General features: G+C 37.9%; 2 protein-coding genes across 3 annotated transcripts; one reads left to right on the top strand and one right to left on the bottom strand.

The window, feature by feature from the left end:
- Positions 1 to 69,022: 69,022 nt before the first annotated feature.
- On the top strand, positions 69,023 to 284,937 carry LOC131688718 (uncharacterized). 2 transcript variants are annotated; one of them, XM_058973185.1, is made up of 4 exons: positions 69,023 to 69,125; positions 270,392 to 271,105; positions 271,303 to 271,849; positions 284,440 to 284,937. In XM_058973185.1, the coding sequence occupies exons 2-4, from the start codon at positions 270,392 to 270,394 to the stop codon at positions 284,463 to 284,465; spliced, it is 1,287 nt and encodes a 428-aa protein (XP_058829168.1). In that variant the 5' UTR covers positions 69,023 to 69,125; the 3' UTR covers positions 284,466 to 284,937. The 2 variants fall into 2 exon arrangements, with proteins under 2 accessions (XP_058829168.1, XP_058829166.1); XM_058973183.1 differs by lacking the exon at positions 69,023 to 69,125 and adding an exon at positions 148,359 to 149,643.
- Positions 123,264 to 123,817, bottom strand: LOC131688201 (uncharacterized). Its single transcript, XM_058972373.1, has 2 exons — positions 123,698 to 123,817; positions 123,264 to 123,611 (listed from the first exon to the last, which is right to left on the bottom strand). The coding sequence occupies exons 1-2, from the start codon at positions 123,815 to 123,817 to the stop codon at positions 123,264 to 123,266; spliced, it is 468 nt and encodes a 155-aa protein (XP_058828356.1).
- Positions 284,938 to 288,358: the final 3,421 nt, after the last annotated feature.

Here is a 288,358-nt window from a genome sequence, read left to right as displayed (position 1 = left end):
CCTGCCTAGTTCTAGTTTTCCGTTCTAAGTTTATAACTGATTCGCTCTAGAATACCTATCCGTCTTTCAATTTCATTGCTTTCGTTTCTCTTAGTCTCAAATTTGCCGAAAATAGCCAACAAAATCGATACAGTAGCGAACCTTGCGGCAATTAAAACATAGTAGCAGCTTATTTCCTCTTTTCACCAAAACCAGATTGCTCAGCCAACTCATATGCCTATTGATAGGCTCAATCACTTGTTTTCGTTCAAGTTCATTTATCTTTGCTTTTAATTCTGGAAGATACGCTAGGAGGATTCGACGAGGTTTTTGCTGCACTGCTGCAATAGAGTGATCAATCTCAATTTTAAATTTCCCTTCAAAAACCCCTCCCCTTCAAATACGTCCGCGTACTTAATCAGAATGTGTTTGCACTCTTGCTGTAGTGAGTGCATGCTCTAAATGCCGTGAACTTTAATAATTCCGAGATCGATAGCCGATTGCGAAGATAATAATGGCGGGCGTGTTTTTTTTACCACAATGAATGTTAGTCGCTTGGTCCCTTGCTTCCATCTTATTTCAAGTTCAACCTTTCCCGAGTAGAACCTCAACTTAATGTTAGTACCTTGCATCTGACTTAACGGGCAAAGCTTCTTCAGATCCTTACAGCAGAGAACGTTCACTCTTGCGCCGGTGTCTACCTGAATATCCATTGACTTCACCTGTCGATTTACATCTAACACTTTCAACTGTACCATTATTTTACCGGTATTTCTCGAGCCTTCCCTGTCCAGCTTGGCTATATCAACGAACTCACAGTCCTCTTCGGTCTCAGATTCTCCTGAAGAACTGTCCTCCATTTGGCGCACGTTTCGTCGCGAAGGCTTTCGCTTATCATTCTTTGAGCGACACATTCTCTTGAAATGCCTTCCCGCAACCGAGACATTTTTTCCGAATACAGGGCATTTGTTTTTGTCACGTATATGTTTTCGGCCACAGTACTGACATGGCCTGTCGTTGACTTTTTTCGCCGTCACTTTGAAAGTGGTTCCCGGATTTTCCTTACTGGTTGACATTAGTTTGATCTTACACGCGAGCTCCTCGATTTGATGATATTCGTTACTCTTCTTCACCATTTCGGCCACTGAAAGGTCTCCGGATTTGAGCAGTTCTCTTCTCATCTGATGGTCGTTAATGCCAGCGATTATCCTATCCTTCAATAGTTCCTCCACCTGCACAGCGTCATAACCACACATATTTGCTTTTTTCTTCAGTCGTTTAACGAAATCCTCAACTTTTTCATTCTCCCACTGGTGCAGGGTATTGAATTGTGCTCGTTCAACACGACGATCTCTTGCCGGGGTCAATCGTTCCTGAATTTTTCCCAAAGTGTATCAGGCGTTGCTTTTTACGCTTCGGTCAAGTTCATCTCTTCCACTAGCATTATACCCTCCGGCCCCATGACGGTCATGAGCAAAGCTACTTGCTGATTTGGTGGCTTTTTTCCACACTCGTTGCCAGAGCGTAATAGACCCACTGTAGCTTGAACATTCTAAAAGCTTCTTTGTCATCTGCCCCCAATTTGGGAGCTACCGGAACGGGGATACTGCTCATTTCGAGATATTATAATTCTTAAACGTGTAGCGACGTTTTATTTTCCAACGTAAAACAATTTCTCGACGATAATTAAATAATATTCGAGTGAAAATTTAATCTTCTGACACCATGTTTACACGAGGTGTGTCATTATTATCTGTTCCTATTCAACTGGCTTACCCTGCCACTGCAAGGTTGTTTTATGTAAGGTGTGCCTAAATACAACAGACGTCACCCGAAAAGCAACGTCGAGAATTGATTTTGCACAAGCACCTGAAAGATCCTCAACTCTCTCATTGGGAAATCGGAAAACAACTTCGAATCGTGCAGTCAACGATGAGTCTTGTGATTAAACGTTACTACCAACCTCTGAGCATCGAACGGAAGGAGAAATTCGGTCAAAATGCTTGTTCTATTTGTGATCAGGATCACAAGCGTATAGTGAAAGCGTTTAGCGGAATCCCAACGCTTCGGTCAGGGATGTGCTCAAAGGGATGAATCCGTCCAAGTCTTTAGTTCACAGAGCCAAGGACCGGGAGGGACTGCATGCGTACAAAGTGCAGAAGACTTCAAATCGTGACGAACGGCAAAATACTATGGGAAAGTCACGGGCCCGAAAACTGTAAACCCAGATGTTAACAAAACCACATTTTCTCATAATGGATGATTAGACTTACTTCAAGGCGGACTTCCGACAGCTTCCGGGCTTCTGTTCTTCAGCGCCCAGCGCAAGTTTTGATGTTCCGGAGGAAGTAAGGAAGCAGAAACTTTCAAAGTTTGCCAGTAAATGCTCGATTTGGAAAGCAATCTGCTTATGTGTTAAAACGAAGTGCACCGTTCGTGACTACCGGGACTGTAAACGGAGAGATCTACCTCAAAGAGTGTCTACAGAAGCTTCTGCTTCATCTGTTGAAGCAACGTGAGAGCTTACGATCTTCTGGCCGGATCTAGCCTCGTGGCACTATTAAAATGTTGTTCTGGAGTGGTAAAAAGCCAACGACTACAACCCAAGGACAACAACCGATAACTAGTTGCCAGAAAAAAAAACCTGTTTTAATCCACCTAGAGGTGCAATTGTGCCTTTCTCATTTCTCCAAACTATGATTTAATAGCTGGTTCGTACAATATAACTTTATGGAAATGTCTTTCATTCTTATTACACTTGGTAAGTATATATAAGAGCACCTTTTTGCATTCATCGCGGTATCGGTTTGAATCGGAGTTTTCTATGTGATCGACCTCCACAACCCGTAACTCCGGTGCTGGAAGTCGGATGGAGATGGAATTTAATATCAGTTTCTGGGGACGCAACACCTTTCATTTGAGACTAAGTTGAGCAAATCTAGCCATTTTCGAGAAACCAATATAACCGTTATTCTGACTTTGGATGCTTCCGGATCCGTCGATGGTGGCCAGTGTGGCCAAAGAGACTTTGAATGACTGTTGGTGACCTAAGTCCACAAATTCAACAGTTGTGTTTACATTTTGGAAAAAATTTCACCTTTTTACATTCATCGCAGAATTCGTTAGAATTCAGGAACCAGAACTCGGATCCACACAAAATTCAACAGCAGCTGATGGACCTTTCATTTAAAATTAAGTTTGTCAAAATCGGTTCAGAAAATTCCGAGAAACCGATTTGGAAAAATCAACAAATTTTGTTTTGTAACCATACTCTTCAACTCGTAATTCGGAACAAGATGTCGGTTGAAAATGAAATTCAATAGCAACCTATGGGAATATTATACCTTTCATTTGAATCTTAGTTTGTAAAAATCGGTTCAGCCATCTCCGAGTAACCGATGTGGACATTTTGTTAACAAATCCGCACATACACACACATACATACACACATACACATACACACATACATACATACACACATACATACACACAGATATTTTGCGATCTCGGCGAACTGAGTCGAATGTTATATGAGACTCGGCCCTCCGGGCCTCGTTTAGAAAGTCGGTTTTTGGAGCAATTGCATAACCTTTCTATATAAGAAAGGCAAAAGAATAATATTTAATTAGCTTAATAAGCATGAGTTCAATGTTATCTTCATGTGATTATAATTTGCAAAGGTTGGTGGAATGCGTTTGAACGTGTAGGGAATGGGGGTTTAGTAGAGTGGGTGTGGAGGATGCGTCAGAAATCCTTCATCTTATTTCGGTATACGGGGTGGATGAAGGAAATCTGGGCGTGAGGGAGATCCAAGAAGAGGGGAGTGATGAAGGAGGGAGGTGTAAGGGCAAGGTGGGGAGGGGGGGGGTAAGGGGCGGCTACGCAATACTCAACTGCATATTTTGCCTTCCATTTGAGACTTGGTTTGAGAAAATCGGTTCAGTCATCACCGATGAACCGGTGTGACTTTAATTGTGGAATATGCCCGGAATTCTGGACTTCCGGAATCATCGATAGTGGACAATATATTCAAAGAATGTTTGATTGGCAATCAGTGATCTAAATCTACGATTAGAAGTAATTTGGTGACCATTTCAATAGTTTTTAGCCTCTGAGGTATTACGATTGTACCGATTTATATGGGAAATTCCAGTGTATCCTTACTAACACCCCTGTAACTCCGGAAGCAAGAGTCAGAACCGAATGAAATTCAGCAGCAGTCAATGGCATTACTGTATCTTTCATTTGAAATTAAGTTCGTAAAAATCGGTAGAGAATTCGTTGTGGAATGGGTGTGATATTAGCTTAGGAACTTGGCGGGTTCCCCGAGGGCGTCATGAACCGTCATAGGTGGCCAATGTGGTCAAAGCTGCTTTGATTGATCATTAGTAATCCAGACCCGCAAACTAGAGTAATGTTACATCAATTTTAATATGTTTTACATCATTTGAACATTATGGTGGTACCAGTTTATATGGGAATTTGCTGTGTGGCCGCACTCTTCAACCCGTAACTCCGGAACCGGAAGTCGGATCAACTAAAAATTCAATAGCAGCTTATGGGAGCGTTATACCTTTCAGATGAAACTAAGTTTGCGAAAATCGGTTCAGCCATCTCTGAGAAAATTGTGTGAGTTTAAATGACACACACACATACACACACACATACACACACACATACATACACACACAGACATTTGCCGATCTCGACGAACTGAATCGAATGGTGTATGATACTCGGCCCTCCGGGCCTCGGTTAAAAAGTCGGTTTTCAGAGCAATTGCAATACCTTTCTATTGAGAAAGGCAAAAATTTTACCTTTTTACATTCATCGCAGAATTCGTTAGAATCGAGATTTGCTGCGTGATCGTACGTATCACCCTGTAATTCAGGAACCAGAACTCGGATCCACACAAAATTCAACAGCAGCTGATGGACCTTCCATTTAAAATCAAGTTTGTCAAAATCGGTTCAGAAAATTCCGAGAAACCGATGTGGACAAATCAACAAATTTTGTTTTGTAACCATACTCTTCAACTCGTAATCCGGAACAAGATGTCGGTTGAAAATGAAATTCAATAGCAACCTATGAGAATAGTATACCTTTCATTTGAATCTTAGTTTCTAAAAATCGGTTCAACCATCTCCGAGAAACCGATGTGGACATTTTGTTAACAAATCCACACATACACACACATACATACATACATACATACATACATACATGCACACATACATACGCACATACAAACACACATGCATACACACAGATATTTTGCGATCTCGGCGAACTGAGTCGAATGTTATATGAGACTCGGCCCCCCGGGCTTCGGTTAGGAAGTCGGTTTTTGGAGCAATTGCATAACCTTTCTATATGAGAAAGGCAAAAGAATAGTATTTAATTACCTTAATCAGCATGAGTTCAATGTTATCTTCATGTAATTATATTTTGAAATGTTGGTGGAATGGGTTTGAAAGTGGAGGGAATGGGGGGTTAGTAGAGTGAGAGTGGAGGATGCGTCAGAAATCCTTCATCTTATTTCGGTATACGGGGTGGATGAAGGAAATGCGGGCGTGAGGGTGGTCCAAGGAGAGGGGAGTGATGAAGGAGGGAGGTGTAAGGGCAAGGCGGGGGTAGGAGGGGCGGCGACGTAATACTCAACTGCATATTTTGCCTTCCATTTGAGACTTGGTTTGAGAAAATCGGTTCAGTCATCACCGAAGAACCGATGTGACTTTAATTGTGGAATATGCCCGGAATTCCGGAATCGTCGATAGTGGACAATATATTCAAAGAATGTTTGATTGGCAATCAGTGATCTAGATCTACGATTAGAAGTAATTTGGTGACCATTTCAATAGTTTTTAGCCTCTGAGGTATTACGATTGTACCGATTTATATGGGAAATTCCAGGGTATCCTTACTAACACCCCTGTAACTCCGGAAGCAAGAGTCAGAACCGAATGAAATTCAGCAGCAGTCAATGGCATTACTGTATCTTTCATTTGAAATCAAGTTTGTAAAAATCGGTAGAGAATTCGTTGGGGAATGGGTGTGATATTAGCTTAGGAACTTGGCGGGTTCCCCGGGGGCGTCATGAACCGTCATAGGTGGCCAATGTGGTCAAAGCTGCTTTGATTGATCATTAGTGATCCAGACCCGCAAACTAGAGTAATGTTACATCAATTTTAATATGTTTTACATCATTTGATCATCATGGTGGTACCAGTTTATATGGGAATTTGCTGTGTGACCGCACTCTTCAACCCGTAACTCCGGAGCCGGAAGTCGGATCAACTAAAAATTCAATAGCAGCTTATGGGAGCGTTATACCTTTCAGATGAAACTAAGTTTGCGAAAATCGGTTCAGCCATCTCTGAGAAAATTGTGTGAGTTTAAATGACACACACACATACACACACACACACATACATACACACACAGACATTTGCCGATCTCGACGAACTGAATCGAATGGTGTATGACACTCGGCCCTCCGGGCCTTGGTTAAAAAGTCGATTTTTACAGTGATTGCATAGCCTTTCTTTATATGAGAAAGGCAAAAATAAACATAAAAGAAAAGCAAAGCATCTTCGATTACCAACGCGTTTTCTGTTTGACATTTCGAGCGATCGTCTAATTGAGTTCTGCAAGATGACGACACGAATGAACTTATGATGAATGAAGTTCATGTTTGACAACTCTCGGTGGTTTGTTTACTCTGTCAGTTGCATGAGTTCGAGTGCAACGGGTGCTCATCTGTTTCATTCGAACTTACGTAATTCCAATGTAAACAAACCACTAAGAATTGTCAAAGGAAGTTCATCCGGCTCATTTTGCAGGGTTATGTCGGTTGGTGTAAAACCTAATACAACAAAAGTTGTGTACCTTTTCACAATAGGTCAATGATATCTTCAGTGAAGCTTATGTACGCAACAAGCACTGTCTTTTGATAGTTCCACTTGCTAACCATCGACACGTGAAATATTTTCTTTTAAATTTTACGATAACTTCGACTTATTTGGAAAACATACTTTGCGAACAACTTTGCTGAAGATACCAATTATCTATTTTGAATACTTTAAATGTTATTTCAGCACAGTGTTGCGACACCTTATGAAATTTATCTTTTTGGGAGTATTTAGGCATTCATTTTCATTAAGCTGTTTCGTGTGCCTGTCGAGACAACTGGACGCAAATACGTGTCCATGCTGCATCCTAGCTGCCGACGAGGAAACACCGGCGATAAACGATTAGTGTCGAGAAGGTCAGTGAAATACAATATGAAAGTTGAAAGACATTCTAATTTTTTGTATCACTGCGGAAGACAGATTGATGCACTCAGGTTAATTAACATCGGAAGATTCAATCAACCACATAATCACTTCGCCGGTTCATCAGGAAATCATCTATCACTTATCACCTAATCACCTAGAATGATTCACACATTCCATTAGCACATGCAGTGTTTTCATGCTAATCGAGTCCTTTCCTTGAGATCTGCCCTAACAGCAGCAGTCATTGCCTCCGGATGATTACACCTGTGGGAAAATTGATGCTAATGATTTTCGCTAAGGCTGCTGCTAAAAGGGAATGAATCACAATCACGTCCTAGAACCTAATCGGTATGTGCCATCTTAGTTGCTGCTACCGCTACCGTGATGCATCGAGAACAAAGTGCTTACCCCCTTCGGTGCATCTTCGTAAAAAGAGTAATTGTTTTCTGGTCACTGATTCATTCAAGTTAGCTGGAGATAACTATGTCAAATCACATATAATTGAATATTTTGCATGACTCCTAAGGGGTACCGTTTCCGCTGTGGAGCACGTTGCGGAAGTGCGAAGGTTAAAATTATGCTGTTACATGAATCGACATGACGTCGTACTTGCGCACCGGTGGCCGATGTTGATAAAGATAATGCAGCAAAGTAAAGCCCACGAAGTAGCGTGAGATGAGACAAACTATTTCCGCCATCACCGGAAGACTTGGACTAAAGGCTTTAATTTATCTTCAATTATAAAACCATCACGAGCATGTGCATCAAGGATTAGCAAATGATTCGTTGCTACTCAGTGATTCAGGTTTGCTAAAATGCTAACCTCTTTTAGCTTTGTTAATTCCATGTTAAGCTTTAAGAGGTGCTTCTTGAAACTTGTAGTGAATTTTTTCCCGATTAGTGAATGCCGTAAACCTTGTGTGACTTTGATCACACAAAACTTTTTTTTGTAGATTACATATTTAGCCTGAATAATCTGCCCTATCATTTATATTTCAAATGCTCTACACTGATGAGATACTGATTTGTTATATTTTTTGAGAATATTTTCTGATTTTTGTGTGCAAACCTACAAAAAGCCAAAATTTTACTTTACCTTATTTTTCTGAAGGTTCATAAAGTTTGTGTTATTTCATTTCTTACAAAAGTAACGTTTAGGATAGGCTCATACTTTGATTACTTTTTCAAAGTCCCGGAAAGCCGAGTCTCATACGTCAATCGACTCAGCTCGACAATTTGGAACAATGTATGTGAGTATATGTATGTGCACTAATGTCATGTAATCATCTCAACAATGCAATGGCTGAACCAATTTTAATGAAACTAGTTTCAAATGGAAGGCCTAACGTGACAATTTGACACTATTATTTTTGTTTTTGGATATGGTGTATACTTTCTGATGGTTATGTTTAAGCATATAACTATGGATTAAAACAGGTTTTTAACGTAAAATACTTTTAAGCTTTCAATATAGGGGTCCCGTTTCAAAATATCGGCTGTAGCAGCCACGTCAGAGGTTGTCATTTTCTTTTCCGATGGTTGGAAGATAGCATACACACATGAAAAAAGCCGATTTTAAAACATCCGACCGAAGCTCGTTCCTGATTGGTTCCCGCTAATTTCATGCACCGAACCGCTAATGTTCAGAAGGTATTGATTAGGATTGTCGGTTTCTATTAGTTAACCTTGTTGAATGGACTACATTTCAACATCGAGAGAGAATTGATTATTAAGATTCAGCCGGTTCCGTAAACTGACTGTAACAATTAGTTTGTGCTAGTAACGAAGGCCAATTGGAACAAAAATCTCACACCCAGAGAACGTTTTCTTTGGAACACTAATTAGCCCTTATCAGCGCTATCAAACAGTAAACCAAGAATTAAATTTGTACATCATTTACTTCACCAACAATTATTTTTATTTCCGACGGGTCTAAATTAGCATACACACACGGAAAACCCCAATTTAAATCATCTGACTGTAACCATTCCATATTGGTTCCCGCTAATTACATGCACCGAGCTGCAAATCTTTAACAGTTTTTGTTCGAAGCTCCTCCTCTTTCTCGATGCAAGTGAACTTATTTCATTCGATAGCCAGCCCCTTTGACTTGGAACGTAAACTGAACCAAATACAAAACCAGGGGTCGTATGCGAGTGCGGCATCATTCGTGTGTTACACTCGTACCGACAGTATGCACTCGTCTGATTGCGGTGTAGGATGAAAGACGAAAGAAAAGCAAAAATGCCGCTTGGCTCGCGCCGGTCTCCAGTTTCCTGTTCGTTTGCTGAGAAAGGGTACACACCGAGCGCGTCAGTGCCGGAGCACTCGTCTACCTGGTAGCAGTGTATATCTTGCCATCGTATTGGAGCTGGCTTGAAATGCTGCCCGTGATAACAAATAGATCAAAAGAAGGCTTGCGCAACTTAAAAAGCAAACACTTTCCGAAACAACCCAAAAACGGCTCTATCCCATTTGGCATAATGTCATTTGGCAAAATGCCCTTTGGCATAATGCTATTTAGCATAATGGTCATTTGGCATAATGCCATTTGGCATAAGAATAAGGCATAACCAATTAGCACCCCGCATTTGCTGAATGTGCGCAAACAAGGAGAATGCCTATGCGTTATGAGTGCAGGGAGAATGGTGATTGACGGTCCAGGAACGATCAACCTGGTCTGCAATACATTCCACTAGTTTAGTTCGTCTGATTTTTACTATCGAGGGGTGAACTGCACCTTCCCACGATGCTGCGTTCCCCTTGGTGTTTGCTCTGATGACAAGCAAATCAGAATCTCTCTATAGAGCAGCATTGTCTAAGCTTATCGAAATTGCTGATAAGATCGACGTTGAACTGCATCCAGAAGTGATTTTAACAGATTTAGGAAGGTTTTTACCAATGCGTTTGTCGCAGAGTTCCCTGGTTCAAGGCATAATGGATGATTTTTTTTTCATTTAAGCATGAACTGGTGGAAATATATCCAACAAAATCTTATGTTGCAGATCTTCAATAAAAATGAAAACTATATTAATACATACAAAAACACATTTTTAGCTACCGAAAAAATATCTGACACCTTCGCAAACATCAAATCATCAGCACCGACTGAACATACTGGATTTTTCAAGTATGTTGAAGAATATTATGTGTTGGGCAAATCTAGACTAACAACAAAATCAGGTCGAATTAAAACATGATGATGAGTTATGTTCTATCAATGACCATGCGGTAGACTTGGGTGCAACGCCCAACTCCTACTTAGCAGAAGGCAAAGGATTCTTCAGATTCCTTTCGATCATGTCCATATGAGCCTGCCTAGTCCTAGTTTTCCGTTCTAAGTTTATAACTGATTCACTCTAGAATACCTATCCAGTTTCATTGCTTTCATTTCTCTTAGTCTTAAATTTGCCGAAAATAGTAAACAAAATCGATACAGTAGAACCGTCGGGCAATTAAAACATAGTAACATAGTAATACAAAATCAGGTCGAGTACATACAACGGAACCTTTGTATCCTCCTGATCTTTGGTCGGTTTGCCGAAACGTGAAAGATGGAATCCTACGTTCCACCAACCAAATTGAGGCATGACACGGTCGTTGGAATCGTCTGGTGGGTCGCAGTGCTGGTCAGATGCATATCATCGAAGAACTGAGACTAGAGGAAAAATTTATCGCTTCACAAATCTTGGTGCATATGTCACTAACCTCCGAGAAGAAGCGTCGTACCAAAGATAAGATAATTGATGCGAAACTCTGCAAAATTGTTACGAACTTGCAAAATTTTGAGATAATCAATAGTATCTTCAATAGCAGCAAATCCGGGCTCACAATCAGACGATTTTTCTAATTAAATTTTCGAATCCCTATGACAGTTAATACGAATAAAATCATTGAACATAATTTATTTTGTTTTAATTTTAGTTTATTAAAAAACAGAACAACCAGAACAAACGCTTAGTTCACTGAATTTTTCTACGCAAGGATTTTAAAAGTAAAATTTGTTTTCAGCCAGATATCATAAATTGTGGAAATATGAAATTAGGAATTTGCAAACTTTCGCATTAAAGAACAGCTCATAGTTAAAAGAAGGATGAATTTTCAGTAAAGTATGTCATTTATCTTTCAATATTTAGTATCAGTAGTTCGGTATAAATCATTGATGATTTTCCCTTCTTTTAAACATGAGCTGTTCTTAACTCGGAAGATTGTCCAAATTTCCAATTAAAATTTACATAATATGAATGAAATCCTTAGATGCTAACTTGTCGTTAATCCAATGTTCACTTTGCCAAATAAAAAAATATTCCAAATAGAATTATGCCAAATGGCGTTATGCCAAATGGTCATTATGCCAAATTGCCATTATGCCATGTCACATTTATGCCAACTGACTATTATGCCAAATAACCATTATGCCAAATGGTCATTATGCCATGTGACATTATGCCAAATGACATTATGCCATATCACATTATGCCAAATGGGGTAGAGCCCCAAAAAACCATCATTTTCCGGGCAACTATTTTCTTCGCATAAAGAATTGAAATTGTTTTCACTACGGACCATGGCGCGAATAATTCTTAGTTACTGCTGCTGATGCTGACTGCTAATACGACAGTCAAATGAGCGACCGAAAATGAAAGTCGCATAGGTTGAACATTTTAGAATATAGAATACAAATAAACTTCAAGTATAAAAATCGGAAGGAAATCCTTCAACATAAGAATCGCTTTAAAAAAAATTTAACCCGTAAAACTCGGCAAGGATGAACCTCCAGTTCAAAAATGGGTTAAAAATAAATGAATCGCTCGTAGAAGCGTCCGTACATTTTGATGTTCAATATTGAAAGTCGGCTAAAAAACCTATTTTGTAAGAATCGGATATATTTTTTTCCGGTTGTCCGAGCATGCTCCATTTAGTGGCCTGTGTTGCCAAACGGATTTATAGCTTTTAATCAATAACATTCCTACAATATTTTCAAAGAATATTGCAGATGTGAAAAGAAGGAATATAGTTGACGAAAGAAATTTAATTTTTAGTCATAGTTATCACAAAGAATCATTTGAAAATTTCCCACTCAAACGTGATTCCGATGCATATTAACGTCTTGAAGTGTAATCACGACACTCCGGTTATGTCGCAGATAGTAGCCACCCATATATTTTATAATGAATAATTTGAAATATTCCTCGCCAAAATCACTTTTTATCCGAAAATTCTAATAAGTACACACTTAATTTTTGCTGCCGAATCAAAGCTGAGACTCGAAAAATATTTCACCGAAAACCAGCAAGCAAATCTCACTATACTAATATATCAGCTTCTAAATTTGACTACACGGCTGTTCATGAATTTCTGAGCCGAATTGAATGTGTATCAAAACATTTGAACTATCAGTTCCTTATGTATTCTACATATCACCGGTTATGTCGCAGACATAACCCACCCATCTTTTAATTTTCCGACCACAATGTACCGTTTTTCTATTGATCCCTTATTGCTCGGTCAACTTTCAATGTAGACCCATGACGCATTCACTGGAATTTTCGAAAAAAAATACGCTCAACAATATGCATTCGTGCAAGAAATATATACTAGATAGAAAACAGCCATACATAGCAAGTATGTGAGCGGCACTCACCTTCAGGAACGACTATCCGAAGCGTCAAAATACCGCGCAATCCAACTAAAATCAGTTGGGGAAACCAAGGAGATTTGAAACAGAGGAGATTTGAAACAGTGCCCATTACTAGCGAAACAGTACCGTTAGGGATAAAACAATAATGCATTTGTTTTATTTATACCGTACCTACAAACCCTCCAATACACGCTAACTACGTCAAATGAGTGATTGAGTATTTACGGTGAACACACTGCAAAAAATGAGCAAAAGTAAGTTTTCGTTATTATGAGCACTCTTTGGGGCACGGCCCGACGTATGCGAAACCGAAACAGTACTAACGAGAGCGTGGAATATTCAAACTGTTGGATATTCGATTTCGCCAAGAAGGTTTGTCCGGATTCCGCCCCGGCACAGAAAATCTACCGCGCCGCGTCGCCTTGTAATACCGCGAACGAAACACCGTTTACGATGGTGGAATTCTCACTTGCTCTCTTATCATGTAACAATAAAGCCCCGGGGCCAGATAGAATCAAATTCAACTTGTTGAAGAATCTGCCAGACTCTGCCAAAAGACGCTTGTTGAATTTATTTAATAGGTTTCTTGAGGGTAACATTGTCCCACATGACTGGAGACAGGTGAGGGTCATCGCCATCCAAAAACCAGGAAAATCAGCCTCCGACCACAATTCGTATCGTCCGATTGCAATGCTGTCCTGTATCCGGAAGTTATTCGAAAAAATGATCTTGTTTCGCCTCGATAAATGGGTCGAAACAAATGGCTTACTGTCAGATACACAATTTGGCTTCCGCAAAGACAAAGGGACGAACGATTGCCTTGCGTTGCTCTCAACAGAAATTCAAATGGCATATGCTAACAAAGAGCAGATGGCATCAGTATTCTTGGATATTAAGGGGGCTTTCGATTCAGTTTCTATCAACATTCTTTATGAGAAGTTGCACCAGCATGGTCTTACGCCAATTTTAAATAACTTTTTGCTAAACCTGTTGTCTGAAAAACAAATGCATTTCTCGCATGGCGATTTATCGACATCACGATTTAGCTACATGGGCCTTCCCCAGGGCTCATGTCTAAGCCCTCTCCTCTACAATTTTTACGTGAATGACATTGACGAATGTCTTGTCAATTTCTGCACGCTAAGGCAGCTTGCAGATGACGGTGTGGTCTCTATTACAGGTCCTAAAGCCGTCGACTTGCAAGGACCACTGCAAGATACCTTAGACAATTCGTCTGCTTGGGCTCTCCAGCTGGGTATCGAGTTCTCCACGGAGAAAACTGAGCTAGTCGTATTTTCTAGAAAGCGTGAACCAGCGCAACTACATCTTCAATTAATGGATCAAACTATTGCTCAGGCTTCAATATTCAAATATCTCGGGGTCTGGTTCGACTCTAAAGGTACCTGGGGATGTCACATTAGGTATCTGAAACAGAAGTGCCAACAAAGGATCAACTTTTTTCGTACAATAACTGGAACATGGTGGGGTGCCCATCCAGGAGACCTAATCAGGCTGTACCAAACAACGATATTATCAGTGTTGGAGTACGGATGTTTCTGCTTTCGCTCCGCTGCGAACATACACTTCATCAAACTGGAGCGAATCCAGTATCGTTGCTTACGTATTGCCTTGGGTTGCATGCACTCGACCCATACGATGAGTCTCGAAGTGCTGGCGGGCGTTCTTCCGCTGAAAAATCGATTCTGGGACCTCTCATATCGATTGCTCATTCGATGCGATATTCTGAACCCATTGGTGATTGCAAATTGCGAAAGGCTTGTCGAGCTTAATTCTCAGACCCGATTCATGTCCTTGTACTTCGATTACATGGCACAGAACATCAATTCATTTTCGTATAACGTTAACCGTGCTCATCTCTTAGATACTTCTGCTCCAACTGTATTTTTCGACACATCCATGAAGGATCACATTCGCCCACAAGTGTTCCCAAATATTTTCTATAACAAATACCATCAAGTCGACTGCGCCAAAATGTTCTACACTGACGGATCAATTCTCGACGGGTCCACAGGCTTCGGTATCTCCAACGAAAATCTTGCTGCCTCATTCAAACTCAATGATCCTGCTTCAATTTACGTCGCAGAATTAGCTGCCATTCAGTATACTCTCAGGATCATTGACACCCTGCCCTCAGACTATTACTTCATCGTTTCGGATAGTCTCAGCTCCATTGAGGCCATCCGTGCGGCGAAGCCTGGAAAGCACTCACCGTATTTCCTGGGGAAAATACGGGAATATCCGAGTGTTTTATCTGAAAAATCTTACCAGATTACCTTGGTTTGGGTCCCGTCACATTGTTCTATTGCGGGCAATGAGAAGGCGGACTCTTTAGCCAAGGCGACACTTACGAAAGACCAATTTGCTTCAATGAATTTTTCAGTATCTCTCGTCAGAGGACGCTCGATAGTTGGCAAACCTCATGGAGCAATGGACATCTGGGACGGTGGCTACATTCCATTATCCCGAAGGTATCAACGAATGCTTGGTTTAAGGGGTTGGATGTGATCCTTGACATCGTACGAATGTGACTTTATTCGTACGATGTCAAGGATCATGTCCAACCATTACTCGTTTGACGCGCATCTCCGTCGTATAGGGCTTGCTGAGAGTAATCATTGTGTTTGTGAGAACGGCTATCACGACATCGAGCATGTTGTTTGGCTGTGCGCAGAGTACTGTGTTGCCAGGTCCCAACTAATAGATTCCCTTCGGGCCCGAGGTAGATCACCCTATGTGCCAGTCCGGGACGTCCTGGTCACATCCCTATATTTTTCTTATCTATATCTTTTTGAAAACTATTGATGTCTAAATTTAATGCATTTTCCCCACTCTCATTCACATTAGAATCTCGCCAACCTATCCCTGTATCTACAATATGGCATTGCTTCACGAGTCTTCGGTGCCTACCCTTCTTGATAACCGTCTATCCAGAACATCATGACATACCTCACATGCAGATGATATAGAGAATATCATGACAGCAGCCAGGCCCGTAGCCAGGATTTTGTTTCGGGAGGGGCTTAAAAATTATTGCATAAATGTATTAATTCTGATGACTTGAAACAATCACTGGAAACTGAACGTAATTATGAAAAGTTCTTAGTGAAAACAATTCCAAAAATAAGACAATAGACACTAAAAACTCTAATAATATGTTGCCTGTTACAAGAAAGGCTATAGTGCATCGACGAATTAAATTTGATTATTTTTGATTTACAAGTTAGAAATTTCTCTAGTTACAAAAATGAATAGTCAAGAGCTCGAAGTATTAAGGGCTGCTTGAAAATGCTACGCTGCATGCTACGCTGCTTGAAAATGCTACACATTCGATACACCTTTACAATTTGTAGAAGACGCTAAATTGGAATGAGTAGAAAAATATCCAAAAAACCCGTCTCATGAAACTTTACACGCATTTGCTAATCAGAAGAACGAAACCAACGTCAAGGTTGTCCCCATGAATAGGAATATATCAGTGTGAAATCAAAGTTTACCGTTGCAAAGAATGTCCGAACAAAGTGAATGTCGAAATTTGCTTCAAATCTTCTGATAAGGCAGGCGATTTGTAGATGCAGAAAATAGGTTCAACTCCTATATTCATGATCAGGTTTCTTTCTACTATTACTAGCTCTTTGACTTCATCCGAAGTTTGCGTTAACTCGACTTTATGAAATTTTCAATTTAAATGATACTCATCATGTCGTAATCAAAACAATCCTGAAAAAAACACATGTTTTTTTTCATTTGACTCTCATAGGTAATGGGTTAAAGACTATCTTCGACAACATTATCAGGCAACTCAGAATAACTATCTTTTTATCTATTTAAGTTGATTCTTTTTAGGTACTTTTTATATCATTGTACTTATGAATTAAAAATATCGTAGACTGATTTTCCTAGATCCCTAAAACTATAGTAAAAGTCAAAATGTAAAGTGAGTGCAAAAACTACTGATTTCACTACAAAGCAAGAATGCCTTAGCTCTATTGACTTTTGACAATCTTGCAAAACCGTTGTAACTTGAGAAGATTACCTAGATTAAGTAAATATTATATTTGAACATTTTGGTTTTATTTATTTATTTGAAGGTTTTATTTCGGAATTCGTGGGGTTTTGGACAATGTCAAATATATATTTCAATGATTTAATCTACTAATGGAAACTACCCAGAATTTAATCTACTGGGCGAAACTGCTCAGAATCTATTCACAAATCGAAAGAAAATTACTTAGCACTGATTACTCAATGCTTCTAATTTACATAAAATTTGGTAAATATAACATTGATGACACCAATATAACTAGAGACTATAAACATAGATAATAATTTCAGCATCACTTGCTTCCGACACATGGAAGAGAACACATCGCACTTGCACCTAATTTGCCGAGGCTTTCTTTTAGAGTTGTCTGTTTTAAATTACAGCAAATTATCCGTTTCCTGTAAAACTTTTGCAAAACTCTTTGCCAATTCATTAAACAAATATGAACACTAATCTGTTTAGTAATAGGTTTGTTTGTGAATAAAAATAATTAGCTCTTGATTTTTTTCAATCATCATCAAGATTGGAAGAGATGTATGATTTCTTGAAGAAAGTTGTAATGTTTGTCTGATTACATGTTTGTTTTATCACTATTTGGGAAAAAGTTTCAATTAAAGTTGTTGCACCTAACGCAACGAAGACGAAATGAGAAGATCAGAGCGCAATTCGGAAAGAACTCGTGTTGAGTGTATAGTAAAGATAGAAGAGTGATCTTGAGTCGATTTAGATTGGTTGATTTTTTCCTCTCTTTGCTCTCTTATTTAAGATTATCTCTCTCATTTTATTCCATGACGAGCAAAAACGGAACGAAAGACTGTCACATACTTAAGACATGAAATCGAAACTGTTATCCCAACTTATTGACTTATAGATTCAATCAGTCCCAACATTTTAGTCCCTCTTCGTGATTGCCTATTATTTTACCACTTTTTGCCCGGTCCACTTTTAAAAGAATTTTTTTTTGCACGTTTGTCGAAGATATCACGGATTTACGGATTAACAGTGTATTAGTACGGAACGAATTACTCGTAACAATGAAATGAAGCGTTAATAAAAATGGTATTGCGTTACAATGACGCGAAATGAAAATTCTATTCTCGGCTCAATCGTTCTCAGATAAATTGAAATACTTTTTGTGTAGCGCAGAGTAGTGTACAGAGAACAGAGTGTACAGTGTGCACTGATCTAATACAGAAATTCAAAATTGTGTGCAATTCAAAAAATTATCATTTAAAAATAACAAACTGGGTCGTGGGTCTTTTATATATTTCCTTATGTAAACAATAAAAATAATATAACGAGTTTATGTGGTTGTCCTACAGATCTCGCGCAAGCGCTTAGCCATTGCACGTGGAAACCTGTTTACGAGGCGAGGAAATATTTTTTTCCTCACCAACTATGTCTTGGGGGGGAGTAGTTCATTTCTATCTCGCTATTGTACATTTCCGTGTCATCATCGTAGTTGCTGCCTTTATGTTCGCGAATATCTTCCTTGCTTTTCGCCCTCAATAATTGCCCTTCCAAATAGATTCCATTTCTCCCAAATGTGACATTAATCTGCGAGTAAGCGGTATCCGATCTTGTAGCGGAACATTCATTTTCTCATAGTCCATATACAGAAGGATCTTAATTATAGCATTGTCACACACAACCTTGTGCTTTAAGTTGTGCGAAATGAATGGTTTCGTCTGCACTAATTTGTTGAGCGCTAAATGCCTGCCATGATAGAACTGGATAGAGCCGGTTTCCGAAAGTCTAATCTCTATTTACACCTTCAGGATGCGAATGATCAATAATTTTATAATCACCGCATTTGGCTGGAGCACCAATTCTTGCTTCTGCTAATCACTAATCTCGACAGATTATTACAGCTACAATTAAAGTAACAGTCTCTTGTATTCTTCAGACAAGGCACACAATATAAAAGTTACTTTTTTGTTGTTCGCTTCGCACTGGCTCGAGCAAAAGCATAAAGCACACTGAATTTCGTGATCATTGCCTTCGGTGGTTAGAAATAGCCTTCTTTAACTTTTTCTCAATAATTTGTTTAAACCAAATAAGCAACAAGTTTTGTTAAAAGTCACCGGTTTTTTAAATTTATTTTTGAAAAATTTCGGGGGGCGCTTTAGCCCCCTAGCCCCCCCTCTGGCTACGTGCCTGACAGCAGCAGAGTGCCAATAATTATCCGAAATATCGACCCTCCCCTCGCCCCTGCGATTACAGGCTGGAAACTACAACACTATAACAAAGTGTGCATATCCGCCACAATGATCAATCGGCAAACGACGATGTCAATTACACAATATGTATCCCACTTCCTACCTTTTTCCTTTACTTACATAAGAGGGGAGCAAGCCGCCCCTAAATACGGCTTTCCCTTCCCCCACTGACATGTGACATGTAATTTTTAAAAAAATGAATTATCGCTATAGCATTTGGGCCTAAATAAACGTATTTAAAATAAAAAAAAAAGTTTTTCTTCAAATTGGTATGAATAGGACATTAAGTGATGTTCAATCATGAAAATATCACTATTAAAATTTCTTGAATTGTATGAGTTTCTTTCTACCTTTGTGATGTATAAATTGTAAATTGTGGATGAAGCCTTACTTCTAAACACTTTGTATTAACTCTCCTCGATGATGAACTTCTAGTATTATTGCAATGTTATAATGACATTAACGTCGCTGAACAAGTAATAATAATCAAGATTGTTCTTTCCTGAATTCACAACAGTGATCAACATTCTCAATCTATTAGATCCAGGTCATTTAAAACCACGGAATATGCATATGTTCTAATTGATTACTCCAATCAGCTTCTGAAGCTTGGAGCGAAGTGACCATAATCCAAAATGAACTAAATACTACCGACATGGATACCAAATTACCTGTTTTCATAAACCCGTACCACTTGTAGTCATAAATAGCGTCACTGGTCATATCAACCATTTTAATAAATGTAGAATGTTCTTGGAGAAGTAGTTGGGAAATAATACATAACTAAATATATGAAAAAATGGGTATCAAATTTCTTGATTTTACAGTTATAGTTAACTAGTGGTTAGGTGTAGTATCTTACTGTTATTAGTGTTGAGATAAGTGCAGAAATTCCTGCATTTGTAACCAAAATCTAACATTGATTTTCAAAACAAGTGTCAGTTTATACATAGATATACACTGGGAAAATATTGATAAGAATGCATACCATTTTGAAGAATCATCTTAGTGTGAACGAATAAAAATGACACAATTGTAACATTTGATGCTTTAAAAAACCTTTTTGATAATATTTAAAGTAACTTGTTACTTGTTTCAACTCACATTCATTGCTGTTTCAACTTACCTCGGAATGAGGAGAGTTGAAACAAAGAGAACACTGTCACAAAAATCAATACACTGATGCTTTGTTATTGATTTTTACCAGTTATTCTGATGTAATTTAATAAAGCATAAACAGAAGTAAGAAATTTAAAAATAAGCAATCATCGAATGATAGTTTGTTTCGATTTATCTAACAAAAACAAAACAATGTTTGAACCCTCCTCGGTCTCCCCTATTATATCGGGTTCACCGATATATGAGCTACAACATTACATTTAGGTACAGATGGCGAATCGATAGACTACTTTTTCTTAAAACCTCAGAAAACGAACGAGAAAAGTCGAATTTCCATAAGACACAATGTGGGGTTACCCCCTTTTGAACGCCAGCTAGTACTGGGGTTACCTGCATCGTCAACTTTGACTGCTAATAGCAAAAAGCCTAAAAATTATTTTCAAATTTCTCAAAGTAATTCTCCACGAGATTTACTAAAACTATGGGAAAATGCAAAAATGTCGATTTTGGGAACAAAATGTGGATTGGTCGCTTTTGGACGCCAGCCATTCAAATGTTTTATAAATAAAACCGTTTTTAAGGAACTCCATAATGCTTACATTTAGAATTTTCGTGTAATGGAAAGTATGAAAGATAGAACATGCATATGTTCAGCAAATTTTCCAAAAATGTGTTGCTCTACAACCACATTGAAAACAGTAAAGCTCTATCTCGAATTATAGACCTTGCTAAAATTAGAACCGCCCTAGTTTCCGTTTAAATGAAAAGAAAGAACTGTCATATCCAAATTTTGAAACAATGGAACTCCTTCCTACCATCTCAAAAGTCGAACGCAGAATGAATGTATGAATTCCTCGCTTCCTGATCTAGCAAGCGATGACTTTGCGTTCTCTTTGTCCTGCTAAAACGCGTCGATATTGCGCTTCGTAACTGCGTTTACTTGCGCGTTTGAATGCATGGTTGCCAGTTATCTTTACTAACAAAACGCATTCTTTGTAAAACAATTTCTAAAATTGTGTAGGGGAGCCCGGGGCTAGTTGGTGGTTGGGGTAAGTTGGCGGAACTCCCTTTTCTCCGTTTCTATTAGACATAAAGCGCTGTGTCTCGTTGTGTACCTCAAGTTTTGTGAAACGCATTATCCAATGTTTTTTTGTTGCGAAACGAACATGTTTTGTAGAAGCTGTGGGCGATATTGTGTTTTTGAATACACTTTATAAATTTTCTTAATTTTATACATTTTGTGTTATTTAAGGTGGATTTCAATCTATTCCCAGAACGATTACATTTTTCGATAGTGCGTGAAAAGAGCTTTCAGTATCCGTATAGATATTATACCTATCCATACACAAAACTAATTGTTTAAATCCTTTTTTATAAAATATGCGGTTGGGGTAAGTTGGCGATGACGTACACGGGGCAAGTTGGCGGTAGTGCAAAAATAGTCATCATTTGTTTCATTTGTGTAATTCACTCTAAAGTAAGACAAACTTTTTCTTGTGTCTCTCATCAATGCAGGGGACAATTATTTCGACCAATTGTCTGAAGTATTTCGAAAATTTGCTTTCGAATATCGAGTACGCGTCGAAGTCAAAATGACGGGGTATTGAGACTGAAATATAATAAAAAGTTTCAAATACCATACAGTTTTATTGAAAAGACAATCGGCACATTTCATATGGACCACTAATGTAATTGTATTTCCATTAGATTGCTTATTTTCTGGCAGTCCGCCAACTTACTCCATACATACCGCCAACTTACTCCGAGGCTGGGTTAAGTTGGCGGCTTATCCGCGTCACATATTTTTGTCTCTAGAAATGAAGACAACATATCAAATATTTAAATAAAATTCAGAGATGTTGCTAACAGTCTACCCTTTCAAGCAACGTGTTCTATTTTGCAAAATCTACCAAAATCAAAGCGGTAAAAAATGAAAACTGAAAACACCGCCAACTAGCGCCGGTCTCCCCTAAATAAAACCAATTTGCCATAATGTTTCTTCGTCATGACATTCGTTATTTGCTGCGAATAATACCAATTAACCATAACGTGGGGGTGGGTGTAGCGTAGTCGGTAAATCGATTGCCTTGCACGCAGTGCACCTGGGTTCGAGTCCCGACCCGCACATAGGGTTAGAAATTTTTCATAAGAGATTTTTCTAACCCGAAGAGGCGAATGACCTTAAGGTTAAAACCTCTATAATCGAAATAAAAAAAAACCATAACGTTTCTTCGGTTCTATATACTACACAACTTTCCTAAATATAGTATAAGACTGAATTATTTAATTTTTGAAGTATGTCAACCAAGAATTGATCCACTGGGTTCCTGTTCCCATGTCGTAGGAGGCGACTGAAAACAGGAGTCTTCAAGTCAAGGTGTTACTCCGTGCCAAGGACTGAATGGCTGTCAGGACTAAAATATGCCAGTCGCGCACGGAGTGTCGTGGGTCTTACCCTTGCTGTGTTATGCGAATCTCAGACACAGTGGACGTTCATTTCTTCGCAAATCGTGGGATTCAAATGATGTTCATGTCCCTAATACCCATTTCGGGGTTCGCTATATCCGATTATAAGCCAACGTGTTTGGTATCTTCTAGTTGCTGTACAACAAGTGCTGATGATGAAATGTGTAGTGCTGTAATCGAATATGGTTAGAGTAGCACAAATCAATCTTCAGCATAAACGTACAGCAACTATGAATCTATTTCGCCTTGTGCAGGAAGGGAAAGCTTCCATAGCTTTGGTTCAAAAACCGTATTTCCATAAAGGAAACTTCTATGTTGGAAAGCTACTTAACCCCGTCTTCGTAGCTTTCAACAAAAATGGCATGACAAATCCACGTGAAATGCCTCGTGCATGTATACTTGCGAATAGTGCAATTGACGCTTGTCTTATATCGGACCTCACAACTCGTGATATTTGTACTGTCATGGTAAATATGACTGTTGACAACATAAACAAGAAATACGTCTATTGTTCGGCATATTTGCCGCATAATGAACCTTCTGATGATTTCAAAAGGGTTGTATCATACTGTGGCAGAAATGGGTTTCCTCTCATAATCAGCAGTGATGCAAATTCCCACCACATAATTTGGGGCAGCTCTGATATCAATTTGAGAGGCACCGAATTGATGGAATACTTAAGTAGTACAAATCTGCACATTCTTAATACAGGAAACCGCCCAACTTTTGCACGAGCTGGCAGAGAAGAGGTGTTAGATGTAACTCTATGCTCTGACAGTATTACGCATGAGTTGACAAACTGGCTCGTACCAAACGAGCTCGAACCGTCGTTATCTGATCATAAGTACATCGTCTTTGATCATTTAAACGTCTCGCAAAATATCGTCACCTATCGTAATCCCAAATCTACGAACTAGGACCTCTACGAAGAGGGCTTGGCGACTAGGTTTCATGGGTATCTTCCGACGATTGAATTGATTTGGAAGTGGTCGATGAGTGATTTGGATGAGGTCGTGGATAAAACAAGCTCACTCATAGTAGCAGCATACCAAGAGGCTTGTCCGCTTCGAGTTATGCGTGCTTCTAGAGGAACACCTTGGTGGAATACCGAACTTGTTCGACTCAAAAAGTTTTGTAGGAAAGCTTGGAATCGCAGATGCATGGACGGGTCGGAGACATTTAAGTTGGCTCGCAAAGCATACAGAAATGCCCTTCGATCCTCTGAGCGAAGTGGTTGGAAAAGCCTCTGTACAAATGTCTCAAGTCTCAACGAGACTAGTAGATTAAATAAGTTACTTTCGAAATCGAAAGACTTTCATGACAGTTCCATTAGAACTGCTAATGGTGAATACTCGTCTGACGAAGATGTAGTACTCAACTGTCTTTTTGACACACACTTTTCAGGTTGTACGGAGCCATCACTGACGACTGCCCCTGAGTTCTTTTCAGGCAGTTCTGATTCTTGGGCATTTGCTCGTAGAATTGTGACAACCGAATCAATCGATGGGCGATTGAAAGTTTTGCTCCGTATAAGTCTCTGGGAAAGGGCGGAATTATTCCAGTTCTACTACAAAAAGGATATGAACACTTCAAGCATATTTTGAAAAAGGTTCTTACTTGCAGACTTGCAACAGGATACTTTAAATTAGCGTTGCGGGAAATAACTGTCAAATTCATTTCCAAAGGTGGCCGCGTCACTTATGAGGAGGCAAAAAGCTTTAGATCGATCAGTCTGACCTCCTTCCTTCTCAAATCAGTGGAACGTTTAATCGACCACTACATTCGGGATGGTAGCTTGGGCGAGCATCCGCTGCATGCAATGCAACATGCATATCAGCGGGGGAAGTCTACTACCACCCTGTTACACAATGTTGTCTACAACATTGAAAAAGCTTTTTCACAAAAGCAATCAAGTTTAGGAGTTTTTCTCGATATTGAAGGTGCTTTTGACAACGTGTCTTTCGAATCCATTTTGGAAGCAGCACGAGATCATGGAGTACCTTCATATATCACGAACTGGATACACGCAATGCTTAGCAACCGACATCTGTGCTCATCGGTAAGACAAGTAGAGATGAGGAAACTGAGTGTCTGCGGATGTCCTCAAGGTGGTGTGCTGTCACCACTTCTATGGAACCCTGTCGCCGATAGCTTGCTGAGAAAACTAAATGAGCTTGGGTTTCCGACGTATGGTTTCGCCGATGATTATCATATAATGATCACCGGTATTTGCATTAACACACTTTTTGATTTGATGCAACAAGCCTTATGTGTTGTTGAGCGGTGGTGTCTTTATGTTGGACTATCAGTTAATCCAAATAAAACCTCAATGGTGCATTTCACGCAACGAAAGATTACAACCGGAGCTCGTCCATTGCAGTTTTTTGACTCTGAAATTATTGTCGATGATCAAGTTAAGTACGTTGGGGTAATTCTCGACTCAAAACTTAATTGGACAGCTCACATCGATTTCAGGATCAAGAAAGCTTGCATGGCCTTTGGCCAATGTAGACGGGCTTTCGGCAAATCTTGGGGACTCAAACCCAAGTACATTCAGTGGATCTTCACAACAATTGTTAGACCAATACTGGCATACTGGTGCCTTGTTTGGTGACAGAAGGGAGAAGTCATGACAATCCAATCAAAGTTAAACAATCTTCAGAGGATGGTCTTGATGGCGATGACTGGTGATGCGTTCTCGACAACACCTACTGCTGCTCTCGAGGCACTCTTGAACATAAAACCACTACATGTGTTTCTGAAACAAGAAGCACTTTCTTGTGCATACCGTCTTAAGGTTACTGGGCTCTGGAACAGTAACCCAATAGATCGTGTAACTAGCCACACAAGACTGTGGCCCCAAATGGTTACTTGGGATGAATATACACTTGCTCCCAGTGACCTTACTTTCACATGTAGTTTTTCTTCTAAAACTCAATGTGAGAATTCCTCTTCGTGAGGAATGGCTGTCTGGCTGGATGGAGCGACAACTTGAAGAATACGTAGTTTGTTATACGGACGGTTCTTTGTTGGAGGGCCGAGCCGGTGCTGGTGTCTATTGTCATGAGATGAGATTAAACCAATCTCATTCGCTTGGTAGATACTGTACCGTATTCCAAGCAGAAATCTTTGCGATTCTGTGTGGCGTACAATCCGCACTTCAATAGGGAATTTGCGGTAAAAGAATCTATTTTTGCTCTGACAGTCAGGCTGCCCTAAAAGCACTTAGTTCGGCAGATTCGAGATCGAAATTAGTAATCGCATGTCGAACTCAAATCGAAGAACTTAGCATTTCAAATGCTATCTACCTTCTATGGGTACCCGGTCATTCCGGTATTACTGGAAATGAATGGGCGGACGAATTGGCTAGAGCTGGCGCTGCGACTGATTTCGTTGGTCCAGAACCAGTTCTAACACTGTCAATAAGTTGGATAAAGCACAAGATTCGCTCTTGGGCAAGATTCGCTTCGAACATGCCAACCATTGGCGTAGCTTGCAAACTTGCGTTCAAACAAAGGCTTTTCTGCCGGATGTGAATCCGAAAATGTCAAGAAATTTGTTGCATTTTTCTAAGCACAACTGCAGTATTCTGGTCAGGGCACTGACTGGACATTGCAAACTCAATTATCACATGGCTACTATTCAGCGCGCTGAGTATTATTCATGTGATCTTCGTGAATCTGATTACGGAACATCATATCATTTGATATGCAGTTGCCCTGTATTAATGCAATTGAGCATCCGGATTTTTGGTTCTCCATACATAGATGAACCTATGTACAGAGAGCTGAAATTTAAGGATATACTTTTGTTCCTAACCCAGTGTGGTAAAGAGCTATAGTTTTTTAGCCGTATTTGAATAACACTATCTCTTCGGGGGTGTTGTCGTTCTGTTATCTCAATATCCCCTCGGAGGTGTTGATATATCCGCTGACTGTTTGAGTAGAGGTTCTAAATCCCTCCGGGGGTTGGAAGTTTTATTCCTGCTGTTGTAGCACCTGCAGATCGTTCAGCATCACTCCGGGGGTGCAGAATGCTCTGTTTTAATTGTTCTGTGTCGTTGTTTTCCTTACCCCTAACCTTACCACTTCCCCAATCCTTCCCATCAGGAAAATGATGAAAAGACGATTCTTGGCAAGGCACAAATCTCCGATCAACATGGGGAGCGTGCCATTTGAGCCAGACGCTACTGATTCCTGATTCCTGAAATATAGTATAAGACTGAATTATTTAATATTTGCAAAACGTTAAATTTACGTTTTGGACCACTGTGCATGGTGTGTTGTAGTGCCATAATATGTATCATACTGTAATTTTATTCAAATCATTTGCTACCATTTTGCAACCATCAGTACACAACCAATCCAATATTTCACGCTGCCGTCGCCAATCAATTTTTGTACTCAGAAGAGCAGCTCTACCCACGAATCATCTCAACAAATCCCTAAGATGGAAATCTTTTGTTCGACGACATTTTTCATTTTCCGCTTCCGAGCGCGTTCGTTAACCAGCCGTCAAATCTACCTCAGGGCATTCGTTCTAGAGTTTGGCTCGGGTTACTCGCTCTGCTTTGATCTGCCCTGTCAGTATTGGCGAGGTGACTTATGGCGGCTTATGTGCAGCTGCTACGTGAATTCAAAGCAGAAAAATTCATGATCACCCGGCGGCGGCATCCGACCGAACACATCGTCACGGAACTTCGATTAATATGGTGATGGCGATAATCGTTTGTTTAACACCTCCGACGATCCCCCCCATTCAGCCGCCCTGGTAGTAACTATGCTGGCAAGGGGGCAATATTGGCAGTGTACTTTATTGGCCCAATTCGAAAAGATAATTGTTATTTTATCGTGAGATTTATGAACTTGCATTAGCCATCGGATGGCTGAGCTCTGAGGAATTTGATACTTGATGAAGGTGAGTAACCTTCGCTTGGGTTGTTTCAGCAAACGTATGCACTATAATTTCATACAAGTAATTGATTCAGAATGTGATATTTCCAATCACTAAGAATCTAACCAATTTGTTTCATAAAATATCCAGTTTCATCACGAGTGGGGGTAACGGTGCCGAATAAAACTGCATTCTTCAGTTCCTACACGTGTTCTAATCTGTTAAAGTGATCCGTACAATTGGATTCCCCGGAATTTGCATACTTATACTGAACTGAGTAGTCGTGTTTAGCGGAACGTTAACTAGATGTGGAATAACAAAAACGAACAAGTCATTGACTGTGGAGGATCGCGCACTTGAGCTGAAGCACTCGAGTGCCACTTGAGAATTCGAATCAATTTCAGCTGCTCCGCTTTACACACGAATCTAGCAGGATCCCGGATACTAAAGGCTGCGCGTGCTGGGATAATTTGTGTTGAACATACTCTTCCTACAACCGTCGATCGTCGATCATATCCGCCAGGTCGCGTGTACGCGTGTGTACACTCGGCTGGTCTTCCTGGTACAGTTCTAGCATGGGACCACTTGTATTAATCCATGCCCTTGTCAAACTACTGTTTGCGACATGACGTATTTGGGTCTACAAATACTTCGTTGAAGAACTAAGTGAGAACGGTTTAGAGACAAAACGATAAAAATTCGATGTAGTAGGTTTCGTTTTGCTTTAGAGATTTCTTATCGGCATTTGGTTCGATAAAAGTTTCAGGATAAAATAAATGTAATTTTTTTGAACTAATGTTGTCTCCATATATCACATCGTAGGCCAAATGTCACCCCACTGGAGGTACTAAGCGATTCTGAACGCGCGAAATAATTGAAAATTTGAAACAGCATGAGACCAGCGAGCGCATTACCACTTCACCACAGGGACATTAACAATGCCGCCATAATATATGAACTTCACCTAGAACAACTATGAGACTAATAACTCTTTCCGTCACAAGCTGATCGGAGTTGAGCTGTACACCTATAGCTTACCACATTCCTGCTGAAGATCCTCCATCACATCAAAGTCGAACATAAATCTCGGCTGAAAAGTGCATCATCCCTTCTCGTTCGGCTACAGGCTTCACCGACATTCAATTAGGATCATCACCGCTTAGCCGACGCGAAATCTCGCGCAAGATCTAAAAACCCATCATAAGTGTCCGTATGTTTATGGTAGGGCAATAATTAATTGAATTTATGCCATTGATTTACAGTCGTACAACTTCCAACATTGCATTGGCGAACCCGATTTAGGAACCTCATGGTCTATGTGCCGATGCCGCGCGCTCGAACACAGCAGGTTTGAACAATAAATTCTACGTGTACATGTAAATTAAATAAATAGACGGAGTAATGGCAAGAACAAAACCAATGACAATTAATAATCTCGGACGCGAAGAAAAAAACTGAATAGTTACAAGCCGCTTAGCGCAGTGGGTTGAGGGCAAACCAATTTATAACCACTAATACCCGCGAGAAGTAATCTAAACGAAACTAATCGCCGCAGAGATTAGTAAGGTATAAGTACTTAGAATGAGTAATGTGGTCATTCATTAAATTATGCTGAACGACAGTCTAATCAAAGGTAAATAGGCGTTTGCTAATCTATAACCGGTGGCTTGAGACGAAGGTCATTGCCATCGATGCTTGTTTGGAATGATGATCTTTGATGTTCGTTGTCAATCTGAAACTTTGAAACTAGTACAGCGTCAATGTTTGTACTGAAAGGAGGTACCCCACCATCACTGTAGGTCATGAAATTATCGATAAGCACATTATAATGCTCAAATAAAAAAACGTGACACGTTTAGATTTATTTAATTTGTTTTAATAGTAAAGTCAAAAACAGACCTCATTCAAATATGTTTTTCATAAAGTATTTTTCTCCAAAATACAAAACTCGTATTTCGAATATTATAAATTGCTTACAACTTTGAGAAAGGTTTCCGTTTAGATTTCACTATATTTTCAGTTGGACCGAGAACCAAAAGGTTAAAGTTTCAAATCCACTGAGTTCACTAATATTTAGTATAATATACTGAAATTTTATGGTTATGCATCAGTTTTTTCTCTAATTGTTTGTAGTATCAATAACAGGGTAAACGTAGATACCTCCTCGAATTTTATGGTGACTTCGACAAAAGATATTTTGTCATGAGTATCGAGGTCGGGGATTCGCTTGTTTTTTGGGGACCGAATGTCAATGGTTTCGTCTTTTGGTCTGATCGGTCAATGTGCTACATCACTCTCAATAACGTGTGTTCAATAAAGAATGAGAATGCTTTCAATATCTTTCTGTAATAAAGTAAAGAGCGTAATTTTTTTCCGCTCCATGAGCGGCATGGGTGGCATGTTTCTTTTTGCTCGTCTGCTGTCAGTTCAACCGAAGATGGCGTCAAAACAGCAGTGTGTTGTACGGTTTTACGAAACGCATGATCATCGTCGAAAAAAGTTTACGGTAGACCACTTTTGAGACGAAAACGTGCCCTAGAGTACATACAGTTTACCAGATCCTGGCATCCCTGAGCTTGGAGCGGAAGGACGGTAGCGGCCGTCCGACGAAGATAATGATGAAGAAGAAGAAGAAGGAAGCGTTGAAAATGCTATTCAACAACAAGGACGCAACGAGTTTGCGTGACGCCGGCCGAAAATATCACTGCTGCCATACCTTGATTCACCGAACTCTCAAGATAGAGGACATCATCTGTCAGAAAAAGACTCGGTCCCCCCGAGTACAAGGACGAGCAGTAAAGATTCAATTTTTTCGAACCCGAACCCGACCCGAGCCCGAGAGCTTGAAAATTTAAAAACCCGGACTCGACCCGAGCCCGAAATTATAAAATTTTAAAAACTCTAACCCGACCCGAAACCAATCATTTTAAAATTGAAAAACCCGAACCCTAGTATGAAAAATATGAAAAACCCGAACCCGAGAATTTCAAAATTCGAAAAACCCGAACCAGAAAATATACTATTTTGCGCGATCCAATCCAAACCCAACTTGTTGTTACGGAGAATCAACCAAAGATCCCTAATATTTGAACTTTTACGCACCCGAGCTGGATCCTAGGCTCATCTAAGAATTATAGCATCACTCGAACTTGAACTAGCACCGTACACGTATAGTTATATCGAATTACTGGCGAGTGGAATTCGCATTTATATTTACTATTAAAGAACGTCCAATTTGTTCTGAGAAATTTATGAATCGTCGAAAGCAGGATAAATCGGCGGCTAACTCATGGGGAAACAAAAAGCTTAATAATGACAGTTTCAAACAACCTCGTACTTAACGAAAATTTCTATTTTTTTATCGAAACCCATTCCTGCAAGAGTAGTTTTGTATAATTTATTGCATGCATTAAATAAGCCTTGGCAATTGGGTCAATAAATGAAGAATAAAATTCTCCTTTTATTACAACTTTAATCTTTTTTACGAAAATGTGAACACGTCATCGTTTCGTTTGAGAATTCAGCCATGCGGGTTAGAATTTTTGACAGTAATCCTAGAAAAAGGATAGGAATCAAGGTAGTTCAATGGAAATTGTGGTCGTAATAATTCAATTTCATAAAATAATTTTTATTTGTTATTTTACGTATGAAGAAGTGAAACAAAAAATTCGACTACGTATCTTTAACGTCAACTGCATCAGAAAAAAAATCAAAAACAGCCTTATGACCCTTTTCACAATTCGTATTCGACAGTTTATACGACGTCGCCCTCGTTACTGGTTGGTCCCCGGGCTACAACGGCGTTCAAAGTATGTCGAAATTTATATTCCATAGTGGAAAGTTGAACCAATATTTTCTGACAAACTTTCATTTGACTTGGTTTATTGATGATTATCATGAAAAATAAGTTGCATAGAGATTTTAGATGTGAAACACTTGTTGTTGACTGCTCTCTCGTAAGTGCTCGCTTAAAAAAAATAAAATAAGTCGCTATTTTCAAACATTCTAGATGGTGGAGCTATCGTTTTTAAAACTTAGCTGCCGTATAATTGAATACTATTGCGAGGATAAATCAGTGCTATATTTTCTAGTTGGAAAGCTTCACTCCACTATTAAGCAGAAAAAGCAATGTTTTGAATTAGTTATGGACTCTTCAGGAACACAAATAGTGTATCCGTTTTTGGAGCTAGCGTAAATCCGGTGCTTGCTTTGTCCTGGTGCTAAGTTAGTGTCGGATTCTGATGAGACGAAGTCGAAACGCAAATTCCATAACTAATTTAGTCATATGTTTGTGTCCTTAATGCGCATAAGTGTTTTTTTCCCAATTTTTTCCTTGGGGATAGTTCCTAGTGAATGTTTTGAAAATGACTTCTGTCATTCGATAGCACGTAGGTACGTTGATAATACGATTGCTAAACGAAGCGTAGGTGTACGTATTACCTGTAATATACTATAAATCAAGAATAAGCTCATGAAGTAAAAATTGACATACGATATTTTGAGTTTTGTGTTACATGAAAATATGTAACCATACACAATATTGCATGCTGATTGGGGTAGAAACGTATTTTATGGATTTATAAATAATTTCACGAACACGAATGGTAAATCATGATTAATAAACTATGAATCATGAACCAGCTCCAGAGGCAAAAACGGGCCCATTATTATTATTTCGCGTTTTGCGAAATAATTCAAATGCAGCACGGTGTCTCTGGTAGAACAATACTCAGACAAAAAAATTAGTTTGCGAATCTGAAGTTCTCTTCAGATTTGAACATGACTATAAAAATACAATATTTGAACACTAGAAAATATGACGAATTCTAGCGATTCAAAAGTGGTAATATTGAGCACGGTTTATTTTATTTTATTTATCAAACAACTTAACCTAACAATTGTGCAAGTAACATCACTGTTCTCCAAGTATGCACTATTGCCTAACTACGCTGAGGGATGAGTAAAATTTAAATGCGTCGATTTTGAAACGAGTTAAGGAGATATTGGATTTAATAGTTGTAGGGAGACTATTCCAAAGATTGATAGCACGTATTCGAAAAGAATTTCTCAGATAGTTTGAATTTATTCTGGGTACTACTATATTATTGACGCGAGTTGATCTGCATTTTGTAAAAATAGTGGTCAGAAAAGGCGGTCCTTCGTGTAGTGTTTTGAACATTGTTGTACAGTGTCTATATTTCAGATAGTTTTGGAAGGTACATCGTAAAATTGACCTGCTGAATTGTGATACATGGTCTTTCTTTGATAGATTATGAACATATCTAGTAGCCGAGTTAAATGCTACCTCCAGTTTTCTAAATAGTGTAGTATTTGGAGAGGAAAAAATAACATCGCAGTATTGAAATAGGGGAACCAGGAGAGTTTGTGCCAGCTTCTTTCGTATGTGAAAAGGAGTAATTTCCCTAAGACTGACGAGAGAGTGTAAGGTGTAATAAATTTTTCTACATAATGCGTTGATTTGAGGTTTCCAAGTTAAATGAGAGTCGAATATTAGCCCCAAGTTTACAACTTGATCCGTAAATGCGACTGAGGTTTTGTCTACTGATATTAGCAAATCATTTTTAATAACAGTAGATGATTTATGGAAAATAATTGCTTGTGTCTTTTTACTATTGAGCATTAATCCATTAGATTTAGACCACTGCACTATATTCTCTATGTCTATATTGATTTTGGCAACTACATTATCAATCTCATTTTTATCACCAGAGAGGTATAGTTGAAAGTCATCAGCGTAAAGATGGTAGCTGCAATGACTCAGTACGCTGGGCAAATCATTTATAAATAATGAGAACAGAGTTGGTCCTAAGATCGAACCTTGGGGGACTCCACTGTGATTTTGTTCTATACTTGAAATTCGACGAATTGATTTCTTTTCTCTAAGTATGAGGAAATAAGCTTTACGGCTGTATTTTCAAATAGATAATTTGAATTGTTTATGAATAAGCAACCGGTGATTGATGGAGTCAAAAGTTTTACTAAAATCGAGTAGTACTAAGACGGTTATTTTGGACTTATCCAGGGTTTGACGTATATCATTATCAATTGTGATTAATGCTGTTGTCGTGCTGCAGTTCTTGCGATATCCTGATTGAAAGGCACAGAGTAGATCATGTTCTGTAAGATACTGGATCAGTTGATCGTTTATCAGGCTCTCAAACACCTTCGACAATGCAGGTAGAATGCTAATGGGTCTAAATTCAGAAGCATTGGTGGGGCAATCAACTTTCGGGACTGGAACAACTCGAGATGTTTTCCAACAGGTTGAAAACGACGAAGTTGTTATAATCGAATTGAACAGATTTGTAATAATAGGAAGTAAGAAACATAAAGATTGCTTTAGTACACTTATAGCCGTAAGCTCAAACGCGTACTAACTATTTTTAAACCGGACTAACTTTTAAACCGGCCTAAACTATTTGGTAAGCTTTAACCCAACGGTGCTGTCATTTATATGGCTGCGTTCTGATCTGCGATACACAACAATGTTAAAAACAACAAATTCATGTTAAAGAAAATGAGTAAATTAGACAACATGGAGAATTGTTTTTCATTCCGATATTTTCTTGCAGTAAAATAGCTTTTCTTCGTCATATATCTCGTTCCATAGCGTGTGAGAACAATTTTGTCAACATGTAACTGATATGTTTCTGAACTTAGAACTTTAACTTGGTGGATAGTGGATAGTTGGCCGATGATGTACAGCATTTTGTAGTGACATAATATTTAATGCACAAAAGAAAATAAGTTTGAAGTGGTTGAACCATCGTTTGTAACTGGTGCTATGATAGTTATTTTAAACTTTGATTGCAAAATTGGTTGAAATATTTCAATTTGAATTCAAAATGAACTGTGAATATCATTTTAATTGAACACGATACCTGTCGACACGAGGGGAGAATATTTATATTCGTTTCAAGCTAATTTTCACAAGTTTGGAATAAATATCAATTATAAATAAAGGTTAGATCACACTCTGCGAATTAAAATTGTACTCGTTTTTTTCAGCGAAGCTTAAATAAAATGTAAACAAAGGTCAAACAAAAAATTAAACTTTGACAGAATGATCACAAGTGCATCAATGCAGATTGGAACGATTTTATTTGCTAACAAAATTTCTACGATTTTATAAATAAACAGAAATGAAAGTTTTGAGCATCCTAGTAATATATTTTTACGAACAAATATATTGATCGCCGTTGCGTTCGCAATCAATTTTAAAATATTTTATTTGGATGTTTTATGTGAGTTTATTCATATAGGTAAAATGCGCATATTTAAAATCTTTTATTTAATCTTTGCTTAGGGTATTTATGGAGTTACTTTGTAAGCGGTTAACATTCTGATTCAAAGAATGAAAATAAGAAAATTTATAAAATAGTGCATTTTACGATCTACATCCGATTGTCATGTATTTGGATCTATCCAATGAAAAAAAAACTATTTTTTTAGTTATTCACTTTCTTTGATGTGAGATACGACAGATATATGGGCAATAATTCGTGATAACATGTTATTGATTTATATTAAGGAATAAACTGTTCCCACTTATTTTCACAGCGATATGTAAAAGAAAATAATCAAAACAATTCTTATTGCAGTTTTGATTCTAATTCGCAAAAACAACTTAGATCTGAATATGCGATAATCGATTCGATATGTCCAAATGCTCTCCTGTAACTCTTCGATGAGCAATTGGAATCAAGCGTGTAGAGAGAAGGAAAGAACAGAGAAATCAAAAGTACAGGTAAATATAGTTCGACGGTGATTGTCTTTCCTACCAGTTAAAACTGGCTTATTTATTGCCATCTTTATGAGCAAGGAGAGCCACCTTGATCCAGAAGAAAGTCGAAGAGAGGATTGATAATAACGAAGTATGCGCAAGAGGAGCATGTCATATTTTTGTCTTTTTCCGGTAACATAATGCTGCCATTTGCATTACTGCGTTCTGATCGGCAATACACGGCAATGTTAAAAACCGTAGAATGAGGTTAATAGAAAATTCACTGTTTATGCCATTTAATAGTTATACATTAAATACATAAAAATTATTTAATACATTAAAATTATTTAAGATGCAAGTGGCTAATACTACGTTTACACAACAAGTAAAAACGTGTTTTAACACTATCTCGATAACATTTTTCTTGTTGCTAATTATTATAACATTACTCTGTAGTGGGAACGTGGTATAAAACGTTATTTCGCTATTTTGTCAAAAATGGTGCATACTATCGTGAATGTTATAGAGTTGTATTGTTAGTCGCTAGTCTCTCCAAGGATTGAAAGAGCTTCTCTAACATTATATTTAGTAGTCAGACAGTTCAGCTAAATCTGACTATTTCAAATTAAATCAAATGCTTACAGAACAATAATGGAAGCTTACCTTTATTGGAAACGTTTGTATTAGTTGCTGTTCTGTAGCACATGAAAAAGTCAAAAACAATTATTTATTTGCTTCAGATAATTATGTGGTCATTGGAAAAGACATCTGACATTTTAGCCTGGTGGGGCTTATTATACCATCCTACCCAACTATTCCACTAACCATGCATATAGAATTTGGCAGACATACTTTGCTGAAAATGAAGTAATTCAAATTATCAGCACGATTACCTAACCAATCCTGAAATACCAAAAGTTCAGTAATTGAGCTGAGAATTTGACAACTTCAAAAGGTGATTTTCAACGAAGTAAATCTGTCAAATGGGTTAAAACCAAATTGCTGAGCTTTGAACATCTTGGATTTCAACGAAATTTTGCGACATCGTGCGAAAATTGAGAAAGCTTCAAACCCCGGTTACAAAATAATAAATTACAATTAATTACTTCCTATAGTCTGCAATCTGTCTGATAATCAATTGACAGATATAACTTAACAAATTGAACCTGACACTTGATGCAGACAGTAAATCTTCTGGAGGCACCTCGACAAAATGCGGTGTAAACCGTAACTCAAAATTTCCTGGACCAATCGTACTGAATTTTACACAGTTTTTCTTCTTACAATCATTGCCCAGATAACTACAAAAGCTTTTTGCAAAATGCTTGATATTATTATTTTTTTCAATAGCATTTTCATCGTTTTTTAGCAATAATCCGACTTTGGCTTAAAAGTGCTACGAAAAGTTCGAAAATCGACCAAGAAATAAAAGCTCCATTAGTCACTTGTGGAGTGATTTTAAAAACAACTATGCAAATGTATCAACGATTGGTCCATCAGAGTTATGGTGCACACCGCCAAACCAGTTTTCGACGTGGCACCTGACTGAATAGACAATCTTTGCATCGAAAAAAATAAGGAATCCAATTTTCTGCAATAATACTTTACATAACCCCCTTAAGTTCCGACACGATTTAGGCGATTCTTCCACATTCAACTTTTTGTGTCATTTTTCCAAGTCATCTATCCAGTCTCAACTTTCACAACTTCTTTCAAACCCTATGCATTTCTGTCCTATCACTAAGAATTAAACGACAATTTGTTCTACAGTGGAAATGCTAATCGTCCAAGATCTGATGGAAAATTATAAATAGTGAAACAAGCAAGCTTCGATATAATTTAAATAACGATCAAAATGAGAATATTTGTAGCAGATTGTTTGCCGTCATAGTGTTACTTAGGTTGTATCGCATGGCTTTATTTATAATCTTTTATTTAATTATAGTTTGGATTCTTTCGAAAGCAGTAAAAATGTAAGAAAACTTCCACTTGCGTATTGTGTTCTTTGTGAGAAGATATAACTAGAAAAGAACATTGTGATTTTATATTCTTTTCTTTTTCTCTAGTTAAACTAACTAAAAAATTGTGGGTAAATTAAACAGCTTCACTCATTTTGATAGCCATAAGTAACTAACAAACGAAAACATTTTTTTTAATGCAGCTCTGCATTCAATTATAAAATTTCGTTCTACGGTTTGTTTCCAAATGATTCGACTTCTGCTAACCTGCAATATAACTCTTCGACATGGCATTTTCAAATGAGCGTGCAGCACCTTATGGATAGGACGATAAAGAATATAAAAAAATGACATTTTAAACTCGATTATACCTGTTTTTCGTACGGGATAAAACTTGCTTACTTGCCCTAACATGGTTTGTGTGCAACATGGGCCATAATATTGCACATAAAGGTCGAAAAGTTGATTCAAATTATTGAGATGTATGCCAGAGGAATATGGCGCCCCTTTACACTGTTTTCATTTGGCTTCAGGATGCAGCCATTTCTGCGATGACAGGTACTAACGTCTTAGACCGGACTAAACTCAGGCCTAAAATCAAAGATAGTACCGTGCGGCGGTACCAACTAGCTTCAAGCTTACCGCTATTATTGGTATTTGATCAACGCCTATCGATCCGCAAGTTGATGTGTTAAAATGCTTTTCCACTTCATCTTGCATGACATTCCGGAAGGAAAAGTTTCCGTTCATATTGTTGTTGAGTTCTTCGTTGAATGAGAAGAGAATTTTGTTTGATACAAAGTAATTGTTGAGATGATTTGCAGTGACATCACAAGGAGAGGATAGTGCGGTAGACTTTTTTAAGCCAATCTGTTCCACCTTTCTCCACAATTCATTCGACGAAAGCTATATATGTTATATATCCATTCATATCACGAAGAAAAGTTAATTACTACAAAACGAGACTGGATGTTGTGTATAGATGTAAACGTCAAGAAATGATTGGGTGTCTTTTGTTAAAAAAAAACCCGAACCCGAAAATTCCAAATATGAAAAACCCGAACCCGAAAAGTATAAACTTCAAAAACCCGGACCCGAACTCGAGAAGCTTAAATTTATAGTACCCGAAACCCGTCGGGTTCGGGTCGGGTTCAGGTTTCAGGTCCAAAAACCCGAACCCGACCATCTCTAACGAGCAGATAGCAATCGTGAAATCGCAACCGCGGGGCGTCGTTCGTGTTCGTGGCGACGAAAGTTACTTGCCGCTCGCAAAGACTCACATTCCAGGAAATGACAGCTACTATTCCAGCGACAAGTCGGTCACACCCCCGAAGTAAAATATAAGTTTACTCACAAATTTGAAAAGAAAGTTATGCTGTACATCGCCATATCGGACAGAGGGATTTCAAAGCCGTGGTTCAAGCCGAGTGGTCTGGCCATCAATCAACAAGTGTACCAGGAGGAGCGTCTTGAGAAAATTCTTCTGCCGTTTTTAAAGGAGCCTCATGCGGATGGGAAGTCCGTCTTCTGGCCGGACAAGGCGTCTTCCCATCACGCCAAGAAGACGCTTGAACAGAAAAAGATACCGTACGTGCCGAAAAAAAGGAACTCGATCAACTTGCCCCAGTGCCATCTCATTCAGGGTTTTTTCGGCTCCTAGTTTACAAAAATAATTGGCGGGCCAAGGATACGAAGCAGTTTACCACCAGGATCCGACGTTGTATACGGAAGATGGACGTCGGTGCCGTTCAGCGCTCTTGTGAGAGCATCGCGACTAAGTTGGGTCAAACGGCTGACCAGGGCCTCTTCTCCAATATTCATTTTGAAGAATGAACATTATGTTTTAAATAGAAAATACTGAATCCGTTAATTTTTTTGTTTTTTAACTACATGATTGAATTTTTTTTTATTTTTTATTGAACACCTGTCATTCGTTTCATTTGTTGCTTATTCCAGCTGGTTATTTTACTTATATAAAGATGTGAAAAGAACGGACATGAAATAGATTAAAAATAAAGAGAATAGACATACAAAAGGAGGACTAATTAAAAAAAGAGCAAAACAAATAAATATCAAAATGTTAATGTTACAAAAAAGTTAAAAAATGAATAAAGCAAAAAATAGATATGGAAAAACGGAAAAATATTAGTAAAAGTAAGGAAATGAAAAGGCTCAAAATGTAGTACATAATTTAAAAAAATTAAAAATATCCAAACGGAGAACAATGGAAAAATGAAAAAAAAAACAGTGGAAAACCTGCACATAGAAAAAATGTACTTTTTTCCTATTTTTATTAACGACTAAGAGTGAGTCAATTTTCCTTTTTCATGTTTTTAACGAATTTCAATTAGTAAGGGACCGGAAAGTGAAGTATGTTTTTCACTATTAAGGGCCATAGAACTCAAGGAAGAGCAAGGACTTGAAGGAAGAAAGTTTAGAAAAGTGTGGAAGGGTCATATGAGCAAGCTTAGAGTTTCTCGGCGACTTAACCCTTTCTCTGCTTCCGCAGGAGTCAGGATCTTTTGGCGTAAAGTAACTTTGTACTTCATGCTGTCGGAACCGACAATAAGTTAAATCATGGAAAACTTCCACAACTTTAATTATTTCGTGCTAAAAATGCCAAAACGAAGTGAAGAGAACATAAAGCACACAATCAAGATTACGCCAGTATTCGATCAGTCTTTAAACAATTCAAGGTTCCGTCAAAGCATTACATGCTCGTTTGAAAGGAAAGTGCTCGTCATCAATGAAAGCACCTCAGATATTTCGCGTGATTTAATAATATAATAATTGAAGGTACTGTAGATAATCGAAAAAAAACGTGATCGGAAAAGAGAAAGAAAAGTAATCCAAAAAATGCTCCGAATCGCAAACGTGATCGTTGCACAGCTAAGCAACCACGTGTGTCCGAACGCACAACTTCAATTCCCCACTCTGGCAACGACGAGGACACCGAAGAAGTCATAAAGCCCGGAAGCTGCTGAAAAAACATGTTTTTTCAACATTTTCTCCCACGCTTTCATGATTTTTCACTTCATTTTCATCAAAGACGTCAATAAATTGCATGTATAATTTGTGTTATTCATTTTTAAATAATCTGCGTTATTCATACTCTTCAAATAAAAGATGAACCGCTGGTTTCCAAGGCGCGTACACGGTTTTATTTAACCTCGAATATAGTGATTTTAAAATGATCTAAATGAATCCGATAAGGCGGAGGTACTTCCGTCTTATTGGATTCAGCTTGAAAAATATTTAGCCAAGAATAAAATCGTTACTGCTAAAACTGCTAAAAACTAGATTTAAAATCTTTCAAACGAGTACCTGTCAAAATCAGTGCAAAACTACCATCGCACGAGCTCGCCAAAGAACACTGACCTAGTTAACTCTACTCTAATCTACTTTGAATACGCAAAATACTTTAATTACCACCAATGTGTAATCAAGTATAATATGTACTTCATATACTTTAAGTACTTGCACATCGACAATAATTACTTTAAGCACCGTATGTACAACAGAAGTATTTTGAAATACTTTCATTAATTACCTTAATTACATTCAAAATACGTAGTGCTGGCTCCACGATTAATGGGGTATATTTGAGTGCAGAACTGAATGGCGTAAAATACTGGGTACTACCCAAGCAGCACGCTTTGTTACTGTATAGTATTTGTAACTCTCTTGGTAACAACTATGTTATGGAAAAAGCGCACTTTGCTTGTATGTTGTGCAACATGTTCCTAATTGCAGCAAAATAATGAAAACAATAGCTGTGCTATTTGTCGAGCACTGGGTAGTTGGACAGTTCTGTTTTAGGGTGGAATGGCAAACAAAGAGGCATTTGCAACTTGTTAAACTGTTTGTGCAAGTTAGCAAAGTTTCAGATTAGTTTCACAACTGTTATTGATGTTTGCATACTTAACACTATTGGCCAGCTCAATAGTTACATAGTTGCACAATCAGTTTAAAAACCCGTGGAAATTCTTTTCAAATATATCCAACAATAAAAAATATTGTGTAGCAGTTGTGCAACATTTAAAACTCTCAACAAGTTGTAATTGCTACTTGGGTAGCACTCGTTGTCAAGTTTGAAGCTCACAACTTGACAACGAGTACTAGTAGTGAAGAAAAGTAATATAAATGCTCGATAACATTTATTCGAAACTGTCAAATTTCGACGGTAGGTATCATTGAAGAATTTTACAACGTAAAAAAGCACATATTCTGATAAGATAATTTTGTCGGTTAATCGTTCTAGAAGTAACCTTTTAAAACAAGTTGTTCTGAAATTATTGTATTAGATAAACATTAAAGTTCACATTGCATTCAAGGTATAAGTATCTGAAGCTTACAAAAAAACCTGTTTAATCCACCTAGCGGTGCAATTGTGCCATTCTCATTTCTCTAAACTATGGCTCAGTGGCTATTTATGTTCAACATAATTGAGGAAATGTCTATTACATTCTTAGTACACTTTGCCCTTATACACAGTGGCTCGCTAGCCACGAACTTGATGAGCTACGTGTCGACGGTAAAACACTTGAAACAAAAAAAATATCATACCTTATTAGCCTAATCAGCATTAGTTCAATGTTATCTTCTTGTTAACTCATTTTGTCATGTGGGAATGGGTGTGTGAGGAGGGCGAAAATCTCGCGAACGGTCGACTCTTCAGCTTAATTTGGTATACATAATTTAATACGGAGGAATCTAGTACTGATACAAAACCATGCACTGCACAACTGCACAACTGACACTACGTTAAAAGTTCAATAACTTCTTTTAACAAAACCGGATTGACTAGCAGTCTTTGACAAAGTTATAGACAATTAAGTTATCTTTCTTATTTTCACTTACAGTGATAATACGATGAATACAGTGCCACCTAGCGGTGAACATGCGATATAGTGGGTTTTCCCCATGTAAAATATCCAAAAATCCCATACAAACTTCAGGAGCGTTGGCTCGGTCGATTTCCTTCAAATTTGGAGAAGGTACTCCTGGTTGGACTAAAAATCGAGCCGATTGAGTTTTCAAAAATTTATTATTTATCTGGGTAGTCTACTGTTCCATACTGATACTACTTGTTTGTAGACTGGATTCACATCTGTTAGACTACCTATGTTTCTAAATTTTCAATAATTTGTCAAGCTCATATTAAATTTTAGCATTTTCAAAAAAAAACAACGATTCTCATTCTCAATGCTCGGCAGCACGAAAGAAAATGGAGAATGGTTGTACCAAGTACACAAACATTATGACGTCGAAAAAATGATGAAACGCAGAAGACTACAGTCTGCATGAATGCCGGAAGAAATGCCAGCTAAAGTCATGCTCAACAGAGAACCTGGAAGAGGTCGACGACTTCGTGGCAGACCCCACACGCACTCTTTCTGTGTACTCGAGGGAGATGCGTCAGCGGGCGTTCAAATGGACTGGAGGATAGTGGCCCAAGATTGAGTAACCAGGATTGCTCGGCCACGATGATAATAATTTGAGAGCTTCAAGATTTTAAACTTATGCGACAAAATGATTACTTGAATTTAGGAATGATACTTCACTTGCGGTCATTTACACTGATTTCAACCTCATCAAATTTTGCTCTATGTGGTTTATGGATGGTCCCTAGAGAAACTGTCAAGGACGAAAGAAAAGCACTTACCAAGGTCATTTAAACTTTACTAGAACTACACTCGATTTTCAAACGTATGCCACCAAAAAGTATAATCACGTTTCAATACCACTAACAAAATGCTCCCTCATCCAAGCTACATTCAATCACTACCCGACATTCAATATTTTTTTATTCTCACTGCAGGTCAATGGATCGATGGTCAAACAGTTTCAGAGTTCGCAACTGAATACCAATCCGTTCTTTTAATAGATTGGATCGCATTAATTAAAATTAAAGGTTTCGAAAACGACGTGATTTTTATTAACATCCCCGGCACAGATTCTCAACAGGATGGGGCAATCAAAACAATATATTCATCATCATGCTCGGAGATGCGCCGCAAATGTTTCGCAAATTAATTATTATTGGTACACTTTATTCATCCACCCGAGTAGTGGTAATGCACCTTTAATGACGCGAGCTTTAATTGTTATTGCCCGGAAAATGTCGGCTAATGTGTTTTTGGATTCATCCATCGCGAAGAACTTCAAACTCGTTGACCTATATTATCGATGAACTTGACTTGGGTTGCTTGTTATTAAAACTCGAACCGATCGGAGATGAATGACTAAGATTTTTGACATGTAATCGGATTCTTGTAATGACTTCCTAAGCCAACCTTGATGGTGGAAAAATCGATATGTACCTGTCAAAGGGTGAAGTGAATGACTTCTGCCATTATTTGATGAAGTGGTGATGGGTTTTGTATATTGGCTCCCAATATGTTTGGGTGTCTTTAAAAACTAGATATTCGTAATCAATTCGAATTTGTTTATTTTCTAGATTGTGCAATCAAAAAAAAGCTTATACATACAGTAGGATAACTAAATTGAGGATTAAATTTTGCGATAAATGTAAACGTTTGTTATTTTGTACATTTCGTTTTGTCTAGATTACACGTCGAGGGGTTTTATATATGGTATTCCGATATTGGAATTCAGCACAATAGTTGTATTCCCTTAACAAGCAATGCACAGCGATCACAAAAACTATATCCAATTTCCGAACAGACCATAAGCCCCGAGCCAATTCAATTTGATAACTCCGCTTTGGGTTCATATTAAATAAAACTCACACCCCGCGGCTAAGGTGAAAATGAACCAATCAACCAACAGCACATTTCAACTTTTCAACGGCACATTTCAACGACGATCGTGGGGCGATAATGCACATGGATCCCATAAATTTTTACAACTCGGTCATTCTCAGCTCACTTTGACCAAGTCAAGTGCCAATCAGGGTGGGCACTATAACGCAATAGACCAGTGTATCTTGCGTTTGCAAGAAAAAAAGATCTCGACTTCGGGTGGTTCGAAGCGTGGGGGTCAATCCCTTTGGTCGATCGATTGAACGGCTAACGATTATGGTGCAGCAAGCAAGCAAGCAATATCTGTGCAGCGTGCTTTGTATCGCGATTATGACAGCAAATTGGAAGTCATAATTCAAAGCCGCAGAACTCGAGCAAGAAATTGAATTTTCATAAGGTACAGAATGGTTTATCGAAACTCGCTGGATCTATGATAACGTTCAGAGGAAAAGCTGATTAATTGTTGTGAAATTAGTCATTCGAAATAGCAAGTAGTATTGTTCAGATTTAATTCGCGGCATGAAATCAGTTGCTTAAAAATTCCTCCCCCGTCACGATGGGCCTCTCTTGCTGTGGCATTGCAATCGATTTATTTCAGCTAGAATAAGGGGGCGTTTTCGTAAATTACTATACGTGCATGCGTTTCTCCTTACGGTGCGGTGACCGTTCTGGCGGACCTACGTGATTAATTACGTCGGCATTGAAGCGAACTATCGATTACTAATTATGCAGGGACACGCTCATTGTAGCTCAGCGGTGGCAAGGGGTATGCTTGATAATCATTCTCTCGCGTCCCTTTGCTACCTTGTAGTACCGGCCTAATCTAATTGGCTGTATCAGGAGCGAAAAATCAGTATAATTCTAACGTAATTAAGACAAGCTACAATGTCTAAATAAATTGTAATCTTTTCTGTCCTCATTATAAAGATTTTGGGTTCATTCACTATGACACGCCAATCTTTGTGTTTGACTGAGGTAACATAGAGAAAAATGGTATACTATGGTATTTTTTTACCATTCGATACATTTTGGAGCTGCTTTTTTTAAAAGAATCTAACATTGTTTCAATTTTCGAAAATGTTTCACAAATTGCATTTGGTCATAAGACCCAGACATAAATCCGGATTCTAATGGAGTATTCACATTTCACCATTTTCTGTTTTGGCGTAGGACTACGTCTTTGTTTTCGATATGAGGATGCATTTAACAAATGCAACAAAAATGTTATGTAACCAATGGTATGGTTAGGTTTTAAACACTTGTAACTCAGCCATTTCACATAGCTCAGAAATACTTCCAAGAACATATTCATTTTTGATATTATGCAGGCGGGGGGACAACATGACAGCTCCTATACAAATCTTTGAAACCACTTTTTTGGGTCTGTGGGTCCACAATAGCGGATCAATCTTTATTCTAGGGTGACTATAAGACGAGCAAAAAACCAAGACAGTCGAAAGGAGACTGCCTGCCCCCGCTACCTCTCAATCGACTCTGCCTTCTCCTTAGGTTTGCTGCAGTTTAAAAGTTCTGAGGTACTTACACACACCTAGTTCTTGCTACACCACATTCAGTGAAGGTTTCATGCTATTTTTGGAAAAATCGGCAATCCTGAATTGAGCGGATGAGACGAAATATTTTGAGATCAACTGTACTGGACCGACGAGGAGTTTGCAGCACTATATACACGTCATTGAAGTAAAGCAGAAACATCAACGGTATCAAGTAGCTTCCATCCGCTATTCCTGATGTAAAAATCTCCATCTCTCGATCGGATAGCTAGGACCGAAACAGCTGCAGATCTACCGTTCATTCCAAATTTCAATTTTTTTTTATTGTTATATCGTCGCTGTTGTGCTATTTTATGATAAGCGCCATTTTGGGGTAAACTAAGTTAGATATGTCACATTACTTGTCTGAATAATCTCTACAAATTGGCATTTTCGAAACTTGTAAATTCAGCTTGTTTACTGAAATATAATGAGAAACATAAAGAAATTGTTACTTACTTATGATCAGATAACGAAGGGTCGAGCTCGTTCGGTACGAGACAGTTCTAACTCATGCGTAATACTGTCACAGCAGAGAGTTACATATAACACCTCTTCTCTGCCATCCCGTGGCACAAATATCGAAAGTTGTGAGGTCGGATATAATGTACGTCAATCGCACTATTCGCAAGTATACATGCATGAGACATTTTACGTGGATTTGTCATGCTATTTTTCGTTGAAAGCTACGAAGGAGTTAAGGAGCTTTCCAACATAGAAGTTTCCTTTAAGGAAATACGGTTCTTGAATAAAAGCTATGGAAGCTTTTCTTTCCTGCACAGTGCGGTATAGATTGCGCGACTGGCATATTTTAGTTCTGCCAGCCATTCAGTTCTCGGCACGGAGAAACACCTTGAGTTGAGGACTCCTGTTCAACCCGCCAGATGCCACACGGCCTCTAGGCTGGTTTTGTCCGAAGAAAGATAATAGACTGTCGTCAACCTCTTATTAGACTCCAGCCAGACATAGGCTAAACGTCAAGTTACGGGAGGGCTGATATTATACCACAATACCACGCATTTGCACATAGAAGATAGCGCTTTACAAGTCTTAGGACCGATTTCTTCACCCTCGCTTAGCGCTTAAGCCAGGTTTAAACGTACTGGTAAACCTGGTTTAAAAGTTAAGATAGGGTGAAGAAATCGACCCTAAGACAACAGATTTGTGCACAAGGTGCTTGAGGTAGGCAAAGTTATGGTTGGATGTCCATTGAGAGCCGTCCCACGAGTGCACAGTGGTCCAGGAAGCGAAATTAGCGGGAAACAATTCTTAACGCATTCATCTTTAGGTTTAGAGATTTGGTGTCTTAGAAATATTTATTGTGCGTGACAAACTGCATCTTTTGGCTGAAACGGTTTTAGGGTGGTTCTTAAAATGTCAAAGTTGTAGATATTATTTCAAATTATAGTTCAGAGAGAATAATACTTTCTTCTGCAATATTGTAGAACAATCAATTCTGAGCAACTTTGTTGAAGATATTAACTTTGTATCTCAAACCGTTTTCATTTTATAGTGAGTTCCATATCATAATTTAGGGTGTCTCTCAAAAAAGCAGTTTTCGCCGTACAGTTTTTTAATATGATTTTTCTCACAAAAGTACTCTTCAGTGCACTTTTATAGCATGATTAGAGGCAACTTTTGCTGAACATAGAAAAAAAATTTCTTGTCGGGTTCAAAAGTTATACTTAATTTTCACTTAAAAATACGCCCTTTTCAAATGTCGATATCTCAAAAGGGGGCAAACGAAAAATGGTAATTTTGATTGCATTTGAAAGGCTGTACTTTTGCCTACAATATATTGAAGAATTGGAGAACGCTTTTTTGTCTTTCTCAAATAAATCAAATTTAAGTAAAAGCATTTTTGCGTATAATCCTACAGCTCTCGTATTAAAAAATATTTGTTTTACGCTGATTCTGTGAATTCCTATAAAGACTTTTCAAGGATCACATACATTTGCAGGCTTTTCATAATGCAGATAGGGTAAAGACCACCAATCACCAATGACTTGACCTATAATTTGCTTCCAATTATTGCCAAGATTTCCCAAAATCTACACAAATTTACAATCGATTTCGTTCATTTGCAGGAACGGTTTCAGCAGGTAGCAGTATCAAGATCAGCAATCTACTAACCTCAAACCAAAAACAAAATTGACCTTCATGTAACAGTATTGTTCAAGTAAAAAAAAATCTGATATCCTTCTGTTATATAAACGTAAAAAATTATTCAACATAGTTTTAAATATTTTAAATGAAATAAGAGAATCATTCAAGTACTTTAAAAAGACTGTCGTAGATTTGGTAGACCACTCTGCAAAGCGCTTAATTGAGTACATCAAGTGCAATACTGAAACCCAGAAACTAAGAATGATTTTGATTATCAAATGGGGAACTGATGAGAGTTCGACTCATTGCAGTTAAGATGTTTGGTAACGATTTCCAGTATTACACACACTAGCAGCAATCTTTAAAAGACGTGCTTATTGTGGTTTTTAAATCATCAAGCTAATCTTCTACTACAAAAATTAATGGGTATGATCAAAGATTCATCGACGAAGATGAAAACAGAGAATTGCGCGAATGCAACAATTCCTATATACAGTATGTAAAAAATTAAAGACACCCTTATATCGTTTCAGTAGTTTTGGTCATAGGAAAGGTTTGTTGTATTGTACGACGAGCATTCTTTTAAAATTTTTGATTTACCGTTTCTCAGCCAACAAATAAAAAACTGAATAAGTTAGTCGTCGTAATAGTAGTAGTGGTAATGGGATTAAATAGAAAAGAACGAGGGTGTCTTTAATTATTTTTCATATTGTACACTTAGGCTTCTTTATGTAGGGGATGCGCGCATAAAAAACCGCCTAAAAAGACTTCAGTGTATATTTGCATTTTCGATAGCTCCATTATGTTTGTTGGTGGTATGGTAGGGTGGAAGTAAGAGGAAAGCGATTCTAGTTTCTATTACACTCGTATACAAGTTATTCAATATACTGGTTCTCAGGAATAAAGCAAATATATTGACCACAACGCATTCATCATAATTTATATGCATTTCAACGATTGTACTTAGGTCGAGTAATTAATGATAGAGTGCGCCACCCTAACGAATGATCCCAAAATAGGGTCATCACCCTATTTGCAATAGGAAAAACCTGCAAATGTATGTGATCCTTGAAAAGTCTTGACAAGAATTCACAGAATCCGCGTAAAACAAATATTTTTTTTATATGAGCGCTGTAGGATTATACGCAAAAATGCTTTTACTTAAATATAATTTATTTGAGAAAGACAGAAAAGCGTTCTCCAATTCTTCAATATATTGTAGGCAAAAGTACAGCCTTTCAAATGTAATCAAAATTATCAATTTTTGTTTGCCCCCTTTTGAGATATCGACATTTGAAAAGGGCGTATTTTTAAATGAAAATTAAGTATAACTTTTGAACCCGACAAGAGAAAATTTTCCTTTCTTCAGCAATCATGCTCTAAAAGTGCACTGAAGAGTACTTTTGTGAGAAAAATCATATTAAAAAACTATACGGAGAAAACTGCTTTTTTGAGAGACACCCTAAGTTATGATATGGAACTCACTATAAAATGAAAACGGTTTGAGATACAAAGTTAATATCTTCAACAAAGTTGCTCAGAATTGATTGTTCTAGAATATTACAGAAGAAAGTATCATTCTCTCTGAACTATAACATGAAATAATGTCTACAACTTTGACATTTTAAGGACCACCTTAAAACCGTTTCAGCCAAAAGATGCAGTTTGTCACGCACAATAAATGTTTCTAAGACACCAAATCTCTAAACCTAAAGATGAATGCGTTAAGAATTGTTTCCCACTAATTTCGCTTCCTGGAACACTGTGGAGTGAATAAACAAGCGGAAAAATGCTTCAAGTGTTTGGGGTTTGGACATTTGGCAGGGGCTTGCAAAGGCAAAGGATAGATCCGGGATGTGCTGGTAATGCGGGGAGATGGGGCATCTTGCGAGAGACTGTACGTAGAGGCCGAACTGCTTGCTTTTGCACTCCAGCGGACGGAAACGACCATCAGGGCTTTAAATGCCCTGCTTACAAGAAGGCGACTGCAAACCAATGGATAATCCAGATAAATATGTGACACCGCACATCAACTGCAGTGGCCGTCTACAACAGAAATTATATGTAATGACGCTTTAATTGCCAAGCTGTATCAAGTCTCCCGTGATAACGGTAACTGGGTGGCGGATATATCGGGAACGGCGGTGATACAAGTTATGGGCAGATTCCTCATTCAAGAAGTAGTAGCACGCTCATACGAAGCCTTCGTGATTGTCAAAATCAACAGCGTCTTCGTGTACAACTGCTACGCTCCTTCAAGGTGGACAGTGGAGCAGTTCAGCCGAATGCTGAATTAGTTAACCGAGCAGTTGATCGGGCGGAAGCCGATAGTCATTGGTGGTGACTTCAACGCCTAGGTTGTGGAGTGGGGCAGTAGAGTCACCAACACAAAAGAGGATATCTTGCCGGAAGCTCTAGTGAAGTTAGATGTACGATTGTGCAATGAAGATTTCTGAAGCCTATTTCGGAGAGACGGGAGGGAGTCTATCATCGACGTCACATTCTATAGTCCTTCACTGATGACGAACATGGATTGCAGAGCGTGCAAAACCTATGCGCATAGCGACCACCAGGCGATTCGCTACCGTATCGGTCAACGAAACCCTGCTGCAGTACAGAGAAGCCCCAGCGAAAGTGGAAAACGAAAGCCTCCAACAAAGACCTCTTCGTTTAGGCACAACGACCGAACAGCGGGACCGAGAACGCGGATGCGGCTGACCAAACAAGAATGATTGTGGCGGATTGAGACGCGAAAACTGGAACCACACAAGAGACACTGCAATGCCGCGAAAACTGGGACCACGCAATAGACAGCGTCTAGCTTACTGGTGGAACGACACGCTTAGTACGCTACGCACTGCTTGTCTCAGAGCCAGAATGCGGGCTCAGAGAGTAATATTGAACCCAGATAGAAAAGAGCGCAAGGCAGCGTTTCGGGAGATCAGACTTGGCAAGTCAGATTGCCACAAGGAGCTGTTCCGAGAAGTAGACGCTTATCCCTGGGGCGACGCGCACCGAGTCATGATGGTGAAAATAAAGAACTCAACGACGACAGCTGAAATGTGCCCGGGTAAGCTGAAGATAATCGTCGAGGGTGTCTTCCCGAAGCACGATCCAACTATCTGGCCACCGACAACGTGTGGCGAAGAAGAATGAGTTCCCAGAAGCGTCGAAGCGCCTGAAATAAAAAAAAAGCACCCAGTCCGGATGGAATACCAAACGTGGTGCTGAAAGCTGCGATCTTGGCATATCCGGACATGTTCAGGATGGTGCTGCAGAAGTGTTTAAATGAAGGCAACTACACCGAAATGTGATAGGTACAGAAGCTGGTTTTCCTGCCAAAATCAGGGAAGCAATCGTGCAATCCAGTCTCGTATAGGCCCATATGCCTGCTGAATACACTCGTAAAACTCCTGAAAATAATCATTCTTAACGGGCTGACGAAAGGCATCTAATCAGAAGGGAAGAGGAGATCGATGCTGCGCTGTGGTCACGATAGATGTGAAGAATGCATGTAACAGCGCAAACTGGGAAGCCATCTCTGCAGCGCAGCACAGAATGAGGGTTCCCGATTATCTATGGCACATCCTGAAAAGCTGCTTCCAGAGCAGAGCGCTGCTGTATGAGACGAGCGAAGGGAGAAGAAGTCAATGTGAGTCACAGCGGGCCTTTCTCAGGACTCCATTCTAGGTCCAACTCTTTGGAACGGAAGGTACGATGGGGTCTTAATAATGTTGCTGCTCAGGAAAGTGAAATCGAGGGATTCGCGGACGATGGGTCACTAACGGTGATGGGTGAGACACTTGAAGAAGTGGAGGAGTCGGTGAAGCAGACAATATACGCGATCAAGAGCTGTCTGAACTGGTATATCTGAAAATAGCTCACCACAAGACGGAGGTGTTGTTGGTAAGCAACTGCAAAGCGGTTCAGCGGATGCAGATCGACATTGGAGGGCACGTGATTGCATCGAAGCGTACACTAAATCAATTGGGAGTGACCGGTTGAGCTTCAACAATCACGTCGACTACGCCTGCAAAATGTCGACGAAGGCAACGAACGCAATAGCGAGAATCATGCCAAACATCGGCGGTCCGAGAAGCAGCATGGGACGTGTGCTATTTACTGTTTCGTCATCGATACTCCGGTATGGGGTTCTTGCCTGGTGTGCTGCGCTGAAAACCAAGCGGAACCGTGAAAAGCTGAACAGGCTGATGGCCGTACGAGTAGCGAGTGCGTATAGAACAATATCGTCGGAGGCAGTACACTGAAACCTCCATTTGCGAACCAAACCGGGGGTTCGTATATTGAATTAGTTCGTAAAAAAAGTGTTCGTTATTTGGGATTTAGTTCGTAAAAACAATATTCCCGATAACCCTAACAATAAGGGTATTTTTGGTACGGGCTGGACAAGTAGATACTGAAAATGGACAATTGGAACCTTTTCTAAGTTCAATATGACGATTGCCGGTTGAGCAATATTCTTGATAACGAACAATATGGGTTCTATTTCCGTCATTCACTTGTAAACCCCATTCCGAAAACACCCAAATTGTTGAGGTTATAGAAAATTTATCTAAACCGGAAGTGGCCATCTTGGATTCCAAAATGGTTCAAGACATCGATTTCCGTCATGCACACGTCAACCCCATTCCGAAAATACCCAACTTATAGTAGAACAATTAACTAAGAAACTACATTACAGCATGAAGTTATGTACTCAAACTCAAACTTTCCAAAAGAGCTCGTTATTTCGAATTTAATTCGTAAAAAAAGAGTTCGTTATTTCGAATGTAGTTCGTAAGAAAAGTTACGTAAATCGAATATTACGTAAAAAAGAGTTCGTAAATGGAGGTTTCAGTGTATGAGTTATCGCTGGGATGATCCCCATCTGCATCACTCTAGCTGAGGACGTGGAATGCTACCAGCTGAGAAATGCAAGGAGACTGGTCCGAGCGGACTCGTTGACTAAGTGGCAGCAATAGTGGGACAACGCGAAGAAAGGAGGACGGACCCATCGACTCATCCCAAATGTGTATGCTTGGATACATAGTGAGCATGGAGAGGTGAACTTCCATTTGATGCAGTTTTTGTTCGGGCACGGATGCTTCCGGAAGAACTTGCATCCGTTTGGACATGTTTCCTCACCTCTTTGCCCAGAGTATGTGAATTTGCAAGAGACACCGGAACGCGTGGTCTTCGAATGCCCTAGATTCGAAGAAGTTCGTAGGGGTATGCCTGGTGTGACAATGTCGTCGAATAGATGTGCCACGACGAGCATACCTGGGACGCTGTCAACAGAGTGGTTACGAGGATACTCTTCGAGCTGCAGAGGAAATGGCGAAGGGTTCAACAAAGTAGCGCCATTGGCCAGAAAGTCGCCGTGAAACCAAATCGGGTTTCGAGATAAATTTCACCGCCGGTGAACTCTCCGTCGATGCTGACTACGTCCAACGCCGGAGACCAGTTAAGTAGTACACGACGAAGCACCGGGTTCGGGTCGTCGGGGCCACATCAAACCGGACGTCAGGCGTGAACTACCCGTCAGAATTGTGACGAAAATGGGAGCAATTTGGCACACGAAACAAACCCCGGTACCGAGAAAAATTCCGTTGCCGGAGAACTCTCAGTCGGAGTAGGATAATATCCGAGTAGGGTGAGTTCACCGTCGGAGACTATCCAAGTAGACCGTGATAAGGCTGGGAGCTGAATGACTCAGGGAAACAGGAGCTAAATGGCTCAAATAATCCGCACCTAAACGGCTCACGGGGACGAGAGCTAAACAGCGAAGTAATAGATGGAGACAAGAAGTAAGAGAAGAGTCAAGAGTTAAATCAAAGCGCAAAAGTCGAGCCATTCCAGGAACCAAGTGAGATAGAACATAAGAAAGTGGTGTGACGAAAGCACAATTAGACCCCCCTCCCAACGAAGTAATACCTTGCTGTAGTTCCGTGAGGAAGAAGGGAGAAAAACAAGAGTAAGGAGTGTTTTAGTGGTTAGCACGAACGTGAGTCGGGAGTCCCACACAGTGCTAATACACCAATACATTACAGGCCAGGCTTTTGAAGCTTTTTACTATAAAAGAAATATAAAAGAAAACACACACGCACACATATGTAACATTAAAAAAAACATTTTATTGTTGAGTAAAAGTATGTTCAAAAATACACATGAGACAATTTGCTTCTATTGTTGTTTTCAAGTTGCAAAAAATCCTAAAAAAATTCGATTTTTGGTAGGGCAAACTAAACGTTGAAAATAATTTTCTTATCCAAGGAGGTAACGGACATGGTACCTTGGCTTAAGTTTTGTGAACCATCACTATGCAAGCCAGTTGAAAAGGTAATATTTGCATAACTCCAGGACCAATTTTTTGACATGACGGTTTGCTACGTATTCTAGTGTAGTGCCTTGTGTTCCTTGTTAACAAGTAGTCTAGAATATTTCGTGGTTTTCTGTACAGCTTGGGTTTTTAGTAATATTTCGAATTGACGTTTTCGTTTCGTGCTTCAATTCCTGAATATTCGTTATTCTAATATCAGTATATAAAAGAAACTTTAAAATTATAAAAATATATCACATTAACATTTATTACTTCAACGATATTTCATACCGCTTCTTGCACCTAAGAAAACATTATTTGGTTTTCCAGATAATGTTTTGAAATCGATTCCACTAACAACTTATCAAAATGTATCCAGTTTTCCGTGACCATTTGGTAAGTCATCTCAAATCAGCAGAACTAATTCAATTACGCAATTCTTGACCGCATATTACTCTAGAATAAATTGAGTTCAGATAAACAGACCATTCTAAAACTTTCTAGTGCAGTACCGAACAGAACTTCATCCGGAGGAAACCCTGATTGAATCTGGTCTGATTAATTTTATATAATTTGCCCTTTAGAATGGCAACTTGAATCAAAAGTTTATTTGCGTAGGATACAATTCGAACGTCTTAATTGGATTTGGATTCGAATTGGACGATCCTACATCAAGGTACGCTAATAACGCCACACCGGTTTACTGTTGATGTTGCCGCCGTTTCGTTGTAAATTCATTTATCCGGTTCGGATCGATGAGAAGGTGCTTGAAATTGGCTTGTTAAATTGAATTTAACGTCTACGGATACTGTAATTTGGGTCGAAGCAATCAGATATCGTACAAATTGGCTGAAGATTCAATCTATCGCCGGGTGAACTAAGTAAGTTAGTCCACCAGAAATATGATCGATTAAAATAAACTGGGAAGATTATTTGAAAAAAATTGTTCTCTTTAATAGTATATCTATTTGAAAGTGCAATGATTATTCCTGGTATCAGTTTACCTATTTTCATTAGCACCAGATTTAACTGTTCTACCACCAGTTATTCCTACTTCAAACTGCACTGTTCATATGACCGAATTTCCTGATGTCATCGTACGCAGCTTGTTTGCACATCATAACACTTTTTTTTTCTACTCTGCGACACTCAATTAGGCATTCATCACAAGAATCTGTCACTCTTAACCAACAGATATGACGCGAATTAATTTACACCTTCCTTCCTTCCCACACATTCTCATTCATCCAGCGCGGTATCAACTTTGACTTGTTCTGTATGTCTCCGGTATGATTTACATGCAATTTTTCGAAAAGCAATAAACCACCCCAAACGGCCATGTCGGCTGCGGCGGCATGATCGATGCAGGTATCGTTTTGCCATCCCCGGTTTCGTGGACTTTGGCGGTCACTTCCACTCTTGCCCGTCGACGTCGTCGCCTGCTCAGCTGCTTCGGTTAGTAGACGCGAGGCGCGTTCGGTGATCCGATTCGTGGTCACTCTTTTCGGTCTGTTGTAGTTGGGTAGGAGGTATTTTATGATGCGCACTTCGCCAACATTGTGTCTTCAATTGCAGTCCACTTGAACCACTACACCAGATACTTTTTTTCTTTCATTCGTTACTTATGCTTTTTGTGTGGCAGCAGGGCGCTTTCATTGTTCGGTATGCCGCAACGCGACCAGTAGCAGTTAGTGACAGCATGAATAAGCATCGCGCGCCGCCTCGACCGAACCGAATAGCGCGCGCCTTGCCAGCAGTGCAGTGGTTGTGGTTGTGGTTTGCTTGCAACAAATCTAACGACGTTCGCCCTCGCGATCGATGCTCGCGCGAACCTTTCATCGTGTCGTTTGTTTTGTTTTGAATTTTTGAACAATTTTCGCACCTACTGATGATTGCACATGTGCCAACGCCGGTTGTCCGCGATTTGTAATCGATTTATGGAATTAGCACGAAACTGAGCGAATCAATCGACGCGCTTCGGTGAGCCTTAACCGGCTTAATATCTATTGCGCTTATCGGGCGGGAAAAGTGCTTGGCGCAACCCGAGACCTATGGGGAAATTTATATACGATCGAGTGGTGGTTTTGATCGGAGTGTTTTATCGTGATTTTTATTTTCGTCATAATTTACGTGGTATCTTTTCAGGAAGCGGTGAGAAGTGTCTAGTTGTGTCTGCATAACGAAAAGTTGATTTACAAAGTGTCTAATGTTAAGGTGTATCTGTCAGCTAAAAGTAAGTGCCAGTTCTTTCGGACATTACTAAATATGTTGTTGAGTAGTAAACAAAACAAATGCCAATGAAAATTTTCAATGCAATCAGCCGTGTTGCGATCCACAAAGGACTCCTAATCGCATGCTCACGCGGGTACTAAGTAGTGTCTTAATATGATTGTCTTGAATTTTAGCATAAATACGTGTTTATAGTTTGAAAAATGTTATCTTACTAAAACCTAAATGCAATTCTGTCTCCAAATACATTGTTTGAGAGTGAAAATAATTTACATCATGGTTAACCTTTGAAATAATAAAATAATCAAGTGCTGATTGCAAACTAAACTGGCCTTATTATCTTCATATGAGCTCGCTGGTAGACATACTGGTATTTAGCAAATTTTTTTTTGAAAAATCAAAACAAAAATCGGAAGCACAAATTCCATAACTAATTTATCTCAATCTTTTCTAATAATTATTTTATTGACAGTAAAACATAATTATAGAAATTAAAAATATTTTTTATTGAAATTATAAAAATATTGTTGTTTTGCTGGCAAAGCATTTTCAGATCAATAAGTTTATTATTTATAAATAAATTTCGTATACAAACATACTAACATACATACTAAATTTGGTGTACAAACATACTAACAGTCAATAAGTCACCTTAAACCTTAATGAATCAAATTTGTGAAATAATCAAATTGCCATGATTGAGACATTATTGTACATTTATTTGTTAGACATGTTGCTAAAATATTTGTTTGAATTGCTACTATATTTTTTTTAAATTTGTTTTTTGACACAGCTCATTGCGGGTCTGAGTGAATCCACTTAGTGGTGCAATTGTGCCTTTCTCAATCAATTTTCAAATGTTTATATTACATTTTTATGATACAACTATTAACAAAAATATAAATCTAAATTCGAGTTCTACAATTTTGTGACAGAAGAAAGGCAAAATCGAAAGCTCGAGCCATCAGAACCAGTATTCGGCGATTTCAGACTAGTTTGACCTGGTGGAAGAAGAAGGGTACTGTTCGCACAACGTGTAGGATGGATACTTAATGCCAAAATAATCTAAACGCCTGTTCATGATTTTTTTCGAAAAAGTCATGATAATATTAAATTGAAATCCAACTTAATACACATAGCAGTGAGATAAGACATTTCTTACACATATCACTGTTGGATCATTCACTAATTTGCAGAACTCATGCAAAGTGGGTACCCCTCTAAAAGTAGGATGAACACACTTTCGAGTTCTGCACGAACTGGCTAAATTAAAGAAAATCAATTAAACAAATGAATTGCATTCATAGAAAAAATAAATCAACTTAGCCCAGCTCATTATGTAGAAAATTAGACAACATAAAAAAGTTCAAAAATGAACTGAATAAATTAAATTGATTCAAACTAACAAATTGAATGGAATAAATTAAAAAAATGATTTAACAGAATCAATAAAATTAATCAAACGAGGAAACTGAATAAAATGCACGAACTGGAAAGATAATAAAAAAGGAAAATATTGGAATTAATAAAATTAATAGAATAAATATAATAAATTAAATGAATATGATGAATAAAAATAATAAAATGAATACAATAAACAAATTAATAGTGTAAAAAAATGAATAAAATAAACAAAATAAATAAAATAAATGAAATAAATAAAATACATGAAATAAATTAAATAAATGAAATAAATAAAACAGACAAAATAAATAAAATTATCAAACTCAATAAAATCAATCAAATTATTGAAATGCATGAAATGAGTAAGATTATTTCATCAATTAAATGAATAGGTTGAAAAAACTGAATAAAATGAAGAGATAAGTGAAATGAATAAAATAAATGAAACCAATAAAATAAAAGAATTCAATGCAACCTAAAGTAAATAATATGGATAAAATTAACTAATCAATCAAATGAATATAATATAGTAAAGAAGTAGAATTGGAAAAATAAAGAAAAACAGAAAATATAACCAAAATAAAAAGAATGCAATGAATAAAATCTTCATTTCTAGTGATATGTAAACAGTTATAAAATTAAAAGAAAATTTGTACTTGAATATTAAACAAAATGAATAACTGAGAAAAATTAGTCAGGTTATTAAAATGGAAAAAATAATACACTGAATAAACTGGAGAAATATAATATAATACATAAAATGAGAATAGTAAATAAAATAAGGTCAATGAATCATTTGAATAAAATGCACGAAACAATTAAACTAATCAAAATAAATCCTAAGAACGAAACAAATTAAACAGATAAACTGAAATAAAGTGAACAAAATGCATAAAAAAATGCTGAATAAATTAAATGATTGAAATGAAATGATTGTATATCAAGAATTAGTCATATATTCAAAATGAATTCATTAAACAAAACGCAAAAAATCCATTAAATGAATAAACTGAAAACACGAGTATACAGAAAGAAATTTAAAAAAAAGAGTGTAATGAATGAAAAAGAGTGTAATGAATAAAACAAATTGCGAAAATAAGATTTTTTCTTCAGAAAGTTCTGAAATATTTGGTTAAATCCCACTATTAAAAGAATGGATAATAATTATACTATGCATTTTCTACCGCTGCCATTCTTTTCTGTTTTCATTCTTTTCTGTGTTAATCTTTTCTTCTGATCTTGATGATATTATTCAAGATTATCTGGTATTTATATTTTGTTTATGGACCTTAATTAGTTATTTGGAAATTTGAAATTTGTTTTCGAATTCAAAGATTTGTCACAGATTTCTAAAAAACAACTTGATCCACCTAGCAGTGAGGTGAGACATTTATTACACATATCACTGTCGGATCATTTATTAGTTGGCAGAACTCATATGAAGTGGCACACAACAGTTTCTAGCCCTGCACGAATATAACCTCGAATCAACTGAAAAAATTGTAAGAAAACAATAAAACGAACAAAATAACAAAATAATAAGAATAATGAAAAAAGGTTTTTAAATTCATTAAATGACTAGAATGATTAATATAAATCAAATTAATAAAATTCATAAATCAAAATAGATTAGCTCATTAAACGAAAAATTAGGCAATATTTAAAAATGGGTATAAAATTAATAGAATAAATTAAATTGCCCCAAACCAACAAATTGAGTCAAATTAATAAGTGGAATGACTGATCATGAAATCAATAAAATTAAAAAAAAATTAACAAAATGAATCAAATGAATAAATTGAATGAAATGAATCAAATGAATTAAATGAATCAAATGAATCAAATAAATCAAATGAATCAAATGAATCAAATGAATCAAATGAATCAAATGAATCAAATGAATCAAATGAATCAAATGAATCAAATGAATCAAATGAATCAAATGAATCAAATTTCATAAAATGATTAAAATAAGTAAAATAAAAAAATGAATAAAATTAATGAAATAAAAACTAAATCAATTGAATAAAATGAATAAAACAAATGAATCAAATAAACAAAGCGAAAATAATTGATGAAATGAGCAAAAAGAAGAAAAAAAATGTGTCAAATAAATAATTTAGATAAAAAGATATAAAACTGAAGAAATGGTCAGATTTTTAAAATAATGAAATTGAATAAAATGAATAAACTGAAAAAAACAAATAGAATGCGTAGAATGAAAGCAGTGAGTAAAATAAATTATATGAATGATATTATAAAATGCGCGAAAAAATAAAATGATCAGAGTGAATCCAAAGAATGAAGCGAATAAAATAGATAAAATGAATTGAAATAAAAAAAATGAATATAAAGAATGCTGAATGAAATAATTAATTCAAATGCAATGGCCATATACTCTTTTTTTAATTTCGATTATAAATATTTTAACCATAAGATCATTCGCCTCTTCGAGTTAGAAAAATCTTTTTTGAAAAATTTCTAACCCTATGTGCGGGGCCGGGACTCGAACCCAGGTGCGCTGCGTACAAGGCAATCGATTTACCAACTACGCTACGCCCACCCCCGGTCATATACTTAAAATTTGTTAAATATTCAAAATTAGTAAAATAAACAAGACAAATGAAATCCACTAAATGACGAAACTCAAAAAATTGAGTATTTAGAATGAAATTAAAAACAGTTTTTGAATAAAATAAATGAATAAACCGGATTGTTCGAATTTGAGAACCATTGTGTCAGAATGTTATCAATTGTTTTTGAAAATCTCATTATCTGAAAAATATATATCAATTAACAATGAAATTTCTAGGGCTTCCATTCTTTTTTGTTTTCATCTATTCGTTTTCGTTTCTTTTTTTCTTGATTATCTGGTATTTCTGCTTTATTGGTGAACCTTAACCCTAGAACGTTTCACTTGCGTTTTCCACCCAAGATCATTGCACTGGAGTACAAATGTACCCCACGCGTTTGATCGCAATTTTGTCAGGCTAAAATGCAAACAAAACAAATGCATAATACATTATTTTCTACGTATTTTAATTGCGAAAACAGCTGTGTAAGTGAAACTGCGGAATTTATTGAAACAATGATACATAACCTGCTTTGAACAAAAAAAGTGAAAAAATCGTGGTTTATTAAAGGGCGAGCACGAAATTATTGCGACACATTCAACAGGGCATAACTTTTTTACCATTGGGTAAAAATCATCCAAATTTTGCACACTTTCTCATTGATGTGTATTGTTTACATGCTGTCAAACTCGAAGTCGTGTTTTTCGATTCAACGAAAATGGAGGTGAACCAACGCGAGTCGAGAGAACAAATTCTTTCCAAACACCTCCACTTCATTATTCAACCGTCTCCAGAGTGTTGAAGCGGTTCCAGGAGCGGTTGACGTTGGACCACGACAAAGGAACTGGAAGAAAACCGGGACCGGAGAACAAAAAGACGGAGGGAAAGGTGAAGCGGATGATTAAAGCAAATCTCAACGTCTCAAGCCGTGATTTGGCTAAAAAGATCGACATGTCGCAAAGCTACGTCCAGAATGCAAAGAAGAGAGCTGGACTACATACATACAAGGTACAGAACTTCCCAAATCACGATGAGCGGCAACAATCGACGGCTAAAACTCGGGCACGGAAGCTCTACGAGAAGATGCTGACAAAATATGGCTGCTGTGTGATGGACGACGAAACGTATATAAAAGCCGATTTTAAGCAAATTCCGGGGTTGGAGTTTTTCACCGGCAAGAGCAAGTTCTATGTGGATGACAAATTTAAGAAGAAGAAAATGTCGAAGTTTGCTTCCAAATATCTTATTTGGCAGGTCATCTGCTCTTGCGGACTGAGGAGTAAGCCTTTCGTGACAAAGGGCACAGTAAATGGCGAGATCTACAAATCTGAGTGCCTAGAGCAGCGCCTTTTGCCGTTCTTGCAGCAGCACGACGAAGCTCCGCTATTTTGGCCAGATTTGGCATCATGCCACTATTCTAAAAGTGTCCTGGAGTGGTATGAGACCAATTCTGTCCATTTTGTTCCAAAGGACATGAATCCGCCAAACTGTCCGGAGCTGCGCCCGGTGAAGCAATACTGGGCAATGATGAAGCGGGAACTTCGGAAGAGCAACAAGACAGTCAAAGACGAGAAGGACATCTTAAGAAAATGGAAAAAAAAAAACTGAGAAACTGGTACCGAATGACACTGTGAATACTTTGATAGAGGGCATCAAGCAAAAATGCGTTCAATTTTACACTCAAGGCTCCATCGATTAACTTTTCTTGTGATATTTGAAGTAAATATATGTATAAAACTACCCTAAAATTTTGGGGTAACATTATAAGAAAATTGGCATGACATTTTCGGTGTCGCAATAATTTCGTGTTCGCCCTTTACTACAACTTTGCAAATTTTCAACCGATTTGAAAAAAATCAAAAGATTATAAAAGTTGAAAGAATAGTCTGGAAAACGTGTAAAATGGAATTTCGATAGTTTCTAAAAAGTGCAATTATTTAATAGAATGAAAATTTAAAAATCGGGTTTTGTAAAATGCCACGAAATGGGATGTAAATTAAAATGAAAAAAAATATTTCTGACCAGTAATACATTATTAACACGCAACGTTACTGTTACAGCAGTTACTGTGCGCAAATTATACTTGCGAGCCATTGTTTTGAAAAACTATAAAAAATAAACAATAAAACAATAAAAATCAGCAAAAATGAGCAAAATTTTTTTTCTATCTTAAAATCAAATTAAATGAATTGAATTAATGATTAAAAACGATTATATAATACTAATTGTTACTTACGTAGTAAAACAACCAGTATTTAAACTAGTATTGCCACGAGTGACATTTCCACTGACAGCACGAAACCTGCCGAAACACTAAAGGCAACCGTACACTGTGGTACAAATGTACCCCAAGCAAAATTTGACACCTGCTTCCACGAAGGCTATAAGCAAACTGACTATACAACCATTTCCTACTCTTACTAGGGACTCTAAATTTAATTATGGTTGAGGCCCCTGGTCTGTAAATGCCGAATTCTCGCCGTTACACGGCTCCAAAGAAGGCGTGGGGTACATTTGTACCCCAGTGCAACGTTCTACGGTTAATATTTCTATTTATACGGAATTTGCGCGACGTGATTGATTTGTTCGAAAATTATTTGCCTAAAACATGTTGTGTTTTAAATAGCTGCATAACCGAGGTGGTTCAGCACTGCTGATGGATCACTTTATAATAATGTGATAAGGGACACGGACGAAAATAGTTGACCACTGCCTCATGATTAATAGAAGGATAAATAACTGAGAAGCAAGCAGTGGTTGTTTACTAGATTTAAATATTTTTTCTTGATTAATTAGTATTTCTTTTTTTTGATAGTTTGTTTTTTGTAAAATTTATTTCTAAATTAAGTATATTTCATTTATCGAGTGCATAGTACTATATAAAACCTCAAGCAATAAAAACTGTCGGACTAATACCCTTCCCCCTCCTGCTGCGATCTACATTCAGGTATTGCCGGCTCCAATATTGATCATTAAATAACTTGGGATTGGCGGTAGTTGCACAGTGAGGGATGCTACGGTACACCCAGGCATTATCATTTATTAACTCTCTGTGCAATTACAGATAGTGCAGATCAATAAAGGAGTGGCAACCAGACTCAAACTCAACCTCAACATTCTGGGTTCAGGGGAATTTATGAGTTTTTAGGCTTCGATGATAACTACTAGAACGGTGTTATTTTTCATAATTTTTTATAAATTGTATTGTAAGAGCCCAATTAAATTTCCGACCCTACAAAATCGCAACTCTATCAAGTACGAGTTATAAAAGACTCGACCGTAGCTTAGAGTAGGCCTAAGTCTATAGAGCACTTTGCCTTTCCAAAAAAATAACGGAATTCAATCGTATTAGCGACAGTAATGCACTCGTGCACCATCAGCATCCTACAAAAAACCTATTTTAATCCACCTAGCGGTGCAATTGTGCCTTTCTCAATCATGAATCACGAGAATGTGTGCGTTGTTTATATTCATTAAAAGCTTTTAAATGCATATATTACATTTTATTATTATACATCACATGACAACTATATACAGGAAAATAAATCATTATTCGAGTTCTAAAATTTTGAAAAAGAAAAAACAGCCACGGTAATATTGAACTAAAAAACCGATTTAATCCACCTAGCAGTGAGATGAGACATTTCTTACACATTTCACTATTGGATTAGTTTGCAGAACTCACGAGAAGTAGGCACCTAATTAGAGGTGGGATGAAAACAGTTTCTATTCTTGCACGAATAAAATCTCGAATAAACTAAATAAATTATAGAAATCAACAAAACGACCGAAATAAAAAAGTAAAGCAAAAAATTAAACAATAGGTTTTTAAATTCATAAAATGAGTAGAAAAATTAATGGAAATCATTATAATTTTGATCCAAATACACGAATCAAATTAGATTAGGTTATTACATAAAAATTAAGATTATATTTAGAAATAGTTATAAGATTAATAGAATAAATTGACTCATACTAACAAATTGAATGAAATAAAACGAATGACTGAACATGAAATGCATAAAATTAAAGATATGAATAAAATGAATCAGATAAATCAAATGAACCAAATGAATCAAATGAATCAAATGAATCAAATGAATCAAATGAATTAAATGAATCAAATTGATTTAATTCATCCAGTGAATACAATGAATCAAATTAATGAAATGGATCAAATGAATAAAAAGAATGGATGAACAAAATGAATAAAGTAAAAATAAATGAAATGCATAAATAAAACAAACGAATCAAATACACAAAATGAGCTGAAGTGATAAAATGAATAAAAAGAAGAAAATGAGCAGAATTAAATGCATTGATTAAAATGAAAAATTGAACAACAGTAAAAGGTTATATATTAATATAAAGAAATAAATTGAAACAAATAAATTATTTGGATGAAATGATTAAAACTGAAAAAGTAGTCAGATTATTAAAATGAAGAAACTGAACAAAATGAATAAACTGGAAAAAAATAATAAATAATACGATGAAAACAATGAACGATATGAGTAAAATGCACAAAAAGAATAAACTGATCAGAGTGAATCCAAAGAATGAAACGAATAAAATAAGTAAAATGAACGCAGATGAAAAAAACGAATAAAAAGATGCGGAATGAAATAATTAATTAAAATGAAATGGTCATATATTTGAAGCCAAACACATTTTTGAATAAAGAAAATGAATAAACCGGATTGTACGAATTTGAAAACCATTGCATCAGAAAGTTTTGAAATGTTTTTGAAAATCCCATCTTCTGAGAAAAGGCTAATAAATATGCAATGGACTTTCTACGGCTTCCATCTTTTTTTGGTTTTATTCTTTTTATTTTCATGCTTCATTACTTGACGAATTCAAAGTTTACTTTTTGGTCACATATTCCCGAAAAAAGATTTATGTGCAGAACAGAATTTACTGGTCCAGTATTTTAACGCGCAATTGAATATAGTAAAGTGAGACAAGGTCACATGAGCTTTCAAGCCCCTTGAACAGAGAACGACAGGAAGAATGCGATTCGTGAATGAGACAGGTAGATATTTCAAAGTTTTTATTTGCATTGAAGTAAATAGTGTGAAATGTCTAGGCTATGTCGATTGCATAAAAGCCGTGTTTGTATTGTTTCGTTCGGAATTCTCGTGCAGGAAATATGGATAAATAAGTCCTATACAGACCAATATTGTGAAAAAGAAATGGTTCAAACTACTCAGTATATCCAAATATGGACGACGATAAGTTAGAAGACACATTGTAGTTGCATCCCCCATCGAGAGTGGATACTTTGGGGACTTCTTTTCCTGGATCTAATTTGTGGATATTTTTGGTCTTTGATCCGTTATTTTTCATGAAAGTTCGTACCAATACAACGAATGTGCAGCTGATACAACTCATGGTTCATTCGTCTGCGCAACGTTCCGTCTTCCATCTGCACGCCACCATAGATGGTACGCAACACTTGTCGTTCGAAAACTCCAAGGGCGCGTTGGTCCTCCACGAGCATAGTCCAAGTCTCGTGGCCGTAGAGGACCACCGATCTAATCAGCGTCTTAAAGATAATCAACTTCGTGCGGCGGCGAATTTTGTTCGACCGGAGCGTCCTCTGGAGTCCAAAGTAGGCACGATTTCCCGCTATCATCCGTCTCTGAATTTCTCTGCTGTTATCATTGTCGTCGGTTACCAGTGAGCCCAAATACATGAATTCGTCGACCATCTCGATTTCGTCACCGTCAATCCGAACTCGGGTGGGAGGTTCACATTGTCGTCTCTAGAACCTCTTCCTCTCATGGAATTTTGTCTTCGAAATCCTGGCTTCAGCTTTCAGTCTTTGAGCATATGTTTCATTGAAAATTCAATAGAGATACGAATAGTTTAAATATCGCACGTGGAATGTCTCTTTTGAAAATTTTCATCGTCAAACTTTCATATTACCCAGTTAAGCCAAATATTTTTCTGATATAGCCATGAATTCCCTTAATTATAGTGTCGATACAGGCTTTGAATAGAATTGAATTAAAGTTGAATTGATGTAGCAGCAGACAAAAAATAGTTTTGTTTTCTCAAACCTTCGCAGTTACAATTAATAAATATTTCAGATTGGCAGAAGATCTTATCACACAACTTAGAAATGGATACATAAATAGCTAGATATATGCGATAGAAGAGAGACAGAGAGAGAAAGAGATAGAGAGAGATAGAGAGAGATGGGAGGGGGGCGTGTGAGGAATGACAAATGATGGTTAATGCAGTGACATTATTTTTATAGGTATATTATTATGATATATTGATTCTTACATTCTTATCATAAATAATGTAAGTAGTAATTTTTGCGCCATAACCAGTATAACCTAAATCTTTCAAAATAGCTAAATTTTCGCTAGATTTTTGGGCTTCAAACATTCAGTTACTTTCGGTGACGCCACAAGTATAATTATATTAGAAATCTTTTATCTCACTACTAGGTGAATTACTTGTTGATCTGTGTATTGATATACCATCCAACATTTACCTCATGATTGAACGCAATGCCCAATCCAAGGAATAAATACTAGAACTCACTGTTTCTTTATCAACACATTATTTTGTCTTTGAAGTGAACTAATACATTGATTTTTGAGAAATAGTTCATTTATTATAAAGGTAATTCACAAAATGTTCTCATCATCGAATTGAATCACGTAGATGTGTTTCCATACCCCGATATTCAAAATCGGTTTTGTTTTGCCCCTAAAACACCAGTAAAGCAATACTCTGTATGAAACAATCTCATTTTTAATTAGTGAAAATTGGTAAGCGAGGACTAAAAATACAAAATGTCTAATATCTCCGCCACTCGTGCACGGATTTAGACAATCTATAGCTTGTTAGAAAGGTATTTTTACAAGCATTCTATTTATGTGCAGTTTGTGGGACAATATTGTATTGTTCGAAAGTTATTTGCAAAAAACCTGCCGTGTTTTGACAAAATCGCCCATATCTCAGAAAGTAAACAACGTATCGAAAATCAAAAATAATAGTGTCAAATGGCAACGTTAGGCCTTTCATTTGAAACTAATTTCATTAAGATCGGTTCAGCCATTGCTGAGATAATTACATGACATTTTGTACATACATACATACACACATACACACACACACACATACAGACATTGTCTCAATTTGTCGAGCTGAGTCGATTGGTATATGAGACTCGGCCCTCCGGGCCTCGGAAAAAGTTTTCAAAGTTTGAGCGAATCCTATACATTTCTTTTGTAAGAAATGTAAAAAGGTGCAAAATCGGCAAAGTCCCAAAAAGTCGATTTTTATAAAAAAAAATTTTTCGAGGTAACATAAAATCTCGACGTTTCATGCATTTTAAAGATGTTTGGCATCAAAAATACGAATTCGATTTCTGAAATTTCATGAGGTCCCCCCTTTGAAAAAAAAATTTGAGTTCCGGCTTATATGGGAATTTCATATGTGACCGGACGGTTTAGTCTATATTTCCGGAACCATATAAGCGATCCGTACGAAATTTTATAGACATCTATGGGGATATTATAGCTATCATTTGGGACTAAGTTTGTGAAAATTGGCCCAACCATTTCCGGGAAACTGATGTGAGTTCGTAAATTTTGAAAGATGGCCGCTTTTCCCGGGCACTTCCGGAACCGTTTATGGTGGTTAATGTAGTCAACGAAAGTTTGGTTGGCCGTCGGTGACCTAGAACAGCAAATTTAACTTGTTTGAGAGACATTTTAGCGAAATTTTTACCTGTTTTGCTTTCATCGGAGTATCGGTTTGAATCACAATTTGCTATGTGATCGCACGCCACAACCTGTAACTCCGGAACCGGAAGTCGTATCGGGATGATATTAAATAGCCATTTACGGGGACGCAATACCTTTCATTTGAGGCCAAGTTTAGTCGAATCGGTCTAGCCCTCTCCGAGAAACCGATGTGACTGTTATTCTGAATTTAGATACTTCCGCCGGGGCTTCCGGAACCGAGGATGGTGGCCAATGTGGCCAAATAGACTTTGAATGGATGCTAGTGACCTAATACTACAAATCGAAGCAGTTGTGGTCATATTTTGGAAAAATTTTCACCTTTATACATTCATTGCAGAATTTATTAAAATCGACATTTTCTGCGTGTTCGTACTTATCACCCTGTAATTCCGGAACCGGAAGTCGGATCCATTAGAAATTCAATAGCAGCCTATGGGAACATTGCACCTTTCATTTGAGACTAAGTTTGTCAAAATCGGTTCAGCCATCTCTGAGAAAAATGAGTGACATTTTTGGTCACATACACACACACATACACACACACACATACATACATACACACATACATACACACACACAGACATTTGCCGAACTCGACGAACTGAATCAAATGGTATATGTCACTCGGCCCTCCGGGCCTCCGTTAAAAAGTCGGTTTTCAGAGCAATTGCAATACCTTTCTATTGAGAAAGGCAAAACATACATTTTCTATAATTTGTGAAAAACCTTTTATTATGCTCGTTGACTGAATTAATTGGCTGAAAATTAGACAAGAATATTTCAAAGGTTATCCAATCAGCCTTGCTTCGTACTCAGCATTCATCAGTGCAGCAGCATGCACCTTATCTTCCATTCCATAGTAATAATTTTAGCAAATTCATGTAACCTCCGTGATTGCACTGGAAATCCTAATTGGCGTGTACAAGTAATAAAAGACACCGAGCTAATGCTCTTTAAAACCGCATTCAGAGAATAAGAACTGGTAGTTAAAAGAATAACTGACTGCAGCTCAAAGGTGCATTGTCGCAGTTGATACAAGGCTCCAATCTAAGGTAAGTAGCTACCAGAGAACACAAAGAACTTTCAATTTCAGATTTGCGCAAAAAATGGATTCAATTCATTTGTGATTTTAGCTTGAAGCGGCTCCCTCATTGGCTCTACTTATCAGTAATAGCGTGCTTTACTACTCCAATTACAATAATATTGCAAATTGGTTGTTCTACTTCATCATCAAGATCTGTACGAATAGTTCGGGCGAAGTGGAGACCCAACCCACGATCTTGTGTGAATAATCTGTAGTTTAATTTTCAAGTACCAAATTGGATAATCTGTTTGGTTGTGGATATAATTTCGGCACAGTTAATCTTTGCTAAAAAGCCACCGATGAATCGATATACTCAAAAATTACAGAAATAGTTATGGGGGTACTCAAAATTTTCATTTTTTTTTAGGTAGGTACATTGAAGATAAATTTCATTTGCATCACTTGAAACACAGATTGAGAGACATAGCCACATGTTTAATACAAACGGAGAAAAAAGAATTCCAAGTTACCCCTACCGCCAAGTAGTCCCGGTTTCCTCTACTGGCACCTTAATTTTAGATGGAAAGCCTAAGAAATCAAACTCTACCGATGATATCCTCCCAAATTATTCAATTCAAATGTTGAAAGGTGTATTCTAAAGATTCATAAATTTTGATTTGTATTAGTTATTGCGTAACACTGACGATGTCTTCCCACAGATGATCTCGCTTTGCGCAGAAGGTATAATTGTTTTTCCTCGGGGTCCACAGAACCGTGAATATGCTTAACATTTTAGAGGGCACTCTTCAAATCAAACGCCTACGAGCTCCCTCCATTTCCTTGATCTTGATGAAATGTGGTTTCCTCTTCGGAAGAGAATCGGCTAATTGTTTCTCGCTTCTGGGATTGTGCGCGCGAGTCCGAGAGTTTATTGTTATTGTTTTCCGTTTCGGTATCAGCTAGACTAGAGCAAGGGAATGTAAGGCCGCTTACACGCGGGTCAGACCAATTGACTGGTGACTTAATTATATCGTGCCGGTCGCCCGTTGAAAAGCCTCGTTGTCATACCTCTGCCTTCGAGTCGAGAGGTGTGCTTCGACACGGTTAATGGGAGTAGGCGGTCCGGAGATAATCTCGGAAACTATGGTGCAAGGGATGGTTCAAAATGCCCGGAAGCGGAATCCGATGAGCGACAAATTAGTTGATCGTACGTAGACCGTCTGTTTTATCGTTCAATCACAGATAATCTTCGAAGATATTTTTCCAGTAGGGTATGTAATTAGCTAAATTACAATATGGTAACATTTTTTTCTAGTTCATCCCATTTCATAGTGCGAATTATAATAAGCAAGAATGTAGGTCAACATCTTGGAAGATATAAAAACATTTTACTGCCGGTAAATTCCTGCGCTATTTACGAGCGTAAGATGAACTTGAATTTGAAAAGCGTACTACGCTTGGTGCCAGGTTTACACGACTGACTGTAGTGGACTGTGGTGTAGGTTAACGACGTGTGACCAAATGTGTGCCAATGGCCTAGCTGGAAGGTTCCTGCCTTCTTCCTTCATTCCATAATGAAGCGGCGTCAGTTGTTATCACGAACAGGCGATTTTAATGTGCTGGCGCGGATGTCACATGCGTTGTGGTACGTGAGTGGAATTATAGCGTGACGATTCCGGTACATTCCGTACAACTAGACTGACACCAATATTAGAGAATCCATCATCAGAGAAAGATAATGATGCCACTCTGAAGGTCGAATAAATATTTATGGGGATTTTGAGTCATAGCATTAGGAGTTGTACCTTTGTGGCTTAAAGCGGTGACTTGCCATTTATTTTAAAATTAGGATAAGTTTCAACTACCAAGTAATTACATTGCTTAACGCCGCCTGCAAGGTTGTCTTCCAATTTTTATCGTCTCCTGTGCAAGCGAATTCCTAAGGCAATATCAGGCGACCTTTACTGATGCAACCCTTGACGGATTCCAAGTTTTGCACCTCGTTGATGTATAATTTGGCTTTCTTTTTCAATTCGACTTTGACCAATAATTTAGTGATATAATTCCAAAAATTAGAACATAATTTAGTGTGTACCCTGAAATGACACACCTCATCATCATCATCATCGTAGCCAGATTTCCAGGTTACTCGAACTTAGGCCGCCGATCTCCATTCTCCTGGAACGCACACCGCACGCGCAGCCAGCGAGTGGAATGGGGGAGAGGTCTACCCGAAGTCGACAACCTCCTCCATGTTCTCTACTGAGCATAATTTTAGCTGATCTCTCTTCCGACATTTGTGCTACATTCCAATAGAGTGGCTCGAAAATGACATTTTTCAGCACAGCCCTTTTTGAGTTCCTTTTGTGGTCCCAAATGCCTGTGAAAAGTTTGGGAGCGGTCGGTTGCTTCCCGGGTTTGCGCATTGCGTTTAAAGTTTGTATGGGATTTTATATGGGGAAATCAATTATTTTGCATTTACGTTAATAAAGATCGCTATTTCACTCAATATGAAAAACCAGGTTTATAAAACGATAATTCAAACCTTGGTTAACAACTTTGTCGAAACCGGAAACTAGCTACGAGTTTTCAAAACATAGTTTTTTTTATTTATCACGCACATCAACAGGCCGTACTCGGCCCCAATGATGGAAACTTAAACTAATTACATCTAAAAAACTGCAGGAATCGATTTCTTAATGAAAGTCGAACAGGTGCGACACACGATTGAAGAGGCGTTGTAGTCCCGTGATAGCGGCATTAGCTGTTTGAATAGTTCGTCGAAACGGCACTCTCAGAAGAACGTTTCCGCGTAACGTTCTGGACCTTGCTTGGATGTTAACTCGCTCTAGTAAATCTGGAGAATCGATGCGTCCTGACAGAAGATCAGAGATGAATAAGGCTCTTGCAGTTTCTCTGCGACGCTGGAGAGTATCGAGCTGGATGAGTTGACACCGACTCTCGTAGCTTGGTAGACGAACAGGATCGCGCCAAGGCAGGCGTCGAAGAGCATACCGTATAAATTTTCGTTGAACGCCTTCAATTCGATCGCTGCTGTTCATGTAATTCGGGTTCCAGACCGCCGAACAATACTCCAGCGTAGAGCGCACTAAAGAGCAGTATAGGCTTTTGAGACAGTAAATGTCTGTAAAGGATTTAGCCGTACGGAAAATGAAGCCTAGGCTTCGCGATGCTTTACCAACAACATACGAAATGTGATTCTTAAATGTAAGTTTCGAATCTAACAGCACTCCAAGATCCTTAACGCAGCTCACCCGGGAAACAAGAGCACCAGACAAGTTATATTTAAACTCAATGGGATCTTTTTTTCTGGAGAACGATATCACAGAATATTTCGCCGGATTCAGAATCATTCGGTTGTTTTCACACCATCTGCTGAAAGTGTCGAATTGCTGCTGCAAATATTGTGCGTCCGTTCGGCTCCTAACTCTGTTGAAAATTTTTAGATCATCTGCATACGACAACCGTGGTCCTTTCAGCTGATTGTTTACATCATTGAAATAGAGAGTGAATATAAATGGTCCGAGATGACTTCCTTGCGGAACACCACACGTTGCGGAGAACAGTTTGGAGCATGCATCACCTATGTTCACACTGAGTTGACGGCCAACTAGATAGGATTGAACCCATCGCAGGAGTGATCCACTGAAGCCAAGTTTTTCCAATTTAGCGACTGCGATATCGTGATTGATTTTGTCGAAAGCTGCAGATAAGTCAGTATATATAACATCAGTTTGTTGATTCGCATCGAACCCTTCGGACACAAAAGAGGTTAGAGATAGTAGATTCGTAGATCGATTCGGCATGAATCCGTGTTGGTCTTTAGAAATATATTCCTTACAGTGAAAAAACACTGACTCCACCACGACTAACTCAAAGAGCTTGTAAATGGCACAGAGCGCAGAAATTCCTCGATAATTGTCAATGTTTCCCTTATCACCTTTTTTGTGGACAGGAAAGATGAAAGCTGCTTTCCACAATTGAGGAAAAATCGCGGTTGTCAGTGACATTTTGAATAGTTGACAGAGTGGTTCCACCGAACCAGATATACACTTTTTCAAAAACACAGCAGGGACACCATCTGGCCCAGGAGATGACGATGCTTTAAGCTTGGATGCTGCTGATACAATATCCGAGTGCTCCACACGAATCTCACTCACTGACCGTTCGAGTTGGACCACGCCGCTAGCTGCAACGTCAATCTGCTGCGAGGAAAGAGTCTCACTGACGAACACACTCGCAAATTTAGAGGCGAACAATTTGCATATGGCTTGTGAATCATGCCCAACTTCACCATTCAAAAACATTGTAGAAGGTAAGCCGGTTTCTTTCCGCTGCTCATTGACGTATCTCCAAAACGATTTAGGATCCGACTTAAGCTTACGTTGCATTTTCGTTGGTAGTTTGAAAAACAAAAACTGTTCAGTTTTTTTAAAATCGTTATTGAGCCTTACATAATAAGCTCTCAGTGACAAGGTACGGCGTTTGGTAAACTTTCGTAATGCTGCTCTTTTCGCAGTTTTTAGCTGACGTAGCTCGGCTGTCTGCCAGGGGGATTGATCACTTCGTAGTTATAACGATTTTAAAACTTATGGTTCAATCCAAATGCAGAAATTAATTATTTCTTCCAACACTGTCAGTACACCACGACACCGATACTTTAAACTTGAACAAATGAGAATATATTCATCGCAGAGACTTGGTACCCATGAATGAAATGTTCAGAATGAATTGCTGAATAACACAGACGTAGTCAGAAAATGAAAAGAAGAGGGAGGGGGGAGGCTTGTGTACTCCCCAGTTCCCTTTTTAGATAGTTTAGTATAACATAAGGAGCACATCTTCAACGCAGGTTTGTACCGTCGAATTAAAAATTAATCTTACGTGTTTGAGTGCTACTAATTTACAACTCTACTGTTATCTCATTTAAAATGGTACAACGGTTTATAAGTTTTACATATTTTAAAACCCTATTTCTTAGCCGTTCAGAGTCAGAATTTAAAAAAAAATGCATATCCTTTGATTCCTTGAAGTCTCTGAATTGTTTTTATTGAAGTTTTCGTTTGAGAATCTAGGAACGAAACCAGGATAGTTACTTCAAACAAGCGTTTTTTGATGAAATTGAGTTAGGTTCACGCAAAACAGAGGTGATCTTGGTGGACCAGCAATATACTTCAGGTTAGAACCCAACGCGATTTCCAGACCTGAGTTAGTTTTTGCATCAAGCAAAAATAACATAAATTTGTAGGTGTAAATCCTAAATATTGTAAATGTTTTTTCCCACAACAAAGATTGTAGTATGATTCATATTTGGGTCTATCAAAATATTAAGAAAGTTCAGTCGTTGACTTTTACAAGGACGTAATGATTCTTTGTCTTTTACAAAACAAACTAAAAGGACTGGGGAGTACACAAGCCCCCCCCCCCCACCCCACTTCTTTTCATTTTCTGACTACGTCTATTTTATTCAGCAATTCATTCTGAACATTTCATTCAAAGATACCAAGTCTCTGCGATGAATATATTCTCATTTATCTAAGTTTTTAATGTCGATGTCGGTGGTGCACCGGCAGTGTTGGAAAAACTAATCAATTTCTGCATTTGGATTTTACCATAAGTTTTAAAATCGTTATAACTATTTTTTGAAAACTCGTAGCTAGTTACGGTCTTCGGCAAAGTTGTTAACCAAGGTTTGAGCTATAGTTTTATGTAGCTGGTTTTTCATTATCAGTGAAATAGGGATCTTTATTAATTAAAATGCAAAATAATTGATTTCCCCACATAAAATCCCATGCAAACTTTGAACGCAATGCGCAAACCCGGGAAGCAACCAACCGCTACCAAATTTTGCACAGGCATTTGGGACCACAAAAGGAACTCAAAAAGTGCTGTGCCCGCTAGTTTAAATCATTTTGAAGTTTTCCCATACAACCGCGAGTCGCTCTAATGTCCAGCCAACTATACTCTGTTGCCATGCTTGTATGCTTGGTAGCACTGGTGGTTCATGCGACTACGCCATACTCCATTTTATACTGTGGCACCGAGTATGAAACGCAGAGTTCTCTCAAACACACCAAGCACTCGATAGTGTGCTTCCTTCAACCCCAATGCCATATAATCGTACTCAGAGAGTATCAGCGATTAGTATAGAGCAAGTTTTGTGCGCATCTGCTTCATTCCGTCTAACGCCACAAATGGGTTGATTTTGACCTATCCAGCATCATACAAATCTGCCAAATCAGTTTTGTCGGACACCATGTTCAAACATTGTCAGCCACACTTTGTTTCGTTTCACTGAATCGTACGTCATTTTGATATACACAAACAACATTTAACCAAAACTTGTCGCTGGTAAATATTTGGTCCGTCATTGTTCGTCCTGCTCGGAGCCTGCTTCGGTATTCGCCGATAAACAATTCAGCCAACTGGCGCTTCCTGCTACACGAAACATGAGAGAGTATTTTTTTGGTGGTATCCAACGGGGGAAAACGGATCGAGATGGTGAATTAAACGAACCTGCAACCCTTGGCACTCCGGCCCAACGCACAAACCCTTATGCTATCCATGGGCTATGATGACGTCCCAGGATAAACACTGCCACCCAACAAATTTGATCTACTTAATTTCCCCCCTAGATACGAGAGAGTACCTTGTACGTGGCATTGAGGATCATTAAGCCTGGATATTTATTACACTCGAGTTTGTGACCATTGAAGATAGGGCATATGAGGCCAACTAACCAATCCTTCTTCCAGCCAGAATTTTGTGGATTGCTTCGAATAGTCGGTCGCTCCCGACTTTTAGAAATTTGGCCAGGATTCCGTCCTACCCAACGCAGAGTAATTTTAGGCAAAATCGTGCGATCTTTTAATTACGCCTAAATCTTTAAATTTGGGTCAAATATGTCTTCGGAGGAATTTTTGGACATTGCATGCGCTTTCATATGGTGTTGTGATTTAAATGACTAATCTCTCTAAATGTGAGATTCACCAGCTTTATTGCTAGTACATATACTAAGCTTGTCTTCAGCAAAGTAATAGAACAAACATTTGCCAACAACTTTGCTGAAGACCTAAAGTCTTTATCTTTAATGTCTTCAACAATATTGCTTGCTTTTATTGTGGATGGCCCCTTTAAAAGATAGTTCATTAATATAACTTTTTAAAATTCATCCTGACAAGTTGGATTTGTTCCGTGAAAAGGTATGAATTATCAAAATGAACAATTTTCTATAAATTGCTGTTCTCGTGTATTTTCGAAGTAATTCGGCAATTTTCGAAACAATAGTATAGGAAGTAATGATCGGTGGTTTACGGTATCCCTTCTCTCACCATGCACAAGACACGCAATAGCTCGTCTCCTACGGGCTGTTCGGGATCAATTGCGACAAGTTTCTAAAATACTATGAAATGGTTTTTGTCATGAAAAAAGTCAAATTTCCACGAATTTTTAAAAAAAGGGTCATTGCGGGAGAGATGCCGCACCGGTGACCCCAAACTGAATGGGAACAAAAGTATCTTTTAGCTCTCGTTGATGTTTTGGTGATTAGGTGTCTTCAGCTGAGTTTCATGAAGTTTGACTACACCTTTAAATACTTCCATTTCTAGAAACATTTTTTACATTTCTTACAAAAGAAATGTATAGAATTCGCTCAAACTTTCAAGATTTTTTTCCGAGGCCCGAAGGACCAAGTCTTATATACCAATCGACTCAGCTCGACGATTTGGGACAATGTCTGTGTGGTGTGTCTGTGTGTGTGTATGAAACGGACAAATTCTCATTCGTGTTTCTCAGCAATGGCTGAACCGATCTTATCCAAACCAATTTTAAATGAAAGAACCAAAAAACAGTATGAACACTATTAATTTGTTTTTGATTCTGATGTTTAGTTTCCCAGATATGAACGTTTGAATGTGTAAAAATGGCGTTTTTTGCAGTTTATTTTGTTTAAATTATCTGCCGAAATCGACAATATAGATTAATAATTTATATGTTTTTAAACAGGTTTAACGAATACCTTTCGAACAAGCTATAGATTGTTGAAATCGGACTATTATCAAAAGAGATATTTAACATTAAATGCGGACGAAAGATTTTTATCATTTCCCATTTCCAGAAATATGACCAAAAACATGTAATCTATTATTAAAGCCAAAACGGCTTATTTTAGGTCAATGATATCTTCGGAGAATTTAATGGAGGTAATATGCCCTTTCTTTTGGTATTGTGCTTTTGCTGATTAATCCCCCTATGAGTGAGATATTTTCACAAATTTTCTTGGAAGTGATTATATCGAAATGATGTCTTCAGCAAATTCGTAGCTCTTACTTTTGCGAATAACTTTACTAAAGACTTTAAATATCTATTTTGAATACTTTAAAAGTTATAGCTTGTTGTTTGTTGATTACTCTTTGTCGCCCATTTATTGTTCAATATAGTAATAATCCATTGAAATAAGCTAAACATTATTTCGATAAATTTGTGTTTCATTTTACTTTACATTTTGCATTTACGTTAATAAAGATCGCTATTTCACTCAATATGAAAAACCAGGTTTATAAAACGATAATTCAAACCTTGGTTAACAACTTTGTCGAAACCGGAAACTAGCTACGAGTTTTCAAAACATAGTTTTTTTTATTTATCACGCACATCAACAGGCCGTACTCGGCCCCAATGATGGAAACTTAAACTAATTACATCTAAAAAACTGCAGGAATCGATTTCTTAATGAAAGTCGAACAGGTGCGACACACGATTGAAGAGGCGTTGTAGTCCCGTGATAGCGGCATTAGCTGTTTGAATAGTTCGTCGAAACGGCACTCTCAGAAGAACGTTTCCGCGTAACGTTCTGGACCTTGCTTGGATGTTAACTCGCTCTAGTAAATCTGGAGAATCGATGCGTCCTGACAGAAGATCAGAGATGAATAAGGCTCTTGCAGTTTCTCTGCGACGCTGGAGAGTATCGAGCTGGATGAGTTGACACCGACTCTCGTAGCTTGGTAGACGAACAGGATCGCGCCAAGGCAGGCGTCGAAGAGCATACCGTATAAATTTTCGTTGAACGCCTTCAATTCGATCGCTGCTGTTCATGTAATTCGGGTTCCAGACCGCCGAACAATACTCCAGCGTAGAGCGCACTAAAGAGCAGTATAGGCTTTTGAGACAGTAAATGTCTGTAAAGGATTTAGCCGTACGGAAAATGAAGCCTAGGCTTCGCGATGCTTTACCAACAACATACGAAATGTGATTCTTAAATGTAAGTTTCGAATCTAACAGCACTCCAAGATCCTTAACGCAGCTCACCCGGGAAACAAGAGCACCAGACAAGTTATATTTAAACTCAATGGGATCTTTTTTTCTGGAGAACGATATCACAGAATATTTCGCCGGATTCAGAATCATTCGGTTGTTTTCACACCATCTGCTGAAAGTGTCGAATTGCTGCTGCAAATATTGTGCGTCCGTTCGGCTCCTAACTCTGTTGAAAATTTTTAGATCATCTGCATACGACAACCGTGGTCCTTTCAGCTGATTGTTTACATCATTGAAATAGAGAGTGAATATAAATGGTCCGAGATGACTTCCTTGCGGAACACCACACGTTGCGGAGAACAGTTTGGAGCATGCATCACCTATGTTCACACTGAGTTGACGACCAACTAGATAGGATTGAAACCATCGCAGGAGTGATCCACTGAAGCCAAGTTTTTCCAATTTAGCGACTGCGATATCGTGATTGATTTTGTCGAAAGCTGCAGATAAGTCAGTATATATAACATCAGTTTGTTGATTCGCATCGAACCCTTCGGACACAAAAGAGGTTAGAGATAGTAGATTCGTAGATCGATTCGGCATGAATCCGTGTTGGTCTTTAGAAATATATTCCTTACAGTGAAAAAACACTGACTCCACCACGACTAACTCAAAGAGCTTGTAAATGGCACAGAGCGCAGAAATTCCTCGATAATTGTCAATGTTTCCCTTATCACCTTTTTTGTGGACAGGAAAGATGAAAGCTGCTTTCCACAATTGAGGAAAAATCGCGGTTGTCAGTGACATTTTGAATAGTTGACAGAGTGGTTCCACCGAACCAGATATACACTTTTTCAAAAACACAGCAGGGACACCATCTGGCCCAGGAGATGACGATGCTTTAAGCTTGGATGCTGCTGATACAATATCCGAGTGCTCCACACGAATCTCACTCACTGACCGTTCGAGTTGGACCACGCCGCTAGCTGCAACGTCAATCTGCTGCGAGGAAAGAGTCTCACTGACGAACACACTCGCAAATTTAGAGGCGAACAATTTGCATATGGCTTGTGAATCATGCCCAACTTCACCATTCAAAAACATTGTAGAAGGTAAGCCGGTTTCTTTCCGCTGCTCATTGACGTATCTCCAAAACGATTTAGGATCCGACTTAAGCTTACGTTGCATTTTCGTTGGTAGTTTGAAAAACAAAAACTGTTCAGTTTTTTTAAAATCGTTATTGAGCCTTACATAATAAGCTCTCAGTGACAAGGTACGGCGTTTGGTAAACTTTCGTAATGCTGCTCTTTTCGCAGTTTTTAGCTGACGTAGCTCGGCTGTCTGCCAGGGGGATTGATCACTTCGTAGTTATAACGATTTTAAAACTTATGGTTCAATCCAAATGCAGAAATTAATTATTTCTTCCAACACTGTCAGTACACCACGACACCGATACTTTAAACTTGAACAAATGAGAATATATTCATCGCAGAGACTTGGTACCCATGAATGAAATGTTCAGAATGAATTGCTGAATAACACAGACGTAGTCAGAAAATGAAAAGAAGAGGGAGGGGGGAGGCTTGTGTACTCCCCAGTTCCCTTTTTAGATAGTTTAGTATAACATAAGGAGCACATCTTCAACGCAGGTTTGTACCGTCGAATTAAAAATTAATCTTACGTGTTTGAGTGCTACTAATTTACAACTCTACTGTTATCTCATTTAAAATGGTACAACGGTTTATAAGTTTTACATATTTTAAAACCCTATTTCTTAGCCGTTCAGAGTCAGAATTTAAAAAAAAATGCATATCCTTTGATTCCTTGAAGTCTCTGAATTGTTTTTATTGAAGTTTTCGTTTGAGAATCTAGGAACGAAACCAGGATAGTTACTTCAAACAAGCGTTTTTTGATGAAATTGAGTTAGGTTCACGCAAAACAGAGGTGATCTTGGTGGACCAGCAATATACTTCAGGTTAGAACCCAACGCGATTTCCAGACCTGAGTTAGTTTTTGCATCAAGCAAAAATAACATAAATTTGTAGGTGTAAATCCTAAATATTGTAAATGTTTTTTCCCACAACAAAGATTGTAGTATGATTCATATTTGGGTCTATCAAAATATTAAGAAAGTTCAGTCGTTGACTTTTACAAGGACGTAATGATTCTTTGTCTTTTACAAAACAAACTAAAAGGACTGGGGAGTACACAAGCCCCCCCCCCCACCCCACTTCTTTTCATTTTCTGACTACGTCTATTTTATTCAGCAATTCATTCTGAACATTTCATTCAAAGATACCAAGTCTCTGCGATGAATATATTCTCATTTATCTAAGTTTTTAATGTCGATGTCGGTGGTGCACCGGCAGTGTTGGAAAAACTAATCAATTTCTGCATTTGGATTTTACCATAAGTTTTAAAATCGTTATAACTATTTTTTGAAAACTCGTAGCTAGTTACGGTCTTCGGCAAAGTTGTTAACCAAGGTTTGAACTATAGTTTTATGTAGCTGGTTTTTCATTATCAGTGAAATAGGGATCTTTATTAATTAAAATGCAAAATAATTGATTTCCCCACATAAAATCCCATGCAAACTTTGAACGCAATGCGCAAACCCGGGAAGCAACCAACCGCTACCAAATTTTGCACAGGCATTTGGGACCACAAAAGGAACTCAAAAAGTGCTGTGCCCGCTAGTTTAAATCATTTTGAAGTTTTCCCATACAACCGCGAGTCGCTCTAATGTCCAGCCAACTATACTCTGTTGCCATGCTTGTATGCTTGGTAGCACTGGTGGTTCATGCGACTACGCCATACTCCATTTTATACTGTGGCACCGAGTATGAAACGCAGAGTTCTCTCAAACACACCAAGCACTCGATAGTGTGCTTCCTTCAACCCCAATGCCATATAATCGTACTCAGAGAGTATCAGCGATTAGTATAGAGCAAGTTTTGTGCGCATCTGCTTCATTCCGTCTAACGCCACAAATGGGTTGATTTTGACCTATCCAGCATCATACAAATCTGCCAAATCAGTTTTGTCGGACACCATGTTCAAACATTGTCAGCCACACTTTGTTTCGTTTCACTGAATCGTACGTCATTTTGATATACACAAACAACATTTAACCAAAACTTGTCGCTGGTAAATATTTGGTCCGTCATTGTTCGTCCTGCTCGGAGCCTGCTTCGGTATTCGCCGATAAACAATTCAGCCAACTGGCGCTTCCTGCTACACGAAACATGAGAGAGTATTTTTTTGGTGGTATCCAACGGGGGAAAACGGATCGAGATGGTGAATTAAACGAACCTGCAACCCTTGGCACTCCGGCCCAACGCACAAACCCTTATGCTATCCATGGGCTATGATGACGTCCCAGGATAAACACTGCCACCCAACAAATTTGATCTACTTAATTTCCCCCCTAGATACGAGAGAGTACCTTGTACGTGGCATTGAGGATCATTAAGCCTGGATATTTATTACACTCGAGTTTGTGACCATTGAAGATAGGGCATATGAGGCCAACTAACCAATCCTTCTTCCAGCCAGAATTTTGTGGATTGCTTCGAATAGTCGGTCGCTCCCGACTTTTAGAAATTTGGCCAGGATTCCGTCCTACCCAACGCAGAGTAATTTTAGGCAAAATCGTGCGATCTTTTAATTACGCCTAAATCTTTAAATTTGGGTCAAATATGTCTTCGGAGGAATTTTTGGACATTGCATGCGCTTTCATATGGTGTTGTGATTTAAATGACTAATCTCTCTAAATGTGAGATTCACCAGCTTTATTGCTAGTACATATACTAAGCTTGTCTTCAGCAAAGTAATAGAACAAACATTTGCCAACAACTTTGCTGAAGACCTAAAGTCTTTATCTTTAATGTCTTCAACAATATTGCTTGCTTTTATTGTGGATGGCCCCTTTAAAAGATAGTTCATTAATATAACTTTTTAAAATTCATCCTGACAAGTTGGATTTGTTCCGTGAAAAGGTATGAATTATCAAAATGAACAATTTTCTATAAATTGCTGTTCTCGTGTATTTTCGAAGTAATTCGGCAATTTTCGAAACAATAGTATAGGAAGTAATGATCGGTGGTTTACGGTATCCCTTCTCTCACCATGCACAAGACACGCAATAGCTCGTCTCCTACGGGCTGTTCGGGATCAATTGCGACAAGTTTCTAAAATACTATGAAATGGTTTTTGTCATGAAAAAAGTCAAATTTCCACGAATTTTTAAAAAAAGGGTCATTGCGGGAGAGATGCCGCACCGGTGACCCCAAACTGAATGGGAACAAAAGTATCTTTTAGCTCTCGTTGATGTTTTGGTGATTAGGTGTCTTCAGCTGAGTTTCATGAAGTTTGACTACACCTTTAAATACTTCCATTTCTAGAAACATTTTTTACATTTCTTACAAAAGAAATGTATAGAATTCGCTCAAACTTTCAAGATTTTTTTCCGAGGCCCGAAGGACCAAGTCTTATATACCAATCGACTCAGCTCGACGATTTGGGACAATGTCTGTGTGGTGTGTCTGTGTGTGTGTATGAAACGGACAAATTCTCATTCGTGTTTCTCAGCAATGGCTGAACCGATCTTATCCAAACCAATTTTAAATGAAAGAACCAAAAAACAGTATGAACACTATTAATTTGTTTTTGATTCTGATGTTTAGTTTCCCAGATATGAACGTTTGAATGTGTAAAAATGGCGTTTTTTGCAGTTTATTTTGTTTAAATTATCTGCCGAAATCGACAATATAGATTAATAATTTATATGTTTTTAAACAGGTTTAACGAATACCTTTCGAACAAGCTATAGATTGTTGAAATCGGACTATTATCAAAAGAGATATTTAACATTAAATGCGGACGAAAGATTTTTATCATTTCCCATTTCCAGAAATATGACCAAAAACATGTAATCTATTATTAAAGCCAAAACGGCTTATTTTAGGTCAATGATATCTTCGGAGAATTTAATGGAGGTAATATGCCCTTTCTTTTGGTATTGTGCTTTTGCTGATTAATCCCCCTATGAGTGAGATATTTTCACAAATTTTCTTGGAAGTGATTATATCGAAATGATGTCTTCAGCAAATTCGTAGCTCTTACTTTTGCGAATAACTTTACTAAAGACTTTAAATATCTATTTTGAATACTTTAAAAGTTATAGCTTGTTGTTTGTTGATTACTCTTTGTCGCCCATTTATTGTTCAATATAGTAATAATCCATTGAAATAAGCTAAACATTATTTCGATAAATTTGTGTTTCATTTTACTATCTACAACCGTTAGAAATAATCATCGAACACTTCCAAGTTGTCTGGAAGGAACTTGATAACTTATCAGTACAAAAATGTTCATTTGTGCGAACCTTCTGACTGCAATTTTTCTAACTTATAACCATCGGATCGATCTGAAACATATCGGAAAATGAAAATCGAAAAAAATAACTCCAAGCAACGGCGTAGCCAAGAGAAGGTTTTGGGGTTTAACACCATACAACACCCCCCCCCCCCACAACACCCAAAAAAAAATATTGGATTGAAGTTGAAAATTTATTGATGCAGACTGATTTAATTCAATATTACAATAACAATTATCTGATCCGTAGATTGATAACCTGTTGTTGTAAACATCATGAGGACTTTTGATAAATTGTTGGAATGGGGTCCTGATATGTAACTGATCTATTGGTCTTGATTTCACAGTTGTCTAGTAGCATCAATATCAAAATCCTGCCTGAAAACATTCCAATAGAAAATTCCAGAGTTCTTTAATCAATCATACTCCTCAGATTTATTTTCAAATTGAGCTCGTTTTTGTAGGAATGTACTGTAATAAGGGTCTTTATTTAATAGGAAGCGAAGTTAAAATTGATTTAATGTCTATGAAACATAGAACTGCTCACCAAAAAAATGCATAACTTTCAACATTTGCTAAAAATGTTTTTGCCTTTCTCATTCACTCTAAAATTCGTCAATCTAATCCCGACCCGGAGGGCCGAGTTTCGTATGCCAATCGACTGAGTTCGTCGAGATCGGAAAATGTCTGTGTGTATGTGTGTATGTGGCAAAAATGTGACTTCTGTTTCACAGAGATGACTGGACCGATTTGCACAAAGTTAGTCTCAAATGAAAGGTACAACCTTCCCATCGGCTGCTATTGAATTTTTTATTGATTTGACTTCCGGTTCCGGAGTTACGAGTTGAAGAGTGCAATCACACAGCAAATTCCCATATAAACTGAAATGAAAAATTTTCAAAATCAAATTTGTATTTTTGATGCAAAATGACTTTAAAATGCATGAAACATTGAGATGTTTTACAAAAATTGACTTCTTTGGACTTTGGTACATTTTTGGCATTCTCGTATAGAAAGGTTATGCAATCACTCTAAAAATCGTCAATCATACCGGCCCGGAGGGAGTATGCAGTGAGGGGTTGCTACTTTAAAATCAAAACTAGTTTAAAATTTCTTAACAAGTTGAAAATTTTCGGCCGGATCTGGACCTCCCGGACCTTTCTCCATGATCCGCCGCTGGTTTCAAGCGATGTTTCAGTATCACATAGTATCTCAAGATCGTGGCTGTCGATCCATTGTATGTATGTGCAAATCGTACTGAACATGTAATATTCATTTCCACCATGTATTGAACATAACCAGCCATGGAATCGTAGTCTGGACAAATGAGACAAGCACAATTGCATCACTAGGTGGATTAAGACAAGTTTTTTTGGGAATGCGTCGAGTTGAGACGAAAACGTATTATGATTAATAACGAGGATAACACTTTCCGAATGTACAGAGAAATTTATGAAAAATGACGATTTCCATTCGATTCTAGCAGGTTCTGATCGATTTTGATGAGCGTTTGATTTTTGTTGTATGACCAATTATATGTATAGGTCAGATGTTTTAAAAAAGTAATTTAAGGTCAAGATAGCATCATTTTGAAACCGCCAATTTCGGAGGTTTAGTATCTTCGATGAGTTTTACAAACGTTAAACAGCGCATGATTTGATAAAATAATTTTGACGGTATATCGTCCAAGAAGTATTTATGGTGAATTTTCTCAGGTTAATATTTATGACTACAATAAAGTCTCAACAAATTCGCTAAAGACACGAACTCTGTTACTATTTCCTGAAAAATTAATTCTGCATAATTTTAAAACTTCAAAAATTACGGTTTCGGAATTATGCCGTTTGGACAGTATCATCGATTTTCACCAAACCGAATTTCTGGCTACGCCGCTGATTTCAAGTAAATAGAAACAAAGTCGTTCTACACTCGTTCAAAAGAAACTTCTTCAAATGCTGAATATCTATTATAACACATTGAAACCCCGATTTTATCAGCAAAATATGAACATATGTTTGATGGGCTCTAGCAGACGAACAAGACTGAATTCGAGTAAATCCTTTCTTGAGCATATTTTCCTCATCATGAAGATATGCGAAATATGCGAAAATAAAAAGTTCATCATAATCAGAAATAGTTATCAGACTACATCAAGGGACGGGAAGAATATTTTAACAGCTTCAGTTTATTATAAAGAAAAAAATACCCGATTTAGTCAATGTCCCCATTTTGTCAGCCTAAAATACACCATGAGACTGATAAAAATGGGTCTTTATTGTATGTATTATTCGCTGTGTTTCACATTAATATGTACATTTCTTTTTTGGAGATTTTTTTATTGCATCGAACTACAACAATTTTTAGGTAGTTTTCAAGGGGTTATTTTATAGACTTCTTCCAAAATTTGGCGAACCTATTCCAATTCGTATACCAATTAATTGGTATACTTAAGGGTTTATATGTTGCAGATCGAGAAAATACTGAAATTTTCAGCTTTTTTTCCTACACAATATTACGGAAGCTTATTAAACAATTTTTCCTAATAAGTTTGTAAAAACTATAAACTATTTGAAATTTTTTAATAGTTTTATTTTTATTTAACCGTGATTTTTTAATAAATAGTGACCATCGCTTCACAACGTAGTTTATTTTTCATGGCTTGCGGTGAGCACGATCTCTCGAATTGCTGAACTGAAAATTATGGAATAGAAATTAATTTTTAGTATTCTTTACAGACCCGCTGGTGCCCTAAGACGATTTCGCTAGATTTTCAGAGCCCTGTGCACCCAGTGCATTAACGCAAGTGACGGAAGGATATCGAAAAGTTTCGTGGAAATGAAAATTCCAGTAATGATGATTATTTTCCCAAACGGTTCCTTTTCGTGAGGTTTTTATTTGTTCTTTGGCATTAGGATTAGCGATAATAATTCAAATCAAGGATACAACTGGGAAGTCACCTTTAGAAAAAGTCGATGTCGCAGTAAAATTTGAAACTATGCATGCATGCACTTCAGAGATAGCGTGATATCAGGAGCTGCGATTTCATTTCAACGCTTTTTTGTGAAAAGGGCGATACTTACAAATGTAAACATAGGGCTTTTTCATACATGCGAATGAGGGCATTGAAACGCAACAAATTAACCTAAAAATTTGGATTCTACGATGTTGCTTTCTTAAACTACAGCAAAAAATACAACGGGCGAAACTGTATTTTTGTTTGTTTATTTAAAGTTTCGCCCTCCACGGTCCATGCAAACAAACAGGGCGGTACTTTTTTTGCTACCAGTTTTGCGGCGAAACTGTTATTTTCGTATTTTTTTAGGATTATCAAGCTGATACCAGCTGTAAATAGTAACAATGATCTCTATTGAAAAAAGACGGACGAAATCGGTGGTTTAGAACGGTAGTTATTGTAAAAAAAACGTAAGGGCGATACTTCAATGCTGATAGGTGGGACCGAAAAAGTAAACAATCGCCAAAGGGGCGATATCATTTTGTCAATTTCAATAGCAAAAATAAATTTTAATTTTATAATTTCAAATAATTTATGAAGTTTTGGGTTTCGATCACTGAATCATGCAATCTAGGATGTAAAAAACACAATAGTTCTTAAATAGGAAATAAAACCAAGTCTGGAAATATTCACTGTTGATTTTCTTTGAATGGTATCACTGCTAGTATCGCCCTTTTCAGGAAAAAGCGTTGATTTCTTAGTTCTCAGTCGCGTTGGAAATTTGAGTAAAGTATAAACTTCAAATCGATAAAAAAAAATTCGATTTTTTTTGGCTCAGTACAATATATAACCCCTTTAGGAAAATTCAGTTTTCCCACCACAATTTAGATATTTTATTAACAGAGCATTGGCAATAATTCGTTTGTATGTCTAGTTTATGGGCCATTTTTTCGCTTTCCCATTGATTTGGTTTGAAATTTCTAGCACTGATGTTGTCCTATGCTGATGTGAGCGATTCTCTGAGTTCTGCCACTATCCCATGTAGTATGTGTTATCAAAAACATCGCGAAGCATCAAGTTCTTATTGTTCTCAAACGATATAATATCCGAAAAGAGTGATAAGAAATGTCTCATCACGCTGTTAGGTGGATTAAAAACATTTTTATTCAACACTTTAAAAATATTTTTCTCTCGCAACATTGTGTAAGGGCTAAGTTGGAGTAACTCAATTAAGGGTACTAGTTATATATATATATATATATATATATATATATATATATATATATATATATATATATATATATATATATATATATATATATATATATATATATATATATATATATATATATATATATATATATATATATATATATATATATATATATATATATATATATATATATATATGTTTGTACAAGCGATGAATATCCATGTGTTGGTAAGGGTTTCATAAAAGCAGTTTTTGGCTGTTTCTCCCAACAATGAATTTATATAACAGGTTCTCGAAAGATTTATTTTGAAAAAGCATCAATTCGTTGAAATTTTTGTTTTGTATCCCAATATTGACATCACTACAAATCAATGGGCTCACGAAAATTTTTGCCTGAATCTTTAAAGAATAAACCGAAGTAACTAATACTTAGATACATGTTGCTCGTTTGAATAAATAAATGAATAGACTCATAGTCCTATATGTCGCCGTGTTAGGTCCTTTAATTCGTGGATACACCTTACCAGCTAATACCCGTCGCGCGTTGCTACGACTTTCAACTAAATAGGAGTAAAACACAATTTGTTCCGAAGCACCATCTAGCGGGCAGATACTCCTCAACCAATAGCACACAAACACGCTCCATAACAAATGCCTACTATGTACAAATTTTTACGGCAATCGGTCAAGCCGTTTAGGAGTTCATAAATGAGCGACCGAAAATAAAAGTCGCAAGGACAGAACATGCTTCTTAAAACCCATTTCAAATATATTAGAATATAAAAACCGGATATAAAACTTCATTCATAAAAATCGGACTGGGATATTACTTTGTAAGAGTCGGATAAAAAAACTTTCAGCAAAAAAATCCGGAAAAAAATGTATCCGATTCTTACAGAGTAGTCTTTGATAGCCGGTTTTTAATCTTGAACATCAAGATATACGGATGCTCCTACGAACGATTTATTTATTTTTAAACGATTTTTATACTGCAGGTTCATCCTTACCGAGTTTTACGGGTGAGAACTTTTTAAGCGATTCTTATTCTAAAGGATTTCTGTCCGATTTTTATGATTGAAGTTTATTTCCGATTTTTATATTCTAATATGTTTCAAACGGGTTTTGCGAAGCATGTTCTATCCTTGTGACTTCTACTTTCGGTCGCTCAAATCATATACATACAAATATTCACTGTTAAATATATAGATAGATAGATAGATTAAGAACCTATATATGACACAAATCATTTAATAACATTCCGAGGTGAAAAATATAAATTTTAGCTACCTATCCTCTACCATCGTGTGCGGCATCTCACCCGCAATTTTGATGCGGCTTCTATCCCAAATAGTAGGGAAGAGATGCCACACGACGACATTTTCCTATGTAATTATGTATGACCGTGCTCATGATCAGAGTGCCTTCTAAAAAGTCCCAGCTAATCAACCGATTAGCTGGGACTTTCATGTCTAGATCATGTCTACCAAAAAATTAGAACAATTTAAAAAAAAAACATTTTAAAGTGTTACTGAAAAAATTTCGAAGCTCCGCGATGTAATTGGACGCACATAATGGTTAATACAATTTTCGTGAGTTAATAAAAAGGATTATTTTACATCTCCAGTGCTGTAATTCTTCAAAAGACAAACTCACAATATCATATTACAGTATAAAACTGACCCTAATATATGAGATATAGAGAGTGCGGCACCTCTCTTCCGAAATTACCCTATTCAAATAGACGTCGACAGCTCATTTGGAACATTTCATCTTATTTGTTGATCACCAGTTGCCACCGATAACACATGAAACACCACAACAAACTTAACGTTGGCATTTTAAAATTAACCGAAATTAAAAAACGCACATATCTTCAACTTTGCCATGAAGCAATAAGAAAACACTTTTTTCATTTGGAATTAATTTCGAAAAACAACCGGTCAGAAATTGTAACGATTATTTGTCTGACCGATTTTGATTGCATAATTATATACAATTATTTATTTTTCAATTATGTTCAACCGTGAAATCGTTCATTTTCTTACATATTTTTCTTTGTGCATATTTTCCCCGCTGCGGCCCATCCACAGATTACGGATGCTCTGTCTTTTATTTCCAATCGGCTGGGGCCACCAGCCGACACGTCCGAATGATTTTTTTCGACTGTTTGCGGATTCACAAACTTCAATGCCTAGGTCAGTCGCAAAACCGAAATATTGAACTGTGGGGCACGTAATGAAATGGCAGCCCGCCCGCGTTGGCAATTTGGACTAGTGGATCCGGTAACACTGACGTGAGAATCACGTTCTTAGTTTATGGATAATAAATCTGCGATTGTCATTGAAGGCAATAGATGTAGAACGAGCTGCCAACAGAGGAATGATGATAATCAGTGCTCCTGTGGAACCAGTTTTCAGAACAGCACGTTTCGCTAGAACTCGAACGACTTTCACAAGTAGTGCGTTATTTAACAAATTACATAAAGCAATTATTTGCTTATCATATTGCTGAACTAATAACGTATATGAACGCAATAGTGTCGGGTTTGAACGTCACGAGTGTAGAAACAATTAGTTGCCAGTCTCCGGCAGTTTCTGCTGGACAAACGTTTATAGGAATGATATAATCTGCTGATCTATATTATGACACAGTATGAAAAGCGCAATTTTTTTTTATATATTTATATTCCGAAGTTTGATATAAGAAAACATAAAGTCGTGTCTTAAGTGCATGACCCATCAGAAACAATCATTTCTTAACTAAAATATCTGAAAAGAATAATTGAAATTTTACAAGTGCCCGACAAAATTAAAATAAATTAAAAGCTTCTGATGCCTTTCAACTAGAACAGTATCACCTGCTCAAAGCTATACAAGTTTTTTCGCTGGGATAATAGAGTAACTATGCTTGTATGACGCTTAAATTAGAATGGTTGTTTCCAGACGCTCTCGAGTGGAACACGGATTCGCCCGGTTCGTAAGTAGTTCGTGTGCTGCTATACCACACCAAATAAGGCAGGCATCCGGGAGGTTTCACACGTGCCATCATGAGCGCAGTGACCCCGGAAAATTACTGGCACGGTCAAATCTGGCTCGTGAGTGGGCTCCCTTTGTCCCATTTGGTTGCAGTCCCGAACAAAATGGAATATTGAAATTATAATAAAATGTGATATTTTCTTATTTTTTAAATAATGCTTAAGGGATCTCACGGGCTCAGTTTAAATTTTCCTAGACCGCAGATCCGGTGTTTTTCAACGTTACGATTTATGCTTTCTTCACAAGGGTTTAGTACTACTTCCATAAACATCACAATTTTTTCAGTTAAATATTAAAAGTAATTTTTCTCTAAATACACATATTTTAATATTGAAAATTCTAATGCCACCGTGTTCCTCAGACATTTTTATGCAAAAAAACACTTATAATCTCAATATAATTTAAACGCATCCTGAGATACACCGTTTTGAAGGGAAAAAGTCACCTTTTCCAAAAGCAATCAATGTTCATACAATCGCCTGTTTTTCATAATAACCATAAAACCGCTATAAAATTTAAAAAAAAATCAATTTTCTATCAACTTAAAAAAATTCCAACCTGTCAAATTAAGATAAAAATTGCTTTGGAGGTGTTACGTGTCTTAGAAAACCTTTAAATTTATTTTTCGCAAAACAATTTAAATTTTTTTTTCAGAAAATAATATTTTCGAAAGACTCTATTCGATATTCAAAAAACCGAGTTATTCCACCTAGCAGAGAGATAAAACATATCACTATTGGACCATTCATTCATTTGCAAAGCTTATGCGGAGTAGGCATCCAACTAGAGGTGAAATGAATACAGTCTCGAGTCCTGCACGAATAAAGTCTTGGATAAAATGAACGAATTATAGAAAATCAACAAAACACACTAAATTGAAAACCTAATAAAGTAAAAAAAATGAAAAGAGTTAACAAGTTAGTAAAATAAATTGATAAAATATGTAAATCAAATTAGTACAGCTCATGAATGAAAAATAAGACAATAATAAAACATATTATAAAATTAATAAAGTAGGGTAAGGTGGGGCAAATCCGACCTAGTAAATGTTTCTCATTTTACATCGGATCAAGTCGTTTTGTAAACCAAATTAAAGGTTAGACTTCTGGACAACTTTCTGTATAAAGCATTTTATTCGTATCTTGGGAAAATTTGAAAATACAACCGTTTTACGAAAAAGTTCATTTTTGCTGTTTTCAAAAAAGGTGGGTTAAACCCAACCGCCTATGTTTTTGGTTGATTTAGTACAGATATTACCCAAATTTTATGGGTTTTCAATGATAAATCAATGAAAGTTGTGTTATTGAATTGAAATATGAAGAAAATCGAATTCAATGTTAATCTTGGAATGTCAAAATCATGAGCAGTAGCACGTAAAGATATTCCCATTTGCATCGGAGCAATTGCTCGGCGAATACTATATTGATCACGTTATTGTGTTTTTCTTTTGTAGTTATGAACCATTGTGCAAAAAAAATATAAATAATAATAAATCAAAATATTTCCATTTGGTAAATAAACATTTTCTTAGTAAAAAATTCGGTCGGATTTACCCCACTATTTAGAGGTCTGATTTGCCCCACCGCGTCATTTTTCATTACAAAGCAATTAAAAAAAAATATGAAAAAATTGGACTAAGTTCATCTATGCACTTTGTAGGACTTCAAACAAAGAATTTAAATCCACTAACATTTTTTATGCACTTTAACAGTCAGAAATATCCCGTAGTCAATGATGCACAAAAATCAAATCAAAAGTTGTAAAAACACACTTATTGTCGTTTGAACATCTCAATGTAGACTAATAAAATACTGTCATGCCACCATTATGATTACTTCCGTTAATCTACACTACAACGTTGATATTCGCGTTGTGCTTTCGATTTTCGATAATAGAGGGTGTCGGGTTTACCCAACGGTCGGATTTGCCCCACCTTACCCTAAATTTAATTTAGTCTAATTAACAGATTGGATTAAATGAACAAAAATTATGACTGAACAGAATTAATAAGATTAACAAAATGAAGAGACTGAATAAAATGCATGAATTGAAAAAAATGATAAAAATTAATGTAATAAATAGAACAAAAAAATGTATAAAATGAATAAACTGAATTAGGGTGGATGTACCAATAGTCGCATACTTAAGGAAAACTTAAGTTAATACATCAAACGAAAGCTTTCAAACCCTACTTCATAGGAAAAATATAAAGATGGTTTAACAACAAATTTATGTATTCAAAACCGCTTGTATCACTATAGGAACACATGTACCAATAGTGGTGCAATCGCTAATTTCGGTTTCTACTGTTGCAAATCCCATTGATTTCTTATGGGACACGCAACTATAGGTACGCTATATCAACTATAGGTGCAAGGGAGCTCAAAATTCAAAGAAAATCATTTTTTTTTCAATAGTTATTTGAGCAAATTTCAAGGATAACAGTTTTATTGTCACATAATTTTAGTGCGATGAATCGATAAAAGAAATTGTTGATGGTTGGTACCTTAGTTAGGCATATAACCCACTACTGCATCTATTGGTACACCTCAACTATAGGAGCACCCACCCTAAATGAAAAAAATCAACGAAGCGAATAAAATGAATAAAATAAAAAAATTAAATGCATAATATAATTAAAATGAATAAATAATGCATAAAATTATATTGAATAAAATAAACAAGATGCAAGGTTTTGATAAAATGAGTGAATAAATTTAATGACTGAAAAATAGTAAGCATATTAAAATAAAGAAACTACATAATATGTATGAACTCAAAAAATTTAAAAAATGCATAAAATTAAAACAGTAAATGAAATAAGTTAAATGAATGATATGAATAAAATGCAGGAAGTGAATAAACTGATCAGGAAAAAAATCAAAAAATAAAAGGAATAAAATAGATCAAATGAATAAATTAACTTTAATTAAACAAATGATTTAAATTAGCCATATATTCAAAATAAATAAAGTAAGCGAAACGAATAACTTCCATGAAATGAATAAACTGATGAATTTAGTATATAGAACGATTTGAAAAAAATTTAAGTAAAGTAAATGAATAAAACGAATTAGACGAATTTGAAAACGGGTTTCAGAGAGTTTTGAAATGTTTGTGAAAATCCCATTATTTGAAGAATCGTTCTTCAACATCTGAAATTACCATAGAATGCACCATCTAGTGTTTCCATTCTTTTCTGTTTATTTCCGTTATTCTTTTCTTGACAGCGTCATTTAAGATTATTGGTGTTATTTGTGATTCTACTTTATTGATGGACCTTAACTGAATATCAAGAAACTGGAGCGCTTAATTTTTTTTTTGTATTCAAAGATGTCTTTTTGCTCACAGATGTCTGAAAAAATATTAAACGCGGTATGGGCAATTTCCATACAAACAAGTAATTAAAATTATTTTGCCCCATATTTTTGCGCAAAAGGTGTGTTGGAATTAATTTTGATACTCGACACTTACAAAGGGATTTTCAAAACATAACATAATTAATAAACACTTACGTTTAGGACTTTTGTGCAGAATATAATTTTCAGGTGCAGCATTTTAACGTGAAATAACTTATCGGGTTTTTTTTTAAGTTTTTAAAAAAGCAATCACGCGTCGTTGCAGATAAATCTAGATCATTTTACTATAATTAAATCAATACATTCTAAGTCCTACTCGCCGTGTGTACCACTGCACACGTTTCCCTAGGTCAGTACAGAATATTCCACGGTGCCTGGTGACTACTGAGGTGTCGTCTGGTGCTGTTGCCGGGCAACTAGGTCGTAACCTCTCGTAATTGGAAATAGTAAACTGGGACAAGGTCACATACGCTTTCAAGCCCGTTTCAAGCAATAGCGATTCGTGTATAAGACAGGTAGACAAGAGTTTAAAAAGTTTAAAAAACGCACGTGCAATGTCTCATTTCAAAATTTTCATCTTCAATCATCCATATTACCCAGTTAAGTCAAATATTTTTCTGTGTTACCCAAAGCTTTCCTTAATTATAGTACACGTAAACGCACAGTATAGAATTGAATTGAATTTGAGTTGATGTAGTATTCGATTTTTTGTTCCATGTCTCCCCATAGTGCAACGTTTCGAAGGGAAAACCCTGCATCTTCAAGGAGAGCGGGGTTTCAACATAAATTAGTTCTAGTTTTCTCATAATGCAAACATTTTGCAATTTTTCTCACGACTACAAATATTTTCTTTGCCAAGTAGGATGTAATATTAAATTTGTTTCCGCGATTTGCTCTGCTTTATACTAAAATGCATAAACTCTTTATAGAGATATAGCAACCAAAAATTAGTTATGCCTTCCTAAACCTACACTACTACGTCGGGCAAATTACATTAGATTCGATATTAACAAATATTTCAGATTAGTAGAACATCTGCACAACTTAGAAATGGAAAATAGGATCCTTTTCCCTAGGATCATATGTGTTCTAATTTTTCACTAGAAGTTTGGGATTCCAAAAGAGAGTCGACCTCGGTGATGATACAAGTACAATATAATTGTGAACTATATGAAAAATGGTCATATACCGTCAAACTCATTGTTGATCGCAGTGCCTAATTCAAGGGTCACTTACTTGAAATTTGAAAAAACTTTGCTCTTCATCTTTATAGCGCGCTTATACAATAATTTTTAAGAAATAGTTCATTCATTATTGAGCAAATTCACATAACGTTTTCGGAATCGAATTCATTGAATTACATAGATGTGTTTTAATTTTTCAATATTCAAAATCTGTTCTAGCTTTGCCCTCAAAACACCTGTAAAGCTTTCGAAAATTGGTGAGGAATAAAAATACAAAATGTTTAATATATCTGCCATTCGTGAACGGATTTTTATAATCTATAGATTGTTAAGAAGGTTTTTTTAAGTTAATGCACATACCGTGATGAGATTGCTTTGTTTCAAAGCAATACGCTTTAAACAGGTCGTTTTTTGACAAAATCACCCATATCTAAGTAAGTAAACATTATACCCAAAAATAAAAATTATTGCGTCAAATTGCCACTTTAGACCTTTCATTTGAGACTAGTTATGTTAAGATCGGCTCAGCCATTGCGGAAATATTTACCTGATATTAGTGCACACACATACATAGTATTACATACACACTTACAGACATTGTCCCAATTTGTCAAGCGGAGTGAATTGGTATGTGAGAGTCGGCCCTCTGGGCCTAAGAAAAAAATTCAAAGTTTAAGCGAATCTTGTATACAGCTCTTTTGTAAAAAATGTAAAAATGGATTTTTGATCCAGTTTCAAATTCAGAAAGTACAGCCGGTTCACCCGATTTGAATCTCCCAAAAAAGCTCATCGTGGAAACTTAGCAATCATTTTATCAACAAACATTAAAGCAAAAGTTTTCATGCGTTTGAAAACAATTGTTTAATAACATTAGAAGAAAATTTCACTACTTTTACTATACTCCCGGAAAATTTTACATAAATTTTTACACCACCCTTAACGAACAATTCAAAAACTCTCTTGAAGGCGAATTATGCGTGAAATTTTATACATAGAAATAAACTGTTTCTAAACAGAAATCTTCTACGAACAAACTGTACTGCCAACGAATTACGTGAACTAATAGAGTTCATAGTTTTTTGATAAATATCACAACCTTTTTAGCATATATTTTTAACAACGAAGGGACGGAGATAGCGTAGTTGGTAATTGCCTATATTTTTAACAACGAAGAGACGAGATTCCCTGCAACTCATTCTCGGATAGTTTTGTTCTGGTACAAGATTTTTTTTGAGAGCAGTGCACGCAAAAACACATATGCCTTGTTAAAAATATTCTAGAATCAAAATAATAGTTAAATCTCAAATGTTTGTCATTCCAAATTCTGGATTCGAACCAATGTACAATGGTGGTTCCTCTGACCAATCTATCTATCGAATTCTGAAGTAATTTACGGCCGGTTTTATAATGAATAACAAAGCATCTAGCACAGTATAGCTACTATTCCAAACCGGTCATTCTGAAGTTTCACGTGCCTCGGAACATTTTCCAATGTCACGGCTCACCGAAGTAGTACTGGGGTGAACGTGAATTGAGTTCAATGCACACGCGCAACTGGTCCAGTTTAATTGTTTGTGTCATTTAAACAATTTACAGGAGCGCGTGATTAAATTACTTATCTCGATCGTGGGTTTTAATTTAAACGATCCCTAGATTGTTGCGCTAAACGAGTTTACCGTGTTAGGAAACGGACACCTGTTGCAGCGGGTGCATATCTACATTTTATTCCCACATTGAACACCTCATATCACGCAAATATTCAACGGGAATGAATTTCGATATGAATTTTGATGCAAATTGATACCGGCAAACATTTAGTATAATTTCAATGGTATTTATAGATATAGCAGCCAATTTAACATACAATTTGTCATCGAGTTAGATAGCACATTTCAACGTGTGTTAAGTATCTCACTCAAATAACTGGATTATACATTTGGTCTACCATATCGTAGCTATAAAATCATTGAAAATTGATACCTTTGAGCTCGGGAAATTGAAGTCTTTTTATGTGATAAGTAAATGTATACAGTTTGTCTTAAGCACACTAGCTAAGGGAGGTTTATCCAACACTTAGAACAAATTGTTATTTAGTCTTGCGGCGAACACTCCATTACCAACACACTGATTGACTTGATTTTTTAAAAGTTCTTTCTCACTATAAAAGCTTGAGTGAATCTGACTTTTCCTTTTTTTTCTTTTTTTTTTGCCAACAAATTGAGTTTGCTGAGCATAAATTCAACGATTTTCTCCCAAATTGCAATGACCTTATTCATGATTTTAAAATAAATACAAACTCCCTTAAGCATATGCATCTGCTGAAAATTTAATGTCATAAAAAGCAAGAACAGTTTCGGGATAATGAACGAAGTTCTGTCAATTTGTACTGGAAATTTTTCTCAATTTTTTTTCTAAAAAAGAACATGAAAGTGTGCTCTATTGGCACCCCTGCTGGTTTGTATACAGCTTTAAACATAAACTTCAAAAAAATCACGGAGAAAACACTGCATTCCACCAAGGTTAAAAGTATATTCCACTTAACTAATATTTTTTTTTCATCCGTACCGAAAAATCAAAGTATAGGTTACACGTCTTTCATGTTGGTAAAAATTCCAAATCCAATGGTGCTTCAACAACGTTACAGACAATTACCGTTCCGTTTCACGACTAAAGTTATTGCAGGATCATAAGTTCAAGGACCTGGCAACAAAAAATCATTCCTCTATTGTATCTCGCAATCATCCAACAATCTCTCACCCATTAATCCGTTTATTCACCCATAGACTGGCTGGTTATATTAAAAACGAGTGTAGGATAGATGAGCAGCAATAATTTTTCCCCATTATTCGTTTTCTTTAGACAGCTGGTTGATAGAAATTAACCTGAACGGCCTTCGCAATTTCTGCTCGGTATGGACACGTCCCGATGACTCGATTAAATCGTGTTTAGATTGTTCAATTATTTGGACATGCAAAAAATGGTCAGGCGCATTTTGATCAAATATTTAGCTACTATTAGTATACTTTGAATAACCCAGACAAGTTTCGTATTCTTTTCATCTTAACTCTATTGACTAGCTAGCCCGTTAGACGATTATCCTATCATTTCACGCACCCTATTTTTGCGTGGACAGTATTTAGTCGAAGAATTGGGAACGTTTTAGCTGGCTGGCTGCTGGTTAATTCTGTTTAGAAAATAACCATCGGGAATGCTGTACACTGACGTCTTGCGATTACCTTTTGACGTCAAATAATTCTGAATATTTTCAGCCGCGGCACGATTCAACACTTCCTTTTCAGTTTTCAGAGGGTTTATGGAACATTGGTTCTGGCAGATATGACCGGGGTGGGTTGTTCACGAAAATTAATACTTAACGTTTATTAATTACGCACGGCTGTCAGTCTGTCGAGAGAAGGAATGTCTGGAACAGTCAGTAGGTATCAACTGGGCACTGGGTGGAGGGGTAGTAAAATGGTTCACCATGTGCCGTATGATTGTTCGGGTCGGTCGTTTATCTTGTTTGACCTTTGCTGGAAAGCATGAGTTGGCAGTGGAAGTTGCTTAACCTTAATCATTGATCGGGAAGAGCGGGAACATGGCACGTGTTTATGAGTCCAACATCTGTGTATTTAGTGTGCTAGAGATCAATGCGTTTCCAAGCAATTACGAGTGAAATAGGAAAGCTTGACTCCAAGCTTAAGCCAAACTGTTTTATGGAATCTTGAATTATTGCCGATTCTAAGCAAGAAATAGATTTCCCATTCTAAGCAATCATTTCCGCGATTTATTTTTTGTTATGAACACTACTAGTTATGTCAAATACGTACTACAGAAGTATAAAAACATAAGATAGTTCACAGTACTACTGTTCTGAGTGAAGATATATAATACTGCTATTTCAGACATCCCTACAGAAGACAAACCAGCAAAAGGAAAAGCAACAAAAATCTTGGATAGAAAAAAAAGTGTGGGAACGATCTGGGTCCACAAGTAAAGAACATCGACCGTTTTCGCGACAGGGATATAAAAAGATTTCTTCGTGCTGATATGACTAAGGAACATCGATAACTGTCCTTCGATCCCTCTCGCGAATGGTAAATTTCTAAACCCCCATACATGACTGAAGTCATCATTCCACTCAGACAAGACCATGCGTCCTCCCCACGCACACGTAATGCCCCGTGGATCAAAAAAATGCGAGAGCGCTGAAAGAGAGTTTTTATCTACAAATTTATCGAAGACTGCTAGTATCTGAATTAGTCTTAGACAAGGTGGCGCATGGTGAGCGTTCAAAGTCAATTTCCTGAAAATTATTTGTTTTGCGAATATATGAATAGATGATTTAGCTGAATAGTAACAGTATATTCCAAACTATGTCGATATTGTCAATTTGGCAGATTCTAAACTACAGTCAAGTAAATAATTGATAAATTTTACGTAATTCAAAAGCTCTGTGCAGGGCCGTCTTAATACCGCTCGGGGCCCCTGGGCACAAATGAACTGAGGGGCTCTTATAATTGAACGGATATAAACTGCTGTAGAGTAGGATGATCACAAAATGATCCCCAGCATCAGGGAGCCATCTTTGCCAACTTAAGGTTTATTTTTAAAATTTAAACTAAATCATTCAACCATGTGAAAGCATAAAACACTGTAGGAATCAAAATATATGAAGAAAAAATATAGACTGCCTTCACTATAAGTGGCGCTGTAAATGTCCAGATACCGTCGAAAAACGGAAGATGATTTTGATAGATCTTAAAAAGATATTAACATTTCTGACCAATCTGACCGAAGTGGCAACGGGCCTAACACACTATATGCGGTTGCTGGAGTTCGAGCTCAGGTGAGCTGCGTACAGTTTAATAGGTTTACCAGCTGCGCTATCCCCCCCACCATATGATATAATTTGATCTTCATAATTGTAAGACGTTGTTTGAGGCTGAAGAGTGCCTCCGTCAATAATAAGAAATGATGGAGTAAGGCGGTTTAAACGTCAACACTACAATGTCGACAGTTCCTTTAATAAATGTCCTTGCACTATGACAATCCACAGTGGCACGACTTAGAACAAAAGGTGGACTAAAGTCCAAACTTTACCGTATCGGTTTAAATAGGACGCTTTTATGTAATTTTGGTGCGCTGAATTCGTTTTTGATATTAAAACATTTTAAAAATAAACATTTGCCATTCATTAGGGTGTCTCAAAAAAAATTTTTTTTTAAATCGTTCTTAAAATTTGTGTATGTTAATTTTCGTGTGCTAAATCGTTTTTTATATGAACATTTGTAAAAAAATTCATTATACACTAGGGTGGCTCAAAAATAATTATTTTGTTGAGAAGGTTCAAATTTTTTTTTAAAGAAATTTTTGTGCGCTATTTTGGTTATGAAAATAGAAATTAACTTTACTACTTATTAGAGTGGCTCAAAAGTAAATATATTATCTTTTGTAATGATTTTTTTCAATAGTAAATTTGAAATTTATTTTCCACATTGAAACGAATTGATTGTCATCTCATTATGGGGTTTTAGAAATGACTATTTTGTTTTTAAGGATCAAATAAGATGTGTTAGACTAATTTTGGAAAGTTTAATTCATTATTGGGTTACTTGACATGAAAACTACATTTTCATTCAATTCCAAAACAAACATTTTGAGCGTCTTAGTGGAATGTTGATTTACATTCACTAATCAACAAGATTTTTTTTCACAGGTGTGTTTTAAGTTACTTAGATTGCTTATTTCATATCTTAAATAAAAATAAATCCAAACCCCTTTTTTCGCGTAAAAATTAAAAATGGTCTTATTTTACATGGATAATATCGCATACCCTTAAGCTATATCAGTGCTATGCAAACTCGGATCAAAATAGTCTCACCAAATGACTAGAACTCAACTGTGTTCACTCAATTTGACAGTTATTGCATAAGTTAGCAAAAATAGTTCCAGAAACATTTTATGACATATTTCAGATGGTTGAGAATATTTACTGATTTTTAAACATTTTTAATACCTTTACCACCTAAAAACCAAACTTCCCAATCGGTTTCTTATTCTTGATCACTAGTAAAACCCTTGTAGATCATGCTCTCAATGCTATTTGAAAGTTGTGTATGTATTAATGGCATTATTCTAGCTATAAAGTGATTATTCAAATTCAATATCACTAATAACCAAGCGTCTTCATTGACAGTTTTTTAAAATTTTCACTGCTTATCGCAAGTTTTCGCAAAACTAGCATAGACTCATTTTAAAGAGAAAATTAAAAGCTTTCGAATGAGTATAGTGTGATCGCGGGCATTCACGGGCGTCGTTGTTGTTATCGCATTAGAAGTTCAAATTCAATAAAAAATCAAGACAAACAGTTATCTAAACACTAACTAAACCAACTAGTGACTAATTTTTGGCGATTTGGCGATGTACTTTTATCACACGGATAATTTTGGTGAAGTAATGCAATGCATAAAATCAACCGTTTCTTTGAAAAATGAAAATAATCGTATGTAGTTCCTATGGTCAAATAATGCAAAAAACACTTGAGTTATGACCTTCAAAAAGCTGTCAAAAATCCATTTTACGTTCAAATCACCTAAAATCTCGCGCAAATGTCTCTGATGGCTCAGCTGATACGAAAAAAATACTAGTGGGAATATCGCATAACCTTCATATACGGACTTAAGTCCGGGCCCGTCCCACTGTGCAATCTAGGAACAATATTTAGCAATATACCAATAAAATTCAAGTTGTTAATAGATGACGACTACGTGATTTACAAAAGTTACATTGATTCGTACAATGTTGTTCCAAATTTTTTACTGTTCGGGATATGATGCAGCTGGAAGAAGTCAATTGCTAGCTTTAAAAAGCCACATTTTTCAAACATAATACAACTACATTTAAAGAGAACAATATTGCAGCCATTGAAATCAATCGATATTATGTCGAATATAAGTGCACCATTCGAGGATCAATCATTTTAGATATTCGCTTTTTTCGCTGCAGGAAAAGAACGATTCTTTGCAATAGTTTCTCTTCATGCACAAATTGTTGATGAGGTAGATTTTTTATATATTCTGACAGAAAATACAAATACAAATACATTTCAATAATTCACTACCACAACTATTAACAGTTCATTCAAACTCAGCCACAAACAGAAATGCAACCATCTACCAAGAAAGCTGATCTAAGATGAAAAGCAAATGCTATATAACTAAGACTGCAATATTATACAAAAAGTAAACTCAAAAATAAATGCATAAAATTTTAAGGCAAAAAAATTCATTTCAATACCAGTCATGTAAAACAGTCGAAATAGGAAACACATCGAATGCACGCTGCCGTGGGGCACAAATACTACCTACGGGATACGTTCAATTTGAGCCAGTATATTCTGATTCCTGATTCTGACGGCCTAAAAATATTTTTCACAAGAATAACATAATTGGTTCTGTACCAAACTACGACCCCATAGTGGAAAATGCCTAATCTGGCCGCAAAGTATCGTGAAACTTTAAGAAGTCTACGAATCATTTTTATAGGTTTTCATGTAGATTTGTCCATCTACAATCCCTGATGTGATGAAGAAATGAATATTTGCCACATGCGCGGATCGCTTGCCAAACAAGGATTGTGTACCAAATTTCGACATCTTCTTCCACTTTCTGTAAATACTCAGCCAACAACGAAGCATACCTATTGTCCCTCATCTTGTAAATAGAATTGTATCCCTAGTTTTAAAACACCTGTGAAATTTCTCTTAAATATTTGTTCCCCCTTTTGTGTACCAAATTATATTGTTAGTTTTAAGATAACTGTAAATATTTCCTAAAAAACTATTACTATTGAATTTCTTGTTTTAAAATTTTCATAAAAAAATCTTTTGCCCCCTCTCTTGTATATAGAATCTTATTTCTAGTCTTAAGATAGCTGTAAAATTTTTCTCTTTAAAAAAAAATATTTCAACATTGTAACCTCCTAGTTTTAAAATATCCAAAATGTAAAAACAAAAGAATTTGGCACCGCCAAGCTAACGCATTTGTGCCTATCAAATAAACGAAATGAATAAAAAACAACGAAGCATACCTGGAGGTAACAGGTATAAACACACTGTGAAACGTCATCGCAGTGAGTAAGCAAATATCACAATTTAATCGCGTAAACAAGTGTATTGAACCTCCCAGAAAATTGCTTTTAAACTACCCTAATCTAGTGCTATATAATTGCCTTAAATCTAACTTAGTCTAGTACCTAGAAACTACCGTATAACTATAACTAAAGTCGCTAAGGATTTAATGCCAATGTGTTATAAATATGTATATTACAGACTACTCTTAAAATTAGGATAGCGATAGCAGTTACCCATTAGCGGGAATCCGTGATTTATATTCTAATAAAATTCGACCTAAATCGCACCAGAATTTCCGTATCGTAACCGGTTAAACGAAATACAGTAGGCACTAAACGTGAGGAAATATTAAATACACTTATATCAATAATTCCAATGCATACAAACTAAATATGAATATGCATTCAAAACTTAGCTTAACTTATCTAATCTTACATCTAGATATATTTTCATTATATATACGTTTACTAAAGTTAACTAATCTAAACCTATGCTTCGCTAAAATGTACTGTTAAACTAAACTAAGATTCACTTAATTTCTCAATAGGAAAATTATAATCTCCCGTTACGAAACCCGAGTGTTTTAATGGAGATTACAATTGCGGAAATACCCTGCTGTTAATCCGTTGGCCAAAGTTAACAGTACTATACGTACTAACTTTCTATACGTGATCAAGAAAACATTTCATTTATTTTGCTCAAAATAAGTAAAAAGTCAGACCGGACTAAGTGACATTGCATTAATTTCGGGATAAACGAGTGTAAAGTATTGATCGCAGCATCCTTTACGTTATAATTTGCAATGAATTTTTGCCAAAATTCTTGCTTATTGTTTCAAATCTGGGAAAAGTCAAATGTAACTGAAGAAATTCTTTATCGAGTGCCACCATTATGTCATTTTTTAAGACATTGCCACTTAGTCCGGTCTTACTTAACACCGACCAATTGAAACTTGAATAGAAATCTTAGATCGACGTTTGAATTGGTCCAATACCATCCTGGTTATGCAGTGCTTCGTTTCCTACCGCTACCATCGCTCCACTTGATTATTTGATGCTCTTTAAGCGTTACATGGGATAAGGTGCAATGTGCTAATCAAAACAACTGATCCATTGTTACCCACACGCTAGAGTTATAAACAATTGAGTGCTACTATTTTTTGGAACATAGCCTTCAGAAGGATTCTAAATTCATCCTAAGTTGGGGGCTCCTAAAAGCCCGGGGCCCCTGGCCCAGTGTGCCCATGCGTAAAGACGGTACTGGCTCTGTGGTGTTACATGCTCCATAACTAAACAAATATTATTTCTTAATAATGGCGAAGAATTTTGTTTTCTCGTGGTAATTCTATACAAGAACAACGAATAATAAATAATAACAGCGTCATACGAAATAAAATTATACTTCATTGTTGATAAATAAAAGTCATAAGTGCTGAAATCATCAAATTTCCAACAATTATTCTGCCCACTGTATCACTGTTTCATATATTAAAAACCAATTTTATCACCGGTGCAATATAATCTATCAAGTTTTAACTAGATGCGGCACCTGTGCACCATATAAATTCGTCCGTTTATAAAATTACACTTGTCGGCTGACGTCAGTAGTCGAAGCAATGCTTCAAACACGATGCCGGCTGATCCCCTCCCCAATTTTTCAGATCGCAGATCACAAACCATTCTTAAGGTCACGGCTTGGATCAGCATGTATGTATTTACGTAAAGCGGAAAAAAATCACCACCCAACGTGCCGATGCGATCCGATCCGATCCTATTTGGGGGCAATTTAAACCTATCGAATTATTTTATTCCAACCAGACAATGTTAATGGTAACTGCTTATTGAAATTCATGCTGGTTCCATTAGCGAGTTCATTCATTGGCTACAAGGAAGGGATGCGGTTGGATGTGATGAATCATGGCGCTTGGGTATCATGAGCATCAAGTTGGAATGTTTATTCCACTTTGCGGTTTGCACTGATGCATTTTTTATAGTAACGTAGCTCACAACTGGTTATTGATCCGATGAATTTCACAGCCGATCCTCGGACACATCCAGAATGCAATCAAAAAAGCTCATCGGTAACGAGTCAAGTCTAATAGTCGAAGACCATCTTGATACTATGTACTCGTTGATTGCGTTACGATAATCGTAATATTTATGAATATTCAATGCTCTGGACAGGTACTTCATGGCATCACACGTTGAACACATGTTCCTATGGTTAGCCACGATAGAATTCAGAATCTGCCACATATGAGATTCCTGTCTACCATGTAATTATTACAAATATATGATAAGCAGATTCGCAGTACCTTCCGTACCAGCAGCACGACTGGGTGGCTAATCGGCATGTGGAACAACATTGTCGCATTCTTAATTACAAATCGGTATTGATGAGTGTGCGGGGATCCAGCAACAAAAGAGAACTAATCGGTTTGTGATAATTAAGGACACAAGTGTTTTTGACGAAACGTGTTTTATCATCACCATCTGGTAATCGCTGGCTGCGGTTTGCACACAAACACACAGATACCGGAAGAATCTAGGTGACATGACAGTTGTACAAAGACCTCAAGCATCGCTCTACGCGATGTTCAGCGGAATAAGTGTTTCTTCGTTACCATTAACATCGCTGTAATAGCTGGTACACTCGTTAGGGGGCAATTTGTCACTCTATGGGAAGTTTACTTATTTATGGCGAGTGGTGACGTTTCGCTCAAGCTCAAGCAAAATTGGATGATGCTTGGAAGTGTGACACAGCTAATTGCTCATATATTCTGAAAAACAAAGTGGTTGATTGGTAATGATTGGACGAGAATCATAAACGTTAATTCAATTGTGTACTGAAACGCTCTGCATCACAAAGGTTATAACTTGTATTCTGAAATTGCTTAGTTAAAATCTGGTAAACTATAACTATAGCTTGTCATAAAAGTGGACGAGAAAACTAAAACATCCACAATAAGCACAGAAATCATCCGTACAGGGAATGACTTAAGAAACAGATGCTGGCAAAACACATAGGGGAGAGAGGGCGACAGTGGATCAACAGGAACTATGAAACATTCGCAATAAAATTACAATGCATGATCAGAATCGTCTGAATTTCTTATATTTCACGATGTCTAATGATGAATTTCGCGCCAAATCGTATTCAGAGTTGGCAGCACCCTCTCAGACTCTAATGAAACTTTCTGTACATGAAGACTTTGTCACAAAAAGCCACTTTGCATATTTTGTTTTTCCAAAAATGATCTAGACTGTCTTTTGAAAAGGGCCAAACTTTCTTACCATTTTTTTTTTCAAATGGCTGTAGTCTAAAAATGACAAATCCTACAAAAAATGTTACAGGAGTGGTTTTCACAAAATTAGTCAAATTTTCGAATAAAAATATTGAAAAAAAAACTTCATTGACTCCTACACTGAAAAATTTGCCTTGCGTTTGTTGACCATAACTACCTCCGTCTTATGATGAGCGAGCTCCAGGCCTCTCGCGCTCATCCATTCCTACACCGTGTTGATCGCGTGTTCTGCAGTTAGTTTTACCTCAGGGATTGACTCCCCGTAGACCTCCAAGGTTACGTCGTCGGCAAAGCCCAGGAGGGAACTTCAGTCTCAGAACCCCGTCATACAAGAGGTTCCATAGCACCGGGCCTAGGATCGAGCCCTGCGGGACTCCGGCGGTAATCGGAACCCTTTTCTGACCGGCATCGGTCTCGTATAGCAGTACGCGATTCTGGAAGTAGCTTTCCAGGATCCGGTACAGACCCACCGGTAGGCTAAGCCGGTGTAACGAGAGCGCGATGGCATCCTAGCTTGCGCTGTTGAATACGTTCTTCACGTCAAGTGTCACTAACGCACAGTATCGAATGCCTCGCCTTTTTCGGTGGATCGCTATCTCAGCAGTCTTTATCACTGAGTTGATAGCGCCCATCGTGGACTAACACTTCCGAAAGCCGAACTGGTTGCTTGACAGGCCGTCCGTACCTTCTGTGTACGGGGTTAGCCTGTTAAGGATGATCCTCTCAAGCAGTTTGCCAGTCGTGTCGATCAGACAGATTGGTCTGTACGCCGATGGGTCGCCTGGCGGCTTCCCGGGCTTCGGCAACAACACCAATTTCTGCCTTTTCCATCTATCGGGGAAACGGCACTCGTCAAGGCATCTCTGCATAGCTAGCCTGAACATGTTCGGGTTCGCCATGATCGCTGCCTTGAGAGCGCTGTTTGGAACTCCATCCGGCCCTGGAGCTTTGTTCATTGCTAGGGAATTAGCCACTGCGAGTAGTTCTTCATTCGTCACTAAAGCCACCATTTCGGCCGTTCCCGCACTGTCTCGTAGTGCAGGTGGCCAGGGGCTTGTGGCTCGAGACGGGAAGAGTACTTCGATAATCGTCGCCAACCGGTCTGGAGACCGTTCTGGGGGTGAATAGCCCCCTTTGGTCTTGGCCATCACGATTCTGTACGCGTCACCCCACGGATTCGCGTTGGCACTCTCACACAAGTTGTCGAAACACGCTCTCTTGCTGCTTTTAATGGCCTTGTTAAGGGCCAATTTCACAGCTCGAAACACTTCACGGCGGTTCTCTCTTGCATCCTACGTCTAGCTCTGAGGCAGGCTGATCGTAGAGCTGCATTCTCGGCACTCCACCAGTATACCGGGCATCTGCCGTTTCTTGGCAGGGTTTTTCTCGGCATAGTGGCGTCGCACGCGCGTGATAGAACGGCTACCAGCGCATCCCCGCTTACACTGTCGGTGTTGGCCTCCAGTCCCAGAGCCGCGGTGAAAGCTTCGCTGTCGAAGTGATTGGACTTCCACCCGCGTACCTGACAGGGATCTCCCGTCCTCGGATGCTGCACACCATAGTTGATGCTAAAGCGGATTGCTAAATGATCGCTATGGGTGTAGCCTTCGTCTACCCTCCATTCCATGCCTGGAACCAGACTCGGGCTGGCAAATGTTACGTCAATCCATGCCTCCACCCCGTTTCTACGGAATGTGCTAGCGGAGCCATTGTTAGCTAGCACAGTATCGAGTTTCGCAAGCACCTCCATTAGCGCTTGGCCCCTGCTATTTGTACAGCGGCTGCCCCACTATACTGCCCAAGCGTTAAAGTCTTCCGCTATAACTACCGGTTTCCGGTCCACTAGGTCTGACGAGAGTCGGTCGATCATCTGGTTGAATTGTACTATGGGCCACCTTGGTGGAGCGTAGTAGCTACAATAGAATACACCATTGATCTTGGCAATCGCAACACCCTCGGCGGAGGAATGTATTACCTCTTGAACCGGGAACCGTCCCGTTGTACAGATTGCCACCATCCCAGAGCCGTCCGACACCCAATTGCCGTTGCCGGCAGGGATGTAGTACGGGTCTGATTGGAGGGCGACATCTGTCCTCGACTGCCACAACAGCTGTTGGGCTGCTGCACAATGGTTAAGGTTTAGCTGTGTGACGTTCACTGCATCTTCTTATTTGCCGCACCGAAGGGACACGAAGGTCCGCCCATAGCATGATTACGGGCTTGCTTCTTAGCGGTGCAGATAAGGCATTTATGCGCCTTAGTGCAGCCCCGCTCCTTATGCACCTATCCACTGAAGGCGGCTGGGGTATGCTAATTGGGCATACTGACCAGCCGACCTTCAGTTTACCTATCACGGTAACCTTTTTGACATCTGCTTTCAGTAGCCTGAGGTAGGTTACTTGGGTGCCGGAGGGTCCCCCTCTCAAGCGCACAGAGGCCTACTCGATTGTTACGTCACATTGCTCCTTGACGGCTGCGACGACATCGTCTGCGGTCGTGAACTCGTCCAGTTGCTTACACTGGAGAGACATTTCCGCTCCTAACGACCTCACCTGGGCGCCTTCACCAAGGACCTCTTGGGCCAGGGCCTGTCCTTGGTCTTCTTCGCGGGCCGCGGTGCATCCGATATCGGCTTCTGCCCCGGTTGCGCCGAGTTGCTGGCACCTTCTCTCTCCCGGCGGGGTCATTTTCGCTCCGGTTTACCTCGACCAAACGGCGTTTGGCCGTGACGGTTACACGCCGTGTGATGTTGGTTTTTGCACCCTCGCCTGGTAACTTCCTAGGGTGCTTCGCGTTCGACGTAGTCTTGTGCTTGCCCTTGCCCTTCGAGGGGAACTCAGTCGCCGCTTCGAGCGACTTGGCTGCTCCATAGAAGGGGAAGGGAAAGGCCCCTATCTGGGTACCTATGTCGGCCTTCTCCCTCTTGGAGGCCACTGTCGGACTTTTCTCCACACTCCACCCTCTTGGCGTAAGCCTGCTGTTCCTGTCTTGTGACACGAGCAGCCTTCCGGAGCACCAGCAAGCTCTATTTCAGCTCCTTGCTGATATTTTGCTTCGCGTTAGTGAACTCGATTATAGTATCGAGCTGCTCCACCACTTTACGCATCGCGGATAGTGGCCCGTCCAGCGCGTTGGTAGGGCTATTTTCTACCACTGCTGGGGGGTCACTGGTGCTGTCGGATACAGCCCTCGTCGCTCCACTACTCTCCCCACTGGGGGGAGACCTCGTCAAACCACCTTTAGCAAAGGGGTTCGGCACCTACGTTTTTTGGTTTTTGTTATTTTTCACGTCGTTCATTGATCCCACGATGATGATGGGAAGAGCGAAAGAGACAACTAGTACCATGAAACTATGTTAACCATGTTTGCAAATGGAGCTCGAAAGTACAAGCGATTTTGTGTACGAAAAAAATGTGTTCGAGATTGTACATAAAAGTGTGCTGGAAACGAGCACAACACAAAAGAAAGCATAGTGTTTGAACGGACATGCTCAGTCGCGTGTTGGACGGCACTGGGTAGCATACCCTTACAGCCAGTGTTGCGGACTTCTAACTCAGCTACGCTGGCTGTGAAAATACACAGCACAGTTCAACAAGCAACTGAGCTTGTCCGGCCAAATCCGTTCTTTAAATAGTCGATGATGATGTCATTCTTAGAAGCGTGGCGCGCTAGGTACACAAATCTGTCGTGCCGGACTTGGGAAGCGCTGTCTTCTGTGTGTGTGAATGCGCGATATTTTGACTATGTTATACATTATTTAAATTTTTAATGCCATGATATCAAAAATCTTTGGGTTTATCGATAATATCTATTCTTAGAAGTATTTCGAGGCGATATGCGCAAAAAATTGAAAATTTATCGTGAGATGACTGAAATACAGTTCGTTTAAAATTAAACCACTTTTCGTTACATACCATTTTTGTAGAGTTTGCAACGTGCACCCCCATATCGAAATCAAAGACGTAGTCCTACGTCAAAATTTGTTTCACTGTTGCTCCCTCTTCCCTAATTTTTTTGAATATGAATCCAAAGTTCATCTTTATTTGTTCTTTTGATCTAGGTGTTCAAATCAAACATTACATATCTAATAAATTTAATTGACTATGTACTGGAAGGAAACTTTGTTAAAAAAAAACAAATGAAAGAAACACCAAAATTGTCCGTACAGATTTCGTTCAAATCCAATACACTGAAATAAGCATCTAGCGATTTTTTAGTTGATTATTGGTATTAATTGTACGCTCCCGAATGTTTTGTTAGAAATAGTCCTACAAATTCTCCCCATTGTCCCACATATACTCAAATTGGTTTAATTTCGGAGACTGGAAAAGATGAGGAAGCGTCATCTTAGCGTTGTAGAGCAACGATTCCTTTACCACCATCCTTCAGATCGTTATCATGGACAAAATGTAAACTTCCCGCATAGCCCATTTTTTCGCGCAAGCCTTAAAATACGACTTCAAAAATGTACAAATGATACATTGAATGCTAAATGAGAGCAAGTTTCCAACTCCCGGAAATCCAAATACACCCCAAACTATTACATTACATCCAACATGATTGACAGTCGATCCTAAATTTTGCAATTCTAAATCAGCAATGAACTTTTTCCATGAAATGATTCTACCAACAGATCCAAAGACACCACATTTCTCGTCTACTTTTTGGAATGGACATATGTACAAAAGAGAGCCTCTCTTTGTTTACTTTCTCTTTTGATTATCACGGCTTTACCGTTAATCTTTCCAATAATGTTCCAGCACATATTGGAAGAGCATGATTTCGACTAGCATATTATGCAAAGAGTTAAGCAGCAAACGCAAATGCGACCGTTTTATTGGCGGAAGATAAAGTAAACAAAGAAAGGCTCTCATTTGCACATAGGACCTTTTCAATAAGTTTGCTTGATTTAATCTTGTCAGTAGAAATCAGAGTTTCGTAGAACTATGCAAGCCCCACACCGTACTGTTGAGCATACTCGAGGCGTTTTTGGTATTTTTATGCGCAATTATAAGCATCCTCGAGGTAACCAATTTCGAGAAAATAATTGCGTATGATTTGGTGACAGACCGTCACAATTTTAAATTTGAACAAGTTATTTGAAGTTTGATCAATTTAAAATTTGAACAGGTTTGCTTTTTTTAAATCAGGCTCAATTTTTCATTCAGTGTACAGGTTTCAATTAAGGACATTATACATGCGTGCCACAACATAGCTTCTACGCCGCACACACCCCTCTCCCCTGCCTCAACCATATATCTGACATGAGCAAATATAAAAATATGTTTTTCAATACACAAACCTTGCCGGTGTACCACGAAACTGCCACTTGAGGAAGCTAGAACATTTTCCGATGCAATCATCCCGAGTTTTTGACGGAATTCCATCTGTAGCTCTTATTTTGTGCGAAAATATCACCCCTCTTCACTTGGGGTTTCTTTTCGAAACGCTTTTATTTTTCTTCTTCTCATTTTCAGAACACTTTTTCAAATGCACTTTAATCACACACCACTGAAAATTCACCCGCGAAACTTTAATCGTTTACTAACTAAACTTCAAATTTTCTGCCAATGTGCAGATGACCGAAGGAAAATGTCCGAAAACTCTTATTTGTGCGTTTGAATTTTCACTTCGAATTCCATTTTTTCTCAATGTAAACAAGCGCGTCGGTGCCTAGCAACAAGCGTGCGTTGCTGGCTTCCACATATCTTCACCTTAACTACCAAATTTCGTTCTAAAACACTCCTCAAGCATGTGTTTTTTGATCATTGCGGTCGATTAATAATATTGGGGTTAGGAAGACATTGACATTTTCAATTTCGGATTTGTCGTTTTTCGGTTTAACCATGATTTTGTTTGTCGACAAACCTCAAACCCTCGCCATCAAAAATTTGAAAAGGTTCGGGCTCCCACCATGGTTGACGAAATGGTTTCATTCGTACCTCTCAAATCGAACAGCATCTGCCAAGTTAAATGGCTCACATTCAAGAACTTTTGGCAATTCATCCGTTGCCCTTGAATACCGCAAGGTGGTCAATAAACGTGAGAAATTAAGCGTTAAATTTTATTTTGTATGGCTAACAAGTATTCTGAAACAAAGCATATTTAATGTGTCATTCACTTTGGAACAGCAACCCTTGGTATCTTGCAGGATAATTAAATAGATCAAATTTGTTGGGCGGCAGTGGTGTTAATCTCGCTTTAGAGGCAGTGGTACGATCACTGTTGCCAATGCAACAATCATGTGTTCTTCCTGGGACGTCATCATAAGCCAATGCACCGTGGTCGGAAACGCCAGAAACGTGAACTTAATTCACTAGAGGCCAAACCATCGAATTACTAGGTATCATTGGAGGAATTGTTCGTATGATTATTCCCCACAATCTGATAACAGTTGAAATTAGGCATGGCTTACTATGATCGAACTAAAAAAAAAACTTTTCATACTGACGAGGTAGAAAGTTGGTGTCTTCAACAAAGTTTTATAAATGCTTATAGTGAAGAATTTTTTTGAAGAACTTGAGCTTGTAGGAATAAAGGTTATCGATTTATAAGGCGTTTTCTGTGGCAACACCCTTAAATCTAGCTTTTGTTAATATAACTTTATTTTTCATTGTGACTTTAAGGATTACTGATATTGACACGAGACAGTAGGCCGTGGCTGAAGCAAATTGTGAAAAGTTTTGACACATAATTTTCGTCAGCAAAAAATCTAAGATTTTAGTTTATTTTAGTTGTTAGGTTTTACTAAGTGAAATACTACAAAACCTGCAAAAACTGACGTTAAACGTATGTTTATTGCACCACTTTCAGTAGGGGAGACTGAGGAGACTTGATCTCCTTTTTTATTTTTCAGTCCAACTCCGTGGAATGATAAAAAACTATGTATTTTTTGTAGTTTTATATTGTTTCTAGGGATGACTAATAATCATAAAAAAATTACATGGAAATATTATACTGGACATGAGCTATTTGCATTTCTGGAAAACAACAAAAAAAAATGGAAAATTCTTAGATTAGTGGAGACTCGATCCCTAATTTGGGGACACTTGATTCCTTTATGAAAACGTGTTTAAAAGAGCATGTAGGGTAATAAGCCTATTTTTGCCCTGTTTCTACTATCATCCTACCCATCTGAAGCCTTTGGTTAGAGCAGCGTCTGCCATCTTTGCTCAACGCATTGACTCAAATGGTATTGCGATAATGGGGGTACTCGATTAGAGATTTTGCTGCGCTCAAACAGAAGATTTTCACCATTCTCAAGACAATTTTGTTATTATATTGGCTCTTTATAAGAGGCGAATGACCTTAACGTTAACACCTCTATAATCGAAATAAAAAAAATGGACCTTAATAACAAATCAAAGAAGCTGAAATAATAAAATTATTATTGTAATAATGTGGTACCCTTCTAATAGGGCAAAAACGGGTACATTACCCCATTCAATTTTATAAATGGATTGTAGTATTGATTAAATTATTATGATTAGATATTGTTATTTTTGTTACTACATATTACGCATCTCTCACCTGATTTTTTCACGAATTCCCCAAATCTCCGTGCAATTATTTGAAAGCTGTCTTTATTATGGTTGAGGAACGTCAAGTGTGGGATGAATGGTTGCTACGTATACTGTAGTAAACAATTACAGTTATGTTTCTTTACGATGAAGCATTCATTTTTGACATTTTTTTTATGACAACAATGACTTCAATTGTTCTGGTGTGAATTTGGTTATTTTCAGTGATGTGTATGAAGTATGGCGAAGGGGATCAAATCTCCACGAATTTAAAGGGTGAACCCATAGCATCTATTTCAGCAAACTTTAGTAAAAATATAGTTGAACAAAAGAATCAGCTCAATCATAACGTATTCATATAATTGACATTCTCCTGTAATTCTGTATGCAAAAGTAGAGTATGTAGTAGGTGATTTTATCAATTTTATAAAAGTTTGAAAATTTGAAAAATAAATCTTCTTCAGTTCTTCTGAGACTTTTTTTTTTAAATCGGTAAAAATTCGGTTACACAAAAGTCCAATTTCTTTTTCTGTGTTAATTAAATTTATGTTTAGATAAAACTACGCAACTTTATAGTATATTCGATTAATGTATTCTGATCCGCCTTTGAGTTACAATGATGGGATCAAGTCTCCCCGGGGATCAAGTCTCCTCAGTCTCCCCTATGTTAGTTCCGATGTTAAGTGAAGTAATGCAAAAGTGCTTACTATTTAATTTGTCCAGAAATTGTACAAATATCAAACAAATTGGCGTTGGTGGTGTTACTACATTCTCTTGGATTCAATTATTGTGACCACTGTATGGAGCTTGAAATCGGAAAATAAGGAATTGCAAAATTTTGGAGTTTGTGACTGTGCAATCTTTCAGTCTGAGCACAAAAGCTCTCTTTACTAAAAAAATAGACTATGGTGATTATCGGGTGAGAGATTTCCTATTATTATCTTATTGTTTCACTCAAACACGGGTTATTCTACAGTTTGCGCGTAAAACGTTTGTTTTGCGCTTGGTGCAATTGCCATTTTTCGCATATAATTTCTAACTATTTTCATTAGATGATTAAATGAGTGAAAATATTTTGCGTGCTTGTTTAGGCTTTTTAGTCTTTATGTTTAGTCAATTTTCTCTATCATTTCATCAATTTACTCTATTAATATTTCAGAGAGCGAGTAAAGGCGCTATAACCTGGCTCGTTAGCCATGACAGGGCTAAATACCTCTGTCCCATCCCAGGAACCAAAGGAGTGACATTAACCCTCTTAGCAAGGTCACTCCCAATGATTTATCAGACCCCCATCAAATTGAAACGGTTGTCTACGGTTGTCCACGTTTCTTCCTTATTCAAGGTTCAAAATAATCCGGTGATTAAATTATTCATTGAATTAATAATTTGATTGCAGTATAATTTTGAATCATCTTTATTTTGTACGCTGCACAGTTTGCCTGGCCGCTTTAATGCTTGTGTCAAATTCAATATATGCCACAAACATTAATAATGACAAGAAAAATTGTGGACGAACGTCTGCAATTTTCCAGGATCCCTACATGTATTGGCTGTGTATGTGTAGACTAGACTAGACTTGATAACTTTTTTCATTGTTACTTTTTGTGCAAACTATGTTCAAGACAAATGTGTAGGTATCAAAATTACATAATATTGTCGAAGATTGTATGTAAAAATACTCATTCGTTTCAAAGTTATTGAAGATTTTTATATTTTTTTACACCAATTTCGACTACGTATAAGAAAGAAAGGTGCGAACCAAAATGCACGAACAGGCACTTTTTTCACTGTCTGAACTATACACAATAATGGTAAGAAGCTTTGGTGCGTGGTACTCTAGAACCCTATGAATAGGGTAAGTTTACCTTATTATGTTTTTTGACCTTTTTCCATACAAAAATCAGTAAAAAAATTTTTTGAGTTTTTTTGCCCCAATTTTTGAAACTCTTGGTTTGATATTCAATAACAAGTATTATTTTCACATATATCTGAATATTTCAGATTTTGTAAACGTGGGAGCAAAAATGTGAAGTTTTTAATACCATTGGAGATCCCAAACTGATATATACCGAGATAGACATGTCATAATGAATTTGATGCTTACAAAAGGATGTCATACCATTGATTACTAAATTTTACGGAAAAAATTGAAAAAAAATTGTTTTGCTGATTTTTGTATGGAAAAAGTCATAAAACATGATAAAGTAAGCTTACCCTATTCATAGGGTTCTAGAGTGCCACGCACCAAAGCTTCTAACATTTATTGTGCATAGTTTAGACAGTGAAAAAAGTGCCAGTTCGTGCATTTTGGTTTGCACCTTTCTTTCTTATACGTAGTCGAAGTTGGTGTAAAAAATGTAGAAATCTTCAATAACTTTGAAACGAATGAGTATTTTAACATATAATCTTCGACAATATTATGTAATTTTGGTACCTACATATCTGTCTTGAACATAGTTTGCACAAAAAATCACAATGAAAAAAGTTATATTAAAAAAGCTAGATTTAAGGGGGTTGCCATAGAAAACGCCTTATAAATCGATAACCTTTAGTCCTACAAGCTCAAGTTCTTCAACAAAATTGTTAACTATGAGCATTTCTAAAACTTTATCGAAGACTCCAACTTTATACCTCGTCAGTATAAAAAGTTATTTTTTTTTAGTTCGATCATAGTACGTCATGCCGAAATTAAATTGTTATCAGATTGTGGGGAATATTCATGCGAACAAATCCTACAAAGACACTCTGTGAATATATTCGATGGTTTGGCCTTTAGTGAATTAAGCTCACGTTTTTGGCGTTTCCGACCACTGTGCAATGATAGCGAACGGATTTCTGCATTGGACCGAAGTCCCTTGGGTTGCAGGTTCGAATCCTGCCTCTGGGGCAATTTATTCAACATAATTTCTTTGGTTTAGCTTACCGCTTCGATCTGTTTTCCCCCTTTGGATACCACCACAAAAGTCTTTAAATGAGGTATTGGCTCTTACGCCAAAATTCTACGAAATGAAGTAATTGTTTGAAAGAAGTGTAGCTAAGGGTTAAGGGCACTACATATATAATGTTTTTCTTCGTTCTACGTCTGAAAAAGCAGTTGTTTTTCGATCGCCTCAATACCAAAACGATACTCAACGTATCGAAACTGTCCAACGTAAATTTGTGCGATTAGCACTTCGTCGACTACCGTGGAGAGTCCATCTAAATCTCCCGGCCTACCCTGATCGCTGCAGGGTCATCGATCTCGATCATTTGTCAGTTCGTCGGGATATTTCCAAAACAACTTTTATCGTTGATCTACTTCAATAACCAACAACTTGCTTTACTTTTAAGTCAAATGGTCCTCTATAACGAAGCTTCTATACCAAATATTATCCCATACAAGAGTAAATTCTTGAGACAACGTTTTCACATCACTAACCAAAGTAAGATCAATTAATTATGCAACCGTCTAATTGGATTTGTCAACGATCATTTGTCATTTTCCTTCAAAGTAAATATCGCCGTAAATCCTTTCTATATTCATTATTTCATCAAATATCTACTCCTGTTGAAGTTCTCGCAAAATTAGTTGATTAATGACACACATTATTCAATCGCAGCCCACCCACCTGTACCGAGAATCATTTCTGTACCTCTCATTCATGGCAAATGAATGTGAGCACCAGGTGTCACCAATTATCCACTTGGCACACAACAGCGATGAAAGTAAGCAACTAGCCTATGATTGACAGTCTTCGAAGGAATAGGGAAAAGGGAATATGGAGAGGGTAATAGGCCTATTATGGTAGTAGATTGTGATCCTATTTCGCAACTGTTCGTTTCAAACCAAGCATATGAGATAATGACAACATCTATTTGGTTTAAAAAATTGTGCACAACTTATTTCCAGTTATATCCATAATTGGTTATGCAGATATTTATTCAGAACTATCAGAAAAAATCCAACTTTGGGTTTAAATAAAATTATCTTCTAAATAAGTATTGAAAAAGATTATAGATAAAATAACTTCATTTAAAAGTTGTTCGAAAAATAGTGTGGCCCTCTCCCTTATAGGGTAATAGGCTCATTGCCCTTCCACAGTATTTTAGAATAAAAATATCAGTGTATTAATTTAAATCTAATCCCCAGAAAACCAACAGGATCTGCACCAATCATGAAAGCACCGCCACAAAAAAGCAATATAATATATAGACACCAAACTAAAAATAGATCAATCACTGCCGTTGTTCCACAGCACGAACCTAAGTTGAGCCCATAACGAAATCCGACAAGTCTAAGTACATGTTCAACGAAAATAAATAATAAAACACGAATGATCTCATTCCGGTTCCCACTGCCGGTCGACCCGATAAAGGTGAACCCCTTCCCTGCACGTAGTATGCTCCAACAGGTTGTGTGCTGTCCGTCCGGCACGCAAGTAGGTATGCAGTATTTAGACACTAACTATGCATACTCCCGGATATTACTTGAGAAGCAATGAACTGAAAAGAGGAGCAGTCGGCTGATGATGAGTACACAAAAAAAAATTGTCCGGATCGAGATCCAAATCTGTTCGGTGGTCACGATACGGTTCGAATAGCGCACATGATCCTAACCCGAAAAAAGCCTGAGGGTACCGATTTAGAAACATGCATAAACGTCGACTGGGACGGGCTGGGGAGGTGCTTCGGGAAGAGATGGAATGAGTTAGCTGAAAATGGGAGCACATGTTCCGAGCTGAGCAATCGGTTACGTAATTGCGATAGAATACCACAGCAGGTTGATTTAGGGGGTGTTAAGAGCTATTAAAATATAATTTGGACAAACGATAATCGTTTCATTTCGTTATTGCTTACACGTGTTCGAGTACGATGGGTGGGTGGGTCCGGTTCTAAACTGGTTAAATTAAATGAGTTGTACAATTCTGCAGGTAATTTAAAAGGCGCATCTTCTTATCAAGAATTTCATTAATTATATGAATGTTTTGAGGTCAAGGAACGTGAGTGTTGCTGTATGGCTCTTCAAGGCTGTTTCCGACAAACTAACTCTGTTATTATCACACCATTACAGTGATAACCGAGATTAGTCATATTGTCAAATAAAGCCAACAAAATTTTCCTATCAATTTCAGACGTTGTTGCACACCTATTATTAGTATGAATATTATACCAAACCCTTTATTTTATAATTATGATTGCCATCAAAATAGTGTCTTTTCGGCACTGTAAAGTCTTCACCAATGAGCTAGCTTAAACTAAATAATTGGACACAATTAGCCCGATTCCAAGACAGGTAAAATAATTACATAAATCCATCACGCTCTCATCGGTTTGCTCTTTATCGGCTTCCTGACAACGCCGGGGTCCAGAATGTGTTAGAAGCTGCTGTGAGCCAACGGCAGCCATTTGTAAAGTTATATCATTCTTGTCCATTATTAACTGCGTCCTTGAAACATATTTGTAATCACTGACTCGGATCATGTGTGGCCTTTCGCTGTTTCTGTTCCACACCAGGCTAAAATTTAATTGGTTTTGTTCGGCTACTGTTGAAGATACGACATAAAAAATAATATATTTTTTAATTCTTTGTCGACGAGCTGAACGAATCACATAGGGACAAATGAGATAATTACTAAACTGGGTTCGACGAAATTAGACATGCGCCTGGAAGCGAACTGGAATCACCGGAGTGGTTTTTTTAAAGACGTTTTAAGTAGTTTTGGCGAGTCTAAAAGTCGTACTATAACTTATGGTTCCAAATAATCGTAAATTCAGTGAACAATCAACGTCGATCTTCCAGAACTCAAACTAGTTCTCTGATGTACGTGCTTGATTTCGTTTTAGACGATAGAATAAACTAGTGGTCGTTTTAAAACGTTGAAGTGAAAGTCATCAAACCTTGAACAAGCACGTTTTTTCGGGATTCAGCAGATCAACCACACAAACCAACTTCAATTTACTCTAATCAGCTTTATGAGACACATGATTTATTCAGCTACATCGCGGCTTTTGTACCTATAGTTGGAAAACCCCCTTTTTGATTCTGCATGAGCAAAAGTGAAATCCAATAACGTCTATCCGTTAAATATTTACCGACATCTAACTTGACGAGAACACAGTTTCATTTGCTGCCCTTTCCTTGTGTTCAAAATTAAAGTACTATGCAATATTATGAAACAGGTCTTCACAGATGAAATAAAATATCATCGCATTCAGTGTTCCGGAGTATGCAAGCACTTTAAAACTATGAACATTTTCTCCAGGACGCCATTTGCATGGACTATACTTGCTTTGATAGCTGTGGCGCAGGGGGGAATTCGATGAAAATTGTTGATTTTTGGAAAATACCAAAATTTAATAGAAGTTTCATCAATTATTGAAAATTCAGAAAAAAAAGTAGTTTAACACTCCAGTCTACAAACAAGAAGAACCAATGTGGAACAGCGTTCCAACCTCTATGGAATATTTTGTTGTACAATGTCAAAGAATGTGAACTTCTAAAGTGGGACAAATTTTCGAAAACTTTCTTAACAGTCAAGATCACATAATTTCGAAAGCATCAACTTTGAAAGTTTAACAACTTCAACAAAGTTTTCCAACATAAAACAGCGCATCTTTCTATATACAAATTCTACTGAATAATTCTCCTAGAAGTAATTGTGGAAAATTAACTCTTCAAAAATCACAATATATACGCGAACGGAGGTCTTAGTGGAATGTACGTAATATTTCAAAGGTTTTCTTTCATTTAATTCCACTATGTTTTAACATAGTGAAACATAGTGGAATTAAATCTTAAAAAATGTTAAGTGGCTTGGTGCCTTCAGCAAAGTTGTTGATATTATCATTTCAAACAATTTTGTTGAAAATATAAAGGCTACATGAATTCAGCATATCGAGATATAAACCAATATTTTGGACATTTTTTAAAACCAGTTCTCTTCAATATAGCTTTTTTATAAGCTTCCGAGACTCATACCTTGAAAGCAATGTGAATTCTATTGTTTATAAACCGCAGAAGAGATTATCAAATACAGCAATATCAGAATAACTTGATTAAAAGGTTTTCTTTTACATATAGTCTATTATATTTCGATACTCTGAATATATAAAGTATTCATGTCTACGTAGGACTACGTCTTTGTTTCCGATATAGGGGTGCACGTTGCAAATTCTACAAAAATGGTATGTAACGAAAAGTGGTCCAATTTAAACGCATATAATTCAGCGATCTCACTATAAATTTTCAAATTTTTTGCTCATATCGCCCGAAAAACTTCTAAGAATAGATTCCAATATATAAACCCAAAGATTTTTGATATCATGGCATTAAAAATTTAAATAATGAACAAACTAGTCAAAATATCGCGCATTTACACACAGAAGATAGCGCTTCCCTAGTCCAGCACGACAGATTTGTGTACCTAGCGCACTACGCTGAATGACGTCATCATCGACTATTTAAACGGACGGATTTCGCCGGACCAGCTCAGTTGCCTGTTGAATGGCAGGAGAAGCAGATCACTGCGCTATTTATTTTCACAGCCAGTATAGCTGAGTTAGAAGTCCTGTCGTTGGGATATAGAACCGACTTGGTTCTAGCTTCGCACACTTCCTTATTTAGAATAAAAATGAATTTAAAAAAATTTCTTTTACCCGGAGGATAAACAAGTAAATTCATAAGCCGGAAGTACGACCTATGCAATTTACGGTTTCCTTATCGGGAGCTGAACCTAATTGGAAAGAGAATAGAAAAAATGGGTTAGTCGATAAAGGATACTTCTCTGTTGGTGCTTGTAGACTTCAAAGGACTTCTTTTCGCAACCAATCAACTTTAGTTAACAACTCACTCTGCTTTGAATAAACGACTGATTTATTTTCAAATTCTTAAAACTATATATACAAATTCCTAATCTAACTATTCACCTACCTGCTTAATCCTAGTTATCCACCCTTCTCGCTCACTCCTACCGTGATGTTTTTTATTCCCTTGCGCCGTCCATTCGGTACGGCCGACAAATTATGTTCCTGCCTGCTAGACTGTTTTAGGGTGGGTAAACGATTCAAATCCTAAACCCTTTGCGCTGGTAAACAAATCAATTCTATATCTTTCGGCGCGGGTAAAATTATCTATTTGGTATCGGTCTAGACCGGATACCTTTATGTTGGATTTTCCCACGACCGTCGCTAGATCACTTTTATTATTATTTTTTTCATATACGACCTTCGTGGCGTGTGCTATCCACCACCGCTTGGACAGGGAAACCGCCCAGAACTTGGATTGCCGCCATCCCTGCATTATCCACCACTCAGCTACTGTCATCAAGAGGAAGAGGATACGGCTCTCCTATAATTGCAACTTCGCACTTCGTTTCTGTTGTTGAATACCACAACAGTTGCTGTGCAATGTCACAATGATTGAGATTAAGCTGGGTTATTCCCACCATCATTGGCCTGCCTTCGCCTTTTTGTACTTTGGGCATTTGAAACCTCCCGTCATGTGGTCTTTTCCGTCTGCCGGTTGCAGAGTATGCACCTTGGTTACTTCCTGCAGTCTCTATACCAATGTGTTCCTTTCCTTTGCTTTTTGTACACAATACAGACCTGTCCGGGCCCCTACAGTTCCTCGCTTGATGTCCGAGGTCCAAGAGCCTGAAGCATCGCTCCATCTGCTTGGTAAATCGCGGAGCGATTCTTACCGAGCCCACCGACTATCTGACTTTTATCTTGCCGGTCTGTGCTTGTTGTTGCCTCCACACGATTTGCTATTCCTGATCGTTGCCAGTACATCTAGGTTGCACTGTTCGAGCAGTACCTTTCAGTTATTGAACGATCCCTATCTTGTACTACGACGACTTGTTGCTTCCTGCGACACGGCTCTCACATTCGCTACGCTGTCCAAGGATTTAGTAACGAGCTCACAGTAGGTCAAGCTCTTGACGGACGGATCCTTTGTCAGCTCGAAGATCATCTCACCTTTCTGAGTGCGCCTCGTCTTAGCGACATCCTCACCCAGCTGCTTCAGCTCTGGGTCCTCCCTCACCCGCTTGAGAAGAGCCGCATAGGACGTCTTATCTTTCGCTTCGATGATCAGTGCATCACCCTTGTGCCTCTCCCGAGTCGTACGTTTCTCTTTCTTCTCTTGTTCCTTCTTCTTTTCTCCCTTTTGCTTTTGTTCCTTCTGCTACGTTTGTTGGCTTCCCACGATGTTCTTTGCCAACGTTCTTCTGGTCGCTGGTAATACCCTCCAGCTCGCGCTTCTGATTGTACTGGGTCCTCTTGCTCATTCTTTTCTCCAAGCGAGTGGTGACTCTTCGATGTTACCTCAGGTTCTGCCGTTGCGTGTTGTGCGGTTTCCATCTGAGCTTTTTCGGCTGATTCAGCTCTCATCAAGAGCGCGTTCTGCTCGCGCTCAGCAGCTGTTACGGCCGATTTAACACTTATCACTAGCTGGCTCACTTAAGTGTGCACATTGTCCTTCACGAACTCATAGAGCTCGTCAACCATTTTCCTCACCTCCGTCCAGTACGACCCAAGATGTGCGTCATTCTAGGTGGTGTCGCTACTTGATCTAGGGGTAAACACTCGATTCGGTAACCCCGTCTCCCGTCGGTTTGCTTGAGACTCGTTGTATGCAGTGGTGCAAATTTTCATTTTCAAATGCCAACTTTCAGCTCAATCAAACCCAACCATGATTCAAATTCAAAGCCTCCCTTAATCATTCACTTTCAAGTTGGCGGGATTTTCATAACCGAAGCGTACTTCTTCATTTCAAATTGATGCTTTTTCATTCACCAACCAAAGTTGTCATCTGCTCTGTAGAGGCCAGTTTAGGTTAAATGTTGACTTATTTTGCGTTCTCAAGCTTACATGAACAGCAAGAAGTATGTTCAGAGTAGTTTTGCTTGAAAAACCTAGTCAATATCCCAGTACAGAGATATTCACAAGGTAAATGAAATCGAAAATGATTGGAAAATGATTGAACAGCTCGGCTGTTTGAATGAATGATGTAAACGAATAACTGCGAATTGAACATAGTAGGGCATGATTTGAGATTTGTTCTTCCTTCAAGTTCAAAACAACCTGGTGAAAATTTGCAGCTCTGGTTGTATGTAGTCGCCTATTCTGATCCATTGGTTATCTATGCTAACAGCTCAATCGAAGGTTCTACACGATACCACCGAGTCTGATGACGAGCTTCGAACGCATGAGAAGGCCTGTCAAGGTTTTACCGGGACGGAGGCAGGCGCACCGTTCGCCCCCTCGCCGTTTCAAGACAGTGTCACCCTTCCTTACTCAGGAGAAGAACAATCCAAAGTCGCAGTCCAAAACGAGGTCCGTGTCATTACAACGTTGACGTACCTACTAGCACAAATGCATTTCTATGCGCCATCTCGTACTCTTCGCCCAAGAGTGATGCTTGTTCCTGAAATGAGACCAACTGACTATGCTGCCAACAGTCCTGTCATCGCAATGGTTCGGAGGTTCAACGAGTTCTCCGAATTATTTGATTTTAACCTCACCGCATCTGTATTTAGAAGACGAATTGAACCATTAAATGTTAGATGAATAATTTTTTTACAAATGCAAAAATACCAAGACCAGTATGTAGGGTGACCATACGTCCTGGTTTCCCAGGACATGTCCTGGTTTTGCATTGACTGTCCTGGTGTCCTGGGAAGTAGAGAAAAATGCTTGATTTGTCCCGGTTTTTATCCTGTAAGCCTAATATATTTCTATATTTATTCAGTCTTCGCTTTTCACTATGCTCCAGATCACAGTTACGTTACGACCGACCGCAACCATAACTGCAACGTATACTCATCCTCAATCGGAATGCGACAAACAAAACTTAATACAGTCGAATCTCCCAATTGTACTTTCCGATGTTTAGGTAGGTAGGTAGAAATTCAGTTTGCTTCTGAAACCGAACATGTCCGAACCTGAATGCGCTGTGTCGGGAGAACGAATGACGAGGGAAACGAACCAAACATTTCATTCATCGTGACAGGCATCAATTGAATTTTGTTTTCTTTCAAGTTCACGCAGTGATGTCCATTTTTTCAAGCTAGGGCTCAAATTGATATTATTTACACCAAGCTATCCGCCAGTTTTCATATAACAATCAATTAAACGGAGAAAATTTTGGTAACAACGGAACGGTTTTGCAGCTCTCAAATCGAGAGATAATGGCTGTCATTGGAGATTTCCAGCCATAGCGCAGGGAAGCTGCTTAGGATAGCTGATGTTTCTGATTTACGTCAATGTCGTGTTTTTAGTACTGAAAACTCCTCGGTGGTCCTGCACAGACCATCTCAGCATGAAACGTTTGCTGATGGTGGTGTAGCAAAAACTGCCTTGGTGTAAATCAGAAAAAGTTCTTGGTGATCGAATCCCGACGAGACTTTCTGGCAGAGCTCTTCCTCCCCGACTCCCAGAACCTTTTTACAATCGAAGCTCTGCATGCCTGACCCAGAACTTTTTAACTGCCGAAAACATGAAGAAAAGGCAATGCCGATTGAGAGGTAACGGGGGGAAGCGGTACCCTTTCGACTGTCCTGGTTTTTTACTCGCCTGATATGGTCACCCTACCAGTATGCCGTATTCAGGATGTTACTGGCATCGATCCTGATGTGTCAGTTGCCACTTCGGTTGGGCTAGGTTGCTTTTATTGCTAAGATCTTTGATTACTAAAATCTTTGGATCTTTGCAGAAGTCGCACAGACTCGCTACGTTTCTATCGGAATTATAGCTTTTTAGAGGTTTAGCACAGCCCAATGCTGCACAAACCCCACCATATCCTAGCAAGACTCACCAACTCGCAGTAGGTACGGGGGAGAGCCTATGAACTTCTATCACTCTTGTCCCTTAGTGCGTCTTTTCGTTTTTTTTATAGTAAAATTTAAAAAGTTTCAGAATCCTGGCCTGTAGTATATTAGCACTATTAGGGACTGACGACTCACTTTTGTGCCTAACCACTAAAAACTCTTATTACTCTTTTTTCGCCCTTCTTCCTCACGGAACTACATCAACATATCACTCCATGAGAGGCTCGTTATGCTTTCGTTGCACCTGTTTTTTTTTTGTCACAAATTTTCAGCAGCTGTCTTGGAGCCTCACTGGATCTATGAAATGGCTAGATCTTTGAGTCTTAGTAAACCGTTGATTTCATTCATTTGGCTTCTGTTTCCGTTAGATATTCAGTGCCCGACCTTATTACTCAGATAGTCCCCAGCGGTGAACTCATTCTACTCCGACATAGAGTTCGTCGACGGAGGAATTTCTCGCAACACCGACACCCGCGCTTTCTTGAACCATTCAGCTCGCAGCTTTCTCTACTCGAATGTTATTCGGCGGTAAAACTACCCTACTCCATCTGAGCCCAGTCAAAAAGGGCAAGTTGCTGGCTAACGGGGGGCTATTTGCCAACTCGGATGCGCTAATTGCACTTGAATTTGCCAGCAGTTTTTAGACATTTACGTAGGCTAACTGAAAACCTGGTAAAGTCTCCCCATGTCCCCTATCCTAATCCGTTCACAAACGGAGGAGATATTAAACATTTTATAATGTAATTTGTCACTTGTAAAATGACAATAATTGTTCCGCAATGAATTCAAAACTATGAGAAAATCTGCCTTAACCCTCAAAAAGCCAAGGGGCCTTAGAGGCTCAGCACGTTGCAATTTTTTTTTTTTTCCATACGTTTATTTGACACGGCATTTGCAAAAGCTTTTTACGCCAGTTTCTTTTTTTTTACATAGCACGTTACAAAATTCCTTAAGACTAATTTTAACTAAACTAGTACTTTGTCTAAAACTAACACTGAAATCACTTTATTGTTTGCTTTTTTCCTTACATTGTTGTATTTCATACTGATCTAGTATTTTCGGGTGTATTTATTTACTTTTTTTCTGTTATTGTCTAAATTTAAAAACTAAATATTCTAGGACACTTTAATTGGTGAATGATTAGCCTTGGATGAGAGTATGAGGAGACGAATTTAATTAAATTTTGACAGACGCTGTTTTTAGAAAATGATAGATAAGTTCCATGTATAGAGGATCGCGATATGCCAGGATGTCTCTAACAGGAACATGGATTGGTCTTCCTCGGACTTGTAAAGAATCTACTAATTGTGATCTGGCTTCACGATATTCAGTGCAGGACCAAACAACATGCTCAATGTCATGGTAACCTTCTCCACAAGCACAATGATTACCCTCAGCGAGCCCAATACGACGGAGATGCGCATCTAAAGTATAATGATTGGACATGAGCCTAGACATCACACGGATGAAGTCCCGACTTACATCCAATCCTTTGAACCATGCCTTCGTTGATACTTTAGGGATAATTGAGTGTAGCCATCGTCCCATATCTCCATTGTCCCAAGATGTTTGCCAACTAGCAAGTGTCCTCTGTCGAGAAGCGCTATAAAATTCATTGTAAGCGATGGGTCTTTCATATATTTCACCATCTAGTGCACCAATCTTGGCTAAATTATCAGCTTTCTCATTGCCCGCAATAGAGCAATGGGCGGGGAGCCACACTAGGGTAAATTTATAACATTTTCTTGTCAGGTTACTCAGAGATTCTCGTATCTTCCCCAAAAAGAATGGATCGTGATTATCAATCCTCTTTGAGCGTAGAGCTGCAATTGTGCTGAGACTATCAGTGAGGATAAAGTAATGGTTCGGGGGTAAAGTATTAATTATTTGAAAACTATAGTGAACTGCTGCTAGTTCCGCTATATAAACAGAGGCGGGTTCTGCAAGTTTGAGAGAAATTGAAAAATTATTGTTGAAAATACCGAAACCAGTGGCCTCACTGATTCGTGACCCATCAGTGTAAAACATTTTAAGGCAGTCTATGTGTTGATATTTACTTGTGAATATTTTAGGGATCTCCCGCGAGCGTAGATGATCCGGAATTCCACGAATCTCTGCTTGCATGGACGTGTCGAAGAATAAAGTGGATTCAGGAATATCTAGTATATTGACGTATGTGGGAACATACCTAGCAGGCGTTATTTCTTGTGACATGTGATTGAAATACACTGTCATGAATCTGGTTTGGGGTTGAAGCTCGACAAGTCTTTCAAAATTTTCAATTACCAGTGGGTTCATAACCTCACATCGGATAAGTAAACGAGAAGAGAGATCCCAGAATCGGTCTTTTAAAGGAAGAACTCCCGCTAGTACTTCAAGACTCATCGTATGGGTCGACTGCATGCAACCTAAGGCAATTCGTAAACAGCGATACTGTATCCGTTCCAGTTTAATAATGTGAGTGTTAGCAGCTGAACGGAAACAGATGCACCCATATTCCATTACTGAAAGTATTGTTGTTTGATACAATCTTATCATGTCACTTGGATGAGAACCCCACCATGATCCAGTTATTGTTCGCAGAAAATTTATCCTTTGTTGGCATTTCGTTATTAGATACCTAATGTGGCCTCCCCATGTGCCTTTAGAATCGAACCAAATTCCAAGGTATTTAAAAGTCAGGACTTGGGCTATCGTTCTACCAACCAACTGAAGCTGAAGCTGAGCTGGATCACGCTTCCTTGAAAAAACAACCAACTCTGTTTTCTCCGTAGAGAAATCGATGCCTAACTTCAAAGCCCAACTTGATAAATTATCCAAACTATCTTGCAGTGGTTGTTGTAAATTTAAGGCTTTTGGTCCTGTAACAGAAACCACGCCATCATCTGCAAGTTGTCTTAGAGTGCATGGGCTGACAATACAATTATCAATATCATTCACGTAAAAATTGTAGAGAAGGGGGCTTAAACAAGAACCTTGTGGGAGGCCCATGTAACTTATTCTGAGTGTCGCCAAATCGCCATATGAAAAATGCATGTGCTTTTCTGACAATAAATTGTATAAATAATTATTTAATATTGGTGAAAGACCACATTGATGTAGCTTCTCCGAGAGAACATCAATGGAGACTGAGTCGAATGCTCCTTTTATGTCTAAGAACACAGACGCCATTTGTTCTTTTTTTGCGTAAGCGAGTTGGATTTCTGACGAAAGTAGCGCCAGACAATCATTCGTTCCCTTTCCCCTCCGAAAACCAAACTGGGTATCTGATAGCAAGCCGTTCGCCTCAACCCAATTGTCGAGACGTCGTAGGATAATTTTTTCCAACAATTTCCTGATGCAGGATAGCATTGCAATCGGTCGATACGAGTTATGATCGGAGGCTGGTTTTCCCGGTTTTGGAATAGTGATAACTCTCACTTGTCTCCAGTCGTGCGGGACAATGTTCTGCTCAAGAAGCTTATTGAATAAATTCAACAAGCGTCTTTTTGCTAGGTCAGGCAGATTCTTCACCAAGTTGAATTTAATTCTGTCTAGTCCCGGAGCATTATTGTTGCATGAGAGGAGTGCAATTGAGAATTCCATCATTGTCAAAGGCGAATCTATGAAATCGTTACTTGTGGGAGCATCGCGAGTGATTTTCTGCGCAGGAGCAGAATCGGGACAAATTTTCTTGGCAAAATTAAATATCCAACGATTCGAAAAATCTTCGCTTTCATTAGTCACGTTTCGATTCCTCATTCTTCTGGCTGTGTTCCAAAGAGTACTCATTGATGTTTCTCTTGACAAGCCATTAACGAAGTGTCTCCAATAACTAGATTTTTTGGCACGACGTATACTGTCAAATTTGTTTTGCAAAATGAAATAATTTTCAAAGTTCTCACGTATACCCCCTTTCTGTTTCATAATTTCTTTGTAGGCAACTTGTTTAGCTTCATATGCATCAGAGCACTCTTTGTCCCACCAAGGATTAGGGGGCCGTCTATTTATTGTCATTCTAGGATTGCATTTCGTTTGGGCTTGTTCTGCTGCTTCAATAATTAAACCCGCTAAGAATTCATATTCTTCGGTAGGGGGTAGCTCTTCTGTCGACGCAAGAGAAGTGGAAATTAATGTTTCGTATGTTTTCCAATCGATATTTCGTGTTAAGTCATAAGGAACATTGATTGAATTCGTAAGGCCTAATTCACTGTTAATTGAAACAACGATTGGCAAATGATCGCTACCGTGAGGATCAGGTACAACCTTCCACGTGCAATCTAACCGAAGTGATGTCGAGCACAGAGATAGATCTAATGCACTTGGACGTGCAGGAGGTCTGGGGATGCGTGTTGTTTCGCCAGTATTTAAAACTGTCATATTAAATTCGTCACAAACATTGTATATCAAAGAGGATCGATTATCATTGTAGAGGGAACCCCACAATACACCGTGCGAGTTGAAGTCTCCCAGTATCAGACGCGGAGCAGCCATGGATTCCACTACCTCAAAAATTTGACGTTGTCCAATTTGAACTTTGGGAGGTATATATATAGAAGCGATAGACATGTCTTTGCCTTTAATGTTCGTTTGGACAGCTACAGCCTCAATGCCCGCAAACAAGGGGATGTTAATTCTATAGAAAGAATAGCACTTTTTAATTCCTAGAAGCACTCCTCCATACGGGGTGTCTCGGTCTAGGCGAATAATGTTGAAATCATTTAAGTTGAAATTAATGTTTGAGGTAAGCCATGTTTCACATAGAGCAAAAGCATCGCATTTTAAATTATGCAGTAAAATTTTTAAGGAATCAATTTTAGGTGTGATACTTCTGCAATTCCACTGTAAAACAGTGATGGAATCTTTCATTGGAGGAGGTGAATTACCCATTGAAAGATACAATCGCTGCAAGGATGGGCCATTGAGCAATCAGCTGCTCTAAAAATGTTCTAATTGTTGGGAGGAAAGCTGAAAGTATACTCTTTAGTGGTTCAGAAATATTGAATGCTTTAAAAATCCAATCAACAATTTCAGAAAATTTCAATAGTCCTACCCCCGGCTGAGGCTCAGAGGAAGTCGAAATTTTATTATTTCCAGTAATGGTGTTCTGTTTGGATTGTACGTTCCCAAAACCGGGTGGAATTGATTTCGGTTTTGAATCGGAATTTTTCGGTTTTGGGCGCAGTTTATCTATTGGTGGAGAAATTTTAAGGCCCTTTCTTGGCAGCTTGGGAAAAGAAGACTGTTTTCTTTTTCTGGAATTTCCGGGTAAAACAAATGATGTACCTTCGCACGCTCCGTCAGAGTCAGACTGTTCCGAAAATAGAGATGTGTAAGTGTTTTCTAAGAAGATGGGTTTAGGGGTAGCATTTTTCAACATTTCTGCATAGGAGCGCTTAGACCTCTCCTTCAAGGATCGTTTAATTTTATCCTCACGCAATTTATAAATGGGGCATGCAGGGAGCTCATGTGAGTTTTCTCCGCACATTAAGCATTTTTCTGAATTTTCATTGCATGTATCCTCTTGATGAGAACCCCCACATTTGCCACACCGTGCCTTATTGGAACAGTAAGTGGCTGTGTGGCCAAGCTGTTTGCAATTAAGGCAATTCATTACACGAGGGATAAAAAGGCGAACAGGGAGACGAATCTTATCGATAATGACATAGTTGGGCAGCGCAGACCCAGCGAAAGTCACTCGAAATGAGTCAGACAGTCGATAAACTTTTTTATCTCCTTCGTGTGATACTGAATGCAATTGCTTGCATTCAAGTATTTTTACGTCTTTCAGTATGGTGTCTTTGAAACGACCAACCCCATGCTTAACTAAGTCATCAACAGTCAAACTCGATTCTGTGATGACCCCATCAATTTCAATTTCTTTTGAAGGAATATACGCTCTATATTCACGCGTAAAAAGCTCGCAAGAAGCAATTGCATTGGCTTGTTTGAAACTACCAACGACAATGCGTATTTTATCTTTATTAACTTTGACGATCTCTTTTACATCCGAGAATCGCGAAGTCAAATCTTTAGAAATTTGAATGATATTTAGCGCCTTTGCTTTACGCCTAATGAATACAATCCATGGTCCCGTTGACGACTCTGGGTAAATTTTAATTCTAGTCGGATTTACATTTTCAGCATAAGGCTTAGGGGGAGGGTCTGTTACTCGTTCTCCCATCTCTTCATCCATTTTACCTAATAAGAAAAACTATCACAAAAAGGAATGAAAAATATACCTGTTATCTGCTATCTATTAGGTGACGAAAACACCGGTAGAACACACCTCATGTGTTACGTTGTAAACTCGGTGCCCGTTGTTTGACAATGTGACACTTGCTGTCCTTCTTCGTCGCGTTGCTTCTTCAGTAGAGAAATAGTCCTACCTGCAACACTTCAAAACTCTCTCCGATTAAGCTGCTCGTCGGTATCACCACCACAAGCGCGCTCTCTCCGTTTCCACCACCTCGGTAGACAAATGTGGCTACCTGTGGCTTGCTGCGAAAATCCCACTGTCGATGCGGCACTTTTCGGTGCCACTTGTTTTCCTTATTCGTCGTACCACTTCTGCGGTAGACAAATAGAGCAAATGGGTCTACCTGTGACGCTTCCCTCTCGTCGATTAGAATTGCCCGACGACACCAATACACTATATTTTTTTCTGTGTGTACAGGCACGATCACTGTCGACTTCTGCCACCGCGGTAGGCAAATTCGTCTACCCGCGGTTTGCTGTCAAAACACCACTTGTCGAGGATGCCGTTGACCACGCCTCCGACGTATCAACTGTCGACTCACACTTAACAAACTGGTCTCTCTCTCTCTCTCCCACAATAACGCATACAGCGTCTCGCACTCCGTCACTCTCTCGAGAACAAAACCTTCTACCTGGAGGCACAACCGTCTCGGTCGGTTGCAAAAACTGTTATGAGCACGTTGCAATTCTCGAGTTTCAAGGAACTTATGAATGGCAATAAAAATGATTCAGCTTTCAGTTCTCTCACTGATAAAACGACTGAAAAGAGGCTTTTCATTTCTTAGGGGCGATGCTTCTTGAAGTAAGGATTTTAGCTTGCCTTTTTAAAGGGGTTAAAGGGTGAGTCGATAATTATTGCACTACTTTCAAACTTGACCGAAATTAATCAGAACCAAGTTTTCTTTAAAGCGTATAGTTTACACCCGCTAAGCTTTGCAATTGTCAGTGAGATTCCAGTCAAGATGGAAGCAAATCATCAAACCGTTCGCGAAAGGATTCAGTTCACCTAAATGCAAAATCCTGGGTTTATGCATCGCACCTTGGGAAAACTGATGGATACACATTATATGACCGTGTCCTCCAAAGATTCCAAAGATATAACACCGGACCACAAATCAAGAGTTGGACGAAAACCGGAAACAGCATCAAAAACCAACTGATTGCTCATTTCAAGTGGAATTCGACCATTTCGACACGGTACTTGTTAAAAAAAACTTGAAGTTTCGCAAAGTTTCGTCCAGAGGGCCAAGAAACGATCCGGATTGCTAATTTCAAACGGAATCAAAACATTTCGGCCTGAGACCTGTCCAAAAAGCTTGAGTTTCGTCCAGAGGATCAAGAAACAATCCGGATTTAAAACGAACAAGGTGCAGAACTTCCGAAGAACTTCGGGATGAACAAAATGCCGGTGCTACATCATTGAGACCTACGTCGAAGCGGGTAAGCGCAAGTTTGCTGTGGATGACCGTTTCAAATGAAAGAAGCTGTCGAAATTCACTTCGAAGTACCTGATTTGGCTGGCCATATGCATTTGTGGCAAACATAGTGAATCATTCGCGTCCAAAGGCGCAATGAAAGGTGGATTTTACAACCGGGTTTTGCTGCTTTTATGACAGCACGATCAAAAACCGTTAATTTGGTCGGATTTGGAGTCATGCTATTTTTCCAAACCTGTATAGGAGTGGATATGTGGTTAATTCAGTGGATTTTGTTCCGAAAGACTTGAACCCACCAAACTGTCCTGAACTCAGTCCGAGCGAAGGTTACATTACGAAGCGCGAACTTCGGAAAACCAAAAAAGTGGCGAAGGATGAAAAAATGATGAGGAAATGAAAAAAATAGAAATGAAAGACATCAATCGCAAATGCACAGCATTCTACTCCAACTCATTCTAAAGTTCATTCCAAATAAACATATACGTACAGATCTGCTGCAAAACTTTGGTTTCATTTTGATAACTTTGGCCGATTTACTAAAGTGTCAATATTAAACGACTCATCCTTTATTGCAAATTAGTTGGATAGCAGTTACTTATGAAAAATATGGAAATATTAGCTTTATGAATATGTTATGAACTTAATCTATCTGGGTAACCCCCAGTTCCTCTACTCTTAATAACGACATTTGCTTCACATGCGTTGTAATAAATGCCTAAACCAAAAACCTCCGTTTCGATACCTACAATCCTATCAATTTCTGAAAACAAATCAGGAAGCACGCTTGCCACGGTATGACAGCTGATCATACTAATGGAATGTTGTACTTCCTGAAAATAATTCCATTGGTACGTAACGCAAACTTGGCAATTCCTCGGAGCCAAAGCGTGTTTCATTAGACCCACCTATCATCAGCTATGATACGTGTAGGTATTTCTAGTGTGACTGATTCACTGCGGATTGGCAGTCAGAGCTGTACAAATATTACCTCTATGGAGGAGCTAGACGCGCGGCTATCTCGCACATTTGCCAGAATATGTTTGGGTATTAGATTTCATGTTATTGATTGCGATCAGGTCATGCCGCTGAGACGTGATGACAGGGGTAACGGTGAATCAGAACTTGGCGGTATTTACCATAAATAAGAGCGTATGGAATTCTTTTCGAGCATTTACTATAGGGGAGAGTGAAGACACATGATACTCGATGACAATTGATTCCCTGGCCATATCGCATAAACCAAGCATCATATTCGAATGAGGTTTCAAAATCAAACATTTGTATGGAATAGTTTTACGAGTTGATTAAACACTGGGGTAGAATTTATCGTATAGATTTATTTTCACCTCTGTACGAAGTTATGAACTAATTATATATTAAAGGTTGCAGCTAGAATCCCTCTAAAAGGGGTGGTACACAAATAAATTTATGAATACTAGTATAAAATTTCGCATCTTATACTAAATGTTTTCAAATTGTAGTTACTCCACTCAACAGGTCTATCTGTGACCACTGTAATCTTTGGTAAGCTTTGTCTCCATCATTATCCCGCATTAATATTTTCGATTACGTTGGGGAAAGGAAAAAAACACTCAAATTACGAGTTTGATCCGTTGATCTATTTTTTTCTTAACCTTATTATTAAGATATAAAAAGTGAAATATTAGAAAATGTAGTCAATCAGTTCTGGTTTTATTGTAAATAGCTAAAGCCCTGTTTAAATTTTGTATTATTACAACATTTGAATTTGACTGCAAAATGACGAAATTGTATTCACTCTACCCTATGGCTGAAGGTACTAGCATGTCTTGGATTTAAAAAAATGCTTCAAATTAATTCAAATTGAATTGATTTCGTAAAAGTTCCTGTAGCTATGCCTATAGTGTGGACAATTGACCGAAAACTTTACCATTGGGAAATGTTGATTCTGAAACAAGTTTTCTACACGAGCTTTTTGCGGAATATACACGTATATCAGATTAGAGTGCAATGTCATGTCCATCAAAGAAGCTAAATGTTCTCCAGCAAATGTTAGAATATTTGGCCCTTGAAGTTGTTCTTGTTTAGAATGGGAATATTTATTACGGAGAACAGGATTTGGATATCCATCGAAACAGAACAGGTTCCTCTCAAGTAACTATCTGTAATCTATACGGTAGCTTTAGACGAGAACCGCAAATCGATTGACGCTTAAATGAAGTATCATGTGATCACCGTTACGAAATCAGCTAACCGTGACATTGAAATAACCCAGCAGCTATCAATTGTCGATGTCATTGTGGTAAAAGTGGTATACATATACCTACTCCCGATGCGCTATCTACGCGATGATGTCGGTTGTGTTAATTTGCCGCACGCGATTGCATCATTACAGGGTTTTAAGCGTGTCCGCGGCACTGTGAAAGAGTGCGTGGAAACGCTTACCGCAATTTTGGGTGCCGCGGAAAGGTGACAGTGGTAATTTGACTGTCACGAATGATTTTTCAAGAGCGTGACAATCAAGGTCGTGTAGCTGTTTAAAATCAGTGTCTAGGGCTACAAAATATTTGCTTGAGAAGCGCGATGTTGAAATTAAATTGCCACACATAAACATTTGGCTAAACTGGGGTCGACGCAAGTTTACGCTCGCACACCGTAGTACGCCAGTTTATAACGATGTTAGTAGTGCTATTTTATTTGAATGAAGAAAATTTACCTGCATGTAAGATATATTGACAAATTTGAGCTGAACTCGGAAATGTATTACATCATAAATAATCATACTAAATGCTAAGCATATAATATATTATGTTGCTCAATCACAATGAAAAACTGGTGTGCATCACATCGGTGGATCGAAATAAAGCATGTTGTCCCTATCCTTATTGTTACTTTAAATTCTAACGAGACATGATTTATAACAAAGTTTTTTAACTAAAATGGCAGTCTTATTATTTCATTCTGATCGGAAACCGTGATCAAACCGAATTCAGAGGTAGTAAATAGACGAAAGTTTTGATCCACATATCAAAGAACAATCATGATTCAAACGGGTTTATTCCAATTCAAAGAACCGAAAAGACAAATGTCAATTTATTTTAGCACAAAAACACCGTCCAAGAAAAGGGTAACACAATGCGAATTAAACTAATGTAATTAAATAATAAACCAAACAAACTTCCAGAAAGCTCGAAAAATAGCACAAACGGACCGAAACGTCGGATAGTGCATAACCTAAAAAATTGAACACAGGAATTTATCAAACGAATCTCTAAAATATATCATGATTGAAGCAAAGCGAAAATCAATATCCAGTATATCAAAACATCATCACAAACTTAGTCTCATACACACCTAATTTTTTCTGCCGAATCTCAGCTTTTTTCGCATCTTTTTCCGAAATCTCAATAGCTAAAATCTTAGCAAACATTTTTTTTGCTGAGATCTCAGCAAAAGTAACGTTTGATAGCTGAGTCTCGGATAATATTTCACCGAAAATTAGCAAACAAATATCACGTTACTGAAACGTCAGTTTTTAAATTTGCTGACTACACAGCTGTTGGGAAATTGCCGAGTCGAATTGAGTGTGTATGAAAGGTACATCAGCTACTATTGAATTGTATTGATCGGATTTTCTGTTCCGGAGATACGGGTTGAAGAGTGCGTTCACACAGCAAATTCCCATATAAACTGGTACCACCATGATGTCAAAATGATGCAATACTTAATTAAAATTAAAATGTTTACTTTACTTGGATTTGCGGGTCTAGATCACTAATCGAAATACCTTTGAACACCTAGACCGCCAATGACGGTTCTTGATGTCCCAGAGAGCTTACCAAGCTCCAAGTTAATGTCACATCTATTTCTCAGCTAATTTCTGATCGATTTCTACAAAATTGATTTCAAAGGAAAGATATAACACACCCATTAGTTGCAATTGATTTTTGTTTTCAGATCTGACTTTTGGTTCCAGAGTTAGAGGTTCGTTAGTACGGTCACACAGGAATTTCCCATAGAAACCATTATAATCGTAATACCACAGAGGTTTGCAATCTATTGAAATGGACGTCAAATTACTTAGATTTGCGGATTTAGATCGCTGATGGCCAATAAGAGATTCTTTAAAGATATTGTCCACTATCGACAATTCAGGATGATTTTTTTTCCGGAATGTGGATTGCTCTACCAAAATTAGGATTTTCATAGAACAGTGATAAGGTTTCTTCCGCAATAGTTTTCAGCGGTCATATATTTATTTATTTCCATTTATTTTTTCATACTTTGTTCTGATGTTTTTCTTTTTTTCCAAATCGTTGAACTGTATTGCTTGTGGTTGGTCTGCCGGACGAGTTGTTTGAAGTGATTTTCTTCATTTGGCCGTGGTGGCTAATTGCCTTGAATTCTCAATTTGACTTGATACATTTATGGTACAATTTGATTTCCTCAAATTTTAAGGGAACCGTTAGTGGGTGAAAAATAATAAATATATACCGTGCTAGCACTTTAATGTCTTGTGTCATGGTGGTTTCTTTCAATATAGAACATTGGATAGCTTTGGAGAAATTCAACCAGACGCGACGTGCGTATTCATGTGGATTTGCGTTTTGATAAGCAGGATTTTTAGTTGTCCTCTTGAAGCATTTTCATAACTTCTGATGCCAATCTTTCCGGTGTCCAACGATAGCGGCATCTTCGGGTAATTTTGTCGCTAAAGAAGTCGACTCGGAGGGAACCAGTTCGCATATTTCGCGGTAATATGTGTGTGAAGAAAAGGAGATCTCCCTTGGTAAGCTACTAACAATCCAGGAAGAACTCTAGTACCGGTGCCCAAACAAGGAAGCTTACCGAGCAAGGTTGCTTCATTTGGGGACTCGGCTCCAGGTTATCCAAAATTATGCGGCAGGAGAGGTCAACCAGGAAATTTCGGGGTTGTTGGAGAAAGTTGTCCCGGGTTTCGGGCATGTTCCAGAATTAAAGTCATATTGATTATTCGGTGATGACTGATTCGAAGCATCAAATGGAAGGTATAAAATGCAGTTGGTTGCACCTCTAATCAACCTTCCCCCCACCACAGCTTCGTCGGCCATATTGACCACCACAAAGGATTCCGGACGACCCGGAAAAAATGGCCATCTTTCAAAATTAACACACTCACATCAGTTTCTCGGAGTTGTTTGAGTCGATTTTCACAAAATTAGTCTCAAATGTAAGGAATATTGGCCCCATAGATTTCTATAAAATTTTGTACTGATCGGTTATATGGTTCCAGAAATATGGACTCAATTGACCGGTCACATAGTAAAATCTTATATACGACGGAACAATTTTTTTAATGATATCTCAGAAATCGAAGTCGTACTATTGATGCCAAATGTCGTTAAAATACATGAAATGTCGAGTTTTGATGCAACATTGAAAATTTTTTTTTGGCTGGCATCGACTTTGTGGAATAGATTTCGCATCATTTCACAATATAATTTTACAGTGGCTGTTTCGGAAAATTATCGTAAAATATTTTACGCGTTTCGATCATTTAGGCATAACGGATCCTTCCTACATGTGGTGCAAACAGTATTTTTCTTCTACCAACAAGAGGACGGCCAAACCAAATCTCAAACCGTCGATCACTGGTTCTAATGGTAAGAGTTTTCGATTTGGCCTCTCTTTTTTTAGAAAATTTTAGAACGCCAATAGGATAATTTCGAAACGGCCGTCGGGAGAAATGCCGCACTCTGTACATCTCGTGTATAGAGTCACTTTACTACGGTAATGCGATATTATGAGTTTGTCCTTTGAAGAATTACAATATATTTCTCGATAAATATATGATTACGGCTTAAAAGCCAATATTTTTACCATTTTTTTGTTAACCATTTTTGTTAACGACCTATTGAGTCAATTTGTCAACAGTTTTTTCGGCATTTAATTAGCAAGGGACTGGAAGGTGAAGAATATTTTTTCAATATTTAGAGCCATAGTACTCAAGGGAGAGCAAGGTGTTGAAAGGAGAAAGTTTAGAAAAGCGTGGAAGGATCATATATGCAAGCTTAGAGCTCACCGGCGACTTAACCTTTTGTCTGCTACCGTAGGGGTCAGGGTCTTTTGGCATTAGAAATGCGAATCACCTGAGTCTACGGCATGTCCGAACTAGCGTAAAGTAACTTGTTACTTCATGCTGTCGGAACCGACTAGCCAACTGTCAAAAGCCAACTGTCAAAATTCTCTTTGAAAGGAAAATCCGGACAAACCGTTACTGGCCAAACATAGTTCACAGAAGGTTATGAAAGAGAAAAATTTTAACCACCATCTGTGATTGGTGAGTAACGGTTTGTCCGGAATTTCCTTTCAAAGAGAATTTTGACAGTTGGATTTTAAGCCGTAATCATATGTTTGTCGAGCTTTGTGCATGATAAACCTTCGATGATTTGAAGTGTTGTTTCATATTATGGAAGAAATGTTCGCTGATTTAAAAACCCATATTGTAGATGAAATCTGCATACACTCACTGCAGAAAATCATCCAAAATTTGCACGAGTTTGAAGGAGAAAGTTGTTGAATGTAACTCTTTGCGCCGACAGTACTACACATCAGTTGGTAAGCTGATTCACGCTGAACAAGCTCGAACCGTAACAACCTTATCACAAATACGCCTTCATACATAACAATTTAACAGTATCGCTAGATATCGCCACATGTCTTAATCCAAAATCTACGAACCGAGACCTTAAAGGTGTATACTCGAAAGGCAGAAATAAGTTTTCCGCAGAAACCCCGATTTTCTCTACCTAGAAGTGATTTATTAGTATGCAGAACATGCAACAAGAGATGGGTTGAACATGATTCAGAGGCCGACACGAATGAAAGCTGAAAAAATTAATAAATTATTCCAAGTCTAAAATATTAAGGAAATGAAATCATTGTAAAAATGAATATTTGCATGCATGCATGCAATGAAAAATATAATCAAATTCATAAAATGAATAGAATAAATAATATAAATCAAATTATTTGAAAAAATAAAACAAATTAAAGCAATACGATTAAAATGGATAGAAAAAATTAAGTAAATAAAACAAATGAAATAGAATGAATAAACAAAATAAATCAGCCGTATTAAAGGGGTCCTCTTATATAATTGGGCAAAAAGTACCTAATGTTTGATGATTTGTTTTGTAGAAGTAAAACGTCTTAGACTTGTGCGCTATTTTGAAAAATGTTTATTAAGGTTTCATCTATAATTTAAAAGTTTTCGGGTGTAAGGTGTCAAAAATGGCGTCCAAAATGGCGGCTCCAGCAAAAGGTGTTTTAAAAACTGACCTCATCTGCGGGCACGATAAAGGTCACAATTCGTCGTCTACAAGCAGCAAATCAAAACATGAAGATTACATTCCGTAGAGGCGCCCCAAGCTAAAAAACATGAAAAAATCGATATAGGAACAAAATTGTTTTTTCGCATAATTTTTCTACTTTGGCCGGTTGTAAAAAATCGGTAATGATAAAAAATTGCGATTTTTTAGGTTACATCGCCCGAGAATGTTGTCTTCTTTTAGGCACCCGAAGTTGATTGGTTGAATGGTTCAAAAACCAAAATGCCCGCATATTCGAAAAATCTAGTTTCGAAAAAGCCGCCATTTTGGACGCCTTTTAGACACCTTACGCTCGAAAAATTTTTATTTTATAAATGAAACCTTAATAAACATTTAGCAGAACAGCGCACAAATCTAAGTCATTTTACCGTTTCAAAAAAAAATTAAATGTTAGATACTTTTTGCCACAATTATATAAGAGTACCCGTTTAAATGAATAGAAAGAGAAGAAAAATGAACAAAAAGAATAAAAATGAAAAAAAACAAATAAAATGAACTAAATAAATCCAATCATGTATGAAAATGAATATAATGAATAAATTATTTAAATGAGTTATAAAAACAAACGAATTAAATGACATTTTGATTCAAATACAGCGAAAACCCGATTTTATCTCTCCCCGATTTTATCAGCTTTTTGACCCAATTTTGTCAGCCTTATATGAAATTTGATAGTTGGTAGTTTGATGGGCTCTAGCAGACGAACCACGTTGATTTTGAGCAAATCCTTTCTTGAGCATATTTTGCTTAACTTAGAGATCCGAAATATGCAAAAATAAAAATTTGAATTGTTTTTAAATATTGCGCTGTTAAGGGGAAATTTATACTAAATAATCAAAAAAGGTTATGAGGCTATATCTAGAAACTAAAAAAAAATCATTTTGTTAAAAAGAAAGAAAGATATATGTCCCTGTTTTATCAGCCTAAAATTCACCAAGGGGCTGATAAAAACGGGTCTTAACTGTAGAATGAACATTATGGAAAAAATCATGGAATACCCATTTTTAAAATTAATAAATGAAAAGCATGAAATTAATAACATTTTTAAATGGAATAAAAAAGAATATATTTTATGCAATTAATAAATGAAGTAAATGAATAAAGTATATTAAATAAAATTGGAATTAAAAAAATAAAATTAGTAAAACGAACTCGAAATAATCATAAAGCATAAAAGGAATATAATGAACAAAATGAAAAAAATGAATCAAGTGAGCAAAATTAAAAAGCCGAAAAAAATTAACAAACTTTTTACAATATTTCAAAGGAACAAAACAAAGAAAATAAAATGAATGAAATAAATTGAACCCTCAAAAAGGCAAGCTATAATTGTGACTTCAAGAAGAAGCGCACATAAGCCTCAATGAGGTCAAAAGCCTCTTTTTCGTCGCTTTATCGGTGAGAGAATCGAAAGCCCGAAAACGCTCGATCATTTGTATTTCAAATTACAAGTCCATTGAAACTAGAGAACTGGAACTAGTCGGGCCTCTGAGCAGTGATGCCACAAGTACAGATTTATCTAGAAAGGTACTGATTTTTTAAGTATTTTTGGTACAGATTCTGTACGGTACAGATTACAGATTTTTGCAAAAAAGCACAGATTGGTACAGAATGTTTTTGACGTGACAAGAGCGTAAAATAATTAAACTTTTCAAACTGACAAATATTGAGTTAGATCGCTGACAAAATGGCGGCGAGAAGCTGAGCTGGAGCTGTCGACATAAAGATGCAAGATATGAGGATTTTGTTTGCAGCAAAGCAACTAGTACTTGCCAGAGTAAAAGCTGACACTCCGCGCAGATCTGCTCGACTTTCGTTCAGACATCATCCCTTTGATTCGCTACAAGCAGTTTTCTCGCATATCGCATCTTAATGACAGTTTCAGCTCGCTGGCCCGAATCGAAAATATGTGCATCAAATGATATTTTTTTTCAAATAACTGGTTTTGTTTTGGTATAGAATACAGTACAGATTTTTCTATATAAAAGTACAGATAGAAAATATTTTTCAACTCCCGGTACAGATTTAATTGTGGCAACACTGCACAGTGGTTTAAAACGCGAAAAACGTGATCGTTTTGAATAACTTCGAAATGGTTCGTTAAAGCGATATACAACCTTCGGAAGAATTTGTGACAATGGAACGCCCCTTCTTTCTAAATAAAAAAATTGTTGATTGATCCTCCTATAAGTGAGATGCAAAATTTATTTCTCATACAATTAAAGATAGCGAGTTGAAGTATTCAGCAAAGTTGTAGTAAATTCATTTATAAGAAACTTTACCGAAGGTAGAAATGTCCTATCTTTAATGGTTTTTTAGGTATCGAGCATTATTTGAGAAAAGACCGGAAAAATCATTTTTTTCATCATAACTTTTTTTCAAGATTTTTTAGAAGGCCACAATGTTCTACAGAACTGTCACAATTAATGAAATACATAATTTTTGTGAGCAAAGTAATAAATTATGTTGAACCGTTTTTGATATATTCACGTTTTTTGTTCGAAATACGGCCTACTTTGCTCTCAAATAACTCATGAACGGGCAAAAACGGGCAGACCCCTCAGTGTGGGTTTGGTAATAGTAATACAAAAATGCTATAAGCATCTGAACAAATCCTTTGTATCCGGTTGTATCCAGGGCTCTGGTAGCTAGAGTCGAAAAAGATGTTTTTCTAGTCTAAAATCATGGTATGAAACATATTCGGTGAAGCTGAAGAGATAAAGTGGTAGTGTCTTCGCAAAAGTTTTAGAGAATACTCTTACAAGAAACATTGCCGAAGACATCGGCTTTCTATCTCTACTGGTTGTTTAGATAAGGTGCACCATTTATGGAAACCCTACAAAAATGGTTTCATTTATTAATCTTGCATGCTTTGATTACTTGTGTCGCATTATCACTGTCTAGTGTTGTGTCAGATTTTGTGTGCAGAAAAACAGTTTTGTTGGCTTAATTTGAATTTGCAGTTTTAATCAAGTGTGACGTGAAACAATTGCGATTCGTGTTGTGTTACGGCAGCGTACATTACTGAACTTTGCAAAAGTCATGTCATCGGTTACAGGTATGCATAAATGTACACGGAAAACCGATTCATCACAATTTCAACTAAAAAATTAGTTGAGTTTTTGGTTTCGTCTAGTTAATATTTGGGCGAACTAAATTTTTGTTGAAAACAATAATCCAACGTTGTTGGTTTGATGCTGTCAGTTTCAGTCTGGACACGAACGTTTCATCCTAGCACAAAACTTAAAAAGCTAAAGCACAAAACTTGAAAAGCTACATGAGCTAAAGCTTGAAACGCTTGTCTCAGCTTCTAACGCTTGTTTTAGTCCAGACACAATTGCATATGCCGTTACACTACCTTTTCAGCCAAGACACAAACGACTAGAATTCAACTAATCTCATTGTTGAATTAAACTGCTTCATCGTAAAATACAACATAGGATATTTCAAACGTTTTGTTTCACCGACCGACGGATGAAAGGTATGGAATTAAATTGTTGAAAAATTCCGTATGTCAGTAATTCACACGTAAATATAATACAGAGTTATGTTTCTCATAATGTTATCTTTTTATAAACTTCAATCTTAAATGAGACGAAATAGCCAAAGGTATTTAAGGATTGTTGGAAATTGATTGATTTGAATTTTAGAATAAAGGTATATTTTTTTTCTATTTAGTCACAAACACTATCCAGCACTACAAAAAAAACTTCATACTTATTCCACATCTAGTTTGGAATCTCAAACGATGAAAAATAATTATCATATTATATATTACATTGGTTAATAATTGAAATGTTGCTATATAATCGACTAAATCCGAAATAGAATGATTTTGACAATTTTCGACAATACTTTCAATTTTCAGTGCACATGTATTGAAAAAAATGTCAATAAAATCATCCCTTTATTGAAATGTTTTTAAAGAAAAACTAGGTAAAACCAAAATGAGGTCAGTTGAATTTCTGTTTTTTTGTGTACTGGTTCAGGTAGTTGCGTCCAGGATAAAACAAGCTTTCCAAGCTGAGACAACTACCTACGTGCTTAACCGTTATGCCCAGCGTGTTGCTGTCGCTACCTTGATGTATTTCAGTAAGGTGTGCATCTTAGCTACTTGCTGTCATTTCGTATGATGTGCGTCTTGAATCAAAATCAATAATAATTTTCAATAACTATTATTTGAGAATCTCTCAAAATTAAGAGAAAATTTAGTTACGTTATTCATTTTTCTGTTGAAATCAACTAATTAGGAAAACAAAAATTTGTTTTGTTATTTTTTTTATCGAATGGCTTTCAGTGTAGATAATATGTGAATTTTTCAATATATTATCCCGTGAACTGTCAGTGACATGCATATAAATATACTCAAATGTGTTTTTCATTTTGCTTATAAGTATAAAATATATGATAATAACTTAACCATACCATGATACTGCTGCTATATTCAACATTACTAAAAATGCTACTTCATCTAGGTGGAATTGAATACCGCAAACAAATCAAAACGACAACTCGACCCAGATGCATTGTTTATGTTGGATTTAAGTGACTCTGACGAAGATTCTGATGCGGATGAGTGTAATAGCGATTGTGAATAGTAAACGAATTACTATAAGAATATTCCTTTTTCATTTATATACCAATGCAAATTCAACCGTCAATTCGTTCTTCGCAAACACGAACAATCAATCTTATATTGATGGTCCAAGTCTTGGTACTACATTTCATTGTGGAACTTGACCTTCTCTGTCGACACACTTTGAAGTTAATGTCAGGGTTTATGTGCCGCCTACTTATACTAAAAATCCTTTCTCATTAGGGCTTGACCATACGACTACTGGCTTATAAACCAGCGTATTACCTGTACTACCACCGAACAATTCACTCTATCCAAAACCCAGTAGAGATAGAAAGCCGATATCTTCGGCAATGTTTCTTGTAAGAGTATTCTCCAAAACTTTTCTGAAGACACTACCACTTTATCTCTTCAGCTTCACCGAATATGTTTCATACCATGATTTTAGACTAGAAAAACATCTTTTTCGACTCTAGCTACCAGAGCCCTGGATACAACCGGATACAAAGGGTTTGTTCAGATGCTTATAGCATTTTTGTATTACTTTCAAACCCATACTGAGTGGTCTGCCCGTTTTTGCCCGTTCATGAGTTATTTGAGAGCAAAGTAGGCCGTATTTCGAACAAAAAACGTGAATATCTCAAAAACAGTTCAATATAATTTATTACTTTGTTCACAAAAATTATGTATTTCATTAATTGTGACAGTTCTGTAGAACATTGTGGCCTTCTAAAATATCTTGAAAAAAAGTTATGATGAAAAAAATGATTTTTCCGGTCTTTTCTCAAATAATCCTCGATACCTAAAAAACCATTAAAGATAGGACATTTCTACCTTCGGTAAAGTTTCTTATAAATGAATTTACTACAACTTTGCTGAATACTTCAACTCGCTATCTTTAATTATACGAGAAATAAATTTTGCATCTCACTTATAGGAGGATTAATCAACAATTTTTTTATTTAGAAAGAAGGGGCGTTCCATTGTCACAAATTCTTCCGAAGGTTGTATATCGCTTTAACGAACCATTTCGAAGTTATTCAAAACGATCACGTTTTTCGCGTTTTAAACCACTGTGCACTGCCTCCGCGACCCCTTGTCTTTTTGAGGGTTAATAATAAAGTGAAGAAAATTTATAAACTTGATAAATTTAACAAAACGAATACAAATAGTAAATTAAATGAGGTTAACAAAAAGAATAAAATTAATAAAACGAATGCGAATACAATAACAAAATGCATAAAATAAATAACATGAACAGTGATCAAGATGAATTAAATTAATGAAATGTATAAAATGTGTAGAATGAATAACACGAATGAAATTTATTAAGTGAATAAAATAGTAAAATGATCAAAATGAAATTAAAAATAAAAAGAGTTAAATATAATAATTAAATAAATATATAAAACAAATAAGATGCGTTTGAGGGCCATCGTTTCAGAAAGTTCTCCAATTTTGTGAATACCCCATTATTTGAAAGTTGGTTCATTAACATCAAAAAATGATGTTCTGAATTGCCCCGTAGAGAGGTCCGAATTACCCCTACATTGTAAAAGGATGGATAACCGTAGAGTTTTGCAAATCGTCGGCTAACGCTGCCATGAAATGGAGCAATTTTTTTGCTCCAAAATGTAGCTGAGGTTTCAAACTAAAAACTAGGCTTTTTACCGATAAATTCTTTCACATCTATCCAATAAGCGTAAAAAAACATTTTTTGCGTTTTTTTTTTTTTTGAAACTTTGCCTGAAGCGAATTGATCAAAACTTTCGTACATTATATTGTATCATTTCAATAACATTCTGTAATTTTTGTATGCAAAAATATCGACAAGCGACACGGTGGTGAAGCTTTTTGTTCAACGTTTCTGGAAAATACATGATTTGCGGTGTTCCCTCCAACTGCTTGATTCGTCAAATGTATATTTTAAGAAATTTGTCTATACGAAACCTATTAGTATTAGACTTCCGAATATATTCTGTCAGTGTAAGTGTTGATAAATCAAAATTATACTTTCTTGCTAACCTCCGCCCTGTATCTCGAATGAAACAGACAACACCAGGCCCGAAAGGGCAACCGAGACTACACAGCTTCTCTCTATGAGCAAACGCCAGCATCTCCAGCTTTAAGACCTCCACGAGATCGAACGAGAGAATAACAACGTTACATAGCAACGTCATCAACTGGTCGCAGCCGGCATTGGCCGTGCCTGTCACGTATACCATCTTACTTTACGCGAAGCAAAACAGCTGAGCAGAGCTTATCTCGCGAAAAGCTTTTGACATCATATGATCCGCACACCAGGTAAAGCGTGACGTCGAATAACGCAATTGATCTCTCCACGGTTTACCTGAGATTTGAAGCATCTCACGTATTCTCGCGGTTACCACGCGCCAGCCTTGAGAGCAGCAGCACACAGCTGAGCAAGAAAAGCATCCAGTCGGAGTCGGTTACTACCTGCTACTCGGTTACCTTTCAGAAAACCGCGGTTCGACTCACTGGCTGGCTGAGTTAGTATGGATCCTGATGTATATTTCACCCGGTACCGGAGATCTGGCCGTCAGTTTATGCACAGCCTTTACGGAGTGTGCCCGTGTGTCTCGCGAGTAATTTCGCCGCTCACTACCCCCACGAGCAATCATTTCTTTCTGCTGCATAGTGAGACGATTTTTTTTTTCGTTTGCATTCGCCAAATAAGAGAAGAGCATAGAGGACCCCCCCTCTTAGTGGAATTTATGAGTGTTTTTGTTCTGTCGGGGTTTTTTTTAGGGTACTAGAAACATAGGAAGCGCCGTAGACGAAAATCGGTGGTATTTCGAGTACGGATTGTTGCGTACAAGGCGAAAATATTGAAGTGCAAGTGTAGTGGGCTTCAACTGAATTTCTGGTGGAAGTGCATCGCTTACAGTGACATTTCGCGGGCGCGCGCAACCGAATCGCGAATGGAAAATGAAGGAAAGCGTAAACTAAAGTATGCTTAGCTCGGTCGTAATTGAGTAACGCTTTGTTTTCGAACTGACACCTAACCCTCCCACAACAAGCTGCTCTGGCAAGCGTGAAGCTGTGATTGTCTAGGGCACGAAAGGGAAATTTGAACATCGGCACAAGGTTGATTACTTTGAAATAATTTTTTGACAACCGTTCGTGAGAATGTGCTATAACGAAGCCAAGGAAACCCACGAAGGAGTGCCCTCTGAAAGGTGAAACATTTTGCACGAATTGTGATGTAAGGCGAGAAGGGCAAACAGTGAAAATCAAAGTTTTTGGTAAGACTAATAGCTTTTAGCCCGAAAAAGTGAGTTCCAAAAGTCACTGATCACGCATCTCGTTGACAGATGTTGAAGTCGTTTCAGCCCATAAACTCGCGTTTTTTGTTAAATAATCAATTGTGGCAGCTTGATTGATATTGAACGTAGCCAAAGTTCATAATTCATTAGGTGTACCACAAAAGCAACACAAAGTGCAGGAGAGAAGATATAAGCTCGCTCACTCATGTGTGAAAAATCGCACTTCGTGAAGAAAATCGCAACAGCAGAAAAACTTTGAAGAGAACAACACCCCCTTACAAGAAAAGCAGAAGCTGCTACCCCAATACCAGCAATACTTGCGAAAAAAAAATTCAAAAGTAAGTGTTGACGAAGAAAGAGGTCAAAATAGAAGAAACTTCAACGGAGACAGCGAAGAAAAACGCCGGCTACTAGATAGGAGGAGGCCACAAAGTAAGGCTCAAAACAAAAACAGAAAAAAACGATCCTCGAGCACGAGCCTTAGCACAACGACGGTTATGCAGGTAAATATAATAACTACGCTACTATATGTATGATGTAAGCTCAATTAAACGGGCCCCTTTCTAGCTGAGTGCGCTGCGAGGTAGGCTGGGTGCGATAAACGAAAACACGCACACCGCCCTCGCCGGCAGCGTTTTGTTAACTGTCGGTTGACAAACTGGTTTCCAGCCAGCTCTAACGATGCTCCAATCAGATAAAAAAGTTTATTTGTTATTGGTTCGCTTTCTGCCAAATCCGTTGTTTCGGGTCGAGCGGTATTAATCGGATTTTCGATGTTTCGATTAGAGTTGTATGATGAAAAATCTTTCAAAATGGGGTTATTTAAAAGGGCAAGCGGTCACTGTACTAACGAATGTTATTGAGAACGTTAATGTTACCACATCTGCATATTGCTGGCAAAATCAGTTTTTTTGAAAATTCTATCGTATGCTTTTCCTGGAATACCGAATATGAATATCAAATATAACATGTATTTTATATTGCACAAAATAATTAATTAAATAACGAGTTTTTTAGTACTACATCAAATATTAATGATTTCCAACTCTCAGGAACATTGTATATAAGTTGTGATAATTTGGAAACAACAGATATATATTTATAACGAATACGTCCATATAACAAAAGTAAACCTGCCATGCATCCATAGTAAAACAGCTTTATTGAGTGGAACTCTGGCTGTATATGATCAAGATCTAGCAAAAAGAAGATGTACATTCGACTTTGAAGTGATTTGCGAATGATGGGGCAAAGCTTGAAAAGGCTGAGTATTTGCATACCGGTATCGCGCCCGAAGTTAGTGCAAAAAATGATAGTGTACATGTGGTTGTATTATTATGTCCCAAATATCCTTTGATAGTGTTTCAATTTAGCTTGACCATTTTCGAATTGAGTGGTGTCGGATAAAAATTAGTGGATAAAGATTACACACAATAGTTGTTGCATGAAAAACTTCGAATTGGCCTCTATGATACCAGAGCCGTAAACTGTATGCGTCAAAACTGAGATACAAGAATAGAATGAATGAAATTCATGATATGAATTATTTTATTCATTAAAATAAAGAAAATAAAATCAATGAAAACCCCTGTTCGTTATAAAAAGCCGTTAAATGTGAAAGGCTTTTTTTAGAATGTTATTTAATTTGCGTTTCAGCTTCGTCTCATCAGAATCCAACACTAATATAGTGACAGGACTAAGCCAACGCCGGATTGACGTTAGCTAAAAAAAAAACGGAGACAGTGTTCCTGAGTAAACCCCTACCCAAGCTTGATGTCTTGCTAGAATTTTTTCAGGCTGAGTCGGACACCCAAAGGTTGCAGATTCGAATCCTGTCTCTAGGGTGATCTTTTTGACAAAATTACTTACCTTTAACTCAATATTTGGATCGGTTTTCTTTTTTCGTTGAATGTGACCAACAATTTTAAATAAAGTGTTGGTACAAAGGCCAAAGCCAAAAAAACTATTTAAGCTATTTTTTGAAAGTTGGATTATCATCTGAGAAAATGACTAAATAAATTTACAGTATACCAACACCATTCTCTTCTATTTAGTCACCTTCCCGTTTGCATTCTCATCCTTTGCGGCCTCGGTTAAGTTCACCTGGTTTTTAAAACTTTATTATGGAACTTTTTTTCATTATAATGAAACTAAAACAATCACTTTGTTTTTGAACTAAAAGGTTTTTGATTACGGAACGCTTTCTGGCAAAAATATTATTTTATTTCAAATGGCCAGCCATCTTCGATGCAAACTAGAGCTTTCAACATAAATTCGCTATAGATTTTACTATCACAAATGGCTTGCATTAAGCCAAAAAGAACTGAGTGCCATATTTTTTTCAAGCATTTTTCATGCTAAAATGCATTAATTATAGCGTTTTTGAAACATGTATCTCAAAATGGAGCTTGGTCCTCTTTGGATTAAAACAGGCCAAATATGATGCGAATTTACTCACAACGACCAGAAATCGTCGCTGTTGTGCTATCTTATGACAAACGCCATTTTGGGGTAAAATGAGTTAGATATGCCACATTACTTGTCTAAAAAATCTCTACAAAGTGGCGTTCACAGAATTTTGAAATTCTGCTTGGTTACTGAGATATAGCGAGAAACGTGCTGAGAAATTTCTAATTTTTTGCTTCAAATGACTGTGCCTGGAGGCTCAAATTATCTTTATGTATGAGATGTTTTTATATGTAAAACTATCTGATAAACACAATGGCATAATCATTTTCGAAACAAAAATGCACGAACTGTGAGAAAAATGCAATTTAAGTTTTAAATTGGAAATATAGCATATTTGGCAACACTGTAACCAGAAATAACTATTTTTTTTAGATTCCCTGACTCATTTTCTTCAAAATGCATCTCACCGATTGTTTATAGACCAAATGAAGCCAAAGATATGAATAAAAGTTAATAATTGATGATTTTTTCTATGGAAAATTTTCCATGCACGATTATGACACGCCATACAAATTTTGTCATCAATACACACCTATGACACGTGTGAGACCGACTTTTGTTTACATTTTTAAAGAAAACTCGCAATGTAATTAACCGATTCTCGTAATATTTGAGATATTAATGCAGAATAGATAGAAGCATCATTTGTCTTCTCTGAATTATTTATACCATTTATAAGTTTCAAGATATTCAATCTCAAACTTTAAAAATCGTTTTTCTCGAAATGTGCAAAATGGCGCTTGTCATAAGATAGCACAACAGCGACGAAATGTTTTCTTTTTGGAATAAAATTGGACATTGAAATAGTTGAGATTGGTAGCAGATATAAGCCCCTGACAACTCTTACTTTACACTTTATTCAATACCTTCGAATACGTTTTCTCGTGTATTGGTAACTGCCGTACTTTGCGCACGTTTTGCCTTTCTCATATAGAAAGTTTATGCCCGGAGGGCCTTGTGTCATATCCATTCAGTCAATCGATTCAGTTCGTCGAGATCGGAAAAAGTCTGTATGTGTGTGTATGCATATGTGTGTATGTGTGTGTGTAAAATGTCACACATTTTGCTTAGAGGACTGATTTGCACAAACTTAGTCTCATATAAAATGTACCCATCAGCTGCTATTGAATTTTGTATCTATCGGAATTCCGGTTCCGGAGTTATGGTTTAAAAAGTGCAATTTTCCATATAAACTGGTACCACTATGATATTAAAATAATGTAAAAATTTTATTAAAATGGGTACAAAATTACTTAAATTTGCCAGTCTAGACCACTAATGAGAAACCAAAGTCGATTTGACCACCTACCGCGGTTTTTGAGTACATAGAAGCAGGATCTGAATAACGTTCAAAGAGGGAAGTAAAGAAAAAATTGAATATTGAATTTGAGTTATTAATGCCAATTTTATGCAATGCATGAAACATCGAGATTTTATGTATGGTGTAATCTCAAAAAAATTGACAAAGATTGACTTTTTTGGATTATTGCACATTTTTGCCTGTTCCATATAGAAAGGTTATGCAATCACTCTTGAGATTTTCGATTGATTGGCACCGGTGTAGTGGAGTGCACTGGAACTGCACCATTTTTGCACTTTCAAGCAGAAGTGCAGAAAACTGGGGATGTTCCATTGACACTTCTGCTACAAAGTGCAAAACCAGTGCACTCCACTACACCGGTGCACATGAATCGAAAATCCCATCTGAAAATCGCGGCCCGGAAGTCCGGGTGTCATATGCTCTTCGACCCAGTTCGTCGAGATTCGAAAAAGTATGCATGTGTGTGTGTTTTTTACTAGGTGGTAAAGCTTTTACGCCGTCCCAGCACACACACGTTCAGTAGTTAGACCGTACTATCCGTTTCGTACCCATTCCATTTGAAATGACTACTTAGAAACGGGGCTGTTGACAAGTAATTGGCCATGCTAATTCGCTGGTCTCTTTACCGCCATATCAGTTGGCCTACATGACATGATATTGTACATGCGCTCCTCTCAGCGTTGGCGACGATCCGATACTGGTGGTCAGCGACGACCCGATACTGGTGGTTTGTCGCGTTCGGGTCTACTCGGCGTAGTTCCCAACAGTGGGATCTCGGTGAAGAAATCCCCGATGAAAGAGTGTTTTTTTATTCTTGCTTCGACACAGACCGGGAGAGTGTCGAGGTCTGTCCAGCGATTCCGGTTCGAGGAATGCGTCCGGCTCACTGGTGCCCCAACGATTCAAGCCGGCGAATCACTACGGACTATTCGGAATAGTCGCCGACGGTGGATTTTTCCTAGTCCGAATAAGAGTTCCCTGGCAGTGGAAAACCTTCCGAAACCTGGGCTACCCGGTCCTGCGATTCTGGGTAGAGGATGACTTCCAGTTTACAGGCGCCCCGATGACCTATTGAGGGTGCTACTTCACGATCTTCTCGAACAAGTCCCTGGAGGTGGTGGGCCTAACGGAAAAATTTACCGGCGTCGAAAGTTCTCTCGAAACCATTATCTTGATGCTGTTTGGTTAGGTTCCGAGGTGAGTCCTGCGAATTCGGGGAGAGGAGGTGATTTCTGGTCTTCAGGTGTCCCGACGACCTATCGTCGACGGTTCGTGCGCTTAGTTTAGACCCCGGCGGCGGATCTAGCCTATTCAGGTCGCGCCCGCTGATGTCCTTTATATCTCTTCAGCTGACTGTCTTGTCGAATGCCAAAGTCGATCAGGCGATTCCGGTTCATCGGTGCCTCGACGACCCGAAGCCCTGAACTGCTACGTTGCTGGTCGTTGCTCTTCTCGCCACCTTCATTAAAACGCTGACATGATCTGAATTGTTGTTCTGTGCACTGCGTCTAATTTTTCTTCTAACGAGAGCGGCCAGGTCGTCGGTTTTGCTGTGGAAATATCGCTTCTACGATGACTCTCATCCTCTCCGGGCACCTGTCCAGTGGTACTGCCGGTCCTCTTATCTTCGTCATGACAACTCTATATGCGTCGCCCCACAGATTTGAATTGGCGTTGCGGTAAAGATTCTCTAGGCAGGCTTCTTAATGAGCCTGCTTTTCTTGTTAAGTGCGGCACTTACCGTCTTATATACTAGTCTTCGAGCTACTCCTTCTGTGGGGTTGTGGACTCTCCACGTTTTCCTCCAGGTTCGGTGGCAACATGCACGTAGGTCAGCAATCGCCTGGCTTCACCAGAAGGCTAGGTGGCGACTGTACCTTGGTTTACCTTCTCTTGGCAAGGTTGCATCGCAGGCTCATGCTATTACCGTTACCACTTCATCTGCACTGAAGTACAGATGATTGCACTCACGCCTGAACGAATACTCTCTTGTCGAACTTCGTTGTTTTCCACCTCCGCTCGTTTGATTGGGTCACATACGCTTCCGACTGTCTATTGCTTCCGAATCGCTCGGTAGTCGTTACACACTTTCCAGTTCAAACATCCTGCCAGCCCGGGGCTGCATTCTCGTCCTTCCCGGCGGTAGCTGTTGGTTGTACCATCGTTTGTAACATCTACGTTCAGTTTTGCAAAGGACTCAGGTAGACTATCCCCCCTTGAGTTGGTGAAGCGGCTTCCCCATTCTACAGCCCAAGTGTCGTAATCACCGGCTATGACGACTGGAACGGTTCCCATAAACCTTCGAGTTCCCAGCAAGTGTTATTAGGATCGAGGCACCAGAGACCATCAGTGGGATAACGCTGTGAACGGTAGATGGACCCATCGACTAATTCCATGCCTGTCGGTGTGATAACGCAAAATTAGCAGCGGAAGGTGGTTTATCGAGTAGATGAAGGTTTTGTAATCGCTAAAATCAATGGAATCTTCTTCTACAGCTGCTACGCATCTCTGCGGTGGACGATCGATCGAATCACAGAGATGCTCGGCCCGGACTGACAGAAGAGCTTATTGTTCTTCCGATCCTATTTTTTAGCTATCTGCTACACTCGGCAAGCTTGGTATTTTCTATCAGGCGCAGCCCTCTTGCTTCAGAAGCTGCGGTTGCGGCTGTTGAGGCTGCTCGTGTTGTTGAAGCTGCGGCTGCTGTTTCTCCTGGTCGTACAGTTGCTCCATTTTGTGGGGTCCCAAATCCTGGCCGCTCGATGTACGTAATCGCCTCTTGTGATCCCACGGTAATCTATGCAAGCAGGGAGGCTATGCTAAGGTTGACACCATTCTTCATGGAGAGTAGTATTCAGAGCTTGGAGCCAGAGTTTTTACGGGACAGAAGCTGCCGTGTTTTTAGCCCACTCGCCATTTCAAGTTAGTATCAACCCTCCTTACTCAGGGGGTAGAAAAACACACCTGTTAGACCAAAGTCGCAGTCCCATTAGTGATCCGTGTCCTGTCCGTTGTCGTTCACAATGACCAGTAAGCCGTAATCAGGATATTACTGACGTCGATTCTGATGTGCCGGTTGGCATGCCGATTGGACTAGGGTCCTTTAATTTCCAAGATCTTTGATCTCCAAAATCTAAGGATCTTGGCAGAAGCGACACAGACTCGCTTCGTCGGAACTGCGTTCGGAATTATGGCATTTTTAGAGGTTTAGCAGAGCCCAATGCTGCCCCAACCCCATAGCATTGCAGAAGATACTATTTACCAATTTACCTACAAATTTTTACCGGTTATATAGGGGTAGAAGTACCATCGAATCATTTTTATTGTTTTCTCTATATAATGAATTTCTATCACTTTGGTTTCTTCCCGAAAGTTAATTTTCCAAAAGTAGTAGGAAAATTAGGGTGATAATCAATTTTGACACGTAATCAAAGCTCATGGAACTTTTCTTAAGACACTTTATCAGCCTTTTACCCATCTTGTTTTGATTTAGGACCGCCGTGCGTAGCTTAATTAGTTGAAATTAGTATATTCAGGAGCTAATGTTGGAGATCTGAGCTTAAGGTACCCCTATCAATGTATGGATATATGTTGACCGTAGAAATAAAAACACAAATACAGTAATGTTTTGATTATATCACGCTTATATATCCATATATGTATGTATGTGTCTGTGTATATACATATTTATATGTAAGTATCTTAGTATGCATATGTAAATCAGTATGTATATATACAAATGAATATATGTACATGTAATTATGTATTGTTTTATACATATATACATCCATCACTATATATATATATATAAAGATATATATATATATATATATATATATATATATATATATATATATATATATATATATATATATATATATATATATATATATATATATATATATATATATATATATATATATATATATATATATATATATATATATATATATATATATATATATATATATATATATATATATATATATATATATATATATATATATAACACCATCTGGGTGTCTAGTTAGACGATGTATCTAAACTAGTACCCAAATTAGCACTAGTTAGACACAAAAAATTCCAAACAGTTCACACGACATATGTGAATGCCTAAAGCCACATGTCCCGAGTGATGTCCCAGGAAGCAAATATAGCTCTGGTTTGCTGACGAAAATGCGAAGACGAACTCTTGTTTTTTGATTCAAGAAACCAAACATACAGATTAGATACATCGTCTAACTAGACACCCAGATAGTGCTAGTTACTGACGAGATGAATTCGAAACACAAAAAAACAAAACCTAATTAACCCTTTCATGCCCAACTTTTTTCTAGTACATGTAGGGTCTCAAAACTATTTTTCCTTGAAAACGGTGGAGTCAATAAACTCGAAAAACCTTTTTTCAGAAAGGTAGGTGCTTTCCTTGCAGTGCTAGAAGGTGCTCAATTTTTACCTTCCAATGCTCAGTACAATTCTCCTAGAGTATTTACAATAGTCCAACTGCGTGAAAAACGTAGCCAAAAATAGTCTAAATTGATAAGTTTTATCAGTTTTCACTCATATTGCAACATAATGAAGTTATATGAAAAATTCATTTTCCGTCGTAAACGTAAACGGTCCCTGGCAGCACTGCTCCATTGGAGTTCAATCAGACTAATTGCAATAACTTCAGTTCTAGAGCTGATCCTTATAACTGTTAATGCTCAAATGAAAGCCAATAGTCACATTTATTAGCCTTACTTGTTTTTGTGAGAAAATCTTGCCTCAATCAAAAGTTATAGGTGCTCAAAAACGTTGTTGTCCACAAACAACATGGGCATGAATGGGTTAAAATTAGATCTTGTGCCCTTAACGCGCAAAACGGTTTAGTCCAATTTTTATTGCATACTTTTTATTGTTGAATGATAAATGAGATTTCCAAAAATGAGGAGTATCTCTTTAAGGAAAATCAAGGTTTATAAAAGTTTTCTAAAGACATCTAAGCACGAAAACAGCACCGAAAGCCTGTAAATACTTTTGATCGGCCTTTCTCGGTGTCTTAGGGACGATTTAAAAATTAAGTCATTCAAAAATATTCTAAAGTTTCTCTCCATGTAATAAACTGTCACACATTTTCATGCCTCCCGCTTGCCCTACCAAGCACAGCGAAACCACGATTTACGAACTCGTTTTTACATAATATTCGATTCACGTAACATTTGTTGGACAAAATAAGATGGATATTCCATGTTCTACCATTTTTTTCGATAGTTCACAACTCCTCCCCAAAATAAAAAAAAATACCGGAATGGGGTTGAGGAGTACACGGCGGAATTCGATGTCGAAAGCCATTTTGAAAACCAATATACCGGTTTAAATGGCGAAGGTCCGGTCTAACCCAAGCAATATGAGTATTTTCGGAATAGGGTAGAGAGAAATCTATGTCGGAAGCAATCAAAATCCAAAATGACAACTTCCGATTTAGATAAATTCTCTATAACCTCAATTTGATAAACCGGAAGTCGCTATTTTAGCCTTTAAAATGGCATCTCTCATCGATTATTGTCATCTACTCGTTAAGCCCATTTCAAAAATATCCGCACGGGTTCTAGAAAATTTCGCTCAACCGGAAGTCGCCATTTTGAATTTCAAAATGGCTCCAAACATCAGTTTTCATCATCTACTCGTCAAACCCGTTCCAAAAATACCCATATTGTTAGAGTTATCCAAAATTATCCATAGGGAGAACTGAGCCAATTCGGATATAGTAAGGGTTTATGAGCTATAGAACTAGAACGTGTCAACCGATTAACAAATAAATATTTTTTCCTGCAAGCCATTCAATCAATTCGCACATTTTTTCCTAAGACGACTTTTACCGTATTGTGTATAAAGGGTTCTGCGCAAAAATACATAAAAGGTCCGAATTACCCTAACCCTGTTCCAACACGGACCACCCATTTCTTATCGATTTTTTGAAATAGAAATGAATTCCTATGTTGGCCAAAGTTATCCCTATTTGATTTTCATTAAATTCTAATTTGTGAAATAAAAAGTTTTCTTTAATATATAAAACTTTGTAGTAAATATATAATAAAAAGTAAAAGCTGGGCCAAATTACCTAAAAATAGGTTATGAGCTATAACATAGAAATCCGTCAACCGATTTGCAAAAACTTATGTTTTTCTGAAAACTCGAACGACTGCGCACACTTTTCTCTCAAACGGTTTTAGGCGATCGCGACCAGATCGTATTTACACCAAAAGATCAGAATTGGACCAACCCATATTCTATTATTCACACACTGATTAATCGAAAACAGTCGATGGTCTCGCCCAAAACATGATATTAAATAAAAAATATTATCCGGCGCATCCAAACTCAAGATAGTGCACTTGATTTAATTAGTTGTTGTTACCAATAAAAATCTTATTTTTCGGCTCACACATTTTCAAAAAAAGTGCTCCGAAGCAACATTCGCCCCTAGCGCACGCTGACGAAAACTGAGGACCACTAAATTTTGTGAGATAGAACAGAGCTACATGACAGTCATGAAAATGATATATACGCTTATCTTAATATTACCATAGCTGAGAAACAGCTGGGGGTCCGATTTGGGCAGCTGTCCGAATTGGCTCACTTCACTCTATCGTTAGGGTTATCGAGAAGCAACCAAGTCGCCATCTCAAACTTAAAAATACATATACGCCGAACATCCATTTCCAGCATATGCTGGTCAAACCTTTTCCAAAAATACCCACATTATTAGGGTAATCAAGAACGTTGCTCAACCGGATGTCGCCATCTTGGATTTCAAAATGGCGCAAAACATCCATTTCCATCATCTTCTTGTCAAGTCCGTTCCTAAAATATCCATGTTACGTTACAATCATTAAATTTTGTGAACTGCTTTGATGAAACGATTTATAATAATAATAGGAATACAACTTTTTAATGAACCACTTTTTTACGAACTAATTCAATTTACGAACCCCCGTATTGGTTCGTAAATGGCGGTTCCAGTGTACCAAGTTGCCAAATAATTGATTTTTGTCCTTAACCTTCCGGAAGTCACGCTAGTGCACTGAGTGCACGCTGCTCTGAAAATCTAGCGAAATCGTTTTAGGGCACCAGCGGCTGCTCGTTCAGTGGGTCATAAGCGCGACTTCCGGAGAGTTAATGAAGTTTTGGTGTTACGATTTATCGTACTCACCCTCTGCCATATATGTATCATAATTTCTCGTATCCCGGCCCACTAAAAGCGCGACATAATTTATAAATGAGCCCTTACCCCTTACCCCGTTTCCACGTACAAAATAAAATTAATTCAGTTGCCTGTGCAGTCTCGACAAGTTGAAACGAATATCACACTGCTTTCCGCACAATCAGAGACGAATTTAATTGAAGATTTTTACAGCACAGTTACCCTGACATCCAAGACAGGTGCCCAACCTATTGCTGTCGGTCCGTCCGTTGTGTATCATCAGCTTCCCAATGTCAGCATCTTTATTACATTTGACATAGCTTTATTCATGCCTATCTACACCACTAATTTTACGCTCGTAACCACCAAGCACTTGTCTATCTCTTCAGGGTTACTAGTTTCATGGTCGCACAGTCTCATTATTTGCCTTTCGTCAAAACAATATTGTTGAATAAAATATTTGATGATGGGAGCCTTGGCAGATGCATTGAAATCGCAACATTTATCAACTTAATCTGCAGATAAATTACCTCTAATATTAATTGCAACTGTTTAAAAACTGATTAAGCGAAAGGTTCTACAAAATTTAAAAATTTAAAAACATTCAACGCATATACATCTAGGCCAGATTAACCCTTTGTCATAGGGAAAATTGGTGGCACGTGCAGCTAACAAATCCGTACACACAAATTAACACGTCAAAAAAGATTGTTCAACACGTAATTAATCAAACCTATCGCTCACGATTCGATGCAATAAACTATTAAACTACATCCATCCCGTTTGTGGCTTGCGGGTATATAACTTATTGTTTCACCCAGCAGGCTACAAATTTGTTACTGTACCGATATTGTATTGTAAAAGGCACGCAAAACCTATATCTTCTCCTGTTGAGCTATGTATTAATATTGTTTAAATATATGATTGGCTTAACATATTGCAACAACAAAATTGCATATACATTATTCATTGCATGATATTACAATGTATTATAAAATGGAAGAACAGCGGAAACAAAAAGTCTCAGCTCTCTCATGTTTCGGTAGATTGGAGAATGTTATTAGTAAGCTTTATGTCCAATCTTACACGAGTGGAAATACTAATTCTATGTTTATGGGACTTTTAAGCATGTTTCACCTCGTTTGTGTTAATGTATGTTAATGTGTTTGATCATTTAGCACAATAGTGTAATTAATGCTACACTGAACTAAAACCAAGCCACTGTGCGAGTTTGTGATGAAACATAAAAATATAATCTCTCCTACTGCGCTTGATCCGGCCATATCATGTTATCCCCACCCAGCAACAATCTTGGATTCATTTCTGTCAGAGCAGTTACAACAAAGACGGCTGGAAGATGATTTGTGTGCTGAATCGTGTGGAAAATCACATCCACCATGGTTCACCACATGTAGCTTCCTTGATATCGCCGGTGACCTTCCCCCTCCGGATTTGCCATACCGCATACAATGACAGACAACCGACGTAGTACACGAGTTCCATTTTCGCCACGAGTTGTTCACAGCCAACATCGACGGCAGAGCGGCGGCGTGGCCTAGCAATACCAGTTTAGTCATGCAAATATTCATCAGATATGTATTCCAACCCGGCGGCGTACAAGAGCGCCTGGTCATGATCGCCAATCTGTTCAGCGATGCATCAAACCCAATTTGCATCTCGTGAGTTTCAATTCCGCTGGCTAGATTCTACGATTCTACGATTCAAATTATTTTTTATGTTAAATCTGTACAGAAGGAACGTGCCTCCTCGATCGTTTCATGGTCTAGATTCTAGGCTGCAGGCCAGATGCTATGTCAAGCTCAGCCAGTTAGTCGGCCGGCCAATCGGGTAGTGGTGAGACAACGCAAGCGTGACTTCTTCCCGTGATCTCTTGCCAGATTTGGGTTTTTAAATTGTCCCCTACTAGGGCAGATAAAGGCAGCCGGTGTAAGACAGTTCATGCGGACGGATTCATTCATCTGTCCGTTTAGTGCAACAATCATGTTGGATGGTCAATAAATAATTGAAATGATTCAACATTTTATTCCAAGGTTCGCTCAGGGACATTTCGTGCGCTGCCACTGCTTCTGGTATTTGTGGGGTTGTTCAGCGGGAGTGTAAATGTGTCTACAGGTTTTGCGAAAAACGAGTCCGTATTCCTTCGAAGAGATGAAACAAAAACTCATATTGAACGAATAGCATTGCTGCGATTACCGAGAATCTAACATGTATTCAATAGTTTACGTCAAACTCAACACTAACAATATTGTCCATCGTCCAATTTGAGCGATGAATGATCGCTTCAACTTGTTTCGGAATCTTCGACTTTGTCATTACAGTGGAGAGTAATATCTTATATGGTTCTACGTGTTTGTGTAATGGCCAGGAGCATGGCTCTACTTTCGCAGTAGAGGTGGTACGGTACGAGTATCATCACCCACGGGAATATTAAAATCATTTGCAGACATTGCAATTAGCGTGAGATTTTTTTGCAATAAATAGTTTGGAAGGTTTCAATTCCATGATACAATGTGCACGTTGTTGGAGATATAGGTACTATTCCTGTGGCATTAAACCTTTTTGCAAATAACAGTATCTCTTTTCACGGAAATTTCACTTTTTACCGCACATATGCAAACAGCCTGCCAAAACTAGTAGTATTTTTTTTAAAATTTTGACGTTTTCTGCTTAAACTTATCTTGAACCTTTCCTATTCCACTAATCGTGTAAAACTCTTGATGTGGGATTTGCTTCAGATTCCCCTTAACGTATGTTTTATCGTCCGTTAAGACGCAATCAAACCTCCCTCCTGGCACAGTGATAGTTTCCTGAAGCCTGCGTTTGTTGTGGGGGTGGCGTTGTTATCAACCAATTATAAAGCAACATTAATGCGGCTAAACACAAAACCCGTGATTAATAGTGCACTATCTGATTTGAAAGAACGACGCAGAAATATTCAGCCACGACAAACATCTCGAAAATTCGTTCAGATAATTTTAGGATTGTGATATTTTGCTAAAGCAAGCAAATTATGTTACTGGCGACGAGCCTTTTATGAAGGACTACCGCGTTTACATGCCCACTCATAAAGTTGAGATCGACGGTGTAGTCACTGATTCAAGTTTTCCGTAAGCTCTTCCACCGAACTACGGAGTTGGATGTTCCAAAGACCCCTTGCGAATCAATGGAAATCTCATTGGACGGAACATAATTGTGTATCCCTTTAATTACGTCTTCGACATGGATCATTTGCCTGTTCGATTATTTGCAAATGGTGATTTCTCATATAGAAAGGTAATGCAAGCAATCTGAAAATCGTCAACGGCCTGGAGGACCGTATGTCATATCCCGTTCGACTATGCTCGTCGAGATCGGAAAAAATCTGTGTGTGTTTTTTAGAGTGCAGAAACAATTTTCAAAAAACCCTGAGCTGTAAAAAATGTACAAAACCAACATCTGAGGAAACGGATTTAGGCTGCCTCTCGACCCACTAAAACAACAGCTCTTACCCAGGGTCTGATTCCTCTTTACAGCATTACTTCGGGGACGGTTTTTTGTGCATAGAACCCACTCTAATACAACTACTTAGTAGTTAGTTTCTTCAGTAGGGTTACGGCATCACCCCTCGACACACCACCAGTTCTCGACCATCCACACAGACTGGCAGTTTCTGCATGGCAATCGGAAAGCTAGTTGTGGGTCGAGACAGTGCTCTTCTCTACGAACACAATCTTGGCGGCAAACTTCAAATTGCCTAATTAACCGAGCCCTTCGGCTCGCTTGTGCCATTCCGCACCACATCCTCGTTGAGCTTCCGACTTGTTCGCGACCTACTCGGTCTAATTCTAGCCTACTACAGGGGAGAATTCCCCGACAACATAAGTTCTCCAGAAACCGAATCAACCTGTCAGATGCTGATGTCAGTTCGGTAATTCCGGTGCAGCAGGTCATCTGGTTCACTAGTGCCCCGACGACCCGCGACTGGTTGTGTCTCGTAGCGATCTACTCAGTTTAGTTCCCGGTGGTCACTTTAGTTTACGCCGACGGAGAGTTCCCCGGCGAAAGAATTTCTCCCGATACCAATTTTGCTTTGGTTTTTTTTTCGCTATAGTTCTCTCGGACCAACCGTTAGGGTGCCGTGTGCGGTCTGGCGATTCTGGATGGAGCGTGGCGTCCGGTTCGCTGGCGTCCCAACGACCCAAACTCGGTGCTCCGTCGCTGTCTGCTCGACTAGTTCCCGGCGGTGGATCTAGCCTACACCGGTGGAGAGTTTCGTGACGGTAATTGCTCTCCCGAAATTATTGCTCGCTGTTCATCACGCCAATTCTGCTGCAAATCGGTCATGATCTGCGTAACCACTCTGTCCACCGCATTCCACGTGTTTACGTCGCTTATCATTTTATATATGACATTATCCGGGTTGATGTTGTCATCCCGTTTCAACCATTTCCGTGCGCACCGCTTCGAACCTACGACATTCGAAGACAGCATGCTCTGGAGTCTCCACGACGTTCTCACACTCCGGGCACAACGGTAACGTTGAGTACCCGAAGAGCTGAAAATACTTCCAGAAGATGTGTCAGGTGGAAGTTCTCTCAGTGCTTTCTATTGACCCACGTCGACAGGTTTAGGATGACCCGGTGGGTCCACTTTACCTTCTCCCTTGTCTTCGAGTCGATTCTCAGCATTCTCCTTTTATTTCTGGAGTTTCTCCGAATGTAGCACTCAATATCCTCCGCCAGAGTGATAGCGATATCTCCGATGATATTGTTCTGTACACGATCGCGACTCAGTCGGAAATTTCTGTTCAGGTTTTCGCGGTTCCGTTTGGTTTTCAGCGCCGCACGCCAGCCAGGAACTCCATATTACAGTATCGACGATGAAACACTAGATGGCAGACGTCTCGTGCGACTTCTCAGTTCGCTAACGTTTGGCATGATCCTCGCTATCAGGTTCGTTGCCTTCGTCGACTTTTCGCAGGCGTAGTCAACGTAGCTGCTGAAGCTGAATCGGTCATCGATTATCACACCCAAATTCTTCAGTACACGCTTAGATGTAATCGCGTGCCCTCCCACGTCGCATCCGCTTTGCAGGTTCTGATCAACAACACCTTCATCTTGTAGTGAGCTATCTGCAGTTTGACACTGTTCATCCAGTTCTCGATCGAGTCTATTGTCTCAATCACCAACACCTCCACTTTTTCAAGTGTCTCACTCATCACCGTTAGTGACACATCAGTTGCGAAACCCACGATTTTCACTTTCCTGAGCAGCCGCAGTGTTAAGATCACATCGTACATTACGCTCCAAAGAGTTGGACCTAGAATGGAGCCCTGAGGAACGCCCGATGTGACTCGCTTTAACTTCTGCTCTTCGTTCGTCTCGTACAGCAGCATTCTGCTCTGGAAGTAGCTCTTCAGGATCTGGCATAGTTAGTCGAGAACCCTCACTCAGTACAGCACAGTATCGAGCTCCTCTTCGTTTAGATGCCTTCTCGACACTCTCGAGCACTGTCCGAACTGCATACACTACCGTTGCTCCTATGTGGAATCTGATCTGCATCTTGGACAGCCCGCGCTTTCCCTCCATTTCGTCAACTTGTCAAGCATGATTTTTTCCAGGAGTTTGTTGAGTGAATCTAGTACACATATAGACCTACACGAAGCCGGATCGCTCGGTAGCTTCTCTGGATTTGGCAGCTACACCAGTTTCTGTACCTTCCACATTTCAGGGATATTGCCTTCATCTAGACACTTCTGCAGCACCATCCTAAGCATGTCCGGGTATGCAAGGATCGCAGCTTTCAGCGCCACGTTTAATATTCCATTCGGACCGGGGGCTTTCTTTGATTTCAGGCGCTTCGATGCTTCTGTGAGCTCGTCGATAGTCACTTGCCGATCGTCCGTGTTTGCTCCTTGTTCGCCGTACGGTGTTGATGGCCAGATAGTTGGATCGTGCATCGGGAAAAGACACTCGACGATTATGTTCAGCTTACTTGGGTATATTTCTGCTGGCGTCTTCGAGCCCTTTATTTGCCGACTATTGCGTGGTTCCAGTTTTCGTCACAAGCCGCCACAATTCTTTTTGTTAGTTCAGCCGCATCCACGTTCTCGGTCCCACCGTTCAGCCGAAGTGCCTCAACGAAGAGGTCTTAGTTGGCTTTCGTCTTCCACTTTCGCTCGCCGGTCATTCTTCTCCGTGCTGCAGTAGGGTTTCGTTGACCGATACAAAGCGAATCGTTTGGTGGTCAATATGCGTATACGTTTCACATACTCTCCAATCCATGTTCGCCGTCAATGGAGAACTACAGAATGTGACGTCGATGATAGGAAAAAAATGAAATGTGCTAACAGAACCATCATTTCACAATCGTACGTCTAACTTCACTAGAGCTTTCTGCAGGGTACACCTTCTTGTGTTGTTTACTCTACTATCTCACTCCACAGTACCGGCTTCCGACCGATCAGCTGCTCGGTTAACTGCTCCAGCATTAGGCTGAACTGCTCTACTGTCCACCTTGGACGAGCGTATCAGCTGCACACGAAGATGCCGTTGATTTTAACGATCACGAAGCCCTCGTATGAGCGTACTACCACTTCTTGAATGGAGAATCTTATTACCGTTGACCTTTGTAGCCAGGGCATTTAAAGTCACCCCTCTGATGGTCGTTTCCGTCCGCTGGAATGCAAAGCAAGCACTTCGACCTCTGCGTGCAGTCTCTCGCAAGATGGCCCGTCTCCCCGCATTTCCAGCACATTCCGGAACTATCCAGGCGTATACAAGCCGCTGCAAATGTTCAAAATCCAAACACTTGAAGCATATCTCCACTTATTCATTTACTTGTGGCTCTCAATGGGCATCTCGACCATTCAATCGTTTTTTTTTTAAGTAAAATAGACTTTTTGGGACCGCTGATTTCGCAACATTTGCCTTTCTCTAATAAAAAGGCTATGCAATCGGTCGGAATTTCACCCTTTTAACCGAGGCCCGCAGGACCGAGTCCCTTATACCATTCGATTCAGTTCGTTGAAATCGCAAAATGTTTGTGATATGTGTGTATGTAATACTGTGTATGTGTGTGTCAAATAATGTCACCCAATTTTCTCAGAGATGGCTGAACCGATTGGCACAAACTTAGTTTCAAATGAACGGTATAACGCTAAGCTTTTAGTGAATTTTTAATTGATCCGACTTTCGGTTACTGAGTTACGGGTATAAGAGTGCAATCACACAGCAAATTCCCATAAAAACTGGTAACGCTGTGGTGTCCGAATGATGTAATACGTATTCAAATAGGTTCAACATTATTTGAATTTGCGGGTCTAAATCACTAATGACCATTCAAAGGAGATTTAACCACATTAGCCACTATGACGGTTCTTGATGCCCCAGGGAACTCGCCAAGTTGCTAATCTAATCTCTCACCTATTTTCCAGGAAACTGAAACGATTTTTACAAACTCGATTTCAAATGAAAGATATAATATTTCCATTGACTGCTATTGAATTTCATTCAGTACTGACTTTTGGCTCCGAAATTAAAGGTTGTTTATTGCATTCACATAGGATTTTCTCCTATAAACCGGTACAATCGTAATACCTCATAGGTTAAAAATCTATTGAAATGAAATAAAATTACTTCGATTCGCTGGTCTAGATCACTGATGGTGAATTTAAGATTCTTGGAATATATTGTCCACTATCGATAATTCCGAAAGACCCGAGCATATTCCAGAACTAAACCCACTTCGGTGCTGTTTGAACCAATTTTCTCTAACCTAGTCTCAAATGGAAAGTATAACAGGAAGATGGGTGTTATTTTTTCACAGTAGTTATGGAATTTTAGCATACGTCTTTTTCAGTTTAGTCATTTCATTGATTTTATTCATTTTGTTTATTTTATTTATTTTTAATCTTTGACTAATTTTAAATATATGAACATTTTATTATAATCATTCAATTAAATTAGCATTCCTTTTAATTGTTTTGTTCATTTGAATTCATTTTTCTGATTTGTACATTTCTTTTTCATTTCATTCATTTCATTCATTTCACACATTTTGTTCATATCATGCCTTTAGCTTATTTTATTGACTGTTTTCTATTTACAACATAGAACGCAAATCTTAATTGAGCAGATCCTCATCAAAATAATGCTGCCGTGTGGATCATCTCATAGAAATTCCGTCAAAACTTTCAATGTAAGAACCACCGAAACTTGCATACTAGTTACTAAGAACTATGAAACAAATCGAGCTGTGCAAATTAAACAAACGATAACTAGTTGCCAGTAAAAACAACACACATCAAAGAAAAACAAACGTCTACTACCAGAACGTTCGCGGAATGAGAACTAAAACGCAAACCTTCTTGCCCTCACTTCCTGCGACTACGGTATTATCGTTCTCACCGAAACCTGGCTACCTGATGATACATTAAACGCTGAGCTATCGACTAACTACGCAATCTACCGATGCGATCGCAACTCTTCCACCAGTCATCTAAGCCTCGGAGGTGCTGTTCTTATAGCGATAAAGAAACATCTCATTGGGACTGTACTAAAAATGCCTGGATGTGAATGTTTGGAGCAAGTTGTCGTAAATAGTTGCTAGTAAAAACAACACACAGCAAAGAAAAACAAAGCATCCTCGATTACCATTTTCTGTTGGACATATCGAGGGACCCTCTAGTACGATATAAGTTAGTACATACATCTCGAGCCATAGGGAACTCGTGATTCCTTCGTTTTTAATAATCTCTGGTTAACTCATAATGCTAGATCCACAGATAATGTGTTAGACAGAAGAATTTTGAGAGCTTCTTATTCAGTGGAATCCAAATCACCTAAATTGCCATAGTTACAAGTGTTTCAATTTACGAGTACCCGGCCTGTTAAAGGTATACATAAAAGTTAACAACATTTTAAAGTCACACGGAACTAATTCGTTTGACCACAATAGGGCCACATTCTTCTTGTAATCGTCAATCATTTCTGTTCACAATAGATACTGGTCGCAGTGGTTCGTCTCCAACAAAAAAACGTTGGAGCACGATATTTTACACACCAAAAAATGTGAATTTTATCTTTGATGTAATTGCAAGCATGACAGAATTTAACAAACCTTAATTCACGAAATGACGAAATATAACCGTGCTCCGCTTAATTTTACATGAAACATATACATTACATGCGCAATGACATAAAATTACACTTACTGACATTCAGAACAAACGCTATATGTGGAGTAAATTTACGCGATTTGCGAAATTCAACGTCATGTAAAATTAAAATCAAACTTAAAAGTAAGTCATTTTTGATGCTCGTATATGTCAGGGTCAGGAGACGTAATTTTTTTCTAGGTGTGTTCTTATGCAGTGTAGACAAAGCGATACACGGGTAGATTTAATGGCTGGTACCGAGGGGGTAGTTTTTAGCTTTTGTTGTTAGCAAGATGAATTAGAAATTCAGCTCGTAATTCCGGTTTATAAACATAAAATGAAAAAAAAATTACGGAAGTTTATATCAAATAGAATCCAAGAAAAACCGAGAAGACCTTTTAACCGAAACCTGTATAGAGTTTTTTTTTTTGAAAAACAATGTGATGCGTCTAACGTAGGAGTCGGTTTTGATACACTGTGAGAATATACAGAAACTGACAAAAATAAAGACACAGAATGCAACAATAAGAAATCAGGCGCAAATAAAACAACTGCGAGTATAGCGGATAACCGACTGCTGGTGCTGGTTACTGAATTGAGCTGGTTTTATTTCTTTCGCTCAAAACAATTGAATTCTTATAGATATAACAAGCATCTTTGGCGTGGTCAAAAATCGCCGTTCTATCTAAAGACAATGTATTTTTGACCAAAAACTTACTTTAACGTGCTATAACAATAAAAAAAATTTAAAAAATATCCATTTTAATTGTCTGTTAATTAAGGTCAGTCTACCTTCGCATCTCGCTCAGAATAGAAACTCAAACTAGACCCAATGCAGACGAATTTTGTTGCTTTTCATCTTTAAAAATTTCCTGTAAGCTACTCGGGAAGTAAAGAGCAATTACTAAAAGTGCAGATGGTGCTCAATCTGGCAGATATTAACACCTCGATCGAACATTAACCAAACAGTCATTGGTTTCGCGGAACAACATGCAGTAAATTAACAATTGCGACTGCGCCAACTACAACATCCCCAATGGGGATTCCCCATACATATGGACGACGGCTCTGGAGAGGTGCGCTTACATGATTTATCACCGCACACCCCTGACATCGAGATTTAAAAAAATAGAGAGAAGTGAATGGAGAAGTGAATTCCAAAACAGCTGAAATTTCGAGGAACATTTTCCTGCGTGTTCCTAACGTTGATCGTGTGGTGAGAATAATTGCGAACAAACCAATTCCTTCATACGTAACCATTTTAAGGAGATCAACCGAAAACGGGACGTTTAATCAGACAACACTGGGCATGTACTCCGGGCAGATTCATATGTGCAAATTCTGCAAAAAGACGCTTTACCACGGAAAACCTTGTGCCTACTATAACCATAAACAGCACACCGTTATCTTATGCCAACCCACAAACAGCTACAAAACCAATATCTATGGATCTGACAGGAACAAATATTCTCTCATCAACGCCCAGTGTCTTCATGCCAACTACCGATACCATCAGCAAAGAAAGGAACAGCTTGAATTGGGTTCTACATATTTTGTAGTGTTTTTGTCGATTCAAGCAATTAAAGCTCGGTTTTTGATCTTCGTTTCGTTGCGTTGTGACGATGATTTTGGCGGATTGCACACTGACTTCATCATGTATGACTGCTGATTATCTATTAGGAGTTGCTTAGGAAATGGTAAGTAGGAATTCGTACCAATCCGACCCACATTAATACCTCAACAGCAGGATAGCCATCATTGCAGGTCACCCCCATCTTCATCGTTCACAGGGAAGGATAAAGGATAAGGTAGACGGGAAGTGTTGATGCTCCACCTACTTAACGGAAGGACGACGATTCATCAGACTCTTCCATAGGTGTCGCGGAGTTGGTAGTTTGGATACCCTTCCTAGGATTCGCTCCAAGCAAGCGATGCGACCTATAAAGCATATTTTATTAGGTAGTTGTTTAGTTAGTCTTCGATTGCACGATGACTCGAAAAAGAAAAGATCTTGTTTAATTTTTGGTTCTTTTTAAACTCTGGGTAGCCGGCTACCGAGAGTATCCTATGTTCCCTAAACAAAAGCAATTTGAACTCCATACAGCCGACCGTGGGAGTATTGCCTAGGTAAGCTAATCTTATCTGCGTAATGGGCCGGATCACTATTTATTGAAACAGTATTTAGACGGAATTTGTTACTTCTTCTCTACGATATATTTATTGGCTTGAAAACTACCGAGTGATAACACATTATACAGGCAAAGATAGCGCGAGATGTTATAAATCATGGAAAGTATTTCTTATTTTCCATATCGGATTGTTTGTATTCCACAAGTATACGAGCGATAATAACGAACACTGAAGGGAAATATAAAGGATTATTAACCTGATGCACGGGCTTGTTAGCAATAACGGAGCTTGAAATTAGGTTCATAAAAACAGACGCGGCGAATTTTCAATACGTATTGACCCGTGATCATCGATACTAGTCAGATTAGTCGTATTGGGGAAAATTTCCGATCAACTATTCATTTTTACGGCAATGTTTTCTCGACTAGATCTTTTCGCACCCTCTCATTCTGCTACTGTCGGCAGAAGGCTGATAGCACCCAGTCGTCGCCGGTCTAAGGACCAAATGTCATCAATAGACTTAGACTCGCGTGGAGACATGAGATAGGAAACTTGTGAGAATTTTGTTATCCCACCATTTGGCGACCAACCTCGGTTTTTGATTTTGTACATAAACTAGACAACTTCCTTAAGATCGTTTATTTTAACAGACGTCATATATCAAATACAGTTAAGGTGTCCACAATGATAGTTTAAATTTTCAAGTTATTAAATTAAAATGTTTTTCATTTTTTTTTTCACCGCTTTCATCATATAACAATTTAATAAGGCGAATGAATACAAAGAAATTACATCTTCCGTCCATTCAGATTTAGGTAAAAATGCTGACCCCCAAAGAGGTCCCGGGCCCCAGGGCAATTGCCCTGGCTGACCCCCCCCCTCTCTTCGGGCCTGCACACTAAAGGAAGTGGAGAAGAGTAGGTAAAAGTTGAATATTATTGTAATGTATTGATCAGCTAACCCAAAATACAATCGAGAATTCAACTAAAACTGCAAGTGTTTTCGAAGTGCACACACTTGAATATGAGCTGCAACAAATCGCATAAATCTAACTTTATGAACCACCAAAGATGCCACATTATCGCTTCACAATTATCCATTTGACGTCGGTCGTAGGCTAATGTATTTTTTCTGTCCAACTTTTCACCGGGGGTTTCTAGCAACAAGTTATGCTGTCATCTTCATTCTCTATACGAGGGAGTTAACATTCTTAAAGAATTCCATCAGCGTAAAGCTGTCATCGCGACCGACAACGACGACGACGATGACGTCCATGGGGTCATAACCTGCCACAATGCGGTTCTGACAAAATGTATACGCATTCACGGGAGCTAATCAATTATGGGTAGTATTTTCTAGCGAAAAACCGCATGACATCGCGCCGGTAGTTTTATCGGGGAGGTGACAGAGTTGTCAGGTGTAAAGAAAACACTTTAGCGTGGTGGATGGATTTCTGGAAAAGCTTTGAGATGCTTTTTCGTTGAAAGCATCTGACTAAGCTTAGTACAGTACTTCTCAATGCATGACAACGGAAGCAATATTTTCGCAAAAGATCTTTCTTCTGGCATTAGAAAAAGGTTTTTACTGTTACTATTCGTTCGCTCTACGCTCCCTGAAATATATTTAAAAGTACAATAAATTGACATCAAACTCAAATACTAAATTCACTCCTTTCGCCTACACCAGCGGCAGCAGTTTTTTTTCTTGCGGCTTCCACGGCAAAGTGGTGTAATACGTGATGTTCAAGCTCTAATTGGATCCGATATGACCTACTCTGCCCTAGGTGACACAGCAGCGACACACAAAAACCAAGGTACACTAATGCATCGTGTGCAGACACTGCTAACAAAAAACCCTTACATAATCAACCCTCAATTCTAGTGTATGCATGCGTTCGCCAATCCCGTAGACGTGTTTTCCACTGAAAAAACGACAAAATCTTCTGGGCGAGCCAATATTAACCATACAGTCACGGGTCCGTGCTGTGCTTTTATCTGGTTGACTGATAGAGTTTATACAGTTTTTTACGACAATAGTGTCGAAATGTGGTCCCAGTAGGAGATCAGCAGTGCAGCGCGACGACTAAAAAGTGCCAATGTCGAATATAGAGAGCATAAAAATCACGATTCTGTCATGTTTCTTAGCGGCTTACCGCGAGCCCTCATCACCAGAGACAGCTACCGAAAAGGGGACACCAAGGTGTGTTGTTTTTTGTGTGTGGACACGCAATCAACCGCGCAGTGACAATCAGCACATGTACATGCGGTCGCTGTATGTAGGTACCAACCCGACCCACCACCTCCGGTGGTATGGTACAGCGTGACCTATAAAATCAAAGTTGCAGAACTAGGTACAAGATTAGTTAGAGAAATTAAACTGTTGCACTGAGGTGAGAGATCGTGCAAGCGTGGGAAAATTGTCACCTTGTTAAAATATCAAATTTCCGAGCACAAACCACACCGTTTGTGGATTCACGATTTTTCCTCGATCATCGCTAATTTAACCGCCCAACTGCTCACATCATTTTACAAAAAGCAAACAGAAGCTGGCACAGGCAGCTAATGATTATTAACGTGATTAGTGCAGCTCCATTAGCAAATCATCGTTGGCTTTCTCTCTCTCTCTCTAGCCTACTCTCGCCACACCTCTGTGTGATATTTGCTGTGTCTCAATCTCTCCGACGCGACGTGGTCAACCGGTTTCAAACCAGGATTGACTGAGGGGGGTATCGACTTTTTGTTGGGTATTTGTGCATTCAACTACGCCGACGGTAATTTTCGTGGAGCGGGTGGTGTGGGAGATGTAATGTTTACTTTTCCCGTCGAGGGCTGGGTTTGGCTGCTTGCTCTATCGCTGCTGGGACAATCTAATTAATCCGAGCATGCTGTACGTAAATACGCTAACATACTCACATGTACCTCGATGCCCGCAACCGTTTGATTTGGACCTTTTTGTTTTTCGTTGGTAGCCGCCGAAAGGAGCTGAAACGTGTTGGGTTCGTCGTTTGTCACCCTTGTAGACGTTGAACTCTACTGATTTGGATGTAAAGATATATGTAGGGGAATCGAGGTCAGACCATGCTCGATGCTTGATCATGCTCAATAGATGTCTTGTTGATTTCGAGAACAGCATTTTTTAACTGACGACACACCCAACCAGCGATCGAAAGTGGGGTGCAATTGCGGTAAAACCGCGAATGCACACACACATAGCGTTTCGTGATATTCAGAATGATCGACGGAGTGTGAAATTAGCTGTCGTTGATTAGTTTTGTTTTGGCAAATGAAATGAGCGCTTTATATAGCAAGGTTAAATATCGTTATTTTCATGGAAAGCTTTGGGCAGTTCTATTATTCTTATATTCGATCATTGTTCGAAGAATAATTTAGTCTTTGACTTGATAGGCAGTTTTGTGTTTGTGATAACAAATAATGCTATATAATTACTTACATGATAGCTGGTACGAATGAGGTAGTCTGAACTGTATTGTTTCCCATTTGGAGATGAATGCGATACGGTACGAAATTATTAACGAGTTGATATAACTCAAAGCACTAGTAATATGTCAGTATTATGATAGGTGCGTGATAGTAAGGCATATTGAGGGTGCGAAGAAGCCTTCCCAACAAACATTTCGTTTAAACGTTTTAACAGTTGCTTTATTCAGCTCTAGCTGAACATTGGAGGTGTATACGTGTAATCATATATCGTTTATTCCACCCTTAAACATCCGGGATTTAGAGAATTTATCCAGCTTGTCTGATGAAGACACATTAAAGAACAATTCAATAAACCTTTTCGTTACCGCTATTCAGCTGAGAAAATTATCATAGAAAAATTATTGAAAAAGACATTTATTTCAAGTTACACACGCTATCAATCTCTTTGGAAGCCATACACTTTTATTAGTATTACGGTACAATTAAAGAAAAAATTTATTACCTTGTTGGATATCATATCACGTACATGGATCCGAACCAGCAACCTGTTGAATACTAAGCACTTACCTTACTGTCTGCATCAATCTTGCATACATCGAATGCTTAAGATTTCGCCGATGTACCAAAAAGTCTAGGCTACTGAATAGAGTCTGTACAAAGACTACATTAGCCTTTTATAGATTTGAGTGAACCTAGTTGGCTTGGGTTCGAATCTCAACCTACGATAATTTTTTTATGCGATAATTTTTAGAACATTCGGAAATTTTAAATTAGACAATTTACTAATTTCAAAAACTAATGATTGTAGACGTTTTTGTATCCAATACGAGGACTTACGGATGTCACCAAGACAAGACAAGTAAAAATGAGTGTCATGTGAAAGTGGTGGTAACTGAATGATGGATTGAAGCCATTTATAATTCTAAGGTGGCAATCTCCTCGATTTATTTATCATTCCTTGCCAAAAGGGCCATGGTAACAATTCTGGTGTCTAAAATTTACAGCATCGCTCGAACAAAAAAATTCTCTTGTGTTTGGTATCACATGCTGAAAACTCAGTAGATATAAAACAACAAAATAAATTTGCTATTGTTATTGCTTCTAAACCGAAATATATGAAAACATCTCGATTGGAATATACCGAAACACTTAGAAAATATAGGGCCCTATTCTCACAGTCACGTCACCTAGTGACTAGAACAAAATTTATTTCTAGTCACTAGGTGACGTGACTGTGAGAATAGATCCCATACTGTTTTCTCGCTTGAAAGATTTACGAGTACAGTTCTCGACAAACATGTCAAATGGTCCTAAGTGCAAATGAGAGCCTCTCTTTGTTTACTTTCTCTTTCGATTAGTACGGCGTCAGCATAAAACTTTTCAATATTGTTTCAGGATATATCGAAAAACGCTGATTTCGACTAGCATATTATCCTAAGAGTTAATGAACAAACGTATAAACGGACGAGTTATTAGCGAAAGAGAAAGTAAACAAAGAGAAACTGTCATTTTTACTTAGGACCATTTGACATGTTTGGCTAGAGTTGTCGCCAATGTAATAATCATATGTTATTTCAGGGACTTTATAGTCCACAGATAGGCACTTACTTCGAAATAAGAATGGGCGATGTCGAAACGATTTTTTTAAAATCGATGTTGTTAACTTTAAAAAATTGATCTGGTAAAATCGGTTTTTGTTTCAAAATTGTCATTGAAAAAGATACGATTTTCTTACAATCGATCTGTTTGTCTCGAAAAATTGAAAATTTTCTGAGATATCAGAATAAAACATTAGGGACCAATCATAAATTACGTAACGCAAAAATTGCCCAAACTTGACTCCCCCTTCCCCCATGTAACAAATTGTCACAAATTTCTATATCCCCCATCACCTATTACGTAACAAATTCTTCGAAAAAAATATTTTTGTTCAGTAAAAACATGTTACGTAACGATCTAGTAACGATTGTAAAAAACACTGTATAAATGTTACATGAGCAAACCGTTGAAGCAACAAATGGAATAAGAAAAGGGTTTTAAATGAGAAGTATTTCACTTAAAAGTAAAAAAAATAATGTGCGTGTATTGGGGCTCGAACCCAGGTCGGTTACCATTCGTCATGGTTCGCTAATCGTGTCAATTTTTGGAGTAGGTACAAATACCTTTGTTAAACACATTACTCAGCTAAAAGTGGTATAAGGGCAAATGTATAGGTAGAAACGAACTTTTGAAGACATGTAGTGCAGCTTAATGATTAAAGGTAATAGTATTGGTAACAGCATCATTTATTCAACCTCGTAATTCAGTCTAATTGAGATAGTTGAATATAAGCATTAATATAGCCGCTACTACATTTGTTAGTAGTATAGTTCAGCCTAGTTTGAACTGGCGAATACTGGAGTTTAAATAGGCTGAATAAACTGTTTATGTTTTAATAGTTCAGCGAAAGCATTATTCAGCTTAAATAGCCTTTAATCTGCTTTTATTCAGCAAGCAGTCTTGTAGTTCAGGCCTATTTTTTGTTGGGTTTTCACAGTTGGGGTTTCTAGTCATCTGAAGTCCCGTAGCCTACGGACGAGCACAATTCAAATAAATCTATTCTTATATCTACTCACAAATTGTACAGGTTAAACTTACTTTGTCTCGTCAGAGTTTATAGCCATTTCGATTCTCTCCGCCTCCTTAAAAGGCACAAAAGCCCCTTCCACTGGTCTGCGCTCGATACCATGGGAGCTTCGAGTACTACCCGATCAGAGGGGTACAACTGATTTATAACACCTGGAGTTATTTAATTCAAAAATATTTTGAAACAGAACCTGTTATAAAGCCGGCTGGTTAGTTGTTAAAATAGCATAAAATAAAACAAAAACTGGCTAATGATAACAAAATTGTAACAAAATTTGATATGATTTTATCAAAGTTAAAACTAAATGAGATATATTTTTTATCCAAAAGTAGAAACGTGCTCTGTAAGAGAACTGTATTAGATATAATCATCTAATGGCAGTGACCTAGTAACAAACTAGATCAATTCATAAATTGATCGTTTCATAATAGATTATTTTATAATATTGATAGAATAGAAAACTGTCCGCAATCCATTTTCCATTCCGTTATCTGAATATAACTCCAGTTGTTATAAATATCAACCATAGTTATAATAGTGTTATTGTTTAGTTATGCTCTTCTGATCGGGTATATTGAACAGTAAATTTGAGTTTTTATCGTCCTGCTTCAATACAGCTATCGTTAAAATTAATTGAAATGATTCACCGCTATTCTGATCATATTTTTTATTTCCCTTTTTTGACGCAGCCCAATGCGCTAGCTTAACTGTGCCGAGGTACATTTTTTATAATAGTGCAAATAAAAATAAATAAATTTAATTCACTTGTATTTCCATCTGGTCTTGTGTACGCGATTTTGTTTTGGTATTTAACAATGCGGTATAAAGTACAATTCAAAATACAATAGGATCAAAAAATTCTACAACATTTTATACAAATTTGCTTCCTAAAGAAAGCTTAGCATATTCTTTTCGTTCTCTTCGTCGTTGCCTAGAGCTACTCGCAAATTCGTCGTTTTGATGTTGTGCATCCTTCTAGCTGCCTGGTACCTCTTGCAGTGGAGGATCATATGGCGAACGTCAACGGTTACCCCACAGACAGCAGTCGTAAACTGGTGGGGCTTCTTTCTTCAACAAAAAGTCGTATGCTAGCCGGGTAAGCACTCGCTGCTCTGTCGAACTCTCGCGGTCAGTCCACTTCACCGTGTCAAAGCTTACTTCGCGAAGCTTTATTTCAGTGGACGCTGACCACCGCTGGTACCATTGATTTTGGATAGCTGTTTTTGTTTGATTAACGGCGTCTGCCCCCGGAACGGATATATCCAGTGGAGCAATGCCCCTGGCTTCCCTGCGAGTCGATCTGCCTCTTCGTTACCATGGATACCAGCATGACCTGGAATCCAGCACAGCTTGATTGGGCGGTTTCGAAGCATGTTCTCAATCTCAGCTTCTATTGCTGATAGATAGCTAACCGAATCTGACATTATTAGCAGGTCTCTGGACATGTGGTGTGCAGTTAGCGCTGTTCTTATTGCGAAAGCTTCGGCGAAGAAGACACTACATTGCGGCGGAAGGCCAACCGATTGTTGACAATGTTCTCCAAATACTCCCGCGCCTACTGTGTTATCGTCTTTGGAACCATCGACAATTGAGCGACTGAAACGATCTGTCAGCATCCCCTTAACAACTGGACGAACAATTTCCGAAGGATCTCCAGCTTTCACATGCTTCTTTACGTCCCACACGATCCGGGCGGTTAACGGCGTGCGAGTACAAATGTTGGGAAGGGGCGCTCTGACCAACTCTGTCAAACAACCGGAAGCTCGATGCACCAAGGGAAGACCAGCGTTATCCTTGCTTTTTTCATCATGCGGATTGCCAATCGTGCAGTGGTTTGTAAAACGAGTAGAAGGAACGGCAAAGTATCTGCTTCAGCCGTAATGGCTCCATGGCTCCATGCTCGAATGGAGGTGATCCTGCCTACAACAGGATGATTAGACGCGAATCTAATCATCCTGTTGTAGGCAGGTGCAATAGTTTGGATGACGACATCTCCTCCTCTGCTTACGATCCCCATACCGCAGAGTAGTCGAGAAGTAACAATTGCTGACCCGATTTGCAGTAGAGACGCACGATGATCACGAGGTAAGGGACCATTAAAAAATTACGTAACGTGTTCAGGAGGTGGGGGTACGTTACGGAACATGTTTTGACTGACCAAAAAAAATTTCAAGGAATTTGTTATGTAATAGGGGAAGAGGGATAAAGACATTCGTGACAATTTGTTGCATGGGGGGAGGGGGAATCAATTTTGGGCAATTTTCGCGTTACGTAATTTATGAATGGTACCTAATTTGGCACCGATCATCTTCAGAGTACGCAACCTGGATTCGCAAGCCTTCTTCGTCATTTTACAATGCGGGCATTCGGGCTTAGAAGATGCAGGATTTCGTTGCATATATCGTAAATCCAACATTTCTCGACAAATTATCAACGGTTTTCACTGTGGATTGAAGTTTCCGAAGGATCAGACCAGCCGATCTTCCCCCATACTAGAAGCAGAATACCGTCAGCGTACAGCAAGACCTATATGGAGTTTGGAACCGCGCGAAAGATAGGTTGAATAGCCACGAGAAACAACGTAACAGAAAGCACTGAGCCCTGTGTCACACCATTTTCCAGCGGATGTGCTGGCGACAACTGCCCCTCCACGTTGACCTGGAACGTTCTTTCGGCCAGTATTGTTCAGGATGTTAATCATTCTTCCACGTATCTGCCATTTCTTTAATGTGCGTAATATGCCATATCTCCAGGTTCTGTTCTCACGGCATTCGTTGGTGTCTGAGAAGCAATGTCGGTTGTTTGTGATTTATTTGGTCACGACACGAACGCTGTCGGAAATACCTGGGGAAATTGTTTCTAGGCTTAAAACTTAATGATTTTCATCTCATCGTATTCCAACATAATGGTGGTAACGAACTTGTTGTTGGTATGCAGGAATAGACCGTGCAGACGTACATCAATCTTATCATCGGCAGCACAGTATTACGTGTGTGATGAAATTGGATGACGACGACTTCCGTAAGTCAAAGCGCATTTCCACCTTTAAGGTGGGACGGGGGACGTTATGTACTTTCGATGAAAAAAACATTTTTAAACAAATTTTTGATCGTGATACAGAGAATGCTAGCCTATTCAGTCAATTTAAAGTCATCAAAAATCGGATTTTTGATTTCAAAGTGATCCGAAAAATTAAAAATCTGTTTTAATCCACCTAGTGGTGCGATTATGCCTTTCTCATTTATCCAAACTATGATTGAATAGGTTTTGTTCAATAAAATTGTGGAAATTACATACATTCTTATTATACTTAGCACGTATCCCACGACTACCACGAAAGTGGGCGCTGACTCACTTTAAACAAAAAGTATAATATTTAATTAGCTTAATCAGCATGAGTTCCATGTTATCTTCATGTGATTATATTTTGATATGTTGGTGGAATGGGTTTAGAAGTGGAGGGGGTTGGGGTTAGTAGAGTTGGAGTGGAGGTTGCATCAGAAATTCTTCATCTTATTTCGGTACGCGGGGTGGATGAAGGAAATGCGGGTGCGAGGATGGTCCAAGGGACGGGGAGTGATGAAGGAGGGAGATGTAAAGGTAAGAGGGAGGGGATGGCAACGCTATACTCAACTATTTATTTTATTTATCTTTATTTTATTTATCATCTGACCTAGTTGGTCTTAATGAATATGGGGATGGGGAAATGCCAATTTGAATGAAACATTAACTCTTCTGAAATTGGCATAAAAACCATATTTTTTCAATTAAATACACAATACACAACTTAACAAAAACCAATAATAACTTAACAATAAAAAGAAAAAAAATGTAACAAAACAGGCTAATACAAAAAAGTACACAAAAGTAAAAAACACAATAGAAAAGCAACAAATAAAACTACAGATTAAAATGTCGTCGGTAAATATCTGTCAAGTCATAAACTGCTTAGCAGCCGGTTCTTGGAAGTAATGGATGACACGTTGAAATCGAAATCTGCAAACGCATCGCAAACGAATCTATTTTTGTTGTATTCCTAAGAATTTTCCCCGTTCAACAAGCTACATTTTATGAAAATTGTTTGAAGAAAAATAGAGATATATGCGCAAGAAAATGATAAATTTAATATGATTGACAAAAGGCCCTATAACCCCAACTTCTCGTGTTCGGACAAAGGTAAAAAAGGTTCCGTTAGATTTCTGAGATTTTTTTACATTATAAAAACTGCAAAATATGTATGGTTTGCATCACGGAGCAGAAATTTTTTTTAAAATAAAGGATTTTGAGGCCAAAATGACCTAGTAGCCCACTTTCTCGTATTTTTCTAGAAACAGAAATATCTCCAAACACTAATGTTATTTCCTTCAAAAAAAGGTCTAAATTGAAATTTGCTGATTGCTACTTCAAAAGTTATAGCATTTAATATATTTTTCCTCCATATTTTCCCATAGCACCAATTTCAAAAATTTCAAGCGAAGCGGGCGGGAGTCTATAACTGTTCAAATGATGTGAAATTTGGCATTTGAGTTTACTTTGACATTTGTCACAATATGAGAGGGGGGGCTCTCGAGAATTCAAAAAAAAATTTGCGATGCCCTAATGCTTACCCACAAAAAGTATGCAAAAAGTATCAGTAACGAATTTGGTATATATTCATAACAAACTTGAATGAGGGCAAAGATGAGCCATTTAACATCATCGATATATGCGAGATTGAACTAAATGCCACTTGGCCGTGTACGAAGAAGTATATTGTCTATGTACCCACCCGGGAAGTAGAGATTGATGGTGTAGTCTCCAACAGGAGCCTTAATTGCGAAGTATGAGGTTCGCTCCTCCAAGAACCCTTTGCTTCGGCCAACGAAAATTCTGTATAAAAAAACAACTTATTTTCCATCAGCCTCATTTAGAACCTTTCGCCGAATTTGCTCCTCCAAACTTTGATCTTTTGGACGGGGCTAGTCTACTTGTTCGCCTTTTTCTGCCGCGAGGCATGAACTGCCGTCGTTGTAAACAATTGGCCTACCGCGACTTATTGTACAAACAAGGCACGTTGTGGAAAATGCGGAAAGAATCATGATAAGTTTTCGTACTGTGGAGAGACTCCGCATGATCTCTCTCTCTCTCTCTCTTTTGAGAAACGCTCCGATAAGATGCAAAAGAGCACTACGCCACCGACAACAACTAATTTCTACGTTTTCTTGTACACTAAAAAGCGAGAGTCTGACCGTCCCATTATGGGAACATCTTCTAATGTGCCTATAAATTTCCGAAAGAGGAAAATCAGTTTTCTCTCCTAAGCTTCCACGTAAAGGACTAACCATGTCTCTTGAAGGATGCGATTACAAAACCGAAGTAAGTAGTTCCTGGTCTTGGTAATCTTGGAAACTAGCAGGAATTTCCACATAGGACATCAAAAACCCCCAAGTGTCTCTCTATTTCAGTACATTTTTCCCCTGGTTTTACACAATGCATTTGCACTACGATTAAAGGTCAGACGAAACGAGTACCCGACGCGAACAACCGTCTCCTACTTCGTGGTGGGCAGAGACGGCTTAGAATTGTACGCGAAGCGGACTTTTGAACTCCGGATCGCCCGAATTTTCCCCAATATACGCGACGCTACAAATGGAAATGAAAAACTTGATTAAAGCTGAAAAACGCGATTATTGGCACCGGTCCGTCGACGGATTAAAGGGCAGATCATCAGAGAAACAATGTTTCGTCTGGTGGCTAGGGCCTACGTTGTGTATTCGATTCATAATGTGATTAGAATACACGGAACGTTCGTCATATGATGACAGCTATGCATCGCTTTTATGCTAATTATTATGACAGTAGCTGTGAGTGCAATCATAAAAGAGGCTGTGCTGCCCACAAAATTGATGGTTTTATATTTACCTATAAACGACCATGCCCACATCGTTTCAGTTACAGGAGACTCGCCGTTTTATGGAGCATGGAAAGCACTCTTTGTATTTCCTGGAGAAAACATGGGAGTTTCCGAGTACTTTATCTGAAAAATCATAGTAGATTACATTAGTTTGAGTTCTTTCGCAGTGGTCCATTCCGGGTAATGAAAAGGCGGACACTTGCATTAGAATGCTAGTGAGAAGGTGAACATTTAGGCATTAGAAGGTGATATTTATGAAAGATCGCGTGGGTTCAACGAGTTTTTAAATATTTCTTCTCAGAGGACGCTCGAAAATTAGAAAATTTCGTGGAGCAATGGAAGTTTAGGAATCCCAAAGGTATCAACAAACCTTGGCCCAAAAGAATGGATGAGGGTCACGACTTCATTCGGGTGATATCTCGGGTCATGTACAATCATCATACGTAGAATGCCCATGTCCGACGTATTGGGGTCGTGAAGAGCAGTCTATGCGTTTCTGGTAGCGGTTATGGCGATATTAAACATGTTGCCTGGTCGTCTGCTATGTGTTCTAGTACTATGTGTTCTAGTATCAGGCAAACAGCAGTTGGGAAATTAGATTCTGAGATGATTATTATTGGTTTAGTTTTCGATATAAATACACTGAAAAAAAATTCAATTTGGGCAAGGAAAAGTTTGTTTCCAATAACTTTTTTTTTCTTGAAAGTTAATAATTACCTATTTTGGAAAAAAATTTCATCCAAATTAAAGATGGTTTTTCTGTAAATCGACTTTAAATTTTTGAAATCGATTTTTTTCACTGTAGGAGTCGATGAAATTTTTTTTCAAAATTTTCATTCAAAAATTTGACTAATTTCGTGAAAATCACTCCTATAACATTTTTTGTAGGATTTGTCATATTTAGATTGGTAAAATGAAGTTTAAACCTTTTTAAAAGACAGTCTAGATTATTTGGAAAAACAAAGTATGCAAAGTAGCTTTTTGTGACAAAGTACAGAAAGTTTCATTAAAATTTGAGAGGGTGCTTCCAGCATTTGTTCGAGTTGGCACGAAATTCGTCAATTTACTTATTACGGTATATTTATTCATCATTTACGGTTTTCCTTTTAATAACACTTTAAACCCATATAGTTACGAGCCCGAGAACTCGGAATATTTTCTCTTCCATTGTGCAGTACTGTTTTTTCGAAGGAAACAACGATACTTTGGAAGGCATCTTATGACGCCTCGGGAGATATGGCTTGTGTATAAACAAACAACTCGATTCTAACTATATTGGATTTGGGCAATTTATAACATGTGGACTAAACAGGGGCAGCCACAAAAGATAACCTGAATAGTGGTCACAGTGGCAAAGTTTCCCCGAGCAAAGCAAAAAACCCATACATTCCGCTTTAAGACACTGCCCTTGTATACTAAACATCACACTTCACTGTCATTCACTTAACAGCAGATATGTGTATTTCTCTCACGGTGTTCTGAAATTTTAGATCGTGTATCCAAATAGTTTTACCTTATTGTTTTCGTTGACATTAACCCACCGCCATGATGTGAATATCCGTTAAATTATTGAACACGATGTTCACAAATCTATTTTATCAGAATACGAAAGATCAACAGATTAACATCTATATCATCATCAATCGAATGTGAACTTTTAGCGGATTGAGTACATTTCAACACGCTTTGGCAATTCAGTGGTAATAATCATTTACTCACGAAGAGGTCAAGACAGTATGAAACGTTTTTGCCACACATCTCATCAATCGTGTACAAAAAACCTTTAAGCACGATGCCTATCCTTTTACGATTACCAACAACTCAGTGCACTATAATCCGAACAGTTGAAGAAGCATTATTCTTCTCCTTATCTGTTCGTACCAACAAGGTGCAAGTGGAATGTCAACTTCTTAACAAATGGTGACCATCTGTGACTAGAGATTACCCGTTGATCCACCGGCCGGTTAGCGCGAGCTAAATCGAGGCCAAAGAAGATGCCGGCGAAATCTCAGAACGCTTCCCAGACAGCGGTTGCTGTGCTGGTTTGCTGTGATGGTTTGTTGAGCATTGTATGCTAATCAAGTGTTGGAATTATAGCATAAACCCAAGGAAATTTATTCAACGGTCCCCTGTATTAGGGAGGAAAATGTTTGCGAGTTTCACTTCTCATGCTACAGCAAATTATTATAGATAAACCGGCAACAATGTGACCTAGAGTGTCTGGAGATTGCGGATGATTTCTGACTGTTTGGTGTACACCGGCATTATCCAAAAATGTTTCTGAAGATCAACGCAAAATTTCGTATACGTCATAACCCAACCCACAAATAGCCGTTCCTATCAAACGCAATATCCGGATGCCATGTCGTCAGCTCTATGAGACGCTGTGCATAATATGTGGCACATTCTTCCTAGACGCTATAAACTTCACCTTTAGAACCTCTAGAACCCCCCACACAATAGAAGATTGATCACGTATTTCAGGTTACGTGTACACAAAGACGGAACTTATACTCGTTTTACTGAATCGAAGTGACTAATGCCCGTCACTGTCTCAGCTCAGCCGAACTCAACTGTCCCTCCGGCGATCCCGGCCAACTTTGCTTTACACGAGTACCGCTTTCGTAGTAAATGATCTCGTTCAAGTGAATAAATTAATTCTTACTCATAGGTCAATAATCTACTCCCGCGGTAAATACCAAATTCAAAAACAAAAATTGCATTAGACGCTAAAAAAAGCCCGTGGGCAAAGGTGGAACAAATCAATTTTTTTCGATACACCGTTGTTGCCATGTGTATGTAGTTGTTTCCCAAAGTGTGTGTGTACTTAATTCCATATGCCATCCGTCCAGCTCGTCACTTGCGACTGGCAGTAAAGAATTTCCTTGAAGTTAATCACCTCCACCCGGTCTGGTACTGGCAGTAGGTACCTCAAGCTTACTCACTTGTTCATGCTTAGAGCTTCAGTACCTATCTAGTTCTTCGGTCGTGAGTAGGAACCGGAGGAAGGCTATTTTTAGAACGTTTGCTTTACCGTGTCGGTCTGTTGTCTGTTATACAAAGACTGTCAAGCCAGGATGCAAACTTGTCGCTTCAGTACCGGGCTAATATTCTGTCGGCTAGCTCTAACCACAGAACGGTTTCTAAGAACCGGATTTTCTGCTGCTGTGATTTGGAGCTTGCTGATTTTGTATTTAGCACAACAACAGTTATGAGCCAGGTGGTGTCTGCCAGGAAGTAGACATTCGATGAACTATTTTGTTTAGTTTTTTTTTGTTACAAGTTGTAATCCTACATTGTGTTGTTGGTAGAATAGGATTAAAAGGGGAGCAACCTTGAGTTCAGCTTGTTTGGTCCATTAGCGACTTTTGTCGTTGTATATTAGGGGGTAAGTACGCTGATATGGACACAGTAGGAAATGTGAACTCAGCGCATTCCCAAAACTGTCCAGTGCCTTAAAATTTGATGATGTCATTACTTTATCAGAAGATTTCGTATGTTTCTGAGTGATATAAAAAGCTAAAGCTTTGGCACTACAATCCCTTTGCGGATTTTGCGCCTTCTTATTTCAACAGAATTCACAATCGAGTTTTATCGTATACATGATAATTGCAGGGCTAGTGCAGTGATCTTACGGACACTGTGAATCCCTCCTGGCCGGTGCTCGAATATTCGGTGACTTATGAGACCTGTGCCATACTTTTTGTACCGCCACACCAGGGTTCTGAGAGAACCGTCATTATCAAAGATACGAACTGTCCGATAAGTAAACAACACATTTATTTTTAGAGAGTCGATATATTTTTCATAGTAGAAATGAAGGATTAAATCGTGCATATCGTTGATATAAATATTTGTAGGTCCAACTAGTACAGCTTTGTAACACTAAGCTGAGGGTTTAGGAACTATTTTGAAATTTTGTGCAAGGCAGAATGATCCAGATTGCTAATTTAAATGGAGTTTTAACTTTCAAATGGTGACGGGTATAGCGTAGTTGGTAAATCGATTGCCTTGTACGGTTAGAGGGTAGAGATTTTTCCAAAAGAGATTTCCCTAAACCGAAAAGAGGCGAATGACCTTAAGGTTAAAACCTCCAGAACATAAAAAAAAACTTTCAAATAAATCTTGAGTGCGTCAACAGATCCTTTTTTTCTTGATTTTTCGCTAATCTTTGAACAACTTTTATAGCGGTAAGCTCCGATCTAGTTCATACCGCTACATGGTATTATATTTGGTTTTAGGCCTGAGTTTAGTCCGGTTTAAGACGTTAATACCTGTCGATGCAAGAATGGCTGCGTCCTAAAACCAAACAAAACAGTGTAGAAGGGCGCCATGTTCCTTATGCATATATATCAATAATTTGAATCAACTTTTCGACCTTCATGTGCAATATTATGGCCCATGTTGCACACAAACCAAATGAGGTCAAGTAAGCAACTTTTATCCCGTAAGAAAAATAAGTGTAATCGAGTTTTATAAGCCGTTTTTGATATTTTTTTATCGTCCTTTTTATATAGTGCTACACGATCATTTCAAACCGCAACATCGACGAGCTATATTGCAGGTTCGCATAAGTAAAATCATTTTGAAACAAATTGTCGAATGAAATTTTATAATTTGATGCAGAACTGCTTTAAATAGAAATTGTTTTCGTTTTTCTAAGTTTGCTTATGGCTGTCAGAATAGGTGAAACTGTTTAATTTGCTAACAAAATTTTATTTATTTTAACAAAGATAAGATGATCAAAAGAAAATAGTGTACAATTTCGAGTTAATACCTATTTGCTAATTATATCTTCTCATAAAGAACACAATTAGGAAGTGGAAGTTTATTTACTTAAGGGGGGCACTCTTTCGGACGAAAAGAGTACTTTTTTGTCATTTTATTATGGGAAAATGAAGATGATGGAATTTGGTATAATATTTATATAATATAACTATATATTGCCCATGCTTGAGGATTTTTTTACTTGAACCGAAAAAAATATTAATTTTAAAAATTTACCACAAAAATCAGAGTCTTAAAAAACATTTTTATGCCTTTCTCATATAGAAAGGTATTTAATGAAAAAATCTCGATTACTTTTGGGTCAAAAAAGGTAAAAAAAAATATATCTCTGCGGTTCACATAGAATAATTTTTCATGCCCTTTAAAATAAATGCTATGCTGAGAAATTTGGTTCACTAGTTCTGCCGTAATCTCTTACGCCAACTTCGCTGAAGAGACTGCGTCTATATCTTTTGGTTTTAACAGACATTTATGGAGTTTTCTATGATACTTATGATATAGCCGTTTTTCGAATATATATTTTTGAATGCAAGAGACAATATGCAACAAATGGTTATCGCTGTATTTGATACCAAAGATCTGACACTACAACAACAGTTTTCGACCGTGCTGGCTCAAATTTTCCATAAGCCGTTTTATAGTCGCTCAGTTTTGTTCACACTACAAGCACCAAACCTCAAAATGGTCGTATCAAGGTCTCCAAAGGATCCTAAAAATTATAACATCCATGGATAACCACGTTTGCAGATGTGTTTAGAAGAATTTAACATGAAAATTCAATTTTCCCGTGCCAAGTTTTTTACCAACAGAATTTATTGTATATGGAATAAAACTCCAGTATTTGAAAGAAAATATGTTTGCTTTTTGAAAAAAAATGCAAAGCGCGGTTTATTCCTGAAATCTCTTATTTTTCATAACATACATTTCCGCTATATGTGCAAAATTCTATATTTCTAGCAGAGATTAAAAAAATGTAAACAAATCAGAGATTAAACGTATCCACTGCAATCTTAATTACGATACGAGAAGCTGGGGATTTATAGCATTTAGTCATGCATATTGTTCTTTTTTTAATTTTTTTATGAAATTCACCATGCTTATTATGAAAATCTCTTAGGAGTAAAATGGCGATTTTTCAATAAAATGCAAAGAAAAATAGATTTATTTTGACGTTTAATCTCGAAACCACTTCTGACTAGATTCCGGATAAATTCAGAATTTTTTTACGTAAGAAAAACTACTAGAAATGTGGTATTCGCAACATAGAGCAGAAATATTATTACAAATAGGATGTGTCTAAGAAAAATAGTCCGAATTCTCAACTCACTAAAGCTTTTTTCTTTAAAATAAGGTGTAGACTACAATTTTCCTGAAACACTATGTTAAAGTATTTTATGTCCTCTTCCCTCATATTTTCATATGGTGGTCACGATAAAAACCTCAACGGAAATGGACCGTCCACTGGGAGTAAAAATCATCCAAATGATATCAAATTTAATACTTTACCTTCCCTTAGTATTTGTCACAATATAATAGAGCTAAGGCGAGCTTGCCTTTAAAAAAATACTATATGAGGTTCGTTGCCTACGGCATAGATGTCACTCGTCCACAGTTTTTCAAGATCATCGAGATCAATTCAGAATATTGTGGGTCTCCCATGTGTCCACCATCTGAGCTCTAAATGTCGGTCGAAGGAAGACATGACCACATATTTTCATATTTTAGGTTTTGAGATTAACGGGTCACATCACTTCAGAGCACAAAAAATAGGCATTTTAGGATTTTTTTCTTGACGCAATGAAACATGAATTGAGATCGTTTCAAATGGGATTTCTAATACTAATTGTGTTGTTCCAAAAATCATGTTTCCGATTGATTCCATCCAAGATGGCGGCTGTGCAGCATTTTCTCGTCAGCGAGTTACATCTTGTATTCGCTGGTAACCTAGGAGTGAATTTTGAAGACGTCTCAAGCTCTATCGTCTACGATTGTAAAAACGCTGACTACGACAGCATCGTTAGCACGCTGTTGGATATAAACTGGGACGAAAATCTTAACAATGTACCGATGAACACCCTCCCTGGCAATCAACCGTCCTTAGACGATTAAAATCTGCCAAACGAGCTGCATTTAAAAAATTCTCGAAGCTTAATACACTTGCATTACGAAATCACTACTTTCAACTCAACCACGAATACATACAGCAAAGCAGACGCGCCTTTTTTAAACACCAGCGAAACGTCGAGCGTCAACTGAAGTTCAAGCCCAAGTCGTTCTGGAAGTATGTTAACGAGCAGCGAAAAGAATCCGGTTTACCATCTTGTATGTCGTTTAATGGAGTTTTAGGCACCGACACTAAGGAAATTTGCCAACTGTTCTCCGACAAATTTTCAAGCGTTTTTTCCAACGAGCGCCTGCCACCACAACAAGTCGCTGCCGCCGCCAATTTAACTCCTTCTCTAGGATGAACCATCAACCGAATTTGTGTCGATAATGCTGCCATTCTTGCAGCAAATGCCAAACTGAAAGCATCTTGTTCCCCGGGTCCGGACGGTGTTCCCTCGATTTTTGTCAAAAAGTGCATCAGCGGACTTCTTGAACCACTTCGGCAAGTCTTCGAGCTATCACTCAATACTGGTACATTCCCTTCCTGCTGGAAAGCAGCGCACATGTTTCCAGTTCATAAAAAAGAAAACAAATCGAACATTGACAATTATCGGGGAATCTCGTGTTTAAGTGCCGTATCAAAACTGTTCGAGCTGGTTGTGTTAGATCCTATTTTCTTTCACTACAAACACTACATTGCAGATGACCAACACTGAAACCGTGCCTAAACGATCGACAACGACAAACCTGCTCTCGTTCAAAACATATGTAATGGATGGATTCGCCGACGAATTGCAAATCGATGCTATTTACATGGATCTATCTGCGGCCTTCGACAAAATCAACCATGATATCGCAACTGCGAAGCTGGACAAACTCGACATTCATGGACAACTTCTGCGCTGGTTTCGTTCCTACCTCAATGGAAGGCAACTCCAAATCAGCATTAAGGACTGTCTATCTGCACCATTCTTCGCTACATCCGGCATACCACAAGGAAGCCATCTCGGTCCAGTAATATTTCTCCTCTACTTTAATGACGTCAATTTCACATTACAAGGACCCCGCCTTTCTTTCGCCGACGACATGAAAATTTATCAACAAATACGGGATAAAACCGATACCGAGCTTCTTCAGAGGGAACTGGACAGCTTTAGTACGTGGTGTGATCTAAACAGAATGGTTTGAAACCCGAGCAAATGCTCAATCGTTACGTTCACGCGGAAACGCCATCCGACTCAGTTTAACTACCATTTCTTCGGCTCGAGTATTCCAAGACACTCTCACATCAAAGAACTCGGAGTCATCGTGGATTCGGCACTAACGTTCAAACCACATACTTCATACATCGTGGATAAGGCATCACGACAGCTTGGGTTCATCTTCCGAATAGCGAAAAACTTCAGGGACGTATACTGTCTTAACCGTTGTGTGTCCGACGCGGTACCCGGGTACCTTTTTAAGTTTCAATTAATTAAATTCATATGTTTTATCCATAGCTGGAAATTGAAATTTTGTGACATCTTAGAACTTCACTAAGTCAAGCTTTTGGGTTAATAATATTGTTGATATAGTAAGGGTGGGAGTGAGGAGGGGCTCCTGATTTTTTTTACTACGTAACAGACCGACGTGGGTACCCGGGTACCCACAAAACTAAAATGCCCATAACTAAGGTAATATCCAACCGATTTCGATACTTTTGGCCGTTTTGGATTCAGGAACTCTTCCACTTTTGGACTTGGTAAAAATGAATCGGGTTACTTCATTCGGTTCCCAGGAATCCGGGTTTCCGGAAGCAGGTTCCAGTGCTGGGGTACTATTTGCGAACTTCAATGGAATACTAGCAATATGGGTATCAAAATTCTTGGAATTGCATCAGTAGGCTGTATCTCGTGGTATTGGAACCATTTGGTGATTTGACCCCGGAACGGATATTCCGGAGCAGGTTCCCGTGGGGCCGTGAGTAGCCATTCCATTCCAATTCCATTTTTCAAATTGCCATAGGGTCCCGCAACAATAAAAAACAGACTTCCAAGACAATTTGAAGAGTGTTGATACTCATATTGCTAGGATATTATTAAAATTTACAAATCATATCCTGTACTGGAACATTACTCCGGAAAATCCGGATTACCAAAAACCAGATCCATTATTCCGGTTCTACTGTACAGAATCAAAAAGTAGACGAGTTCCTGAATCCAAAACATCTAAAAGTGTCCAAATCGGTTAAAGGAAGCCATAGTTATGAGCATTTCAATTTGTGGGTACCCGGGTACCCTCGTTGGCCTGTTAAAGGTGTTTTTTTGTTGGACACATAACTGTTAAATCGCTTTACTGCGCGTTGGTCCTCTCAACGTTAGAATATTGTTCGGCTGTTTGGAATCCGTACTACCAGAACGGGATTGACAGAATCGAGGCTGTCCAACACCGGTTCATACGCTTCGCACTCCGACATCTCCCATGGCGAACCAGATTTCAGCTGCCGAGCTATGAAACCCGTTGCCAGCTAATCAGGCACGTAGCCAGAGGGGGGGCTAGGGGGCTAAAGCCCCCCCCGAAACTTTTCAAAAATAAATTTAAGAAGCAACATGTTTTTCGGTAACTCGTAAAAAAATTGTATCTTGTTTGGTTTCAACAAATTAATGGGAGAATGGTGAGGAAGATTGCTATTTCGAGCCACCGAAGACATCGGTCACGATATGTACTCAGTATGCCGAGTCTGATAACACACTTCCTTTCATATTGTGTGACTCGTCGGAAGAACAAAAGAAACTGTTACTTTAATTCTTGCTGGGGTGATCCGTCGGATGATTGAATCGTAGAAGCAAGAAGTGGTGCTCCAGCCAAACGTGGAGGCTATTGACTTCTGGAATTTTTGCATAACCGAATTTAATGATGGGAAATATTTGCTGAAGGTGAAAATAGAGGTTATGCTTACGAACATCGCCTTTAACGAGTTCTACCTTGTCAGGCATTCAGTACTTATGTTACTCAACAAATTAGCCTAGGCGAAACCAGTCATTTTGCAACTTGTAATACGTGGTTGATTCTCATATATATGGATGATGAGAAAATCAATGTTCGTCTACAAGATCTGATACCTCTTACTTGAACTGCGGGCGAACGACCAGGAGGTTAAAGCCCCAATAAACAAACTTAACTTCTTTTAACCGTGGCCATTAAAAGATTCCTGTCACATTTGGAAAAAATGTAATTTATTATAAAGGACACATCTAGGATTTAGACGGGTAGGGTCAGCTAGGATTTCGTCCTAGCTGACCCTGCACGCACCCTGCATTGACGGCAAAAACTGCGTCTAGTATCTCAAAATTAACAGTCAGCATCATCATTGAGGAAGTCGACACTGGTGGCCCGTAAGGGGACAAAACAAAAATGAAATCAGATATTCGCGAACTGCCATGTCCATGGCAGTTACCACGATAATAATACGGAAGTGTACAAGATAGATATGAACGACCACCAAGACGCGGTTGGTTATGAAAAATATTTCTCAATCAGTAAACAGGTCAATCGCACGAGATCTGTTGGACAACCATTAGCGTTTTATCATTTTCATTGTTTATATCGTGGAAATATATTAAAGACTCAAGGCTTCATTTAGCTAATGCATTGAACCGACTCAAGTAAACGAATTGTATAATAAAAAATTAGAAGTTTCATAGAAAACTGAGTACAAAAACTGTCCCAAAATTAACATTTATCGCTAGTAATGGTATCTAACAAAACTCATTTTATGCTAGATATTGGCCTGAATAAAGAAAGTTAGTTAAATCATACGCAAATTGAATTTCTGTAATAGATTAGAGCAATGTGCGCTTAATATAAACGTCAAGCATCTTCCAAACTGTTTTCTTACATTCTTTAGCTAAAAATAATTGACACGTATTTTTTGGTTTGGCTAAATATTATATTTTTTTCAAGTTATTCGCTTTTGAACTTTTGAAGTCTATGAAATTGAACATTTTTCAATCACTGATAACTCGGAAACGACTCGATATATGGAAAAAAATATTAAATAAAAAAGTTGCGTTTTCAAATAATCTTACCAAAAAAAATCACAATTTTTTTGTTATATAACTTATGAAATTTGCAATTACTTGAAACAAATTGAATTTTTTTAAGGCTGGACCAAATTTTTTATTTATTATTTTCTTTAAGTATTAAAATCGTGTTAAAAAGATTGTGTAAAAATTTGGCAGTGGAATTCTTTGCGAGATATTACAATTATAAACATAAAACATGGCAATTTTACACTAAACGCCCAGCGAAAGGCCTGTTATAACTGAAATGTCTCGTAACACTTCGAGTTCCATTCTGAAGTTTTCACATAATCTTCTTAATATAGTTATGTAATCAAAATAAATTTGATTTCGGGGGACTTTAGAAAATATTTGCTTTTAACATGAGATTACCCCCAAAAAAAGTCTTAAATTTGCAGAATGCGAGTCATTCCACGATTTACAACTATAATTTTAGTTCCCTTCAATTTTTTTGCACTCTAGCTGAAAATTATAGACACGATTTTTTTACTTTGGCTGAATTTGACTTTTTTTTTTCAAGTTATGAGTTTTTGAACTTTATAAAGTACTAGCTAATACCCATCGCACGTTGATGCGACTTTCAACGAAATAGGAGGAAACCAAAATTTGTTCCGAAGCGCCTTCTTGTAGGCAGATAATCCCCACCAATAGCACACAAACACGCTCCATAACAAATTCCTACTATGCATAAATTTTTACGGCAATTGGTTAAGCCGTTTGGGAATCCATAAATCACATACATACAAATATCGACTTTTAGTAATATAGTGATTTTTAAAAGTTTTATAAATTTAATAGAATTGGACATTTTTCATACCCTCATAACTGAGAAACTATTAGATTTCTGGAAAAAAGCATAAAATAATAAAAGCTGCGTTTTCGGAAGATCTCGGCGGATTTTTTTTGTAACATTTGTTTTTGTTAAATAATTTATGTATTATGCAAATATTAGTAACAATTTTTTTTTCAGGGTGGAGTCAAAAAAATCTTTTTAGTTTTTTCAAATAATTTATAATTATATCGAGAAAATTGTGTACAAATTTCAGAAAGAAATTCGAAGTATTTTACGAGATATTTCAATTACAATAGGCCTCTCACTAGGCGTTTGGTGTAAAATTGCCTTGTTTTAAGTTTATAATTGTAATATCTCGCAAAGTATTTTGATATCCACTCCCAAATTTTTGCACAATTATTTTAACATGATTTTTAATATTTAAAGAAAATAATAAGTAAAAAATTGGTCCAACTTTAAAAAATTCAATTTGTTTCAAACAATTGCAAATTTCATAAGTTGTATAACAAAAAGAAATTGCTATTTTTTCAGTAAGCTCACAACTTTTTTATTTAATATTTTTTTCCATATATCGAATCGTTTCCGAGTTATAAGTGATTGAAAAATGTTCAATGTTATAAACTTCAAAAGTTCAAAAACTAATAACTTGAAAAAAAAAATCATATTCAGCCAAAATAAAAAATGCGTGTCAATAACTTTAACTAATGAATGCAAGAAAAAAAATTGGAAGGAATTCAAATTTTGATTGTAAATCAGACGTGGAATGACCCATATATTTTGATCCTATTGATCACCAAAGATCCTCCTTCCTAACTGGGCTATGCCAAAAAATTATGTTAGCATGATGCATTAGAACTGGTAATAGTTACAGGACGCCAGATCAAGAAAATAGAAGTTGAACCATCTGCAATTCGTTTGCTAAATCAGAAGATTTTGTGCAAATTTCGACATTCTCTTCGATCGAACATTTTATGGATATTTTTCTACTCATTTCGATTTAGCGTCATCTACACCTTTTAAACGTGTAGCTTAGAACACCTTGCGTTTTCCAGCACCGTCAAGGATTGTCATATTCGGTTAGCGCATAAATACTGAGAACTCTAGAATATCCATTGTTGCAACGAGAGTAAATTGTAACTTGTAAATAAAAATAAATAATAAAAATCAAATTAAACATCAATAATTCGTTGATGTACTATAGCCTTTCTTGTGACAAAGAACATGGATTGTCTTAGATTTGGCTTTGTTTTCATTAAGAACTTTTCAAAATTTCGTTTAGTTTCTAGTGACAATATGAAGTAATTAGAACTAAAAGCTTTATGCAGGGGCGGGTAAAGCGTAGTTGGTAAATTGATTACCTTTTACGCAGCTCATCACGGTTCGTTCATCAATCCCGCACATGTAGGATTAGAAATTTTTCTAAAGAAATTTTCTAACCCAAAAAGAGGCGAATAACCATAAGGTTAAAACCTGTATAATCGAAATAAAAAAGCTTTATACAATAATTTTTTAAGCCCCTCCCGAAATAAACTCCTGGCTACGGGCCTGCAGCTAATACACCTCGATACACTCAGCATTCGGAGGGACTGCTCTCGAGCCTTGTTCGTCTCGGACTTACTCTCTGCCAGAGTGGATTGCCCTACAATTCTCGGACGTCTGGATCTTCAAGCCCGCGTTCGAGCTCTACGTAATAACTCTCTTCTGCGAGTTCCGTTCAGGTGAACCAACTATGGTTGCCAGAGCGCTGTTACCGGACTCCAGCGAATTTTTAACAGTGTGGCGACGGCCTTTGATTTCAACCGGACGCGGAATGCGATAAAAGCGAAAATGTTGGCAATTTTAAAACGTAATTAGTTTAAGAAACCACCATTGGGGCCAAGGGGCCTGTTGGCATAAATATAAATATCATATAAATATTTTTAGTCCAATAGAAGTAGTTTTGATTTAGGAAAATTCTACAGTGGTACAACCCCTTAACCTTAATATTTTTCTTTCAATTAATAAGAGCAGATTTTTGTTGTGGTATCTAGCGAAGAAACAGCTCGAAATGGTGAGCTAAACGAATGCAATCATGTGAAAAAAATCCCCCAGGGCCAGGATTCGAACCAGCAACCCTTGGGACTCCGGTCCAATGCACAAACACGTATGCTATAACTATGCTATAATGCAAAACGAAAAAAAGAACACATTATTATCGCATTGGCAACAGTGATCGTAGCACTGCCTCTAGAGCGAGTCGGGTTTTTTTTATATTATCTCTGATGTCGGATTTTTAGTTGATTGCCCATCGTACTTCGGTGGCTAACAGAGCTAATTGTTGGTGGTATCCAGAGGTGAACTGTTTTCCCCGCTAGATACCACCAAAAAATCTTAAACAAGGTATTGACTCTTACGCCAAAACCCAAAAAAAGGAAAAATTGTTTAGAGAAAAATATACTTTTAGAGTGCAGAGTTCGAGTTAGAGCTGTAGACCTTGAATGCAATCGGAAACATTGGAAGTTTATGAAGAAGGTTGAATCAATTGTTTGACAACTACGGGCTTGTTTTTGACCACAGTGATTTTTTTGTGTTACACTAGTTTACAGTGATTTGTATCCTCACAATATTTTTATCATTTCCGTAGTAAAATGGCCCGCTGAAAACGAAAATGCGATTAAAAAAATTCTGTATGGAACAGATTTTGAGATATTGCGAAAAAATCAGTTTTTGCATTTTAAAAAATTGGCCCTTCACTTTATCACAAATATCTCCAGTTGTACTCTACCGATTTTAATGATTTTAATATCATTTGATCGACAATTGCAAGACCTATCCATTATTCCTAGAACATGTTTTGATCACTATTACAATTAGATCTCTATTCAGTAATTAATTAAAAAATTATTGCTATTTCTTGCAAAATTTTGGAATTTTTTTTATTGGCGGTAAATTACTCAAAGAAGAACGATTTATTAAATATTTTTTATTCGTGGGTATTGAAATATGATCAATTACGAAAATAATGAGCGGTTGTTCATTGGAATCTAAATAAAAATATAGAAGTTATGAGTATTTTTGTAAAACATGGAAAAAGTCAGTTTTTTAGAGTTTTGCGTTTCTCATATAGAAAGGTTATGCAATCGGTCGGAATTTCGACTTTTCAACCGAGGCCCGAAGGGCCGAATATCTTATACCATTCGACTCAGTTCGTCGAGATCGTAAAATGACTATATGTGTGTGTATGTGTGTGTATGTATGTATGTACATTAGAGTGGGACATGGTTATATGAAAAAAATAAAATTTCGCTCCGAGTAACTTTTTGGGTCCCAATTAGCTCCCAGAACAACTCTGTAAATTTTTAGTTCGATCGGTGAAACTATATTTTTGCGCCCATGGTTTAAAGTTTACATGGGATTTCGTATGGGGAAATCTACTTTTGCAAAATAATTCTTCCAAGAGTCGCCCGTTATCGCCTAAAAATAAATAGATGACTGATTTTTATAGGACATTTGTCAAGGAAACAAAGTCTAGAAGACCACGAAACGATCTGATGCTTATGGAAAAAGTTATTAAGAAAAAACCGATTGATGCCCTGAAGATCGATGAAATTTTCACTTTTCATAGCATCACTGCTGCTGACGGTCGAATTATATACAAAAATTTTAACTTTCTCTTATTATGTACAAAAGAAGCCCCAATTTATCCCCCAAAACCCTTGCGAAGTGGCCAAACAGCATAGATAAGTAATTTAAACACATTAAGAGAAGATCAAAACAAAATTGCATAGAATTGGAAAACCAACAGCAGTGATGCTAGAAAAAATAAATATTTTATCAATCGTCAGAGCATCAATCGGTTTCTGCTTAATAACTTTTTTCTCAAGCGTCAGATCGTTTCGTGGTTTTCGAGACTTCGTTTCTTTGTTAAATTTCCTATAAAAGCCACATAACGATTTATTTTTAGGAAGCAATGGGCGACTTCCGGAGGAATTATTTTGTGAAAGTTAGTTTTTCCATGCAAAATTCCATGTAAACTTTAAACAGTGGGCGCAAAAATATAGTTTAAGGGATCGAGCTAAGAATTTGCACAGTTGTTCTAGGACCCAAATGGTACCTGAAAAGTTGCTCGGAGCTGGATTCTATTTTTTGTCCCACCCTAATGTACATGTGCATGTGTCAAACAATCTCACCAACTTTTCTCAGAGATGGCTGGACCGATTTGTACAAACTTAGTCTCAAATGAAAGGTACTACCTTTCCATTGGTGGCTATTGATTTTTTTTATTGATCCGATTTCCGGTTCCGGAGTTACAGATTGAATAGTACGATCACACTGCAAATTCATATATACACTGGTACCACCATGATGTCCAAATGATGCAATGATGCAATACATATTAAAATGTGTGCAACATTGCTAGGATTTGCGTGTCTAGATCATTGATGACCCACCGAAGTCGCTTTGACCACATTGGCCACCTATTATGGTTCCTAATGCCCCGGGGAACTTATCAAGTCCCTACGTTAATGTCATACCTATTTCTCAGCGAATTCTTTACCGATTTTTACAAACTTGGTCTCAAATGAAAGGTACAACGTTCCCATTGGCTGCTGTTGAATTTCTAAGTGATCCGACTTCCCGTTCCAGAATTACACGGTGATAAGCACGAACACGCAGCAAATCCCGATTTCAACGTATACGGCGATGAATGTAAAAAGGTGATATTTTTTTCCAAAAAGTGACCACAACTGCTTGGATTTGTAGCTCTAGGTCACTAACAATCATTCAAAGTCGCGTTAGCCACGTTGGCCACCATCGACGGTTCCGGTAGCCCCGGCGGAAGAATCCAAATTCAGAATAACAGGTACATCCATTTCTCAGTGATGACTGGACCGATATGACCAAACTTAGGTGTTACGTCACTTAAAACTGTTATTGAATTTTATTTCTATTCGACTTCCGGTTACGCCTCCGATGGGTTATCAACGATCTGGACTCGCAAATACAAGTAATGTTGCACACATTTTAATATGTATTGCATCATTTGGACATCATGGTGGTACCAGTGTATATATGAATTTGCAGTGTGATCGTACTCTTCAATCTGTAACTCCGGAACCGGGAACCGGATCAATAAAAAATCAATAGCGACCGATGGAAAGGTAGTACCTTTCATTTGAGACTAAGTTTGTACAAATCAGTCGAACCATCTCTGAAAAAATCGGTGAGATTGTTTGACACATGCACATATACATATATACATACACACACATACAGTCATTTTACGATCTCGACGAACTGAGTCGAATGGTATAAGATATTCGGCCCTTCGGGCCTCGGTTGAAAAGTCGAAATTCCGACCGATTGCATAACCTTTCTATATGAGAAACGCAAAACTCTAAAAAACTGACTTTTTCTATGTTTTACAAAAATACTCATAACTTCAATTTTTTTATTTAGATTCCAATGAACAACCGCTCATTATTTTCGTAATTGATCATATTTCAATACTCACGAATAAAAAATATTTATTAAATCGTTCTTCTTTGAGTAATTTACCGTCAAATAAAAAAAATTCCAAAATTTTGCAAGAAATAGCAATAATTTTTTAATTAATTACTGAATAGAGATCTAATTGTAATAGTGATCAAAACATGTTCTAGGAATAATGGATAGGTCTTGCAATTGTCGATCAAATGATATTAAAATCTTTAAAATCGGTAGAGTACAACTGGAGATATTTGTGATGAAGTGAAGGGTTAATTTTTTAAAATACAAAAACGGATTTTTTCGCAATATCTCAAAGTCTGTTCCATACAGAATATTTTCAATCGCATTTTCGTTTTCAGCGGGCCATTTTACTACGGAAATGATAGAAAAAGGTTGAGGATATCACAACTTTTTGAAATTTGTAAACTAGTGTTATAGTTATATTCTAGCATCAAAAGAGGAATTTTAATCGATTTTGAATGACACTTTGAAAAAATAGTATAGAGCTTGCGAAAATCGAGAAATATAGTTGAAACGAAGGCAGAATTCGGCTGCCATATATCAGATGTCTCCTAAAAAATGCATTTGAACGAGTATAGCATAGCATAGCATAGCAAGAACGACCGCACTCATCATGGGTGGCTGATACAGTGAAATCTTTTTATATAATAGTATAGTTCACTGCACACCTGGCCATGTCCTTACCAGGGTTGTTAATACGATACATTTTTCACGATAATTTATCGGCGTTACTCGTTAACGATAATGTATCGTCATCGGAAACTCCGTTAACGATAATGTATCGTCGTCTTCATCGTCATCGTAGGTTCATCGGTTATCGCGATACATTTTGCATTATTTTCCCTTTTATTGGAATTGAAGTTGATGCGGTTAACTTTCAATTGTTTAGAAATAATTGAAGGACATGTTGTTGGCAGTTGAAAATCAATAGTTTTGGACATTTTCTATGCACAGCGGGGTCCGACGATGCGTCAAAATGAAATTGTTTCAACTTTTCGGGAAAGTGTATTATACTGAAGGGAAAGTTGTTGGCAGTTGAAAACCAATAATTTTGGACATTTCAATACGGCGAAGAGACCGACGGTGTGTCAAAATGGATTTTTTCAACTTTTCGAGTAAGTTGGTGCACAGAAGAGTACCAGGTGCACAGTGTTTCCAAGCGGCAAAAAGGTGATCAAAATTGTTTTGACCATAAAGAAAATAAATTTTGAGCTATTGTGTAATTAGTAATTTTTAACACGCAAAAACATATATTGAAAAAACTACTAAACCACCATTATTAGGCCATTCACAAATTACACTACACATTTAAGTGGTTTGGTGATTAGCAGATTTTATTTTAATTTAAACTAGAAGATTTATGATTTTAAATTTTAAACTAGAAGATTTATGATTTTAAAAAGGAGAATATACATATTTCCAATGTTTGATTTCCTTTTTTATTGGGAAGCTTTTAGCACCCTCCTCTGTTTCTTCTCTTCACTATGTAACAAGTTGCTTCATGCTTACTTCTTTTACCCTTAAATATGTAGTGTAATTTATGAATGGCTTCATAATAGTTTAAGTCGATTTTTGAATACAGTGAAGACCCGTTTTTATTAGTCCCTTGGCGAATTTTAGGCTGATAAAACGATGACATTGACAAAATCGGCACGTATTTTTCTGGTTCTAAAGAGATGAAGTCGAAACGCAAACGCCTGGACTAACATATTTTTTCTTTCTTTTTAATAAACCGCAGCGGATAAAATATTTTTCTTTAGTCCCTCGACAAAGCCTCATAACCCGTTCTAATCATTTAGTAAAAATTGCCCTTAAGGAGGTCTTACAGTACAATATTATTATTTTTGTATATTTTGCATCTCTAAGATAAGAAAAATATGCTAAAGAAGAAATTTACTCGAATTTGACTTGAACGTAGGCTAGAGCCCACCAAACGATTTTGATAGTGTTTATTACACAGATTCGTATTGGTATTCGTCTGCGAAAATTTGCGGCTTCCATACCAAAATATTGCTTTTTGGACACTAAAACATTCGATAACTTCTAAGTTGTAAGAGATACAAATAAAATTACATTACAACAATTCTGTATTTTCTTATGCTGAATAAAATCTTGGAACATTTTGAAATTCTACAAAATTACCAGGAAAAGTATTTTGAAAAAAGCAATTTTCAGGGTTATATCAAAGAAATCTCCACAAATGTAAATTAAAATCGACAGATAGACACATAGTCTCTTCAGCGAAGTTAATACTTAAAATATTATCAACAACTTTGCCAAATAAAGTTTTTTTTTTATTTTCATAAATGACAAAAAACAAGAGCTTGCTTCTCCGCTTTAGAGGGATTAATCAACAAATACTTTTTAAATGCAAAAAAAAAATATGAATAAACTTTGCTGAAGACACTATAGCTAAAAACTGTTTTTCGTGGTTCAAAGAATTTCTTTCACCTTTTTTGCCACTTTGTAAACATTGTGCACTGGTGGATCCTCCTGTGTATTGAAAATGTCCAAAACTATCGATTTTCAACTGCCAACAACCTGCCCTTCAATATAAAAAGTTCGCGAAAAGTTGAAAAAATTTCTATTTTGACGCACCGACGGTACATTGAAAATGCCCAAAACTATTGATTTTCTCTTACCAATAACTTCTTCAATATAATAAACTTTCTCCAAAAGTTGAACAAATCCATTTTGACACATCATCGAACCCCCTGTGTATTGAAAATGTCCAAAACTATTGATTGTCAACTGCCAACAACATGTCCTTTAATATTTATTTATTTCTAAACAATTGAAAGTTAACCGCATCAACTTCAACTCCAATAAACGGGAAAGTAACGCAAAAAGTATCGCGATAACTACCGATGAATTATCGACGATGACGATGAATCCGACGATACATTATCGTTAACGGACTTTCCGATGACGTTGACGGGTAGTTAACGTTATCGACGATGACGATTAATTATCGATTAACAACCCTGGTCCTTACGATCGCTAAAGAAAAGGGAATGTTAGTTGAATACCTACTTTAAAAGATACGGGGAACCCACGCAATCTTCATAGGTATTACGGAAGCTGGAGTTTGTTAGTAGGGAAGGAAATGAGAAGTGGATTTGTTATGAATTATATAATATATAATAAGAGTGATTGCATACTGTTAACGAAGGTTTCAAAACAAATATATAAAAAATTAAATAAATTGGGTTGATCTCACCAAATTTCTCTGGATGCTCTCCAACAGGCTCAGGCTTCAAGCACCAGGTTCCGCCTCTCGCCGTATACACCGATGGTAAGTTTTCGATCGCTGCATGCAGCCATTCCGCTAGATAAAGATCTCCCCACATCTCTGACTGAGTGTCACACATGACAGATCCACGGGAAAATGAAGGCTTTCGAGAATTTGCACTTTCGTGGATGGCCATCTTATTCATGCCGCTCGTCTTGGTGACGTCCGATCTTCAAAGTACAGGACTACAGTCGAGTGTAGATTACATGTAGCCTTTGTCGCCTTTACGAAAAGATCCTTCCTTTATCAGCCAAAATTTACCACCGATTATCACTGTGCCTTGCAGGATGGCTTGAACTCGGGTTGTCCACGTACAAAATTTTTTAATCGACAACTACCATTTCAATTTTCTGGAGCGTATAAAATCATGAATTTGTAAAAAAATAAAACTTTAACAAAATTGACGGCAGTGAAAATTTGTTGCGTCCAACACGCATGGCTACTATGATCCAATCCACCTTAAAAATGCATTTTAGCGAGTACGCGCAATATTTTGAACAATGCGCTATTGATTATCCATTTAAACTAAATCAACGCAGACCTCGGTAATCATTTTTTTAAACATCCTGTTTCAAAAAAAAAATCGCAACTGATTTTGACCAAAAAGTCCACAGTACTATGATCTTACAAACACAGAGAAAAACAATAAAATAACGATGGTTAAATAACAAAACAAAGAAACAAGTTCATCTCCTTCCACGAATTAACTTTACGATCGTCCAGAAAAATACAAGTCATTCAAATTGCATAACGTTAAGGTCATGTGCTAGTTGGAATGCAATGTCAAAAAAGAGTTACGACTATAACTGGCTAGAGTAGTTCAGATTCAGTGCCTCGTTGACGGTGTAAGTCCAACCCGATGAGAGATGGAAATCTTTATACGTTTCGAAGAATCAAGATCTGTCACACACGCATTGCTCGGCAATTTCTGGAGCCATGTATAGTTCACAGAGGTCGTGACCGATGATTTCAAATTCGTTATCAAATCGTTTTAATCTTGCCGCGCACGCACACATACACGTACACAAACTAGTAGTTCAGTGTTGCCGGAGTTGAATCAACTTGCGGAGAAGGTGAAGCAATGTTCGTTTGTGCCATTCAACTAACCTACACCGGAGATTTATGTGGAAGCTTTCAAAATACTAAGCCGCAAATGGCAACAAATCGACGGTGCTTGTACTACCGTAGCAATCACAGAAAGTACAATGCAATTGTTCCTATAACGACTAGAGCAGTCGATGCTTGTCGCCAAGCTTAATATGACACAAATATAACTGTTTGTTTGAGATACTACATTGGGCAACACGAATCGGTGTTAATTATTCAGGTCGGTCATAAAAAGTGTTCTTTGAGATTTAACAACCTCCTTGATTTTTAATGGCAATGGAAAATTTCGCGCCATTCAAATTACTCGTTGAAAAATGTGACTAATTAGATGATATTTACAGCCGTACGTGTGATACGCCCACTACGACGTTGACAGACCACATTGTGAAATCAACTGACAAACTCTTCATTCTAGTGTGACGAACTCTTCAATCAAGATGCACCATAGTCATCCTCAGCGAACAACAAAAACAACTCACCCGCGGCCAAGTGCCAATGGCCTAAAACATATTAAAATGAACAGCTGAATAATTACGATTATGTTATTTTCTCATTTATGGACAGGCCACTTACTCAAAGCCGGCAATATGAATGATGTTCGTTGTACGACCATCGTGTCCATCAAACATCGCCAGTGGGCTGGCAGTGGCTGGACAAGTCTGTCCGTTTTATAGGTTGATTAGTTGGAGATGAATCGTCTTTAGAATTCAATTTAGATGTTAATTTCTGTGCATATTTGCAAAGGCATCATCGCAGCAATGATTTGGGGTCGATTAAGATAATTGTGTTTGTCTATATGCACACACACGTTTGAGAGGTACCAGGCATGCCGACCCGTGGTCAGACCGCAAACCAAGCAGGTTTGCGATTATTACCATACCAACACTTTCGGTTAACACTACGACCATAAAAACAATTTCCGCACACAAAACCGTACAAAAACGAAAAGCGAAAAACGGCGCCTACCAGCAACGCGCGCCTTCCCGCCTCACTCGGTATCTACACAGCTTGCTCGATGATCATGTTCCATGACCTTGGCACCATTATGCAATCGAAGTCAGCTCTCATCAGCTACTGTCGGTCGTCGTCGCCATCGTCGTCGACGTACAGCCAAACATGGTTTCGTTTATTTATTTTTTCTTCGACCGTGCAATCTGGTCGAGAGCCTGATGTGGTGGTATCACGACCGACGACGCACCGGTTACCAAACACTCTTTCTCTCTAACGACTCTCTGCTTTCCCTCTCGACTCGACTCGGTCGGGGAGTTTCTACACCATCATCGTCGTCGTCATCATTAGTCGGCGGAAAAATGCTACCAATTTCAGCGCCAAGCCAGACGAGCTGTCTGGGTAGCGACGGAAAAGTGGCTCAAGTGGAAAAGATTTTGTAGCTGAATAGTAGTTCTGAATCTAGAAAGGGATGAAAGATAAAAATCGTTAATTACTTCCGATTAACTGAACAAAATTATTAAAATTTTGAACCATTAATTTGAATTTTTTTTGTCTGAATTCGTATTCAATTTCGACTTGAAAAACCTCGTTTTCATTAAAGTATTCGGAACCGTTGGCATTTATTCGCCGCTTTTGATGTGTGAGACAATCGAAACTCGAAATTATGCGAAGCTATAAATATAGGTCGGCTCATTCAATTTCTGGATCATTCTAACGCGATGATTGATAAACACTGAACTCGATCTTCTCCGATTCCGTTGAAACTTTGCTCATTATTTCAACATACCATTTTAACTCGGAAGTAATATTTGTCTTTCGGGAAAATGTTTCTAAAACATTTGCTGTTCTTTCTCACTTTTAGCCCGAGTGGGTACTAAGATGAATATAGATTGGTAAAATGGATGGGTCTAATACTGGAGATTCGTCATATTACGCAATATACTCAAATGAAAATACTCACGGTGCGTTTGTGAAAATGGAATCGTGGTTTAACGAAGTTTTCAGACGCGCGCATTATATGCAAAAAACACATGCGTAATAGTTTTCAAATTTAATATTTGTTCTAATGTTTTGAATGGGTACTTATGCTTACTCACTCGGATATTTTCGAGTAGGTACTACTATCCATACATACATACATACATACGATCTGTGTACCTGAGCATGGTGAACGATTACGTTCCGATACGGATTTGTGTGTGTGCGTATATGTGTGCATGTATGTATGTTTGCGATCAACAATTCCACATCGGTTACTCAGAGATGGTACAACATTCCCATTGGCAGCTATTGAATTTCATTTAATTCCGACTTCCGGTTCCGGAGTTACGGTATGTAGAGTGCGGTCACGCATGAAATTTCTCTATAAATCGGTATCTGCATTTTATCTAACAAATGCAACACTTCATGAAATAAGTTCTAAATCGCTTGAATTATTAGCCTCAGCTCGTTGATCCCACAATGATCACTTTGGGCACCTTCGGCGGAACCGGATGCATCGGGAATGTGTTCTTGAATGAAAATTACATCTGCCTCTCAGAAATGTCAAAATCAATTGTCACAAATTTAGTCACAAATAAAAGCTATAGCATCCCTATTGTTTGCTACGAAATTTCACTTGAATAGAAGTACTGGTTCCGGAGTTATGAATAAAAGAATCTGATCACACGTGAATGTCCCAGGTTTATTCCTATTTGCCTTTCTCATATAGAATGGCTATGCAATCAATCTGAAAATCGACGTGTTAACCGCGGCACGGTGGGCTGAGTTTCTTATACCATTCGACTCAGTCCGTCCAGTTCGGAAAATGTATGTGTGTGTATGTCTGTACATCAGTTACTCGGAGATGGCTGAACCGATTTTATCAAACTTAGTCTCAAATGAAAGGTACAACGTTCCCAACCCGATCAGAATGAAATAACAAGTTTATAACAGAATACAATTTTCGTAACATATTGTGTTATAAATTTGGTCTCGTTAGTAGCTAAAATAACAGAAAATTATTACAAGTATCAACGCGAGATATAGTTTTGAAAGATTTTTGTTATGTGTTTCTGATCGGGATACGTTTTATTCTGATCCGACTTCTAGTTCAGAAAGCTACGAGTTGATAAGCACGTCCACGCATGAAATTTCCATACAAATCAGTATTAACATTTGAATAGCTGGCGTCCAAAAGGGGCTAACCCACATTTTACAGGAAATGGAAAAAAATCCGCATATCCAAATTAGCATTGTTTTACTGTAAAAATGCACGTTTTTATTAGAAGTTCATTGACCCATGTTATCTAGAAAAAACAAGATCATTACATGTACTTTCAAATCGCAAGCATTTTCGTAATTCGGCGGCGGGGGGGTTAACCCCGGGAGGTACCTTGCGTCCAAAAGGGGCTAACCCACAATTCACGCGTCCTTTCCTTACCTTTGGTTTTACAGTATTAGTGTCTTTGGCATCTACCGCTCTATTTGATCATTTCATGTTAGTTTGGAATTCAGTCATTAGGGCGGCACTGTCATCAACTCTTTAATGGAGATAGAAAGATGGTATCTTCGACAAAGTTGTATGTCAGGTAATTTAAGTATATCTTCTGAAGATACTAACTTTTTAGGTCCTACAAGTTTAAAAATATGGCGCATTTTTGAAAACATAACCTGTAAGTAACATTTTTAACTAAAACATACTCTATCTCGAAACATACAGGTGTAGCGTATACGTTTAAATTCTGTACCATATCTAAGAGTAAGCATGAATCTAGCGTTAGCAATAGTGTAGACAGTCTTTGCAATTAATGTCTTCACCGGCTGAATGTAATCGCCAATCACTAAGCCCCCCGTATGACAACAGTTCAGTGGAAACGAAAATGTTGCCAACACCACCACATAAATGCGAGCAAACCAGAGCAGAACAGAAGGCAGTATTCTACTGGTACTGTGCTGGTGACAAGGCAGTAAGCAGACGTCACATTCCGCCTCGAGGAACGGCCGCATTTTCATCCAGTCGAGGAAAAAACTCGAGCAAACGTGAAGTCGGCCGAGTATTTTGGCAATCAGCATTGCAGAAAATTCACTTCTCCGCGAGAAGCGCGCGGCGAAGAAATAACCTATCGATCTCGGTTTCAATCGGTGACGGAACCACACGGAAAACATCGGGACGACCGATAGCAGTAGGTGAGCAATTTCGACGGAAAGCTGTCATCTCCACGAGGAGAACATAACCTAAAAGACATTTGACTGAGTTCGAATTTATGCTGTAGCAGCTCCATTCCAAGAAGCATTCAGACGACGGCGAAAGTCAAAGCTAGCGTGGATCGAACAAAAATCGGTGACGGTAATAGTCCGAGTCAGAGTGAAAAAAGCTATGCGCTAATAATGGCCATTAAAGAAATCGAACATTTCCGTAAGGAACGCATGACAAGCAGGACATCAGGTCAAGTTCGGGTTCGATCTCGTAAGACAGCACTATTTTCGGAAGAATTGAGGCTACTGCACAAGGTATTTATAACCATTAACAAATGCGCCCAACAATGAAATGCAATCCCAGTTTCCACCGTTATAAACAGATTGATTCGCGCTTTCCGTGCTCAGAGTTAATTGCGAAGAGGAAATCTCCAATAGAACGGAACAACGAAACTAGGATCGTCCAGGTGAAGGACGTGACCGGTAGGACGAATTCTTGAAGCTCTCCGAAGTCGAAAGTTCGCAGCAAAAAACCTTCCAGTGGGAAGTGAGTAAAAGCACACGATTACATGTATTCCCGCGAGAGCTGAAACTTGTTTTGTCAGGGTTTTTTTCTAGTTGCCAAACTCAGCGGAAACTGCGAAGGAGTGATTTTCTTCTGCTACACGCAGTGCACACTACGAGGCAACGGTTTTGTCTGCTAAACAGACAAGTGACGAAGGGAGGTTCTCCAGCTGGAGTGAAAGCCATCACGGAGTGACTGAGAAACACAACAGTGCCAGTTGCACCACCGGATCGATCGCCAAGCAAAGGAAGATCGCCGTTGAAGTTTTCCTTCGAAGAGCCACGGTGTCGGTATTCGTCAAGGAGGTGGAAATGTTACGGAGGACCGAAAGGTCACAATGGGTTGGCTTAGATGGCACAGGAAGGCTATGCAAGTCAGGCAAATAGAAGGATGGGCCCATCATACGTGAGTAGTAGTAGTAGCTAGGAAGTTAAAACATTAATGGTTAAGCAGGAGGGTGTTGAATAAATGTAATAAGTGCAGATTTGGGTTCATGTTTTGTTGGTTGCGTTCATGAGTTTCGGCCTGTAGACCGGGTACCCAAAGCATTCCAGCTAAGGGGGAGTAAACCGAACACAGGACCTACAAAGTTTGCGTCCTCAGAAGATATATTTAAAATGATAGGATCTACAATTTCTACATTTCTATCTAACTTTATTAAAAAGTTGATAACAGCGAATTCCACACTAGTATACTTCAACCAAATAAAGCTCTAGGTGCCATACAGACACATTTCACGCACTTGTATCGCTTACCTCATGAAAATGAATCTGCTAATATAAGTAAAAGTTGTTTTGAAATATGTTCGTATAGGTTTAAGGCTCCCAAGTCATACATTCGTCAATAAAAACCAGTAATACATTTAAGACTCGTTTTTAATAATTGAATAGATTTTCCCGTACCGCAGCGGTATGTTCGTAACAAAATTAATTTGGAATAATCTTAAATGCCATTTTATTGTATACAAACTGTACAAAGATTTCATCTTTGGACGCAGATTTTTTGAGTGAATGGATTGCCGGATAAAAGGGGGGCAAAAATTGACTATTTTTGCGTTGTCCCCTAACGCAAAAATCATGTTTTTTTCAATTTTACACGAACACAATGCACGATATCTATGAAATATTTTCAGAAGCTATTAGTACTCATCAATACCTTTCTAAATATGTGCTATTAGTATATAACAAACTTTGAAATCGTTCTTTCATATGGGTGCACTGAACTGTTGTCCCCTAACGGTTTCCGTTACAGTACGGTAAATCCTTCTGCAGAGATACTTTGGGAGCCTACTGAACAGGATATAGACATAAAAAATATAAGCAACCTATTTCAGAAATAGCGCCGCCATGCAGTGGTATGAGTGGCCTAAGGGGTGGAAAGAGAGGAGGGGGGTTATGCCATTAAGGGGAAGGCCTACCTTATAATATCGCAAAATAATCGAGTTTTTATTACATCTATCAATGGAAAAACTATCGAAGGATAAATCAACAATTTCAGAACAGGGTTCAAAGATATGGAATGGAACGCAATATGCCAAACAAGTATGAGAGCGCACGGAAGAATTTGGTCATAGGGAATAACACTCACTTGTCCTCCTTAAATATTCTTTCAAATTGACGGGATAACACTGTTCAACACACGATCAGGGAGCAGAACGAAAAAAAAATGGCGAAAGTTTTGGATCCCAGGAAACCCCTGATGAAGTTATTTTTGAAAAAAAAATGGAACCGGGCTTCACAGTTTAAAACCAAAGTTTGTATGGAGAACTAGGGGTGTTCAAGAGGCAAGATATCAATAAAAATGGTCAATTTAAAATTTTAGCATAAAGTCTTACATAAAATGCTTATTACATCGAAAAAGTAATCTATGCAAGTTTTTAGCGCAATCGGACATCATTAAGGGGGTGCGGCGTTTGAATATTGTTTTACATGAAATGTTGAAAATTGAAAAAAAAAATTGTCGCAATATGTCTAAAAATAGCATGAAATATCAGCATCTAGTCTCAAAACAAACGAAAACCGTCGAAATCAAATTATAAAAAAAATTTAGATCCAAGGACCTGGAAATTTTTGAAAAAATGATTCTAAGATCGAAAATTTTACTGTAATGCCCTACGATTGAAAAAAAAAATTCCCATCGAACTAGGCTTGGTAGCAGCACAAATAAAAAAATGGCAGGGATTTGGGGTTCCAACTAAATCACCGTGAAGGAATTTTTGAAAAAAAATGTAACGGGACTTCACAGTTTAAAACCAAAGTTTTGTGAAATTTTTGAAAATTTGCATCTTTTAAGTGAAAGTGGACATTTTTGATCGAATTTTTCCAACGGCTTGGGAGCAGAACAAATAAAAAGATGGCGGAGATTTACGGCTCCAACTAAATCACCGTGGAGAAATTTTTGAAAAAAAAATTGGAACGGGACTTCACAGTTTATAATTATTGACCACTTGGACCACGGTTTGTCTTTTCGAAATTGATTTTCTTCTACATGAACCAAACATCGTAGTTTAATACAGCTTTTTAATGTTTTTATAACACGTTAAAGTCAAAATTTTATCGAGGATGCGTATTTCTCAGAATTCGCAAATAAAAGATACAATTTCACGAAATTCTCCAGTTTTTTATCATTAAATTAATTCAGTGACAAGCCGGCCAGCTGACCCATAAGACCGCAATTGTGTGCAGATTATTACCAATTTTTTTATACTGAAATATATCTAAATTTTCCAAAAGCTGCGTAAAACGGCTGCATTTTGATTGATTTCCGTAATCATAACTATTAACTGTCTTCTTGCCGATCTATGAGTAGAAACGGTTGAACAAACGCCAGAGGTTGAACTGGAAGGGCGATATTCTATTTCGAAATCTTTACTTCAACCGTATTACTGGTTTTTCGCGATATTATATACAATATGTAAATATCATAACTGCTTGACTGAGTACAATCGTTTGACAGTCTTACCTTTGCTGAGTTGCTTCAGTGTCACATTTGTTTATTTTTAACGCAACAAGAAAATAAATATTGAACCACCCTAATGACGGTTTTTGATCTGCCCTACACACAAAAAAATAATGAAATTTAAACGACATGTAAATCAATACGAAAGTAAACATACAAAGATTGAATCAAAACTTTGATTGAAAATTACGTTAAAATCACTGCACTCAATTGGAGCATCAAAAAGCATACAATTTTACAGTTTCATTCGTGTAATATTACATGTCATTCATTTTACAGCAATAAGCGAGTAAAAAATACATTGAAGTGCATTGGTTTTCCGATTGAAGGAACTGTAATTTTCAATCCACGTGTAGAATTATAATTAAATTCGTTGAAGAAAGCACGACAAGTCGTGTGGATTTTTGGTGGAACTTAATTTTACATTTATATTCATGCTCCAAATATGTGCATGAAAATAAACTTAAAATTACAAAATATTTTTTTCTGTGTAATCAACAGTCAATTTTATTTTCAAGATTTTATACTGTCAAAAAACAAAGTCAGCGCATTAAAATTTCTTGAAAAAACTTATTTGGTCAACAAAATAAATCAATTTTGAGTCACCCTAATAAACAGTTTTCAACTTACCAAAACTACTTGAAACCACCTTTTTCGAACCATTAGAAAGTGGCGATTGTGGTCTACAATCTTTTCTATACCGGGCCACACTGTGGTATGCGGTGTGGCCTGTTCTCAGTCCATATTAATTTGATTTTTAAATATCATTTGTCAAATACACTTGAAGGTGAAACTAGAAATCTAGTTTGGCAGTTCAAATCTTTGTTTGGAGTTATTAAATGTCTAGAGGTAATATATTTCGCTTTGTTTGAGCTTCAACAAACACTTCGGTCGCGTTAGGGGACAACACTTCATATGCGACCGTTTGTGTTCATTTTGGTGTTGTCCCCTAACGCAGCGTTTGCAACGGTCGTGAAAAAAATTTCATGAAAGCACGAAAATCTAAGTAGGGTAAAGTGCCTATTTTCACCATACTAAGCAGGGTGCCTCACTAATTCATTAATTTCTCAGCCTACAATCAATGGAATGCGTAAAAATTGACACCAACAGCTTTGCTTCGTTGTTAAGAACCAATATAAAAACACAAATGCGCTGAAGACAGTTTAATTCTCTTGTTTGGGGGCAACGAAAACTCGAATCGAGTGCCCCTATTGTTGCGCTACCATTTGACTCAAAGCGTTGAACAAAGATGGCAGACACTGCTCTAACCCACGGCTTCAAATGGGTAGGGTGATAATAGAAACATGGCGGAAATGGGCTCATCACCCTATACAGTATTGTTCTGTGATTATCGATGACTAAATTCCTAGAACAAATGGATGCTCTAAAGTTTGAGATAGAGCAGGTTTTTTTTGATAAATACAAGTGTAGGTTGGAAAATCAATATTTTGCTCTGTTGTCCCCTAACGCGACATTTTCACCTCTCAGAGTGAAATGACAACCTGAAAAATATCGAACCCATAACAATAACGTTGTGTTAGGACTTCTAAAGTATTCAATTAAGTGTTTTGAGCGTACATCATAGGATTTTTCAAACGACAAGCTGTTAACAGTTGCATAATGCCTGCAAACGTTGTCCCCTAACACTGGAATGTGTCTACAGCCACTTTTCTGAGGGCACTAAACCTCTTTAGCGAAAGGTAATAATTGATTCCACTTTAATTTTTTTTAATTTTCCTACCACAATGTACCGTTTTTCTTTTAATCCCTCAGTCAACTTTCAATGTAGAGACATGACACTTTCACTGGAATTTTCGAAAAAATGGGCTCAACAATTTACATTTGTGCAAGAAATATATATTAGATAGAAAATAGCCATACATAGCAAGTGTGTGAACGGCCCTCATCGTCAAGAACGACCTGTTGGGCCGAAACGTCAACGTACAATGCAATCCAAATAAAAACAGTATTATATCGAGTTCACCGATATGTGAGGTACAACATAAAATTTAACGATTGTGAATCGATAGACTACTTTTTCTTAAAACCTCGGAAAACGATCGAGAAAACTTGACTCAATGTGGGGTTAGCCCCTTTTGGACGCCAGCTATTACTGTGGTTACCTCCATGGTCAACTTTGACTGCTAATAACAAAAAATCTAAAAATAATTTTCAAATTTCTTTAATGTCATTGCACGTGGATTACTTAGCACTATCAAAAAATGCAAAAATGTCATTTATTTTATCTAAAAGATTCTAAACTTCATAAAATGTGTTCTAAATTGCTTGAATTTATAGTTTCAGTTCACTAATACTTAACCGAATCGACTTTGGTGGTCACTTTGGGCACCTTCGGCGGAACTAGGAGCTTCGGGATGTTGCTAAGCTTCTGAATTGAATTCGCATCTGCTGCTCTGAAATGTCTCACTCGATTTTGTCAAATTTAAACTCAAATGAAAGCTACAGCATCCTGATTGACTGTTACTGAATTCCACTGGAATCTGAGTTCTGGTTCCTGTGTTACGGGTTGAAGTATGCGGTCGCATGCGAAATTTCCATATAAACCAGTATAATCATTATATCTATATGATGCAAAACTAATTGCGATGAATTCTAAATTGCTTACAATTGTTGATCCAGATCAAGATATTGTTAATATAAGTTTAACAGTTTAAGAAAATCTAACATAAACACTGGTTCATAATCATAAGAAAGGTTCCATAACACTGTATGGAAAAATGAATCTATTTTTTATGATTTTTAACTTCAAAAATAAACTGAGCAATTACAAATAAGCTTAACATGGGGTTTTCAGCCAAATTAGGTAACATTTTAGGTTTTGTTCGCCTTTTGTTCAAAGACCCGCAAACGGTGGTGGCGTGTCGATTAGGTCAGCTCATAGAATCGAAGGCTTTCATATACCAAACTGGCAAGACTTTCTTTCGACTCCTTCCATCGAATTGTTAACAGTACCCATCCCAGTCTATTTAGTAACTATATATTACATTTTCGACATTTCAAGTTCAATTTATTTTTGGATTATACGAAATTCTAAAAAGTTTCATAAAACGAGGGAGTTCTAGCGCATTTGCAACATTTATTATCATAAGTACTATTCCGTACCAGTTACATACATGCAACGTAGCCCAAAACAGCGTAGAATCTTCCTGGGACCCAGTAGTTTATTGTAAAGTCGTTCTTCCTTATACATATATCCATCATTAGCACTTTTATTTTGTCAAATCCACAGATGGCTTGCCTAATCGGATTTTTTTTGTTAGTTTCGATATTTTTAACGATTTTATTCTGGACAACCAACACAATATTCCTGTCCCAGATACTGACTATATTTCTCTTCGTGCAAAATAACGCAGCTTGATCTGGTCATCGACGCACCACCATGATTGGCATCGTTTTGGTTCAGGGCCTTTTGCACCTTCGATACACACAGTAGAAAATGTTTGATAGTTGAAACAATTTTAGACGACACTTGACTCCTTCTGTACCAGGACCACATTTTTGCTGCTATCAACCTTCAGTATGATTTTCAGATAATCCTGGTTTTATCATATACTAGTTAAATAGCTATTTTTTTCATTTTCAACAATAGTCTCAAACACTTTCTTTATTATTTCAGGTACGTCCACTACATCTGAAGCGAAAAATCAAACGGTAATTGAAATATTCGTAGCAATTTGAATTATTACTTATTTAGGATTTATTGGAAAACAAATTCGTGGTTCCATAAAATAATGTAATTGTCACTGTATCTAAAACTCTACGCAAAATATTTCAAAACACCGTTTTAACGATCAGGATAGAATCAATAAACAATTAAGTTTTTCGATATTGGCAAGATAGGGAATAAGTCTATTTCTCATTTCTCACATAATAAACCTTCTGATAGATAGTTGCATTTCATGCTCGATTTGATGACGACGAGGATACCTCCTCCACGCTGGTAGATTGCTCGTTCGGTGACTGCGGTCACAGCGCTAAACTGTGTAATTGAATGCGAATTCCGAACTTCACAATTTCCGTACACAACCGCGATTTTGGCAGTGCAACCACATTATAGTCTGAAGCGAGAAGAGCTTGGAATAGTTAATTTATTTTTGTTCGTAGCCCGCGAACGTTTTGGTAGTAGACCGACACTTTAGTAATGGTAGAGTGTCGGATGTCGCTTGGAATCCTTTACTGGGAAATTCCGTTTTCAATTACAGAACCGGGACGAAACCCATGGCGGATGACAATAGGTTGCTCGACTTGGTCGGGAGGATAAGGGATGTTTTAGATTGTGCCGGATCAGTGAGAACAGGTACCGGTGTCAGCAAATCGTGTTCATTGGGAATGGAGTCTCCTGGGGTTTTTTACTGATGAATGAACTCCCAAAAGAGCAGGTCAGTAGGCCACGACGATGGGTTCACTGCTTAATTCTTAACGTCAGGGTCAAAGGCGACATTGTGCTGATACGAACGGCATGTGACTGGTTTCCTTTACCTTGGAGATTAGCCGCACTAGCTCAACTGGTTCACTTAGATTCAAGCAGCGTGACACGATTTTCTGTGCATCATCATTCGTTACTAGTGGGTTCATGTCCGAAAGATATAGCCAAAACTTTTTCGTTGCGACTGCTGGTGTTATGGAAGGAACAGAAAGGTCGGTAGATTTTGTTCCATGGTTTGCGGCAATCTCTATATTCGGCTTACAGTCTTCCCGGCGACGTTTTTCCTCGTGACAAAAGACAATTTAGTAAAGAGCTGCTCAGATGGTTTCAAATGCTCACTAAATGACTTAACCATATTCGAAAGCTGGTGGACTTTTTCTGGTAAGTCACTCCAGTTGAACGGTTGAAACAACTGAACTTTAAGTTTATTGTTCAACTACAAGACGAAAATAACGTAGTTTTTCCTAATTGTTCACGTTTCTTAACAGCGAATATAGTTGAAAAAGAGATTATTCAAATAAGGAGCGACAAAAAGCGCCACTTCCAATATTGAATACAGAAAATATTGTCATTGAATTAAATAATATGGAAGATAATCAATATAGAAGCAGTAATACTCGGATATTTGCTGAATGAATAATAAAATGCGTCATTCTTTCTTTCATGAGCTGTTCTACAAGGTATATATTTTCTTCTTGAACAGTTGCACCATGCATGTATATATGAACTAATCGAAATTAATTTGAGTTATTCATACCTTAATACAAATGAGATTAATTTTAAACAAGTGTGGTAAACTTATTCTGGTCATGTGCAATTTATCAGTTATACGTCGAGAAATTAACGCAAGTTGAGTTTCCGCATGCCAATCATTCTGTCTGCTTCCTTTCTTTGAAGAAAACTTTGTGCAAATATATACAGCAGAATAAAATGTCGATCGAATTTGATCAGCATCCAGAGTAATTCTACAACATCTAAAGTACAAACAATAACACTCTTACCACCTAACGCCAATTATACCTAACGTCCATTATGTCTAACTTACATATGTCAAACGTCCGTATGCATATCGTATTTATGACTAATGACTGTTGACTTTTTTCATGATTTCTCTGCGCTAGTCTTTCAGGGCACGAGGATTCCTCGTATTCCCTTCAACTTTTTCGATGCTTCTTCGTGTAGCCTCTGGATTATTAGTGCTATAGGGGACCATGGGGAGACTTGACCAGGTTTTCAGATAAAACTACATAAATCTCTAAAAGTCATTGAGACATAATGTCATAGTTATTGTGCGTCTTCATGATTTTTTGCGGAATTTTAAATTTAATTTTTGAAAAGTTACAAAAGTTTTTCTGAGATCGTTTTTTTTTTGGTCAAGTTTCCCCACTGCGGGGAGACTTGACCAAGGCGTGGGGAGACTTGACCAAGAGAATTTTGAAAAATCATGAAAAATAATGACATAAAACATACTGTAATTATTTTTTTCCATATTGTCGAGATTTTTAGGTAGTAGTAAAAAATATAAAAGGGTTGCATTTGTTAAATTTCGATTTTAAATGCATTTCTTTTTAAGGATTAACTGTACTGCTTGCATTGCATATTCACATATCACGAAATCAGTCTTTGTTTACTAATACTAAAATATAAAGACTTATATTCGAGGTTGGATTTTTTATGGCGTGATTATCATTAACAGTAGATACCAAAGCATAATTAATATTAGGAATTTTGTATCTTTCTTCAGCTAATTGCCACTTGGTCAAGTCTCCCCATAAAATCTTGGTCAAGTCTCCCCAACATTAGTTATTGCGTTCAATGGCATTCAAATTCTAGTAATAACTATTCCAATGTTCCAATTTATGTAAAATCATTTCACTGCTTCACCTAGATTAAGATGGTATATTAGTACATTAATAGTAATTATTAGCCGAGTAGATATGTCCACACAAAGTTTGATAAAAAATTACATCATTTAGTGCAAATTTATTAATCACGTTATATTTTCTGTGAGGAAAGGATTTTTCATTCCAAACTTTTAAAATTACATTAAGGGATCGAAACAAGTATAAAAATATTTTTGAAAAAATTTTAAGAATTGAATATAAGACAACATAGCCAAAAATAGAATTTGGCGCTTGGTCAAGTCTCCCCATGTTCCCCTATCCATTTCTCCGGATTGTCGGCTATGCGACTGAATGATGGTTCTCCAAACAGCTGCTGCATTCAGTAGTTCATACTCCGTTTTCACGTATCATCGGCCGTCTGTACTTTACCGCATATCTCATTTTGACCAGCCATCACTTGTTGTTTTCAGCAGTAATCGAATTCAAATTTACATTTCAAGCTCTTCCTGAACAATAACGACCCAAGTCAACCTGTGCTAATACTTTTTTCCGCATAATAAAAAAATCGATAGACAACAAATTCCCAACCGTGTACCGACTGCGAGCGTGACCTTTTTAAAATTCTCCAGCATCTTTTGTTCAGCACGAACGTTCCGGGGTAAACCCCTGCACCCTTTCGATTGGAATTCAGAACTAGTTTGACATATTGACAATCGGTGATGTGTTTACACTGGCTTCTAAACTTATTTCTGGAGAGCTTTGTCATTCTAATTGCGGTATCTGCTGTTTGTCCACCTGAAGCACCGGTCAATATTGTCTGACAAATATTTGGTACAAACCGTACAGTTAATCGTAAACAGGGGGATTTTTGGTCATGGATTGGAATTCTAAACCGCTCCCAGCTTGATGTAATTTAGTTCAATTCATCTCGTATTTCGTAAGACGCAAATCAAAACAGCACCACTTGCTTCCTGGTAGACCTTCCGTGAACGCCTTCTCGTTATCAAGTTTCCTCAATCTACCGGCTCACCTCACCGAAGGGTCGTGATATATGGCGTGTGCTTTTGTACAACTAGATATGCAGTGAGTTGGCTTATGCTATTTTGTGTTACACCGAAGACCACCATCACCACGCGAAACGTCATCAATGCCGCGATAGTTATGGTAGCCGGTGCCGACTCCCCAGCAATCGTCACAGTCCGTAGATTGCTGACTGGCATGACAGGCGGACCGACTGACTGACTGACTGTCCTACTGACTGATGAATGTAGACGGACGCGGACAGCCGTGACAGTCGGTAGAGCAGTTTAATAGGTACTAGTGCGGGGCAGACTGCACGACCAGATGACATTGGCATTGGCCTTCATGGTGTTGCCAGTGCTTTATTGGTTGGCTTTTCGTCGCGATATGGATTTGCATACCTACTTATGGATAAATATATACTTGAGTGCAGTGGTAGTGCGGAAGAGGAGCTCCGAGACTCTTGTGTGCATATCAATTCCGAATGCTATTAATCTGAACTGGAAGCGAATAGATAGATCCTACCCTTGCGATATCTGGTTCTGTAGTGAGTTTTTCTTATTGCTAGCAATATTATTGCTGATTATGGCAATATGTGCGGCTGCAGAGAGAATCAAGTGTAAATTACAAGTAATCATTGGTCGCTGAAGGTATACAGCTTAAATAGCAACTTTGCTGGTAATTTATAGTATTTATCGGCGTTTTTAGCCATATGCGATTGATCGATATGGACCCCATGAAGTTCATGTACATATCGTCAAAGACACATTGAACTCTAATTAACTAACCGAAATTCTTTTTTTATATTTCTATGTCAAATAACTATTCCTTGGAATCGGCATTCATAAATTCATCTCCTATGAAAATAAAACACAGCTCCGCCTCACTGTTGAATTCTAGTAAAAGCTCTTACTACTAGTTAGATTGTTTACATTTTTGACATTGTCGTAAAGGAAAGAATTATGTCAAAGATAAAATTCATATTTTTGGTGTGCCCATGAACACTACATTCAAAGGATGGGCTCCAAATTGCTCAAAATGTAAGTTCAAGGTCACTAATTGCAAATTCCTGGCGGCACTGAGTATCTATCACCTACGCCAAGCAGGTGACTCCACTGTCTGGGTCCTAGATATCAGTCCATCAATACATGGGCCAGAACTAACGGCTTTAGGGAAACATGGGGAGACTTGACCAAGGGCAAAATTCTATTTTTGGCTATGGCATCTTCTATTCGATTCTTAATTTTTTTTTCAAAAATATTTTTATGCTTGTTTCGATCGCTTAAGGTAATTTTAAAAGTTTGGAATGAAAAACCCTTTTCTTACAGAAATTATTACGTGATTAATAAATTTGCATTAAATGATGTAATTTTTTATCAAACTTTGTATGGATATATCTACTCGACTACTAATTACTATTAATGTACTGATATACCATCTTAATCCTTGTGAAGCAGTGAGATGATTTTACATAAATTGGAATATTGGAATATTTATTACTAGAATTTGCATGACATTGAACGCAATAACTAATGTTGGGGAGACTTGACCAAGTGGCAATTAGCTGAAGAAAGATACAAAATTTCTGATATTTATTATGATTTGGTATCTACTGTTAATGTTAATCACGCCATAAAAAATCCCACTTCAAACATAAGTCTTTATATTTTAGTATTAGTAAACAAAGTTAGCAATAGTAGGACTGACTTCGTGACGTGTGAACATGCAATATAAGCAGTACAGTTAATCCTTAAAAAGAAATGCATTAAAAAATCGAAATTTATCAAATGCAACCCTTTTATATTTTTACTGCTACATAAGGATCTCAACCATATGGAAAAAAATTACAGTATGTTTTATGTCATTATTTTTGCAATGATTTTTCAAAAATATCTTGGTCAAGTCGCCCCAGGCCTTGGTCAAGTCTCCCCGCAGTGGGGAGACTTGCCCAAAAAAAGGATCACAGAAAAACTTTTGTAACTTTTCAAAAATTAAATTAAAAATTTTGCAAAAAATCATGAAGACGCACAATAATTTTGCATATTGAATCTCAATGACTTTTGAGGGATTGAAGGCTTTTTTAGAGATTTATGCAGTTTTAGCTGAAAACCTGGTCAAGTCTCCCCATGTTCCCCTACTTCCCTTTCGCTGATTCGAGGAAGGGGCCAAGTTCCGAAATTAAATTCATACGAGTTTTTCTAAAATGTTAGCCTCAATCCTTACAATATTACTCTTTTATTGATTGCTACCAAATCATACGCGGACTGCAGCCTGCCAATAAAAGCATAAGAGTCCTATATAGATTTTTGTTGAAAATGAGGTATCTGGTGGATTGTATTCTGTATGGCCACTGAATTACAATGCGCAAATAAAATATAAGGCTTGTTTAGAAAATATCGAAAAAAATACCACGCCATGGTTGTCCTATCCATAAGGCTCAATGAAAATGTAAACCTTCAATAGTGTTTTTCTCGGCTTGCTGTTTTGCAATATGGTACACTTTTATGGGCAGTGCAATACTCGTTCCGGAATTCCGATTAAATAGTCACGTTAATTTCCCATATAAAACTGAACTTGTAAAGGGTATTTCTCGGTTTATCAGTCGTAAATTTGACAGCGGAAACAGCAATATTGTTTTTACTTCCAACGTTTCGATGGGTTTATTCCACCTTTATCAAGGATTACAAATTTTGTTGTTTTCTTATTATGTTAAGATGTGTTGAAAAAGTGAACCGTCCTAATATTTTGTCAGCGTCAAATAGTGGTGCCGTCGTTCATCAGATACAGTGAAGTGCAAAATATGCGAACGACGGCACCACTATTTGACGATGACAAAATATTAGGACGGTTCACTTTTTCAACAAATCTTAACATAACAAGAAAACAACAAAAAATTTAATCCTTGATAAAGGTAGAAAAACCCATCGAAACGTTGGAAATAAAAACAATATTGTTGTTTTCGCTGCCCAATTCACGACTGATAAGCCACAAAATACCCTTTACAAATAAGCTCGACAGTCAAGAAACATTTGCAATTATAAAACTGAACTTTCTTGCCTTTCTCAAATAAAAAAGATATGCCATTGGGCGAAGAACTGATTCCTCAAATATTAGCGAAATGTTCACATTGCTTTCCTTGTCGAAAATTGTCTCCAATAAAAGGTGAAATTTTCTCATAGGTTGGTATTGAACTTTACTCTGATCGGACTTCCGGTTCCGGAGTAACAGGTTGATGAATGCGGTCTCATAGAATATCCCAATATAATATATTTACACCGATTTATCGGAGTAAACTGAACTTAGCTAACTTAAATGAAAGATACAATATCCTCATCAGCCGCAAATAAATTTAATCCAGCTATCGGTTCCGAAGTTATTAGCTGATGAAACCTTCACTCAAAATATCTCCTCACAAACTAATAACACCATGATACGTACGATACCTACAATGTACAAATGTTGTTCAAATGTGTGTCAAATTGTTTTTGTAGGTAAGGAATTCCACGAAGATCCGTCCGAAAATCTTTAAAATCGTGACCGACCATCTTAGATTCCAATGAAACTTTACACGTTTCACCGTCATGCAAGACTAAATATTTTCCACAGGTAATAAGATTATTTTGACTCAAGAGCAACTTTTCAAAAGGGCGTAAACGTTTCTAAGCGTATGAATTTCAAATTTTTTTTGTTCGATTACTGTATTTTATACAGCAAAACTATCTGAGAACGAGTTACAGGGAATAAATACTTCTGTCTGAAAAAAATATACACTGAAAAAAATGTTGTGCCATTTTTCAAAAAACAAAAATTTATGATAAAAATTTAAATTGCGAAAAAACCCATTTTTTAAATTTTTTATATTTTGTTACCAAAAACCTAAAGAGAAAAGAAACATTTTGAATGTGATTGCATGATGGAGAAAAAATCGGTAAAAAGTTTTCCTAACAATAACTTCGTACATGTTTTTAAATTTCATACTAATAGACATACAAAATTGTAATTCTATTACAGAATATAATTCTAAGCACCATTTAAAATCAAAACGCATTTAACAAAAATATTCCAAAATGCGATAGTTTTCGAGATATTTGAAATTTTGCTCCTTCAAAAACAATTAATTCGTGTAATTATGCTCTTTTTAAAAGTTATTCGAGTTACCCTATTAAAAAATGTCAAAAATTTAATGTTTATCGTTTTAATGATGTAAAAGCAACTTTTTTAGTGTATTTGGATCCTGGAGAAGCTTTCAATAAAAAAGTTTTCCTAACAACAACTTTTGACATTTTTTTATAATTCTTACTATTTGCAGTCAAAAATACAATTTTCTTTTTGAATATGATTCTAAACGCCATTTTAAATCGAAATGCTCTTAACAAAAAATTTCTAAAATGTAGTAGTTCTCGAGATATTTTAACTTTTGTTTTAACAACACAATTATTTTGTTTTATTACGACCTTTTCATAAGTTAGTCGCGTTTCTCCATCAACAATAATAGGTTTTTCAAAAGGCCCGTAAACTTTCCTGCAACTTTCTCTTTGACATCAAGGCGATATTGTGAAACATTTTAAAGTTACATGAAAACAACCAACATATGATTCAGCTATATAGTTTAATCAACAGACCCCATGGTTGAAATATATTTTGGTTGCTTTCATGTAACTTTCAAATGGTTTACAATATCACCTTAATGTCAAAGAGAAAGTTGCACGAAAGTTTACGGGCCTTTTAAAAAACCTATTATTGTTGATGGAGAAACGCGACTAACTTATGAAAAGGTCGTAATAAAACAAAATAATTGTGTTGTTAAAACAAAAGTTAAAATATCTCGAGAACTACTACAGTTTAGAAATTTTTTGTTAAGAGCATTTCGATTTAAAATGGCGTTTAGAATCATATTCAAAAAGAAAATTGTATTTTTGACTGCAAATAGTAAGAATTATAAAAAAATGTCAAAAGTTGCTGTTACGAAAACTTTTTTATTAAAAGCTTCTCCACGATCCAAATACACTAAAAAGGTTGCTTTTACGTCTTTAAAACCATAAACATTAAATTTTTGACATTTTTTGATGGGGTAACGCGAATAACTTTTAAAAAGAGCATAATTACACGAATTAATTGTTTTGAAGTAGCAAAATTTCAAAAATCTCGAAAACTATCGCATTTTGGAAGATTTTTGTTAAATGTATTTTGATTTTAAATGGTGCTTAGAATTATATTCTGTAATAAAATTACAATTTTGTATGTCAATTAGTATGAAATTTAAAAACATGTACGAAGTTATTGTTAGAAAAACTTTTTTACCGATTTTTTCTCCATCATGCAATCACAATCAAAATGTTTCTTTTCTCTTTAGATTTTTGGTAACAAAATATAAAAAATCATAAATTTTTGTTTTTTTTTGAAAAATGACACAACATTTTTTTCAGCGCATATTTTTTTCGGTATTCATTCCCTATAACTTGTTCTCAGATAGTTTTGCTGTATAAAATACAGTAATCGAACAAAAAAAATTTGAAATTCATACACGTAGAAACGTTTACGCCCTTTTGAAAAATTACTCTTGTATCAAAATATTCCAATTGCCATAGAATATCATGGAGATTCATACAGCGAACACACCTGCAAAGTTTCGTTCGAATCGACGATGGTCATATTTTGCGGTCGGCCGGTTTCTCATGGAATCCCTCAGGTATGGGTTACTGATTCCCAACGAAAATAACTTTCAATGCATTGACCACAATCCCCAGCTCCAGAAGTCGCAGGTGATGTAATCATGTTCCTGAATGAGTGTAACATCCATTCCAACAGAGACGACTATCGATTTGCAAAAGCTCATGCTCATAAAAACATGTCTTGGAAACAGTAAACTGGGATGAATTTGATCATAGGGGTGACGTTTATCACTTGAAGCTTTTTTCGTAGATTGCATATTTACCTTTACATTTACATTTCAAATCAGTTTTACTGTAAGCTGATAAAATACTGATATTTTTTACATTTTTTTAACGCCTTTGTCCTATTTTTGCGTCCAAAAATTACAAAAACAAACACTTTAGCTTATTTATCTGAAGGATCCTAGTGTCTAATTCTTATTTAAAAAACAAATTTTAGATTTTAGTAAAAGTAATAAATTCCAAGTTTTTATTTTTCTGTAGATTCAGGTGCCCAAATTTATTTTTAAGAGCTTGCTAATTTCGAAAGCAATTTTTGTGCGGCTAGTTTTGTATTAATTTCATACTATTTCAAGCTTCGATTTGCATTTTTTTCATTTTTAATGCTTCAACCTGTTGAAACTGATCTAAAACATGTCGCTGTTTTCGCTCTCGCTTTTCTCCCGTTAGCATTAACAGAAAAAATGCGTTTTTAAATACAGTAATATTGTTTTATCAGCTGATCGTACGCTGATCGGTACCAATTGTACCTTAGTTACTCACAGAAGAGGAAAGATCAGCAAGGAAAAAATATTACAACGGAAAGTTGGTTTGCTTCGATTGATTTTTCCGGCTCTGGTGCTTCCTATCCGCTGTTGGTATGAAGTGCGAACGGAACATTCGATTGAAGTTAAGTTCTGCTGTTATTTTACATGCCCCATTCTGGCCTCTTCTATTATCCTGCACTGGGCACAATGTTCATGCAAAAATGGCTTTCCCTGATGATTCACCTCAAGGTGAGATGGAGTTCGAAATAAAATCGACTCCTCGGTTCAAATCATATCCATCCTTTTCAAACCGGGCCTTATGTGATCTTCTTCCGAGCCAAAGACAAAACGTTTTTAAATTTATGACAGGTTTCTCGAGAAAATTTGCCCTAATAAGCTTCAGGGGGCGGTAAATAGTTTGAAGCAGGTAAATGGTACTGCTGGCTACGGACCCTTTGCGAAGAAATACATAGTATATGTACCAGCCAATCCAGTTGAAATCTATGGGGTTGTCTTCGATTCGAGTTTGAATTGCGCGGATCTGTATTTTCAGCAAAAGGACATAACATAGCATGCCGTCAGGTATTTTTTAGCCTCTACAGAACGATTAAAAAAATTGAAAATCGGCTAAAGAATGGCAGCGTAGCTAATTTTATAGTGTCGAAATTCCCAAAAAATGTTTTTCGTTATAAATCAACACTTTGAGGGTACACAACATTTTTCAATCGTTGTCTACAACCAGATCTAGGTCACATGAAAAGTACAAAATCACAGTAGCACTGTGTTATTGAAGATGTAGAGAAGCTTATGTTTACCTTAGAGAAGAGAAGATAATAGCGATTTGATCCGGTCCTTACCTCAATATTGAACCAGCTTCTGATGTATTGTTTTGACAACCAAGAGTGTTAAATATATTTACAAAAGGGTTAAATAACAGTGCTGCTGGATATACTCTGGGTACTTTTCATGCACATCAACATTTCATGCAAATTGAATAAAGATAACACTAAAATATTAGTTTTAAATACAGCTTGATTCGTGAATTTTTGGTTTAGGTACGATCTTTGAGGTACAATTAGTTTTCGCAATTGTGAAAACCATGTAAAAGTAATGCGGTAACGATGGCTACTTGAAGTCGACAGGGCTTAGCAAAGAAAATTGAGAAGCGCTGCCTGTTGTCGTCTCTTCTCTTAGATGTTTACGCAGGCCCGTGCGCAAGGGAAAGGTTTTGGAGTTGCAAACCCCTCGCATGAAGGTTTTAGGTTACTTTTTAAAATTTACTTTACTGATTCTGATCAGGAAAACAATACTACAAGCCATAAACTGTCATTTGAATTCGGTCGCTCTAGAAACACGTCGTGGAACCCTGCGAGAGTGGCTGCATAGGGATGTAAGTCAAGTTGATCGGCATCTCTGGATCGGTTCACATCTTGACAAGTTTCGATATTAGCTACAGTTGTGAGTAAACCAGTTACACCGCAAAGGGCGGTACGCGATCTAGCAACGGTAGCTAAGGAGGAAAAACAACGAACGAACAACGCGAAATCGGAGAAAATCGGGACTGGCTGAAAGCTAAATGGATCACAAAAACGGACATCGCTATCGTGAGAAATTCCGCAGTCGGAGAACTCTCAGTACTAGAAAGCAAATAAGTAGCAACGAGTAGAGCCGAGAAGAATGAGCAACTCTGCGAAGATGGTGATAAAGAGATGTAAGTCATTATGGTCGGCACCTCTGGTTCGGTTCGCGTCTCGGCAGGTGACGAAATTTGCAGCAGATCTGACTATATCAATTATACCACGAAAGTTAGACAGTCGGTAGGTTTTTTACAAAGTGATATTTGTGAAAGACCAATTTGCTTCAACAAATTTTTCAGTAGTACTCATCCGAGAACCCACGAAAGTTGGCAAAGTTCATGGAGCAATGGTAAGGTATCTACGTAAACTTGATTCAAGAGGATGGATGTAGCTCGTAACTTCATTCGTGTGGTATTTCGACTTATGTCAAACCATTACACGCTGGATGCACATCTCCGTCGTAATGGGCTCGTGGATAGTGGTGTCTGCGCTTGTGGTGACGGCTATCACGACATCGAACACATTGTTTGGGCGTGCACCGCATACAGTCCCGCCAGTCAATGCTGTCATTACCGTCGACGATTTGCCACAAACTGCAAGGTTGATGTTCTTCTCTTCTCTACCATCGTTGTCCACTAGACTACCCTAAAAAATAATGAATTTTTGAAAACTTCATCGGCCCACCTCTAAGTCGATTTCCGATTTACCACAATAGATCTAAATACTGGTCGCAGTGGTTCGTCTCCAACAAAAAAAAGTCGATTCCTAGTCCCACCAGGAGTACTTACACCAAATTTTAAGTAAATCGAACAAATCTAGCTGCCGGACCAACGTGCCTGAAGTTTGTATGGGATTTTCGACAATTGACATAGAGAATACCCACTAGCTCGCATTTTCGCCGCTAGGTGGCACTGTATGCATCGTATTATAATAGTGCATGGTTGCGTTTGGTGAAACAATGGTTAGGTTTAGCTGAATAGTATGTTTGGAAGAATTGTAGTATATAATACGAGCTGTTTTCATTGGAAAATTTTGGTTCCACCCGTGATCGCATAGAGGGCGCCAACACCAACTTTTCTTAAATGAGAGATAGAATATCGAGATGTTCGGAAGAATTATTGAAAAATTCCTGTTCTACAACTTTGTAGAAGGCACCTAATTTCTATCTCTCTCCGTTAAAAAGTTAGTGTTGGTGCCCTCTATGCGGTAAAATATTGTAACCAAAACATGACTCGTATTATTTACTATAGTTCTTCTGAACATGATATTGAGCTAAACCTAACCATTATTTCACAAAAATGCTTAATTCGTGGGAATCGATTTTGAAATAAAATCGATTCCTCGGCTTGAAATTATATCTATGGTCCTCATTCGGATCCTTTGTGATTTTCTTCCGCGGCGAAGAAAAAAAAGTTCTGATATAAAAATTTCGACTGTGATCGAAAATATCGCCCTAATAAGACCATCTTGGTAACCACTCTAAAACAAACTAATGACATTACTAGCGACGACCCTTTCTCGAAGGCATGCCGCGTGTAAGCACCTACAAAAGAAGTTGAGATCGACGGCGTGGTCATCGAGACGACGTTGGTTTGTGCGAATCTGGTAAAGTACGTGGTTGGTTAATTTAAAGACCTCATACTTCAGCCCGTAAAGACTGTAAACGATTGTATTCTGTCGCAGCTAACGGAAAAAGACCCATGCCAGCTCAAACTCACATCGGGTGACCTTCCCTGGGTCTCCTAACTATCTCCTCGTTCGGTAAGGTTAATCTATCTGTTCGCCGTTTTGTGCCACTGCTTCTAACCGGATTCATGGCAAATAAGTGGGTCACACAGCCACAGCCAATAAGTATTGGCTGCGGTGAAATTTGAAGTGAGAATCTTAGGAAATCAAGTAGAAATATGTTAGTAAATTAAACTACCGAGCGTTCGCTACTTTTAATATAACCGAACTTACAATATTATGAATTCTGAACGTGAACGTGAAAAAATAAATAACTGCATTAAATATAGTATGAATCATTAAATATGTCAATAAATAAATTGGCAAATTGATAAACTAATCAATGAGTTGATAAATTATTTCGTTAATTAATTATTTCTTTTTTTACTTATTAAATATTTATTATTTTTGAATGTTCATAATCACACAATGTTAGAACGACATTGGAAACATGTCAAAGAACATGAACAAAGCATATGAGTATGGAGGAAATCACGATCTACCTGAATCTAAGCTTGTCAAATCATCAGACAATTGTTAGATGCGTAGCGGTGTTTTTTGGCATTCGAGACATTATAACGACAGGATCCAAAACCATGATGATTTATGACACTTATTCGCGAAACATAGACATGAACAATAATTAAAATACCCAAAACAATAAACGAAGAGAATGTATTACGTTATGCCTAAAATATTATTCATGGTAGCTCACGCTATTTACATAATTATAACCAGTCGAAAATTTAGTGTTTCAAATAATGCCACCTCGAGTTACCAAGAAAACGCTATACACCACTCACAACATTCCACTCGAGATGAACAAAACGAAACACGCTCCACCCGCACTCTCGAATTCCCGTTAAAACTATGCCTATCTTAGTATATTGCGGTCACGACTGATGTGATGAATGGCATTCAAATTAGCACACACACCTCACGTACAAATAGTACTGCCGCGTTGGTCCATATGCCCATTTGAAGTGTGACACTCGCACGCTCTGATCCCTGCTTGATGAATGTTGCAAAATAACCGACGCTCCTCTCGGGCTTTGTCCTTTGCCGAGCGCGAGCAACCCTCCTCTAGTGGCATTGAAATCTTTCCCTCGTTGCATCATCACTGCGTGGTCGGCAAAAGCCGCACAAACCGGGGCCAACAAACTGCGCATGAAATATAGGTGGACGTTGGACAGCTGTGAGGACCCTGCCGCCAATATGTGTCAATGCACCCTGCGTGACAGATACACAGCGACTGTCGCCACTCGCCGCCGGCTGATGACCGTCGAAAGTCCAGCTCTCGCCGGGGTAAAAGTGTTAGTTTGCAGATTTGCAATTTACATAACCAACGGGTTTTTGACTCTCCTCGAAATAGCAACTTTGCCTTCGAGTGGTCATTGCTTGCTTAGTCCTGTCGTCATTGTGGCCCCATAGTAGGCTTTTCGGGCAAAACCGGCGCGACGACGGCGGCGGCAGTTAACTGTTGCCAAAATGAGAAAAAAAAAACCATAAAACGATGTCAGGTTTAACCATTCAGACACCGCGCGGTGATCAGCACGTAGGAAAGAACAACTTTCCGACCATTGCACCGGGCGCGGCGTGGGGTTTACTCGTCGAGAAAGAAATGACATTGAAAGATGATTAACAGTGCTGCGCCAATTGACAACGGGGTTTGGGGAGTGAGTTTTCAGGGTACTTGCAGTAGACAGCACGCTGCAGTAGAGCTGAGATATGGAGAGTCGACTTGTTTACCCGTCACCGAGAGTTGCACAATTGGAGCAGGGTAAAACCAAAGGATAACGAGTGGGTTTGTTGACCACACCATAATGAATAGCGCACGTTTGTTTCGAGTCACAAATAGCTGTTTATTTCAAATGTAAACAACAATGGTGCAAAGATTGAAGGACGATCGTTTAGTCCAAAAATATGTTTTCGTATAGTTAATGTTCAACGACAGTAAGTGATAAATATAAAACTGGAACACAAGAGACCATTTTTCTGGCACGGATTGAAGCTTTAAACAATTTTCATGTTGAGTTGATGCAATATTAGAAAATTACCGTAGAACTAGCAACAGGCTTCTATTAGTGCGCCATAGAAGAGCGAAATGACCAAGAGATCCAGTTGATCCGCTGACGTGGTTCTAGAAGGCAAGTAAGTTCAGAATCAAATTTTCAACCTTCGAGCAACAGTAAATGTCAACTTGATAGCATCTACCGAGAAACGCATCACAATTCTTTTCATTATATTGGAAGCAAACACTTGCAGTAAGCTACCCCATCCGACATTTAGAACGAAGCGCTACGATCACCGACACAGTCCGTGGTGCCAGGCCAGTGTACCACCCCCACCTGACGGGAAGGGAAGGTGCATGAATATATAGCGCGATCGTCGTCCGCTGACGCCTCCAACAGCTGCTGTGTCGGTGCTTCTGGAGAGCTACTATTTTATTATTAGATACCTACTTCTCTCTTAACATTGAATAATTATTACTATTATTACGAGCGAAGGCTGCGACCGGCGACTACCATAGTAGGGGCAGCAACTGTTCGGTATGGATGTCTGCCGCATTTTTCTCGCTTCTGGGCAAACGATGGTGGTGGGTGATCATAGCGAGTACTTACCTACCACCAGCCTATCAATGTATAGATACACAGAAATAATAGGGGTTAATAGAGGCTCTGTAGTCGAACCTGTAACCAGACCCACCCGCTGTTGATTTCCTCCATCATGACAGTGGTGGTGATTTGGTGGTTGGGTTACTAGGTATGCAGCGCTCGTGCTATGTTTCACGTGCGCTTCAATGCAGGGATCGCTATTATCGGCGGAAGTAAGAAGCCTGAAAACGGTGATGACGGCAAGAATTTAAAGTCTTCGTTCGGCGGATTTCTTGATAATGGATTTATTATAGGTCTTTGGTCACCGTGACTCATTGTTGCAAATTTTCGCGACTGTTGAGTGGTTCACATGTTGGAACTTAATTATCGCATTGTCATGACATAATTGAAGGCTTTTAGTTGAAATTGCGCCTTGATGATCGATCTACAGTTTGTTTAGGGTTATTGCCTATGAATACATTATGCTATATTTCTAGCTCAGTAGAAAAAATAGCTTAAAACCAAATTTTACTGTCAAAGGAGAACTTAACTTAAAACAACTTTTGTGCGTAAGGGGCACAAAACCTATAAGAAGGATTCCATGAGAAACCGGCCGACCGCAAAATGGGACCATCGCTGATTCGAACAAAACTATGCAGTTGATTTATGAATCTCAAAGATTTTCTCTGGAAATTGTAATATTTTGATACAAGAGCAATTTTTCAAAAGGGCAATTTTTCAAAAGGTTTCTGCGTGCATTACTTTCCAAATAATTATATTCGAAAACTATATTTTAAACAGTAAAACTATCTGATAACGAGTTACAGGGAATGAATACTTTTGTACAAAAAAATACACACCGAAAAAAAATGTTGTGTCATTTTTTACAAAAACGAATATTTCTGTAAAAAAATTAAATTGCAAAAAAAATCTATTTTTTGATTTTTTTTATATTTTGTCAACAAAAACCTAGAGGGAAAAGAAACATTTTGAAAGTAATTGCATGATGAAGAACCTCATCTCTTTCGGTTTGTTTCGTTTTCTTTTTTAACGAGGATTTTCAGTAATTTCAAGAACATTGCTTTATTTAGATTATTTTTAATTTTAAAAATTGCCAATGCACATAGTTGATTCTACGCCAAGGTTTCAAAATTGAGGAAGCACTACCCGAAGAAAGCAGGGGAATGTGGTCGGTTGTCGGCACCCTTTTGTCTTTGGCTAATAACATTTCTCCAATTGCATAATATAAGGATATAAGCATACCAATGGAAAGCTAGAGGCCTTGGCTAATAACTGGTGAAAGAATTTAATTTATTTCTTCAATATAAAAATTTTTACTAACAATTTAGTGAAATGATATTTCTTGCCATTTAGAAAAGTGGTCGATTGTCGGCACTCTAACAAGGTTTAGTGAAAATAACGGAATATGAATAAAAATCACCAGCATTCAAAGAGAAAATGAAATTTATTTTACTTTTAACTTCAATCCTCATCAGAAGCACAATGTGTGTATGTGTAAAGCTGGTACGCATAATACGCACTACTAAAGCACTGGCAAATCGCATTCATTGCAATTGCGTTGGTTTCATACGGTAAATTTTTTGACAAAAGACAAAAAAAGGTAAAAGTCCACGCAGTTATGTAGTCAGCGGAGGATGAAGCCAGGGTAGCCCCCCTCACCAAATTTTATGAAAAAATTTAAAATGAATGCAAATTAAAAAACTGAAATTTGCAAACAATAGAATAGTCTCCCTTTACCTGACAATCTACTGCCACCCCACCACCCAGCGATGAAAACACGACCAGATGAGTTTTCTCCGTGAAAATTTTCAAAAAAAATTCCTTTACGTCGTCATGGCTAGCTGTGTGTCCGACGACGAACGTTTGGCATCGACTTATAAAAACTGAAAATATCCATATTGATTGGGGTATAGAGAATTCCGCTAAACCAGATGTCGCCATCTTGGTTTTCAAACTGGTGTCAAAAATCAATCTCTGGCATCTACTCGTCAAACCCGTTCCGAAAATACTCATATTAATTGGGTTATAGAGAATTCATAATTTGCCGCAAAAAATGGGGTGCCGACAACCGACCATGTTTGGGTGCCGACAACCAATTTTTAGTAACTTTTTTGAAAACTGATCTAAAAAAATTTGTGGCGAACATATTGTCGTCATTCAATGTTGAATCACAATATAAAATAAATTCTTGGTTGTTTGCCATCAGTTATGCTTCTAATCAAAAATCTATACTAAGAAAAACTGCGATGGAATAAGAATCCGCGGGAAAAAGTCTTATTAACCCTTATGTTTAATGCCTTTAAATATAGTATCCTTTCCAGGTTTTGTCCCTTTCGATGTTTTATCCCTTTCGACCTATTGTTCTTTTGACCTTTTGTCACTTCGACTTATTGTCCTTTACGACCTTTTAAGACTTTTTGTTCTTTCGACCTTTTGTCTTTCGCCCATTTGTCTTTCGGCTTTTTGTCTATTCGACCTATTATCCTTCGACATCTAGTGCCTAAACCCCGATGGCCACTTGCTTTTCCAAGATTTTAAGGGGGTAAAGCCTTCAGCATGAAAAAAACACTTTTTTGCGATTTTTTTTAGAACTTTGCGTGAAGCAAATTTGTCAAAACTTTAGTACATTGTAATGTATCATTTCAAAAACGCGCTGTAATTTTTCTTTGCAAAAATATCGACAAACGACTCGGTGAGGAAGCTTTTTGTAGAACGTCTCTGGAAAAAACCTGAATTGCGGTGTTACCTGCCATTCAAAAACTACTTAACCGATTTCTTTCAAACTTTGCATACACATTCTATGTCACAAATACCTAACCCCTACGTTGAGTTTTTGAGAAAAATTTTCATTTAAGGGGGTGGTATTAGAATGACTAGAAAGAGACTGCATTGTAACCGACTGAATTGACGGCTTTTGTGCTATCGACAATGAAATGATACTAGACACTTCATAGTCCCTTCTATGCAAATTAATACTTTGACATTATATACACGCCTCATTCATGAATCGCATTCTCTATCTGTCGTTCTCTGTTCAAGGGAATTGAAAGCCCTTGTGATCTTACCTCAACTATTTCCAATAAAGCGTTAAAATACTGAGCTTGAGCCTTTGCGACCACCCTTGGCTGGTACTACATTAGCTGGACTAGTTGAAACTGCACAGGGAATCAGTAGATAAATATGCTAGATAGTAGCGAAACATCTTTCAGTGTGCAACTCCTGGAAATCCTAAAGTGTTTATTTGCCAATGCCGGCGCCTGCCAGGCCCGAACGTAGATCACGGAAGTAAAGGGAAGGAAGGAATGTTAGTCCGATACTTGCTTTTGCTAGAGGCCGTATATACTACTGCGCACTCCACAAGTATCACAGGAGGAGGATATTTGTTAGTAAGTATAGAGTTACCGACGCCAGAGAGGTGATTCCACTATCTGGACTAGATATCGATCCATCAACTCATGGGCCGGGGACCAAGGGCTGTACTTCCCTTCCGAAGGAAGACGTGACCACAGATTTTTCCACCTTAGAAAAATCTCATCGACCTCGGCTGAGATTGAACCCAGACCAACTGGAATGAATGGCGGTCACGCTTACCACTCAATCACCGACACCGCCACCAATTAAGCGTTAAAATACTGGACCTGAAAACTCAATTTTGCACAAAGGTCCTAAGCATAAGTGTTTATTAATTCTGTCATGTTTAAAATTCTCTTTATGAGTATCGTACAATATTATCAGTTCAAAAAAACGTTTTCGCAAGAATATGAGACAAAATATTTTTGGTAATCTGTTTGCATTGCCATTTGTCGCAAAATAAATATTTTTCAGAAATCTGTGATCAAAAAGGATCTTGGAATTCCAAAACAAGTTGAATGTTCCGGCATCCTGATAAATAAGTAAGGTCTATCAATAAAGTAAAAACACCAGATAATCTCAAACGACATCGTCAAGAAAAGAAGTACGAAAAGGAAAACAGAAAGGAATGAAAACACTAGAAAGTTCACTGTATATTAATTAGCGCTTTTTAAAATAATGGGTTGCTTACCACATTTCAGAACTTTCTGAAAAAATGGCTCTCAAATTCGTCTATTGTTTCAAATCCGCCTATTTGTTTTATTTAGTAACTTTATTTAAATCATTCTTGTCTTCAATTTTATTCCATATACTCATTTTTTCAGTTTATTAAATTCAAGGATTTTGTTCGTTTTGTTTACATCATGTGTTTTGAATATTGGGCTAATTTTAAATTTATGATTAGTTCATTTTAATCATGTATTCTTTTTTCATTTAGTACATTTGAGTTAATTATTTTCATTTCATCTATTTTATTCGTTTCAATCTTTGGATACATTCCTATCAGTTTGTTCATTTCAGCTTGAGCTTGTGCGACCACCCCTGGCTGCTACTCCGTTATCGATCTGGACTAGCTGAAGTTGCACAGGGAATCAGTTGAGATAATTATGCTTGGGAGTAGCAGAAACATCTTTCAATGTACAACTCCTGGTAATCCTAAAGCTCAATACCGGCGCCGGCCTGGCCCGAACGTAGATCGCGGAAGGAAAGGGAAGGAATTGTTAGTCCGATACTTGCTTTTGCTAGAGGTCGTATATACTACTGCGCACTCCGCAAGTATCACGGAAGGAGGAATTTGTTAGTAAATATAGAAGTTGGATTCTACTTCTTCTTTACCGACGCCAGAGAGGTGACTCCGCTACTATCTGGACGAGATGTCGACCCATCAACTCATGGACCGGGGCACAGTGGGACGAGCCCGGACTTAAGTCCATATATGAAGGTTATGCGATATTCTCACTAGTATTTTTCTCGTATCAGCTGAGCCATCAGCCATTATTTTCGCGAGATTTTAGGTGATTTGAATGCAAAATGAATTTTTGACAGGTGTTTGAAGGGCATAACTCAAGTGTTTTTGCATTATTTGACCATAGGAACTATATACGGTTATTCTCATTTTTCAAAGAAACGGTTGATTTTATGAATTGCATTATTTCACCAAAATTATCCGTGTGATAAAATTACATCGTTAAATCGCCAAAAATAAGTCACTAGTTGGTTTAGTTAGTGTTTAGATAACTGTTTGTCATGAATTTTTATTGAATTCGAACTTCTAAAGCGATAACAACAACGACGCCCGTGAAAGCCCGCGATCACACTATGCTCATTCGAAAGCTTTTCATTTTCTCTTTAAAATGAGCCTATGCTAGTTTTGCGAAAACTTGCGATAAGCAGTCAAAATTTGAAAAAACTGTGAATGGAGACGCATGGTTATTACTGATATTTAATTTGAATATTCACTTTATGACTAGAATAATGACACTAATTTATGCACAACTTTCAAATAACATTTAGAGCATGATCTACAAGGGTTTTACTAGTGATCAAGAGTAAGGAAGTGGGAAGTATGGTTTTTAAGTGGTACAGGAATTAAGAATGTTTAAAATTCAGTAAATATTTTCAACCATCTCAAATGTGTCATAAAATGTTTCATGAACTCTTTTTGCTAACTTACGCAATAACTGTCAATCTTAGTGAACACAGTTGAGTTCTAGTCATTTGGTGGGACTATTTTTTCCGAATTTGCATAGCACTGATATAGCTTAAGGGTATGCGATATTCTCCAAATAAAATAAGACCATTTTTAAATGCACCACATACGCGAAAAAAGGATTTTGGATTCATTTTAATTTAAAGTATGAAATAATCAATCTAAGCAACTTAAAACACACCTGCGAAAACAAAATCGTTAACCATCTTGTTGATTAGTGAATATAAATAAATATTCCACTAAGACGCTCTACATGTTTGTTTTGAAAATGAAAAAAAATGTAGTTTTCATACCAATACTAATGAATTAAACGTTCCAAAATTAGACAATCACATCTTATTTGATCCTTAAAAATAATATAGTCATTTCTAAAGTCCCACAATGAGATGTCAATCAATTCGTTTCAATACGGAAAACAAATTTCAAAATTACAATTGAAAATATTTACTTTTGAGCCACTCTAAGTAAAGTTAATTTCTATTTTCTATAACCAACATAGGAATTCAGCGCACAAAAATGTCTTTAAAAAAAACTTGAACCTTCACAACAAAATAATAATTTTTGAGCCACCCTAATGTATAATGAAATTTTTTTTGCAAATGTTAATATCAAAAACCTGTTTTAATCCACCTAGAGGTGCAATTGTGCCTTTCTCATTTCTCCAAACTATGATTTAATAGCTGGTTCGTACAATATAACTTTATGGAAATGTCTTTCATTCTTATTACACTTGGTAAGTATATATAAGAGCACCTTTTTGCATTCATCGCGGTATCGGTTTGAATCGGAGTTTTCTATGTGATCGACCTCCACAACCCGTAACTCCGGTGCTGGAAGTCGGATGGAGATGGAATTTAATATCAGTTTCTGGGGACGCAACACCTTTCATTTGAGACTAAGTTGAGCAAATCTAGCCATTTTCGAGAAACCAATATAACCGTTATTCTGACTTGGGATGCTTCCGGATCCGTCGATGGTGGCCAGTGTGGCCAAAGAGACTTTGAATGACTGTTGGGGACCTAGATCTACAAATTCAACAGTTGTGTTTACATTTTGGAAAAAAAATCACCTTTTTACATTCATCGCAGAATTCGTTAGAATCGGGATTTGCTGCGTGATCGTGCGTATCACCCTGTAATTCAGGAACCAGAACTCGGATCCACACAAAATTCAACAGCAGCTGATGGACCTTTCATTTAAAATTAAGTTTGTCAAAATCGGTTCAGAAAATTCCGAGAAACTGATTTGGAAAAATCATCAAATTTTGTTTTGTAACCATACTCTTCAACTCGTAATTCGGAACAAGATGTCGGTTGAAAATGAAATTCAATAGCAACCTATGGGAATATTATACCTTTCATTTGAATCTTAGTTTGTAAAAATCGGTTCAGCCATCTCCGAGTAACCGATGTGGACATTTTGTTAACAAATCCGCACATACACACACATACATACACACATACACATACATACATACACACATACATACACACAGATATTTTGCGATCTCGGCGAACTGAGTCGAATGTTATATGAGACTCGGCCCTCCGGGCCTCGGTTAGACAGTCGGTTTTTGGAGCAATTGCATAACCTTTCTATATAAGAAAGACAAAAGAATAATATTTAATTAGCTTAATAAGCATGAGTTCAATGTTATCTTCATGTGATTATAATTTGCAAAGGTTGGTGGAATGCGTTTGAACGTGTAGGGAATGGGGGTTTAGTAGAGTGGGTGTGGAGGATGCGTCAGAAATCCTTCATCTTATTTCGGTATACGGGGTGGATGAAAGAAATCTGGTCGTGAGGGTGATCCAAGAAGAGGGGAGTGATGAAGGAGGGAGGTGTAAAGGCAAGGTGGGGAGGGGGGGGGAAGGGGCGGCAACGCAATACTCAACTGCATATTTTGCCTTCCATTTGAGACTTGGTTTGAGAAAATCGGTTCAGTCATCACCGATGAACCGATGTGACTTTAATTGTGGAATATGCCCGGAATTCCGGACTTCCGGAATCGTCGATGGTGGACAATATATTCAAAGAATGTTTGATTGGCAATCAGTGATCTAGATGTACCGATTTATATGGGAAATTCCAGTGTATCCTTACTAACACCCCTGTAACTCCGGAAGCAAGAGTCAGAACCGAATGAAATTCAGCAGCAGTCAATGGCATTACTGTATCTTTCATTTGAAATTAAGTTCGTAAAAATCGGTAGAGAATTCGTTGTGGAATGGGTGTGATATTAGCTTACGAACTTGGCGGGTTCCCCGAGGGCGTCATGAACCGTCATAGGTGGCCAATGTGGCCTAAGCTGCTTTGATTGATCATTAGTGATCCAGACCCGCAAACTAGAGTAATGTTACATCAATTTTAATATGTTTTACATCATTTGAACATTATGGTGGTACCAGTTTATATGGGAATTTGCTGTGTGACCGCACTCTTCAACCCGTAACTCCGGAACCGGAAGTCGGATCAACTAAAAATTCAATAGCAGCTTATGGGAGCGTTATACCTTTCAGATGAAACTAAGTTTGCGAAAATCGGTTCAGCCATCTCTGAGAAAATTGTGTGAGTTTAAATGACACACACACACACATACACACACACATACACACACACACATACATACACACACAGACATTTGCCGATCTCGACGAACTGAATCGAATGGTGTATGATACTCGGCCCTCCGGGCCTCGGTTAAAAAGTCGATTTTTACAGTGATTGCATAGCCTTTCTTTATATGAGAAAGGCAAAACGATTTAGCACACGAAAATTAATATACACAAATTTTAAGAACGATTTAGAAAAAAATATATTTTTGAGACACCCTAATGAATAGTTCATTTAGTTCATTTTTTAATTGTTTTAATATCGAAAGCGAATTCAGCGTACCAAAATTATATAAAAACGTCCTATATGAACCGATACGGAAAAGTTTGGACTTTAGTCCACCTTTTGTTCTAAGTCGTGCCACTGTGCGGGGACCAACGGCTTTACTTACCCCTTCCGAAGGAAGACGTGACCACAGATTTTTTCACCTCAGAAAAATCTCAACGACCTCGGCTGGAATTGAACCCAGGCCAACTGGAATGAATGGCGGCCACGCTTACCACTCAACCACCGGCGCCGTCATTCGTGTCAGTTTGTTCATTTCATGCATTTAATTTATTTTATTCACTGTATTCATTTTATCAATTTTTTCCAATTCATACATTTTATTCAGTTTCTTGATTTTCATATGCTTGCTTATTTTTTTTTCATTCATTCATTTTAGTCGTTTCATCCAAATTATTAATTTGACACAATTTGATTTATTCGATTATCCCTATAACTTTTTCAATTACTGTTTTTTTCATTTCAATAATTTATTTCATTGTTTTCTGTTTATTTTCTTTTCTTCTTTTTATTAATTTAATCAATTCTATTCATTTTATTGATTTTATTATTTAATCCATATTATTTATTTATTTTATTCACCTCGTTTATGCCATCCAATTTATTTATTCACCTGAATTTGATTTTTATTGACTATTCTAATTTTTCATTTAAAGAGGTGAAAGAATTTATTTATTTTGTTAATTTGATTTGAATTCCACTCATTCTATGAATTTGACAACCCGATCTATTATTTGTTTACTTCATTATTTTTTTTTTAATTTCAAGTGTGTTGATTTTCTATAATTTATTTAATTCATTCGAGGTTTTTTTCATGCAGTTCTAAGAATTGTGTTCATAGCACCTCTAATCGGGTGCCTACTCCGCATGAGTTCTGCAAACTAAAATTTGTCACTGGTCGTATTGATGTTCTTCGATTTTGAAGAAAATTTCAGCATTTGTTCGTGCATATATGAGAAAGACGTCAGTAAAATAATAGATTTATACTTTGACGAGAAGGACAGGGGGTAAAACGGGCATTGAAAATTGGTCCGAAGAAATAGGTTGAAATCTAAAAATCTCTAATATTGTGGTTGAACTCAGGGTAACAATTTAGCACTGGGTGGAAATATACCCTTTTTGCGTATACACTCCAGTGTATTGTTCACGTAATGTTATGCTCACCGCTGTTCGATACCATTCACATTTAGTTTGTAATTTTTTGTTCATTTTCTCGTTTGTAAACGATTTAGTTTGTGCAGATAGGTGTAGTAATTTTTGTTGAACTTTTGCATATAAGAAACATAGGGCTTAGGTAGGTCTCCGCTCTCCTCTTGCAAAAATAAGGGTGTGTTGGTTATGCTGCTCACCGATGACAGCTATGCGACGAGGCGGTTGGTGTTTGTTGTGGTCGAGTGTGGAAGGCGGCCATCGTAAAATAGTGAGAAAGTGACGGACCACGACCTAGAACAGACGTCCAGAATATTTATTTTGTTTTCGGGACAGTTTCCCGCCACGTTTAACCAGGAGGTGAAGTGCGCTCGTGCGACAGATAAAATCCATGTCCAAAAGTGCCGGCTCGTGGTTCGGGCACAGTGCATAGTGTGGTGTAGGTTCGCCAAAAGGGGTTAGCTAATTGCAAAGGAGTTCTTTCGCTACCACGGCTAATTAACAAGGAACCAAACATCGACCGTTCTCGCTATAGAGGATAAGTCGAACGAGCCTAGCTCTCCTCTATAGCTAAAAGCCAAGGAGAACGAAGCAGGGCGGACAAAGGTTCCCCCTGGGAAGTTTACTGCGGTAACTTCCGGAATCGTTTACGGCGAGTAGACGATCCGGCGATTCGTCGCCAACGTCGCTAGGGAGGTTCCAACAAAGGAGCCAAGCTCACCTCCCTAGCTAAACGCCAAGGACCGCTGCTGGAGCAGCCAACAGACCGACCAGGGCGTTGTTGTCACGGCCGTACGGAGAAACCCGCCCGCCTGTCCGTAAGCAGTAACCAACAAGGGATCGACCCATTGTAGTGTGCAGTGAAGGAGAGTTGGTGAAAATAAAGGGTAAAGTTAAATCACAGATAACAGACGTTTAGGCTAGAACAAAATTTCTTCAAAAACCTGTGTGAACTTTCAAATTGATAAACGTTGGAAATCCGTGTTTCACTAAATTGCCATCTGCGCAACTGTTTGCTATACGTGTTTGACTGCCTCTAACTGCATTGTATCGAACACTGCGCCATCTACAAACGTTTACCAAACGTGTTTCAGACGTTTGATTTATTCGGTGTTTCAGTAGCGGGTATTTACACACGATGCAAATCGAGCCTAAATGTCTGTTATCTCTGTTAAATCCTGGCCAAAATTATTGGTTGTTGCTATTGCTTTTATTGTGCCTTAATATGAACAAAAAATAGACAATAACTAGTTGTTGGATCAATTTAGCATCTATCCACCTACCAGTGCAGAGATCAATTTTCTATATCCTTTCGAATACTAGCAATTTTTAGGTGATCTTTGTGAATACATTTGTCTTTTCAGTTGCACAAACATTTGATCAGTGGAAAAGGGGGAAGAAAAGGGACGCCTTTTTATATTTTCATAGAAATACATTTCAATGACATTTAATTAGCTAGAGATTACTGGATAGGGAAAGTTAAGAAAATTAGAGCCATAGTATTCAAGTGAGAGCAAAGATGTGAAATATACAGATCGGTTCGGTCTGTTCCCACGGTAAAGATGGACACGTCTGTCTATGTCAAGGGACATGCTGGTGAACTCGAGTGATTCGTAGTTATGTTGCCTAAGCTCGACCCTCATCAGCAGAAGGCGAAAGTTAAGCCCGTAAGATGTTAGCCTGTTCTAATGACCCTGCCACTTCTAATTTTCTGTATACTTCCCATCCTTGCGCTCACTTGAGTACTATGGCTCTAATTTTCATAACTTTCCCTATCCAGTAATCTCTAGCTAATTGAATGTCGTTAAAATGTAAAAAAGAAAATGTGACTAACATAGTCAAAATAAAAGAGGCATAGAGATACATTTTGAAAAATATAGTATTTGGCCCTACAGCATTTCGGTGTACCTCAAATTACTAAATAATTCAATATTTTCAAATCGCTTAGAATTTGTGGATCGGACAAGATCGGAAGAGTTGGAATGTTTTTCTGATAGCTGGAATCTGTTTTTGTAATACTGCTTCAGCAACTTTGCCGGATCTCGCCGTATAAGGTAACACTTTTATCATTCAAGTTTGGAATAAAATGTTTAAAAAACGTATTTTTTGGAGTTGAAATTGCATTGCACCGCAACAAAACTATTTTCAGTTGGTTTTAGCCTAATGTTATACAAATGGCGGAGTTCAACTACGTTTGTAATAATATTGTCTTACTTAATACAGTCATCATCACTAGTAAGCGATATTGCTTAATATATAATTAAAATAATTAAAAAAAACCTCTAAAATATCACCATTTTACATTCATGCGAAAAATCTTTGACAATTTTTGACATACTTCTAATTTTGCAATGTTATTCAGCGGGTTTTTAGGTATATAAAAAATATAACGAAAGAGAAAAATCGAAAAAAATATTTTGGTTATTGGCCAGGAATTTGTTCTAGTTACTCCTCTGTGCGACATCTAGGACGCTTTTGGAATCATTTCTCCTGCAGTACGACTTTCTTCGATTTTGATAGAGTCTACAACAAATCAAAGCTAGAACGTAAGATAAACGCAAGCAAATTTTGTACATTGACAAATAATATCGAATTGCATTGTTGTGAATTTGTGTCTCGCGTATACCCGAACCCAATACAATACAGCACAATTTATTCCAAAGTGGCTTTATGTAGCAGCACGGCTCGCCAGCTCCTCCCTTTTGCGATAGTTCCAAGGAGTGTTTTTCAAAATATTCCTGTATATCTTGGTTTGTTGACGGTTGTTGCTTTTTCCACTTACCAGATAATGACGATGTAATGCCACTCTATGTGGTTCATACACCTGCCAATTCCTAAATGGAGAGCTACTAAATCGATATTCGTAATAGCAAATAAAATGAAGACGTAAATTTCCCCACACAATGAAATGAAAGGAAATTATTCAAGGCGTTACTTTGGAAAGATAACAATTAAATGTTCAGTTATCCGTAATTTATTTTCCACTAAACAGTGAAACAACCAATATTTTTTCGTTTCATTCTTTGTAGAACAACGATCCGTTGTGATACAGAATAAGGCTGGAATTCCCCATCAAAGTTTTTGTATAGTACCGAAAATACCGGTATCTTTATTATCTTTATTCAGTACCGGTATTTTGGTACCAAAAATGGGACGGTATTCCCGGGATTTTCCGTACCGGTATTACCAAGCAGAATTTTAAAATTCTTAAAATGCCACTTGGTAGAAATTTTTTGAGACAAATATCATGGCATATCTAGCTCAGTTTACCCCAAAATGACGTTTGACATAAGTTTGCATGACAGTGACGATATAGTGACTCTCTGTTTTAAGAAATTGAAAATGTAAAACGAAAAAATCGGCAGCTTGAACGATACCATGCCCTAACAAATAAACAGACTAAATAAAAATAAAATTGAATGCGCATAAATTCTTTAGTACTCTTGACAAGTCTGTACGGTTCGTATGTTGTCCCTAAAGTTGGTAGAAAACAATGTTGACTCCAATAATAATAATTTGATAAAAGTAGTCAAACCTGCTCTAAAAAATAACCTGCGTTTCTTCTTGTTGTTTCAATGTTTCACATTTCCAAAAAAGTAACCAACCCTCCGTGCAAATTACCATTTTACCTCCTATAAATCAAATGCAAATGGATTCTGCAAAGGCTGCAATGCAAGCACCTTTATACGTTATTACACAGCAATGGCCACTGCAAACACTGGCCACCAGGATTCGCCTCGTACAATGCCCTCCTTCGCTAACAAGTCCGCGGTCACGGTCAGTACGGGGCAACGATAAACCCACATCGAAATGGAAACACGACAACATATTAGCATTTGCCATTCAATGTCAAGCGCACAATATTTTATGATACGATTACACGTCTAATGAGGCGCCGGTCGTTTGAATCAACTATCCGTTCAAATCACCGGCTAACTCTATGGGGCCGACATTCCACACGATTCGTTGACCACCGCAGCAACAAGTCCGTCTTGGCAACGGCAACAGGGAAACCCATTTACCGAACTGCACATATTCACATTCGGTATGCAAATTGATTACTCGCATGGAGCATGATAGGCATACGATTGTCACCATTGAATCGAGTTGAAGAGTTGATTCGGCCTGTTCCACACTGCAAGGACTGACCATCCCAAACCGATTTGATCCGATCCGATCCAAGCAAGGGCTAGGTCAACCTTCATAATAATTACCTACCCGGTTCAAAGGAAGATGTTTCATGGGCAGCTAGCTGGAGAAGGGTTGCTCTATGAACTTGAATTTGGAGTCTGCCTACAGAAGCTACAACACGTATGAATGTTGTGCTAATTACCGGATAGCTTAATCCGTGGTAGTGCCGGTGCAGCCGGGCCAGTAATGAAAGGAAAAAAAGCAACGAATTAAATTTTGATGATTAATCGTCAGTATCGCATATAGAAATGATGCGATCCGTGTAGTAACAGCTAACGTACGTGACTGTAGAACATCCTATCCTTGTCCACATGCATCGATTTTTTTATTTTATACGTCCTTCAGCCTCCGACGCATTCGATAGCGAAGTTTCACTTTAAAGCGATGACTCTGAGTCAAAAAGTTATTGAACGACATTGGAGATTTCTCCAGTTTTGATGACGGAATATTTGTTCATTCTGGAACTCGAAGAAATCGAGCTGAATTCTGCACGAATTCGTAGGTCTCGCGTAAACACGCAAAAATAAAATACTGTATTTGTTAGATCACACAGGCCACACATGAATTGTTCGCTGCAAACTAACCCCAACCATCGTCCCGACAGTTCACTTCACGTCATGATCTCTGACTCTTTAGTCTATGTGACTATTGCACGTGCCAAATAAAATGTTTCTTCAGCAAACCAATCCGATAAATTTCCCACGACAGGTTCAACTAAGGTCATTCTTCTGCCCTCGAAAAGCATTTCTCACAAGGTACTGACTGTACCTGCCTTGGCAGACAAGGCAGTACGACGAGGCTTATAGTTACCTTAAAACACCCTCCTTCCCGGCGCCATCGTCACTCCCCGATGAACCATAAACACAGCAGCACTGTATTGCGCAACAATTAACATGCATGTCGAAAAAGACATTGCCAATTCAACTCAACTTCTGCAAATAAAAGCCATCGATATAATCTGCTAGCTTTGCAGTTTCGCAGCATCTCGCCTAAAAACGCAACTGACAGCGAAAAAGAGTGAGTGTAAATCATGTAATGCTGTCGAAAGAAAGATTTTTATTACACGGCCAAACCAGGTTACCACTTCCGAGGAGCCTCATGTCGATATATGTATGCAGATGCGCTTCCAACAGCTAATCCGTATCTAATAATAACCAGAGCGGGTCAATTACACTTCGCATTTAGCACGGCCACATATTCAAGCCGAATTGGTATTCTTTTCACAACACCGCGGTCCTAATCGCGCCAGATGATTGCGCGAGTTTTGGTTGTGCAGCTATTTAGTGGGAATTTTACCGATTCCACATTGGCGATCTCGAAGGTGAATCAGTGCCGTCTAATGTTTAGCGTGGTGGCTTGGAATTTCTCGGACAGGGTAAACAAATGTTCTTACTCACAGCTCGATAAGAACAAGATGTGAAGAACCGGCAGAAGCTTGATAAAACATGGTGCCATCCTCGGTGTCTAAATCAGTAGGCAACCGAACGTTGAGTGAGAGTGGAAGGAATGTGATTTGTGTTTATTGGTGCGAAAAGCAAAGTATGTGTTACCATCCGACTAGAGTAAGTGTTTTGGTGAATGTCAGCAAGGTAACTATGTAGTTAAAGGTGACAATTATTAAGGTAGTCTGGTCTGGTGGGTCGATAGTCGTGATTGAAGCCGACCAGGAAGAATTCTTAAAGGTGTTAACTTATGAAAAAAAGATCTGATAGAATAATACCATCATGCGATTTTCATAAAATATTGTATATGTCAAATGGGGTAGCTGATTTAATTAACTTGTTTCATTGATAATACATATGGTTAATTAATTGCTTTATACATATGTACGGGAAACTGTGGAAACCTGATGCGGATTTCAGTTAAGTGTGAAAAGGACACTGATAATGTTCGCAATTAGTACAGCGAAATACGCGTATCTGTGGTAGAAACAAATGAAGTGATAGTAGAATCTGAAAGGTTATTATACCGGTGTGGTGAATAAATCAATGTTGCTCCGTGAAGCAGATCCGTTCTTTCACAAATTTATTTTCAAAAAGGCAGAAACATACTTCAACTGGTAAAACGTATTCTGGGATAATTACCCATTCTTATTCAATCGCTTCCTTTCTTTCATATAAACGTTCTACAAGTTTCACACTCGTATCCATGGCTACCTTCATAACGAGAAATTTCTGTTTCCGAGATTGAAGTGACCCTTCACTGTACTATATTAGAGATAGCCTTGTCTAAACAGTAGAAACCACAAATCAAAGGTTCTCATGTTAATCCGTAATGGTCCTTCCTTGATAGCTACTTACATCACCTCAACCGGGTAATTCGAATCTCTTGAGCGTTTGTAATTATCGATTTACTCACTACTCTGCTTCAGTTTATTTGTCCGACTGACTCCAAGTTTCAGGGCGTCGCAGATGCTTCTACTAGAATGTTAGAATATTTGCAACCAAAGAAACGAAGTTAACAAAACTATATTTTTCTGTGTGAGAACAATCTCCACCTCCTCTTTGTTGCACACTTCCGATGATGCTGATTTTTATGCAATTCGTTTGACGTCCTTCAATCCAGTACCGTGATACTTATTGAAGCGTCGCTGAGTCGGTGGCCTTCCTTTAGGTAGGTATCAAATCAACATTTCCTATCCTAATTACGGGCGAAGATGGTTGTGGCCGGCAATGACGATTATCATTCTATTGGTTTAGTGGACTCAAAAGATATATTGCTCATTTCTGAACATTGATTTTACAAGCAACCGTTTGCGATTCAGGGGTTAGTACAGAAGATTGTATTGTTGATTTATTTGCCGTAGATCAAGGGACATCCGGTTGTGATACATTCTTCTCAGCATCTTCTGCGCGTACAGTACTTGCACGTAGGAATCATGGGTGCATAGCGCTGTTTAATTTTATTTTCATGAGTTTTAAACTGTTTGTCTTTCGACCAGGATCGTCACCACAAGAACACGGTAAGAAGTTTCTCCAAATATTGGATACTACTTTTCCGATTTTCGACATGGATTTTGCCATTGGGTCATGAAGGGTACGCGGTGCTAGGCCATGTAGATTTACCTCTATTTTGTCATTTTCCATATATACGGACAATTTAATCCCAACTCGATCACTTTGAACCGTGTGTTTTAGATTGTTATACAAAACGAAACTGTCTGCTTAACCTAGCATGTTAAGAAATATCAATACTAAGTTGCGCAGGTGATAATATTGAATATAAGCGACATTCGTAAGCCTAAGCTCCATTTTATGCTTCGAAATTTTTTGCAAGAATTCAACAAACGAAGAATGACATGTTGGAGATAACCAGAGGGTAAATAATGAATTTGGGTTATGTTGCCTTTCTGAAAGTCTAAAGCGGCTGACTAAACTGAATCCATAATACACAAGGTGATCGAAATGAACTGAAAACAAGTATCGGGACTAGTTAAATGGGTTTAAGAAACGTCACATACTTGATTGATGATTTGTGGCGAGCCACTTCTTAATGCAGTCGACGGAGTATATCTAGTTCAGCAAACTGCGCTCGCCTGATGCCGACAAGAACGATCGAGGATGGACCAGATATTTAAGCAACAATCCATTATTTATCAACAAGGGGTCTGACCATCTACATGTGTATTTCAGCAACACGTACGATTCCGTGAAACAGTGGCGGATCCAGGGGGAGGGTCCTGGAGGTCCGGACCCCCTCCGAAACTATTTTACTTGTTGAGAAAATTTAAATGAGTTTCAGTTTTATATTAGTTTCAAACTCAAAATCATTCCAAACCAAATTTGACCAACAAAACTGATATTCATTAAATAAGATTATTACGTATTAAGAATTGTACGATGTTCATTTTAAAATCTTAATTTCGGACCCCCCCCCCCCCGAAATTTTTTTATGGATCCGCCCCTGCCGTGAAACAAAACAATTTACGGTAGATAGCTAGAACATCAGTATTTGTGGTGTATTTCCATAACTGAATGTGCTGATGTGTGACGATGTGCTGTACGTTTATACTGGAAATTAATTTATCGTTTGGGGAACGCGAAATGTTGCCCTTTTGTATAACATCCGGAAATGCCCGTATTTTTATATAATATAATATTCATATTTTTTAAATACTAACCTCATTCCAAAGAAGAAAGAAGCTCTCAAATTAGGGATTGAGTCTCCACTAATCTAAGCATTTTTCATTTGATTGTTGTTTTACAGAAATGCTCATAGTTCTTGTCCAGTGTAATGTTTCCATGTATTTTTTATGATTATAAGTCATCCTTAGAAACTATAAAAAACTACAAAAATACTTAATTTTTTTATCATTTCACGGAATTAGATTGAAAAATAGAAAGGGTGATCAATTCTCCCCTATTTATAAACGCTCAGTATGGAATTGAATTAAATTGGAGTTGATGTAGTTTTCGATTTTTGGTCACATGGCTCTTCATAGTGCAACGTTTCGAAGAAATACCCTTTCATCATCAGGGTTAGCAGGGTTTGAACATAAATTAGTTATAGTTTTCTCGTAATACACATATTTTCAAATTTTGTCAATGTAAAAACTTTTTATAGGAAAACAGCAGATAAAAATAGTTTTATCTTCCTAAACTTACCCAATTTCATTGCAATTATCAAATTAGTTTGGGCATTAAGAAAATTTCCGAGTCGTTGAATATCTTATGACACAACTTAGAAATGGATAGAGAAATAGCTGGATAGATGTAAGTAGCGACAGTTGAACATGAAAGGAGAGAGTTTTTACTAAAATTGTTCTCCACTAAGGAGAAATATAGCATAGTGCATCTTGAATTGGCCTGCTAAGCCAAACCAAATGTTTCGATTTTATTGGTTCTCATTAGCTTAAAATGAGCTGACCATCACGCTTGACTAGGGATTTGCTTAGCAACACCAATTGTATTTCCGTTTTTTTGGAGCTAGCGTCAATCCTGCGCTAATTCAGTGCGTCAACTGAGTTAGTGTCGGATTCTGAAATCTAAATGCAAATTTCGTAACTCATTTAGAATATTATCGAAAAGTAATAGAAATTAATCCATTGACTTTCAAGTTAAAGTCATTAGATATTTTCGTGATAAATCAGGGACGCGCTGAAGAATCCTATAAAACATATATTTTTCTAAGCCATTTGTAAAAATTATGTAACACTGCGAAGCCTTTAGCAAAGATTTTAAAAATAAATTGGCCCAATTTCCGCGTTCCACATCTTATACTAAGATTAGGCACAGAGAGCAAACATATAAGCTGGAACAAACTTTCCCGAAAAACCTGTGTAAACATTTATATAAAAATTCGTTGAAAAGCACCATCGCATACAGGTTCGCATGCGCGAGTCACCATTGTATCCAAGTTTGCACACAAGTCCCGTATAGCGATTGCTGGCCGATCGAAGCGCCGGCCAGTGTCAAGTAGCTACTTGCTGTTGTCATTTCAAAGCGACAGTTTTATTTCTTACACAAGTTAAAAACTTTACTTGTATGTCAGTTCTCAGTGGATTAGGTAACTTGTACTAGGATTAGGTTGTTTGAATAATATGGGTATATGGAAGAATACGTAACTCTTTAGGGTATTCTTGCTATGCGACCCAAGTCCTTAAAATCCGGGACTGTTTCTTTTATTCCGAGACGTCTGATAACTTAGATTAAGCTATAAAGATGCAGATGAATAACCTTCACGAACAATTATTCAGACACACTCCAGGAATTAAAAGCCTCGAAACGCATTCATTCACATTAAGCAATTGAATCTGATTAGCACATTAAAAGCCACATTCTCTCAGTCTTCCATACTTCCTTCACGCGAGGATTACAAAAAGCAAACACAAAAAAACTTCAACGCTCGTGTTCCGCTGGCTGCAGGCAAAGAAGAGACAACGAACCCGGATTCTTACAAATGATGAGTTTACCGTTCTGCAGTGAAAATGAAACACACCAGACGAAGAAACTGGATCGCAACACGAAGAAGCACGTGTCGGCGAAAAAAAAAGATTAAATTGCCTCGTGAATGTTTCTTTCGACCCTAAATAAAAATTAGCTAATTCTTCTATAACGCCTTCAAGTTGAAAAAAATAAATGTAATGGTCTCAACGGGTAGATAATTGATTTTATCATGACTTCGCGTACTCCGAGTTATTGCATGGTGTGTTTTCTCCTGTATAGTCAAGATTTAACTAATATATAATTTAACAGTTCACATCTAAATATTGTTTGTAAACCATTTAAAACTGAAAATATGCAAACCCTGCTAGTGAAAGTGGGTGTTGTATATTGTTCAGACTTATTACTTCTAAATGATAAGTATGTTGGAAATAAGATCCACGAAAGAAATCCGCGAAGAAACTTGCAACCAAATCCCGACATTCACTTTGTCAACCGAAGGAACGGGGATTACTAATAGAGGGTTTAGGTGTACCCCGCCATCAAGAACGATTCATAGCCTCCAGGGTAGCTTAAATCTTAAAATGGAGCAAGAGCAAACTGCAAGATCCGGTTTGACAAGATTGTAGTAGAATGGTTCAGCAGAGCTGAAAAAAAAACGATTCGTAAACACACAGAAGATCTGCACTTTTTTTTTAATCATCAACCCACACGATGAAACTCGCGCTCGAAACCGTATATTTTCCCGTGGCGGATAGTGCCTCTTTTGTCAGCTCGTCTTCACCTGACCGACTCTTTCTGGTGGACTCGTTTTTTGCTACCCTTGCCATTTCTGATGTCACTGCTATTATGATGCCAGTAGTGTTGCCGCTAAAAGGTTCAATGGATTTCTAATGCCTCGGGTTTGTTGTGGTGGCGCTTGTCGCCAAAATCTACAGTTAGGATTTCTCATGTATTTTCTATACCCGTGACAACTTTGTTACTATCTTAACCCGTCGATTCACAATACTGTTTTGCACAGCCAACTAATCCTGATAAATGACAGCCACACTGTAAATCGAACAATGCGAACCGCCGAACGACAACGCCGCTGTCGAAACCCGTCTCGGGGATCATGAAATCGCCTATTTGTGTAGCGTTTAAGAAGCTATTAGGTTCTTTTTTCCGCTGCTTTTCGCTACAACTTTGGCTACAATAAGAATGAGGAAGGTCGTTGATGTTTTTCCTTTGAACAACTACAAACTGCCGCGTTAGTTGCCATTCAACAGTGGCGTCATTTTGGTTTGCCTACGTTTTTTTACGGTCGGTCGGCGAGCTGCTAAAATAAACAAACAACGCATAGGTAATGATGGCACAATTCAGGTGAAAAGGAAATCTCTGCCCAGGCTGGAAACAAGCCACCTCAGAAGCCTATGACGGCATGTGTAGTGCTGCTACTCAGTAGGCTCAATAGATCCAGTCAATATTGCTGTTTGGATGACATTAGAACTATCAACGGAATAAGGTAGTGTATGCACTGGCGTGCGTAATGGGGACTAGAGGAGGCTGTAGGGGCATGAATATATTGGAATATTTTAAAATCCTTATGAAATTATCAAAAAAAATCTAATTCCATGGAAAGTGTGAGTGATAAAGTTTCTTTCGCTTTAAGATAAGAAAACGTGGAGTTATGAAGGTTGCAAGATTCTAGCTGTGTATCGTATAGCAATAAAATCGATTTTACCAATAACTGCTGAAGTTCAAATGTTAGAATAGCCATGGTTTTGGATGGCGTACGCTTCCTGAGCCAAAGGATTATAATTCTTTGTCGTGGTAAATGGCATAGTCCTTTTAAGGTAACACTTCAGATTCTTCGGGCGCTGTTTGTACACTGGGCATAGTAATAGATTATGTGAACTCCTCTTACTCTCAGCATCCCCAATGCTGACTTTCCACGCACTTGCCACACCGTGCCTTATTACTACAATGGCCCAGTTGATCATAATGCGCGACTTGTGGTACAAATATCTGGCAGATGAAACTTATCTAACAAGACGTAATTAGGCGATCAGTCCCACCGAAGGTCACCCGATACGAGTTTGAAGAAACATGCAATTTTGTCCCGTCCTGTTCAAAATTTTTGCTCTTTGGGGCAAGGGGTGCTTGAAACATCCAACCCCATGCTTCCGTAGAATCACGCATGACAAACTCGAATCGATGACCCCACCGCCGATCTTAACATTGTTGCCTGGCATGTATACGCGGTAGTCCTTCATAAATTTACTGTCGACAGTAATGTTATTTACTTGCTTTGGACAGGATGTCAAAATCCTGAGCTTGTCTCGGCGATCCCTTGAGATATATGTCACGGCTGAAAATTTTTGCGCCAATCCTTTCGAAATCTTTAGAATCTTTGATCCGAAGGAAAATCAAATATGGTTCGACTGAGTTCGATGACGGTTCAACTGAGTTCGATGACGATTCTTGTTCGACATTCATTTTCCATCAGATGTGTCCTTCTTAAGGAGAGTTCATTTATTCTCAGCTATAGAGCGTAATTTTTCTTTTATAATTTATTTATTTGACACGGTTCATAGAGAATGTAGCTTAACGGAGCATATGTGACAACTTTTCCGGGGCACTTCCGGAACCGTCTAGGGTGGTCAATGAAGTCAACGAAAGTTCGTTTGGCCATCAGTGACCTAGAACTGCAAATGTAAGTTGTTTGACAGACATTTTAGCGAAATTTTTACCTCCTTTGTGACCGCACGCCACAACCCGTAACTCCGGAGCCGGAAGTCAGGTCGGAATGAAATTTAATAGTCATTTACGGGGATAAAATACCTTTCATTTGAGACTAACATTGGTCAAGTCGGTCAACCCACCTTCGAGAAACCGATGTGACTGTTATTCTGAATTTAGATATCGTGGTAAGCTATCGAAAAATGAATATTGACAAGGAATACATGTGAAAAAAATATTCACACTCAGTTCGATATGGCTAAAATCAGGCAATATAGGCGACAAAAATTCTGATTTCCTTCTTCTTACCGTACCATCTGTCCGCGCTTCGACATGCTTCTCATTCGACAAGCGAACGATGAATGGAGCACACAAATACATGCGGGCCTTATATGCCTTCCCAATATTCGAATAGGTCTCTAAGTTGTTCCATATCGCGGCTCTGCATGAAACGAACTGGATAATTCCGTTTTTCCGCGTAGTTCCCGAACGATTTTTTGCAAATTAGTTTTTGTAGTGTTTTTTCCGGCTGTTTCCAATACGTTGGTCCGGTAGCTAGACTTGTCCGAGTTGGCTCAAATTTGCATCAGATGCTCCTGGTGGGACTGGGAATCGACATTGGACGGGCCGATTGAATTTTTCAACAATTCATTTTTTCTGGACAGTCTAATATATAGGGTAAGGTGGGGCAAATCCGACCGTTGGGTAAACCCGACCCCCCTCTGTTACCGAAAATCAGAAGCACTACGCGAACTAATATCAATGTTGTCGTGTAGAGTATCGAAAATAATCATAATGGTGGTATGACAGCATTTTATTAGTCTACATTGAGATGCTCATACGACAAAAAGTGTGTTTTTACAACTTTTGATTTGACTTTTGCGCATCATTGAATACAGGATATTTCTGATTGTTAAAGTGATTGCATAATAAATGTAAGTGGATTTAAATTCTTTGATTTAAGCCCTACAAATTTGAATTTAGTTCCACCTTTTTCATATTTTTTTTAATTACATCGTAATGAAAAATGACGCGTTGGGGCAAATCCGACCGCTTTTTTGCTAAGAAATTTTTTATTTATCAAATTGAAATATATTTTTATTGTTATTATTTATTATTGTTATGCAAAATGGTTCATAATTACAAACGAAAGCAATTGCTCCGATGCAAATGGATATATCATTACGTGCTACTGCTCGTGATTTTAGCATTCCAAGATTGATATTGAACTCCATTTTCTTCATGTTACAATTCAATGACACAATATTCATTGATTTATTATTGAAAAACCATAAAATTTGAGTAATATCTGCACTAAATCAATCAAAAACATAGGGGGTCGGGTTTACCCCACCATTTTTGAAAACTGCAAAAATGAACATTTTTGTAAAACGCTTGTATCTCAAAATATTCCGAAGATCCAAATAAAACGCTATATACAGAAAGTTGTCCAGGAGTCTAACCTTTAATTTGGTATATAAAACGACTTGATCCGATGTAAAATGAGCATTTTACAGCCAAAACCATTTACTAGGTCGGATTTGCCCCACCTTACCCTACTTATGCGTGTTTTCTAACTTTTCGCGTCCAAATGCAAATTCAACAGGAATTTTACCTTTTTACTAAAATTAATCAACTCAACCTTATCATGTCTTTTGGAGAGTTTTCGAAGATTATAAGTCCCATATTTTTGTTTAACTAACAGTTAGGGTGGTTCTAATTTTACCAAGATCAAAAAATAACCTTTTGATCTGACTAGATAGAGCCATAGTTCTTTCAGTGAAGTTGTAGAACGAATAATTTAAAAAACTATATACATATACGCACAATCATACTTTTCATTTTACAAGAAATTTAAAATCAAAATTTATTTCTTGTCGGCAATGATCTTCGGGGTAGCTTATTTGGCAGGTGCAGCGGCCTTCTGTGGCTTACGGGCCTTCGGCTAATTCGCTGCAGCCTTTGATTGTTTCGTGAACTTCTGTTTGGTGGCAACTGCTTCCCCCTTGGCAGGGCCAACTTTGGCCTTCTTTGCAGCCGTATATTAGGCAACATACCACCCTGGGAAATATTCACTCCAGAGAGCGATTTGTTGTTCAGCTCTTCGTTGTTTCAAATTGTACACCGTGAAGTCGTTGTTCAAATTGGCGATATTGTTTCAGAATCCTTTATCAGCACTTCCGGAGTTCCTCAAGGTAGTACGCTAGCTCCACTACTTTTTTCACTGTTCGTGAACGAAGTAATTTTCGTTCTAAGGCGTGGAGGAAAGCTGTTTTTTGCCGACGACTTAAATTAGTTTCTTGTTATACGAAATGAAGCCGATTTCCGTGAGCTACAGCTTCTTATCGACACCTTTTATAGCTGGTGTGTAAGAAACATGATGGTCCTTAGTGTTGCGAAATGTTTTGTCATTAGCTATTATCGAACGAGAAATATGCTTACCTTCAACTATAACATCGCAGGAACTCAGCTACAACGCGTTGACCACGTGAAGGATCTACGAGTCATTCTTGATGAAAAGCTAACGTATACTCATCACGTCTCAGCGACCATCGACAAAGCCAATCGATTGCTGGGATTTATTTTCAAAATTTCCAACGAATTTCAGAATCCTCTGTTTCAAGGCTCTTTATTGCTCATTGGTTCGCCCGCAGTTGGAATTTGCAGACGTCGTTTGGTGCCCTTATCAAACAACGTGGAGCCTTAGGATCGATGCAGTCCAGCGTAAATTCATACGATATGCGTTACGTGAATTGCCGTGGAACGATCCGTCAAACCTGCCACCGTACGAGGACCGTTGTCGTCTTTTAGGACTTACTACGTTAACACATCGGAGACATGCAGCGTGACAAAGATTCTGAATTCCGGCTGAATATGATGATCCGGAGTTACTACCGCAAATCAGCCTCTACGCGCCAACCCGTTCTATTCGCCCTCGAGCCCTGCTGCATTCTGAAATGCGCAGCACTAACTACGCTGCCAATAGTCCAATTTTAGCAATAAGTCGTCGCTTCAACGAGTTTGCTGAAATTTTCGACTTCGTCATGAATTTTTCGCAGTTTCGTCGTCGTGTATTGTCACTAGTTTAATTATGTTTAGTTTACCTTAGTTTAGTTTAGTTCATTTAGACAAATTGTCAGTTGGACTTTTTTATACAATTTTATACAAATGCAAAAACAAAAGAGTTAGCTTCAGATGACGGTGGATGATTCTGGTCTACTTGTTATTACGAGCAGCGTTTACTGCCAGCTACAATACTTTAATGCAAGACCGCTGCCAGGCAGACGGGTGGCCCGACACCGACACGCTTGGCGTATTGCTCCTTTCTCAGACAAACGATGGATTCGACCGACTGGTCCGTACTGGGGGAGTCAGCACGAGTGTAACACATGAATGTAGCCGCACTCGCATGTGATCCCCGGTTTTGTACTTGGTTCATTTTACGTTTGAAGTGAAAGGAGCCATCTATCGAACAAATATAGTTTACTTTCATCGTCAAAGTGGTGGAGCTAGTCTGGCTCGCTTGTAATCGTACGGACCAATCATGGTGCAGATAATAACTGCTTGCACTAAATCCATTATTTAAGATATTTTCAGTAATTGTACATTCTACAGAATTAGCTACAAAATTGTTGTACATATTTTCAATCTGATAGCGCAAAAAATCTAATGTTTTAATTCAGTACAGCAGCAGCGTTCAAAAAATCAGATAAAACACCGCACCAGCCGGAAATTTTGAAACAGAGCCCCTATATTGAAAAGTTAGAAGCATTATACTTCAAAAGTTAGAATTGAGCTTGAGCTTGTGAACTTGAGCTTGTGCGACCACCCCTGGCTGTTACTCCGCTATCGATATAGACTAGCTGAAGTTGCACAAGGAATCAGTAGATAGTTATGCTTAGGAGCAGGGATGCCAAAGGTACCGGTAAACTACATTTTTTTCAGCATATTTACATTTGTACAAGCCGTACAGCCCGCTACAGCGACGCATCACTAGAGCTCTTGCCAGAACGGTAGCCAAACCGAGTTCATTTTCCTGCACAGCAGTAGAATACATCTTTGTTTTGCTGCTGTACTCCGACTGCTCGGTGACAGTGTGGCGTAATAAAGTTTGTTCTCTCGCTTTGTACACTTTTCTCTGCATAGTCCAAGGGAGAGGCCCGCACACGAAAGCGTTAAGGCCAGTCGTGGCGTAAACGAACCGCATTCATTGTCGTCGTTTGTGATTAAAAACATTGAAAAGATTAAAAATATTAAAAAGTGTAAAATAAGAAAAGAGAAGTTGTACCGCTCGCGTCTGGTGGCTGTACTGGGGGCAGTATTTTTTGTCATGCTACTGCTTTGCTTACAGATTTGGATTCTACTTCTTCTTTACGCCAGAGAGGTGACTCCATTATCTGGGCTCGATATCGATCCCTCAACTCCCAGACTGGGGACCAACGGCTTTACTTCCCTTCCGAAGGAAGACGTGACCACCGATTTTTTCACCTCAGAAAAATCTCAACGACCTCGGCTGGAATTGAACCCAGGCCAACTGGAATGAGTAGCGGTTACGCTTTCCACTCAACCACCGGCGCCGTCATTATACTTCAAAAGTTGAAATTCCTGCTAAACACACATTCTGGACCACCGTGTAATGTGCCGTATCATTGATTTAAACGCACCCACACTTCGCTTCCTGTTGTAAATTGTGGTATGTCAAGTATTGCTTCTGTGCCGAAATCGTAAATCGAAGCCTTTCACGTCGCAAGCATAGACATACTCGTACATATTTATCAATCCACTTCTGCACTGCCGCAGTTGTGCTTAGTGAAGGCCGTCAATTTATCGAAAAGGCACGTAAGCCAACCATTCAATTCGTCCATTTGCGAGGAACAGTATGAACGAAGAGCAAACAATGATAGTGCATCGAATTTTGGAGGGGTTAAATCATTAAATCCAAATTTCGGATAATCTTGTTTTATCTTAACTTCCTGTGTTGGCAGTACTTTTTTAATTTGTGTGTGTGTGTTCTACCATCATTCTAAACAACACGAGATTTTTTTTCTGAAGCGGTTGTCACATTCATTTGATGATAACTTATATATACTTCAAAACTAAAATGAACAGCTGTTTTACCCTTTCACCAAAACGCTTAGCACAACTGCCAGCATGAAATAGAGCCAATGATGATGTTTTAGTAAGCAATCTACCGAGAAGGCACCGAAGCATCACGGAGCCAAAGAACTTTTTTCAACAACGCCTGTACCTACCTGCCTAGGTATCCGGTAGCGAATCGGTTGGTAACAAGGATACTGGACAGAAGTGGCTTGTCGTACAAGTGCTATGAACGAACAGAAAAAAAACTCGCTACACCCAACTGTTCGTACGCTTGATGAGTTATCTGTTCTGGACAGCAAAAAAAGTGACCATCAGCTGAGGGTGGAGCACTGAGTCGACCGTAATTTATGTACGGCAACGGCATATAACTCATCGATAAAGTGACTGGATCTTATTACTTCAGAGCAGGACTTTAAGAATTCAAACAGTCCGAGACAATTGGATTACGCAATTACATGACTTGGTAGAATCAGAATTATTTCGGTCTGCAGACCACGGAGGCTCGTTTCATCCAGGTTAGTAGTAGTAAAAAATCTCATCAAGCCAATAAAACAGCTGCACATTCTTTGTTCCAAGCTAATTATTTAATTTTTGCCTCTCACGACACCGCAGCGAATACCTAATGCTTTTTTGCGGTGATACCAGACAGGTCGTACTTTTTTATGCGGAGAACTACATGTTTGAAGCCCCTCCCTGCTGGATGTCTGGATATATGGGCAAGAAACGTTTTTATCTGACATCCGTGGATCAATGGCAGCGGTTAAATATGTAATCAGATTCTTCATTGAATGTCATTCCGGGTCAGTTTTTTTAGCTGAACTTGGGACGTGATAATTGGTGAACTGGAATAATGATTCGAAGTAGCAGTTGGTGGGTAATAAATTGAATATTCTGAAGTTTTTTATTCAAATGCCTAGTATCAGCCAGTGGATCTAGTTTAAAATAATAGTTTTTATACATACTAGAGAATTACATAAAATTTACATTAGCCATCAATTGGTATAATAATCATTTTTTGTTATATTTCTATAATTTCTATACATCAGATAATGATAATGAATGTAGTGTTGAGCAAAAATACGCTATGAAAATTGGCCGATTTTGAGGCTTGTTCCACCTGTGTGCTCCGTGTCACTATTGCCAGCAACGGATCCTCCTGATGTCGTTCCGTACAATTGAGTCATTAACCGATACAGCTGACTTCAAAAGTATGTAATCGAACAATTTTTTTATTAATTTTTTGTGCGATTTTGTATTGCATGCAATTTGTTTTGGAGCATTGAATTTACGGAAGAACAGCTTTCATTCAATCACCTTGACCTCCTATCCTTTCGAAAAGTTAACTATCAGTAATGCTAACCAAGGTTACCATATTCACAGATTTTTCTGTAATGTTACAGATTTTTTTTTAATTTTTTATCACAGATTCTTTTTCACAGATGATAGATTTTTGGCATTTTGATAAAAATTTCACAGATTTTGGGAAATATTGTGATTTTTCACAGATTTTTTAGAAATTTATCACAGATTTTTTTCCTGTGTTAGTCATCACAGATGGTAAAAAGATTTTTTTGGCCGAAACACAGATTTCAATGTGGCATCCCTGATGCTAACCTCTGCGACTGCCACTCTTGGCATGTTAAACCGATAGTCTCAAACGAGGAATGGTTTACATTTTCCAGAAAAACAATGAAACATTTTTAGGAACGTGTTCAATGAAAAATAGAAAGAGAAACAATTACCGGAACGGTGAGCATGAAGATACGGTCAAAATTCACCTTTCTATTGGACACTCTGAGAAGAGATAGCATGAATCGAACCTGCGATCTCCCAGTCTTTAGTTGGGTGCGTTAACCACTACGCCATCGACGCACTGTGATGATGTCGTCACAGATTCCCAACAGTATCGTGACACCGCCACAGCCCCAATATCTACTAATTGACCCATCGACCACCAATGTCTCTTATAAGCAAATCGTAAAATCAACCCTCCGAAGTGGCGCAAATGGCCCACTGAACGAGAAGTCGCTTGTGTGCCAAGACGATATCGTTTGATTTTCGTAGCAGCGTGCACTCAGTGCACTAGCGCGACTTCCGGAAGGTTAAACGTTACCGATCTCTTAAAATATAAGAAATGCTCCTCATAGCCAGATATCCGGAGTTCAAGATGCTTATTTGGCCAATCCTATTAATACAACAAATCAAAAATTTCCAAAATTCTCGGCAGCCAACTACCCAGAGCAATTTTTACATTATAACACTATTGACACACTTACTAACAACTTTCCCCTTCTCGTGATACATGTGGAGATTCAGAGGATTCCTCGGACTCTAGCAGCGACATGTATCGAACCAACATTCCTTCCTTTTCCAAAAGATCTGCATTCGGACGTGACCGTCGCACAGTGGCTGGAGGCTGGCCAAAACCTCAAAACTTTATTTTTGAAATATTAATATTTTCTGTTTTTACTAAATTTCTCATGTATTGAATGATGTATATTCAAAATATTATGATTATTGGATAAGAACACGATTTTTAACATGAGTTTAAACGTAGCAAAGTCCGGACTTTTTAATGATTTTCATTTCCGAAACCACCATTGCTCTGTTCACTTCAAATGCATGTTGCTCTTTTGATTTTGGCTGGATTTTAGCACAACTAGTTTCATTGTGTAGAGGAACGAAAGAATTTGGTTAGTGAATAAAATACATTTGGTAAATTTGCTTGGAACTGTGACTTTTTAGTTCAAATATGGTGGTCAGATCAAAAATACTTTTTTCACTAATGTATTCTGAACAAATTTCGAAATCATTTCGGAACGGTCACATAGTATACATTCTCTACTTTTCGAATATCATGGTCTCGTTCTGCGCGTCGGTGCGCAAAAAGTTTTACGGAGATTTTGAAGCTTTGTTACTGATATGGAGGCGCAGGGTGCTTTGTGTAAAATAGTTAGACAATCTACAGTAAACCAATACATTATACAATATATTTAAAGTAGTATTCTTCATTTTTTATGATATTGCTGACATTAGTGAACAGTAATGGAAAATCTATCATGAAAACGGGATCATAGTTATAAGAAAGGTTCAATGACACTGTATGGAAAAATGCATTTAATATTTTACGACTTTTGACATAAAAAATGAGCTCAGTACCTCAAAATTAGCTTAAATTGTGATTTTCAGCCAAATTAGGTAACATTTGAGGTTTTGTCCGACTTTCGTTTGAAGACCCGCCACTGTGCGTCGCCGGTATTGATCAGCATGCAGGGATCAATATAGATTGCATAATGTGGTCCATCATGTTATTCCCAAGCATGTTATTCCAATGAACATTTTGCATTCTCAATTGTTTCTGGTCAATAACGGAGCAGGAACCACAGGCGATCTCTTATGCTTATTGTTATCCTTATTTTGAAAACCAAGATGGCGACTTCCAATCGAGCAAAATTGTTTATAATCGTAACCATAAGGGTATTTTCGAAATTGATTTGACGAGGATGATGGAAATTAATAAGTGACGTCATTTTGAAGGCTAAGATAGTGACTTCCGGTTGAGCAACATTTTCTATAATCATATCATTACTATATCCCTATACATCTACTACATGATTTTCTTATTACGGAAATACTCATATTGTTGAGGTTATGGCTTTCGACATCGATTTTCGTCATCTACTCGTTAATCCCATTCTGAAAATATGGTCATTGTTGAGGTTATAGAGACTTCATCTAAACCGGAAGCCGCTATTTTGGGTTGTGAAATGGCTTCAGGCATCGATTTCCATGGTCTAGTCGTCAGCTCCATTCCGAAAATACCCATGTTGTTGATGTTATGGAAAATTTATCTAAACCGAAATCGCTAGTTTAGTTTTCGAAATAGTTTCCGACATCGATTTCCGTCATGTATTTGTCAACACTATTCCGACATCCTATTCCGCCATGTACTCATCAACCCCATTTTTAAAATAGTTAACTTTTATTAGTAATAGTTAGCTAAGAATATGTTAAATTGTGTACAACTTCATACGGTACTGCACGTACTCAAACTTTTTTTACGTTCGTAAACAAAGAGTTCGTTATTTCGAATTTAGTTCGTAAAAATAGGTTTTTTCCACACCTATTTCTTCGATTTACAGAATTACAAGTTACGAGAGTAAACCTATCATTCTTCAAATTTGCTTGTACTATATAAGATGACGCTTGCTGTTGGTTTGGAGGTACTGGACACAGATTGCGCTGATTGCTGGTTAGAGCTGCTTTTGCAATTATGATTATTGTTTAAGCTACAAACGTAGCAGCTGCTTAAGGCTCAAGTGATGGCACTGTAGATGGTATATGCTGGATTTGATCGCCGTAGTTAAATTTTTCTAAAGCTAACGCGCAGGATTTTTTCCTTAATATGTGGGAAGCATTATTCATATAAGGGTATTGCGTAGCGTTTTTTCGATGAAACGCTATTGTTTTGGTGAACGTATTCTTATCTCCTCTGTTTCACTAAAAAACTGTATCTGGCCAGGCTTGTACTCAGAGGGGAGGTTAGAGGACCAAATCTCCCTCCATTAAAAAATAACTAAATGTTACTAGTCGACTTGACTTGGAACTAATTTTGTCAAAGATTCCGGCGTGGAAGATGGGCAGATCATTCGAGAGAATCTCTCCGACAGAGAGAGGAAGGGGATTGGTAGAGTTTTCGCACGTTTTGTAAGTGCAGATAATCAACAAGTGTTCCACTGTAAGGCAGCTGATGCAGTAGGATTGTCACTAAAAACTGTGTATCACTTGTATGAGCTGTGTGAAATCTGTAAAGTACTCTTTGTTCCACTCTGTCGTCACAGATAACTTGTTATTAGCAGTCCAACCACAGACTAACAGACATAACACTATGAAGGAATTCCCTAAAAAACATTGATCCGACAATTTTTCCAGAACACTAACTCCACCTTTTATTCAAGGTCCCAAACACTCATTTACTGGTGGGTTACCCCTCAGGTTTGGGAGCAATTTTTCACTAGTTGTCTATCCCCCATATGCTTGTTCATATGTCAGTGGCGCCATAATTTCAAATGTGGCCACAGTCCCAACTACAAATATATTTAAGATGACCGTTAAAGCAGGCGAAGATTTGTTTTTAAGTGTTATGTCTGTTAGTCTGTGGTCCAACCGAGTTCTATGCAGTAATGACCGGGACCTAGCACAACTTCGAGGGCTTTGCTCTGTAGTTTTGCTTTAAGCAAATTTCAAAACAAAATAGTCTATTTCCATCAAAATTTGCATTTGTAATTCAATTCAACAAACCTAAAAACAACGGTAAATAATTAACGTTGTGCTTATTAGAAAAAAATTGATACCATAGATAATTAATTTTGGCGAAGGTGAATCCATCAGTTTGTTCTGTTCACTATAGAGTCTTGGCGATATTTTTACAGAACAAAAACATATAGTCAATGCCCAGAGAGCGAACCATTCACTGGTTGTTTTATCCTTTTTGTGCCATTTGAGATAATTTAAGGTGATTTTTGTACCCTTTAGGGTACACATAAGGAAGAAAAATGTATATGAAAAAAAAAATAAAAACAGAGCTACAAAAAAGTCAACAAAATGAACGTAATGGATCCACTGAGTTAGACAAAGAGAAAACAAAAAATTAAGAGATTGAAAACAGGAAAACGGGAAAAATGTTTTAAAAAAAATTCAAAACAAATGAAAGGAAAAAAAGCGACCATGGAATAAACAAATTTTTCAGTATGTATTGGAAAATAATGAAATGGACGAATTATTTTTTGATGAACCAGTTTAGAACTGAATAAGTGCAATGGAATACTAGAAGTAGAAATAAAAGGAATCAATTGGACGGAATAGATTGAAGGAAAAAAAATGAAAAAAATCAAGTGAAAAGAGACCAAAAACAGACAAAAGTGAAATCATAGAAAATATGTAAAATCAAAATAGTTTAAATCGGTAAAAATAGAAATGCTGGACGAAATGGGAAAAATAGGAATATAACAATATACAAAAATAAGAGAACTGAAAGAATAAATGAGTAAAATAATAAATAAATTCATATAAAGTAAAACTTAAAATTAGATGAAATAGAAAACAGAAAACATGCACAAAACACAAAAAGATCAAAATAAAATATTCGGAAACATGTTCAAATGATAAAATGAACGAAATTCAAAACAAAAACTTCAAAATTGTCTAAATGAACAAAAAAGGAAAGTGCTAATGGAACACAACAATAAAAGAAAATTGAATAAAATCCATGCAAAGAAAAAGCATAAATTTACAAACTGATAAATGGAGAACAAGAAATTCGCAACAAATTAAAAAAAAATAACATGAAAAAGTAGAAGAAAAAAATTATTCTTTAGAAAATGAGAAAGATAATAATGAAAAATATGAAAAAACTAGTGATGGGCATTTTCAAAAATAAAACCGAATTTGAAACGATTAAATGAAAAAATGTTTCAAACCTCTAAAAAAAGTTTAAAAGATTTATTGTAAAAAAATCGCACCGTTTTCAATGGGAATTTTGGAAGCAAAAATCGATTTTACCAAATAGATTTTATTGAATCAACAAAATCGATGTTGTCAAACATTAAATCAAGAAAATCAGATACAAAAAATCGACTTTTCGATGTGGAAAATCGAATTTGAAATAATCGCCTCGACATCCCGTTGGAGAAAATACTTAAACAGGTTTTTATAAAAAATAAAAAAATGCACAAATAATCGCAAGGATTTTTTTTTTAAATTAATTAAAAAAATAATGAAATCAACTGAACAAACGGATGAAAAAGCAAATAAAACGATAAATACAAAAACTTAAAAAACATCAAAATATTAAATGAATCGAAAAACTGAGCCAAAAATTGGAAGAATTTGAAGGAAAGAAACAGCAAGAATGGTAAAAATATAGAAAGGAAAATATGAAGCAAAACATACAAAACAAAATGTAAAATAAGAATACAAGAAAAATTAGAAAGACTAAAATACCTAAAAATGGAAAAAGAAACAGCAAAAAATGCATAAAATTAAAATATGAGACACGAGAATAAGAGAAAAAATTGCAATGAATAGAAACTCTAGATTATATGAAAAATATGAAATTTCTCCGAATAAATGCCAAAAAATGGAAAAAATATTTTAATTAAGAAAAAACTTTCGGGTTCTCGTATTCAAATAATATTTTTTAAGTGAACACGAGAAATCACTATGAATCGTCTTCTTTGTGGTTTTTCTTGTTCTTTCTTAATTGATAATGGAATATGCGTTTCGACTTCGTCTCATCAAAATCCGACACTAATTTAGTGGCAGGGTTAAGCTAGCGCCGGATTGACAGTAGCTACAAGAAGCGAAAGCACAATTTGTGTTTCTGAGACAAAGTCGAAATGCCAATTTCTTAACTAATTTAGTTATAAGTTCTGTGCTCTGCACACATGGTTTTCAACAATTTTCTCCATAATGGAGAAAAACTTTTACCTAAATTGCTCGCTTCTAATGAGAAATATAGCATAATGTTCTTTCTTGATTCGTTTCTCGAGTCCTATTTGACCAATTGAGCACTCTAAAAGAATGTTCCTGAGTTTTCTTCTTCTGTCTAATAGATGCTTTCGTAATTCATGTATCGGTTACGATAGATTAAAATAAGTAGAAATAGAAGTCGCATATCTTCCTGAAAAGATCAGAAATGCCAATTTGAGCAAAAAATACTGTTTTTTTTAACTTATTGCAAAGTTTTTTTTATAATTCGTTTATTTCACACGGCTCATAGCGGTAGCTTAACGGAGCCGTGGATCTTTTATATGTTTCCATGTTTCCATTTCTGCATCTTCCGTGCAAGGTTGTCGTTGATGAGCTGTCTGATTACAGTACTTGCACGTAGGAGTTTGCCCCTCATTTGCATAATTGTAGTTCCGTGAGTTTTGACTTTTATTGTCAAGTAGGAGGGCATAGGCCTTTCAACACGCATCCTCACTACAAAAACGCCGTTAGGAGTACCCGGGAAGAAGTTTCTCCAAGTATCAGGTGAAACGGATTCTACTTCTCCGTATTGCGACATGCATTTTGCAATTGGCTCAGAAGGGGTACGAGGTGATAGGTCATATAACCTTACATCTATATAATCATTCTCAATATATACGGGAATCTTAATTCCAACGTTGTCACTTTCAACCACGTGTTTTATGTTGTTCTTCAAAACGAAACGCTCGGCTTGTGCTAACGTGTTGAATGATATTAACACTGCACTGCGAAGATTATCATACTGAAGGTACAACACTTCCGTAAGTCTAACTTGCATTTTTACCTTCAGAAGGTATTCCACTTCACTAAAACTCGGTCGCTTTAAACAAAATTTAAAGTCAACGACCGCAGCGTTGGGTCGGAGTAGAGCTTTTTCGTCAACTTTACTCATGATGACAAGAATAATCCGATGTTTCCTTTGTTCTCGAGACAATGCACACTAGATCGAGAAGCCTGTTGTACGTCTGACTGCGGCAAAAGCAGAAAGTAGACTGATTGCAAAGTTTTGAATTAATAGTAAAATACGAATCAAAATCAATTTTTCGAGAGCCCGAAACTCAAAAATACTTAAATAATTGGTCAAAATCCATAATTGCAGTAAAGTATGAAATAGAAAATAAATTTCCGCCTTTTAAATCACAAAATTACAAAAAAACGATTTAAACGTATTATTACCCACTGCACGTTTATTGCATCATATTTAGTAATTTCTATTTTTGACAGGACGTACATTTGACCACAGTTCAGTTGCAACACCTTCATTTTGTTCTTGTCCATAACACCACTTGCGACGTCGTTATAATTTTTACCAGCCCCGTGAACAAGAGCAGGTTTTTGAGGGGTTCAAACTCCTCCCATGAGAGTTTTGAATTACTTTTAAAAAATTTGAATTGCGAGTCGTTTTGACACACAATGTCATTTAAGTTCGGTCATTCTAGAAACAAGTCTTTCTAAAAACCCTGCGGGGATGGCTGTAAAAAGATGTAAGTCAAGTTGGTCGGCATTGGTGGATCGGTTCATGTCTCAACAAGTTTCGATATTAACAACAATTGTGAGTAGATCAAAGCTAAGTATTAGCTAAAGAGGAAATATAACGAACGAATAACACGAACTTGGAGAAAATCGGAATATCATTGTCTAGAGAAATTTAAACGTAGGTGATCTCGGCGCCAGAGTGGCTGAGAACTACATGGCTCACGAAAACGAGTATCGTTATAGGGAGAAATTCCGCCGCCGGAAAACTCTCAATACCAGCTAGTAAATAATTAGGAACTAGTATCGCGAAGACGGATAACAAACCCTGCGAAGATGATTGTAAAGAAACGTAAGTCGTTATGCTCGGCATTTCTGGATCGGTTCGCGTCTCAACAGGTGACGATATTTGCAATTGACCTGATCAGGTCAGTTATACTACCATGGTTGTGGGCGTAGCGTATTGGTAAATCGATTTGCCTTGTACGCAGCGCACCTGGATTCGAGTTCCGACCCCGCATATAGGGTTGTAAATTTTTCATAAGAGATTTTTCTATCTCGAAGAGGAGAACGACCTTAAGGTTAAAACCTCTATAATCGATATAAAAAAATCAAGAGCACAATGTAAAAAGAGCACAATCGCTCGTGAAGTAATACCTAATGGTGGCCCCAAAAGTATTGGAAGGAACAAGAAGGTTAGGTTTAGTCGGTAGGCTTACTACAAACCACTCCAATAAAAATCCGACACTACCATAAGCCAGCAGGCGGAGATTTCTGATCAATAACAATTTGTTGAACCACGACACCACAAAACTCTGCCCTCCGGGACTCGGAAAAACCTTTAACGTTTGAGAGTTTCTATAGCTTTCTTATATGAGGACGAAAAAAATCAAAACCCCTCCCTTGAGAATTTTCTGTGCACGGGCATGATTTCTACAATGGAAAATATTTGCTTTTAGAGAAAAATATTTTTATCTCATTTACAAAATTCTCACGAAATAAAAAAATGTTATTTCACCAAATCACTAACATTGGTTATACCATGAAATGTTTGATCTTCTGATTGAGAAAAACACATATTTGTTTTCCAACATGCAGCAATTTACGATTTAGGCAGGCAGTCTTAATTAAATAATACCAATATTCAAACTCTCATTTTCAAATAAATTGTTACTGAAATATTATTTGTCAGAAACACACCACCCCCCCCCCCCCTCCCTTCCCTCTCGGCGGCTCTGGGTTTAATTCGTCAATTTTTGTGATGAAACAAAGCTTTTTTAACTTCAAAGCAAATAAAAATGACATTATTTTCAACATTTTTTTGATTTGAGAATGTAATTATGTTTCGGAATAACTTTGACAATACATAAGAAAATCGAAGAAGAACCGCATTGTAACTGCATTATATTAAACATGTCGCCAACTATTAGAAAATTATATTTACTGAAGATATCTCAGAAAACTTTGGAAACTGAATTAAATAAATCTAGCCACTCAAAACGTCGAGTGGAAATATTACATGGCAGATATGTGTCATATTATATATCATACTATAACTCTAACCAATACCAATCTCTTTCTCTCCTTGCAGATGGCCAACGAATGGGAAGCACCTTCCCGCAAAACCTCGCAATGCCTGTCCGATGGAAGCAACAGCAGCGCAAGTTCCCCACATTCCAGCCTTCAGCACATCCCAGCCTACAACTATTTCGACAGTGCCAACCAGCAGCATTATCTGCACTATCCGGCCACCAGTAGAACCAACCACAGTAGAAGACTCAGTGCCACGAATGACGTGAGGAACTATCATCACCGGGCGATGGAACGAGCCGCATATGCCAATCGAAGTTTCATACACCACGAACAGCAGCAGTACGCGCCACAACGGGCTGCCGGGTTTACCTTTGAATCGTCGCACTACGGAATCGATGATTCCGATCGTAAAAATGATCGCCGCCGCCATAGTCTGTACCATATCGCACAGCTGAGTGCGTCCAAGATGGATGATTTGAAACATCGGTTCGATGAGTACAGCTCCTCGGCGGCAGTTGGAAGAGGACCTCATGCGGGGGGTGGAGGCGGAAGTCGACGCCCGAGCCGGCAGAGCGGTGGCAATCAATTTACTGCTGATGGTGGTAGACTGAATCTTGGTTACAGCGGTAGCAGAAGTTTGGAAGTTTACGAGCCTAAACCGTACCGAATCACGCAGGCCGAAGCTAGGCAGAAAGGTGGCAGTAGTGCGAAAACACCAAAACGTGGCTCAAGGTCGTCACAAGGATCGACTGACAGTAGTCACAGTTCACATGTAAGTAAGGGTGTGGGAGAATGGAACGAAATGAGGGTTGCTCGAGTTTTCAGCGGAAAATTTATTGGTCAAACGGAAAAATTTGATAAACTCGAACAACCCTATCAAAACCATTCGTGAAAGTCGCTTGAAGCGTATAGCATACATAGATCGGGGCGAAGCTACCGACTAATGCTGCCTTCTTCTGATTCTTTCAGAGTGCCTCGTCCGGCTCGCTACTGTTGACGGTAGCGAATTTGGAAAATTTTGCAAAGATCCACAAAAAACACGAACCCAGTTACGGCACCAGCAAAACCATGGAAGAGTACCTTTCCTCATCAACCGGAATGGTTCCGACTGCGGCCATATTAGACGCTGTTGGTAGCAAGTATAACAGCAACTTCATTTTGAAACAGACCCACGCCGAAAACGACACCAGTTCAACGGATCAAATCGAAAAAGACTATCTCAAAGTTAATCTGCCGACTGAGTCGGCCATCATTTCGATCGAGGAAATTGCCTCGGATCTGCAGCAACAACGACAACAGCTACAGGATCAACAGAATCGAGCAACGAAAACCAAAGATCCGGACTCGGAATCGGTGGCCAGTTCAACGCATTTTACCATGATCAATGGTGTGGGCGGTCCCCAGCGGTTGCCCAAGAGTGGCATCTGCTCCCGAGGGCACCAGATCACGGTGCTGATCGTGACGATGAGCATCGTTTTCATGGTCGGGATCTGCGCGGCAGTGTTCTTTCTGGAAAGTGAGTATGACATAGTGTACCAGATTAGTTCTGAGTTGGAAACGTGTTGAAAATTGTGTACATCATGTGTCGCAGCAAATCATCTTGTTAAGTCGACTGTTGGTGTGAATGTCATGAACTAAAAAGATTGTTTTTTTATTATTTACCACGGTGTTCGAGTGTTATCCTTAAAAAAATAAATTTAAAATTTATTATTTAATCAACTAAATCCAAAACATACAGATTTCGATAATATTTCACCAGTATTTTCAATCTTCGGTGACATATGATTTGAAACACAACGTCAATCAAAATTATTTCCCATTTCGAAATATTTCTAATGATGAACCATTTAATAACGGCAATGTGATCAGTTGATTTTCTGTTGTTTGTATACTGTCTTCATGTGACAATCAGGTTCAGGCTAAAACAAACGTATCAAGCTGAGACAACTACCTCACACGGTGTATTTATTAGAACAACTTTATGCATAAACATTCAGCATCTCTGAAACTTCGGAATATGAAAGAATGGACTTTCCCCTTTCATTTGAAACTAAGATCAAAATGATCCATCGGGGGGTCTAGAGCAACTTTTTTTTAAGTTTTTTTTGTAAAAATATTGGTTTTACTACTCGATCTAGTTCATATTTCTGTCCCTAGATGGTGCTTTAGACATTCGAAAAATACTAAATGTGAGAATTGGATAGAAAATTTAATTGTCTATAAGTTTGTTGACAACTAAATATTGATCTGCAATCACCCGGAAGAGTTGATTAAGATTGTAACGAAGTTATATTTATGATAGTTTCACACGATGCTCAGTGGTTTGGAAATATATTTTCTTGCACTTATTTCACTACCAAAAAAATAATTGGGTTTAGTGGCATGAAAATATTTGACGGGTTTCATTACAACTTCTTCGTTGACAATTCCTATTGACGTTCTGAAAATTAGGATGTTTGACAGAAACAGAATACTATTTGTGCTTTTGGTTCAAGTTTGTAATCTTTCCCGATAGGTTCGAAGGAACTACCATTCATCGGCAGGTATTGCTTGGTTACAAGGGTTTGCTTACATTTATGTTTTAGAAAAGACGATACGTCGCATAATTTAGGTTATGATCGTTTAAGTCAGCTATTATAATTCTGTTCAAGACGAAATGTTGGGACACACAGTTTGTAATTGAACGCAAACCACAGAAGTAACTGTCCAAATTAATGGTTAGCGTGAAACGATTTATTCAAATTTTTTCCGCAAAGTATATTGTGGCAGTTGGATTTTACGGCCATTTCCTATCAATTATAAGAGGAATCGTTAATAAATTGATCCTAGATTATGCGAAATGTATTACTTTTGAAAACAAAATATGATTTGAGTACAAGAAAAACCTTATATACATACAAATCCACGAATATATCCCAAAAAAAATTATCCTGATCCAAAAACTCAAAGTTTTTTGTTCACTGTTTGTCACATTGAGTTAATTTTTAAAAAGATAATCAGCGTTTTTAATCAAGCATTGCAATGAAATTCGCGAAATATTAAAATTTTGTTAACAGTTTCATTGAGTTTGTTCAAATATAAAGGTTGAAGTTCAGGACAAGTGAATTTTATACGAAGATGCTAACAAAGTAGGGGGTTCGTGCAAGAATAGTTATCAGTCATCTCGGAAAACAATCGAAAAAAATTAAAAAAAAGGCATACATCATTGAAAAAGCTGTTTCTGTGGGAGGAATCCCACCATCTGGGAAAAGAATATTAATGTCATACTAGTTTGGTCAACACTTATCTAAGACTTCTCATCCCAAAATATTAATGGTGCCCTATATCAGGTGGAATCTGGAATTATAATTTTCAGCTAAAACATGAGACTTTCCAAGCTCTAAAATTCCTCTGAATGCACTGTTCAAATAAACACAGGTATTTGACAAATGAAAAAAGTGCGTGTGAATTGAATTATAAACCACTAGGGTTTCAGTGAAACTAACTTAGACTTAGACTTTGATAAAATATTAAACAACTTTTCCGGATAATTTCAAATCGGTTTTTAGTTGTTGACAAAGTTGTAGACAATTAAAATATCTATCAGATTCTCACTTTTAGTGTTGTCTAAAGCACCATCTAGGGACAGAAATATGAACTAGTTCTATTGTAAAATCTGTTTTCACGAGAAAAAACTTCAAAAAAAAGTTGCTCTAGACCCCCCGACGGATTATTTTGATGTTGGTTTCAAATGAAAGGGGAAAGCCCATTCTTTCATATCCTGAAATTTCAGAAATGCTGAATTTTTTTGCATAAAGTTGTTAAAAAAAGACACCGTGCCTCAGACTTAATCATTGTGGCCAACCTATCAGAACATAGTGTCTGTCTTTACTTTGAAGTTTGTCTGTATGGTGCGTGTCTTGATTAGTTTGTTGTCGTTTTGTATGATGTAAATTGCGAATCAAAATGTAAAATAATTTCCAATAATTATTGTTCGAAAATCTCGCCAAATTAATATCGACATTTTTTTATTTTTCTGTGGAAAGCAACTATTAGCAAATCACTTGGTTTTGCTATATTTTCCATGAAATGACTTCCAGTGAAGTACTACGTCTAGTATTGTTTGTAAGATTTGAATGTTGCCAGTGAAGTGCCGAAATGTAAGACTGTTATTTCTGTTCATGGAGAAAGTTATGAATAATGACAAATATGGCTAGGAAAATCAATTGACTTTAATTGATTAACTGATGACCCGCAAGAAAGGGGCTTGCTGAGGATCACAAATTGTGCCTACGTTTTTTTGGAGCTAGCGTCAATTCAGCGCTAGCTTGGTCCTGTCACTATGTTAGTATCGGATTCTGATGACACGAAGTCGAAACGCAAATTCCATAACTAATACGAAATAGAGGAATGCTCGACAAACATATTCAACCTTAAGGGGTTTCATATTTATTTATTTATTTATTTCTCATTTTTCATCTGACCCGTGTTGGTCTACATGAAATTTATTGTTGTTGTTGTATGGGAAAAGCCCATTAAAGGTTCACTTCAGAAGCAGACCTCGAATGCGCGTAAAAACCCATAATCTTTTCGTACATTTTTGCCTTTCTCAATAGAAAGGTATTGCAATTGCTCTGAAAACCGACTTTTTAACGGAGGGCCGAGTGACATATACCATTCGATTCAATTCGTCGAGTTCGGCAAATGTCTGTGCGTGTGTATGTATGTGTGTGTATGTGCGTCTGTGTGTGTATGTGACCAAAAATGTCACTCATTTTTCTCAGAGATGGCTGAACCGATTTTGACAAACTTAGTCTCAAATGAAAGGTACAACGTTCCCATAGGCTGCTATTGAATTTCTAATGGATCCGATTTCCGGTTCCGGAATTACAGGGTAATGAGTACGATCACGCAGAAAATGTCGATTTTAATAAATTCTGCAATGAATGTATATAATGGTGAAAATTTTTCCAAAATGTAACCACAACTACTTCAATTTGTAGTATTAGGTCACTGACAGCCATTCAAAGTCTCTTTGGCCGCATTGGCCACCATCATCAGTTCCGGAAGCCCCGGCGGAAGTATATAAATTCAGAATAACAGTAACATTCAGAATAACGGTTTCTCGGAGATGGCTAGACCGATTCAACAAAACTTACTCTCAAATGAAAAGTGTTGCGCCCCCGTAAATGGCTATTTAATTTCATCCCGATCCGACTTCCGGTTCCGGAGTTACAGGTTGTTGCGTGCGATCACATAGCAAATTTCGATTCAAACCGATACTCCGACGAAAGCAAAAAAGGTAAAAAAATTAAAGGGTTGTGTACAGAACACGACCACGGTGACATTAAAAATGTAGCTTTTTTCAAGAGCATGTAAATGAATTTTATCTATCACACATATCGACTCACGTTCTTGCTCACTCACCTGTTTTCATATGTTACAATTTGCTATATACCCTCCCCATTAAAACATAATTTATTGAAGGTCTTTTAACGGCAATCTATTAATTAATCAAGTATCTCACTAGGTGATTGGCATTATTTGGCTGATCCATCTAGTAAAAATAGGCTGGTCTGTCCAGAAAATATATTCAAAAGAAAAGTTCCATATTGATAACTGTGATGAGGAAGCCCACGCCCGCCAACGGAAATATACAGATTCTCCATGAAATATGAAATTTCGTTTTCCATTTAAATTTTCAATAATGTACTAATGAACTTAAGTAAACAATCTTAAGGTTAAGTATTTCTTGATCGATTAGTGCTTGAACAAATGAAATTATTTGATAAATTACATTGTTGTACAACGTTCGCACTACCGTTTAAATCGAGTTTTAATGCTATCTTGGTAACAAGGTAACATTTTTCTTGTTGCCAATTATTATAACGTGTTATAACTCTGTAGTGTAAACATTGCATTATTTAACCAATTCTGCAGCGTTTTATGTTATATAGGTGTTTTATGTGGTAATAGGACTGACATAATTATATCTTCAGTACAGCGGCTTGTTTCATAATTTAAAAGATTTATTTTAAAATTTAAATTGGAACACCCAACCGTTCTATTTGGTGTATACATACTTTAAAATGCGATTAGAACTGTGTTTTAAATACATGGGGCAGGACAGATACTCTGACTGCATAAACTGGGAAAAGAATTTTAAGTCCAGTAACGCTTAAGACATGGCTTGAATTTTAATCGAAAAAGAACACCCGCTTAAACTGCTGCTGGGACGATAAGTTCTGTTTTAAAATTTTCCGTTTTGTGCAGTAAGAAAAAAAAGTGTTTGAAATTAGAAAACAAAAAGTTCTGCTGGGAATGTGATTGTTTCCGATGCAATTACACTCAGGTTTTTTTACGCGGGAGATACAGGCCGCGTAAATGAAAACCGCGTGAATTTCAAAAAACGCTTAAATTTCAAAATCCGCGTAAAAAACCTGAGTGTACTCTCAAATATAAAATACTACGCTGCTGAATAGTGCAATAACTACAGAAGCACGCTGTCAGATGCCTTACTGATAAAACATATAACCGAAATATGAAACATATGAAAGCCACTAGGCTCTTTACCCTACGTAGCTACAAAGCGCCGTATACATGGATTAACAAGTTATAACGAACACGCATGCATAAAAATATTTTTTTTTTCAACGCAACACTCTCAAGCAGCACACATAAGTCGCATCCTGCTGTATTTAATTAAATCCAAACCACCCCACCCACCCACTTCGCAAATCATTCTGTGACACGGTGCTGGTACCCGAAAAATCCGCACACGGTCACCGCTGCCGAAAATGCACAGCATCTACCGCTTAGTGTAGCGTCCAGACGCTGCAGCCATGATCTTACCCGTTCGACATAATAACGAAAACTGATTCAAACGTGTACGCGTCACCTCTATTTATAAACTAACCGTAGGGTGATGTGCCTATTATGGCAGTAGAGCCTATTGTGACCCTATTTCGTACCCCTTGGTTTCGAACGAAGCATATGAGATAATGACACTATCGATTTGGCTAAAACAGGTGCGAAAAAATAAGCTCAAGTTTTATTCTTTATTTGTTGTGCACATATGTATTTAGAACTATTCTCTAAATCCAACTTTTAATTAAAACAAAATCACCTTATTGAAATATCTACTAATCCGCCTCACTCACGCAGTGAACCGAAACTGGATGCAACGGCGCTTAGCAAAATAAACTTTTACGAGCCAGCATTTGCCGCCTCATATCTCGTTGTTCCAGCACAAATATACTAAACATTGCACTGATACGTACCCTTATTTTAGCTGGAGAACCTTTTTACGATAATTTCACTTTAAAATCACTCGTCAAACACTAGAATAGGCCTAGTGTTATAATAGGATAAAACTAAATACGGGGGTTCCTATTATTGGCATGTTTTGCTGATACACTACCACAATCAAAACCAACTTTTTGTATCCATCATACAGAAAAGAATCACCAGTGCGGCCAAAGCAAAACATGAACTTGTAAATATAATGTAATGCAATTTCAGGTATAAGTAATCAATTACTTCAAGTTATTCAACTAATTGTTGATTGCAGATATTTTATTTTCATCTGCACATACAATTCGGATTGGGAGAAAGCAATGTGTGATGTGAAACTTGTCATTCCAGTTGCAAACCTTCGAATGGTTTTTTTCTGCGTGCGCAATTCTGGGCGCTCTTCTACTAACAGCTGATGAGTTTCATTGATGTGCGTGATGTTTACGTTTGTTTTGATCGGCTAAAAAAAGCAGAATGATTCGTTTTACAAATCACACGTTGGCGTCCATGATCTGGATACCTAGTTATAATCGACGCAAATGGAATATGAGGCATTGCGTTTCAACTAGATTGTTTTTCGATGAGGTGGAAATTGGCACACCCATGAGGCGATAATTGGATCGTTGAGGTGGGAATAGATGCACAGAATGGAACATTTATTTTCATTTATGCTGAAAATTGAGGCAATTCTGCTAAATAAGCATTATATAGATGTTTAAGAAACAGTACACTGATACTTTATTCTGAGAATAATATGGCTTCTTTTAAAGTTGTTCAAAAAATAGTGCGACCCACTCCCTAATGGTGCCAAAATAGGCTCATCACCCTATATGGTTTAGTCACTTAGGTGCGAGTGTGTGCAAATGCCAACGTTGCCGAAAATTGATAGCGCTTATTGCATCGCCCGGAGACGATGTTGCTCGGATAAGAGCAACAACTAATTTAAACGGGCATGCGTCGCTTCTATTTATGACTTTTCGTGTTTGATTGAGCAACTAAGATGCCCTCTAATGACGGCTGTGTCTGAGAAATCTGCCTCACGAATGGTAATTTTCCCGTTTTTCGTGAACTTTTTAATTTTACCAATTTTCAAAAGTCTACTTTTATTGGGGAGATATTAAATTATTACCAATATTTAAGTTAGGTGTTTCTGAATCGGTTGGTGTATGAATGATTAAAATCCATCTAGTAATATCGGAGTTATAAGCGTGCAAACCTTACATAGTTTCTTTACATGGGAGATAGTTTAGATTTTAGAATGACACCTAGCCCCAGATAGTGGAGTAAGACATTTTTAATGTCAAAAAGGTAAAAAACTCGCTAAAAAATTTCGATAAAATGTCTCTCAAACAACTTGAATTTACAGTTCTAGGTCACCGACGGCCAACCAAACTTTTGTTGACTACATTGACCACCATAGACGGTGCCCGGGAAAAGCGGCCATCTTTCAAAATAGTCCCAAATGATAGCTATAATATCCCTACAAATGTCTATAAAATTTCGTGGGTCCGGAAACATGGACTAAACCATTCGGTCACATATGAAATTCCCATATAAGCCGGAACTCAAATTTTTTTTAAATGGGGGGATCCCATGAAATTTTAGAAAAAATTAAGTAAATGCATGAAACGTCGAGATTTTATGTTATCCCGAAAATGTTTTGCCATTCTCTACTGATTCTTACGAACTTGATTTCAAATGAAAGATACAGTAATGCCATTGACGGCTGCTGAATTTCATTCGGTTCTGACTCTTGGTTCCGGAGTTACAGGTTGGTTAGTAAGGTTACACTGGAATTTCCCATATAAATCAGTACAATCGCAATACCTCAGAGGCTAAAAACCAAATTACTTCAATTCGCACGTCTAGATCACCAATTGCCAATCAAACATTCTTCGAATATATTGTCCACAATCGACGACTCCGGAAGTCCCGGATTCCGGGCATATTCCACAATTTAAGTCACATCGGTTCTTCGACGTTGACTGAACCGATGTTTTCAAACCAAGTCTCAAATGAAAGGCAAAATTTGCGGTTGAGTATTGTATCGCCACTCATCACCGCTCGCCTACCCCACTCCCCCTTTTGCCCTTACACCTCGCTCCTTCATCACTCCTGTCCCTTTGGACCACCCTCACATCCGCATTTCCTTCATCTACCCCGTATACCGAAATAAGGATTTCTGACGCATCCTCCACACCCACTCTACTAAACCCCCTCCACTTCCAAACCCATTCCACCAACATTTCAAAATATAATAACATGAAGATAACATTGAACTCATATTGATTAAGTTATTTGAATATTAGGGGAGCCCGGGGCGTTGGCGGTAAGTTGGCGAAATCCCTTTGTCTTCGTTTCTATTAGACATATAGCGCTGCCTCTCATTGTGTACCTCAAGTTATGTGAAACCCATTATCCAATGTGTTTTCGTTAAAAGACATTTTGTTTTGTAAAAGTTGTGGGCGAAATTGTGTTTTGAAGCATACCAAGTAATTTTTTTTTTAAATTTTAAACACTTTGTGTTATTTAGGGCGATTTTAAATCTAATTCCCAATTGATTTTATTATTTTTTTCGATAGTGCGTAAAAAGAGCTTTCAGTATCCGCATAGATATTAAATCTATCCACGAATAAAAGTTATTTTTTAAATAGTTTTTTTGTAAAATATGCGGTTGGAGTAAGTTGGCGGTGACGCACGCGGGGCAAGTTGGCGCTACTATTTACGGTGCAAATATAGTCATCAAATATTTTTATTTTTGGAATTCACTCCAAAGTAAACTTTGTGTATCTCGTCAATGCAGGGGATATTTACTTCGGCCAATCACCTGAAGAATTTCGACAATATGCTTTTGAATATGGAATACGCGTCAAAGTAAAATGCCGCGGTATTGAGACTGAAATATATTGGAAATTGTCGGTTCAATTTTATTGAAAAGACATTCAGCACGAACCTTTGATATAATTGAATCTCCATTTTCTGGCGTATTCATACATACCGCCAACTTACCCCGGAGCTGGAGTAAATTGGCGGGTTTCCCGCGTCACACATTTTTGTCTATAAAAACAAAGACAATGCAACAAACACTTTAATAAAATTCAGGGATGTTGGCAACAGCCACATGTTCTATTTTGCAAGATCTATCTATATCAAAGCGGTAAAAATGGAAACTGAAAACACCGCAAACTAGCCCCGGTCTGCCCTATACTTTTTTGTTTAAAATGAGTCTGCGTCTACTTTCGTGGTGGTCATGGGATACGTGCTAAGTGAAATAAGAATGAAATAGACATTTCCACAATTCTATTGAACTGGCTAGAGTGAACTCCCTTTTTGTGATGGGGTTTCGTCGAGTAGTGTAATGTCGAAGCGCAGCTGCTCGCAATCTTTTCAGTTTACGTAGCCGGTTGTTGGACCATGCTGATTTTGTTCGGGGACGAGGTACATGTATACTGAAAAGCTGTTTTAGCGCCAGTTTTACGGCAGCATCTACATCGATCGCGAAATTCAAGAAAGTCTCCCAGTCGATTGTTTGTAGTGAGTTATAAAGTCTAGAGAAGTCAGTCTTCGCAAAGTTGAACTCCCTTTCTTCCTCCATCTCGTCATAGAGTGCGAACAAATCTGCGTTACTAGAAGTGGAGGATTGTGTACATCTACAGCAACTAAAGGCTCAAGTGCCTCTGGAACGGTGCAGTTCATTGAAGCTTCTTCATTTATAAACAGGAGGCCCAGAATTCGATTTCATCTATTATTCACTGTAGAAATTTGTCGCTTCTTCAGTACAGACATTCCGTCCAGTAAGATAGTACTCACCCTCGAAAAGGTTGAGACAGAAGGGTCTGGGAAGGCATACCCGGAGGCATACTTCCAAAGAAGTCCAGGTTGATTGTAATCACCAAATAGTAGATGTGCCGTGTTGGGTTCAATGGAAGTTGCGATGTCAAGTGCGTAGTCTATGTGCTTCTGAACAATTTCTACATCACTTGCGTAATCGGGGGGAAAATATACAACACCCACATAAAGATTAGTATAGGGGCCACGAAGATTTACCCAGAGTTGTTCGAGATAGTGAGGGTCATTTATGTGTTTGGATGAGAGTCGGTTGGAGACTGCGATGAACACACCACCACCACGTTTCTTCCCTGCACTATGAGGATCGCGATCATTACGATATACCGAGTACCTTGAGCCAAATAATTGGAGCGAGTTGATTTGATCATTCAGCCGCGTTTCGGTTAGAACAATAACATCATGATCAATATCCGAAGCAGTGACGAACAGCTCATCAATTTTTGTGCGTAGCCCTCTCGCGTTCTGATAGCAGATTTTAAGATTTCCCTGCAAGTTTCCTCTTGACGGTTGAACGGTGTTAGGTCGAGTGGTGGTGGAAGCAAACGCCTGTAATTGAGGTGGGTTTTCAACGGGGGCAGCATCTGTATGTCCTACTTCGGAAGGAAATATACCTTCATTGTATTTACCTGAGAAAACGGATACAGGAATTCCATGTCCTTCGAGTTGGTCTGACTTGTTTAGAGCGTTATCTGACCGGAAAAGGTTGTTGTATCCTTCAAGTTCTGTGGTAGACGGATGGGTGTCGATGACGGAATCGACCTGATTACGTCTTGTGACAGGCTCCAATATTGGATCAAACTCAGGGTGTGTATTATCTCGAGTACCTTCGGGAGGACACCCTCCTTAGCTTTACCTGACCGGGAAAGGTAACTTGCAAGTTCCATGGCAAACAGATGGGAGTCGATGATGGAGTCAAGCTGATTCGGTTCGTTGGCAAACTGCAATTGAAGACCAAATTCAGGGCGCGCAGTATCCCGAATAGCTTTGAGAGGACGCATACCCTCCTTAGCTTTACCTGACAGGGAAAGGTCGCTGCTATTTCATCTAAGTTCCGTGGCAATCATATGGGTTTCGCCGTGTTGCATTTGTTGCTATGTACCTACCGTAGTCGATGAAGCGGCGTGACTGCCTAAGTTGAGTTTGATACAGGGGGTACACAGAACTTCAAAAAGTATGATCAGTTGGCGTTTGATCTTCAGGATTTCTTGTCACATTTGCATGGGGACTTCTTGCATGTGGCAGCTTTATGGCCGTACTCCGAGCAGCGATAGCAGCGTAGCACGTTTACACATTTAGAGAGCTGGCACCGCATCCAACCTAAGTTGACATGTTGTAGTTGCATAAGCTTTTCAAATGTTTTGGCATCAGCTTCAATAATGGCGGACATCGGATTATCTGAGTATTTTTCGTTTCGCACAATTCATATCACCGTTATGTTGGAAGGCTGAGGAAAATTGTTTTGCTGAATTAGTTTTTCCACAAAGTTTTCCGCAGTGATGTCGTCAGCAAAATCAGCAACTTTTACTCTGGGTTTTAGAGCTTTCTGGACATCGGCGTTTTACTTCTCAGAGAGATTTGCTTACACCGTACTGAGCAATCTGAACGCTGATTCACGGCAGTCACATTTAACAGTTGCTTCTCCATTGGGTCGGTAAAATACTTCTTTGACACCCAATGAAACTGGGTCAAGCTTGCATTCGATTTCCTGCTTTGTAACAGTCGCGACATGCTGCTCGATTGGTTTAATGATGACCGTTCGCTCTCGATTCACAATTGCATTGGACTTAACCGAATGTTTCTGCATTTTGGGCGTATTCTCATTGCCAAGGTTATCACTGCTAGGTGGAACAGTCAAAAATCGACGCTTGCCCGACCGAAGTTGACCTACGTCCACGGAGTCGCAATTGTTAGATTTTGACTGTTTGTACACCGGAAGATCACCTGCAGACATGACGGCAGCTTCCCTCTTTCTAATTGATGCGCTTGAACTGGCTTGAACGACGTCAGCATATGAACAAACATTTATGTTTTCGCCGGAGTTAACATTCACAGAAGCTTGTTTGCTAGACTGGAAAAAGTCCGCGCACCAGACGCAGCTTCGTGTGCCCTCGTCTAACAATCGACACAGTTGCGCAATCTTGAATTCTGGGCGAATTAAGTTGAACACGGTATCTCGGTTGGCGTGGCGGATGCCGCTGTGGAACCAGTCTACAAGTAAGAAGGTGATTAAATGTTGTTTGGGTAGGATTACTAGGAACTTAGCTTCGGTCGGTATGTAGGGTGCCGCACCGATTCGGCCACGACTCCGCATTCTTATCGAAGAACGGCTACTTGGTGTAGATGTCGCTGGTCGTATCCACAACGTTATGACGTCGATCCGGTGGGCCTTGAGTTTGGACGAGTACGGCGATTTCATCAGGATAAACATCGCCTTGCGCCATCTTCCACAGCTCTTCTTCCGCTAGTCGCAACTCATCGCTGGTAAGATTGCCAAGCTCCTTAGTTTGTCCTTCGTCTCAAATCTTTGTCATCGAATCCGCTATTTCCTTCGGTGCTCTTCTGGCGTGAATACCAACTATCTGAAGCGAAAAAGACTATATGTCACATATTCCCTAATCTTGTACTCAACAAAAGTTGTCTGCCGACTTTATTGCAGACACGCTAATGATATGACCATCAAGAATACGTCAGACAACGTTAATTGACCCCCTTCGACAAAAAGTTGGGGAGCAAGTCGTACCAAGTCGTAACGCGGGTGGCGGCGTGAAAACTGCCAAATAGAGGTTGAGAACAACTTGTAGTAACATCTGATGGTGCTCTAAATGTATGTGATCCCAGACCGACTTGAAGAGATCATCGAGCCTGGTTTGCATACCATACATAACTGGAGTCACTATTCTTTATTCACCCACTACAACTTATCTTTGTAGTATATTTAAAATGACTTTATTAAATATTCACAACGTTTTAATTCTTTCGTTTCAGTGCGTGCCAGGGAAATGCCCAGATAAGAAGCTAGCCAACGATGGACCGAAAAATCGAGTCCGGAGTATAACGAAGCCGCCACTATGAACTACCAATTACAAACAAACAAATACGTATAGCCATATTCAATTCAACATTACACAGTACTTACATGCTAGTTATAGTAATCTGTATCTGCAAGTGACTACATATTTAAGTATCATAAACTTCGATGGTACATGGCCGTCGTACTTGAATTTAGGATAACTGTACGTACACCCTTTACACGAGCAACCAAATCTGGTGGAAGCTGGTGTTAAATCACGATACAACGATGATTTCAACAAAAAAAAACATTTTCTACGACAAGTGAAAAACAAGTCAGTCAAGAAAGCATTTAAAAATGCCCCTTACTATCCAACTCAATTTTCTTCCCTGTGAGCATAACGCTTCCTCAAAACATACGCTACCACATATTATTTTCTGTGATATTTATTAACTTATTTAAATTATGCCACGATACGTGAAATAATACAAAATGAAGATAAAGATTGTCTGGTGATGAATTGAAAGAAATACCCTTTTCTCGTATTTATTTAATGATGGCATGAAAAAAAACCCTTATTGCATTGTCTTGTCCAATTCCATTTGTATTAACCTCGTGTTGGCTCAAAGTAATTTGGAGAAGTGAAAAAGTTATCCGAAAAAAATGGCATTATAACAACATTTTAAGAAGAAACTTAAAACAATTAGCAAGCTAATCATTTTTATGCAAACTTTAAATGCTTAAAATCCTTTCTTATCGAGATTCGAATACCAGCAAAAAGCGCATTATTAAAATAAATTTTAACATATGTAAATTCTTTGTTACAAAGCTACCATATCTAGGGCATATTACTAGCCAAACAGGCAGAACAATGGAGAATGCAGATTCCTAAAAATATTACAGAGCTCAAATCTTTTCTAGGTTTGTTAAATTATTATAATAAATTCATACCTCATCTTTTTTCAAAGTTGTATCATTTTAACAAATGATATTAAATTTGTTTGGAACAATAATTGCACGAAAGATTTTGAATAATGTCTTTAGTAAACGTAAGTATGGTGGCAAATATCAATTTTGGATACGTAGACATCCTACTATTACAACCTCTGCAACTCAAAAAAGTCCACATTGTACGGTTTCATATGATAACTCGCAAAGGAAAAGTTACCATTTTTATTTTTGAAGTCCTCGCCATCTTTGTTTTTAGAATGACGGCGAACATCAATTTTTGGAATTTTATGATCCAAACAGCGCAACAGCAGACTCATAACAACGTAGTGAATGTTTATTTAGCGGTATTAAAATACCGTAAAACGGGAGAACATTGATATATCCGTTATAAAACGTTATGTTCAATTTTATTCTGACTGTAGAGCCGTTGGAAAGAGATGCATATAATTTCGATGATTTTTAAAAATGCATCACAGGTGATCTGCTCATAGAGCAAAAGGTTTGTCCAAACGTTTCGGCCAACCATGTTTATGTATGTAAAAAATTGTTGTAAAAGCTCATCAGTTTTTGTTGCTAAAGCAATATTTTTAATCAAATTAGGCAAATCGTTACCAGAATTTGTTTTTTATTGTTTGTGGCACTAAAAACTGGATTCTAACCGCACTGCGCACTTACCACTCTTTCATTAAATTCTTTTCATAGACTGGTTAGTTCGGCTGGTCTGTCTACGAAAGTACCATCTCTATCACTGGAAATCAGAGTTTACAATTTTCGCATTCATGAACAGAATAAGGCGATATTTCACCTACTTCGACCAGCAATAAAAAAGCAACCATACGATGTAACATTGTTTGCTCTCCAACTTTTCTCGACAAGACAGCATTGGATCTCATCTTTTCGCGGTATAATATGAGATGATATTTTCGCGCCTAATGTAAAACTGCCGAATAACTAATGGATTCGAAAAAAAATCACAAAAATGAGTAGATACAGGTCATTAGAATGAAAATACTGCAATAATGCGGGGAAATAAATTCTATAATGTAATATATTAATGGTTTTTCTTGAACTTAATTTATCACGAGGTTCGATGCTGCGAAATTATCACGCTTCCATAATGCATTGTCAGCAAATTCTCGCAATTTCTTGAAAGGTGAAAAGTGGGGTCCATGCCTACTAAGGATGAAAAAGCTGTGCGATAAACTGCTTGTCGTGAGAATGAGCGAATATTTTAATCTCTGCTGGAAATACATGTGTATTGACAGCTCGCAGTTTTGAGATCACTCGCACTTTGAAAGTGCGGAGTCCAGGTTGGTGGGAAGTGCGCAATATATACTCTTTATCGTAATCGCTAGAAACCATCTGCTCTAACTAAAATCGTGAACAGAGATCCGCTTTTCCCATTTGTGTTAACGGGCTATATTTGCACTCGAAATTGTATATACAAAGAATATATCCTTGCAATCAAGTAACATAAATGGAATGTTTACCTTGTAGCATGTTCACCTTTTTCGTAATTTTTGTCATTATTCGTTCACTACGCTCACTATGCCAAAACGCATCACATCAAGAAATATTCAGACGCTTGTGTACAAATATTCCCTTGCATGCAATTTTAGCCTATTTCGGATGAACTTTCAAAATATTCCGTCTCACCGAAACCCAAATGCGCATTAGAATGAAATGGATAGATACGAATGTGTTAAGAGGAAAGAGTATTCTTAAAATTCAAGCGAGAGAAATGGTTGTCGAAAGAGTAGTATTTGTAAAAATACGTACTTCCGACTACGAATACTCGAATCACTTGACGCCTATCTGAGGATCTACAGAACTGCAACTCGTCCATTTCGATCCTGATCGTGGAAGAGGCAGCAGTGTGAAGTTCTTTTTTTAGTATCGCGGTGTGTTTTAAAAGGTAGTTTGTTAAAAATGTGAGAAGTTCTTTTAGGATTAAATTTATTAAAAAAGTTCCTTTCCGATAGGCATAGCTAGTGCGGTCAGTGAATTGTGCGGTCAGAAATACAAATTTGAATTCGCTACATTTCGTGCGAACTTGTGTGTGAAAAGAAGGTAAGATTAAATAATTATTGAGTTGTGTGATAAAAAGCTTCAAAGCGTCGAATAGCCGATCGACGGCTTCCTTTCTTTTATTGCAAAAGTTTGGAGATTTTCCGCCATCCGCGTTCTAGCGACGCATACGCTCGGCACACCGCCCGTCTCGTTTGCCACCCTGCTGACCCCACGTTCCGGCTTCGAAAGTTCCCGACGCTTTTGGCAAAAGGTCGGAAGGAAGCTGCAAAATCATCAACGCGCTTCGTTAGAGCGACGGCCATCTTCATCGTCGAAAAGTTGGCCGAATTCAACACCCGGTAGGCAAAGGCCTAAATAGCGTCATCATTGCGACGCCATTGTAGACGCCGTTCGTCGCCATCGCTGAATAGGTTTGCGATAGGAAGTCGGTGCCGAAGCCGCAATACCAGTCGGCACCCAGCTGAGATGCAGCTCTACTAGATCGACGCTGTTCCTGAAATAACACATGTGAGTAAAAATAGATCATTGATCCGTGCACGTAGATCCAACACACATAAAACTCAAACCTTCGAAAGCTTTCTTTGCCGCTCGAAAGCTAAAGCCGAGCGCGCATTTGTACTGCTCAGCGCAGCTTTATCCGCTAGCAGGAAATTTTGACCGCACATAGGTAGACAGGAAAGGGGAAAGCTAGAAAGGGAAGGAACACGAAAAATGTAAAGCTTAATGAATATATAAAACCTAGGTTAAGAATAAAATGCCGTATTTTAATCCGTCCAATAAAATGTTTTCCTGTTAGTTAGTGTTACCTGAAATGTTTGTATTTTTTATGTTGATTAGCTTTCCCATGTAGTGAATTTGGTTCGAGAAGATTTCTCACGTTTCGCGTCGTTTCCGTAGATTTGAATTTTCTTT

Source organism: Topomyia yanbarensis, chromosome 3 (genome assembly GCF_030247195.1).
Source record: "Topomyia yanbarensis strain Yona2022 chromosome 3, ASM3024719v1, whole genome shotgun sequence".
NCBI classification, from domain to species: domain Eukaryota; kingdom Metazoa; phylum Arthropoda; class Insecta; order Diptera; family Culicidae; genus Topomyia; species Topomyia yanbarensis.
Note: the sequence above shows the minus strand (reverse complement) of the source record. Positions and strands in the feature narration are given on the sequence as shown.

What these genes read in the sequence shown, in the direction of transcription:
- LOC131688201 (XM_058972373.1), bottom strand. Translation starts at nt 123,817, where the DNA reads ATGAGAGCTGAATCAGCCGAAAAAGCTCAGATGGAAACCGCACAACAC. An exon ending in AGAATGAGCAAGAGGACCCA is followed by an intron (nt 123,612 to 123,697) that starts GTACAATCAGAA and finishes CAACAAACGTAG; the next exon opens with CAGAAGGAACAAAAGCAAAA.
- LOC131688718 (XM_058973183.1), top strand. An exon ending in ACAGTAGTCACAGTTCACAT is followed by an intron (nt 271,106 to 271,302) that starts GTAAGTAAGGGT and finishes TGATTCTTTCAG; the next exon opens with AGTGCCTCGTCCGGCTCGCT. An exon ending in GGCAGTGTTCTTTCTGGAAA is followed by an intron (nt 271,850 to 284,439) that starts GTGAGTATGACA and finishes CTTTCGTTTCAG; the next exon opens with TGCGTGCCAGGGAAATGCCC.